Source organism: Lynx rufus, unplaced genomic scaffold, assembly GCF_022079265.1.
Source record: "Lynx rufus isolate CCGP_SWC_20201006 ecotype Redwood Valley unplaced genomic scaffold, mLynRuf1.p SCAF_7, whole genome shotgun sequence".
NCBI lineage: Eukaryota > Metazoa > Chordata > Mammalia > Carnivora > Felidae > Lynx > Lynx rufus.
The window spans coordinates 17,028,265-17,316,622 of NW_025814889.1; the positions used below are offsets into that span (position 1 = coordinate 17,028,265).

A 288,358-nucleotide genomic window follows, 5' to 3' on the forward strand; every position below is an offset into this window, starting at 1 on the left:
CCAGGCTCTGAGCTGTCAGCACAGAGCCCGACGTGGGACTCGAACTCACAAACTGTGAGATCATGAGCTGGGCCGAAGTCGGATGCTCAACCGACTGAGCCACCCAGGCACCCCTGTGCTGGCTTGATTTTTTAAACTCTGTCTTCCTAGACATTATATGTGTAGTCACTTTTTCAGCTGTGAATTTAAACTCTCTCCCCATAGACATGGGGGGGGCTAGTGCATGAGGAGTAACAGTCAGTAAACAGTCATACAATATGTCCTATTTACAACATTTTTTCAACCATCTCTAAGGAAATTTTCAAGAATATTCTTTCTAGTAGCGTCGATTTTTTTTTTTATATACTCATTTTACTGAGGGGGAAATTAGCCTGGGGCATATTTACATGACTTGCCTATGGCTTCTCCAATGGGTCATTAGCAGTTTTAAGACTGGAGCTTTGAATCCCTGGAATGAATAAATACAATTAATGGGAAGAGAAGCTTCATAGAAAATGAGCGTTAATCATATTTTCAAAATGCAAAGCCTCTCTTAACATTTCTTGGAAGAAGGATGCTATATAAATTTTATGTATAATGACTTTTTTTTTTTAAGTGGCTTGCTTGTTATGGAACATGTTTATCTAATCAACCGATCATAGCTGACATTTACACTAAGTTGGTTAAGTGATATTTATTGAGGGTTATGATGAAACACCAAGTGCATCTTCAGGCTGAAGCCTTAGTTTTATTCTCTTGCTCCCGATGGCGAGTTATTTATTGGTCATTCACAATCTAGGTCAAATTGCTGTTGCTGTTTTTTAGTAAGGGGGAGACTTGAGAATGTTTAGGGTGTTTAGGAATGTTCAGGAATGCCAAGGGGGGGGCCCTCTAGTGAAAGAGTGTTAAGATACAGGATGTGGGAGAGAATAGTCTCTCTCTCTAGTAACTCTTATTCATTCATCCAGTGAATGAATTTATAGAGCAAGAATGCTGTGCCTGGTACTATTCTAGGCACTTGGGGTAAATGAGTGAAGGAAACAAACAAAATCTCTGCCCTCGGGGATGTTATATTCTATTGGAGGGAGATAGACCCCGAACAATAAATATAATTAATAAATTCTGTTGTATGTTAGAAGGTAAAAGCACCATTAAACAACAACAACAACAACTAGGGGGCATCCGGGTGGCTCAGTCGGTTAAGCCTCCAACTTGTGTCATGATCTCGCGGTTTGTGAGTTCGAGCTCCACATTGGGCTCTGTGTTGACAGCTCAGAGCCTGGAGCCTGCTTGGGATTCTGTGTCTCCCTCTCTCTCTGAACTCCCCCCCCCCCCCCACAGCACATGCTCTGTCTCTGTCTCTCTCTCTCTCTCGAAAATAAACATTAAAAAAACGTCAGGTAAGTGGAATTAGAGATTGTGGAAAGGGAAGGCCTTGCGGATTATCGTTTTAAATAGGATGGTCATGGAAGGCCTCACTGAGAAGGTGAATGCTCAACAAAGACTTGAAGGAGGTGATCGTTGGCAGTGTGGAAATCTAGAGAGAGAGAGCATTGCTGGTGCCTGTGAGTGATGAGTGAGTTTGGAGCAGAAAGAAGGAGTCTGTGTATGGGGAGGAGCGTGTGGCAAAAGGAGACAAGAGGAGATACCAGCAAAAGAGACTTAGAAGGAGCAGCCAACAGGTGAGAGAAAGACAAAGAGAGAGTGGTTTCCAGAAGGTGTTAATGAGAAAGTGCATAAAGGATGGGGAGTAGACTCAACAACCACGCGAAAAGCTCCTGATACGTTGAGAAAGATACATACCGAGAACTGACCTGTGGCCTTAGCCATCTGTCACTGACAGTCTTGGTGAGCAGTGATGGCCGAGTGCAGGGAGACTGTAGCTTTAAGAGGAAACGAGAAGAAAATTGAAGGGAGCGTCAGCAACTTTGAAGCATTTTTGTCTACAGAGGAGAGCAAAGAAATGGGATGGGGGCTGGCAGAGAATATGGAGTCAAGGGAAGGTTTTCTTAGGCAGAGGGGAGTCATATACCTGCGTGTGTGCTGGTTAGAATGAGTCAGTGGGAAGGCGAAAGGTAGTGTTGTGCACACAGAGCTTCTGACAGTATACCCACCGTGACTTCCTGTTACCCAAAATGCCCCACGTCTGATTCGTTCACTGCTTTTCCCTCATTCAATTTTTTTTCAGCAATATTTGAAGGAAGGTCACCTCGCCCAGGCCAGAATTTTTCTGTTTCTTGCCTACTCGTTTCCGTTTTCATGACTGAAAGATAAAGTTTTTGGTAAGAAATTATATAGCGTGAAACATTTTTGTCATCTATCACCATCAGTAAATTGATATTAAAGGCCTAACAAACTCCCTTGGTACCCACCCGGTGCTGTAATTATGAAGGGAAATTATTTATCATATGTCTAAAATCCCAAACTCAAAGTACCATTAAAATTGGCCCTCTAATTCTAACTTTTCAAAATGGTTCTTTTTACTGGTGTCAAATTTTGCGAATTTTGGGCAGGGTTTCTTCTACAAAATATAAACAGCCATCATAGCCTTCCTTTAAGGAATAGGTTGGTGGTAACAGTGTTTTAATATATTACTCTTTTTTTAAATGTTTATTCATTTTTGAGAGAGAGAGAGAGAGAGAGTGAGTGAGCAGGGGAGGGGCAGAGAGAGAGGGAGACACAGCATCCGAAGAAGGCTCCAGGCTCTGAGCGGTCAGCACGGAGCCCGACGCGGGGCTCGAACCCACTAAGTTCGTCACGACTCGGGTCTGTACTTGAGTAACTTAGGCTTCATTGCTGAAAACTAGCAACTGTTCTATTGAACATAGGAGATGCTTGAATCCCAGCCAGCTTCAGGCAAGATTAGCTGCCAAGGAGGCTATTGAAGGCCAGCTTGCCAGAGTTACGTTCATTTTCAGGGAAAAGAGAGAAATTTAAATAGCCGGTTTCTCGACTTCCGTTGTTTTCCTATTCTACTTTTCCACTCTCCATTGTAGGTAAGTAATGAAAAGAAGGCTTTATAATTTTGAGATACTCTGAGGGGGAGGCAGATATCAGGGTAGCAGCCAACCTTTGAGTCCTTCTTTAACACAAAACAGCATTACATCGATGAATGAGAAATTGTCTGTTTCATCGGACCTTCACTGTGTCTTTTGGGAAGATAAAACTTGAGGTTCTCTGAAGATGTATATGTGGTGTGTGTGTGTGAGAGAGAGAGAGAGAGAGCAACCTAGGTTTAGCAAAAATAGAACTAAGAACTTGGAAGTCCTCTTGGCATTTTATGGCCAGTGGAAATGGCCATACATGTGCCTGACGGACAGAAAGAGATACGTTTTCAATGAAAATAAATAGTAGTTGTACGTAGGGATTTGTTCTGGCTTTTCTTTTTACGAATTGATGCATGCCCGAGTTGATGCATCCATTCAGTTTTGAATTCACTTCAAAAGCTGCCTTCCACCTCTGTTGATTATTAGCTTTGTCACCTCGGTCGGGTTACTGGCCTTCCTTGTGCCTCACTGTTTTCTTCAGTGAAGACAGAGATAGAGATCAAACATTAAATTATGTAATGCTGGTGAATCCACCCCATGTCTAACACAGTGTGAAGCCCTCATGAAAAGTTAGCAATTATTATCATTCATGTAGGTGGTGGCCTGATCTTAATAAATGGCAATAAATCTTAATAAATTGCTCTGATTGTTAACCTAACGTACGACAATCTCAGAAATAAACTGTCTGCTTTTATGAGATAGTACTGGGTTGAGAAGGAAGAAAATCAGAGCACTGTGTTTAAATCTCAGGAGAAAACATGATTTTCCCAATAATGTGGAATTTACTGGCAACTTAAATGCCACTTCTGCTTGAGAAATTCAGATAGGAATAAGGACCTGTACCGTCAGGTAATGCCACATAAATGAAAAGGATGCCCCAAAATTCATATTCCAGGTATACTTGAGTATGTACTACCTGCAGGGTGAAAAAATGGTGAGGGGGAAGGGAGGGTGTTGAAAGAAATACTCCTGAAAAAGGAGCATGTTTAGCTACACTGATCTCTTTTCTTTTCAGTTCCTTAAACTTCTGAGTATTCTTTGTCCTCAGTCCTTCGCAGATGCTATTCCCTCTTCCTGGACATCACTTGTCTTAACACATCCCCAAGCTGACTTATTTTTTCTTTCTCTTTTGGGATATTTCAGCGTAAATCACATCTCAGAGTGTTGGATCATCACCCTGACTAAAATAGCTACTTCTCAGGGCACCTGCGTGTCTCAGTCGGTTGAGTGTCTGACTCTTGATTTTGGGTCAGGTCGTGATCTCAGGGCCGTGGGATCGAGCCCTGCCTCAGGCACTGAGCTCTGAGCCTGAGTGTGAAGGCTGCTGGAAAGTCTCTCTCCCCCTCCTCCTCCCTGCTGCTCACTTGCGTGCATGCATACTCTCTCTCTCTCTCTCAAAAAAAAAAAATCTTTTTAAATATAAATAAATAAAATAGCTTCTTTCTTCTCACCATCAATATATTTTCACAGCCGGTTTTGTGTTTTCTCGTTGTGATTATTGTTCTGGTCACCTTAAAAAAATTGGTCTCCTTCAACTAGATTTTTGGGCTCCATGACAGACACGAAGCTTTTGTCTTTTTCAGTTATAGTCCCAGCATTTAACTTAGAGCACATAGACTTGCAAACTAGTAAGTGCTCAATAAACGCACGTGGGTGATTTTGGATTTGGTTTTGGCAAAATGTGGTTTTTTCCATCAGTATGTATGTTAGTGCCACAAAGTGTCTAAATTTCCCTATGCTCTTGAGAAAATTGAAGCTATGTTTTAAATTTTTTTTTTTAACATTTATTTATTTTTGAGACAGAGAGAGACAGAGCATGAACGGGGGAGGGGCAGAGAAAGAGAGGGAGACACAGAATCCGAAGCAGGCTCCAGGCTCCGAGCTGTCAGCACAGGGCCCGACGCGGGGCTCGAACTCACGGACCGCGAGATCGTGACCTGAGTTGAAGTCGGACGCTTAACCGACTGAGCCACCCAGGTGCCCCAGAAGCTAGTATTTTAGCTTTTACATAATCCTACAGGTTACCACACAGGGATGAACTTGCATGGGTTTATTACCATTGCCTCGGATAATATTTTCACGTGAAGCCAAATGGCAGGCCGATCACATTTGAGATTTTCATCGATCGAACGGGTATGCAAGTTCTATGACATTTGTGAGCCCAAGCATACAGTATTCGTGTCAATGCGTTTCATCCCAATAGTCTGTAACATTTTTAAGGTTCTTGAGGCAGGAAATTGTCATTATTAGTAAATGGTAAATGGGTTTTATTTCTGAAGAAACCAACAGTGCAGGGGGTAGCAATTCATTTTCTTAGAGATCCAGATCTCTTCACAGAAAGAAAAAGTTAATTCTCAACTGTGAAAAGAGGCGACAGTATGAGAAATGAAAGAATTCTCTCTGCCAGCTAATGCACAGACAATACAAGATGGAAGTCTTTGCCTTTGGTCTTGGGTTTCAGAAGTCCCTCCCATTCCGCTTTTTTCTAAAAGTGCGGGCCTGAGGAATATGGCGGTGGAATGTCTGTCTATCCCATGGCAGGTCAGGAGGAAGCAACTGAATTCAGACTTGCCATTGGCTCAGCATAGTCCTATACAGGAGGAGGGTCGTTTGAAGTCTTGAGGGTTTTGGATGGAGCATAGATTTGTCTAGAATCGGGGTAACCCTGGGATACTGTGAGAAATTGACTTTGTCCAACAACGTTGCTTAGTCTTCATATGAAGATTCCCTATAAAAATAGATGGACGCTTTAGGATCGAAGATGCCATTCCTGAGTAGCCTTATGACTCTCGCTCTTTTGGCTTTAGAAGAGAAAATACAGGAATGCTCAAGAAAAAAAATGATGCTGGCAATCTATATGATTGAAACAGTAGATAGAGTACAGCATCAAAAAAGCAAACTGCATATGGAGAGCCTGGGTGGCTCAGTCGGTTGAGCGTCCGACTTCGGCTCAGGTCATGATCTCTTGGACTGTGAGTTCGAGCCCCGCGTTAGGCTCTGTGCTGACAGCTCAGAGCCTGGAGCCTGCTTCGGATTCTCTGTGTGTCTCTCTCTCTGCCCCTCCCCTGCTCATGCTCTGCCTCTCTCTCTCTGTCCAAAATAAGTAAATATTAAAAAAAATTTTTTTAAGCAAACTTTCTATATACAAAAAAAATGTATGCTTTTTGTGCAAATATTAGGCATAAATTGGGGGGGGGAAACAAAAACTGAAGAGTAGTTACAAAGAATGAGGTAATTTGGGTGCCTGGGTGGCTCAGTCGGTTAAGTGTCTGATTTGGGCTCAGATCAAGATCCCATGGTTCTTGAGTTCGAGCCCATCATCGAGCTCTGCACTAACATTATGGAACCTGCTGGGGATTCTCTCTCTGTCCCTCTATCTGTGCCTCTCCCTTGCTTGCATCTAGCTCTCGCTCAAAATAAATAAAACAAACCTTTAAAAAAAAGCATGAGTTAATCCAGTTAACTAAATTTTCTGTGAGCAAAGCACATGTATTTGGAGTTAGAGTTCTGAGGATAAAAGTGAACGATCCTGGATGAGTTTTGGTAGACGTTAGGGTACAGGTTACGTTTTGGACCTGTACAATGAGGAATGAGAATATTAAGGTGTAGGAAAGGAAATATTTGTAGCCAAACATGTGATATACCCACCTGCAAGGACAAAACTACAGAAGACCAGCTCATCACATTGTAGCAACCCAAGAGATCAAGGGCGCATCTTGTAATGAACTTACTCTGGAATTATGGAAATGACAGCCAGCTGTTCCTGACTGAAGACTGCTTGAGGCAGAATGACCCAGAAAGTCCATATGGTACCAAAGGCAAAAGCTTAATTAGATATATTACTTCTAACTGCATAAATCCACACTCCCAGAAGGAAGGAGATTAATTGTAATGCACGTGTTGGGAGGGTGACTTTCAAAAATGCAAGAACTCTGGAGGCTAAAACATGCTGTTATTTAATAGTGGTTATCTTTGGGTGGGAGAATTTAAAGTGACCTTTATTTGTGTGTCTCTGCAATGGGTACATGTAACTTCTATAATGAAAATATTTTGTTGCCATTTTTCTGCTACTACTACAGTTACAAGGAAAGAAAGTTTATGGTGGCCCCTTCTATCAACCTCACTAAACATCATTTGGGAGTCACATCTTACATTGTAACATAGTCAAAAGTTAATTTATTATTGCAGTATTCAAAAGATCATTGCCAGAAGTCACTGTAGAGGTTTTTTGTTTGTTTGTTTTTTTAACTGCTTAATTATTTAAACCTGGAAACAGGTCTCAACATGACTGTGCAATTAAAAGCTACATCTGATTATTAGCAAAGGACTTTTTAAATCATATTTTGTTCAAAAGGGAACAGGATAGTGCACAGTTATGTGTGTGTTATGCTCTTACTCTCCTTATGGGGCTAACTAATGACCGAAACTTTGTATTTTCACTGTGTTGTGAATGGAACCTTCTGCAGGGTGATTGGGTTCAAAATGCTAACATTTGTGACAATGGGGCCTGAAGCCTTTTGTGGGATAAAGCTGTGCTTCTGGGTAATTTTCTACTGTGCTACACTCGCCATGAGAAACCCTCTGGGAAGATTAGGAATCCCCCCAACGTGTGTGGATGGAGAAAATTTCATTTCTCCCTTGTGAATTTTACTGGAATAAGAAATTGCAATGCATTTTATATCTCCCATGCATTTTACATTCACTTCGTAAGAATATAAATAACCCGTTTATTGATTTATGGATAACACACAGTTGGGGTGTATTCAATCTATAACTTATTCTAAAGCCTCTATTCTGTATTTTCTAGCATTTAAGGCATGAAGATTGGTCTTAGCCCACAAAAGAAGGGAGAAAGAGATGAAATGAAGGAAGAGAAAAAAGTAGCAAAGATTTTAAAACCTCCTGTCCTGGGGCACCTGGGCGGCTCAGTTGGTTAAAGGTCAGACCTCAGCCCGGGGCATGATCTCACAGTTTATGAGTTCGAGCCCGTGTCAGGCTCTGTGCTGACAACTCAGAGCCTGGAGCCTGCTTGGATTCTCTGTCTCTGTCTCTCTCTGTCTCTCTGTCTCTCTCTCTCTGCCCCTCCCCTGCTCGCACACTGTCTCTCTCTCGCGTGCTCTCACTCTTTCTCAAAAAATAAATATTTTAAAAATTCATAAAAAAGTAAAAATAAAACCACCTGTCTTTCATTTGCATGACACTTTACAAAATAATCCCCTTCCCTACCACACAAACAAAAATGTAGTTTGGAATGCAGTGTTTGAATTTTATGTTTACCAAGCCATCTAGAAGTGTGTATTTCTTCGTAAAGAAGAAATGTAATCTCATTGGTAGAGGAAATTAGTAAGTATCTTTTCTTCTCGAGCTTCAATCACCCTATTTATAAAAAGAGTTTGGACTCAGCTATTCCATAAATCTTAACTCGAGCTAATAAATCAACCGCACTTTGCAATTTCTTCGTGATTGTTGTTCTGACAGTTCATACTGTTGTTTCTTCTGGGGACTTTATTTCGAACGGTAGTTTCTCAGCTGGAGAAGCAGTTCAAAGTCATTTTGAGCTCGGTTAAACTCATTGCTTAGAGCTGTGATTACTTTCATGTCCTAATTAAAGGGGGAGATCTGTCTCCTGCATCTTGTTTGGGAAGTCACCAGCAATCAAGGGCAGTTTGATGCTATGATTGATGAGCACCATTCATCGCTTTCCACTCTCCAATGATGCCTGCGTGATCTTGCTTATCTTTGAATTGTCTTATGGCATAGGGTATACTTTGTGTAGCAGGGTAATGGAAAGGGCTCATTAAATGAAAAGATTGCATGCTTTGTCTTTGAGAGGCTGTTTCAACTGAAGCAGAAACATGACAAACATACCATGTGCCTGTTACTATAGAACCGAAAAGCCCTCTCCAGCTGTTTACACTTCGGATGCAAAATGGCAATTTGACATAGACTAACAGTGTGATGTAGGCATCTGCGTAAAAAGGCTACATATGGAGCATGCCCAGTGCAGTGAGTGCCTCCTCCGCCCTCCCCCTCCAGATCTCTGAAGATAAGGCTTGAACTTTGCACTTGCAAATGTCACTGCATACGTTTTGCAATGGGTTTTTTTAAAAAAGGTTCTCTTACAACTAATTTCCTGTAGCAACCCAAGCGCAAAGAGGAGAATATTTAGAGTAATAAGATGCATTAAGTTGAGAACGAGTTGATGCCTGTCTTTGAATGCACTTGAAGTGTTCTTTATTTTTAAAGCAGCATAAGGCACTCGAGTGTTTGTTTTCCCCTCCCTGGAATGGGAAAATAAGAATCTCCTTGGATTGGAGTCCTCCGGGGTAGGGAGTGAAAGCCCCGGTGGCAGGAAGGGACGGAGAAGAGGGGCTTGCCCAGAGCATGGATAGGAAAGGAGCAGGGGCTCTCCAGGGCTCAGCGCGCACTGAGGATCCGTGCCCGGGGCTGCAGCTGCGGATGAGAAAGGCGCTGTCTGGCTAATGAAGGCCACCTGGATCAGGCTTCTGAAAAGAGCCAAGGGAGGAAGGCTGAAGAATTCGGATATCTGTGTAAGCTCAAGGGCTTTCGTCTGGGGGAGATTCTGTATTATCGTTGCTTCTGCTGTTGTTACAGTGAGTGCTGGCAGGGGCTCCTGTGATTTAGTAATATGATCCTGATTGCAAGACAGGGAGCGAGGGAGAGTCCTATAATTTTCCGAGCTCCTTTGCCCGTGTTGTGATTTATTGCCGTAGAAGCCATCCCGGGCAGGTGTTTTCTTTAGGCAGCTTTTATCAAACGTCTATTTAAAGCGATAGGAAAACGTGTTGCTTAAAGATTGAGTGAAGCTGGGTGCTGTTGCCTTACAGTTTTGTCCGTGAAGGTATCAGGTGAATGAAAAGGTACAAAAGGATGCTTAAGATTACCGTGGGAGTCATCATCTCCCGGTAGTGACATTTTGGAGAATTCAAGTTTATGACTGGTTAGGAGTTTCTTTTATGGGTTTTTTTTTTTTATTAGACGTAGCTTCTTTCTACTTGCAAATACTTGCTTTAGTGTGTAGAATGTTCTCGAAGCCATCCTTGAAACCCCTCTATGCCCTTCAGCCGGGCACTGCACCACGGAGCTGGTTTGATTATAAAGGGACTTGCTCTGGCTTCCAGAAAGGAGAGTAATCGGAACATAAGACTTGGGAAGGAACGGTCACTTGGTAGGCACAGCTCGCCGAGGGAACGGTCTGCAAACCAGAGCATGATTTTTCTCGATGGTTTGCCACAAAATGGATTCTTTTCTCCTCTTTTCAGGAATTTATGGCATCATCTAGGAAGCTAACTGCTGTGTCAATGAGACTTTTCCAATGCAAACATCATAGATGGAATCTATTTTAAAATGCAAATTTCTCTCTGAAGGGTTCGGCAGACTCCTACACCAGCCGTCCGTCCGACTCAGATGTTTCTTTGGAGGAAGATCGGGAGGCGGTACGCAGGGAAGCAGAGCGACAGGCCCAGGCCCAGTTGGAAAAAGCAAAGGTAAAGCCATTTCTCCCCTGCCAAGCTCTTTCTTGGCCGCTTGCGCTGGGTCTGTGATGGGCCACCTGTGGAAGTTTCGTTCAAAGCTGATGGTTGGTCTTTTACGGCATTTCGTTGGTTTTCAAGAAGTACCAGAAATGGAGTGTGTTGGATTGATTTCCTTGATAGGAAAAGGAAGTGTGATATATGAGAGTGGCCTTGGCTTTTCCGTTGTGTTGTAATCGAAGCAACTTGTTTCTGTGGGTGGATAGTTGATGGAGGCACTCAAAAAAAGGATCCCCAAATCTACAAAGAGGAAAACCTGCTTCTAATCACAAAGTGATTGTAACTTCATTATTTCGGTAAACCATTTCTCTGTTCAGGAAAACCACTTTCCTCAGGGCAATTGTATATTTTCTTAGACTGGAATGGTCTTTTCCCCAAATTTTACTGCATAGGTGTTTTGTAATAGTATTTTCTTATATTTAACAAAGGGATTGCATTCTGCTTTTCAAAAATAAAGCAATAAAGGATTTTATGGGTTCAACATGTTCCTTCCTTTGGAACATGTTCTCCTCCATTCTAATAACAAAGTGTGTATATGTGGAAGGGGGAACTGGAAATCAGATATAAAATCTGTAAGTACAGTATTTAGCCAAGAGGATGGTGCATTTCGTCTCACGCATGGTAATGATTTGAAATCTTTTTTCCCGGGGAGCCATTCAAATGGCAACAATTCCTAAAGCATAGATTGTTGTTCAAAGTTACGGTATCTTGGCTTATGTGACACTTGGTAACTTTTAAATGAACACCTTTCACGCAGTCGTTCCTTTTTGGTTTTGGTGTTTTTTTTTTTTTTTTGAAAAGAAATTACTGCTTTGCCAAAAAGAATTAGGTGCTGTGTTGATCTTGCTAAAAAAACAATCCAGGGTGGCACGAGGCACTTTGGCTGCCTGCTTCATCTCTGAGAGGAGTAAAATCTCCGTGTGTTGCTATGGGAATTGTGGCTTGGAGATTCTGGCTGGAATGCACGGACGGTCCTTATGTAATATTCATGGCCTCTCGCACAGCTGCCATAGTCGTTTACAGAGCAACTGCCAGGAGGCCTTGACTTTTAAAAAGCAGTCTTTCCATACATCAAAACGGCGTTCTCACCTCAGCTGGCAGGGAGGTCATTTCCAGATCTGACACCATCTTGACTGCAAGACGGGTCCTACCCAGCAGGAACAGGGAGCTGATGAAGCAAGGCGTGGGTCTGGTTTGCTGTGGGCTCTTCTGCTCAACCAGACTTCACCGTTTAAAACCTGATGATGCCGCAGTACAGGTGAACTTGGAGGACATCACCCCAAGTGAAATAAGCCAGTCACAGAACGGCGAGCCCTGGGTGGCTCCACTTACACGAGGCATCTAAAGCAGTCCGACTCCCAGGAGCAGAGCCTGGAATGATGGTTGCCAGGGGCTGGGAGGAGGAAGTGGGCAGTTGCTAATCCACAGACCTAAAGCTGCAATTAGGCAAGATGAATAAATTCTAAGTGTTGTCTTAATGTTTATTTTTTTGAAGGAGAGAGAGACACAGTGTGAGTTGGGGGTGGGGGGTGGGGGGTGGGGGTGGGCAGAGAGAGAGGGAGACACAGAATCCACAGCGGGCTCCGGGCTCCGAGCTGTCAGCACAGAGCCCGACATGGGGCTCAAACTCCCAAACCACGAGATCATGACCTGAGCCGAAGTCGGACGCTCAACCGACTGAGCCACCCAGGCGCCCCAAGGTGAATAATTCTAGAGATCTGTTGTATGACATTGTGCCCGGAGTTATCAGTCCTGTACTTTGCACCTCATAGGTGAAAAGGGTAGGGTAGATCTCTTGTGAAATTTCTTACATACACATATATATATATACATATACTTATATATATGTGTGTATATATCTTACATGCATATATATATATATATGTATAAAATTAAGTACTGGAGAAGATTAAACAGTGAATGTATGGCTAGCAAAGTTAATTGCCACAAGTTTGCCATGTAGCTAATATATGTTGAGTTTGAGAATCTGAATTCTTTATTCTATATTTTGCACCAGGGTACAAAGAAAAGTCTTGGGGGGGGGGGGCGGGGAATAACAGTTTGTGTTCCAGAAATAAGAGTGTTGTATTTGCACTAACTTATTCATGTGATTTTCACATACCAAAATTAAACGGTTTTCCAGATTCGTGTCACATCAGCATACAACCCTGTCTTGTAGGTTTGGTTTTTAAAGTCTTCAGTTACATGCTTGGGGCGTTTTTGTCCATGACTGTGTTTCCGAAGCCCTCCATTAGGGGCGCCTGGGTGGCTCTGTCGGTTAAGCGTTCGGCTTCTGCTCAGGTCATGATCTCACGGTCCGTGAGTTCGAGCCCCGCGTCAGGCTCTGTGCTGACAGCTCAGAGCCTGGAGCCTGCTTCGGATTCTGTGTCTCCCCATCTCTTGGCCCCTCCCCTGCTCATTCTCTGTCTCCCTCTGTCTCTCAATAAATGTTAAAAAAAAATTTTTTTTTTAAAGTCTTCCATTATGTGATACAGCTGCGTAGAACTGTTAAATTTATCTTTTAACCAGCCTGAACCAAAATATTGATCCCAGACCAAACCAGGTTCAAGTTACTTGTGATACAGACTAAAAAGTTTATTGTTACAAATGACTTAGAAGATGAGAGGAAAATGAAGGGAATTTAAAACAAAGGCAAAACAGTTGAAAGACTGTTTCCTGTGTTTAATGAAAGGAGTTTGTTTCCATCCATGTTTCTTTCTTAAAATTTGGTCAGTATCTTGAACCTTTGATGTATTCAAACGAGTGAGACACTAGGATGAGGGAGAATAGGAGTATGTTCTGAAAGAACATGGAAGGACTAGGATTTAAGTGTACTTTATGTGAAAATCATGGTTCGGTGGGTCTGGTTTATTCCTGAAGAATGGATGAGGAACAGGGATAGGAGAAGCCTTATTCATTAGCTTGTGTTTATCTGTTCCCCTTTCACTGTCCCTTCCTTTATGTCAGTACGACTTTGCCAGCCCTTTTATATTTTTTATGTAGTCATTTAATTTTTAAGTTTATTTTGAGAGAAAGAGCTCACACACAGGTACACACGAGCAGCAGAGGGGCAGAGAGAGAGAGAGAGAGAGAGAGAGAGGGAGGGAGGGAGAGAGAATCCTAAGCCGGCTCTGGACTGTCAATGACGAGCCCCGCGCTGGGCTCGAACTCATGAACCATGGGGTCAAGACCTGAGCCGAAATCAAGAGTCGGATGTTTAACTGACTGAGCCACCCAGGTGCCCCTGTGGGCCCTTCTGTAAAATGAAGCCTTCAAGCTTAAAAATACATGAATTCGTCATTTAATTTTAAATAGTTGAAAACACATTGCACATCCATTCTGGAAGAATCGAAAGCTTTGCACATTTTTGTTGTAACCATCATAGCATCTCTCAAACGGGAAGACTTTCTCAGTGGGTGCTGTATCTCACTGCTCCCACAGATCACATGCAGTAAGGCTGTGCAAATGTCTGGAATAAACCTCAGCAGTATTTCAGATCCTGGCCCTCTTTAAATATGAACTACATGATCCTTAATTGCCCTCAAGAGCATGTCTATAAAATAAGGTGATTGCCAAGTACGAGAAATGAGAGACGCTGCCTTTTGAAATTAAGTGACCTATAAAAGTTTCTATAACCAGGCACTCTGTGCTTCCAGTGAAAGTCAGTACTTTTCCCTCCTACTTTGCTATGGTTTCTCTTAAAATAGTAAACTCTACAGTGAACAAATTATGTATTAATTTTGAGGCACAGAAAAATCAGCTGACATGACCTTGTGTTTGTAGCTTGGGGTTTTCCTCCTAAATGCATGTTTCAATCCTTTTCAGTTTTTATCCTGCTTTGCAAGTCTTGCCTTATTGAAGCTGGTGCCCTTTGATTTTTGCCTTTATTCTCATGCTGATCTTTTTGAAAAGACAGCTTTATTGAGGTGTAATTCGCTCATTTGAAGTCTACAATTCGGTGGGTTTTAGTTTGTGCACAGACGTGTGCAACCATCATCACAATCGATTTTAGATATTCACTGCTCCTTAAAGAAATTCCGTGTTCTGGGGCACCTGGGTGGCTCAGTCGGTTAAGCGGCCGACTTCGGCTCAGGTCATGATCTCGCAGTCCGTGAGTTCGAGCCCCGCGTCGGGCTCTGTGGTGACAGCTCAGAGCCTGAAGCCTGGTTCAGATTCTGTGTCTCCCTCTCTCTGACCCTCCCCCGTTCATGCTCTGTCTCTCTCTCTCTCAAAAATAAATAAACGTTAAAAAAAAAAATTAAAAAGAAATCCCGTGTTCTAAGTTAGCACTCCCTACTCTGTCTCTCCAACTCCCTCAGCCTTAGGCAACTACTACCCAACTTGGTGACTCTTGATCTGTGGATCTGGGTATTGCATATAAATGGAATCATGAAGTAGGCTATCTGTTGTGACTAACTACCTTCACTTAGTGATGTTTTCTTTCTTTCTTTTTTTAATGTTTATTATTTTTGAGAGCGCACAAATGGGGGAGGGGCAGAGAGACAGGGAGACTGAGGATCTAAGCAGGCTAGGTTCTTACAGCAGCGAGCCTGATGTAGGGCTCGAACTCACGAACCGTGAGGTGATGATGACCCGAGCTTAAGTTGGATGCCCAACTGACTGAGCCACCAGGTGCCTCGGTAATGTCTTCAATGTTCACCATGCTATATTGTGTGTCCGTACCTCATTCCTTTTTATTGCCCGGTAATAGTCCATTCATTGTATGTGTATATTACATTTTATTTACCCATTTATCACTGGTGGACATCTGGGTTGTTTCCACTTTTCGCTCTTGTGGATAATGCTATTGTGATCATTCACCTACAAGTTTTTTGCACGAACATGTTTTTGTTTCTTGTACGTATATATCTGGGAGTGAAGTTCCTGGGTCACATGACCATCTTTTTAAATTGAAAGAATAACTTTTTTCTTGTCCCCCTTACTCCCCAGAGCTGATCCCTTCTGCTGTTTATGCAGATACTCTGAGTTAGGAAGTCTGGATGTGGAAAGGACTGGAACAGAGACAAAACAGGTTCAGGGCAGTGTTCTCAGCAGAATGGATTAACATGAAATTTTAAGTTGACTGTTCTCTCAACAGTGAATGTCTACTTATTAAAGAAATTGTACGGGGCACAGCTGGTGACTACATGGGATGTGGAGCCACAGAGAAGCTTCACTTTTTTGACATCTTGCCAACTTGAAAACGTCTTTATTCTAGCCTCACATTGAATTAATAGTTCAGTGAGGTATAATATTCAGGTATGATGAATATTCTCTTTTGAGAATTTTGAAGACCTTAGTTTGTTGTTTCTGCCTTCCAGCACGTTTGATATGCTTACCGGTGTCATTTGGGTTTTGAGGGTTTCGTTTTTTTAATTTTCTGCAATACATAGAACTGATCGGCCTTTGGTATTTGGAGATTTTGCACTGGTGTGGCTTTCGTTGATCACACCCAGCTTCTCATATGAATGTTCATTGTGAAGGACTTGTCCCTTCAGTTCTGGGAAGTGACCGATTTTTATTTGGTCATTTTTTCCACTGTATATTCTTCTTTTTCGTGTTCTCTAGTTTGTCAGATGTTTGACTGGACCTTTCTTCTGATTTTTTTTTTCCCTCTGTCTCCCAGTCTTTTGGTTTTACTGAGTCTTTCACCACTTATCTTCAAACCCATCTACTGAGGTTTTTGTATTTGAAAATTTCTAATTCCCAAGAGGTTTCTTCTCCGCTCCCTTTTTATAGTTGGCTGTTCTTACCCCACGGCTGTAAGATTTTCTCTTACATCCCATATGCTATTAATTTTAATTTTTCTATATGTCAGTGCCCTTCAGACTTTTAAAATTTGGTATTATTTCTACATACTGGAGACTTTCTTCCAAGATTTGCTTTTTGACGGTCGATACATAATTAAGAGCAAGACCTTGTAAAGTTCCCTGGAAGCTCTAAGTGCAATGGCAATGCTTTTTGCTGATGTTTTGTAGGTGTAGAGGGGAGGGAGTGCCTTTCATTCCGTCTGGTCAGTGTTCCTAGCCCGGAGTCTCTAGCCTTTTGGTGCTTTATGTTCTCACTGTCTCCACTTTGTTAATTGCCACTATCATTTTTTTTTCTTTTATTTTAGAGAGCCTGCATACAAGCAGGGGAGAGGGGCAGAGGGAGAGAGAGAGACAGAGACACAGTCTGTTTTTTTCAATTTGTTTAAACATTTATTCATTTTTGAGAGACAGACTGTGAGTGGGGGAAGGGCAGAGAGAGGGAGACACAGAATCCAAAGCAGGCTCCAGGCTCCGAGCTGTCAGCACAGAGCCCGACGCGGGGCTCGAACCCACCATCTGTGAGATCATGACCTGAGCAGATGCTCCATCATCTGAGCCACTCGGGCACCCTGACACAGAGAGAATCTTAAGCAGGCTCCATGCTCAGCACGGAATCCAACACGGGTTCCATCCCAGGACCCTGGGATCATGACCTGAGCCAAAATCAAGAGTTGGAAGCCCCAGGGACTGCCCAGGCTCCCTGCCACGATCCTTTTCTCTAGTCTGCATTTTTGTCAACTCTGATTTCCTGTTCTATCTGTGGATTTATACTTTCTCGAAAAAAATATTTTTAGGAAGAAGCATATGTTCATTTGACCATGTTTTATTCCCTCATATTCATCAGTAAACATACTTTATATAAAAGAGAAAAAGTGTTTCTCATATTGCCTTAGTCCGTAAATGCCTTGGGCATTGGGAGAATCGGACCCAATTGGAAATATTCCCCGAACTAGCCTTTTCAGAAGAAAGAAGAAACATGACTGTGTTTATTCACCTTCAACCTGAAGACCTTTCAATTTCAAAAATATGAAACATTTTTTAGTGGTATTTATTTTGAGAGCGAGAGAGAGACCACGTGAGTGGGGGAAGGGCAGAGAGAAAGAGGGAGAGAGAATTCCAAGCAGGCTCCACGCTGTCAGCACAGAGCCCCACGTGGGGCTTGAACCCATGTAACTGTGAGATCATGACCCGAGCCGAAACCAAGAGTCAGACGCTTAACCAACTGAGCCACCCAAGTACCCTGAAAATATTCTTAAAAATGTGTCTGATTGAGTAAATTCTGTGGGAAGTAGGAGAGAAGTCTATGCATTTGCCTATGTTGCATGCTTTCTTAAACCTACAGGATAGACTGATGGAGAGAATCCAAAGAACACGTGACAGGTATTAGACTAGAAAGGTACTCCTGGGGGGGGGGGGCATGTTTAATTGGTGAAAATCCAGCAGAGAGATCTCCTCATAGAAAACAAAAATATGGTAGACTTTCTTGGGAAAGTATTTGAGGCTAAAATTGTTTTCCCATCACTGATCTCAATGCCGTCTTTTAATTTTTGCATTGAAAAATTGTCAACTCTCCTTTGCTCATAGCAGTCACCTTCCAAACAAAGCTAGTTAACTGGCTAACCATGTCCAATCTCCAGCAGCGTGGGCTAGTTTATTGTCCCAATACACGTTGGCTAACATTGCCTTTTTTTCTACCTGTAAGAAATCACAAAGTGCATGTGAGCCCCTGACCCCGTTTCAGGCTTCTCCATTAACTCATAAGTGTGACTGGATGGGTACGGCCCTGTACCCTGGTGCTGTAATTCTGCCCATCTCAAATGGTAGGTGACAACGACAATAGTAATAACAGCAATGACATTTCCTGCAGGATTACTGCTCATGGTAGACGATTTGAAAGACACAAAAGGAAAAGCAAAGCTGTGTGTCTTGAGAGCATTTTGAAATACTTTTGAGCAGTTAGGATCACGAAGTACGTATAGAATTGGTTCCTGGACAGCCCTTTATGTCAGGAAAATCCTCCCGTGTTCTCCCAGTTGGCTTTTGCCATGGAACACACTGCTGTCAGTAGCTTAAAGTCACCACCATTTTTACCTGGGCCCCATTCTCTTCTGCGTGATCACTGGCCAGCTGGCGGGTTGGCTGGTGGCCAGGTGACTGGGAGGGCCTCCTGCACGTGTCTGCAGGTTGACCGCTGTCCGTGTGGGGGTCTCCTGCTTTTCTAGATGGTCTCTCATCCCTCAGCAGGCCGGTTAGCTCTGTCTCATGCTTGCTTGAGGGTTACAAGCGCGCCAAGAGACACCAAGTCCCAGTGGGCGATATTCGTGTCTCTTCTCGAGTCCCGTTTGCTAGGGTCCTGTTGGTGAAAGCGAGCCATGTAACTAAGCTCAGAATCAGTGTGCAAGGGAACTACTAAGGACATGGATCTGGCTGGTGAATTATTGCGGCCATTTTCTTTTTTCTTCCTTTTTTTTAAGGTCATGTGTTTATCTTGAGAGAGAGAGAGGGAGGGAGAACCTGAGCAGGGGAGGGGCAGAGAGAGAGGGAGAGAGAACCCCAGGCAGGCCCCTTGGCCCCAGCGCAGAGCCCATCGCGGGGCTTGAACCCACGAAGTGTGAGAGGCGAGATCAAGAGTCGGATGCTTAATCAGCTGAGCCATGTACGCGCCCCCTCATGTGGCCATTTTCTGTGAAGAGCCTGCCCTGCCATTTTGTCTCCCTTCCCGTTTTGGAAAAAGAAATCTCTCCATACCTTTTTTTTTTTTTTTTTAATTTTTTTAAATGTTCATTTATCTTGAGAGAGACGGAGAGCACTTGTGCACAAGAGGGGGAGGGGCAGAGAGAGAGAGAGGGAGAGAATATCCCAAGCAGGTCCCATGCTCATCATAGAGCCCAATGTGGGGCTCAGTCTCACGACCGTGAGATCATGACCTGAGCCGAAACCAAGAGTCAGAGGCTCAACCAAGTGAGCCACCCAGGCGCCCCTCTCCACACCTTTTAAAACAAACAACTGCCAGGCACCTGGGTGGCTCAGTCATTAAGCATCTGACTTCAGCTCAGGTCATGATTTCACAGTTCATGAGTTCAAGTTCCACATTGGATGAGCACGAGCCCCAATTCAGGTGAGCCCTGCTTCTCTCTCTGCCTCCCTCTCTCTCTCCCTCTCTGTTTCTCTGCCCCTTGCTCACTTGTGCCCTCTCTCTCAAAAAAAATAAGATAAGATAAAATAAACATCCATCTTCCCTCACATCCCATCTCTCCCTTCCTGTTAGTGCCAACCTTAATTACACCAGGTTTCGCCCCCCTGTTTCCATTTCTTTTCCTTCTTCCCCACCTCTTTGAAACTCATTTCTGTCTCTTGTCTTTCCACTGATAGTGACAGAAAATCTCCTGGGACTTTCTAATCAAGCCAGTTGACTTTTTCTTCCGTGTACCCTTGACTTCTCTGGAAGCCTCCCTTGTCTTCCCCCCTACTGTATCACCTTCGTCTTTTAGCTTTTGACTGTGACACAAGTCTATTTCTGCTACCTCTCTGGTTGATCCTTTTCAGCCTCTTGGGCTGCTGCTTTTTGTTCCCTCCCCTGAAGTATGGAAGTCCGTCCAGCCACATGCTCAGACCTTGACCTTCTGGCATGCCCTTGGTTTTCCCACTGACGGGCTCCTCAGGAGCTGCTGCAGGGGCAGAGGGGCGACGTGTTCTGTGCATTCCTTCGGGATTCAGCCACAGCAGCTCGCTCCATTCACGTGACATAGTGGGACTCCCATGTATGTCTTACTCTGAATATAGAGCTTCACCTCGACACCGAGTTTTAAACCGTGGCCACCTTCCGCTCACTGCCTTGTACTTCCCACGGCTTCCGCTTTTTGTCCACAGCTCTGCCCCAGCCTCTCCCCCTAGCGTTAGTAATGTCACGCCGTCTTCTCTTTGGTGTCCCTATCAGTTCTGCCCCGCCACCCCCATGTAAAATGGAGCTCCCATTTTTTCTCTCAAACCCTTTCTTCTCTGCGCTTTCCGACCTCTGTCAACGTGAGCTTCATCCTCCTAAGTGAAGCCTTAGTGCCCGGATGGCAAATCTTTAACATAAAGGGTCAGATAGGAAGTATTTCAGGTGCCTCGGGTCTCGTGGTCTCTGTCGCAACCTCTCAACTCAGAGAAACCTGGATTCGCATTCCATCTCTGCCGTGGACTGGCCGCCGGACCTTTTGCTAAGTTCCGTGTGAAGCTTATTTGTAGCTCCAGTGACAATTGCGTGGGCTGGTACGTGCCACGCCCAGGGTTCCCAGTCGGGTCTGGGTTGGGCACAGACGAGGGACACATGGCCCCTGCCATCCAGTCCAGTGTCCAGTGGGGAGTTTGTATTAGAAGTTACGAAACCGCTCTTGCCATTTCTCTTGAGTTGCGTCAGGTCACCATACGCTGTTTGGTGACTACTGCATTCAGAATTTATTTAAATTCAGGTTAGTTAACATGCAGTGTAGTATCAGTTTCACGAGTAGAGCCCAATGATTCATCACTTGCATACACACTGAGTGCTCATCCCAGCAAGTGTCCTCCTTAATGCCCATCGCCCGTTTTTTTTTTTTTTTCAAAAAATTTTTAACGTTTATTTATTTTTTGAGAGACAGAGTGTGAGCAGGGGAGGGGCAGAGAGAGAGGAAGACACAGGATCTGAAGCAGGCTCTAGGCTCCAAGCTGTCAGCACAGAGCCCAGTGCGGGGCTCGAACTCGTCAACTGCGAGATCATGACCTGAGCCGAAGTCAGACGCTCAACCGACTGAGCCACCCACGCGCCCCGTTGCCCATTTAACCCATCCCCCCACTCAGCTCCCTTCCAGAAACCCTCAGTTTGTTCTCTGTATTCAAGTTATTAGTTTCTAGCTCAGTGGTGAGTGCTGTAGGGCAGACCAGTAGGTCCAGTGGCTGCAGACCTGAGTAGGAAGTGATGGGCGTTGACTCCCTCACGTCCTCTTCACAGCATCTCATCGCATCCGGTCAGATTGTGTCCCATCCATCCCCACGATTGAGGCTCGTGTCCTGTCTCCTGAACTAGACTTTGAGCCCCTTGAGAGTAAAGGTGTTCTCCGTGCTTCATCTCACTGGTACAGATTCCTGCCTCAGTTACCAAGAGTGAGCTAGTGTCCCTTCTTGCTCTTCTCATGTCTTCTCTTCTGAGTAACATCTGAGTATTTTAGGAATGAAATTACACGTTGTTCTGTATTTCCATATGGTTCTATTATCTTGGCAATTTACCTATGAGAAGGGGTAAGAGTTGCATGTTTTGAAGATCACCTGGTATTCTATCTAATTCAACACTCTTACGGTGGATTTATGGTTTTATTCATGGAAGTTCTGGAGGGCCCCCATTTAAAACCACAGTCTTGTGCAAAAATCCATATAAGGACTGTTAGCATAATACAGACTTCTGGCTCTTTCAGAGCCATAAATGGATTGGGATGGATTATAAACTTTGCAGCTCAAGCTTTTTTTTTTTTCTTTCTTAGAGAGCTGTAACTGAACATTTTTGTTGTATCGTTATAAACAGAGCCATAAATACATGATTCTTCTCCGTTTTCTCTACCCAGTTTGAATGGGGAACAACACAAAGACTTTTACACCCCGTTTAAAGTCATCCTTTCCCTGCTCTTCCGTTTTGCCCCCACCAACAGCTAAATGAAAGATGTTGGAAACTGTGAAACAGGAGAATGTATTCAATTAGCAAACATTTAATAAGTGATTTTGCTGCTGAGTTAGGAGCTGAAGAAGGGAAATCAAAGATGTGTTAGATGTCGTTTCTCCCTCAAGAAATGCATGTTGTAATGATGATGCCAGACATGTGTGTTACTGGGAGTAATGTGTTAAGTGTTAAACTAGCAGCAGTAGGTGGGGGTGGGGGTGGGGGGCTGGAAGACCCCAAGGAGGGCAGTTGGGATTGTAGATACCTCCACTGTTAGTTACGTGAATGTCTCTTTGGGAGCACAGACTTTGCTAACCTGCACCATGCATTTTTTTTTTTTTTAATTAGAGCAGGGACAGAGAGAGAGAGAGAGAGAGAGAGAGAGAGAGAGAGAGAGAGAGAGAATCTAAAGCAGTCTCCATGCTTAGCACAGAGTCCGATGCAGGGGCTCAATCTCATGACCCTGGGATCACAACCTGAACCAAAATTAAGAGTAGGTGCTCAACCGACTGAGCCACCCAGGCGTCCCACAACATGCATTTTTAAGGCTAGCAAGATTGATTGGTTAAACGAGGGGTCCGATAAAGGCTGATATTTTGGTTTAATTTTGTTTAAATCCCACTTACTTCCAATTCACCTTGAACTAACCCTCTTCATCATTTTGAAATGTACATTTCAGTAGTGTTAACTATGTTCACACTGTTCTAGAATAGGTCTGTAGAATGTTTTCATCTTGCAAAACTGAAATTCTATTCCTCCTAAACAACGGCTCCCTATCCTCCCTCCCCCCAGCCCTTGTCAGCCACCATTCAACTGTATATTTCCATGATTTTGGCTACTCTAGGTAGCTCATATCAATGGAATCATACAGTGCTTGTCCTTTTGTGACCGGCTTATTTTACTCAACATAATGTCCTGAAGGTTCATCCATGTTGTAGCATATGACAGAATTTTCTTTTCTTTTCTTTTTTTTAAAGCTGAATAACGTTCCATTGTATAGATATACCATATTTCCTTTATCCATTCATCTGTCAATAGATATTTGGGCGGCTTCCACCTCTTGGCTATTGTGAATAAAGCTGTACTGTTGTTGTGGGGGTTTTTTATTTTATCTTGGATTTTTTTTTAACGGTCTTGTGAAGCTCTTCCGTCAGCAAGTAGTAATTAAAGCTTGTGTTGTACAGTGTCTCAGTGTTGAGCTTTCCAGTGTATTTTACATTGCTTGGTCCTTTGCCACTACTGAGTGAGGGCGGGAAAGCAGATACAGTTACCCCATTTTACGAATGAGGAAATTGATGTGATATTGAAGGATCTTGCCCAAGGTCACTGAAGTCGTAAGTGGCAGAATGAGGACAAAAACCTAGGCTTTTGGTAGGATTCTCTTCTGTACTTTCACCTGGTCAGGGAGCACCTCGTGAAAAGATGTAAACCAAGAATGTACTAATGTTGCCTTTTTGTTTCATGATCTGGAAGGCTTAAAGGACTAACTTTTTTATTTTTCTTTAATGACAAAAGTAAAAAAAAAAAAAAGAAGAAGAAAGAGGAAAGGTAACTAGGTAACTAGTACAACAGTTTTACGAGTAAAAACACCACCTCTCTTGTTTTTGTTTTTGTTTTTGGCTGTGGCGTTACATAGAACAATTGGAGTTCCCAGACAAAATATTCGTCTTTATTCCCACTTTGTAAGTTTTGCTTATGATCCTTATGCCACTGATTTGGAATGATGTTTACGTTTTAACATCACGTGAACAAAAATCTTGAGTTAGAATTTCTTGATGGGGGTGCAGGGTGGCACGGTCAGTTGGGCGTCCAGCTCCTGATTTTGGCTCAGGCCATGATCTGGAGATCGAGCTTGTGTCGGGTTCTGTGCTGACAGTGCAGAGTCAGATTGGGACTCTCTCTCCCTCTCTTTCTGCCCCTCCCCTAGTCTCTTTCTCTCTCTCTCTCTCAAAATAAATAAACAAACTTAAACAAAAATTCTTGAATCTACTGTGTTGTTAAGGGATGAGCTTTCGAGACATATGTGTGATACTGTATTCTTGGTTAAATGGAATGTGCCTGAAAATATTTGAATAGGATCTTCCTATAAAGAAATGGAAAAATAATATCTAGGAAATACATTGTAAGAATATTGAAGAAACAGCTTACGTAGGCCAAGGGAGAACAGATTGAACTTACAATGAAACTATTTGAAAAGAGATTTTGAAAGTGTTGTCTGTTCTACCAAAAAAAAAAAAAAAAAAAAAAAAAAAAAAAAAAAAAAAAGGAACGGTCTAAAAATCATGGCAGCCAAAAATGTAAAGTTAAATGTTATAATTGACTAGAGAGAGTTGAGAATATGTTGTCAAGAAAGACTATCAAACTGTCTTCGTGATGGTTTAGAAGAAATCTGTGTGGCTTAGAAAAGTGTTGTTTTTTTAAAAACTAAACCCTGGGGTGCCAGGCTGGCTCAGTCGGTACAGCATCTGTCTCTTGGTCTCAGGGTCATGAGTTTAAGCCCCATGTTGGGTGTAGAGATAACTTAAAAAAGTAAACAAGGAAGTAAGATTAAAAAAATAGTTGCAGGGGCGCCTGGGTCGCGCAGTCGGTTAAGCGTCCGACTCCAGCCAGGTCACGATCTCGCGGTCCGTGAGTTCGAGCCCCGCGTCAGGCTATGGGCTGATGGCTTGGAGCCTGGAGCCTGTTTCCGATTCTGTGTCTCCCTCTCTCTCTGCCCCTCGCCCGTTCGTGCTCTGTCTCTCTCTGTCCCAAAAATAAATAAACATTGAAAAAAAAAATTAAAAAAAAAAAATAGTTGCAAAAACAAAAAAGGCAAAACAAAACCCCGTCTTTAGGAAGGAAGATGTGGGGCACAATTAGCTGTCGGTTATGTTCTAGTGATTCCCTACTAATAGTTCTCTCTACTGATACATGCAGAAATAATGCCCATTGCTTTAAAAAGAAAAAAAAAATCTTGACAAAGGAAAAAAGTGACCGTTCTAGAAGATCTGGGGCTGACCCTCTGCTTCCCTACTCTCTCAAGGCTGGGCCAGGAAGAGTATTTGGCTGGTGGTGGGCAAAACTGTAGGCAGTCAAGTCTTCAGGTCTTTTTGCTTTCTGGCTCCATTCCCTGGGATTATTTTTTCTAATGTTTATTTATTTGAGAGAGATAGGCAGAGAGAAGGAGAGAGAGAATCCCAAGCAGGCTTCATGCTATCAGTGCAGAGCCCGACACAGGGTTCGATCTCACAAACCAGGAGATCGTGACCTGAGCTGAAATCAACAGTCGGAAGCTTAACCGCCTGAGCCACCCAGGCCTCCCCCTGCACCACCACCCCGGCATTCCATGGATCTTAAACAACTCAACTCTCCCTTTTGTCCTCTGAAAGGAACTTGAGTCATCCTTGAATGAATTATTTATTAGACCACTTTTAATCTGACGTTGGAGTCACCCTATATTCCCTACGGATGACAGTTAAGTTACAAGTTTGCTTACGAGACAACTCAAGTGTCGTACGTTGGCCCAGAATTAAAGCTGACCTTTGACATATGCTACTTGGTCAGTTCTGTGGGTTGAAGTAGCCTGAAGCACGTAATAGGTCTTATAATGGATGTGCACAATGAGTATGGAAATCATTTGGAATAGCTGAGAATGTTCACATGCTACAGGAATAATGCATTAGTTTAACACACTTGTGTATGGTAAGCACGATGCTAGAAGATACAAAACGAGTAAGTCTTGCTCCTTGATCTCTAGGAATTCCATCTAAGAGGACATTTAAATGTCCTATATGGTAATACATCATGTCACCTTATTCATGTCCTCGCTTTGAAATGAGAGAGAGGGGCACCTCGCTTTGAAATGAGAGAGAGGGGCACCTGGATGGCTCAGTCAGTTAAGCGTCCGACACTTGACTTTGGCTTAGGTCATGGTCTCACGGTTTGTGGGTTTGAGCCCTACGTCAGGCTCTGCGCTGACGGTGTGGAGCCTGCTTGGGATTCTGTCTCCCTCTTTCTGTCCCTCCCCTACTTGCTTTCTAGCTCTCTCTCAAAATAAATTTAAAAAATAAACTTTAAAAAAAAAGAAATAAAATGAGAGGGAGAAGTTGAGCAGACTGAGGCCCGGGTCAGTTCTCATGACTCCTGTGAGCGCTAAGGTTTATGAACCGCTGTGTGTTTCGTGCCCGTCTGACCAGATGTCTCTGAGCTGGCATCTCAGATGTGGCAATGGAGTCAGCCTCCAAGTGATCGAAGGTCAGCTAAAGGGAGATAGCCCAACCATAAATAGTTGATTTAAGCTTAACACATTAATAAATGTATTCTCTGGCACTTGTCTTTTGCTATAAAACCAATGTGTTCGTTGAATGTGAGTCTAATGCATGTTTCACCTCTACAGACAGACGCCTTCAGTTTAGGGTATACTTTGACTTTTGAGTTTGACTCCATCCAAAGGGATTTGGGTTCCAGAAAATACAAGAAGAAACGAAAAGGATTGATTTAAAAACACAGTCCTAATAACTTAGACCTTAAAATGACCCTCAGAATTTCTCCTAAATAGCTTAGTTTTCCAACACAGGAACCATTTGTTTCTTATCTTACACTTTTGCTAAATGTCTTGGTAAAATAAAAAAGCAAGATTTTGGTAAAATACAGCATATTTATAATGAAAGAGAGGAGTTTGAATGATGTTTCTTTTTTCCTAAAAGTGTACGTGGGTGTCCAATGTTTTGATCTTAGTAAAGGTCAGTCACTTCTTGTTAAACTCCAGCCCAAGAAAAACTGAACTTGAGTTAAAAAACAAAACAAAACAAACAAACAAAAATGGGTACCTTATAATCTTGACCCTTGAAATAATTTTTTATATTTCCCTGAAATATGTATGCTGTTTCCTTGGATGAAAAATGTTTATCATAATATTACCAATATGGAATTCTTTTTTTAAAAGATTTACTTTTTTTGAATAGTGTTTCTTTATGTCAACTGCCTTTGAATATATGATAAAATCCGTGAGCCTTCCTGCAGCATGGCTTCTCTTTCCAGGTCTTCATGGGACCTTGGAATAAATGCCTGGTTCCTAAAGGTTTACAAAGTACAAGAAACTTTGTTGAGAACCCAGTGTTGGTCCAGTTAGAATGGCAGAGACCTCCTGAACTGTGGGACATGGTCCGAAGGATGAGACATGTTTTCCTTTGCTCTAGATGCTTGAAATTACCACATAAACTCTTCTTGGAGTTTTCCTTTTCGCTATCATGTTTAGTCTAGTGTGGAACCAGAGGTTGGGGAAAGATACGATACTCTAAATATTTCTATGTGCTATCTAGCTGTTAAGGGTGTTCCAGTTAAAAACGGTTGTCAATGGCTAGCCATTTCAGTGTTTTGTTTTCAGATTCTTCAATGACCTGTATGAAAATGGACACAACTGAAAGATTCTTTCAAGTTTAGCAGACAGCAGAAGCTACTTTTTCTGTGGTTGACCCTGGCCGTGTGCCTGTGTTGCCTCACTGGCCTTTGAGCTTCTGAGCTGCTCTATCTTGTGTCAACTCCCATCAGATATAACCTGCATATGTACTCTGTTTATCCTTGCTGAGATTATCTGTGTGATTTGGACACTGACGGGCTGTTTGGAGGGGAGCCTGCCCGCAGGTTACAGAACATCAAGGCTACCTGAAGCCTGATTGTTCTTTTCCCCCAGATTAGACAGAAGCTTCCTGCCATTTCTCCGGCTTCTTAGGAAAATAATTGAAACGTTAAGTGTTCCCAACAGCAGGACTTGGTCCGGCCCAGAGGTGTAGGGTTCCATTGAGAGGTTCACTATATTCAGCAGCCATGAATGAGCTCTGATCTGACGTGGCTTATTCCTCTGTCCCAATAACCCTCCCTCATCCCTCGTCACCTCCTGCACCTTCTTGCAGTCCTTCTTGCCCCACTGGGCTTTGTTTTCTCCCTAAATATGTAAACTGGGAGTAACCTGGACTAAGATGGTCCTGTTGACATTTTCAATTTAATTCCTTTGTGGAAGCATGACAAGTATTTGTGGATTGAATGAATTACATGATGTCAGTGTGATAGGGAATGTGTGAATTGAGCTCTAAACCTTTTGCCGTCTGTGTCTTCTATAACTTAACTCTTTTAGGAGGTTATATCTTGTCCCCACAGGGGACATGTGGCCTCGGAGAGGGGATTTAGGGATGTGTAGTTTGTTTCTCTTTCTCGTATAGTAAGTGATATGCAGAATGACTTTTGGTTACTTTGTACATTTCTTTGGTGAAAATTAAACATTGAATTGTTTGTGCGGTGCCTAGGAGGCAGTTGAGTGTCTGACCCTTGGTTTCGGCTCAGGCCATGATCTCACAGTTCGTGAGTTCGAGCCCTGCATTGGGCTCCATGCTGACAGTGCAGAGAATGCTTGGGATTCTCTCCCTTTCCCTCTCTCTCTGCTCCTTCCCTATTCATGTTTTCTGTCTCTCTCAAAATGAATAAATATTAAAAAAAAATTATTTATGGTAGAGATAACTGAGGAAGTCTTTTCAGAAACTACATTTGATCAAGTATGGTCCCCCCTCACCCATGCTGCTGCATAAGGCGTGGGGTGAGGGAACACGCTGTAGGAACCACATCTGAACAGAGGTGGTCTTTGCAGGAAAATGGCATGCCCCCACCAAGTGCACAGACTCCTGACTAGCAGGAATTGTTGTTCTCAGTCATAGGCAAGAGTCCATTCCAGCCCGGTTTCTGAGGAGCTGTTCTGTTATGTAAAGATGAGATTATAAATTGGGTTATCTTTTAGAGAAATTGAGGTCTATATGTAAAATGCACCTGGTGTGTATTCCACAAACGTATTTCCAGAATTTTTGGTCTTTCTGAAGTTTGATCACTGTCTTCTTTGGAATAATTAGTGAAGAAGAGAGATCGTAAGGTAAATGACTGCAACATAAGACATAAAAATGGCTAATGTGTTCCCACGTGTAGATCATTCAGTTTGCTTTTGTATATGGGAATACAGCTGAAGAAGAAAGCTGCAATTAAAGGACTTCATGATCATTGGAAAGGGTTTGTCTTCTTGGGTACTGAGAAATATGCCGTAATTGAAGATTGGTTAAGTAATAGTAACATTTTTCTGCAGGTGTTGACTATATACTATGCTATAATAGAAGTTTATTAGAAGTAGGATGTCACCTTCTCGATGACCTTTAAAGTAAATTAAATACTACATATAAAAGATTATTTATAAGAGGTGGAAAACTCGTGCACCCGTGCACCCACGGCCCTGATTAAAGATAGAGACCATTGCAAATAGCTTTGAAGGCTCCCCTGTTGTCCTTATACATGCCGTCCTCCCTCTCAGAGATTATTGTTAGGCTGAATTTGGTGTTTCTCCTCTCTTCCTTTTCATTCTGAACCATGTATGTTTATATTCCATATAACCTATTCATATAACCTATTGCGTCGTTTTTGTGTTTGGAGCAGTTACTTAAATGACATCCTATTAAGATGTCCCTTTGTAACTTGGGTGTTTTGAGTAACATTACGTTTGCACATTGATCCGTGTTGACTTTAGTCACAGTAATTTGCTCACTATTACCCATATATGGTAAAAATGCCCACGGGCAGTGGACATTTGAGTTAGTACATGCAGTCCTGGTGTGGAAAGTCTTATACTTGTCTCTGGGTATACCTGTGCAAAAATTTCTCTGGGATATGCATAAACGATAAAGTATGTGTGTTTTTATTTTTACCGGATGGTAGCATCTAGTTTTTAAAGTGGTTGTCTTCATTTATACTCCTGCCATTGGACTGGGAGAGTTCCTTAGTTCCGTGTTCTCTATAACACTTAATATTATCAGATTTTATTATTTATTTATTTATTTATTTTGCCAATGTAGCACAGGTGCAGAATTTAAAATCTCATCGTGGTATGATTTGCATTTCCATGATTACTTAGGAAACGGAACGCTTTGCATATGTCTATTGACCTTTGTTTTCTTCTTCTATGCGTGGCTTTGGATTAATTTTCTTTTTTCATTTATTTTTTATTATTTTATTTTTGCTTGGCTTTGGATGAATTTTCAATCAAATGGTCTTTTTCTATTAATTTGTAGGAGTACTTTGTATATTATGTATCCACTTGTTGATTATTTTTATTACTGAAAACTTTTAAGGAACTGCCTTTTTAAAAAAATTATTATTTTTTTTTTTTTGGAGAGAGGAAGAGAGAGCAAATCCCAAACAAGCCCTGCACTATCAACCCAGAGCCTGACGCAGGGCTCTGTCTCACAATCTGCGAGCTCACAACTTGACCTGAAATCGCGAGTCGGAGACACTTAGGGGATGGAACCACCCAGGTGCCCCTGTATTACTGAAAGCTTTTAATCTGTAGCTGCTCTTCTCACATTTTTGTAGCAGTCTTAATTTTAATCAAGCAAGACTTACCATCCCTTCTCTTACTGTTTGCGCTTTGGAGCCTCGTTTAAGAAATTCTTTCCCACCCTCGGCTTATAAAAAATTCCATCTTTATTTCTAATGGTTTTACATTTTTTGTCTTTCATATTTAATTCCTTAATCTCTCTGGAATTGATTTTTGTATATGGAGTGAGAGATCTAATGTTAAGAAATAGCTTGTTGTCTCCCCAGTGGTCTGAAATGCCTGCTCACTTGGAAATCAATATTTTATGTGTGAGTAAGGTCTGTTTCTTGGCCTCTTTTTCTGTGTCAATGTTATGCTACTTAATTACTATAGCTTTAAAATAAATATTGGACATGTTAACCTCACAGTCTTCTTCAGGAAAGAATTGGCTATTCTTAGACCTTTGTCCTTCATACAAATCTTAGATAACAAGTGTGAAGTTCATCACACACACACACACACAACATTGAAAACAGACAAAAACACTAACATACCCAGGTGAGATTTGGGGTTATATTTAAAAAAATTTTTTTAAATCTTTATTTATTTTTGAGAGAGAGAGACAGCGTATGAACAGGGAGGGAGCAGAGAGAGACGGAGACACAGAATCTGAAGCAGGCTCCAGGCTCTGAGCTGTCAGCACAGAGCCCGATGCGGAACTCGAACCCGCAAACCGTAAGATCATGACCTGACCTAAATATATATATATTTAGTTACTATTGTCTAGTCCCTCTGTCTTACTTTCTCTCTCTCAAGTTATAATTTCTCTTTGCTGATGTAGGAAAATGCAGTTGATTTTGTATGAAAATCTTTATAAATGTCAATCTTCCTAAATGCTTATTAAATGCTAATACATTTTCTGTAGATTCTTGAGTTTTCTGTCAAACCTAGACTCAACAGTTATATCATGTGAATAATGAAAATTCTATTTCTTCCTCTCAAATCCTTTTAACTTTTCAATGTATTCTCATCTTACTGCACTGGTTAGACCTTCCATTCAAGCGTTGGGTATCCATGGTTAGAAAAGGCATCCTGGTCTCTGTGAATTTTTAAAGACCATGCTTTATTTTTTATTATATATTTATTATTTTTAACTGTTTTATTTTGCTATTTATAATGGATGTGATTTTCTGTAGATACTCTTCATCATGTTAAGAAAGTTTTCTTCTATTTCTAGTTTGCCAGGTTTAAAAAAAAAAAAAATCACATACTGGGGCTCCTGGGTGGCTCAGTCCGTTAAGCGTCCAGCTTCTGCTCAGGTCATGATCTTATGGTTTGTGAGTTTGAGCCCCACACTGGGCTTTGTGCTGACAGCTCAGAGCCCGCTTCAGACCCTCTGTCCCCTTCCCCGCCCTGCCCCTCTGCCTCCCCAACTCGCGTGTTCTCTCTCAAAAATAAATATTTTACTTTTAAAAAATCATGTGTTGATCTTGAATGTTATCAGATGCCTCTTTTTACGTCTTTTAAGATGATCATATGGTTTTTTTTCTTTAAATTTCTTATGTGGCATATTAATAGATTTTCTATATTAAACTGACTGCACCCTTGGTAAGTAACATTTTCACAATATTCTATCCTTTTTAATATGTGGCTGGATTTTTCTTCCTAAGGTTTTAATTTTTTTTTTGGAGGTGTTGGATGTGTGGTGATGACAGAAACTGGCCTTTAATTTCCCCATTTTGTTTCCATGTGGCTTAAGAGTGAACTTTGCTATGCTCATAAAATTTTTTTGTTTGTTCGTTTTGATTTTTTTTTCTTCCCCTGGAAGAGTTTCTGTTATGTTCTGATTACTTACTCCTTGAATAGTTTCTAGAACTTACTGTGGTTTTTTGTTCTTTGGTAGAAAGACTGTCTATCTATCTATCTGTTTATTAATTTTTAAGCTTAATTCATCCATTTTGAGAGAGAGAAAGTGAGCTTGAGCGCAGGAGGAGGAGGCAGAGAGAAAAGATCCCAAGCAGGCTCCTCCTTGTCAGCAAGGGCCTGAACCTTGGGTTCGTGTCCTGAGCCAAAATTGGATGCTTAACCAACTGAGCCACCCAGGCTCCCCAGGAGGAAAGATTTTTTTTTTTAATTTTTTGACGTTTATTTATTTTTGAGAGAGACAGACCATGAATGGGGGAGAGGCAGAGAGAGAGGGCGACACAGAATCCGAAACAGGCTCCAGGCTCTGAGCTGTCAGCACAGAGCCCGACACGGGGCTTGAACCCATGAGCCGTGAGATCATGACCTGAGCCGAAGTCGGACGCCCAGCCGACGGAGCCACCCAGGCGCCCCAGGAAGAAAGATTTTTAAACAATTGATTCAAGGGGCGCCTGGGTGGCTCCATCGGTTGAGCGTCCGACTTCGCTCAGGTCACGATCTCACGGTCCGTGAGTTCGAGCCCCGCGTCGGGCTCTGTGCCGACAGCTCGGAGCCTGGAGCCTGCTTCGGATTCTGTGTCTCCCTCTCTCTCTGGCCCTCCCCCCATTCATGCTCTGTCTCTCTCTGTCTCAAAAATAAATAAATGTTAAAAAAAAAAAAATTAAAAAAAAAAAACAATTGATTCAAATTCTTTGGTTATTATAGAACTCTTAAGGCTCTTCACTCCCCTAATGTCATTTTGGGTATTCTAGCTACCCTTGTTCTTTTTGTTTTTCACCTGTATTTTCAGATACTTTAGTCCTAGATTTATTGATAATCGCATTGTCTTTTTAAACCTCTGTAGTATGTATAGTTACATCTTTTTTCCCCCTGTCAATTTTTTACTTGATCTTTCTCACAGATACTCAACTATTTGTTACGATTTTCTTTTTTTTTTTAATTTTTTTATGTTTATTTATTTTTGAGACAGAGACAGAGCTTGAATTGGGGAGGGGCAGAAAGAGAGGGAGACACAGAATCCAAAGCAGGCTCCAGGCTCTGAGCTGTCAGCACAGAGCCCGACGTGGGGCTCGAACCCATGGACCGTGAGATCACGCCCTGAGCTGAGAAGTCGGTCACTCAACCAACTGAGCCACCCAGGCGCCCCTATTTGTTACGATTTTCAAATAAAGTTTGTAATTTTCTCTACCTCCTCTTTCATTAATTTATTATTTTCTCATCTTTTTTTTTTTTTTCACGGTCATTTAAGTCAGGTTCTTAGCTCTTTATTTCTCCTCCTCATCTCTGTTAATCATATTCACTTTTTACATTTCTATTTTTGTATTCCACAAATACTGACTTGTGGCATTTCATTATAGTTCAGTGCTGTTTTCGTTTTGATTTCTTATATGAGCTGTGAGTTATTCATTAATGTCTTAATTCCCAAATGCATGCAGGTTGTCTTACTGATGGCATTTCTTGCTCTGTCCTTGGGTATTCGGTTTGTGTATTTTAAAAAGGGCACAGCTTAATTTATTTTTTTTATTCACTCTGACAGTTTTTTGTCATTTTAAAATACAGTGTTTATTCTTGCTTTGATTGAGATCACACAAATTTGTATTTATTTTGTACTGCAGTCTTGTGCTTATAGCATGTTCCAGGGTTTCTTTCTTTACCTTCCATCTTATTTCTTTTTTGTTTCATTTGGAAAGAGTGAATTGCCTTTTGTGTTTGTTTTTTTGTTTTGTTTTGTTTTTGGTTGTTTTAATCTGTTTTTACTCTTTACTAGTTTGGAAGTGATAAAGTTCTGTTTTGGTGTTTTTTTTTTTGTTTGTTTATTGTTTTTTAGTGGATACCTTCAAAATTTTAGCAAGAATTCTTAAAGTGATCTAAAGTTAATCAGTGCCCCTGCTTTTGGACAAAACATTTAAGGCTGATAACTCCTTTCTGACATATTTTGGCCAATAATTTCACTTAATCTGCCTTTAACCCTATATATTAAATATTATTATTATTTATAAAAATATATAAATTTTTAAAAATATATTTCATTTCTTTGCTACTGACTTTGTTCACCATTTCTTTCAGGTATCAGGGATTCCTTCTGATGTCATTGAAATTTATCTTTTTTTTTAATGTTTATTTATTTTTGAGAGAGACAGAGACAGAATGCAAGTGGGTTAGGGGCAGAGAGAGAGGGAGACACAGAATGCGAAGCAGGCTCCAGGTTCTGAGCCGTCAGCACAGAGCCCAACACGGGGCCCAAACCCACGAGCCGCAAGATCGTGACCCGAGCTGAAGTCAAGACGCTCAACCCACGGAGGCACCCAGGCGCCCCTATCATTTTTTTAAGTTTATTCATTTATTTTGAGAGAGAGAGAGAGAGAGAGAGTGAGTGATCAGGGGAGGGGCAGAGAGAGAGAGAATCCCAAGGAGGCTCCGCACTGTCAATGCAGAGCCTGAATTGGGGCTCCGACTCACAAACTGTGAGATCATGACCTGAGCCGAAATTGAGAGTCGGATGCTTAACTAACTGAACCACCCAGGCGCGGCCCTGAAATTTATCATTTATAAATTTATTTCATGAGAACATTTTGATGAAGAAGTTTCTCGATTGGTCTGGAAAAAAACTCATTTATGAAAAATAGCTTGTTTGAAAATAATCTTAAATTGATAGTTATTTTTTCCTATCACTTTTGGAGGATGATGTTTTACCATCTTGTAGGTTTTTGCTCTTGAGTCCGTCCTCAGAGTACCTGCCAGTTCTTCGTGCACACTGTCTCTTATCTCCTGGCTGCTCTAAGATCTCTCTCTGTCTTTGGTGTTCTGTTGTTTGACTGCAATCTGTCAAGCTACAGAGTCTTTTTTTTCTGTTTTCTTTTTTCTTTTCTCTCTTCTCTTTTTTTTCTTTCTCTTTTTTCTTTCCCTTTCACATTCCCACTTCCTTCCTTTTCCCTTTTCCTTTTCCTTTCCTTTTCTTATCCTGATTGGAATTCATCGCTATCTCCTGAATCAAGGATTTGAATATTATACCAACTCTGGGAAATTTTTTTTTATTAGTATTATTTAATTTTTTTTTAATTTACATTCAGGTTAGTTATATAGTGCAACAATGATTTCAGGAGTAGATTCCTTAATGCCCCTTACCCATTTAGCCCGTCCCCCCTCCCACATCCCCTCCAGGAACCCTCTGTTTGTTCTCCATATTTAAGAGTCTCTTATGTTTTGTCCCCCTCCCTGTTTTTATATTATTTTTACTTCCCTTCCCTTATGTTCATGTGTTCTGTTTCTTAAAGTCCTTATAGGAGTGAAGTCATATGATATTTGTGTTTCTCTAATTTCGCTTAGCATAATACCCTCTAGTTCCATCCACGTAGTTGCAAATGGCAAGATTTCATTCTTTTTGATTGCCAAGTAATGCTCCACTGTATGTATATATATGTACATACACCACATCTTCTTTATCCGTTCATCCATCAATGGGCATTTGGGTTCTTTACATACGTTGGCTATTGTTGATAATGCTGCTATAAACATGGGGGTGCATGTGTCCCTTTGAAACAGCACACCTGTATCCCTTGGGATAAATACCTAGTAGTGCAATTATTGGGTCATAGGGTAGTTCTATTTTAAAATTTTTGAGGAACCTCCATACTGTTTTCCAGAGTGGCTGCACCAGTTTACATGCCCATAACTCTGGAAAATTCTTCACCATTATCTGAAAAGTTAAAAAAACAAAAACTAATCTAGCATTGTTAGTTAACCTTGGTGGAATGTTTGTCCCAAATGTCTACTGTCCCTCGTTGCCAGAATTGGGAGATACATTAATAAAAGCTTCAAAGGTCCATTACCCAAAATAATAGGGAAAAAGAAACTTTTCTAAGTAAGACAGGTATAATGTCAACAGACCCCCCAGACTCCTCTTAAATCATGATTCTCAGTCTGACTAAATACATACACGAATCTTAGAACTAAATAGTCACACGGAGTGCCCACAGTCTGCATTTTTGTTGTGTATGGAGGGAGGGAAAGAAAAAGGAGATGTTTATTTTTATCCTCTTTAAAGTTACATGTAGGGTTTTTTTTTTCCTTTTTAGGGATTTCCGGTCAACCTCTCAAAGTATCTCATTAGAGGGGTGTCTCAGTCGGTTAAGTATCCAACTTTGGCTCAGGTCATGATCTCGTGGTTTGTGAGTTTGAGCCCCGCATCGGGCTCTGCGCTCTGAGCACAGAACATGCTTTAGATCCTCTGTCTCCCTCTCTCTCTGCCCCTGTCTGTCCCTCTCTCTCAAATAAATAAACATAAAAAATATAAAGCTATCTCATTAGAGTTCAGTGTGTCAACAAGGGACCACATAGTATGAAGTGTTCTTACCTGTGATTTCTGTTGAGACACGTTTCCAAAAGGAAATGACTAAGAGTTGATTCTGATACGTAAACGAGCCAGAGGATTGTGGTAAGTACATATGTCCTCCGCTCTCATTTATCCACATGAGAAACCTACGTTTGCATTTGATGTGTCAGTCAAATGGGTAATTTAACTAGATCCTCTCTTAATCATGTATATTTGGGTTTGGTCAGATGCTTTTGTAGTTGTATTTATATATAGATGTCTCTTCTTCTGAGATTGTATAACAGTTCAAACGAACGTAGAGTAAATGTCAGTTTGTTTATCTTCTCTGCTCGTCTACATTTGGCTGTGGGAATAGAATAAATCTGCTTTTCTCCTGATGCCTAAAGTAGGTCCTGAGCTCTTTTTATAAATGTCTCAGCAGTGCCTATGAAGCCTATTTTGCCTTTTCCTATGGTTATTACTTATAAGAGCAAACATACTCTGTTTAAGTCAAGAAGGTACTTCAGGGGGGCTAATGAAAATGTCGACTTAAACACAGGCTTTATTCCTAATAATCCACGATATGAAAAAAGGAAGAGCTGACCACATTTTCCCCTTTGTTTAAAAGCTTCACATATATAGCATTATCTTGTTCCTTGAAAAGCCAGAAAAGCAAGGAAATTAACTGACAGAAAACTACAGTGCATTCATCTGATAAAAGTCAAGAAACAAAATGGTTAAGCCCCAACGATGTTTTTTGTTGACCCCATAATTATCTCCTTCCCGTGGTCATGTATCTGTCACAGGATTATTATTTCTCTTTTTAAGAAAGAATAAATTAACTTTAGAAATGGGGAGGTGTGATTGCAAGCCTTATGGATAAAACTGAAAACTCTTTTTAATAACCCAAAATGCCAAGCTACTCACTAAGATTTTCCCTGGAGTCTGAAACTAGCCAAAGTTGGAACAAAAATACCACATATATTCTCTTTGAAGATCTAAAATTTTAAATATGGTAGTGAACGCATTTGTCACCCCCAGAGCGCTTTTTTGTCATCCTTCCTTCTTGCCCTTCCTGATATCCTGATGTTCATTATCTTGATTGTGGTAGTTACATAGTCATATAAGCTAAAACGTGGCTTAGTTGGTTGAGCATCTGACTCTTGATTTCGGCTCAGGTCCTGATCCCAGGGTCGTGAGATCGAGCCCCGAGTCAGACTCTGCACTGAGTGTGGAGCCTTCTTGGGATTCTCTCTCTCTCCCTCTGCATCTCTTACTTCAACCTCAAGAGAAGTGTTTAAAAATAAAAAATATAAAAATAACTTCGCAAAGACATTTCATGAGTCTTAGGAAGAAGGAATGTGCTTGCTTTGTATTTCAAAAACAATGAGCAAAACAGCCAAAATAAATGTTTCAGCACCACTGAGATAAATGATAGGTGGTCTGTGTCTGTCCCTTGTTACTACTGTCCAAACATCGAATCTTCCCTTTGGGTGGCTCGCGTGCCTGCTAGTTTTTTTTACCTCCTTAGGGTGGAACTGTTTAGATGGTATTATTGATTCTTTTAAATGTGTAAATATATGTGTACCTGTATGTGTGTGTGTGTGTATGTATGTGTGTTATACGTGTGTGTATGTATATATGTATGTATATTTATTTATTTGACCGCCTGTTAGCCTTTTGCCAGAGCTGCGAATAACTACAAAGACGATCCAGATCTCCTGTGAGGGGACCGGCATGCTCCCAAGAGCAGAGGAGAGCAAAATCTGTTTTAGGAACAGCAAGCGGTTTAATATACCTGGATCAGAGACTCAAATAATCAGTTTCTCTCTTGTAAAGTTAGGCTGTTTTATAGCTCGGCATTTCTCATACCCCAGTTTTGGTGGAAGCCAGGTGATGGATTCAGTAAGCCTCAAGGTCTGCGTTGTACAGACCATTCTTGGCTGTAATGTTAGGGTGATCAAGACCAAGCGTGTAAGAAAAATAGCTCTTGTTTCTGTAACTCAGCAGCTTTGTGTGATTTGCATTGGGTCATCATACAGTGGGGCGTAGAATGGTAAGAATATGTAAGAATCTGTATGTGCTGATGCCGGCTGGTATTGATAAGCAAAGAAAAGCCCGTTCTTGTACAGACGATGGACGGAAGCAAATGGTGGGTTCGTGAGGGATAGTTACGGTTAAAAGTTTAGAACTATATAAATACCCCTCGCATGAAATAAATTTGCTGTGGCAAATTTGAAACTTCCTAAGTCTCAGGATTTTTCCCCCAATCGAAATCATTGTCTTTAATCATACGTTTGTTATTTTCGCCGCACGGAACTTGCTGGAATACAGCCATTGTGTGAGAGCAAACCGTTTGACGATATTCATATCCATTTTGACAAGAACTGTGGTAGAGTTGCACGGATTGCTGCATCAGTTAATTTTGAGCTCCCTCTGACAGGCACATGGCATGTTTTATAGAAAATAGACGTTTAAAAATGTAGGGCACTGAAGGGCACCTGGGTGGCTCGACGGGTTACTCTGACTTCGACTTGGCTCATGATCTCACGGTTCGTGGGTTCGGGCCCCACATCGGGCTCTGTGCTGACAGCTGGAGCCTGGAGCCTGCTTCAGATTCTGTGTCTCCCTGTATGCCTCTCCCCTGCTCATGCTCTGTGTCTGTCTGTCTGTCTCTCTGTCTCTCAGAAATAAACATTTTTAAAAATTTAAAATACAGAAAAATAAAAATGTAGAGCACTGAGAATTTGGTCATTAACTTGAATAGAAAATGGTTTGAGGGTAGGTTCTTCTAAGTCATACTCTGAGGGGAGAGATGAGAGTGGGGAGATTTCCCATATGGTAAAACTTAAATTTTTTTTTTAATCTTTATTCTTGAGAGAGAGACACAGACAGAGTGGGAGCAGGGGCGGGGGGCAGAGAGAGAGAGGGAGACACACAATCCGAAGCAGGCTCCAGGCTTCAAGCTGTCAGCACAGAGCCTGACGAGGGGCTTGAACTTACAAACCCGCGAGATCATGACCTGTGCCAAAGTTGTACTTTTAACTGAGCCACCCAGGCGCCCCAACATGGTCTGATTTTAAAGAATTACTGAAAACTAATTCATAGTGGCTTGTATTGAGCATCACTTCATCTCTATCGTGGTTTCATCAAGAAAACAAAAACCACTTTAAATATTTCATGAAGGAAGGAATTTAATACAGGGAATTAGAAGCTTACAAAACCTAAAAGGGACTCGAGAAATAAAGTCAGGGAACACTTTTCAGGTTTGCCAGTAGCTTTAGGGGAATCAAAATGTTGGTAGAACCAACTGATCACCCCAAGAACGTCACCCCTGATCATTCCAGCTGCCCGAAGCCCTGGGTAGGGAATTCTCCGGACAGAGCCTAGAAAGGCATTTCACAAACTTTTTGGTCACAGGAACCCTTGACATTCTTGGATGTTATTGACCATCTCAAAGAGCTTTTGTTTATGTAGGTTACATCTATTGACATTTATTGCCTTTGAAATTAAAACAGAAAATTCAAAACGCAAGAATGCACAAGGACACATTCCCGTAGCCATCAGAGCCATAAAGTCATCACAGGTCCTGTGGTTTCGGGAAAATTCTACTCGACAATCATGGGGCAATAGAAGTGTAAAAGGCAGGGGCGCCTGATTGGCTTAGTCAGTTAAGTGTTTGACTCTTGACTTTGGCTCAGGTCATGATCTCATGGTTCATGGGTTCTAGCCCTGCATCGGGATCTGCACTGACGGTCAGTGCTGAGGCCACTTCACATCCTCTGTCTCCCTCTCTCTCTGCCCTACCCGACTTGCGCGCTCTCTCTCAAAAATAAACAAACAGTAAGAGAGAGAGAGAGTCTTGGAGACCTCTGGAGGTTCTCGAAGCATACTTTAAAAACCACTGGCCTCTGGAACTGGAAAAACCTCTTGTCTGTTGGTGGTCTGGCAGCATGGCTCCTCTCCACCATCCGTGTGTCTCATACAAGTGCCTCTCGCCGGGGGAATCCAACCTGGGTCCCAGCCGGCAGAAATTCTGTAAATCTGAGTGCTCGGTAGCCATGCCCTCTGATGCATGGGAGAGGGTTGGCTGGGGTCGGGGACGATAGTGCCGAGCTTGGCAATAGATAATCCACCACAACATTTCGTCACCAAAACCCGATTTGACCGGCTAGCACACGTGCAAATGAGAACTTTTCTGTGAAGGTAGGATCAACTTTGCTCAGCCCTTCCCAATCACCACCCCTTTGCCTCAGTCTTTGACAGAAATGAGGCTATGAAGTAGCCACCAAGCACACCTTTGACTGCTTTCCGCCCAAATTTCCAAGAGTTAGCTATCCTGGAAGTTAGTTTGTGTGGGCTCAGGCACACATAGACAGACACACATCGAAATCGTTTAGATCTTCTTAGAGCCTGACAAATTCTAGTCGTCTTCTGAGAACCCAGGGAACCCCGAACGTTAGCAGTTGCCATGTAGATCAGGCCTTAGGAGCAGGATGCCTTTTTAAGCACTATAAACGTCTAGGGAGTGTTTTGAGATTATTTTTAGAGGATTCATAAGGTTAATTTTTGAAAAAGGTGATCAGAATAAAAATGAATATTGTACCTTCAATGAAGTCTGTTGTAAGTGAGAAGAGGTGGGTATTACCCTGAAAATTCTTTAAAAAAAATTTTTAAAGTGTATTTTCTTTGGGGGGGGGGACAGATGGAGTGAGAGCGGGGCAGGGGCAGAGAGAGAGAGGGAGGCACGGAATCCAAAGCAGGGTCCAGGCTCAGAGCCCGACGCAGGGCTTGAACTCACAAACCTCGAGATCATGACCTGAGCTGAAGTCAGACACTTAACCGATTGAGCCTCAGGGGCTCCTACCCCGAAAATTCTTAAGCTGGGTGCAATAAACGAGTAAAACATAAATAGTGAATGAACTGAATTTTATGTTCATCAGTAGTCGACCAATAAAAGTTTTCCCCTCTTTGGTGGAGAAGTTCAGAAACGTCTGTTTAATTTCAAATTTGAACAAAATCTTAGAAACCGTTTCAAGTATATTTCGCTAAACTAGGAATTTGGGCAGCAGAGTATGCATTTGAACCTTCTGGAATAATTTATTCATTGTGAACAAAGCAGAGACCAACAACAACGAATAAAACTCATCACCCAATCAAAACAGTGCTATTTCCTTTCTATTAATCGTTGCCACATTTCTCCTCCCTGCCCACTATCAGTAAGTAAAAATTTAAAAAAGGACTTGTAGGTAAAAATCCTTGAAAGTTCTGCTTAGACCACATACACGTGTGGATTAATTCTCCTTGGCATGCATGGCTTTATAATCAGAAGCACTGTTGCTTGCAAAGCATATTTGGTATTTTTTAAACACAAAAACACCTGCAAAAATAATCAGAGGTTCTTAGACGTACAGAATGTTACTAGGTTACCATTCCATGTGGGTGCCGTAAAGCAAATGAGCTTATACAACCGAACAAAAATAAATCATGTTTATTTTTTCCATATGCACTTAGAAAGAGAATATGTAAAAATAAATGCTCAGAAAAATAAATTTGCCAAAGATTACCACATGTGCCTGAACAGAAGATGGGCCTCTTCCCAAAACAACATTCCTCAGAAAGGAGTGAGTCACCTTATGTTTGACCCCTCCCACAGTCTCTCTTGGTGCAGAGAGCACGTTCTTACTTTATTTCGAACAACAGTGCACGGTTTGCTAAAGATGCATCAGCCTGAATAATCTCAATCGATCTTATTTTGGGGAGTTTATAGAAGTCACTTGCTAAAAATGACTTGAACTATTTAAATGTAGATTTAAATTTAAATGAGACTTGCCATTTATTTCTGGGAGATGTGACCTCAAAGTTGTAAACACCGGACGCTGTTGTAAACTCAAGGGTTCAAAAAGTGCGGTTTCCAACAACCTGGATAATAGTTTCCTCTGGAAAGGAGCTAGATGACTCTCTGTCTCTACTGATGTCCACGAGATAGATGCAAAATTCAGAGAAAGTTGTTTCATGAAATCTGAGTAAGAGTTTGCAAAGAGGGACATCGGTCAATTCATATATGTTTATATGCCCGTGACACTTGCATAACGTTGTGAGCGACCAAATTTTAAGTAAACGTTTGTATCGGGACAAGTGATACTACCTGCTGTAACAAACTAGGCTAGACCTCTCATTGGTCCACCACAGGGTAGAGCTTATGTATGTCACAATCCCAGTGTCCCTTGAGTGGCTGACCTCCACACAGTGGCAGGGGGATAATGACTCTCTAGGAAGAAAGTGGGATTAGCAAGGGTCTAGAATAGCTGCCACAGCTTTGACCGTCTTCTCTGGTCCTTAGAGTTGGCCAGAAAAAGGTTTAAATTAGTCACTTGTAAAATGTGAGGTTAATTTTGATAGTATCTACCTGAAGATAGTGTGAGATCCCACAGGTTAAGGGCTTAATCCCACAAAAATGTACACCCACCCTGTGCATCAGATATCAATTCCAAGTTTAGTTTGTCACCTGTGCTTCTGACCGACTAGCTATAGATTGGAGGGGATTCTTATGAACCTTTCCTTGGGTTTGATTCATTTGCTAGAACACCTCCTAGAACTCAGGAAATGTTTTCATATTAAATTACTAGTTTATTACAGAAGGATAGAACTCAGGAATAGCCAGATGGAAGAGATCCATAGATCGAGGGATGAGGAAAAGGGGCCTGGAACTTCCCTGCCCTCTGGGCGCACCACTGTCCCCCAGTCTCTGTGTGTTCACCAACCTAGAAGCTATCGAATGATGTCCTTTTTGGGTTTTTATGGGGGCTTCATTATACAGACGTGGTTGATTAAATCACTGGCCATTGGTGATTGACTCAACCTTGAGGCCCCTTCCCCATCCTGGAGATCAGGGGTGGGACTGAAAATTCCAATTCTAATCACTGGGTTGGTTACCCTGGCAAGCAGCCCCCAACCTCAGGTTACCTAGGGGCTTTCCAAAAGTCACTTCATTAACATAACAAAGACACCTTTACTGCTGTCAACACTTGGGAAGTTCCAAGGGTTTTAGGTGCTCTGTGCCAGAAACTGGGAGGAAAACCAAATACAGATTTCTAATTATAAATCGCAGTATCACAGGCACCTTTGGTAGTTGCCTGAAAACTCTAAAGTCCTGGAAAATTATTTGTTTATTATTAGATTTTTAAAAGATGGGGCACCTGGGTGGCTCAGTCAGTTAAGTGTCCGACTTCGGCTCAGGTCATGATCTCATAGTTTGTTGGTTGGAGCCCTGTGTGGGGTTCTGTGCTAACGACTCAGAGCCTGGAGCCTGCTTCAGATCCTGTGTCTCCTTCTCTCTCTGCCCCTTCCCCGCTTGTGCTCTGTCTCTGTCTCTCTCTCTCAAAAACAAACATTAAAAAAAATTTTTAAGAGTTTATGTAGTCAAAGAAATTAGCATTGAAATAAAGTGGAAATTTATTAAAAGTGACTTTTCCATCAATATAGTTGGATTCAATGATTGAGTGAATACCTACTTAATTATTTTAAGTTCCATTTTCAAAGTTTGAGTATCTAGATTCCATATTCTTTGAAATATGCTAGCTGGTAAATGATATCAAAGAATAGAATGTCATGTAAAAGGAGCCCAGATCTATGCCTGTGGTTTAAAAAATATATATATTTATTTATTTTGAGGGGGGGGTGGAAATGCAAGTGGGGGGTGGGCAGAGGGAGAGGGAGAGAGAATTCTTTCCAAGCAGGCTCCACACTCAGCCTGGAGCCCAACAGCAGAGGGTGGTGGGCACGATTGATCCCACGAACTCTGAGATCATGACCTGAGCCCTGAATGGAAACCAAGAGCCTGATGCCCAACTGACTGAGCCACCCACATGCGCCTAATTAAACTCTTCTTAATAGTAGAAGACTATTTTTTTTTCCTGGCATATGAAATGTTCTGTCGAACCTCAGCTGGTGAACCAGATTACGGGGCTCTATTGGTAATCTCGGAGAAGGGGACTTAGAGCCTGGCCCAGTTGGATTCCCCTCTCCAGCAGCCACTGTAGCATCCCTGAGCCATTGCCTCCTTGGGCTCCAAGGAACTGAGTTTGCCAACCACTGATTTCATTTACCTTACCTCCATGATGAGGGCTCAGATGCCCAGATTGGTCAACTGGCAGTCAGAGGCCCCCAGCTAGCAGGTAGTAGCTGAGACCACGAAGTCCCAGACCTCCGATGCACGGCTGATATGTACACCGTGTCCCAGCAGTGGCCATCCAGGCCAGCTGTCCATCTGCTCTCCTGCACCACATCCCTCCAGAGGCCATCTCGCCTCCTCTTGGCTGGCAGCCAGCATCTTCTGCCAACAGGTCTTTTAGAGCATGCTGATTTATGTATGGTGAAAGCCTGCCTTGCGTTCGCATCAACTCTTTGATCCGAGTTCCAGCCCCTCTGGGTCTTGCGGAGTATGTAATCACCTCTTCCTCCTTTAGACGTTTTCTTTTCCAGGCTAAAAATCCTTGAGTCCTCATTTGACGTGTGTTTATGCCTCTTTACCAATTCCTCCTGTCTGAATGTGCTATAAATATACTCTTACAAAGTAGGACTCACATTGAATTAAATCCTTTAGTTGTGATCTGGCCACGCACTAAATAGAAGGGACGAGGAAGGCACGTGGATTAGCGGGGAGGTGAAGGTCATTGGGAGGAAAAACTTGTCCTCTACACTTGTAGGTGAATTCTGCCGGATCCGTGAATAAAACCAACAAAAGACAGATTAACAGGGGAAAAGGCATATAGTGTTATTCATTTTTTTTCCTAAAGTTTATTTTATTTACTTAGCACAGGAGGGGCAGAGAGAGAGAGAGAGAGAGAAAATCCCAAGCAGGCTCTGCACTGCCAGCACAGAGCCTGATGTGGGGCTCAGATCCACAAACCGTGAGATCATGACCTGAGCCAAAATCAAGAGTTAGACGCTTAACCAACCGAGCCACCCAGGCACCCCAAGTGTCATTAATATTTTTATGTTCACAGGAGTTTACAGAGAAGAAATGGAACTCAAAGTGGTTGTTAGACTGAGGGAATTATATGCCGTTTTTTAACGGAGGAAAGAAGGTTTGGCTTTCAAGAGATGGTAATTATGGGGAAGTGACTAGGAAATAGGGGAACCAATGGAAGAAAAGGGTTATTTTAGCAAGGTTTGCTTGTATGGGCCCATCTTGAAACTGGCTTTCTTCCATATCTGGTGATAGGAGTTGCTCTCCTCGTTGTTCCCCTAAACTAGACAACTTGAGGTAAACTTCAGAAAAATCGTCACAGTATTTCATGTATAGACAATCTTCTGTGCTTGTTATTCTGTGGGGATAATAATAAGCCCCCATGGGCATGTGATTATATAAACAACTGGAAAACAGGACGGATTCCCCCAACAATTGTGTGCAAAGACTTTTCTCACTATAGACCTATCAACAGATAAAGACTTTCGTGCCTCATTATTCCAAAAAAAAAACCAAAAAAGAGTTGCTGTCCTGTTGCTGGTTCTGAGGAGGGAGACAACCTTTCGTTCACGAGGGAAATCGATGCCCTTGTTTTTGGCCGGTAAGGAGAAGGCAGAAAAGTCTTGCTGTGTCTGTTGACGCGCAGTTGCCTTCAGCTCAGAATAATCTTTATGCCAAAGTTTTATTTATTTATTTATTTATTTATTTATTTATTTATTTATAATATAATTTATTGTCAAGTTGGTTTCCATACAACACCCAGTGGTCATCCCAACAGGTGCCCTCCTCGATGCCCATCACCCACTTTCCCCTCCCTCCCACCCCCCATCAACCCTCGGTGTATTCCCAGTTTTTTAAGAGTCTCTTACGGTTTGCCTCCCTCCCTCTGTGTAACTTTCTCCCCCCCTTCCCCTCCCCCAAGGTCTTCTGTTAAGTTTCTCAGGATCCACATGTGAGTGAAAACATACGGTATCTGTCTTTCTCTGCCTGACTTATTTCACTTAGCATAATACCCTCCAGTTCCAACCACGCGAAGCCTGTTTTAGAGTAGCGTATTGTGTATCCCTTCCAGAATACCTGATCCCCTTCCCTAACTCCCTTTACTCTGTACTGTTTTCCTCAGGGGCTTAAACCCCCTACCTCTCATTACAGTCTTCAAAATCAGACTGCAAATGTCTCCTCAGATGATCACACACACCATGAATTAGGATATTTGAAGTTTTGGTTTTATGTTTATAAACCAACTTCATTATTCTGTCATTACAAAGGTAAGAGATCTTACTGATACTTGGATGAAATCTAGACTCACTCTTCATTCATTCATTCATTGCGTGCCCCAAGCCATGTCCCAGCCACAGGGAACAGAAGTAAACAAAATCCTTGCCGTCAGGGAGATTGTGGTCTCTTTGGGGGCAGCAGAGCATACCCGGATGTACATACGTAACTTGATGTCATAGTAAGTGCTGAAATCCCAAATTAAGAAAGGCAAGAGGATGAGGAGTTGGAAAGTGAGCAGAAACAGCTTCTCAGAAGAGGTGATGTTTGAACAGAGACCTGAATGAAGTGAGAGCGTGTGCATGCCGATATTTGGAGGCTAGAGTATTCTGGGCAGTGGGAATAACAACGGGAAAGGTTCTGAGCACATCCTGGGAACGACCCACAGACTGTGTCTGGGTGTGGCAAAAGGCTGGCAGGTCAGCCAAAGATCAGGCGGGCACCTTGTAGGCCATGGGGAGGCCTTTGGACTTCCTCGTGAGTATTGGGGGGTCCGGTAGAAGGTTTTGAGCAAGAGAGTGATGTCATTTGTTTAAATCTTAAATTTTAAGAGCACTGAAAGAAAAGGAAGAAGGAAAGAAAGAGGAAAGCAAAGCAGTGGCTGTTTTGTGGGGAAAGGCTATGGGATCAGGAACAAGCGTGGAAGCAGGAAAACCAGTCAGGCAACCAGTAGTCCAGACGTACTATGTTTCCCTCATTCTTTGATCCGTTAATTTAATAACCATCCAAAATGGAGAATAAGGCTTGTCTAATGAGGTTAGTTTTGCATCAACATTTTCTGGCTCTAGTGATTCTGATTTTATTTTCTAAGTACTTTCAAGCTAGTCTCCGTGTAATTCCTTCTAGAACATTCCATGCTTGGGGAACTCGTCCTCTGAAGAAGGCGGGCATACAATGTGAGGTAGCGGAAAGGGCTTGCCCTTCGTAGTGGACACTCCTGATTTGAACTTGGCTCCCCTTAGCTCCAGTAGAGCAAGCGGAGGCCCGGTTCCCTGTGTATAAGTGAAGGTGGTAATACTTCTCTTAAAGTCCTGAAGTATGTATCCTGTAACTTAGGGGCTCAGCAAATCAAAGTTCTTTTTCTCCCCATTTTTATTTGCCTTCAGCATTCATTTAACCCGGTTGTACCATCCATAAGGGTATGAAATAGGTTTTGTTTATGTTTGTGTCCCCTACGGAGTGCCTGAGTCATAACAGGTGCTAAATTTAGAGTGAATCAATGAGTCTGTGCAATGGTTGGCAAGTTAGCAAACATCCCGGTGTCCTAACAGAAGGAAGAAGCTACTTCTAGGTGAGAAGCACAGTGGCGGTGGTGGTGGCCGTCAGCGGTTCACCCAGAGTCCCCGAGGCCCACTGTCAGGTTGACCAGGGGACCCCTGAGGCTTCGGACAAACAGGGGACTCGTGCAGGGCAGTGGGGAGCACCCAGGACACTTACTAGCACTTTGTGCTTCTCTATTTGGTTTCTGTTGCTGTTTGTTGTTGTTTTATATAAAGTTTATTTATTTTGAGAGAGAGTGAGATAACGTGTAAGCAAGGGAGGGGCAGAGAAAGTGAGAGAGAACCCAAGCAGGCTCCACACTGTCGGTGCAGAGCCCGACGTGGGGCTTGAACTCACGACCCATGAGATGATGACCTGGGCTGAAATCGAGAGTCGGATGCCCGACCGACTGAGCCACCCAGGCGCCTCTGTTTGTTGTCGTTTTATTTCATACTGTTTCCTGAACATCTAAAGGGAAGTCGTGACCCAGTTAACTACCTCAAGGCAGCTTTGAAGGGCATCCACTCATTTGAGCGAATGTTGTTCTTGAAGGAATGCAGATCCTTTGTATCCTCTCTGGATGACCCAGTATAGAAGATGGCATTCTGCTCCCCATCTGGGTGCAGGGAACTAACACGAGCAGTTCTGCTCATATATGCACTCTCTTAGCCCAGCCCCTGGAATATGGTTGCTTTGCATTTCTCCCTCCAAGTGCCCTTGACGATCCCGATCCAGGCTCCTCAAACCTGTCCTTGGGATGTGCACACGGCGGGTCAGACACATAGATGGGACGGGCCCACAAAAGGGTACTCTTGTGAAATACGTTTATTTTAAAAACCTATATGAATTTTACCTTTACTCCAAAATATGATTTAGGAGGAAAACATTTTAGATTGCCTAGCAGCTAAATTACTTAAAACATTTTGCTCACGAATCTTTCATAGAATGGACAGAGCTAAGAGAGAATAACCACTATTTATCTCTTAGAGCCTCATACGCCTGTAGCCTGTGTTATGGGCTGAATTGTGTACCCCTCCCCCCATATGTCGATGCCCTGACCTCAAAATGTACCTCAGGATGTGACAGTATTTGGAGATAGAGCCTTTAAAAGAAATAATTATATTAAAATGAGGTCCTTAGAATGGGCTGTAATCCAGTATGACCAGCATCCTTATAAAAAGGGAGATTAGGCCACGAGACGCTCCAAGGCTGAGAGGCAACCACCACGTGAGGACACAGTGAGAAGGTGGCCTTCTGCAGGCCAAGGAGAGAGGCTTCGGAAGAAAGCAGGCTTGCCGACACCTTGATCTTGGACTTCTAGCCCCCAGACGTGTCAGAAAGTACATTTCCCATGGCGCCTGGGGGGCTCAGTCAGTTAAGCGTCTGACTTCGGCTCAGGTCATGATCTCGCGGTTCATGGGTTCAAACCCCGCATCGGGCTCTTTGCTGACAGCTCAGAGCCTGGAGCCTGCTTCAGATTCTGTGTCTCCCCCCCGTCTCTGCCTCTCCCCTGCCCGCACTCTGATTCTCTCTCTCTCCCTCAAAAATAAACATTAAAAAGTTTTATTTTTAAAAAAGGAGATATACATAAGACAGTAAAACGAGAAATACCCTGGCTGAAATATTAGTGAAATTAGTAACGTGGCATTTGGAATTGTTAACCAAGGGAGCAAAGGCTAAACAGTGACGTCAGGAGAAACAAATAGAAAGAGCAGACTTGGTTCCACTTTTGTCCAGTGGTTCTACCAACTTTGACTGCATTTACCCTTCGTTTTGTTTTGGAAAGATCAACTAGCATTTCCAAGTTTTTGGTTTTGTGTTTTTTTACCAAAGTATTTGTGGCTCACTTGTTATGTAACCGATTGAATTCGATTCAGTCTTTCCTTCTCAGAAGTATCTCACGTGGCGAGGACAGTAGTAGAAATCATGCTTCTATGTTACGTCCGCCCATGGTGTTTTGGGCAATAACTAATATATTAATGTGATTCGGTTATTGTTCAGTTCAGGATGGAAGTCTTATTGGGAAATTGAACACTCTGATTCTTCTCAGAAACAGGAGGGGACCTTGTCTAGCAGCTGGCCCTTGGGCACTGGTACAAATTACTATGTCTGATAGTGTATCTTGAACTGTGATGTTGATAGCTACCAACACAGCCTCAATTTAACAAAATTATAGTGCTTAGTATTTAAAAGAGGCTTGCACTTTAAGGAAGAACATAGAGTTTTCTTTTCCATCACGCATGTACTGACCACATTTTGGTAAAGGAGTTTCCAATGTCATGGGGTCTGAATTTAACAACACTGGTTTCTTTTTCTACGTACAGGTCAATGTAATTTGGTTTTTATTCGTTATCCGGCTTATTTCTAGAGCTTTCTGGGCAAGATACTGTGTTAGGTACATCTGGGGAGGTAAATGTGTATGAGAGGCAGTTTATGTCATTTCCATGCCTCATTCTGAAGACAGAAGACCAAACAGAACAAGTGCAATGAGCACAGTGCTATGGGATTTCAAAAGGAGCAGTGACAGGGACGCCTGGGTGGCTCAGTCATTTGAGTATCCGATTCTTGATTTTAGTATATGTGCTGCCGAAGCAACACTCGACTCTTGATTTTAGCTCAGGTCATGATCTCACGGTTCATGAGTTCAAGTCCCATGTCAGGCTGTGTGCTAACAGTGAAGAGTCTGCTTCGGATTATCTCTCTCTCCCTCCCTCCCTTCCCCCCCTCCCCTCTGCCCCTCCCTTGATTGTGCTCACTCTCTCTCAAAATAAATAAACTTAAAAAAAAAAGGAGTAGTGACAGTTTATGACCGGAACATCAGGAAGTTTCCTAGAAGTGGTGGGATTGTAGCTGAGCTGTGGAGGATAGATGATCTTTGAGAAGCTGTGATTTTTTTTTTAAAGTTTATTTATTTTGAGAAAGAGAGAGTGTATGTATGGGGGAGGGGCAAAGAGACAGTGGGAAAGAGAGAATCCCGAGCAGGCTCTGTGCTATCAGTGCAGAGCCCAACACAGGGCCTGATCCCATGAACCATGAGATCATGACCTGAGCCAAAATCAAGAATTGGACGCTTAACCAACTAGCCACCCAGGCGCCCTGAGAAGCTGTGATATCATTGGAGGGTTTTTCACGATGAAGCAAGAGAGTAGCATGAGCCAAAGCATGGATCTGAGGACAGGTGAGGGTCAAGGGTCTATTTTAGAATCGATAAAGCAAGAGGGTACAGAAGGATGGAGGCAGGGCGAGGGATGGCAAGCAGGGGTTGATCTGGGTTAGAAAAAACTTTGAATGTTACTTTCTATCTGAGGATGCTTGTTCTTTAGTTTTGTGGAGATTTTTAAATCGGGGAGTGAAATGTCCTGAGCTGTACTTTCAGTGAAGTAATCTGGTCTCAAACTAAGCACACTGGATTCAAAGTTTAAGGAGAAAGGAAGTGAGCTGGTGAGTTGCATAGTTGGACCAGAAGTAGCAGGGCCTGAAGTGGAGAAGTGACCGTAGGACTAGAAATAAAGGCTCCACAAGGAAAAGTCATCCAGGCTGGGCAAATAATCAGATGTAAGAGGCAGAGGTGAGATGGTTGATAAGTCACATCCTGATAAGTATCGGTAGATGTGCTGAGTGACACTGGTTCGTATTACCAAAGAAATTAAGACCTTGGTCAAATCATTTTGCAATGGCATGTTTCATTTTCTCTGTGCAGGATTTCTCAGAGCTTCTAATGCGCTAATATGTACTGTGAATCTCCTAAAAGATGGTGTTGTCCCACTTCTCAAACTTAGTTGTCCATGGACACCCTTTAAAAAAAAAGAATTTCTAAATCATGTATTACTTTTTGGAAAATTATTTTGGGACATGCTACACTTTATCTGGAGATGATGTAGTTACTCAAAAGTGGGGAATTGAAATTAGTATTTGGTTTGGGCCAGAGACAGTAACTTTACATTGGGATGTGTTAAGTTTGAGGTGCCTTGGACTATGAACCTGGAAGCATCTAGAAGGCTGCGAGGAACTGCAGCTTAGAAGGAAGGTTCGGTTAGGAAGAAGGATTTGGAGTTATTGTCTAGAGGTGATCACTGAATCCATAACTTGAGTGAAGCTAACTAAAGAATGCTGGGGAGCATTTGTCTGAGGATAGAAGGAAGAGAGCTGCTAAAGGAGGCTGAGAAAGGATGGTCCCAGAGCAGGAAAACTGGGATCTGGCTCTTTTAGAATAGGGACTTTAGGATGGGACTTTGAAGACCAAGGAAGTGTTTGGCAGAGGGATCCAGGAGGAGAACTTTAAAGTTTGGAAAGTAAGGCATCACTGGCCTTGGAAAGAATAGCTTTAATAGAACATCACACGGATGGGAGTCCTGCCTAAGGAGTCTTGGAGTGTTTTCAAGAGAAAGCATGAATGGGGCACCTGGGTGGCTCAGCAAGTTAGGTGTCTGGCTCTTGATTTTGGCTCAGGTCATGATCTCACACATCATGGGATCAAGGCCCTCACTGGGCTCGGCACTGGCATTGCAGAGCCTGCTTGGGATTCTCTGTCTCCCTCTCTCTTTGCCCCTTCCCTGCTTACATGTGCATGCTCTCTCTCTCTCTCTCCCTCTCTCTCTCTCTCTCTCTCTCAAAATTAATGAATGAATGAATGAATTAGTACACAAACTTAAAAAAAGAAAGTGTGAACAGAAAGTACATCATATTCCTTATTTAGAGAATGGTATCAATGAAATAAAATAGTATTTTTTACTTTTTATTTATTTATTTTGAGAGAAGGAAAGAGAGTATGTACACATGAGTGAGCACAGGAGAGGCAGAGAGAGAGAGAGAGAGAGAGAGAGAGAGAGAGAGAATCCCAAGCAGGCTCCATGCTGTTAGTGCAGAGTCTGACACAGGGCTCGATCTCATAAACCGTGAGATCATGATCCGAGCTGAAATCAAAAAGTCAGATGCTTAATTGACTGAGCCACCCGGGTGCCCCTAATGAAACTTGGTAGGAGGAGCAGGATTCAGATTTTTCTTTTTTTCCTTAAGAATAGAGGATGGGGGCACCTGGGTGGCTCAGTCGGTTAAGCGCCTGACTTCGTCTCAGGTCATGATCTCACGGTTCGTGAGTTCCAGCCCCGCGTTGGGCTCTGTGCTGACAGCTCGGGGCCTGGAACCTGCTTTGGATTCTCTGTCTCCCTCTCTCTCGCTGCCCCTCCCCTGCTCGTGTTCTGTCTGTCTGTCTCTCTCTCTCTCAAAAATAAATACTTAAAAAAAAAAAAAGAATATAGGATTAACATGATGAAGTAGAACATGATTAAGTAGAAGCAAAGAAAAGAACGTGTAATGGGGATTATGGGGATACTTGCTTTCCTACTAAGTTCCTGCAGTAGTAGTTCTCAAATGTTGGCCTGTGCCAGAAGCCCTAGGGGTCCAGGAAAACACAGACTGCTCAGCTTCAGCCCCAGAGTTCCTGGGTCAGCAGGTCCCCGGTAGAGCCCAAGAAATGGCATTTCCAACAAGATCCAAGGTGGGGCTGATGCCGTTGACGTGGGCACCACAGTCTGAGGGCCTCTGCCCTAGAGAAGGGATAACGTGGAATCCAGGCTGCAGGTGGAAGGTGAACGTCGAGAGGGAGAAAAGACACGTCTTTGTCAGAGAATGACCAGAAGTGAAAGGAGCAACAGTGGATAATGACATGTAAAATTTTGAAGTCAGGTTAGAATATAGATGGCAGCCCCTGGAAGTGAAGAATTAGGAACTAGAATCCCAAAAGCTGTCCCCTTGGATATTGAGACAAGGAAGAAGGGACAGGGTAAAGAAAATGCTGTGAGCCCAGGGGCACGTGGGTGGCTCAGTTGGCTGAGCATCTGACTCTTAGTTTTGGCTCGGGTCTGCATCTCATGGTTTGTGAGATCAAGCCCCACGCTGGGCTCTGTGCTGACAATGCAGAGCCTGCTTGGGATTCTTCCTTCTCTCTCTCCCTCTCTCTCTCTCTCTCTCTCTCTCTCTCTCTGAAAATAAATAAGTAAACTTAAAAAAAGAAAAGAAAAAAGGAAATTCAGTGAGCCCAGTGCTGAAACTATCAGGAAAGGTGGTGTAGGGGAAGAAAAATTATTTTTCTTCTACTCTCCTAGGTTCCCTGGCTGGGGCTGTGTAAAATTAGAATGACTAAAAGATTAATGAGAGAAAGACAGTTTCCCCACATGTGTAGCGCACTTTCTGTGGGAGATAGTTCAGTGAAGAGCAACTCAGGGGGGACATTAGAACTTGGGTTCTGCGGCATCTTACAAAAGAACAGTAAATTTTCAGGGATGTGACGAGACAAAGTAAAAGAACTTGGCATTTTTTAGTATGGCAGATTGTGGGAAGACAAATATATGGGGGAAACTAATGGAGTGAGGTTTATCTGTGCGGGTCTATCTTGGCACCAACTTTCCATCTCCCTCATGGCTGTAAAGTTTCCAGGAGGAGGGGATGTATGGCAGTCCCCATTTTTCAAGAGTTTTTACTTATGGTCTCTTAAGGGAAGCTCTGGGAAGGTATCTTCCTGCATCTCCTCTCACTGGTGTCTCCAGCTCAAAAGAAAACTTATGCCAAAGTGGCATATTTTCGAGTGGCATATTCTCCCCTATAAGTGGAAGGAATCTGCCTTCTCTGAAGTAGGTTACAATTTTTGGGGTCCTGTGGTGTGGAAATGCTATCCCAGAAACAAAGGCGATACCAAACTCCTTCAGTTAAAAAAAAACAAAAAGAAGTAGGAGACCACAAGGCTTCCATTGCAGGAAGTCATGAAGACATTGATATGATCAGGCTACCTTACTATTTTAGCTAAGACAGAGTCAAGGAGGAAGAGCATCTGATGAGAAGAGCAAGTTCTTACATAGTATTTTACATCCACTACTTTCATCTTCTCAAGGACCCTGTGTGGTTGATAGTATTATCTCGATTTCACCATTAAAGACATGAAGTAATGAGAAGTCAAGAAATTTGCCAAGTTCACATGGTTGGTAAATGAGAAGACCTGGGATTGGATCCAGTCTATGGGGAACTTGATAGAATCTCCCTGTGCTTATTTGGTGCATTTGACATTCTGTCATCCTTTTGCTAGGTCCCTTCTTCAGGTACCAGGGCCTGCTGAGGAGAATGCCAGCCCCAGGGACTTGTCTTGAGGTGCCTCCCGGAGTACTCTGGCTTGGGGAATGTTCTAGAGTTGCTGTTACCTAGACATGATGGGACATAGGTCGGTTTGAGTGCAGATGGGGAAGGCAGCATGTCAAACTTCAGTGCCAGGGGTTAGAACAAGAAGCTGGATGAGGCAGAACGTTCAGAGTGCAGACCCAGAGCTGACAAAGGAGCCCAGGCCCTCCAGAACGGAAGGCACAGGGCAGGTGCCATAAGGCAGGAGAGCATTTCATTGGGTACAGTGACTCTACTTCTGTTCATCATAAAATTTTTGTTTTCTCTGCTCCTTGGGTCTATACAATTCTCAAATTAAGATGTCTGTAAAGCCCAAAACTGTACTATTCAGGCACAGTTCCAACAGTCTTAAGGAATGAATGGTTTGTAAAACACCTAGATGCTACATTTCTCTGTCCTTTATTTAACAATTATTTTTAATGTTTATTTTTTGAAAGAGAGAGAGAGAGAGAGACAGAGAGAGAGTGAGTGAGCTTGAGCAGGGGAAGAGCAGAGAGAGAGAGGGAGACACAGAATCTGAAGTAGGCTCCAGGCTCTGAGCTGTCAGCACAGAGCCCAATGCGGGGCTCGAACCCACGAACTGTGAGATCATGACCTGAGCCAAAGTCAGATGCTTAACTGACTGGGTGACCTAGGCTCCCTTCTCTCTGTCCTTTAAAAAAAAAAAAAAAAAGACATCATTAATGGAATCACAAGATTTGACCAGAGGAAAAATCTTGTTGGATGCCCATTAACACATCCAACAGAGTGAATAGTGTCTCTTTACCAAAGTGATTTTTTCATTTCCTTGCTAGATATTTATCTCATCACCTAAACACCAGTGCTTCTAATTATTGGGAAAGAATAAGTGCGGAATGTGGTAAATAATGTGAGGAGGTGGCTCACCGGGGGCTAAGGGCTGAAGATAGAATCCAGGTGGTAAGGGAACCCCAAGATTTGGGTCCTCCTTCCTACTTCCTCTTAAGAAGGCATTTCAGGGGCGCCTGGGTGGCTCAGTCAGATGAGCGTCCGACTCTTGGTTTCAGCTCAGGTCATGATCCTACAGTTGGTGAGTTCGAGCCCCGCATCGGGCACTGACGGTGCAGAACCTGCTTGAAATTCTTTGTCTCTCCCTCTCTCTCTGTTCCTTCCCTTCTCTCTCCCCCCGCCTCTCTCTCAACATAAATAAACTTAAAAAAAAAAGGCATTTCAGTGCAAGGGGAAGGAAACAGTGCAGGAATGACTCTCATGCTCTAGTGTACATTTTTATAAAGGAAAAAAAAGAATCACTACTAGCATTTCAACCTATTTCTTGGAACATATCTCCCATCATCAGGGAATCAGTGGCAAAGTTTGTAATATCAACCTTACATAAGATAGGATCTCTTCACTGGAAGAGATTTTTGTGTATCCTGGATTAGATCTGGGGGGAAATGCTTGTAGACCTGGGGTTTGCGGGATGCATAGGACTTGGAAACATTCAAGCATTTCCTCCATGGTTCTTGAATTTTGCCTCGCTTCTCAGCCCACTCGATGCTAGAAAAGCAACCTGCTTAATGGAGGCATCGGAAATCAAGAAGCAGCCATCTGGGTGATTGCATCGAATAGATTTTCAGGTGCAGTTCCTGAAAAGGTTCAGAACCATCGTAACAGGTCTGGCGTTACCGGACCAGATAGTCCGGTAGGCTCCCACCTGTTCTTGGCTTTGTTTCCACTTTTGTTCATAGACCCTTCAGGCATAAGCACCGTGTTTCTGTCATCAGCTATCTCCAATCTATCATGTCGATTTAGCACTGTTTTAAACTGGATTGTGACAGAATTTGTTCAATATGAAGTTTGCGTGATTCTGCGTGGATTAAGAAACAAAATGGCTTTAGAACCATGTTCTCCCGCTAAACTACCTTTTTCCCCCTGCAGAAAATGGCCATTTTCTTGTTCCTTTTCTTCCACCAAAGAGGGAGGAGGCTTTTCACAAATAGGGAGGTACCACCCCAGTGCCCCCTATACCCACATATTCATCCGTGACCTAGCTCTTTCTGTCTGTCGGAGAAACGTTTTTGTTCCTCCAAGCCCTGGTGGCCACCTAGTTCATTATCAGCACTACAAACACAGACACACTAGTGAAACCTGCATTTTCATTGCATTTAACTTTGAAAGCATGTGTATATCAAATAATGCTGGTCATATCATTGTCTACATGTAGATAGGACTCAATTGATTACACTTTTATGTATTCCTCATAATCTCTTGTGGTTTTCAGTTCAGTGTTTTAAGAGCTATATAAAGTCACTTCGCCAAAGTAGTTGAAAGAGGTGGTCCAACTTCACAGTTGGCTTTATTCCAACACCCCCACCCCCACCCCATCTTCCTATTTTAAAATTCTTTTTATTAAAAATTTTTTAAAAAATATTTTTATTGACTTTTGAGAGACTGAGCACAAGTGGGGGAGGGGCAGAGAGAGAGGGAGACACAGAATCCGAAGCAGGCTCCAGGCTCCGAGCTGTCGGCACAGAGCCGGACGCGGGGCTCGAACCCACAAACCGCAAGATCATGACCCGAGCCAAAGTCAGATGCTCAACTCAATGAGCCACCCAGGCGCCTCCCCGTCTTTGTTTTCCCAGTGCTCCAATTACAACCTGTGTCCTAGTCCGTTAAGGCTACCTTAACAGAATCCCATAGTTCAGGCTTATAAACAACAGAAATGTATTTTTTACAGTTGTGGAGGCTGGAAGTCTTTGCTTAGGGTACCAGCATGGTCTGTTCTGTGTTGCAGACAGCCATTTTCATGTCGTACTGTCATGTGGCCAAGAGAGGGCAAGATAGCTCTCTGGGGTCTCCTTTATAATGACCCTCATTCAGGAGGCTCTGCCCTCAGGACCTCATCACCTCCCACAGGCCCCGCTTCCTAATTACCATCAACCTTGGGAGTTAGAATTTCAATATGTGAATTTGAGGGGGGGGGGACAAAAACGAAGTCCATGACACCCTATAAAATTTTTTATCTTACTGGATTGTTCCTAACTCAGTTGATTAACTTATGTTCTTTTGGAACAAGCCAGAGTATGCATAAATAAAAATGAGCAGAACCACAGTAGCGCATTAAAAAAAGAAGCAGAAAAAAAGAAGAATCTAGCCAATGACCACATTGAAAAACTGCCTTCCACCCACTGACCTCTGCAACGACAGAGGTCACCGAGATTGGCCATACGAATAGAGGTACTCTCTACCTAGTATGATTTTTATATTTTTCTGTTCACTAAAAGGGTTCTCTGTCTCACCGACAGTACCCTGGGTGTTTTTGTGAAGTCTGGTCATTCCTTAATGAGCATTCCTGGTGGAGCCCTACCAACGTATAAATGATTTAGTGTGGATGAAGGTTGTCGTATTTCTTCCTGACATCAGGCTTGGGTGAGGGGGCCAAGACGAAGCAATCAGAGACTGTCAGGTAAATTTATTTTCTCCACCACTCGGGTTAAAATCAGGTCTTGGTGTTACAGAAATTCATACTTCGTGGAAAAACCCATCATATTCCATGTTGTGAAACAAAAGTAACCTCAAAAAAAAAAAAAAAAGAAATCGTTCTTTTTTTTTCTTCCTTCCTTGATTATAGACCACATTTAAAAACTGTTTTTGAAAAAATAGACATTGTACGGGTCTCGCATGTGTATATGGACTTTTTGTTCAAACAGCTCTGTAATACTGATGTTTACTTTGCTGCCAATGTTCCCCTTTATGTCAAAGCAAAACATTGGTTTAGTAGATGTTGATTCTCGGTATTTGCTCCAGTACAGTGTCCCTCAAAGTGCGATGGCCCCAGATCAGTAATATCAGCATCATTGGGAAGTTGTTATAAATGTAAATTCTTTAGGCCCTACCCTATATCTACTAAGTCTTGAACTTTGGCTGTCAGTGTAGGCGGGAAGGGCCCACCCTCTGTGTTTCAACACACCCTGCAGGGAATTTTTAATTTAAATTTTAGTTAGTGCTCATCACAACAAGTGCCCTCCTTAGCACACTTCACCTGTCTAGCCTATCCCTCCACCCACCTCCCTCCATCAACCCTTAGTTTGTTCTCTATTGTTAAAGAGTCTCTTGTGGTTTGTTTTCCTCTCTCCTCTTTTTCCCCCTACCTATATATTCATCTCTTTCTTTTTTTTTTTAAGTTTATTTATTTTAAGAGAGAAAGAGGGAGAAGACAGAGAGAGAGAGAGAGAGAGAGAGAGAGAGAGAAAATGAGCAAGGGAGGGGCAGAGAGAGAGGGAAAGAATCCCAAACAGAGTAACGGAGCTCAAACTCATGAACTGTGAGACGATGGCCTGAGCCAAATTCAAGAATCAGATGCTTAACTGACTACCCCACCCAGGCAACCCTGTTTTGTTTCTTATATGCCACATATGAGTGAAATCATATAGCATTTGTCTTTCTCTGATTGACTTATTTCACTTAGCATAATACATTCTAGCTCCATCCACATCGTTGCAAATGGCATGATTTTATTCTTTTTGATGGCCGAGTAATATTCCGTTGTGCATATATACCACATCTTTATCCATTCATCAGTCGATGGACATTTGGGCTTTCTCCATGGTTTGGCTATAGGAGAGAAAGAGTGTTCTATAGACATAGTTTGATACATGTATACATTTTGGCTAATGCTGCTATAAACATTGGGGGTGCATGTATCCCCTTGAATCTGTATGTTTGTATCCTTTGGATAAATACCTAGTAGTGCACTTGCTGGATCGTAGGGTAGTTCAATTTTTAGTTCTTTGAGGAACCTGCATACTTTTCTCCAGAATGGCTGCAGCAGTTTGCATTCCCACCAACCGTGCAAGAGAGTTCCCCGTTCTCTGTATCCTTGCCAACACATGTTGGTTCTTGTGTTGTTAAATTTAGCCATCCTGACAGCTGTGAGGTGGTATCTCATCATGGTTTTGATTTGTATTTCCCTGATGATGAGCGATGTTGAGCATCTTTTCATGTGTTTGTCAACCATCTGGATGTCTTCTTTGGAAAAGTATCAGTTCATGTCTTCTGCCCATTTCATAAATGGGTTATTTGGTTTTTTGGGTGTTGAGTGTGATAAGTTCTTTATAGATTTTGGATACTAACCCTTTATCAGTTATGTCTTTTGCAAATGTCTTTTCCCATTCTTTACATTGCCTTTTGGTTTTGTTGATCGTTTGTTTGGCTGTGCAGAAGCTTTTTATCTTGATGAGGTCCCAATAGTTCATGTTTGCTTTTGTTTCCTTTGTCTCTGGTGACGTGTCTAGTAAGAAGTTGCTGCAGCCAAGGTCAAAGAGGTTACTGCGTGTGTTCTCCTCTAGGATTTGGATGGTTTCCTGTCTCACATTTAGGTCTTTCATCCATTTTGAATTTGTTTTTGGGTGTGGTGTAAGAAAGTGGTCCAGTTTCATTCTTCTGATGTCGTCATCCAGTTTCCCCAACACTATTTGTTGAAGAGACTTTTTTCCATTGGATATTATTTCCTTCTTTGTTGAAGATTAGTTGACCATAGAGTTGTGGGTCCATTTCTGGGTTTTCTATTCTGTTCCATTGATCTATGTGTCTGTTTTTGTGCCAGTACCATACTGTCTTGATGACTACAGTTTTGTAATACAGCTTGAAATCTAGAATTGTGATGCTTCCAGTTTTGTTTTTCTTTTTTTCAGACTTTCTGTGGGTATTTGGGGTCTTTTGTGGTTCCATACAAATTTTAGAATTGTTTGTTCTAGTTTTGTGAAAAATGCTGGTGGTATTTTGATAGGAATTACATTAAATGTGTAGATTGCTTTGGAATGTATACATATTTTAACAATGTTTATTCTTCCTGTCCATGAGCGCGGAATGCTTTTCCATTTCTTTCTGTCCTCTTCAGTTTCCTTCATAAGTCTTCTATAGTTTTCAGAGGATTTTAATCTACACTCATGGTTGAGAGCCATTGCTCCAGTGAAATACCTGCCTTGTATTTCTTCTGGTTCTTGTCATCTTTACTGTGTGTTTTTACTTGTAGTAAAATTCAACCTTAACTTCACTACCTCAACCAAATTTTCCAATTTCAAAGTATTTTCTTACTTCTGGCTTCTGGGGTAGACTCGTACAAAGTTTGTAAATGACTTATTTCTCTAGTAAATTGGTAAGGAATTTAAATTAATAGTTGGAGGGAGGAGGAAGTTGAGATTTTTCTGCCAATACTTAGTTTACTTACTATTCTGTATTTCAAATAATCCCAGCCACTTTATACACACACTTGGGGTGATACCACTTAAGGATGCCAAGTTTAACTGAATTTCCTTGTCAGAAGGTGCCTCATGTAAAGATAATGGAAGTTTTCCAGAATAAGAACAGCTATGTGTTAGGTCACTGTGAGAATAATACCAAACAGAATCATGGCACAATCCGGGAAATTAAAGTTTACATTTAGAATCTACTGTCAGATCTTTAGAAAATCAGACACTTTCATCTACTTTTTTCTTTAAGTTTATTTATTTATTTTGAGTATGAATCAGGGAGGGGCAGAGAGAGAGAGAGACGATATGAATCCTAAGCAGACTCCACATTGTCAGCATAGAGCCCAACTGGGGGCTGGAACCCATGAACCGTGAGATCATGACCTGAGCGGAATTCAGACGCTTAACCAACTGAGCCACCCGGGTGTCCCTATCTACTCTCTTTCAGAATTAAGAATTCACAAGAAGATGATGATAGTGGCATACTGAGTGAAAAATAGGACTTCATACCAGTGAGAAATTAAGAATTCATCCAATAAAGGGGCGCCTGGGTGGCTCAGTCGGTTAAGTGTCCGACTTTGGCTCAAGTCATGATCTCGCCGTTATGAGTTCAAGCCCCGTGTCGGGCTCTGTGCTGACAGCTCAGAGCCTGGAGGCTGCTTCAGATTCCGTGTCTCCCTCTTGCACTGTCCCTCCCCTGCTCACTCTGTGTCTCTTTCTCAAAAATAAATAAACATTAAAAAAAGAATTTAAAGAATTCATCCAAGTAAACTCTCTCACTAATGGTTGAAGAGAGTTCCATCACACTTGTTCAGTTAGCTTTCACTGATGGTTCAAATATGAAAGAGTCACTGCTTTGGAGGAGCTCAGAGTCTGGTGGAGAAGCCCAGAACACTTACAGAATCGGACAAAAACCACCATGTCAGGAGCCTTTGTCTGAGACTCAGCCCTACCATAATACCTCAATGGTTGACTTCACTGGGGAAGAGAGATCAGCTATGGGCAGGAGCCCAGGGTAGCCTTTTATAGTCCTGAGTTTAAACTGGATGTGACCCTGGCCAGCTAGTTGCATGACTTTAGAGACATTATTTTTTGATCCTCAGCCTCCTCTTTTTTAAGACGGGGGTGGGGGGAAGAGGCAGGAAAATAATACCTGTCTCTAGATACTATGAAACTGGCATAGCGTAACGCTTCATTTTTTCAAGAAATTTGTAGTAAATTCTAGCTGTGGTGTCAGGCAGTGTGCTAGGGATGGATAAAACCAAGGTAAAATCCCATTGTGACGGATGTCACCCCATCCACTTAGTTGTTCAAGCTCGACCCACCCTCCATTCCTCTCTGTCCGTGTCCTCAGCTTCGGTTATTTGTCTGTGTCCATATCTTTCCATCTCTGCCGCTGCCACGCTAGCTTGTTCACCTGGATTATGAATATCAGAATGGCCTTCCCAACTGTCTCCTTCTTTCACCGTCGCCTCCCCTGATCTTCGGTCCCCATACAGCCAGAGTGATTTTCTTAACACTTAAATTGGATTCTGTCTGCAAACCTCTTGTGGCTTTCCACTGCTGTAAGGTAAATCAAGACCTCTTACCAGGGTTTAAAAAGCAGGGCAGGAACTCGCTTCCGTTGGCCCAACTTTCCGGTATCATTTCCTGCCAGTCTCACGCCCCACCTTTCCCACCCCATTGCCTCACAGCCCCTCGGGTCTTCCTTCCTGGCCTCCTCAGCCCTGCCCTCCCAGGGTCTTTTCTGTTGGCCTGTTAGGCTTGGAATCTCTTCTGTCCGTTGGATCACTGACTTACCTCTCAGGTCCCAGCTAGGTATCATCTCCTCCGAGATTTCTTGACCACTGTCTTTCCTACCACCCTCTTTATTTCCTCCTCAGAACTTTCACTTAGTAGTTTATAGATTGTGTCACGCATTTACCTCCTTCCTGGCTTTCTTTGTCACAATTAGGTTGTAAGTGCCAGGAGGCCAGCATTCTTCCTTGACTTGTTTTTCACTGTACCTTCAGGGCCGACCCCAATGCCTTTCTCACAGTGGAAATAAACACTGAATGAAGAAAGACAGTCTCTCTCTTCTCTTGAAGTAAGCCATGTAGTGAGGGGATTAAGCCCAATGGCCATTTATAAAGTAGCATGATAGCAATGATAGGGAAGGATTCATCCCTTAGGGGCATCCAGGAGAAAGTATTACCAAATACTTACAAGTAAGAGAAAGCATCTTAGAGAAAATCATGTCTAGAGAGTTCCAGGATCTCTAATAAGTAACTGTTGTGGAACTTACAGTATTTATAATTAATTTCTTACAGTTTTGACATCAAAACAATGTTTTTAATCTTCTGGTGGTGTTGTTATCACCTCCTTAAGGGGGAACCTTTTCTAGACAGGTTTTTCCTAATCACCATCCTCTCTGCCCAATGAAGTTATGTCCCACAAATATACTGTACATCTGGCTGTGTACTCTGTATATATCTGTGCTTCACACATAAAAAGAGTTAGTTTTTTTTTCACCTTCTAAGAGGAAATTTTTGGCCCCTTGGGGGTACAGTTGCCCCCATTGAAAATGCATGTATCAAAGCATTTTAATATAGATCATGGGACTAAGTTTTCAAGAAAATGCCATTGATATGGCTTTGTAGTACTTGACATTTAAATGTCAAGTGCACTGTGTACTGTTTGAAGAAAAAGGTGTTTTTCCCTCCATTGGGGGGAAAAGATGAACATTTTTTTAAATGTGATATACATGCTTATCGAAGTAAAAAAGTCACCATGCGAATTGTAACGGAAGTTCACATAATGATGTCTGCCAGTGTGTGATGGGGCACCTGCCTCCATGAAGAGCATGAAAAGATATATTAGAGGAACTTGTATTTTTAGGGGAAAAAATGTGACAGACAAATGCACAGTAATCATTGCACCGTTCAGGAAGGAACATGTGGGGGCTGGCTGATTCTGAGAGTACTTGATGATATATTAAGGAAGATGACTTAGGAAGAAGGTGTCGCCTAAGAGATGATTTAGAAATGGTAATTAAATTATTAGGTAAATGAGTGCTGATAAAGTTACCTGGAAGAATTAGGGCTAGGAGAGCTGTACTGAAGGTTCATGGAGATAAGAAAACACTTCCAGAGAGGGTCTGTCATCTGGCTTGTATCCTGCTGTCACTGTCGCTAGAGGTCAGTGCTGTTGGGAACACGTTCATTAACACAGGTAGATACTACACGGCTGTTCCTTGGACAGTGAAGAGTGTACGTCCCTGTGGGAGTGCTCGTAGAGGAGTTTTTAATCCTGGAAGGTAGCCCGAGGGCAAATCGTGTATCACTCCACACTTCCACTTGCTTATCTTTCGGGAATTTTAAGAAGGTTAAAGCCCTGGTTGATTAAATGGTTTCAACTCTGCGGGCTCCATTTGTATTCTTGCTGTTCTTTGGCCCCTACAAATGGACCCTGCTTCCGTATTATAATGAGAAGGGCATAACCCAGAACGTGGTGGCCTTCTAATTCTGTACTCTTAGCAGAATTTCTTTTCCTTAGCCAAGTAGAATCGAGCTTTGCTGATGTGCGGTGAAATGAGGCATGACTTAGCTTGATGGTCCATGAAGGGTGCTCAGTGAGGGTGACATTTAGTTCCTTTGCGGCTGATGCTTCTATTTATACCAAGGATAGTTTTTGCAGTAACACAAGAGACAAGCTATTTCCCGGTTTTACGGACATATACATCCTTTTATTTCATTTCCCACTTAACCAGCCTCCTTGTTGCCAATTACTATTCTTTCTCCTCTATTTAATGTAATCTTCACTTTCTTGACAGGTTAATGTAAATCATCACTTTCATAATGCATCTCCTTCGTGAAACTTCCTGCCAATCCTATTCCCTGCAGACTCCTGAACTTTATTAACTGCTAACCCACATGGCTGTCCTTTTTCACCATTTTTTTCTAAGACTCCAAGGTGTAATCTGTTTCTTTCCCTTAATGCCTCTTCTGTTCAGCTGCCTCTCAAATCCTCCAGTATCTCATGCTTACAGCTTTCCTTCTGTTCTTTCTTATGGTGCCCCTAACTTCTGCCTTCCATTCCTGGACATAAGATGCGGACACATCATAGTTTATACATAATGATTCTCCTTTCATACTAACTTCAAAACAAAGTGTCCCCGCCTAAGTTCTAGCAATATTTGGATACATGGTGGTCACCCCAGTTCATTCTTCCTTTGATATTATATAAATTAATCTTGTGAATTCCTTTCAGACCTCCTATGTCTTTTTACCCAACCAGTGTTCCAACCCTGGAGATTGCTTGCTACTGTGTATTTTGACATATTATATACGGGTAGTGATGACTGAACTAAATAAATGGGCATTACGTGAATTTTATTTGTTATTCGAGCACTTAAGTAACAAATGATAAAGGATATTGGATGACTATTGTTTGGAGGAACATATAGCACAGAATATGCCCTGTAGAAAGTTTTCCCCTTGGATACAAATTCATAGATTATTGCTATGATATTGACCACTAAGAATTTTTTTTCCATTTTTACATGATATTGGGATATTTTTTTTTGCATTTTTAGGGTGATAAAACATACATAAAGTTCATCGTTTTATTTTTTTTAATTTAACATTTATTTTTGAGAAAGAGAGAGAGACAGAGACTGACAGAGGGAGGGGCAGAGAGAGGGAGACACAGAGTCCGAAGCAGGCTCCAGGCTCTAGGCTCTGAACTCTGAGCTATCAGCACAGAGCCCAATGCCTGGCTCGAACCCACGAACCATGAGATCGTGACCTGAGCCAAAGTCCGACGCTTAGCCTATTGAGCCACCCAGGTGCCCCAAGTTTATCATTTTAAAGTCTACTGTTCAGTGCTGTTAGGGGTATTCATTCACTTTGCTGAGCAACCATCACCACTGTCCCTCTCCAGGACTTTTTCATGTTCTCCATCTAAAGCTCTGTCCCTGTTAAGCACCAATTGTTCATTCCCCTCTCCAGCAGCCCCTGGCACCTAACATTCTACTTTCTCTCTCTCCGAATGTGCTCTGGGAGTGGTACTGCCTCGTATAAGGGGGATCATACGGCAATTGTCCCTTTTGTGATCGGCTTATTTCACTTAGCATAAGGTCTTCAGGGTTCATCCACATTGTAGTATATGTCAATTCCTTTCCTTTTTAAAGCCGAGTAATATTCTCTTCCATGCATCTCCCATGTCTTGTGTATACATTCATCCATCGGTGGACAGGTGGGTTGTTTTCAACTTTTGGCTGTTGGAATTATGCTGCTATGAACACGGGTGTGCCAGTACACCTCCAAGAGCTTTTATTTATTTATAATTTTTAAATGCTTATTATATTTGAGAGAGAGAGAAAGAGACAGAGCGCAAGCAGGGGGAGGGGCAGAAAGAGAGGGAGACAGAATCCGAAGCAGGCTCCAGGTTCTGAGCTGTCAGCACAGAACCTGACATGGGGCTTTTTAAAAAAGAACGTTTTACATTTTTTTTTAATGTTTACTTATTTTTGAGACAGAGCGTGAACGGGGAATGGGCAGAGAGAGAGGGAGACATAGAATCCGAAGCAGGCTCTAGGCTCCAAGCTATCAGCACAGGGCCAGACGTGGGGCTCGAACTCACGGACCGTGAGATCATGACCTGAGCCGAAGTCAGATGCTGGACCGACTGAGCCACCCGGGCACCCCTACCTCCAGAAGCTTTTAAAGGAAACTCTATTATGTACAGACAACTTACGCTATTATGTTAGACTATATAAATTGAGGCATAAATTGAGTTCCTCCTACACAGGATAGTCCCTTATTTGAAAATGCTGCTGGGTAACAGTACTTTCCAATTTAAATACGTAACATCTACCCCTGGTCGAATAGTGTGCTGTTTTTCAGCAACTTCTTTTTATTGCACAAGAAAATTAGGAAAAAAATGTTTAGAGAACTGAATATAAAAATCAACTTATTTTTAGTAGAATATGTTTGTTCTCAACTTGGCTAATTGTTACAGATAACTACCAATCTTGGATTGTAAGTATTGTAAGCTATGGAAACATTAGTTTGAAAAATAAATAATAAGGTCTGTTAAGGTGTTTGGTTGTAGGTGAATTTATATCTTCCTACGCAGTAGCAATTCAAGATAAAAATATTGAGGTCCTAGTTGGAAAACAAATTTAAATATTGTCTACACAATATTACACAAATAAAATATTGTGTAACACGTCTAGAAAACACGTGAAAATATCATCCTAATTAACTTTCATGTTTCACTATTGATTTGCATGTGGTAATTTTTACTTGTATTGATTCTAAGAGTTTTTATAAACTCCAAGAAGATGAAGATTTTGTCTGTTTATTGCACACAGAAATCGTTAGATATTGGATGCATATAAATGAATAATTATATCATTTAGAAATGATATAGATTTAGAAATCCATAGATTCCTTTCTGCCTTAAGGTGAAATTAATAGACAGAAAATAGACCCCCCAAAAAACCACAATCGTTTCTAAATGATTTAGAAATCTGTAGATTCCTTTATGCCTTAAGGTGAAATTAATAGACAGAAAATAGACCCCCCAAAAAACCACAAAGGACACAAATGGTATCAATAAAGTTGTGATTTTTTTTTTCACGATTTATTACCATTCTAATTTGAATGACTAATTCAAGGCCTATTCATTCTAGTATGAAGGAAGTAAAGAAGGTGAACTTTTACAAAGCTTTTTCAAAATTTTTGCCTTTAATAGTAATGCCTTCTAATGCTTACTTACTTATTTTGAGAGAGAGAGAGAGAGAGAGAGAGAGAGAGAGTTGTCGGGGGGAGCAGAGGGAGCCGGAGAAACAGGAGCCAAAGCAGGTTCCATGCTGCCAGTGCAGAGCCCCTCGTGGGGCCCGATCCCACGAACCCCGAGATCATGACCCGAGCCGAAATCAAGAGTCAGAGAACTCAACTGTCTCTGGTCACATGGGCATCCCCTGTGTGACATTTTTAAAAAACATATAGTCTGGGTTTTTCTAAAAAGTCTAAAAAAGGAATAAATAAATAACAATAAAAAGAGCTCTGATTGCTGCCTTAAATTCACACTTGCAATTGTGAATACTATAATGTCATATACTGATGGCACCAGGAACATAGGACTCGTTGCCCTTTGAGCCTCCCGGCCACCTTTGCTGTGTTCTGCAGAAATGCCCGTGTTCTCTGGAACAGTTGTGGAGGAAGGAGTGGCCAAGACCATCCGACTGAACACGTGCTTTTCTGGGCTGTGGCCATCGTCTTAGAGCTGCATGGAGCCCACCTCCAATGCAGAGGTCACCCCTGTGCTGTGGCGTCCCAGGTCCCTCAGGCTTCACGGAGTCATGTAATAGTTCTGCCAGTCAGGAGCTAAAATTTTTTTACCTGGAAGCTATTCCATGGCATGACCAGTTTTGAAATTAAATTCAGCAAACATAGCAAATAATCTTTTCTCCGCTTTATATTGTTATCCATATGATAGCTAATTTAAAACATTCATAATATTCTGGACGCTGTAAATCAATTGGGCATCCTTACCACCATTTTGTAAAGGTAGAGTATTAACATATTTGGGGTTTCTTTTAAGAAAATCATATTTTATTGCTTGTTTTTATGTGTGTGTGTATATACACACACACACACACACACACACACATACGTCTTTTCAAATGACCAGTGAAATAATGGAAATCCATAATAAGACATGGGAGAAATTGGGGGTGTTGTTTTAATTCATGTTTTACCTTCTCATTTGTGGTTTTTGTTAGATTAACGTAAGGCAGGTTGGGGAGAAACAGAGCTAGTCTTCTAGCCCAATATGTTGGACGTTTGCTTCCACATTTATAGTCTTTCTGTCAATAGTGAGCTCTCGAAGGTTGAGTAGGGATAAGTTCTCATGGAAGGGTCCCCAAATCCATTACTTTACAGGATTTATGCGGTAATGGTTCTGATGTTTAAGTAGGAATGATTTTTTTTTATATCTGTAGGAAGATTTCAAAGTATTCACCCTTTTTTTTCCTGTAGGAGTTCTGATAGATACAGATGTGGAGGTTGAGTTCATTAATTGTTCCAGGGAGAATTTGGCAGATTACAGTGCGTTTCTAAAAAAGGGACTTCCCTTTTTGTCAACCTCTCTCCACCAGTGTTCCTCCCTCAGTTACTCTCATGTCTGGAGGGCACTGTTCTCAGGGTGCTTGGTTTGTCCAGCCCTGTCTTCTGACCTTTGTCCAGAGTGATTCTGTTGCTGTCACCATCTTCTCTGGAGTGACCTCACTCTGGGTTTCACTTTCTGGTTTGGTAGCACTCTCCCCCCACCCCCACCGAGTTCCCTTAAAATCCAGTGTCCATGGTTTTTCCCTTGATTGTGTTTACATAAATTTATGTTTTCAAACTGATTGCCCTTTGTTTAAAGCATTTTGGTAAAATCTCTCTATTTTTTGGCCCTTGTACTTCTATCCAAGTCTAGACCTCCTCAGACAGTTCAGTTGGGAGATGCCAGTGGCCCCCAATCTGGCCTCTGTCATCGCAGGATGGAGTTCATCCATTATCTGGTAAGACATATAGCTACCTCAAAGTACTACAATCTTTTTGGAGCTTCAGAGAGAGGGCTGAGGTGTCATTTTTTTCCCATCTTGGATGTTCATTTATTCTGAAACCAGATGCCTCTCCACCCTCACAGTCAACAGTTCATCCGGTTCTGGGGAGAGACTACTCTGTCTTGGCCAGTTGCCCACGCAGAAACTAGCAGCATGAGATCGATCCCCAGCAGCCTTGACTGCACAGTCTTTCTCCAGAACCCTGCAAAATGTCCAAGGATCCCGGGTGAGAAGATTCACAATAAAAATTTATGAAAATGTGTAAAAATAGGAATAGTTTCTCACACTGCCCAGAAGAGAGCAAATAAAAGCTAGTTATTAAGCATAGGTAGTGTTTTAATATAATCCGAGATGGTTTTCCTACCTTCTCCTCTCTCCTCAAACTAATTATTCATTCACTTTGGGGTTTTTTTTTTAAGTTTTTTTTTCACTTATTTAGTTTATTGATCTCACTTCATGCCGAGAAAACAAAAGTTAGCAGATGGTAGCACTCTCATCTTGCCACCAGCCTGTAAACTTGTCTTCATTTGGGCTCCGTGTTTCCGCCTTCCCTCCTTTTAGAACAGAGGAGGCATCTCCCCTGCTGTCAGATTCCTTTTTTTTTCCTGTTTCTCACCTCCCCGGGACTTCCTGTCTTTATTCATCTTCTCTTTCCCGCAGCATCCAGTCTTTCTCTTTCTACTAGATCATTCCATCAGCATGGCATACTGTGGAGGTGCCTGTCCTAAAAGCCCTATGTCCCAGCTCCTTCAGCTAAAGCTTCATCCCTCTACTCCCCTTCCAAGCCAGATTTTCTCAAATGAATGGTCTGCACCTAACGTCTCCTTCCTCACCCCTCTCCTCACTGCCCTCTCCAGTTCAAACTCTATCCCCTCAATTTCAACAATTCCAACAATTGTTCCAAGCAAGACCAACAGTCTCTGTGCTGCAGATAAGTCCAAGGCTTTGTTTTCTCTTATTCAACTTGTCAGCATTCAGGATGGTTGACCACTCTTTCCAACTTGAAGTGTTGTCTGCTCTTGGCTTCTGTGATGCCATGTTCTTTGGCCATCCCTTGCCAAGTTTCTCTTTCTGTCTTTCTGTCTTTTTTTCAGGGTGGTGAGGAGTAAGCTCCTCCCTTTATACTTAACCTCTCAAAGTTAGGATTCTTCGGCACTCAGAACATGGCTCACTCATCTTTTCTTTTCTCTCTACTGTCTCCACTCCGAATTCCAATTTATATTTATAGCCTATATAGCATCTCCACTTACGTGTTCATTCAGACCATCTCCAAAACGTTTGCATCACCAAAATGTACCCAGCTTTACCACTACAACACTAGTCCAAGCCACCATCGTCTTTCATCTGGGCTCTTCTTCTCTTCCTCCTTTCCAACTTGTTAAAGAAATAAAATTAGAGAAAATTGACACCATGAGAATTTAAGTGTGGGGCAAGTAGAAATGGAAGAAGAGAGAATGCATTGGGGGATATTTATTTATTTATTTATTTATTTAGAACAGACTATAGTAGAACAGACAAGTAAAACAGACTATAGTGAGTCAGTGGGAAGTGGGAAGGAGCCCAGAGGCAGGAGTCCAGGCTAAGAAAATGGGGAAAATATGAAAGTTTTGACTAGATGTCTTAATCCTTGGACATGTCAAGCTGTGGATAGTCGGCTGGAAATTCTTGGAGGCAGTTGGATGTAGACAAATAGAACCAAGTCTTCGGGGCCAAATGTATAGACCTAGGAACCAGCCATTTTAGGTTATACCTGAAGCCATGGGAGTAGGTGTAATCACTTAGGAAAACTCTATAGGTGAGTAAATAAGAGTGTCGGTCCTGCTTCCCAGCCTCCTGTTGACTTCTTACGTCTCCCTTCTGTTTCTTCTTCCAGCCCTAAGTCCGCGTTCCTCCTGTCTTCCCAGCCGCACATCACCTACATTTACCCCTGAGTATTCCCCTCCTAGGATACATGCAGGGTGAAGCATGGTGTCCCGGGAACCTTTTCAGCCTCGTTATTAACAGAGATAAGCACGTACATCCATGTTCTTTATAAAGGTTTTGGCACTTCATAATATTCAATTATCTAGACCTAGTAGGAAAGTGACAACACTTGACACAAATACAGTCACACCCTCCCGCACCCAAACAGGGATGGATTATCTGACATTCCAGTTCTGGTGCACGAGGCCAAGAATCTCAAAGTAGCAAACAAAACTCTCCAGTACTTAAAGTAATTAGAACATCTAGGCACTGAACTGGAGTCTGTTTTTGTCTATTCTACCTACACTTCTAAAGAGCTTGGTTTTCCCCCTGGCTGTTGATTTTGAATTATAAGAAAGTCCTACGTGGAAATTTCTCTTGTGATCTGGCAGAAGGAAGAAAATCAGATTCCTTTGCGGTCACTTCGTTTGATGATCCATTACGGGTACTAGCAGTTGATGAAAGACTGAGAGACTCTCACTTAAATAGGACTTCACATCCTTCATCCAAAAATCCTGGCTTTCTGGGGGCACCTGGGTGACTCAGTCGGTTACGCATCTGACTTTGGCTCACATCATGATCTCATGGTTTGTGGGTTCGAGCCCCGCATCGGGCTCTGTGCTGACAGCCTGGAGCCTGCTTCGGATTCTGTGACTCCCTCTCTCTCTGCCCCCCCCCCACTTGTACTCTGTCTCTCTCTCTCAAAAATAAAACATTAAAAAAAATTAAAAACCCTGGCCTTCTGGTCATAGGACAAGTTCTAGACCAACAGCTATTAGGATGTGTTAATAGGGGTGTCTGGGTAGCTCAGTTGGTTCATTGTCTCAATTTTGATTTCAGCTCAGGTCATGATCTCACAGTTCAGGGATCTGAGCCCCACGTCAGGCTCTCCGCTCTCAGCGTGGAGCCTATTTGGGATTCTCTTTCTCTCCCTCTCTCTCTGTGTCCCTCCCCTGCTCACTCTCTCTCTCAAAATAAATAAACTTGGGGCGCCTGGGTGGCGCAGTCGGTTAAGCGTCTGACTTCAGCCAGGTCACGATCTCGCGGTCCGTGAGTTCGAGCCCCGCGTCAGGCTCTGGGCTGATGGCTCGGAGCCTGGAGCCTGTTTCCGATTCTGTGTCTCCCTCTCTCTCTGCCCCTCCCCCGTTCATGCTCTGTCTCTCTCTGTCCCAAAAATAAATAAAAAACGTTGAAAAAAAAATTAAAATAAATAAACTTAAGAAAAAAAAAAAAGAACTGTGTTAATGAACTGGAACTTACGTTGAAACAAGTCTAAACAAAGTGGAATTTAAATGATGCCCAGATAACGTTGAAATAATGTTTTAAGTGCAATAAGATGAAACAGAAAGGCATTCTGATTTTTTTAAAGATTCTGAAATAATCCATTCTAAAACCATTCAGCTGAAATGATACATTAACATCGCTATCTCCTTTTGTCACAAACATCAAAAATTCCTAGTTGTGGTTGGACTGCTGTTCACACTTCACTGTTAGATGCTCCACACTCAAAGATCCATCTGTATTCTCAGGGAATGTGGAGATCCAGAAATATTTATTGAGTGCCCAGTATATGCCAGGCCCTGGGAAATGGTGATGCATAAGAGGTAGTTTCTACCTCGACAGGCTTATTACCCTCTGGTGAATTTGCAGTCTAGTAAGACAAGACCTGCATGAAAGACACAGGGCAGAGCAAAGTGGCAGATGTCAGGAGCCAGGGGAATGGCATACACACGAAGTGCGAGAAGCTTCCACAGGGGGGAGAATCCCCCCCCCCCAGGAGCCCAGTGTCTTTGACTTTCCAACTCAACTCAAATGGCTTTGTCCTGTGGCGCTTTTTTTCTGTCAATCGGCTTCTCTTCTAAACCCCTCGCCAGGTGCCAGGCAGAGTTGGCCGGTCCCTTCTCTACGACACTGACACTTCTGTTGTTCGTTCTCCACTTTACTGAGATATCCGGGATGCGTGGCCATTGTGGGCATCTGTCTCTCTTTGAGATTCGGGTCTCCTGGAGACGGTGGGTGTGTCTTCTTCATCTTGGAATTTCTCCTGCCCTCCTGCCTGGTGTGGTACCAGACTACTGTTAGTGCCCCTCGAAACAGTGTTTCTTGCGTGAGCGAATCAAGAATCGAATGAATTTGCAAGATACGAGCTGGCCCTGAAGGAAGGTCGCAACATGGCATCTTTTAAATCATTAAAACAAAAAGCCTTTATACCCAGGCACGTGGCGATCAGAAAAAATTAGACTATAAGTAGGGGTGCTCAAACCTCAATGTGTCTGAGTTACTTAAAACTGGTAAATATGCAGGGGCGCCTCGGTGGCTCAGTTGGTTAAGCTTCCGACTTCGGCTCAGGTCATCATCTCGCGGTTTGTGGGTTCGAGCCCCATGTCCGGCTCTGTGCTGACAGCTCAGAGCCTGGAGCCTGCTTCGGATTCTGTGTCTCCCCCTCTCTCTGCCCCTCCATGCTCATGCTCTGTCTCCCCCTGTCTCTCAATAATAAATGTTAAAAGGATATTTAAAAAAAAACTGGTAAATATGCAGATAATATGGACCCCCACCTCAGGCTTCATAAGTCTGAATCTCAAAGCACCTACGTTTTTTAAAACCTCCACGGGTGATATATACCGCCCAGGTGGAGAATCACGGAAACTCTATTTTAGTTGACATTTTTGGGAATGAGGCATTCCATATTGGTTTTATGGTTAACTGGTCCTGGCTGCTGTGAACAAGCAAATATTTTAAATTTGATGGAAGTGCATCTAAAATGCTCTCCTGCCTTCTTAAGCAAAAGCACCACACATAGTTTGATCCTGCCTTTGGGAGTTCATGGTAAGCACCTGGGACGTCACCATCAGATGCCTTGGTTTTTCTTATTCCTTCCTTCATGTCGGTCTTCCGGTTATCCTGTCTGCTGACACCACTGTTGTGTTGCTGATATTTGTTGCTCCCGTGCCATTGACATACAGCTTTTAATGTGCCACTGGCTTAGGACAATGGACAGCCTAACTTGTTAGCAACTATATGTGGAATGAAAATCGATCTCATGGACTTGAGGAGCTTTCTCAAAAATTATTTTAGGTGCCCCAAGTTGCTTTTGCTTACTTCTGGCAAATTTCCAAAACATACCCAGCCCCAGAAGCCTGATCTCTAGTAGAGTGTGTGTAGAATTACTTTGGAAGAATGACATTCAGGCAAACTGAGGCATAGAGACTTCATGACTTTCCTGAGTTGAGTTATTGTAAATAAACCAGGTTCACTAGAATTTGCACGATTCGAGACAGTAATCTGTATAAAATTCAAACTACATCCATAGCAAGAATATCTGGCTACTTGGCAAGAATAAATTTAATGTTTGGTACAGTTTCTCTGTATTTTCTGTGCTTTATTTTAAAACCTATTTAATAACATCTGCGCTTTCCACCCTGACACATCACAGGTACCGAGAGGTTAGGGGATCTGAGTCTATTCATTTTTGTATGTAGCCCAACAACTTAAACATAGACTATGTTCACTGTTCTTTTTTTTTTTTTTTTTTTTTTTTTGCCTGCTCCTGCTATAAATCCATTTTGCCATCAAGAATGTATGTGAATTGGGGCACCTGGGTGACTCAGTTGGTTGAGCATCTGACTCTTGATCTCAGCTCAGGTCATGAGTTCAATCACCACATTGGGCTATACGCTGGGTATAGAGCCTACTTAAAAAAAAAAAGAATATATGTGAATTAATAAATGAATATTTTACATAAAATTTCCAACTTAGGAATTGCTACCTGAAAATCTGTAAAAAATAGCCCAACAGCTTAAACATAGAATATACTCACTGTTTTTTGTTTTTGCCTTGTCGTGCTATGTAATTTTTTTTTAATGTTTATTCGTTATTGAGAGAGAGAGAGAGCATGAGCAGGGGAGGTGCAGAGAGGGGGAGTCACAGAATCCGAAGCAGGCTCCAGGCTCCAAGGTGTCAACCCAGAGCCCGATGCGGGGCTGGAACCCACGAACTGTGAGATCATGACCTGAGCCGAAGTCAGACGCTCAACCGAATGAGCCACCCAGGTGCCCCTGCCTTGTCGTGCTATAAATCCATTGTGCAGTCAAGAATGTGTGTGAATTAATAAGTGAACATTTTACCTAAAATTTCTAACTCAGGAATTGCTACCTGGAAATCTGTATATGAAATGCATTCTATGTAAGGAAGCCAGATGCTTGTACGAGGCAAAAAAATCCAGGTTTTTGTTTTTTTAATGTGTATGTGGAAGGAAAAAAACTTGAAAACTATGTGAATGACCTCAAGTACAATGACCATAAGTACAAAACGTAGCTTAAATGTGAATGACCTTAAGTACAATGACCATAAGTACAAAATGTAGCTTAAGTTTTTAATGAAAACTAGCATCTTTTGGGGGTAATATGCCAATGATATCCTTAGGAAGCTAAGTAATGATATGAATAAGCTTCTTTTAAAAAAAATTTTTTTAACGTTTATTTATTTTTGAGACACAGAGAGACAGAGCATGAACAGGGGAGGGGCAGAGAGAGAGAGGGAGACACAGAATCTGAAACAGGCTCCAGGCTCTGAGCTGTCAGCACAGAGCCCGATGCGGGGCTCGAACTCACGGACGTGAGATCATGACCTGAGCCGAAGTCGGATGCTTAACCGACCGAGCCACCCAGGCGCCCCATGAATAAGCTTCTTATTGGATTTTTAAAAATAAAGGGTCAGTACTTTCATTTCCCGTGTTTAAAAATGCCTGCATCCCTGCACGTTTGTGTGTATTACGAATGGATGCATTACATGTGTATGTATTTTCATCCATTAATATAAACTTCTCAAATATGGCAAAGTGTATACATGGTTCATCTCTGTCTTTGGATTTTCTTCTTCTCTGGGCCAGCCTCAGTTTATTCGCCAAAATGTTCCAGTTCAGCAGATTCTAGGACACTCTGGCTTTTCCCTCCTTTAGACTGATCTTCATAAGCATCTAGCTTGGGCTCTTCAGTATCTGGTACACAGTAGGCATAGCAGTGTGGGGAGGGCACTGGCGGCAAATAAAAAGATAAAGGAAACCCTCTCTGCCCTCAGAGGAGCTCAGTCTGGTCAAGAAGACGGACACGTAGGGCAGAAAGCGAATGAATGTGTGAGCCAAGTTCCAGAGTTACCGTTAATCCTGCATTATCCTGGCTCCAAACAGGAGTTTGTGGCCTGGAGGGCACTGTTTGAAGTCCCACACACATAGCATGGTCAAAGACGACGTATGAACGGTAAGGATTGGGAAGGTTGTCGAAGGAGTATTTCCGCATGACCTTAAAATGAAGGAATTCTGGTAAATTATGACTTAAAAAAATTAACTACCTTTTCCTCACAAAACGTTATTAAAGTGTTTATCTTCACATCTTACCAGTTCATTCCTGTTACTCTTATGTTCTCCCCAGATAGGAAATCACGATCCGGCTGCCATTTGCCTTGTTAAACTGCCCTTAGTTTTAGGCCTTTCGATTTAACGCTTCCTCTGGAGCACTTGGTAGCAAAAGCCTAAAATGAGAGCAGAAATTGCCGTGCAGTGGAGTTGGAATTCTGGGTTAGATAGAGTCCGGTCTCTACCCCATCTAGCCATGTGGTTTGGAGCCTGCCATCTGATTTTCCTCATATGCAAATGGAAGTGATAATACCTAATTTATCTACCCAAAGCATTTGACTTTTGACTCAGAAGGGGTCTTGAAATTTTCAATTGACAGTTGAGGTGAAGAAATGATGTATGAAGGCTAGGTAGAAGGACGTATGTAGTAAATGATGAAATGCCTATAAAGACGTCTTAGGAATTTAAGTCCCTACACCAACATCATGTAGCAATCATCTGACATCATGATGTCACCATGTATTTTTCTGCTTAACTGCTTGTAGAGTACCTACATATCAAGTAACAAGTATATCTCACCCCAGTTCTGTTAAACTTCAGAATCTCCCTGCCTAACCACTCATCTCCCTCTGTGTCTCCTTCACAACCATCATCCCTCCTACATCTGCCCGTGGATCTCAGGTGTACCTTTGAGGTCTAGGTTCCCCCATTTTCTTTTGGTGGAACATAGCTTACTGGCTTCACTTCCTTTTCTGTCTTCTTCAACCCCATGATTGACCAGCTGAACATTTCTGGATAAGGAGTCTCAGTTTACTCTACTGCAACTGACCTCTCCCCTCCACCTGCCCACCTTGTTTCCACGATGAAAGCCACCTCCTTAACCTAATGGTAACACCACGAGTGAGGGGGTGGGGAGTCGATAGAAGAGCTTTAGTGACCTTGGTTCAAATTAGGTCTGGTTTGAAGTTGTGTCTGACACAGCTGTGTCCCTTTAATATGGTTCATCGTTTACTATTTTCAGTTCAATCTTTAGGAAACGAGTGGTCTTTTAGGACATCTTCCAGAAAGTTTTAGTCTTCAAACTCTGTGTGCTCCTGAATATTCTTCATAGCTTTGTTAAAAATGCAGTGTTTTAGGTTGGGGGTGAGACTCGCCATTTATATTTTTAACAAGCTCCACCCCCAGTGTTTGAAGATGGCGCAGAACAACGTTTGAGCATCGCTGTTATGAAACATATTCTCTCTTCAAATGGAGATTTCCATTCTCCGTGAACACGGGAGGTGTTAAAACGAACGGCACGGCACAATTTGCGTCGCTGTTGTGTGCTATCAGTGGTTCTTCATCGAAGATATGCTCGAGAGTGCTTTTAAAGGCCATCAGGAAAAAAATTATTCATGTTTTGGCTCCACTCCCTGGCAATTCAGTGCAAGGTTTTCAGGGGGGGCTCAGCAGCCTTATTTTTTTTTTTTTAAGTATCACAGGTGATTCTATTTGGTTTACTATGGGAGGATGCAATGAAAATAAATGCAGGCTTTGAGTAGGAGTATTTTGATTTGATTTACGTTAATATGTGAATAAATGTACGGTCAATTTGGGAATTGTTATTCAAAGAACTCGTAAAAACGATATACAAATCGATAGATTCACCACCATCCTTTAAAAAAAAAATTGCATCCACCCAAGCCTTGAGAACAATATGTGGTATGCTTTCTCCTTCCCTCAATGAAATCACATTGAAATTCAGAATCACCAATGCTAGTTTATATTCAATTCAAGACAGCAAGCCCTAAAATAGCCTTAATGACTCATGCAAAGCATTTTCCTAGGAACAGACTCTGGACTTATTAGTGTCTGAAGCCATCAGTCAGTCCTCATCTGGTGCCCTGGTGTGCTAGGAAGCTGTGCCAGAAATGTGTGCTTTCTCCTATCTCTTACACCGTCACACAGGGAATTAACGTAACTTGCTTTAAATAGCCAAAGTGGAGAGGGAGATTGACTTTTCAGTTGTTCTTGCTTCTTAAAAATACTTCTCTTTTCCTGGCTGTAAAATAGCAATTGAAAACTACCGTGTAAAGTTAAAAATAATTTCCTGAGGTTTCGAGTGTGTTTTCCACATATCAGAACCGGGGCCAGGGTCTAATTGGACACGGAGCACAGAACCCGGATGCAGCTGCCTGCCACGCTACTATCTGTGACCTTGACCGAGACCCAACATTGCTGGGCTCGTGTTTAAAACGAGAGGGCTGGCTTCGCTTGCAGAGGACTCTTTTTGCTCCCAACGTCAAGACGATGAAACATGTATGCTTCCAGATTTTTCACGGAAGTTTCTCACCTAGAAAAAAGAGCCTTTGAAAACTATATAATGAGACTTCTTGTAGGAAGGAGCTCTCCTTGGTGAGGCAGGGGAACATTGGCAGATCTGAAGTTAGCCTCCGCTCATGGGATGATAACATGTCAGTACTCAAGAGCACCCACAGACCAGTTAGCTCACATACAAGGAAGCGAGGGACAGCGAGGCAGGGTGACTTTCAGGGACTCTGGTTTTGGATTCCAGTCTGGCAGCAAGCCAGGTGTTTAGTCAAGCTCATGAACTAAGGTGCCGTTGGGCAATCAGCGTGGATTGCTCGGCTGTATGAAAGTGGGGATGTCAACTCCCCGACCGCTTTCCTCATTCATGCATTCTTACTCAGAAACAGCTCAGAGCCCCTGGAGAGATGGCCTGGGTATATGAGCGTGTATACGGCGTGGGTATATGAGCGTGTATACGGCGTGGGTATATGAGCGTGTATACGGCGTGGGTATATGAGCGTGTATACGGCGTGGGTATATGAGCGTGTATACGACCTGGGTATATGAGCGTGTATACGGCGTGGGTATATGAGCGTGTATACGGCCTGGGTATATGAGCGTGTATACGGCGTGGGTATATGAGCGTGTATACGGCGTGGGTATATGAGCGTGTATACGGCGTGGGTATATGAGCGTGTATACGGCGTGGGTATATGAGCGTGTATACGGCCTGGGTATATGAGCGTGTATACGGCCTGGGTATATGAGCGTGTATACGGCGTGGGTATATGAGCGTGTATACGGCGTGGGTATATGAGCGTGTATACGGCGTGGGTATATGAGCGTGTATATGGCCTGGGTATATGAACATGAGGCACCAGGAAGCCTCCAGCTTGCCTCTTGTAAGATCAGACTAAATGTTGGCTTCATTAGCCTGGTGATGGCTACTAAATGTTGGGTGTGTGCTCGTCTATGGACCACATTCTGTGAGTACGGCTCCAGTTATTGCTCTCTGGATCAAGAGGTGCCTTGTCGATACTTTTCCCTGACCACGCCAGCCTCCACCTCCACTCGACTGGCAGAACTCGAGATTGGTTAGGGAGCATCATCTGTTACTTCCTATTTTGATGGTTACCATTTTTCACGTGTGTCCCCATGCCAGGCTCTGTGCCGAGAGCGATGTGTGTTCCAGCTCGCTTCAGATTCACAAGACCCTCTTTAAGATTTGGGAACCGGGCTTAGAAAGGTTTATATGCACCGGGTCACACAGCCAGTTCAGGGCCAAGGCTGGTTTACCCAGGCCTTCTCAAATATGCCGTGACTGCTTCCTGTTGTACTTCCTCACAGCACCACTGGGGAAACCCACTGACTTCTATTTAACCACGGTTCAGAATCCTTATCACTTTTGCGATTTTAATTTTCAGGACAGTGTCCAATTGTGATGTTCTCTAGGACTTGTTAGAGATTTAAAGTGTATACAGCGAAAAATGTGTGGTGTGGTGGCATAGCCATTTGATATTGAGCATCATGAAATGCATCAGTAGTAAACTTCTTTAGGCTGTTAAAACAAGGGAGGGGATGTCAGTTGCGAGCCCAGCCGATAGCGGTATTTGTGTTTTTATCCACATATGACCCAGTTGGGAAGCTTCTCTTTCCATCAGAGCATGGACACAGATCTGGCTGTTTTTAAGCTTGAGGCAAACAGACCCTGGAATACAGGAAGAACACAGAGCAGGGGGCGAAGAGCTTAAGGGCCACATGATAGAAAGACATTCTCAGATTTCTGAGTAATTGACATCAGGAGTTTTGGGGGGAGTTGTTTTGTTTTGTTTTTGAGGAAACACCACTTCTGTATAAATTTGCCAACGTGTGTATTCATAGTGAGATTCAGACAAGTGCAAACAGGCTGTTATTAGTAATAAGAGACGTAACAGAGACCCCAAAGCTGCCATCCTGGGCAAAAAATGTACCAGTGGAGCCTAAACGTGTGAGCCTGGGAGGCTCCGTGCTGGATCAGGAGAGAGGATTTCTGAGCCACCCAACCATAGAAGGAATAAAAGACAATTAATATAGGGGGTGCCTGGGTGGCTCAGTCGGTTGAGCGTCCGACTTCGGCTCAGGTCAGGATCTCACGGTTCATGAGTTCGAGCCCCACATCGGGCTCTGTGCTGACAGCTCATAGCCTAGAGCCTGCTTCAGATTCCGTGTCTCCCTCTCTCTCTGCCCCTTCCCCACTCACACACTCTGTCTCTCTCTCCTTCAAAAATAAACATTAAAAATTTTTTTTAAAAAGGCAATTAATATAAAATTATTTTATATTAATACAATTACTGTGCGACGTACCCTTAATAATGTACTTAAAACTAATCATACTTATGTTGCGACAAGATTTGTTGAGCACATTTTTCATTCTAAAAGGGGAGTTTCATTTTTCTTAATCATTTTGTTGTCTATATAAAGTTCCAGATTAAAAGTTCCCTCTGGACTATCGGTAGCTATCTGGAGCTCAGAGAGGGCCTGCCCATTAGAGACAGCCATGAGAGGGTGGGGAGAAATAGGGTGGTAAAAGGCAATAGACTTTCAGTTATAAGATGAATAAGGTCTAAGGATCTAATGTATAACATGGGACCTATAATCGATAACACTGTATTGTGTGATTGAAGTTTGCTAGGAGAGCAGAACTTAAATGTTCTCCAAAATGTAAATATGGGGGGTAATGGATTTGTTAAGTAACTTGATGGGGGAATCCTTTCACAGCGTGTGTATGTCTCTGTGTGTGTGTGTGTGTATGTGTGTGTGTGTGTGTGTGTGTGTGTGTGTGTGTATGTGTGTGTGTATCATCATGTAGTATACTTTAAATGTCTTATAATTTTGTCATTTATACCTCAATAAGGCTGGAGAGGAAAAAGAAGCCATTTAGAAAGCAATTACAAAAAACAACTCTCTTCAAAGCTTTTCCTTTCCCTAGGTGTACTGCAAATTAATTAGCAGCCTAAATAATTATAGGAAAATCAGCATACCTGAAATTAAGTAAAATGAGCAAGATGCACAGAAGTAAAAAGAAGTAGATCATTTCTTTGTTACTACTTCTCCCAAATTCTTCTATTATACACAGGAGGGGGAAAAAATCCTATAGATCTAGGACTATTTGGGTGCTTATGTGGTTAATATTAAGTGCTTCTCATTAAAAGTAGAAATACTGGGGCACCTGGGTGGCGCAGTCGGTTAAGCGTCCGACTTCAGCCAGGTCACGATCTTGCGGTGCGTGAGTTTGAGCCCCGCGTCAGGCTCTGGGCTGATGGCTCAGAGCCTGGAGCCTGTTTCCGATTCTGTGTCTCCCTCTCTCTCTGCCCCTCCCCCATTCATGCTCTGTCTCTCTCTGTCCCAAAAATAAATAAACGTTGAAAAAAAAAATTAAAAGTAGAAATACTTGGGGCGCCTGGGTGGCTCAGTCGGTTAAGCGTCCGACTTCAGCTCAGGTCACGATCTCACAGTCCGTGAGTTCGAGCCCCGCGTTGGGCTCTGGGCTGATGGCTCAGAGCCTGGAGCCTGCTTCCAGTTCTGTGTCTCCCTCTCTCTCTGCCCCTCCCCCGTTCATGCTCTGTCTCTCTCTGTCTCAAAAATAAATAAACGTTAAAAAAAAAAATTAAAAAAAAAAGTAGAAATACTTGGGCTGCCTGCGTGGCACAGTCCGTTAAGCAGCTGACTCTTGAGTTCTGCTCAGGTCAGAATCTCAGTTTGTGAGTTTGAGCCCCGTGTTGGGCTCTGTGCTGATGGTGTGGAGTCTGCTTGGAATACTCTGTCTCTGTCCCCCCCCCCCCACTACTTGTATTTCTACATAAAAGTAGAAATACTTGATTTTGTGGAGGAAATCGAGACATACATAGATATATTACTGAAACCCTTTCTTTGACTTTTTTTTTCTGCCAAGAGTAAACACAAATAACCACAGAGCTTATGATCCAGTCTCTTGATAGGCCTGTGTTACGAAACTTCTGTAGGCGTACCTGGAGTTCTTAATACAAATTCCAAGAAAAGATGGCTTATTGGGAAGCATAAAAACTTAAGAAAACTTTGGGGAACCACGGTTGGGACTAACTTTCTTTCAAAAGCTGTTTGTTGACACATTGTTAGGACTGTCCTCTGAGGCATGCGTGAAGTAGAAAGGAAGACATCTCATTACTTTTATTGTCAAGCAATGTTTGTAATGTAAAACATTGATGTCCCTAGTTGACCGTTATCCATTAAATGTGACTTTGAATGACTCTGGGCTATGTCAGAAAAACTAACTTGTACTCAGAGGAAATGAGTTATCAATATAAAAATTTTTTTTTTAAATATTGGAGGTGTGAAGTTTTTGTCTCTCTGGGTTACCAATCTGTTTACTAAAAGGCTGGCTCTCCTCTAGAGAGGCCTTCTAGAATAAGGCAAGTCCCTCTATGTAAGCACTATGGTAAGTACCATCACATACGATGCTTCCCTTTTGTAAAACCCATCATGACTGCAGTGAATCATGTTGTCATGTCAGTATTTCTCTCCTGCTAGGATATCCATCTCACAGAGCAAAAAAACATATTTTTCCTGTTGATCTCTGTGTTTCCCCTAAAGAGACAGACTTGCCTATAGAGGAACTGAATAAACACCTGATGGATTCAAGAGGAAATTATTTTTTTTAACGTTTGTTTGTTTATTTATTTTAGAGAGAGAGAGAGAGAGAGAGAGATAGGGAGAGGGAGGAAATCCCAAGCAGGCCCCATGCTGTCAGCGCAGAGCCCAGCACGGAGCTTGATCTCATGAGCTGTGAGATGATGACCTGAGCCGCAATCAAGAGTTGGACACTTAATTGACTGAGCCACCCAGGCGCCCCTAAAGAGGAAATTACGTATTTGATTACTGAGCTGATTTCTTCCAAGTGTAAGTAGTTAAACTGTAGAAAACACAATTCAAGGCTTTTCTCCAGCCTATCACCTTGAGACTTAGGATATAGTCTGGCTAAGAGAAAATAGAGAATTTTTCCCCCTGTCGGTAGGCAAGAGAATTAGCACATCTTTCTGGAGGGAAATTTGGTGACATATATCACACCTTTTTTGATATCAACACCTTTTGACCTGAGAGTTTATCTGAGTTAATAATTAAGGATGACATGCTTTAGATGTGTTCAATGAACTGAATGTTTGTGCCCCCGCCACCCCAGAACTCATATGTTGAAATCCTACCCCCCCCACCCCCCTCCCCCCACCATGTGAGGTTATCAGGAGGAAAGGGCCTTTGGAAGTGATTAGGTCATGACAGTGAAGCCCTCATGAATGGGATTAGGGTCCTTATAAATGGGACCCCAGAAGCTCTCTCGCTCTCTTCTCCACCAGATGAGGATAAAACCATAAGATGGCAGTCTGCCCCTGGAAGAGGGCTGTCACCAGGTCGACCCTTCTTTGTAGACTCCCAGCTTCCAGTACAGTGAGAGAGAAATTTCTGTTGTTTATGAACCACTCAGTTTATGGTCCTTTGTATAGCAGCCCGAACTGATGAAGAGAACGTGTTTTTTAAATAGAAATAAATAAGTAAACAAACAAGCAAATAAATAAATCTCCTTATGCACCCCATGAGGTGCTCCCAGCCTTGCCTGCTTCTTGTTCGACCCGTCTCTGAGGCAGTCCATCTGTGTGGGCTTTTCCTGCACCTCACTTCCTGTTCGCCTCACCCCACTCCGGGTCTTTCCCTGCGGATAGTGAGGTGTTCCATGTAGGACCATGAGTACTTGGAAGCCCAGGGAATCACACCAAAGTGACCATACCTATGACCAGTGAAGAGGTTCAGTCACACCCTCCTCCTGACAGATTGTCCTGAGGCATGGCTTATGTGGCTTTTCAGAGGATGGTCCAGAAGGTTTAAGCAGTCAATCACGCCTAATGGCAACCAAGTCCATAATGGGTCAGCTTCTCTCTCTCCTTTGCTTTACCGTGTCTCTCACTTCTTTTCCCTGCAGTTTTACTCCTCTGTAAATACTCTGCCTCATCGTCTGCTTTCTGGGAAACTGAGAGCTTCTCTAATTAGTGACATAAGACATAGTATTTATTCACTGGGCATAGATCTGTCCAACCATTAAAAATGACATGGCAAGACAGTAGTTTTTTAGATGAAATAAACCGGTTACAAAATTATATGTTTAATATACTATTTGGAGTTTTGTTTTTTGTTTTTTTTTTTTAAACAGCATGCATGTATATCAGCTCTTCAGTGTTCGGTAGAGAGTGGAATTGTAGATGATGATACTTCCTCTCTTTGGTTTGCTGCATTTCCTTAATTTTCTATTTTTGTGGTTAATTTTTTTTAAGGGAAAATTCAGCTGGGTATATTTTTGGTAAGAATTTTGGCAGAGAGATGCAGTAGGACCATATGTAAAGCTATAATCGAGGAACAATGAATTTAAATTATTTGAAGAGTTATCAGGTATGAATTAGTGAAAGTTTATGAGAAGTTATGAAATAAGTAAACTTTACAGTATTTCTGTGGCATATTATGACATGTAATAGGAATTTTGGAAAAGTTAGAGAATGAGTAGAAATTTTAAAAAATGAAACTTACAAAAGAGGCTGTGGTCTGTCTTGATGACAGGACAGTGGTTATAAGCAAATCGAAAAAGACGTAGGTTTGAATTCCAGATCCTCACTAGACACATGGCCATAGGGTTTTTATGGAGACCAAATGAGATCTGTTTCAGCATAGTGGCTTCTGTGTAGTACGGACTTAATAAATGAAAGCAGTTATTAGTTATTACAGTCCAATCGTATTTGAAAAAAGAGTCTGCTGGGGCGCCTGGGTGGCTCAGTCGGTTGAGCGTCCGACTTCAGCTCAGGTCGTGATCTCACGGTTGATGGGTTCGAGCCCCGGCTCGGGCTCTGTGCGGACAGCTCAGAGCCTGGAGCCTGCTTCAAATACTGTGTCTCCCTCTCTCTCTGACCCTCCCCCCCCCCGTTCATGCTCTGTCTCTCTCTGTCTCAAAAATAAAAATAAACATTAAAAAAATTTTTTTAAGGGGCGCCTGGGTGGCACAGTCGGTTAAGCGTCCGACTTCAGCCAGGTCACGATCTCGCGGTCCGTGAGTTCGAGCCCCGCGTCGGGCTCTGGGCTGATGGCTCAGAGCCTGGAGCCTGTTTCCGATTCTGTGTCTCCCTCTCTCTCTGCCCCTCCCCCGTTCATGCTCTGTCTCTCTCTGTCCCAAAAATAAATAAACGTTGAATTTAAAAAAAAAATTTTTTAAAAAGCCTGTGTACCAAGCTACATCATATCTTTCTATTGCCACAAACATGCCCAAGTAAGTAAACATTCTACTTCTTACATTCCCACCCAGTAGCCAACAGCTGTCTGAAACCCTGACTCCCAGAAGGCCATTAGGAAGTGGAAAATATCCCCTGACTTGCCTGAAGATGTCTGAGCAGATACTTGAGATGCCTTTCGTAAAGGTCTTTAGAGTAATTACAAGTGTTAAAGTAATTGAAGAGGCCATTAGACTAGGGTGACACCAATGCCTTGGGATCCTAAGAAAGCACCCCAAAATTAAGCCAGAGTTGATTCCTGTAAATGCCCTTGTATCCCAGGAAACAAAATGACCAATCACTAATAGCCAACTAGGCTTTCGCAAATAAGGCAACCGCTGAAGCTGCAGCCAGTCACTTTCCTTGCTTCGCTTCTGTGTCTTCTCCATGAAAGCTTTTCCCCTAGTTCCTGCGGCTGGAGTGTTCCTAACCACTTTTGGTTTGGTGATGCCTGATTTGAGTTGGTGTTCTGTCAAACGCAGTCTTGAAAATTGTAATACGCTTCAGTTTATCTTTTCACACGAGTTAGTATCAGAGTTTCACTGTAGGACGTGCACATGATAACCTTGCATCTAAAAATCTGAAAATACAGCCCAGCCCATTATCAGCATTAGCCATGATTACAGATTTTTTTCATGTATCAGAGTCGATTTGTGCTTTCTTCCCGTATTTGCCCCTTTGGACCCTATCCTGCCCTCTCAAGCATTGTGCTAGGTAGTGACTTCTCACTATTTCTTTGGATACTGGTACAACATTGAAGGAAGGGTGGCGAGACAGTTTTTAAAAGTTTCTCCAGAGTAAATGATCAGACAGGGGCCCCTGGTCAGAACTTGCCACTCACAGCTCTCTGTGCTAATTGAGTCCCTGCGAAAATGCTGGGTTTTGGTCACGGAGATCGTTTGCCCCATTTTTTTTCTTTTTAGGAAAAGCAAAGCACTCGGTGCAAACTAAACAAAAACAACATAAACACACGCAAACTTGCCTAACTTTTGAGCACTGGAGCTGTGTGGACTTAGCTGAAATTGCAGCTGTTGGAGAAGAAAGTGAAGATTAAAGAATTAAAACAAAAAATACTATCTCTGTCTCCCAAGTTTGTCAGGCTGTCCTTTGTAAAGGCTTTCCTTGCCTTTGTTTAGAACACTTCTTGGGAAATTCTTTGTAGTGTATAATTTCCCAAGGATAGAATAGACGTTTTTATACCAGCCTGAATGCCCAGCAGTACTTTAGAAACAAACCACCATTGGTTTGTCTTAATTCTTTCCTTCTTATCCTTGCAGTGGAATAAAAGTACTGAGCAGAACCTTGATGGCAACATGTCCTTAACCACTCATGTTAAGAGGTTCTGAATGTTTCTGGGCTGCACTTTGTGGACTGAGGCCCTTTGGGGAACGATGGGCCTGGTCCCTGTTGATATGACCCGACATCATCACACCTTTTATGTTGTTTTTAAGTTTTGCACTTTAAGAAAAGTGGACACGATATAATTCGGAGACAACTAGCTAAGGAATGGGACAGTCAGGTGGGGTTAAGCGTAACATTCAAGCAAACAGAAAGAATGCAAACAGAAAGTAGTTATTCAGGAGTTGAAACAGCAACTACACAAAAGATACAGCCACCCAACAGCAGAAGAAAGCCAGCAGGTATGTTTGAACCCACCCCACAGGAATCCAGACTTCTGTTTGTTTTTTTCTTAATGTTTTATTTATTCTTGAAGAGAGTAAGAGACAGCATGAGCGAGAGAGGGGCGCAGAATCCAAAGCAGGCTCCAGGCTCTGAGCTGTCAGCACTGGGCCCGACGCAGGACTCGAGCTCACAAGCTGTGAGACCGTGACCTGAGCCGAAGTCGGATGCTCAACCAACTGAGCCACCCATGCGCCAGGAATCCAGACTTTTCAACTGCCTTTGCTAAAGTGCATTGGTCTGCTGTAGACACAAGCTCTCCAGCTAGAACCTCAGTAGGTTTAAGGAAGGAAACCCTGTATCCTGCACTGTCCTGCCCTTTGACCTATGCAGTGTTGGATTTTGAACAAAGTAGATGATAAGTAAATGTGTATTAGAAAAAGGAGTGATTTTTTTTAATTGACTTGACATTTCCCTAATTTTCTTTGAATTTTGAGTAAAGAAATTCTCTTTGGTTATGAATGAATTTTATGTCAAAATAATGTAGATTCAAGTCGTGCTTTTTACCAGAAATAGAAACCAGGATGTTGATTTGGGTAAGGCAACGGTGCTCGTCTGCCTTGGCAATCATAGCAAAATACCATAAACCGCGGGGCTTCGACAACAAAAATGGACTTTCTCACGGTTCTGGGGCCTGAAAATCTCCAGTCATGGTCTGGTGAGGGCTGTTCCTGGCAAGGACATTCTCCTTGGCTTGCAGAGGCCCCCGTCTCGCTGTGTCCTTGCTTGGCGTTTCCTCCGTGTGCACCCTCAGAGTTCTCCAGGGTCTCTTCCTCCTTTTACCAGGACACCAATCCCATTGGATTACAGCCCTATCTTTATGACCTCATTTCACTAACTTCTATAAAGATCCCGTCTGCAAACACAGTCACACTGGAAGCTAGGACTTCAGTATCTAAATGCAGGGAGAGGGCAACACAAACATTCAGTCCATAACAGCAACAGAAGACCGGTTTTTCAGTGTCTTTTTTTATGCTTAAAAAAAAAAAAGAAAGCAATGAGCATAAAGTAAAAATTGTTTCTGATTTATACCATTAACTTCCAAATAACTGGAGAAATACTGTTGTCAGGCTTGGTAAAACTAACCAATAGTAAAATTAAATGTAAACACTTCTTTTCTTCTTAACGATGCCGGCTTAGCTGAAAATGACTTCTAAGTAATACTCCCTTCTAAGGCAAGGAAACACACATTGCACAACCCAGAATAAATAAAATCGAGCGCTTTCTCCTCGTATTGGCTTCTTGCCCAGCGACTTGGAGTTGTTATGCCTTTTGAAGATACTGCTCGAGGGAGAGACAGCCTCACGAGGGAAAAGAAGCCAGTATGTTCTTATTGCAGGGGAGTGCTTCACAATCATTGCACAGATGATAGAGGAACTCCGAAAATTGCTGATACTTCTGTTCTTCTTCTGTTCTTCTGTCTCTGTTCTTCATACGGATTTCTTATCTGATGAAGTTCTCCATGGGTGTTTGCTAATCCTTTACATTCCTTCCTTGAAGACCTCAGATCCAAAGCGGTCAGTTCTTGATAAGCAGAAGGAAAGACGTGTGCTACACTTCTGTGTGTGTGTGTGTGTGTGTGTGTGTGTGTGTGTGTGTGTGCATGCATATGAGGCAGACTCCTGATCAGACCAGCTTTGTTCTCATGATGATCTAGCCATTCGGTTTTATAGGCCCTTAGCTCTATGGTGACAGAATATTGTGTTGAGTAGGTGTAACCTAAGCACCTGATAACTGATTCTTCTAAAAGAAAAAAAAAATCAATCCCTTAATTGAGTCCCTTAACATTGAGTTAATATATCTGCCACTATGCAAAATACTTGGAGCCCCAGCAGTGTGATTGCTGGATCAGAGGGTATTTCCATTTTTAAGTTTTTGAGGAACCTCCACACTGTCTTCCACAGTGACTGTGCCATTTTACATTCCTACCATCAGTGCCTTTTTTCCATAATCTTTACTTGAACTTGTTCTTTCTTGGGGCGCCTGGGTGGCTCAGTCGGTTGGGTGTCCGACTTCGGCTCAGGTCATGATCTCATGGTCTGTGAGTTCGAGCCCCGCGTTGGGCTCTGTGCTGACAGCTCGGGGCCTGGAGCCTGTTTCAGATTCTGTGCCTCCCTCTCTCTCTGCCCCTCCCCCGCTCACACTCTGTCTCTCTGTCTCTCTCTCTCTCTCTCTCTTAAAAATAAATAAACATTTAAAAAATGTAAATACTTGTTTTTTTCCTTGTCTTTTTAATACTAGCCATTCTAACAGGTGTGAGGCGACATCTCATTGTGGTTTTGATTTACATTTTCCTGATGATGAGGGATGTAGAGCATCTTCTCATGTTTCTGTTGACCATCTGGATGTCTTCTTGGAAAAATATGTGTTCAGGTGTTTTGCCCATTTTTTAATTGGACTGTTCTTGTCTTGTTTTTATTTTATTTCTGTTGAGTTGTAGGAGTTGTATATATATATATATTATATATATTATATATATTATATATATAATAAATATATTATATTATATATTATATATATATATATATATACACATATATATATATGTATAAATCTTGGTATCAACCCCTTTTCAGATACATGATTTTGCAAATATTTTTCTCCCATTTGGTAGGTTGCCTTTTTTATTTTGTTGATGGTCTTCCTTGTGGTACAGAAGCTTTTTAAGTTTGGGGTAGTCCCACTTCCTTGTCCCATTTAGTTACTTTTGCTTTAATTGTTTTTGGTGTCAGATTCGAAAAATCATTGCCAACACCTGTGTCAAGGAGAGTATCCCTTATCTTCTAGAAGTTTTATGGTTTCACCTCTTACATTCAGGTATTTAATGTACCTTGACTTACGCTTTGGATACGGTGGAAGATAGTGGTCTAGTTTCATTCTTGTTTTCGTAGCACCATTTATCGCAGAGACTCTCCTCTCATATATTCTTGGCTCCTTTGTTATAAATTAACTGACCCTCTACACATGGGTTTACGTCTGAACTATTATGTTCTATTCATTTGTGTGTGTTTCTGTGCAAATACCATACTCTTTGATTACTATAGTTTTAGAACATAGTTTGAAATCAGGGAATGTAATGCCTCCAGCTTTGTTCCTTTTTCTCAAGATTGCTTTGGCTAATTGGGGTCTTCTGCGGTTTCATATAAATTTTAAGACTTTTCTGTTACAGTGAAAAATGCCATTGGGATTTTAATAGGGATTGCATTGAATCTGTCGATCGCTCTGGTGCGAATGGACACTTTAACGGTCTTCTTCCAGGGCTTGAGCATGGAAGAGGTTTCCATTTATTTGTGTCAGCCTCAATTTCTTTCATCAGTGTCTTGTAGTTTTCAGTATACAGGTCTTTTACCTCAATGGTTACATGTATTCCTGGGTATTTCATCTTTTTGATGCCGTTGTAAATGGGATTGTTTTCTTTCTTTTTTTTTGTTTTCTTTTTTATAATTGAGAGAGACAGAGAGAGACAGAGAGGGAGACAGAGCACAAGCAGGGGAGGGACAGAGAGACAGAGACAGAATCTGAAGCAGGCTCCAGGCTCCGAGCTGTCAGCGCACAGCCCGATGCGGGGCTCAAACTCACGAGCCGCGAGATCATGACCTGAGCCGAAGTCGGACACTTAACCGACTGACCCACCCAGGCACCCTGGGATTGTTTTCTTAATTTCTCTTTCTGATAGTTTGCTATCAGTATATAGAACTACCACAGGATTTTGTATTTTGCTTTTGTATCCTGCAACTTTACTGAAATCTGTTTATTAGTTCTGACCGTTTTTTGGTGAAGTCGTTAGGGTTCTCACTGTATAATGTGTTATCTGCAAATAGTGACAGTTTTACTTCTTCCTTTCCAATCCGGATGCTTTTTATTTCTTTTTCTTGTCTAATTGTTCTGGCTCCCAAAGTCTCTTTTCAATTAACAGCCACTACAGGACTTTGAACATGTCGGACCGTATCATTCCACTGCTGAAAACCCTCCAGTGACTTCTCATCTCATTTAGAGTAAAAGCTGAACGTCTCGATTGTGACCTGAAAAAGCCACATAAAACCTGAGAGCTCTGACCTCATCTCCTGCTCTTTTTCCTGGTTTGCTCCACTCAGCCTTTCTGACCTCGTCTTCCTCTGACACGTCTCTGGCCTGCTTCCACTTGAGAGCCTCTGCGCTTGCCATTTCCTCTACCCCGAGTTCGGATACCTGCATTCGCTCACCCCCTTCGTGCTTTGGTTCAAGTATCTCCTGCCCTGTAGCTTGTGCCCTGGCTTTCCCTTAACCTTATTTTGATTTTTCTTTTTCCACAACGTTTATCATCTTTCAGCATACACTTTGTCTATTAGGTCTGTTATTTATCATTTCTCTCTCTGCTCTAGAATGTCAGCTCCCAGAGGGCATGAGAATCTTAGTTTCTATTGTTCACTGTCCAAAACAGTGCCAGACCCGAATAATGAATGAGAGCTCTGACGAGGCTTTCCCCAACTACCCCATTTCATGTTGCCTGTTCACCTTTCCTGCCTGGTTACTCTCTATTCATTCACATAACTTTTCTTTTCTACTTTTTTCATTACTTAATATCCCCTCTACTAGAATATAAAATAAGCCATGTGAGGGCAGGGACCCAAGATAGTAAACACGTCCTTATAAATATTCATTAAGTGAATCAGTTCTCGAGAAGAACTTTGAATCTCTCAAATCAGTTAGCAGCATATATAAATTTTATCTTGTGGCAAATCTGATCATTTGCTTATTCAGTTCGATTCAGCTGTCGGAATACATAGTCACATTGCTTATATCACCATGGCTTGATATATTTTGCTATTAAAGAATTCGCAGACTGTCCTTGGTAGCTCATAATAAATTAAGCAAATATGTTTTAAAAGTTCAGTGATTGGAAAGACTCAAGGCAAAATTTTTCAGTATGCTATAGAATCTTTCACATGTATGTGTAGGGAATAAAGTTGAAGATTTTCATTCCATATTGGAAGGATTTTTGATTATCACTGAAGTAGCAAATGATGCTGAGAAGTTGTAGGGAGAAGGGTAACCGGAAACTACAGTATTAATATGTAGAAAATAAAAGTGATAGCTCTGATCTTATTCTTGAAAGTACATTGCTATCTCTTCGGGTCCTAAGTATTTCCTGTGGAAGACTCAATGCTGATCCTCCCACTTGAGTCATTTTTAATGAATTAGAAGAACATAGCGTGTTTTATAGGAAATGATTATGTATAAGTAGATCAAAAATCCAATTTGATTTTTAAGCTCTCTTTTCTCTAATCTCATAATAGGTATCTGGGTCATACTTTTCCTTAAATTTCTTTTAAAAATGTTGGAGCTCCTGGGTGGCTCAGTCGGTTAAGCACCCGACTCTTGATTTCGGCTCAGGTCATGATCTCATGGTTCATGGGATGGAGCCCCACGTGGGGCTCTGCACTGACAGCCTGGAGCCTGCTTGGGGTTCTCTGTGTCCCTCTGTCTCTGCCCCCCCAAAATAAATAAACATTAAAAAATATATTGAAAATTGAGAGTATTTGGATAAATCCATTATAGACATTCAAACATTAACTTTGGATTTTTCTTTTATGTTATTAGATATGACAGTTTCAGAATGAAAAAAGAAAACACACACCTTGCTATTGACATAGTAAAATGCATCTTTACATTAAGAAGTCAAAGCATGAAAATTCAAGTGACCCTATTAATCATGATCAGAAGTTTGTTTTATTTGGGTGAATTTCATTTTGCTTTTTAACAAAGTACGTATTCTGCCGCTAGCACCTTTTTAATAAACCGAAGGTAAACATCTTATTGCATCCATTAAAATGATTGGTTTCATTATTAACTCATTAAGTCATTGTTTAGGAAGAAAACTAGAAATAGTGCCATAAACTTGTGATAATCTGTTTTGCTTTGTTTTCTGATACTCTGCATGTGAGATCATACGGTATTTGTCTTTTCTGACAACTCACTTAGCATAATGCCCTCAAGGTCTATCCATGTCGTCACAAAGGGCGGGATTTCCTTCTTTTTATGCCTAATAATATTCCATTGAAGCCTGCTTCAGATTCTGTGCCCCCCGCCCCTCCCCCACTCACCCTCTCTCTTTCAAAAATAAACATGAAAAAAATTTTAAATAATACTCCATTCATCTGTCAATGGACACAGGTTATTTCCATGGCTTGGCTATTGTAAATGTGATGCTATGAACATGGGAGTGCAGAGATCTCTTCAACATAGTATTTTTGCTTCCTTTGGATATATTCCCAGAAGAGGAATTGCTGGACCCAAATAGATTTGTTTTAACTTAATTATCTCCTACTTCTAATAGCCATGTACCAATAGCCTTAGGTCTAGTGATTCCAGAAGGTTGTGAAAATATAGAAGAATTTGCTTCTGCTGTAAACCTCACATGTATCTCTAACAGGAACCTGCAGGCTCACACAGGCCTGGCCTCTGGAACACTAATGCATCTTCCTTTGGTTGTGAGAAAAAGCAAGACCTGTGGCTCCCGAGCTGTCCAGGAATATCCCCCCTGCAGTTGTTCGATGGGCTCCCGTTCAGGCGTGGTCAAAACTGGATTCTGACATCCACGTCTCAGCAGAGTAGAGCATATGGCGGCATGATGGACTCTTAAAGGGTGCTAGAGGGCATGAGTCAGAGCAAAAGCATCGAGGAAGAGGGACATTTGGGAGGGTTGAGATACGAATGGGCCATCCTTCCGGGTCCGTGGGCTGGACTGTAGTGGCTCTGGATTCAGCCTGGGGCAGGCGGTGGTGAAACCACTGTGGTTTGGATCTTCAGCATTCTGCCGTACTTGTAACTGTGTGTCGTCGTGTCAGGAGAATTCCACCCCAAGACTGTAAACTGACAAAAGCTCCCCAGGAAACCACAACCGAAGCCAAAGAATCCTTAGTGATACTCCAGCAGCTGCCACGGAAAAGGGACCTAGAAAAGGAATCCTTCCAAAAGTAACAAACTTGCAAAGCAAAGTTAGAAGGCTCCCAGAATAACTGGAAGGCCGGTTAAAATCCTTAAAGTTAGTCCAGGAAACATTTTATCATAAGTAACTTTGCCTGGCTTTTTCTTACCCTTTTCAAATATGGTATATATACTATAAATTCCTTGTGCATATATTCCCTATAGTATGGTCCTCCTATGTATAGTACATTATGCTATAATATAGTAGCTGTGGTCTTTTAGCTCTCCCTCTGCAACATCCTCTGTGGCATTTTTGGAAGCCATGAGACCGCGTGTGTTTTAATATCTCAATTCTCTGTGCGTGAAATTGAGCTTTATATGTTGTGGAAAACAGAAGAAAGAACATTCATATACAAATAAACAAAAATCATGATTTGACATTGTTATTGATTTGTCGGACCACAAAATGATTCAAGTGCAAAGAGGCAGAAATACATGACCTTTACAGTGAATGCCTGTAGTTCCAACACGGGAACTGCTCACTGTTAGCGGTTTTTTAAAAATGGACTAGGGGAGGGGTGCCTGGGTGGCTCAGTCGGTTAAGCGTCCGACTTCAGCTCAGGTCATGATCCCCCAGTTCCTGGGTTTGAGCCCCATGTTGGGCTCTGTACTGACAGCTTGGAGTCTGGAACCTACTTCGGATTCTGTGTCTCCCTCTTTTTCTCTGCCTCTCCCCTGCTCATACACTCTGTCTCTCTCTTTCAAAATTAAATAAATCATCAAAAAAAATTTTTTTAATGGACTTGGGGCGCCTGGGTGGTTCAGTTGATCCAGCATCCAGCTCTTGATTTCAGCTCAGGTCATGATCCCGTGGTTGTGGGATGCAGCCCTGTGTCAGGCTGTGTCCTGTCAGAGCTTGAGATTCTCTCTCTCCCTCCCTCTCTCTCTCTCTCTCTCTCTCTCTCTCTCTGCCCCTCCCCCCAAAATAAATTTAAAAATTAACAAAAATTAAATTGATTAAATTATACAAGGCAGACTTTGACCTGATTTTTTTTTTTTACCTTCTGTCCCAGCCAATTTCTGAGCATTGTGTGAAAAATATAATTTTCAAGTGTTCAGAATTTCACACAGACATTTAAAGGCTTTAAAATTGCCATCACTGTACCCCTCTGAGTGAAAGAACCCAGGCTTTAGAAAGAGATCGCTGGGTTTGAATATCACCTCCATTATTTGTGGCCTAGGAGAACTTGTTTGAGCCTCACTTTCCTGATCCAGGAAAACCAGTTGTTCTCTGCATAATATACAGCACACCATTCAGACGTCCCATGATGGTAGTTCTTATAATTTTATTATAAGTTGTGCTGCGTACAAGATGAAGAAGGACTTGGAAGAGAAGAATAGTAATTGCTTTACATACGTGTTATTTATTTGTCCCCCTTTCCAAACATATCTGAATGCAGACTGGAAATACCATTGTGAAATGACATAGCCATAGTGTTTTGTTCTTTTTTTTTTTTTAACAAAGTTTATTTATCTAATTTGAGAGCGAGAGAGAGAGAGACAGAGACAGAGACAGAGAGCATGAGCAGGGGAGGGGCAGAGAGAGAGGGAGAGACAGAGACCCTGAGCTGGGGAGGGGCAGAGAGAGAGAGGGAGAGACAGCCTGAGCAGGGGAGGGGCAGAGAGAGAGGGAGAGACAGAGAGCCTTAGCAGGGGAGGGACAGAGAGAGAGGGAGAGACAGAGAGCCTGAGCAGGGGAGGGGCAGAGAGAGAGGGAGAGACAGAGAGCCTGAGCAGGGGAGGGGCAGAGAGAGACAGGGAGAGACCGCCTGAGCAGGGGAGGGGCAGAGAGAGAGGGAGACAGAGAACCCCAAGCAGGCTCCGCGCTGTCAGCGCAGAGCCTGACACAGGACTCCCATCTCCTGAACCGTGAGATCATGACCTGAGCCCAGACCGAGAGTTGGACGCGTTACCAACTGAGCCGCCCATGCGCCCCAGCCATAGTGTTTTGAAAACATATTTGCATAATAGTCTGGATGATGAAATGCTCTGCTCTTCTACAAGGTGATACTCATTGGCTGAAGAATCTGTTCAGCTTTAGTTCACAGGCTGAAGTGCAGCAAACGTTTAGTTCTGTGCACCAAGATGGCAAGTACAAAACAGGAGTGGTTTACCAACCACCTAAGGCTGTAGAGCACATGCCGGACAGAAGGGACAAAAATAGGCAGAGGAAACCATCAACCTTGTTAACCTGGGCACGGGCACGTGAGAAGCAGAGACTGGTGGGAAGGTATGTCCCCACTTCACGGGCCCTCCAAACAAGTTAGCTGGGAATCCCAGTAGGAGACAGCAAAAGTAGACCCCAGCAATAGCCATGGCCTGAGAATAAAGGTCTTAGGCTATTTATGAGGTCAACAGAAGGTGGAATTGAGGGTCACGTGGTCTCCCAGTCAACTTACTTACCTCACAGCTTCCGTGGAATAGGGTGAATCTAAATCTAGGAAGGGGAAAAATACAGTTTCAAACAAAGAGGGAGGCAAACCATAAGAGACTCTTAAATACAGAGAACAAACTGAGGGACAAGTGATGGGCATTGAGGAGGGCGCTTGTTGGGATGAGCACTTGGTCTTGTATGGAAGCAATGAATCATGGGAATCTACTCCCGAAGCCAAGAGCATACTGTGTGTGTTCACTGTATGTTAGCCAACTTGACAATAAATTATATTTAAAAATAAATAAACATAGAAAATAAATCTAAATCTGCCCTGGGATTTGAGTACTGTTCCACAGTAGTCCTGAGAGGACCTTACCTGGGGCTGTGGGCCACCTTTATATGTGTGCTTGCTGCCTTTCTTCTCCACCTTTCCCGACAGCTGTGACCAAGTCTTTCGGGCACACCTGTGAGGCTCTGGAGGTCAAGAGCATCCAGAGGACAATTTGAGGGGAACCTATGACCTGGGGCAAAGCCCACTCCTCAGAGTGTCCCATTAACTTCTGGTCCAGAGGCCCGGATCAGCCGTGCTTCCCTCAAGACCCAGAGCAGTGTGGGGGCTCAGCATGTCCGACAGCTCTAGATCCGTCTGTCACCACCACCACAGTCCCCTCTGTCCTGGTGTTCCTAGGAGGCCTGTGTAGGGCCAGGGCTCCCTGGCTTCTATTTGTTCTTCCTCTTTAGGACTTTGCCTTAACCTGAGGAAGGGCGCAAAAAAAAAAAAAAAAAAAAAAAACAGAGAGAGAGAGAGAGAGAATAAACATCCACTGGCCTCAAAGCGTAAATGCCCCGACAATCAGTTATGGCCACAAATTGTTCGAGTGGATCCCATGCGTGTGGAGTGGGGATCAGCTGAACCACGTCCTGGGTCCTGATTGGAGATGTGGCACTGGAAGAAGCATAAAAACAAGGCAGGCTTCTGGGCCGTAAGTGCAGGTCTGAGTGGGAACGAAGCCGAGAGGCTTGAGTGATGAAAGGAAGGAGTCCTTGAGGCCTGGACCGTACCGCCAGGAGGCCAGAAATGCAGAGGTCAACTGAAAGCAAGGTATGTTTAATTTTTAAAAATGGTTTCATGGGATAAAAATGCAAAGATTCCTTAAGACACGTTCCCTTGGGACTTCACGTTGGTTAAAAAATAAAGCCCCCGTGACTTAGGACTCTCAAAGAAAATCAGAATTAAAGAGCTAGGATAGTGTAAGCAAAACAAATCTGGGAAAGCCTTACCATGTTTTCCCACCCGAAAGAGCATGAAAGAATCCACGTTGGAGGAACACATCTTGAAAAGAAGAGTGATTTAGCTTGTATCCTATGGCACGTATTCACCTGTTTTAAATAGTTTGGTCTGAGCAGGGTCACACTGAAAGAGCACAGAGAGAACAGTTCGTGTAGGGCCTTAAAAGATGGGTGAATATGGGGAAACATTTCTTTAGGTGTGGCATTTATTATGGTGGATAGCAAGCCCATTTATTGAGCACTCTCTCCGTTTTTTGTGAGTTGGGTTTTGGGGTTGGGGGGGGCGTTGGTTAGATTCCACATATAAGTGAGGTGATACAGGAATTTGCCTTAGTCTAACTTAGCTTAATGCCCTTGGGGTCCAACCGTGTCATTGCAAATGGCAGGATTTCCTGTAACTTGCGACATACGCATTTTCTGAAATCTCGCAATCACCCTGCTGTGTTGGTATTATGACTCTCATTTCAGCCACGAGGAAACATTGCTCAGTGAGAGTAAGAAATATACCCAGGCCGCTTACCTGGTAAATGGCAGAATCAGCATTCAAATCCAGGCCTTTTAAAATTCCATACGAATGAACCCATACGAATGGAATTGATGTGGAAAACGTCTTCCACATAGTAGGTGTGCTGCTTGAGCTAGTGCTGAAGTGAGTTCAGGGAACCCAAAGTGACATTGTCGTTTGGTCCCTTTGGTTGGCATCCTGGGGTCTTTGTCTCTAGCAGGTAAGCTCTCGTAGTTTGATAAAGCCTTTTTCCTCCTCTCCACTTTCATTGTTGTCCATTCTAATCTTAGAAATGTAGTTCCTGAAGTGAGTATCGTAAGGGGTGGGATTCTGCTGTTCTTTGCTCCCTATATGTTGTGTAAAGCTGATTCCCATACACAACTCCATATGCAGGGCTAGAATTATTGGTTACGGGAGGTGAGCCAAGGAAGAACGCATGTTCTGTGTTGATGTCTTACCTGTCAGAACAGAAAATTATTATCTGTGGCCCTTGTTCCTACATGCTGGCCTTCACCACGCCTTTAGTTTGTTTTTCTGTTTTTCAGTGTCTCCTCTTCCTGCTACTACCTACAGTCTTTGAAAAGTTAACGTGTAGAAGACCTGAGATTTCCATGGGATCCTCTGTAGAGCTGTATATTTAAAATTTATGTCTTCCCATGATGAAAAAACATGATGCCACATGTAATCTCTCTATCCTCCAAGGAATAAAAGACCTTCAGGGAGGGGCGCCTGGGTGGCTCCGTTGGTTGGGTGTCTGACTTCAGTTCACGGGTTCGAGCCCCGCATCAGGTTCTCTGCTGTCAGCGAGGAGCCTGCTTCAGATCCTCTGTCTCCTTCTCTCTCTGTTCCTCCCCCACTTGCTCTGTTTCTCTCAAAATAAATAAATAAACTTAAAATAAAAAATAAAATAAAAAAAAAGACCCTGAGGGAAATGATCATGCTAACATAAAAAAAATTTTGGATCTGTATTTTTATGATGCGAAACTCTCCTGAATAATAGAAAGATGTATTCAAGAAAACCCTATTTGTAGGACACCTACGTGGCTCGCTTGGTGAAGTGTCCAACTTTGACTCAGGTCACGATCTCACAGTTTGTGAGTCCGAGCCCCACGTTGGGTTCTATGCTGACAGGTCAGAGCCTGGAGCCTGCTTCAAATTCTTCTCTCTCTCTCAAAAATAAATAAACAGTATGGGGCGCCTGGGTGGCGCAGTCGGTTAAGCGTCCGACTTCAGCCAGGTCACGATCTCGCGGTCCGGGAGTTCGAGCCCCGCGTCAGGCTCTGGGCTGATGGCTCAGAGCCTGGAGCCTGTTTCTGATTCTGTGTCTCCCTCTCTCTCTGCCCCTCCCCCGTTCATGCTCTGTCTCTCTCTGTCCCAAAAATAAATAAACGTTGAAAAAAAAAAAATTAAAAAAAATAAATAAATAAACAGTAAAAAAATTAAAAAGAAAATCCTATTTCTGGCAGCAAACCCAAATCTGATTAAGACTACATCTTCTTTTAAAGGGCACCATTGTATAGTGCTGGTTGCAGTTTAAAATGGAGCAGCCCATTTAGACGGTAGTTTGGAAAAGAATTGAAAAAGGTTTTGGTAACTCATGGCTTACTCATGCTACCCCTGGGAATCTGTCCCAGGGAAAGAATTCTAAATAGAAAGAAGCTTTTCACATACAGATTTTTTTGAAGTAGAATATTTATCATAGTGAAAAAAATATAAACTCCAGTATCAAAAAAAGGTAAATGGTTTGAATAATTTTAAATGGCAGATTTAAAAAGCATATTGCATGAAAATAGCTGGATAAAAATGAAATACCTTATGATTATAGCTGTGGGAGTAAAATCTATGTATGTAAAGAAATTTCCAGAAAAAAATGGAAGCACCATCACTATCAATGATTGTGTTTCAGTGAAACAATTATGGGCAACTTTTTTTTTGTTTCTTTTTTTACAGTCTCTAGTTCCATTTGAGGATGAGTACCTTTTATATCAGTGAAGATCATAGTGGATAACAAGAATTAGATTCTAGATATTTATGCCCAGTTTATGTCTACTATGCTCTTGCCCAGAATGTGGTAGCCTTTCTCAGTCTGCATATTGTGGATGGATCTGTGTGACTTCATGGCTTTTAGCTCAGTCCTCGACCCAGACAACAGTTCTGTAGAACAAATTAACTTTGGAAGTAAAGATGGACTCTCTATTCCAAATCCCTCCTTTCCCTCCTGACAAGCAGAGTCAAAGAAGAGCTCCTTCAGAAGCGAGAAACGGCTCAGAAAAAGTCCACTGGCCCATAACATAAAGAAACACAATGCCACTTAAGACAATACCACTTTTGTCTTTCTCTGACCGACTTATTTTGCTTCGCGTATTACATTCTAGTTACTTCCATGTTGTTGCAAACGATGAGATTTCATTCTTTTTGATCGCGAGCAATATTCCATTGTATATGTGTATCACATCTTCTCTATCCATTCATCAGTCGATGGACATTTGGGCTCTTTCCATAATTTGGCTATTGTTGATAGCACTGCTGTAAACATTAGGGTGCATGTACCCCTTCAAATCAGCATTTTTGTATCCTTTGGATAAATACCTAGTACTGCAATTGCTGGGTTGTAGTGTGGTTCTATTTTTAGGTCTTTGAGGAGCCTCCATACTGTTTTCCAGAGGTGGCCACACCAGTTTTCATTCTTCCCCTTTCTCCATATCCTTGCCAACATCTGTTGTTTTCCTGAGTTGTTAATTTTAGCCATTCTGACAGGTGGTGTAAGGGGGTATCTCATTGTGGCTTTGATTTGTCTTTGCCTGGTGATGAGTGATGTTGCGCGTCTTTTCATGTGTCTGTTAGCCTTCTGGATATCTTCTTTGGAAAAGGGTCTATTCATATATTCTGCGCATTTCTTCACTGGGTTATTTGTTTTTTGGGTGTTGAATTTGATAAGTTCTTTACAGATTTTGGATACTAACCCTTTAGCAGATATGTCGTTTGCAAATATCTTCTCCCATTCTGTCAGTTGTCTTAGGAGGGCACTTGTTGGGCTAAGCACCGGGTGTTTTATGTAGGTGATGAATCACTGGCTTCTGTTCCTGAAACCAGTACTATACGATATGTTAACTAACTTGAATTTAAAGAAATAAATTTAAAAATGTTTAAAGTTTATTTATTTTCAGAGAGACAGAGAGAGGGAGTGGGGGAGGGGCAGAGAGAGGGAGAGAGAAAATCCCAAGCAGGCTCCACACTGTCAGTGTTGAGCCTGATGCAAGGCTTGAAGTCACAAACGGTGAGATCATGACCTGAGCTGAAACCAAGAGTCAGACGCTTAACTAAGCCACCCAGGTGCCCCCAAATAAATAATTTTTAAAAAAAAAAACAGTACCACTTTTCACCATTTCTGAGCTTACCTATTTTTCCACCTTGCGGGTAAACAGGAATTGCCTAACTAGAGGGCAAATACTTACCTGTAAATTTTCAAAGCATCAAATAACAAAGGTTACCATCTTTAATGGCTGACCCAACTCAAGGAGGAAAAATAATAGAATTAAATGTCATTGACTTTCATAATTCTCTGCAGCCTTCAAGAAGATATATTCTCTGGTTCTTTTTTCACCCAAAACACTGTCCTTCCTACAACTATGTTATTAATTAATTAAAGTAGCTGTTGGGGTAGGAGTGGTGGTTGCTAAGTCTTTTTCACTGAAAGCAGAGAAGGGGCACTTTATCTCTTGTGCTTTCCAAGAGAACGGTGGCCTTTTTCTAGTTTGGAGATGGGTGGTATGTGGCTGAGAGCGGAAAGATTTTACATGTTGTGAATACTAATAAGCTGTTTTGTGATAAACAACCGAGGTGGAAAACCAGCAACGATGACAGTAGAGGGGCCCCTGGGTGGCTCAGTTGGTTGAGCTTCTGATTCTTGATTTCGGCTCGGGTCCTGACCTCACGGTTTGTGGGATTGAGCCCCACATCAGGCTCAGTGCTGACAGTCAGAGCCTGCTTGGGATTCTCTCTCTCTCTAAAAAAATAAATAAAAACTTCAAAAAGAAATGACAGTAGATATTCGGTGTCTGTTTGTATGTTGGAGGGGAAAGGGAGGAACACTGTTGTGTTTTTGGTTTTGGTTTTTTGGGTTTTTGTTTTGTTTTTTTTGTTTTTTTACTTTTTTCTCCCTTTCTTTTCCCTCCTTAGACAAAGCCCGTTGCATTTGCTGTTCGGACAAATGTCAGCTATAGTGCAGCCCATGAAGATGATGTTCCAGTGCCAGGCATGGCCATCTCCTTCGAAGCAAAAGATTTTCTGCATGTTAAGGAAGTAAGGAAAATAATTTGAATTTCTACCCGCCTGATGTTTTCACCTTGAAACATCATTTCTTATTTCTTATTGCCATGAAATAGCATTGCGTAGAGCTCCACTTGCATAACATGCACAAATTCAGCACCTCTCAACCTTTTCTAATATAAATATAACCTTTTTAAAGAAGAAAGAAGTCACAGGCCTCTTGCAGTTAACCTCAGGGCTCCCCTGGGCTCTGTGACCCAGAAATTGGGAATTACTGGAGTAGATGATCCTTTTTTTTTATGCTTAACCTGTACTTTTCTTTTAATTTTTAACCTTGGCTGCATGTCGAGTCCCTCTCATGTCTCAAGTTTAACCATCTGGGGGAGAGTTAATAATAATACCTAGAATTCATGATCTCTCCTCTCTGCTGACAATGTCTGAAGGCAGACCACTGGTGCCCTGATCCTCCTTTCGGGAGTAAATGTCTGAAGCGGAGGGAGAATCGTGGGAATTGGAGCCATTGATACAAGAAGCAGATAGCCAGACGCTCCCTTTTCCTCCATGCCGGAGGTCTCCACCTGCCAGTTAACAATGACTCCTGCCTGTACATTGGAAAAATTCACCCTTAATTAAGGCTTATTTTGAGTCAATATTTACCAAATGCCAGCTGTGTAGAACATGGCATTAAGCGACCAGAAATTCCCCCTCAATGATGTTCTCAGTGTGTGAGCATGAGGTTTCCCCGGACCTGCAGGAGTGACCATTGGAACAGACTTCCATCCAAGGGATGATGTGTCAGGAAGAATGTATGTAAATTTAGCTGCTCACTAAAGTGAAGGAGGTGAGGACTCCCAATTCAAAGAGCCTAGTCAATGGGGTGCCTGGGTGGCTCAGTCGGTTGAGCGTCCGACTTCAGCTCAGGTCACGATCTCACGGACTGTGAGTTCGAGCCCCGCGTCAGGCTCTGGGCTGATGGCTCAGAGCCTGGAGCCCGCTTCCGGTTCTGTGTCTCCCTCTCCCTCTGCCCCTCCCCCGTTCATGCTCTGTCTCTCTCTGTCTCAAAAATAAATAAACGTTAAAAAAATTTTTTTAAATAAATAAATAAAAAAGCCTAGTCAAGACTCTAATAAAAAAAATTTATTAAAGAAAAAATAAATCCGTACTCTAAAACTCTATGTAGTAAAGAGGTGTAGAGAGGTACAGTTTCAGCCTCGATTCAGAAATGTTTTTATATGTGTAAGAAAAAAAAAAGCCTGGAGAATTGAGAACCTACCATTTCGTTAACTTTTTAGAAAGAGATACGAAATACTGGCTGGAAAGGAAAGACCATAAAAGCTGTCAGAAATGGTGGCATGCCTACAATCTGACTTTACAGGCAGAAGTTAGGTTAATCCAGGGTCCCGTTCTGATGGCTGATGCTTAAAGACAGATCTCTTCTCTACCATGGAAGGAAAAGAAAAACGGAGTGGCCAGTCTTCTTTGAAATGTTCAAGAATAGACTGGCAAAGTACTATTCCATTGAGAGGATTAAAAACAAATCATAAAGATGTAGGATAAACATTCTATCTGCAAGAGAGAAATTGTCAACATCCACGTAAATGGAGAAATCATCTGTGAACACCATACCATTGTAACTATAAACCTGTTTGCATAAAGGGAAATTTGGCCCTGGAACAAAATATTTCAGGTAGATTTCAGTATTTATCTCTGACTCTTAATATTTTTAAGCAATCTGATTACAGAAGAGAACTCTGTAGCACTCCCTGGTTCTTAATGGGAAGAATTGTGAATATTTGAACCAGGGGCCTGCAGAGGCCGCACCGAAGTTCAGGCTAATCTCACATAGTACCAGGAAAGAGAATGAGGGGTAAATCCTATGGTGAATTGCTGAGCTCACTGGCCATACTTCAGTCTTACCTGTTCAACCCATGAAAGCCTTAGGCTTTCTCCAGTTGTGATGTTGAGGCATAGTTAACTGTATTCGCCATAATATTTCTCTCCACTGAAAATAGTTCATGTAGAAGAAAAACAATCTGAATACATGAACTTCTGTGCACTGATCGTAACAAATTTGATTTTGCGTTTAGAAATTTAACAATGACTGGTGGATAGGGCGATTGGTTAAAGAAGGCTGTGAGATCGGATTCATTCCAAGCCCAGTCAAACTAGAAAATATGAGACTACAGCATGAACAGAGAGCCAAGCAAGGGAAATTCTACTCCAGGTATGAGAAAAACATCAAGTGTCTTTGTAAACGTCCAGACTGTGTCATCATTTATGTCCTCTTGTTTTGTGTGTTCCACAGTCTTTATTATGTGTTGAAAAGCAGACTGGTGATATGGTTTATTGATAGAATCACAAATCCTGCATTTTAAAGCCTTCATCCCAGCATCTGATTGTCATCTTATTTGGGAGAGAATCAAATTAATTGTTGTCGTTAATCATAAAGGCATGGAGTATTAAATGTGGGCTTCAGTGCAGAGGAAATTCTCAAGTCCTAATCTCTAGAACCGAAAACACTGGGACACTGAGCAGCCTTCATGACTAATCCGAGTGTCCGTGGTAGCTGCCTGCCATGGCAGGAAGGTGTTTTAGAGATGATGGTCTTAGACTTCACTGGCGAAGAGCAGGTCTTGTGACCTGTTACTTCATTTTCACTTAGGAAACTCAATTTTCAGTTCTACCCATCGCTAAGCACGTAAAGGGAAACTCAATATGAAACCAGTTAACGCTGCCTTTGCAGATAGCAATTAAATGAGTTATGTAATAAGCTGGGGCTGAATAATCCTTCTTAGGATTCTTGAGGTTGTGTGCCCCTCATTAAAAGAATCACCGGAGGAGCTACTCAGACATGGAGTGAATTTGAAATTGAACCCTATGCAGACGAGTCCGAGAACACGGCCTGATTCTTCTGCTTCTCCTTGTCGGAAGGGATGTGATTGGGGCAAACCTTTTCATTAATGTGAATTGCTAGGTTTCTATTTTCTTGGTTATATTTTGTTTCTATAATGCTGGAAGATCCTTTGCCAATGGTAATATTTTAGCACAGGCAAGATTTTCTTCCCCCAAGTATCTGCAAATAAGTCATCTAGAAGATCTTTTTTTTTTTTGGTTTGAAACGTCCCTCTCTTGTAACGGGAATGGATTCCTCCCTTATTTGAAACCTCTCCCCCCTTATTTGGCTGTCATTAATCCCTGGGCTACTGGGGGCTCTCAGATTGTGAGATGCATTTAGTCCTTATAAAAGTGGATGCACGCAGATCAACAGTGCATGCACATTTTACTTGTAGGGTGTTAGAGATCGGATCCTATTCATAAAATTTCCAGCGTTCTCCTGGAAAAATTGTTATTTTTCTAATCTCTGTATTGATAGTAGTCTCTCAGTACTAACTAGTAAAATCTTATAATGTGAAAAAGTTTTCTTTTCATAGGGTATATATATTGCTGTTTTGACTTTGGTGGGATATAGTTTGTTGAGGTTTGAAGTGATCTCAGATAGGGGATTGTTTTGATTTTGTTTGTTGAGGATAATTCAGTATTTTCAAGCATTTACCTGGTCAAACAAGTTTAGGACAGTACTTGGTAATAGCAAATTACCTTAAAGCTGTTCCCAGCCTTTAATCTGTTCAGCCTATGAATCTGGATAGTGGGAGGGGGATATTTTTCAGGTGTCTACTAAAATTATCTTGAACGTTTCTTGGTGCATGTCTTTGGAATCGTGTTTTGTAGAATGTATTGTAGGAAATTTGGGATGGTTTTTTACGGAGATAGACTTGTATATCTTTCTCTGCTTATTCACGTACAAACTGAGAATACTTCCCAAGGAGTAGGAAGGGAGAAGCTTTGGCCAACGTTGTTAAGGAAGCGCGGTTTCCTCTGCCTCCCAGGCGGGCATCCCTGGTCTGATGTCGGTCATCAGCTCAGCTTTATAAGAACCTGTGGGCACAAGAAGTATGAGCGTTTCCACTTCACAGATGAGGCGACAGGCAAAGAAGCTAGGGAACTTGACCAAGCTTGCACAGCTTGTAAGTGGTAGAATGAAGATGAGAACTCAATCCATCTGACTGTAGCCAGACCGCAGACGGACGACCATGCTATGCCACACATCGTGTGGCAAGGGCCCGTTTTTATTTACTATATTAGATCGTATTGCTTTTCCATTTTTTCCCTTAAAGGACCATATAAACTATCTGTATTTGGGGAGTAACGCCTCATAACTTATTCTAGGGAGTTAGGTGACCTTTACTAGACCTCTGGATCTTTTCTTTTGATTTTCTTGATTTTATTTTGTCCTGGTTACCTAAGTTTTTGCCTCAGTATGTGAAGGTGTTTTTACTTTCAGAGATCTTACGTTTGTCTTCTAACATCCGAAATACGGTTCGATTCTGAGGACATAGCCAGCATTCAGCAGTATGTAAAAAGCCTGATGTTTTTTAAATTATAAAAATCAACCGACATCAAAAGTGGTAAATGGGGGCAGAGCTCAAGAATGTGGCATTTGTCTGGAATTAAAAGTTAAGGGCAAATTTGCATTTTGAACATTTTGACTATTTGCAGTGGTTGTCGAAATTTTACACAATTCAAATAATACTTTGACTTTTATTAAAATTCAAAGAGAATGTAAAACAGACCCATGCTTGAACTGAAATTAGACTCAGTACCTTAGAAAAAGGAAAAGCAAAACCAAACAAACACAAAACGTCTGGAAAAAAATGTTTTGGTCCTGGTAATGGGTATTCTTACAGCTTCTATAAATACCACTTTTTATTAATTTTATATACAGTCTGGTATTCTTATTAACTGTACTGGAGTACCTGTTAAGAATCGGAAAAAAGATACAGAGGCCTCCTGCTAGCTACTTAAAGTTTTTGACGTTTGTCTATTTTATGCATCAAAACGCCCGAATAGCAGCAATACGGTTGAGCCTGGTTACTGGTATTTTAGTGGAATTTATATTTTTATCTTAATGTTTGTGTAACTTAAACATTGCCCTTTGGTGCATAGACACTGTAGCAAATTCTTTCAAGTACACCCACGATTGGCTCTGATAATACACGTTAGGCACTAAGATCGCCTTGCCAAAACTGACTGTCACTCTTGTACGATATTCCTTTCCATCTTCTTCCTAAGGGGCCATTTGGTAGTAGGGCATTTAGCATGCTGGTATGCCGGTGAAAAAACATAAACGCTCTGATTCCGATAACTTTATCCCATAAAGTTGCTAAGACGCTGGCGTGTCTTGTTTCGGATTTTAGAATTTGGTGGTTCTGAAGTACACGCCCTTCAGTTTGTGCCTAAAATCCCCAAGTTGAATCCTCCGCGGTAGGCAGGCTTGAGACATGTTCCGAATATACTAACTACTATCAGAGGGTTAAATCATAGAACACTTGTGTGTCTCATGCTCCGTTGTGGATCTTTTAAAGGTTAGCAGGTTGAGTATTGCTGTGTTTTTCTCTTGTAGGTTGCTCACGAAAGCTTGCGTACTTTCAATCTTAATACACTGAAAGTAACCCAGCTAAGACAGAGAAGCAGGAACCACACAAGAAGGAAGTCATAAGTTTTGGTGTTAACTTTAAGGTTCTGTGCATTACTTCAGAAGGTCGCTAACATAAAAAGCAAAGGGCATCTGCTGTTATCTCTCTGTGATGCTGGTGGAGAGTGTGAGGGCCGCAGATATTACCCTAGTTCTCCTCCGTTCTCTCAGGGCCTTTTAAAATTAAACCTTGAATTTGAAACAGAGACTATTACATGGCTGTTTCAAGTACTCCAGGAATCTCCGCTGGGAAATTATTATTTGCCTCCTTGTAGGAAAGACAAGTTTAAAGTTCAATAAAAAGACAATGACTAATCATGTTTATTGAGCAATAGAAATGTTCTAATGTCTGAAATAAGCGTCAGGTGTAACATAAATTTTTGCTTTACTTCAGTAAATCAGGAGGAAATTCATCATCCAGTTTGGGTGACATAGTACCTAGTTCCAGAAAATCTACACCTCCATCGTCCGGTAAGTAGGTAATAAGTGCGAAACGGTACATTCTGCATTTCATGCTTTCCCCAGTCTGACCTAGTTGTGTGAATTTACATACCCAGAATCACCGCCTGAACCCTAGAAAGGTTCAAACTGATCGGACATAAGAATGCTCACATGGGGTAAGAAACAATATGGGGAAATTTTGGCAGGGCTTGGAAAAAAGGGAATATGTCAATGTGTTCGCTGTAAGTTGCTTGGATGACCAAAGTGATGAATGTATTTAACTTTTTTATCCCTACGTACTTCACATGGTGCCCCGCACGTCGTCCTGGGCAGTAAATGGGTGAATACCCACCATCAGACACAGTGTAATGTGCGTTGGCCTCACTGTTAAATAAAAGGAAAAGAAGGATAAATGCTGTGGAAAGGCAAGGAAAGGAGAATAAAATGATGGAGTGATTGGCCTGACACGAGCTTTACCCAAAAGGCTCTTTGGAAGATTTAAGAGATACGTAGAAATATTGAAAAAGACAGAAACACTCACAGGAAGAGTAACTACTGTTTTCTTTCCAAAACAGTGGAGAAGCACACCACATTAAATTTGAATTCAGATAAAGATTGAATGATTTTTTTAGTATAAGTAAGTGTTGTATGAGAAATACTTAGAGTAAAAAAAAATTGTTTATCTGAAATTCAAAGTGGACTGTATTTTTCTTTAGTAAATCTGGCAACTCTGGGGGTGCCTGGGTGGCTCAGTCAGTTGAGCGTACGACTCTTGCTTTCGGCTCAGGTCAGTCTCATGGTTCGTGGGATCGAGCCCCACATTGGGCTCTGTGCTGACAATGCAGAACCTGCTTGCTTGGGATTCTCTCTCTCCTTCTCTCTGCCCCTCCCCTGCTCACTCTTTCTCTCTCTCTCTAAAAAGAAATATACATTAAAAAAAATAAAGCTGGCAACTCGACCCTTCTCTGTAGAACTTGGAGTTCTATATAATTAGGAGGCCAGTTGGTGGAACTGTAGAAAGCCCAGGATTATCAGAATCTTAGTTTGCTAAGAGAGGCAACTGGGACTCAGAGGAGGACTCCAGGGAGTTACCAGCAGAGCATTTGAGTGAAATGATTCCTCGTGTGATTCCAAGGAAGCTGGAAGAGGGAAGCGTATACATCCGCGGAGAAGGTAGGGACGTAGGTGCCCTCTAACTGGTGTGTCTGAAGAACAGGATTCCCCTCGGACTCCTGATCAGGCCTCATTGCTGCATGTTGGTGGCTTTTAGAGACCAAAGGCTTCTTAATAAAAATGACACAACTTCTCTAAGTGCAAAATCTGAGCACAATAAGAAATAAATCATTTTAGGATGCATATTGATTTCAAAAACCATGTACGTACAGCTTGCAATAATTCTGAGTTGCCCGAAATTAAGTATAATCGTACGTTTGAAATGAAAATTGAAGCCCTTTTAGATGTTAGGTAAGGCTCATGCCTTCCCTTCATCAGTGGAGGGTAGCTACTTACTGAACGCACAGGGGAAAGGAGGCTGATCTCCACACCTTCTCAAATATGTAAAGTTACCGAGATTATGATATCAAGCTGTACCCTTCATATATATCTTAAAGACTGTCTCAGAGGCTCCAGAGGACTGCCACTAGGCTCCTGAAATGGGGAAATGTCACATCATATTGTGAAAGAACTGCAGCCCCGTGCCCAGAAGTCCACGCCACTCCCGTAGACGAGAAGATTCTTCCATTTCCATAAACTGGGCTGTGGCCTTCTAATGCTTTTGGCGATGTGAGAGCAGGCCACGTGCATTTTGAAGAGTGAGTTAGTGTGTTTGTAAAATAACATTTCATTTTTGCAGGCAAGTGTCCATCATCACTAAAACAAAAGTTCAAGTTACTACAGCAAGGTCAAGATGATTTAAAACTTGACACAGGTTTTCTACAGATGCAGGGCTTTGCAATACCTTTTCACGAATAGCAAGAATAGAAAACACTTGGGACTGAAAAGACTGGAGACATTTGCCAACCACAAAATTTATAACAGGAACCTGCTATAATTTTCATATTTCAACTTCTCTGAAGGAAACCTTCGGAAAACTTCTGCAGAGATGTTTCCCCACCCCACCTGCAGGGTAGACTGCCTAATTCATCCAGTGTGGATTGGCCTGCAAATTTATCTTTATTTCCCAGAGGCCCTGTCTACAATTCACCTCACCCATCACTAGACCAAGGAATATAAGCATTTGCCTAAAGTAAATATTCTTGGAGGTTCTCAAGGATTTGGAAAAGGAAGAATTTCCACTTCATATCTGAGTGACTGGGTGGTAGTCAGTTACGGAACACATACCCCCCTACACTTACATGCATATGCCCACACTGGTCCCCCCAGGACGCCACTCCACCTGACCCAGGGGTCTTAAGGTGAAGTTTACAATTTAGATTTCAAAAAATGTTTCCAAGGGTCTCTACCAGAAGAAAAAAAAAAAAAAGAATCATTCTAGTGAGGACCAATAAAAGAAGCTATTTTCATATTTATGGAAGTAGTTTTTCCCACGTAAATACTAATGTTTGCTAAGGTCTGCAAACACAAGTATAAAACAGAAAAGGGGTAACCATCTGAGTCTAATAAAGTGTATGGAACTCTGGCCGAATGTTTTAGAATTCTCTGCGCTTCAGAGTGAACCCTGATGGCTTTTAAATTTAAGTTAACCATAAGTCAGAACTAATCAGTTGGAAAGTTCTCAGTTGGGGATTTTGAGCCCTTGTGTCCAAATACAGGTAAATTTCAAACCTGACTCGGGTTTTGAGGCTATGCGTGGGTCGCCAAACATCTGGGCAGTATCACAGCTGAACTTTTTATGCATATCCACTCCTACTATAAAATTTAAAAAAAGAATCCATCCACTGGGGTACCTGGGTGGCTCAGGTAAGCATCCGACTTCAGCTCAGGTCATGATCTCCTGGTTCTTGAGTTAGAGCCCCACGTCGGGCTCTCTGCTGTCAGCATGGAATCCACTTCAGATCTTCTGTCCCCCCCTCTCTCTCTCTGCCCTTCCCCTACTTATGCATGCTCTCTCTCTCTCAAAAAAAAAAAAAAAAACATTTCAAGGATTAAACAAAAAAAAAAAGCCCATGCACTGATCAGAGCAGACTAGATTCAATGGCCAAATCATAAAATCTAATTCATGAATTTTGCAATCCCAGGGTCCTGTCAGTTCTCACATGCCAGTAGGTATCCTCGATTTCAGAAAGGCTCTCAGGAAGTACTCTCCCCAGAAGGTCGCCTTTATAAGCCCAAGAAAAGATGAGGAAGGTAAAAGTGTATGGGCACGTGCCACCAGAAGGGAAAATGATCTGACGTTGGTTAAGAGAGGTATTAGAAATCGTGAAAAACTGACCCCAATCCTCTCCATCGTATCCAGGAAGACACTAACAACCTGCTTCCTGAGTGGGGATACAAGGAAAACCTTACAGGTTGTACAAAAGCATCCATTCAACCCCGTGGGCACATTTTGTAGTGTTCCCATCAAACACTACATGCTGAACCTTTTAGCGCCTCAGTATGCATGGATGCTGCACAAAGAAAGACTTCATTGCCAGGGAGGTCTAACTAAATACTTGGAATTAACTCAGCCTGTTATTACCTTCACTGGAGAGAGAGAATCCTACCTGCTGTTTCCGCAAGCAGTAGTTGATGTGTGCAATACCATGCAAACAGTGCCAGGGAGTTCCTTCATCGCCTGCCTCCGACCTAATCCGATGAATCAAAGGAACAGTTAAACGAGGGTTTCATTTAGTTTTCATAAGGCTGAGTCACCTAATATCCACAATCGCTTCAGAATTGAAGAGTGATGTGACGGCTGCCGGGTGACCTGCCCCCGTCGAAACGGTCAGCAGCGGTTGCCGTTGCGTGAACCCGATGTGTTCCTCGTGTGAAGGAATGGTAGGGGCTTTGCAGCACCGAACTGTCATGCCCAGATGGCAGTGAAGATATCTCTGAAGATACTGTGGGTTTTTGTTAGACGGAGTAGATTTTCTCCTATTCCTTTCCATGATCTCAACTAAAGCATAGACTGATTTTCTCCTGAGCTCACCTCTGTGGTACCTTCCTGAATCCTGACAGTGAGGATGCAAGCCCTCTTGGAAAGCACAGGGGACTGGAGAAGGAAGGGTACCTGGTGGAGAGAGGGCTCACCTGGAGAGGCAGCGGGGTGCAGGGACAGGGCAGGGGCTCGCAGAGGCAAACCTCGGTTCCGAGACCTGGCCCTGCCGAGTTTTTTGCCAAGAACAAGTCCCTGAAACTCTTTAAGAGTTTATCATCTCAGCCTTAAAAATAAGAGGGTTGAAAGCGATCTTCCAAATACTTTCCAGCCCTGATTGTGCAGTGGAGAAAATTCTGTGGTAATGGCACGTGGAAGCATTTTATAAAGTTCAAAATGAGATTATGGGATCATTTTTCACTTAACGCTTAATTTTTAAGTGCTCCAGTTTTCAAGGCAGAAGGTTTTAAACGTGAAATCAGGTTGAACCACAAACCTAAACCTCTCGATCTCCAGACAAGGAGACCGGTGCCACATTCTCTTGGGTCTTTGTGTCCTTCCTCTCTGCCTCTCTTATTAGATCCAGTGGCTTTACACAAACCACTGGAAGTCCCCTTATGTCATTAGAATCATTTCATCTGGAGCTCGTGGGGTCCAGTGCTTTCTAATTAGTAACTAATGAGGGGGATACAACCATCTTGAAATAGTTTTAATGCTGTCCTTCCTGGAACACTCCCTGAATCATTTGCCTCGTGTACGACTCCTTTCTTTGCGTTGCCTGAATTTAGGATTTTCTATTCTCACGTTCGCTCAAATTCCTGTTGCATTTTTAGCGAAGCTTTTCACGTTGCCCTTATTTTCCCACAAAATCAAGCAAAACTCAGAAGCCTGGGGCACACGGTGATAAAGGTTTCCGAGAGTAGTTGCTCATTATCTAAAAGCTGAGTTAAGGTATCGGGAGACGTGAAGCCAAATGTTCTGTACCATACTTATATACAGTTGATGTGGAAAAATGTCAGTGTTCGTTTGAAGCTACACCTTAAAAATGTTTCTCCGGAAATATTATCCGAGAGATCCAGTGTAACTTTGTTCAAGCAAACCTATCACGAAGGGGATCTTTCGGTGTTGTTCGATTTGATTACATGGCATTCTTAATGTGCTTTACCTTGAAATTTTACTTTGTTTACTGTGCTGAGCACTCGTGATAGATCTTTTACTATGGTTAGTTTTATTTGCTTTCATTTTATTTTTTTTTTATAACCTGTTTTTCCTCTCCTGTCTACCTGATGATTTTTGAATTGTTTGTCTGTATATAGCTATAGACATAGATGCTACTGGCTTAGATGCAGAAGAAAATGATATTCCAGCAAACCACCGCTCCCCTAAACCCAGTGCAAACAGTGTAACGTCACCCCACTCCAAAGAGAAAAGAATGCCCTTCTTTAAGAAGGTAACATTAACTTCCAAGCTCCCGTCTGCTCAACTGCTCAACCGCACTGCGCCACACTTCTCGTCCTGTTGATTGTCTGCGTCTTTTGATAAGCCAATAACGTGCATGCTCTGTTATTCTTTGTTTCTTTTCCACGCTGCTGTAGCTAAGCAGAAGCAGAGATCGGTAAGTTTACATTGACATAAGCTGTGTTTATCCTGCCACTGGCATCATTAGCATTAAGTCCCACGGTTTTATTAAACGCAGTCATTTCTGTCCCAAGAAAAGAACCTATCAAACAAGCTCATGGAGTCCATGCATTTCAAACTGACTAAATTCAGGGAGTGACCTGTTCAAGCGCTATTACAGTACTTATCCTTTTTGATGGAATAATATCTACCACCAAGGGAATTTGTTTAAACCTTCCAAGATGTCAAAACACTGACAACTCCATATAATGCACCTGTATTGTGCATGCTTATTCTGTCTGTCTTTGTCTCTTTTCTTTTTTCCAGAAATTTAACTTATATCAAGCATATTAAAACCATGATTAGATTCTGATTGATGATATCCAGATACAATAGCTTGTACTAAAAAAAAAAAAATGATTCAATTTTTAATTTAGTCAGTATTTAAACTTCTGATCCACTAGGTGCAAACTCTGCAGATGAACAAGACCAGTGGAAAACTGCAGGCTTGTTTTGGCGGTTTACTGTGAGTTTTTCCTATTGTCATATATAAATCCTCTCCCGATGTTCTTGCCTTCTCCCATAGTCAGGTCGCAGCACCTCACCTGTTGGATAACAGGGCAGTGGCCGTGCGTAGAGCCTTTGCCACCGGCCCGCCAAGGTGCCACACAGTGATGCTCCTTGTCCCCTGACTGGAAACCAGGGTATTCCCAAGTGCCCTTCACTCCAAAGTCTGTCTCCTTTCGCACATTTTGTAGCTTGAAAGCATTATTTTTTAAAGACATTCCCCCCGCCCCCGACACACACACACGCACACGATTGCCATTCAGTCCTTTCTTCTCACACACACCACTTTGCACAGCCTACTGCTGTGCTGTCTTCTGGAATCCTACTTCCCAGCATCAGCATGTCCAGCATAATGATGGGTACGTCGTGACATGGATGCAAGCGTTTTGCTACATGGAGGAATTCTAAAATCATCCGTGAAGTGTCAGAGGCTGAACTGTGAAGTGTGTTGTTGTTTTTCTTTTTCTTTTTCTTTTTTTTAATAAATGATGGTTACTTTTATAATAGAAGACCTCAGCACTCCAGGCAAAAATGAAAACCTGGATTTTTGCGTTAACATGGACAGCCCCAGCCTGATGTACGTCCACACCAGTGGGCCCATCTCGCTCGTCCTGTCTTCTCGGCGCAACTAAAACTTGCAGCCTAGCGACTACCGGTCTTCATGGCACAGATGCCTAGAAAATCTGCATCCTTCAGATGCTCTGGATCTCACAGAGCAGTGACCTGAACGAAAACCATGTTAGTCAAGATGTGTTTTTTGAAGTTTGCTTTCTCTTAAATTCCCAAACCTTACAGATGTCTATGAACCACGATTTTTTCAGCTACACAGTTGGAACAAAATAGGGCTAGCGGGAAAGGGTAGATAAAAATGATGGTGTCGTTATCACTAGGGCACAAAGTACCAATATTCCATCAAATAAGGTAATTTCTGTAGCTACCCTATCGAATACGAAGCTGATTGATGACCGGCATGGGTAACCCTTTGCTAGTTGGTAGCCACAGACTGAAGGAACCAAGACTTTATGTATGAAATCCTGGGCCGCTTAACCCTTACAGGCTTGAAATAAAATTTCTTGGTAGCCGTTGCTGAAATATGTGCAATTTATATTCCTGATCCCAACAGTGGAAAAGGTATTCTTCTACTGAATAGTTATAAGGACTCGGCTTCTAAACAGTTTCAGTATGATCCCAGGTGTTATCAATGTCATAACAAATATGCTTATGATGCCTTCGGCACTGGTATTCATTCTTCTTGTGTTACTGATTATGTGGTGAACTTCAATGTAGAGCTCAAAAACCAAAAGCCAACCTGACATTCACCAATACGATTGTTTTCCATCTTTTAGGTTGCTTTTAGAGTGGTGCTCGTGGCATTTGTGCTGTTACTGTATTATGTTTGTCTTGTTTTTTTTTTTCTTTTTTTTTTTCCTGTTTGAAAATGTATTCTACCTTTCTTGTGTCTATTAAAATTAATTTTGAACACTAGCTAAAGTTTTAAGGAGTAAAATTGGACAGCACATGGCAGCGTTATTTTTGTCCCCAGAATGGATCTGTCCTCTACTATGGGCGGAATCGCAGGTTGAAACTACAATGTTTTTTACCGCCCACTCCCAGCCCCCACCTGAAGCAAGTTAAGTTTAGTCAACGTCAGAAAGTTTGCAGTGGGCAATTTTAAGCAACCATACACTGTTCTTGAGCAACAGGCTGATGCAGAAATTGCATTCATGTTTGTACATCAGTTTTTCAAATTCTTAAAATAGTTAAAAAAATTTTTTTTTGTCTGTGTGATTCTTTAAACATATAGTTTTCAGGCACTCCTTAATGCAGGAAGATTCAGATAGTAATGATTTGTGTACCTCACTGTGGGAGATCTTCTCTCTCTCTCTTTTGCATTAAAAAAAAGTCCTCTGGGCTCCGTGTAAGCATTTTCTGCTATGGAAATAGCCAGTTTTAATGTGATCAAACAAATTAGCTGTTACCTGATTTTTTGGGGAAAAATTTTGATCATTTTATGTGAAGCGGTTAAAGCTGAAACTTTTTGGAAGTTTTAGAAATTGCTACAAAATGTAGCTCATTCCCCTGCTCTTCCAAGAAAGAAAGAAACTATCGTAGAAAGGCATGAATTAGTTATGTAACAGAGACATGACCTAGGCCGCTCATGAGAAGCATATTAGATGTGCGAGTTGATAATGAACCTTTTGAGGCCCCTGCAGCATGCTTGAATATGTTATCACACATTAACCCCCTTTCTTCCAAGGCACGTAAAGGCTACATTTTAAGTTTTCAAGTTCCAAGGTAGAGAAACCCAAAATCCAAAACCATGAATCACTAACCTGTGATAGGGGTCCTTAGAACAGGCCTGCCTGTTAATTTGAATTCTCACAGTACAATAGGGATTTGCAAGTATTTGGTAATGGGCGTTACAGTGTTCTGAAATTAGGTTTTATCCAGGTAAGACCAACATCCAGGATGCAAAGCTAATAAGACCTTTTTTTTTCTCTGCAATTAACCACGTTAGTCTGATCACTCAGCTCTTCAGAAAACTCTCAAGTGCATTTAAAAAGCAGTATTAACCTCCAGTCCAGCCTAAACACTTCTTCTGCATGAGGCATGTTTCTGTCCTTCCAACTAGATTTTGCTGAAAAGCAGCACTTCCTGCTTTAGGAACTAATATGTCAGTAGTATTTCTTGAGGCGAGCAAGAAAACTGTAGACAATTCAGTAAGTTGAAAAACCTTAGGAGAATAAGCCCACCATGCTTTGCTTGGGTTTATTGAGGAAAGAGGCAAGTAAGAAAAATAAAAGAAAGAGAAAGAAAGAAAGAAAGAAAGAAAGAAAGAAAGAAAGAAAGAAACAAAGAGAAAGAAAAAAGAAAAGAAAAAAAATTTTTGGAAAGCCGGTGCCTCCTATGACAGAGTTCAGAAAGAACAATTTATACTTAAAATATCTCAGCTCCCCCTGCCTCTTAACCATCTGAAGTCCTCTCCTCTCTCTCTGCAGACAGAGCACACTCCTCCTTATGACGTGGTACCTTCCATGCGACCCGTGGTCTTGGTGGGCCCATCTCTGAAGGGCTATGAGGTGAGTGGCTGCCCTCCGGAGCACACGTGACCTTCACCAGCAGCACTGCTTTGTGACTCCACCTCCCTCTTGATTTGAGACCTTAAAGAGCTCATAGCAGCAAAGCATGTTATTTTCCAGGCTGTGGTACACAGTGCTTCCTGTTTTGTTCTGTTTTGTTTTTATGGCTGTTGTTTTGGAGATTTTGCTAGCTTTAGTTTACTCAGTCTGGGGGGAAATAGTATCAAACGGAGAGAGCTGCCCGAAACCACTTGCGATGTCATGTTATTGTCACTAAAACATCAGGATAAGTTGGGGGAACGTTCCCGTTTTAATTGTCACTGCTACCACAACTCAGCAACGGAAATAACGTGACAAGTCTCCCATGCTACTTTTTCCAAAGGGGAAGCATAGGATTTTAAACAGTCTGAGGAGTAGAAGTGTTTTATCCTAATTAGTAATATTTTTATTGTGTCTTATTAATTTATTGCTTGCTCAATTGCAGGTCACAGATATGATGCAAAAAGCATTGTTTGATTTTTTAAAACACAGATTTGAAGGGCGGTGAGTATTTCAGGATACTGGATTTTGTGGATTTCTTCTTGACGGTGACAAAACCCGGGTGGGACAGGCGTGTGATCCCAAGAGAAAAATGCCCTCTGAGGTCTCTGTGGTGACGGGCAAGAAGTCTCATTCAGTTCACTCTGATTCAGTAAATACCTGTCATACTTGCTCAGCACATCCTCAGCCCTGGACTAGCCAGCTGTCTGTCCCTGCACCTGCATCTATAAGCTTTTTGGCCTGTTGACTAGTATCACCCTAAAGTCAGCTGGCTCTCAATGCTGCACAGATATAATATACATCGTCTTCTCACTTTTCTGACATCTGTACCATCTCCTCGCTCACCAATTCCCCAGCCCCTTGTCATCTCTCTCCCCCACGGAGGCAAACAGAGAACCTCTAGAGTTCCCACGCTCACACCGAGCCCCACTTGCATGTTTGCTGGAATGCCCTCTTTTTTTCCCTGTCACTACGTTCCTAGCAATGGCCAACCCAACGACTTGGGCACTTAGATCTCTTCCTACCCCAACACAGCTGGAGAATCCTTTCCTTTCTCCTTATCGCTACTTCTCATTCTAATGGAAACTCCATCAGCATCTAAAAAGGTACTTTCTCCCTCTGAAGAAAGTTAGAACGCCTGTTCCCCTCTAGCTGCTCCATTTTTCTCCTTTTCTTTACAGCAAAGCTCCTTGAGCACATAGTACACACTTGTTCTCCTCTCCTACTGAAGTGTACTCCAGTTACGCATCCATCGCTCAACCCAAACTAGTCCTGTCAGATCGTCCGTGACTTTCACCATCGTTAAATCCAGGGGTGAATCCTCAGCCCTCCTCGTAACTGACATGTTGGACTGCCTCATCGTCATTTAAATACTTTGTTTGCTTGCTCCCTACAAGCACACTTTCCTGGTTTTTCTTTTATCTCACTTTGTCTCCTTTCTCTCCTTGGCTGGTTCTTTCTCATCAGCTAGACATCTGGGAGAACCCAGGGTTAAGTCCTTTGGTGTTCTCTCTTCTAGTTACACTCATTCCGTGAATGATTTCATTTTAAGACTTTAAATAGCACTCCTTCGCCAGTCTGTCCGCCGAATTCCAGACCCATATACCCAGCTGCCTATTAGGATCACCACTAAGATGTCCAATGGATTTCTCAAACTGAACCTCCCAACTCCCCGAAAGCCTGCTCTTCTCATAGTCTTCCACACCTCAGGTATAGCTGCTTCATCTTTTAGTTCTAACACCCATTAGCCGCAAATCATTGAATCATTCTTTTTTTTAATGGTTATTTATTTATTTTGAGGGGGAGGAGGGGCAGAGAGCGGGGGGAGAGAGAATCACAAGTGGCCTCCAGGCTGTCAGCACAGAGCCCGACATGGGGGTCGATCCCACGAACAGTGAGCTCATGACCTGAGCCTACATTAAGAGTCAGACACTCGGGGCGCCTGGGTGGCTCAGTCGGTTAAGTATCCGACTTCAGTTCGGGTCATGAACTCACGGTTTGTGAGTTTGGGCCCCGCGTCGGGCTCTGTGCTGACAGCTCAGAGCCTGGAGCCCACTTCGGATTCTGTGTCTTTCTCTGTCTCTGTTCCTCCCCCACTTGTACTCTCTCTCAAAATTAAATAAAGATTAAAAAAATTAAAAAAAAAAAAGTCGGGCACTCAACCACCTGAGCCACCCACGTGTCCTGAATCATTCTTGACTATTCTTTTTCTCTTACATTCCACATCCAAATGCTGTTGTCTGTATCTTTAAAATATATCAAGAATCTACCGACTTCTCACACATCCTCTGCTATCCTTTTGGTCTAAGACCCCATCATCTCTTCCCTGGATTATTATCATAAGTTGCCTCCTAACTGGTATCATTGCTTCTATCATTGCTTCCTTAATGTCTCTTCTCAATTCAGCAGCCTGAACAACCCTGTTAAACTGTGAGCCAGATCCCATCACTGGGTTCAGACCCATCCCATGACTTCTCTTTTTACACAGAGTAAAAATCAGAGTCCTTATGGTGGCCTTTAAGACCCTCTCTGGTCTGACCATGCACACCCCCACACCCTGCCTTACTTCTGACCTCATCTCTTACGCTTTCCCACTTGCTCATTCTGTTCCTGCTGTACGGACTTCCTTGTTCCAGGAGTGTGCCAGACAGCCAGATACATGCCCACCTCAGAGCCTTTGCACTTGCAGTTCCCTGTGCCAGATACTCTTCTTGGTATATGTGCACACACATACACACTCCCATCCCCTCGTCCTTCCTTTTTTCCATGAATCTTTTAGGTATTTATTAATTTTGTTTGTTGTCATTCTCCCATAGTTGGAATATAAACTCCATGAGGGCAGGTTTTTTGTTTTTTTGTTGTTGTTGTTGTTTTTAAATCTCTTATATGAACTGTTGTGTTCTCAGTGCCTGGAACTGCGCCCATTGTGAACAATACTTGTGGGTGACTGTTGAATGAATGTCTCCTATATGTGTCCTGCTAGAGATACGCAGAGATGTTGAAGCCATTCACTGTCTTTGTGGACCTTAGGTGTCGACCATCAGTTGAAATTTCGACCAGTGACATACAAAGTGAATGAAAGGGCAGCTCAGCATGTATGTGTCTGGGGTAAAGAGAGGAGGGAGGAACACTGACAGGGATGTCCTCTCTGGGAAAGGTTTTAAAGTGGTAGCTAAGATTTCACCAACTCGAATTAGAAAGGCATTAGAAAGGATGTCCAGGCATCAAGGTGTGGTACAGCATCATGGGGAAGGCAAGCTAGCTAGAGGTCTTTGAGTCAAGTCCCTCGACAAGGAGTGACTGGTAACAAAGCCAGGGCCATATCTAGTGGGTCGTGTTAATTGGCTTAGACTGAATCCTTTTCCTCTTTTCCCCTTCCCCCTCAGCTTGCTTCAGCAAGTTTTATTGAGCATACTCTATGTGCCAGGCATTGCGAGGAGCAAAATCAGACAAGGGCTTTGGCTTTAAGGAGCTTGCTTCAAGTTTACTGAAAGGAAGCCTTGAGTCAGATAATCAGTGGGCACTGTGGTCAAGGTTAAGCCATTTCCTGAAGCATCAAAGAGATGATAGGAGTCTAAAATGGAGACTTCGAAATTTAAACAAAGAGTTGATTGTAGGGGATGTGGGAACATACTGGGCTGGTTTAAATTTCTGTATTTTTAACAAGACATATTTGGTGCCTCTCCTCGATACTCCTTTCCTTCTTGTATCCTAACAACACAGGTACAATAGATGGTATCTGTGGGTTTCCGTGTTCTTTTATATTTCTTAATATACTGCTTTTTCCTTGACCACACCTGCTTCTATAGCCATTTCTAATTTATATTGGCTTTCAGCAAGGGAAGCCAGGACAAGAAAAGGACTGAAAGAGGCAGAAAAGGAAAGCAGACACTGATTTGAGGTATAAAAAAGACTTGGTAATCAAGATACACCTAATCAAACGCTCCTAATTTGGTTTTTTTCCCCATAACTGTATAAAGTATTTTTCACTTTGTACCAGGAAAACATAGTCTTTGGCTTGGTCCAAGGCGACATGTCGGGCACTGGCCAAGTGAAAAAGGCATAGTCCTGACCAGGCTTAGTTACTTTTCAGTTCTTCGTTGTTGCCTCTGTCATTTATCCTAGTTTGGGATGGTCTTCTTGAGAATGCACACCCAGAAAATTCTGTTAGACCAAGCACTATGCTTTCTGTCGCTGAGTTAGCCCACTGTCCTTTCCAAAACACCAAAGATGGAGAAATGAGATGGTATTTCCTTGCTGTCTAAACCTAGTAAGTTCTGAATTTGGAAGACAGATGCCAGCCATAGGGTATATCTTGGACCCATGTTCTAAAGTATTAGCCATTCAGGCTGATTTCATTTAAGAGACAAATGAACCAAATATGTGAATACTATATTGATTTGCTGCTTCTGGCCAGGAGTAATTTCCACGTGGTTTTATTAATGGGCCTGCCTTGGCTTATCTGACCCATAAAGCTCACGTTTAACACTCTAGGCTTGGGATCACCTAGTAAAGATCCTCAAAGGAATTAACAGGGTCCATAAGATACACTTACAAAAATCCATGCAAAAATTGAATTTTTTAACACATGGCAAGACATCCAGAGTCCCTGAATCATTAAATGTCTTTTGGTTTTGGCACGAATAGGGGAAGGAAACTCATCACTTCCCTATACGTGGAATTTTAGAAGGGGAAAACTACTCCTTAGTTATCTATTAAATAAACTAAATTTATTTTTAAAAATTGGAAGCCCAAGGGGAAGAAAATATAAGAGGAAGTGTTGGTGAGGAAGAGACTGTTGACAAGACTTCTTTTCTGTTCTTAAACCTAGTTAGGTTCATTTGTTGAAGCCCTGGTGAGTTGTCAGAATCGTGATCCTTGCTGTTAAATAGCGTTAAAGTGTGTCAGGTCAAAGAAGAGATGATAAATCATTATCTTCTCTCTGTTGTGTGCAGTAGAGTAGCCCATTTAAAATCAGATCCGTCCTGACCAACTGTGTCGTGTAAACAAAGCAATCTTCGGATTCACCTTGTAGGACATTGACAGGTAAATTAACAAGGAAATTGAGGACAAGAAGGAGAGCTACCATCAGTGATAAATTTGGTTTTCCTTCCTAGTGACTTTGCAAATGTGAGCCGTCAGCACTGAAGTGTCTGGAATGCGAGCTGAATTGTAGGGATACGTACGCTGTTGAATCTTCTGTGAGGGAATTTTACTGGAAATCAATAATCCTGGGCAACATGACATCGCTGTATTCTGTCGTGTGGATGATCTGCTTAGATGTGAAGACAGCTTCTTCTAAACTGGTGGTTATCTAGCCTGGATGCATATTAGAATCCTCTACAGCACTTTAAAAATAAATCAGAGCAAACAACAAAGGCTTTGTGCCGCCTGTGGCCGAAGCCCAATCTCTAAGGAAGGACCTAACGTCACTTTCAAAGCTCCATGGCAGTTTTGATATTCCGAGAGGGTTTAGAGCCACGACTCTAAGTTGAATCGTCCCCCAAATTTTGCCCTTGTAATTTTCAAGGTCCCTCTTTTGGCGGAACCCCAAGTGGTGACAATCCCCAAGGCACACTTAAGGAGTTGAAATAGGATAGTGACCCCACTTCACACAGCTGACAGAGCTGCCCACCGAAGCAGGTCGTTGGGTCCTCAGCTGAGCATACCATGTGTGGAAAGATCTGAGCATGTGAGGGAAGGAGGATGTGTTATTATAGAAAATCCCGTCCTGCTGCTGAATCAGTTTCCCCACAGGCTGACTGTGTGGTGTTCTCTGGTCTCGTCTGTCTGGTCACCACTGTGTGCCCAGGGCGGTGCCCATCACAGGGCAGCTTGCCTCCCAGGGAGTGCCCAGACCCAGACTGTGGTCGCCAGCAGTACCTGGGTCCCATCCAGCTGTACTGCTGCAATGCCCCCCACTTCAGATGCTCACTCTTCCCTCCGCCTAGAACACCCTGCTCACAGTGTCCGTGTGGCTCATTCCCTCACTTCCTTCATGCCCCTGACCAAAGGTCAACTTTCCTGAAAGGTCTTCCCTGAACACAAATGTACCCTCCCCTGCACCCCATCTGTGTCTTCATGACCCTCCATTATTTTTGTAATGGCTTTGTTACCACCTGGCATCACACGTGTCTGCTCCCTTCCTCTCTCCCTACATCCCACAAGAATTTGAGTTCCAGAAGAGCACCCTCATGGCTGGCACATAGTAGGCACTCAATAAATCGGTGTTGGATGAGTGACCCCCTCCGTGGTCAGGCAGATGCTCAATTGTCACCTCCTTTGCAACTGGAGCTTCCCAGATTGTGTCACCCTAGCTACTAGACCCACCCCCAAATAAACAAAAACATGTTAAACGATTACTAAGCATTGGGTGTTTCACCTGTAGCCTGATTTCACTTGTGAACGCATTTTGAAATAATAATGAAACGATGTTTAGATTGATGTTTTAGTGCCTCTTTTCTGGTTATTGCTTTTCTTACATGTTAAATAAAATTCTCCTCAGTGGACAAAAAGCCCAGAAATCCAATACTTATTTTTTAAAAAAAACAGCAGTCCCACTCAGCAGTAAGAAAAAATGGAAATGTACAATGTGGCTGAATCTCAAATCCATTATGAAAAGTGGAAGGCGCTCCATTCAGAAGGCTACAGTGATATTCTGGAAAAGGCGAAGCTAGAGGGATGAAAAGCAGTTCTTTGGGTGCCAGGGTTAGGGAAGGGGGGAGAAGACTGACAAAGGGGGCAGCACAAGGGAATTTGGGGGGGGGGGGTGTTGGTAGTGGAACTATTTCTTATCATGACTGTGGTTGCAGATAGAGGATTCTATGAATTGGTCCAAATTGATGGAATCAGTCACCAGAAAGATGAATTTTGTGACATATAAACGCACATTTCTTTACAACAGCCCGCAGTCCCTTCCCCCATTTTACCAAATGCCCTGTGCTTCAGTTGACAACCACTCTAAACTACTTTAGGTGGCCCTTTTGCTTCGTTACTCCTTACCTCTAGATAACGTGCTCGATTTGCTACTTGAGTTTTCGGTGTTAGGCTTTATCTATTGACTTCCTACCTTGCAACATATTTACCTCTCCTGCATCTTACAGCTGTTTCTCCCATACCTGCACACATCTCCTCTTTCAGTCTCCCAACGGTTAAATCCTAATTTCAGCTGGTTCCATTTTTATTATTATGACCTTGTGGGTAATATTCAAAGGAGCCATACAGCATGCTATAGTTCTTTCTTTGGTGTTTTCTCATGGGAACCATGAGATAAGTAATTTTACTTTTCATGCTTGCTTAACTTTCTCTGTATTTGGCCCTAACTGAGCCCTTAATTCCCCAGTTGTCTGAACCAATCCGCGCCCCCCACCCCCACCCCTGCAGCGTATTGAAATGCATCCTCTAGTCACTCAACTTCCTGAATCTCTGGGGGCCTTCTGTCACTCTGCGACATCTTTCACCTTTATTCTGGGGGTTCCTTTCGCCCCCCCCTTTTGGGTTGGAGCCCCTCTTCCTTAGATCCTTTGATCGCTTTCAGGGTTTACCCTGTCATCTCAGGCCACAACATCCTCTAGTAGTTTCCCTAGAAAAGTACAGAGCTTTTGGAGGCCCTGAATATCTAATAGTGTCTTTAAGCAACTCTCCCATTTGAGAGTTAAAATGGCTATAGAATTCTGATTGGAATAATTTCCCCTTAAAATTCTGACAACTTTTTGCCCCATTATCTTCTGGCTTCCATTGTTGCTGTTAAGAATTACAGGACACGTGGGGCACCTGGGTAGCTCGGTTAAGCATCTGACTTCGGCTCAGGTCATGATCTCACAGTTGGTGAGTTCGAGCCCCACGTCAGGCTCTGTGCTGACAGCTCACAGCCTGGAGCTTGCTTCAGATTCTGTGTCTGCCTCTCTGTTTCAAAAATAAATAAACATTAAAAAAATTAAAAAGAATTACAGGACACTTAGTGTGGGACCTGTCTTTTTCCTTTGTCCCTCATGTCATGAAATTTGTGAAGACTGAGTCCCGGTGTAGAACTTTGAACCTTTGTGCCCACCCTTTTCAATTTGGATAATCAGACTCTTATGGAATTAGGGGTTTTTTTTTTTTGGTTTTTTTTTGGTTTCCTCTCCTCTGGTTTCTTGATTCTCTTTTTTTCTGGGACTCTTATTATTTGAAAGTTGAATCTGCTGGGTAATTCTCTAACTTTCATACCTTCTATTTTCTCTCTCTTTGCCTTTTACTTTTACTTTATTATCCTTTAGATTTTCTTATGTTCCAGCTATTGTTTTGAATTTTTATTTCTACTTTTTAATTTCCAACGACTCATTCTGAGTTTCTGAACAGAAATTTGTTAGTTTCCTGGATATAATAATCTCCTGGCTTTCAACTTTGAATACAGCTGGCCCTTGAACAACACAACTTTGAACTTGTGTGGTTCCACTTATATGAGGATTTTTTTTAATGTTTCTTTATTTTGAAAGAGAGAGAGAGCAGGAGGGGCAGAGAGAAGGGAAGAGAGAATCTTAAGCAACCTTCACACTGCCAGCACAGAGCCTGATGTGAGGCTTGAAACCACGAAACTGCAAGATCATAACCTGAGCCGAAACCGAGACCCAGGTGCTCAACTGATTGAGCCACCCAGGTGCCTCTGCCTCACTTTTTGAGAAAGAGAGAGCAAGGGAGCATGTGTGCATGAGCAGGAGACGCGCAGAGAGGAAGAGAGAGAATCCCAAGCAGGCTCCACGCTGCCAGCGGAGAGCCTGATGTGGGGCTCAATCTCAAGAAGTGTGAGATCAGAACATGAGCTGAAATCAAGAGTCACTCAACTGACTGAGCCACCCAGGCGCCCCTATGAGATTTTTTTTTCAATAAATATATTGGAAAACTAGGGGGAAGAATTGTGACCATTTGAAAAATCCTGCCAGTGAACCAATTAGAAATACTGGAAAATTAAGAAAAAGGTATTATTACAAGAATACAGAATATATAACATACAAAATATGTGTTTATAGCTTGTTTACATTATCAGTAAGGCTTCCGGTCAACAGTAGGCTATTAGTTAAGTTTGGGGGCAGTCAAAAGCTCTATGTGGATTTTTGACTGCACAGGGTGTTGGTGCTTCAAACCCCCATGTTCAAGAATCAACTATATTATTCATACTGTTGCTTTTCCTGTTTGTTTTGGTCTCTCTCATGTTAGAGCTTTTCCTGAGACTCTCAGGGAGCGCTGTGGGGCTCCTAAGAATGGGGGTATCACATGATCACGTGGAAATTCTGTGCTCACAGGTGGGGCTTGTCAGCTTTATGCTTCCTTATAGGACAGGCTCACTGGACCATCTAATTGGAAACCTCCAATGTCGTTATCTTGGGGTCTCCTCCCTTTGGCAGTCAGTTTTCCCATGGAAAGATCTTCCATTCTGACCCCTGGAGGATGTAAGCCTGGCTGTCAGAACTGTAAGACAGGGAAGAGGGCTGGTGGCCCAACATTTAGAATCCTTTCTTTTCCATCTAGTGTCCCTGTCCTGTCTCTGCCTAGGGTCTCCTGGTCAGAGGCCCTGTATTTTACTGCCTGTAGGGAATCAACCAGTGGTGTTAAATCACACGGGGAAGGGAGTATCGCCTGGCGACTCGAGGGGAGGTGGGGGGCTAGAACTCTGAAACAGACTTTTCACCAAACCTCGTGTTTTTAGTTTTGCCTTCAAACTATCATGAGGTATCATGAGGCTTCTATTTTACTCAACTACTCCCGTTACTTAGATACTTACTTCTCTGGGTCTGTCATCTTACTGTTTCCAGCTTCCAAATTGTGGTGCTCTCATTTCTACCAGACCTAAAATGAGCCCCCTTATTCCTTACTGTCACAACACCCTATCTGTCCTCTCTCCGACAGCCATCTTGATCTTTTAATTATTTTGTTAATTTTCTTATTTATTGTCCATCTCTTCCACTAGACTCTTAAGTCTGGTAGAGCGCTTCGTCCTTGGTAAGCACACAACAAATGCCTAGTAAGGAGGTGCAGGATAAGCAAAAATGATTAGTCATTAACAATTCATTAAAAATGATTTTCACCTGAAAATAATGTTCACCGTATATCTCAAATCTAGATGCGTTTTGGGAATGTACTTTATCCCCTTTTATTCAACTAGTAACCTCAGGGTCTTCTGTTACTTTTCGCCCACAGGATATCCATCACAAGGGTCACGGCTGACATCTCGCTCGCCAAGCGCTCAGTGTTAAACAATCCCAGCAAGCATGCAATAATAGAAAGATCTAACACAAGGTCAAGCTTAGGTAAGTCTGTGCAGTGCTGATGAGCTTAGGCTATTGAAACATTTCTCTCCTGACGTTGCCAATGAGAAGCTCTAACTAGATGATAATTCCATGTGTCATAGAGCAGAGAAGAAATGGACCCGTGTTGCCAGGGGCAGGTGTTACAGTCTTAGTGATTTCATGATACGGAAAGATTTGTTAGGATAGTTGCGAGTTAAATGTTCCACTGGCTGTCAGCGTTAATGTTTTGGTTGTGTTTTTTTCCTTTCCCCCACTAATGTGAGCTTGGGTGTCTAGAGACTCTAAAACTTCCTGGCTTTGCATTGGTGTTACCGTGGGCAAGTTCGTTGATGTCTTTAATGCCTAGTTTCCTCATCTAAACAACAAAGAGAGAGAGAATTAACTACCTTGTAGAATTATTGTAAGGATTAAACATAGTATATTCTCCATCAGTGATGGCTATTATCCAAAGACCCTCGGTAACTGAATTATATCAATGATTATGTCATATTCAGGACAGTGTGTGTCGGGGGGGATGGGTAGGTGTTGAGATAAAAGATAAAATTAGTTACGGGCCATTTTTAACTGATATTATGTGCAAAAACAGTGTAGAGATTTTAGTGAACATGTCTACAGGGTCGTGTTTGGATGCTGTTTATAAACGTACTGATTTGCTCAAATGAGATAGTCTGGCAGTTATTTCTTCTCTGTGGCATGTGCTTGGAGTTTTAGGTTAATCATGGTCACACATTTCACTCACTGGGTTGTTAAGTTCTGTTATTATAAAGTAATTTTTCTGAGAGTTTGAGATTTTTTTTTTTCAATTAAAAAAAATTTTTTTTTTTAGTTTATTTTTGAGACAGAGCATGAGCAGGGGAGGGGCAGACAGAGAGGGAGACACAGAATCCAAAGCAGGCTCCAGGCTCTGAGCTGTCAGCACAGAGCCCAATGCGGGGCCCAAACTCACAAACTGCAAGATCATGACCTGAGTAGAAGTCGGACGCTCAACCGACTGAGCCACCGAGGCGCCCCTGAGAGTTTGAGATCTTTAACCTTAGTTCATATATTATATAAATTACTATATAAATCATAGAGAAACTATTAAAAATAATAAACTTTATCTGTTAGTAATGTGTAGAATACCTTAGAAAACTCAGTTTGGTTCCTCACCTAAAAAACCCTCACTGACTACACTTAGGTAATAGAGCACTGGGCGAAGGGGCACCTGGGTGGCTCAGTCGGTTGGGCGTCCGACTTCGGCTTGGGTCATGGTCTCAAGGCTTGTGGCTTTGAGCCCCATGTCAGGCTCTGTGCTGACAGCTTAGCACATATCTCAAAACAAACATTAAAAAAAAAAACTGTAGGGGGAAAACGTGATGATACGTTTTGCTTACAGTAATTTCCTTTCATATTGTTTTCATCTGCGACCCTTCTATACATTTTTGATGTTCACAGAAATTGATACAAAATGCTCATTTCATGTGATTCAGCACATTAACAACGTCAAGAAATTTGTTGAGACTCCTAAGTTAAATCAGTGGCATAAAAGATTTGTTCGGATTGCCAAGGCTTTTTGTCACTACCAACTCTGTATTATTTTCAAACGAATGCTCCACTTCATGTACTTTACTGAGCATATACTACACACCAAGTATCGTGCTAAATAAATCCTGGGAAGGAAAAGATGAATTACACGAAGGCACTCTCACAAGGAGCCTGGTTTAGCATGAAGGCAAGGAAGGTCACAGCTCATGGGAATACAAAGTGGTGAGCACAGTGGGCATGCATCGAACTGGCCGCCAGAGTGCTGATGCTGCAGGACGGTGGAGGCCACCAAGAAAGTCTCTTCTAAGGAGCTAAGTCTGACCTGAGACTTGGAGCATGATAGGGATTAGGCCAGACAGAAGGGATGGGGCACCTCGATGGCTCAGTTGGTTACGGCTCAGGTCACAATCTCATGGTTCTGGGATCAACCCCCACGGTGAGCTCTGAGCTGACAGTGTGGAACATGCTCATAATTCTCTCCCATCCCTTCCCCCTGCCATCACTCTCAAAACTTTTAATGAAACTTAAAAAAAAAAAAGGAGGGAAAGAGGTAGAGAGGATGATAGGGACTTAGAGTGAGAGTGAAGAGAAGCTTCTGGACAACATTGTTCTTTACCTTAGCTGTGAGTGTATGGTTTAAAAGAGGGAGGCGGGAGATGACACCAGAGAAGCAGAGGAGAGATATTAAGGGATTTGGAGCTTACCCTTAAGGCATTATGGAACCATGTATCATAGGTTTTAGGCATTTATTCATCCATTTAACAAATACTTGAGTACCAACCATGTGCTAGGCATTATTGTAAGTGCTGGGGACACAGATGTAAATGACACCAACTCCTCACTCTCACAGAGTTTTTATTTCACAAGGAACACATGGACAAAAGTGAGCAGATATAAAAGTCTGTGGTTCAGGAGTCTGGAAAGAAAAGGCGGGCCAAGGGGTAGAGAAAAACTGAGAAGAGTGATTTTTTACATGGGGATGTTGGGGGAGCCTCTCTGAGGAAGCAGCGTTTTAGCAGAATGACTTACGTTGTGAATTCTCTGGCCTTACAGTAAGCTACCCGTGAAAAGACTGTCTCGGGCAGAGGGAGCTGAAGGTGCAAAGGGCCTGTGGCGGGAGCATGTGTGATGTGTTTAAGGGATAGCAAGGAAGCCAGATGTGGAACGAGCAGAGGCCAGGGGTTGAGAGGATGAGGTCAGAGAGACTGTGCCTGATCATGTAGGACTTTGTAGGCCTTTTATTGTGGATGCGGTAGAAAGGTGTAGGAAAGCAGACGTGACACCATAGGACTTGTGTTTTAGAAGGATCTCTGACAGCATTGTGGAGAAGAGAATGGAAAGGGGCAAGAGCTAAGTCAGGGGAAATTCAGATTGTTGAGGTTGTTTCAGGGAAAAATAATGTCCTCCGTGCAAAAACTAATAAAACGGGTGCCTTTAGAAGCATCTCCTCTCAGTCCAATTCTTGCCCTGTCAGGTCATTTAGTAGTTGTGGTCATTCATCATTCAACTTAGAGATTAAGAGGACTGACATCAGACAGGGGTGAAGGGAATGAGTAGAATGAAAGGAGTCAGAAGAGAGCCGGGATCTGGCAATCTGTTGAACCTGGAACATGAAGAAGCCGACTCCAGCACGAGCTGTAAGGTTCCGCTTTCAGGAACTGGGTCATCAATGGTGTTATTCTGGGGAGAAGGAATTCAGGAGGAGGAGCTTGGCTGGAGTAGTGGGCTGGGTAGGGGGATAAGGAAAATGATGACTGCGTTTGTGCACATGTTGAATTTGCAGTGTTACGAAGCACGCAGATGTCCAGCAGGCAATCGATTGTATAAACAGATCTGGAACTCAGTAGAGGACGGGGCTTAAGGTGCAGTCAATTCTTAGTAAGTCTCCGTGGACACTGAATTAGCAAATACTGAGTCTTTGCTCCCAGGGAAACGCAGGGGTAGGTTTCTCTGGCGATTTTAAGTTTTTCTTATGGTAGCACTAGGAGATAGGTACTTATAGCAGGAGAATGGTCCAGTGATGCCCGTACATGTTGAATTACAAGTCGTGGGCGTTATGTGGACTCTGTTGTAGAGGAAACACGTTTCATGTTACAACGTGGTACAAAACCGATACTTTGGGGCGCCTGGGTGGCGCAGTCGGTTAAGCGTCCGACTTCAGCCAGGTCACGATCTCGCGGTCTGTGAGTTTGAGCCCCGCATCAGGCTCTGGGCTGATGGCTCAGAGCCTGGAGCCTGTTTCCGATTCTGTGTCTCCCTCTCTCTCTGCCCCTCCCCCGTTCATGCTCTGTCTCTCTCTGTCCCAGAAATAAATAAACGTTGAAAAAAAATAAAATAAAATAAAACCAATACTTTAACATTCCAGATATGTAAGTTTATGTATATGCTATACCTTAAGATTCTTCTATATTTAGTAGAGCTTAAATTTGAGAAGATCTCTCTCACCTCAAAGATCAATTTCAGCAATCACTTCTTTTACAGAAGGATGAAAGATCCGGTACAGTGAAGATATAATTTGATAGGTAAAAATTTGCTTTATGCGTAAGCTTTTAGAAAAACTCCGTTACAGAAACCAAAGTATAGTATGTTGCCTTTGGAGTTCATTATGCTGATGTACCACTGTATGACATGAAGGGAAAGAAAACTTGGAAAAATTTGAAGCTTTAAGTACATCTTTTGTACTGTTTTGGGGTGGTACATGACTTCTTTGGATGGACAGACGGCTTTATTTGTAGCCATAGGATTCATACAAGTTCTAACTTTGTTTTTCCAGTTGTAATGTTGGTCAAGCATCACAATCTAAGATATCTACATTAGATACATTTCACACTTAGAGAATGCAGAAGAACATTACACTCTTAAAAATATTACTTGAATTAAGACAGTTAAGCCACAACAAGGTTATAAAGCTGTAGCAAGGTTATAATTGGAATAAAAATGTAAAGATAAGGTAAATGTAGAGAATATGTAAACAATATTAGTCATGTTTTAAAACACTATTATGAAAAAAAAATAATCAGAATATACCATTTTTAGTTTTTAAACTGTTATTAAATTCAGTTATGTAGGGAAGTTAAAAGTGGAAGGAACTTCAGGTATTTATCACTCACTTTCGACATTCATGGCCAGTCTTGTTTCATCTCCAGTCCTCTCCTTTGTCCCCCAACTGTCTCTGGATTATTTGGAAACAAATCCCAGACATCATTACAGATTTTATCTGTAAATATTTCAGTACCTATTTCTAAAGATTAGGGACTCTCTTTATTTAAACCATAATGCCATTATCATATCATAACAATACATCCGTAGTATCATGAGATTTCTGTTCAGCCATGTATCATTTCCTAATTGTCATATATATTTTTTATATTTTACTCACTTATGCGTTGTAAATATATAAAGTCAGGATGCGAATTAAAGTCCACAGTGATTGGTTCAAAGGTCCTTAAGTTTCTTAGTCTATAGTTTTCCATATATCTTTTTTTTTTTCCCTTGTAACTTTTTGCTTAAAGAGTCTGGGTCACTTATGCATAGTTTTCCATAGTCCAAAGTTTGGTAACTGCATTATAGTGTAGTTTATTTAATTGTTCTGTTTCTTATAAACTGGTAGATCCAGAAGCTTAATCGGGTTTTGTTTTTCCTTCCTGCAAGATTGTCACGAGTAGCATGTAACCAAATATTATTTTAAAGCTGGTATTGCAGGTGGTTCAAGTCCAGATTTTAAAGACATCCGGGTGAATGAAAGGAGTCTAGTCATAACATGTTGTGAGGCAGATGATTAGTGACTTAGCTTTTCTGCAGTAGTGGAAATTACCTCCAGGAATCTTCTGCACAGAACCAAATAAGAGGACTTGAAGGGTATTCTGTGGGGCTAGGAGTCTCAAGGAACCTGCCCTTCATGGTTGTAGTAGACACTGCAAGCTGCATGCTAGGCTTGACAGATCTATGCTTCTGGTGCTTCTGGCTATTTCACTTTGAGTTTAAAATTTCAGCTTCTCATTCACACTACATTTCGAGTGCTCAGTGGCCGCAAGTGCCTAGTGCCTGGCTATCGGGTGGACGGCATTGATACAGACTATTTCCATCATCACAGAACATTCTATTGGACATCCTGTTTTAGATTCTAGAGAGATCATGGGGTAGACAGACTGAATGAAATTTCCCTGGTGTTCAAGCATATTTTTAGTTGATACTTTCTCTATAAACCTTATCGTTTGGATTTTTGCTTTTTTGTTTTTGTTTTTGTTTTTTTTTTTTAATGTTTGAGAGAGTGCAAGCAAGGGAGGGGCAGAAGGAGAGACTCTCAAGCAGGTTCCATGCTGTCAGCAGAGAGCCGGATGCAGGGTTCGCACTCACAAACTGTGAGACCATGACCTGAGCAGAAATCAAGAGTCGGATGCTCAACTGAATGAGCCACCCAGGTGCCCTGTAGTGCTGCTTCTAATGGAGAACTACCCTCTTAGAATAGGAATACTGCAGGGCCATTCGTCTGTTGGTAGAAACCATGAAAAGTGTGTTTTTGGACAAGTTTGTTATAGATACCATTAACGTCTCTCCTGTTTTTAATGTTGTATTTCAGCTTGCTAATACATTTATCTAGATTATCATATCCAGAAAGCATACCAATAGGTAACAGTATAAACACAGATTAAGCTGATACAGTGAAAAGAAAGGTGGTGACAGCTGCTATGGTAACGTGGCCAGAAACAAACACATTGTTTCTATTTTACAACATTTTTATGAAATGATTTCACAGAGTGAAGTTTTACAGCACAAAAAGTAAGTCAGCACAGATAGCCAACTATTTTGATTCTCCTACTCAAACTGTTAAACTGGAAGCAAATTTTATAGCTCGTTGAAAGAATTCCCTCAATTCTAAAGGTACTTTGGAGAGACAGCTCTTTCCAAAGGATACCTTTTATCAGCTCTGTTGCCTATGAACATTAACCTACTGGCTGTCCTACCTGCCTTCCAGGTGAAGAAACAGTGTAGCATTTTACTTTATTTCTGTTGGGTCTAAAAATACTTTAATTGAACTCTGCTTAACCTTTTACAGCGGAAGTTCAGAGTGAAATTGAAAGGATTTTTGAACTTGCAAGAACATTGCAACTGGTAGTCCTTGACGCAGATACTATTAATCATCCAGCTCAACTTAGTAAAACTTCCTTGGCCCCCATTATAGTATACGTAAAGATTTCTTCTCCTAAGGTAAGTGGGGTTGTTACCGTCTGCTCTCTAATCACACTTCACTGTGGCGTTTATGTTGTGCTTTACACTTGCAAAAGGCTATGTTTCTAACATCAGGAGTGTGAAGAGACAGGGTAGTCGAGAGTTCTTAATATAAGCGAACACATGGCTTACAACAGTGATTCCTAAAAGTGTGGTCCCTGGTTTCCTGGAGGAAGGTTCTGAGAAACTTGCTGTGAGAGTCCACAAGGTCAAAATGATTTCCACAGTAATACCGAGACATTATTTTCCTTTTTCAGTGTTTGGGCATTTGCACTGATGGTGCAAAGGTGGGTAAAAGTTAAGTGTCCATGACTCGAGACTGGTACCAGACAGCACCCACAGTGAAGAAAACCACCACCGTGCAGTTGCACTGCGCAATGTCCTGACACAGGAGTAAAATTTGACTCTTCAATACAAGCCTTTTCAATATCCTGGGTAATGAAACAGGAAGTACATTTGAAAGTGCTTCAGCTACAGTTTTAGCAGTTAGCTATCTTGAGGACACTTCGAAATACAAACTCAAATAGCTTCTTTTTTCATGGAAGACCATTTTTATTTGAAAGAACAACTGGCATACTATGTTTATTCAGACTTGCTTATTTGGCAGATCTTTTCCCATTTGTCACCAGTGATAAAACTGAAGGTTTCAAACAAAAGAACAGAATTTCAGAAAATTCAAATCTACCTGAGAGCTTACCAGGTTCTCAAAAGACAGACTTTTCTGAGATTAGTGGTAATAGCAAATGTATTCTTTTAAAAATGTGTCAGAAGATCTGAAGAACTCAGTGCACCATTGGTTTTCCAGATGATGAATGAATGATGTTACAAATCATGCCTAGTAACAGATCCGTTCAAATTTCAAGACAGGGCAATGGAATTTAAGAGTAAGAGAAGTTCATGGATAGGGTGTTAGCTTTCACGTGCAGACTGTCGTGAAGAAAGTAGTTTGGTGTAATGTTAGAAGACAATATCCACAGTTACCTGCAAAGGCTACTAAAATACTCCTCCTCTTCTGAATTCCCTATCTGTTGAAGGATAAATTTCTTCACATATTCCAACCAAAACAATACACAGTAGCAGGTTAAAAGTACGTGTAGCTAGGAGACTTTTTTGCAAAAAACTATAGATACTTGTGCAAAAATAAGTAATATGTTCACATGTAACAGGCGTATGCTCTAAAGCTCTTGGGGTTCTCAATTTTTGTAAACATAAAGGAGCCACGAGACCAGAGGTTTGATAAGCTTCGGCATAAGCTCCATGCCAGCTGGGTATTTTTTTTGAAGCCTGCACCTGACGTGTGTGTGAACGCGTTAATTCTGCAATCTTAGACATTTTGTAGCTCAGTCTATTGAGCTGCTTCTTCAGCTGAGTGCAGATGTTCTCCCATTACACCTTATCTCGCACAGGTTTTACAAAGGTTAATAAAATCTCGAGGGAAATCTCAAGCCAAACACCTCAATGTCCAGATGGTAGCAGCAGACAAACTGGCTCAGTGTCCTCCGGTAAGTGGTCTCTCGGAACGGTACAATCCACTCTGCGTCCTCAGACCTGACATCACATCCACAAGGCAAGCACACAAACACCGGACGGAATTCTCCCCACCGAGCCGTGGTCCTCACTCCCAAGAGGTGAACTGTCCCAGCCGTTCCCACAAGCACTTGTCTAGATCATGGCTTACAAAAAGCTACAGTGCATTCCGTGGTGACCGTGCACTGTTAGTATCTAATTGTCTTAAATGAAACAAGATTGTGGTTTCAAAAATTTCGTTGCTAAAATGGATTTGGGATTACTATTCACTTCTAATAATAGGGAGCAAGTTGCTGGCTCTTAACAACTGAGCAATTGATTTGAGACCATGTAAAAACAAATTTCTGAACACTCAAAACACCTTCTTCCTTCTAATCCCTCCTTTACCTATCAGGCTTTGGGACCCTAGATCACCTCTGGGTTTTTGTTTTGTTTTGATAGGCAGGTATAGCAGAAGCTATAAGAGTTCTGATTATATTAATTTTCTATTGCTTAGAATATTTTGAAGTTTGCACCCTGTCAACTCATCTGTGGTTTCAGCTTTTTTTCTGCCAAATTTCATGTCCTAAACGGGCCTCAGTCATTTCCAAGATTAAGTTTTTCATAGTCTCCATGTCAAAAAACAGGCCTCTTCTGTACTGTCCAGATTGTATTTTTGTTTTCTTTTTTTACTTCTCTTTTCTGTCGTGTCCTAAACAACTTTCACGACACCTTTCATATTCTGGTGATTGCCACGGTTAAGCATCGAGGGTTGTAAATGATGATCTCGGGCGGACAGACTGGCAGTTAGGTAAGGAGAAAGCAGGAGCACACGAGCAAATACAAAGTGGTGCAGCTCTTGAGCCCCTCCCTCGTGTGAGTGTATGTGTGAAACTCGCTCGGTGCGGGGCTGGCTAAGTGCGCCACCTGAAGTGTCTGTCTCTGCAGGAGCTGTTTGACGTGATCCTGGACGAGAACCAGCTGGAGGATGCTTGTGAGCACCTTGCCGACTATCTGGAGGCCTACTGGAAGGCCACCCACCCCCCCAGCAGCCATCTCCCCAACCCTCTCCTTAGCCGGACTTTAGCTACTTCGACTCTGCCTACTAGCCCCACTCAAGCCTCTAATTCACAGGTAAGAGGAGCTCTTCCTTACGCCCTAGAAACCGAGTTGCCTTAGGTCACATGGCCGGGATCCACTCCCAGTCACCCAGCACAGCACTCCTTCCAGGTAGAGCAGCTCCATCCACACTGAGTCATTTACGGGTACACAGCTCCCACTGAAGATAGTAAACAAACCAGGTAAACAACATACTACAGACGTATATAAACTTTAAAACTCCCTAACTGCATGTTCTAGAAGACAAGGATAGAATTTCCTATACCATCTATATAGCACAACCATGGAATCAGACTGCCTGGGGTCACGTTCCCGCTCCACCGCTTACTCTGTATGTAAGTTTGGATAAGCTCCTCACGTGCCCCTTGCCTCACGAAGACTGATGGCAGCCTGTCCCCTACGGCCGCTGCATTAATGAATTAATACACAAGACAGACTTAGGACAGTACATTCCTCATGCTAAGTGCTGTTGGGAGCACCTGTCATTTTACTTTTTTCCCCTCAATCCAAAGCCAACATCTTAAGCATTTTTTATCTTCCCATGTGTATTCAGGTAGAGGTAGTTAAATGTGCACTTGTGTGCAGAAAATCCTTAGGGCCCTGAATCTGATTTGAACTCCAAGAGAACATATAAAAGGATCCCCTCCCCCCTTCATTTACTCATTAAGGGGAAAAAGAAAGTTCCTCTGTATGCTGTTGTAGGCTCTTACCAATTCAAGTCCAGTATAATGTAGTACAAACCTCAGAAATGCCACTGGGTGTTAGCAGACGTACGGGGTAACTGAGTAGGTGAGATTTCATTCTAGAAACTTAGAGGGGAATAAACCTGAATGCGTGGGCTTGCTTTTCTGACATGTTACTTCCTGACGCTCTGGCCTTGGCTCATGCCTGCGCTGGCTTCCTCCCGTGCCAGGGTTCTCAAGGAGATCCGAGGACTGCGCGCTCTGCTCCTGCCCGTTCCGCCTCCCAAGCTGAAGAAGAGCCCTGCCTGGAACCCGTCAAGAAACCCCACCACCGTTCTTCGTCCTCCGCCCAGCACCACAGCCATCGTGGTGGCACGAGTCGAGGCCTCTCCAGGCAGGAGACGTTTGACTCGGAAACCCAGGGGAGTCGAGACTCTGCCTACGTGGAGCCGAAGGAAGACTACCCCCCCGAACACGGGGACCACTACGCCCCACACCGCGACCACAACCACAGAGAGGAGCCCCACGGGAGCAGCGAGCACAGACACAGGGAAGCTCGACACCGTGCCAGGGACCTGGATCGAGAGCAGGACCACGGCGAGTGCAACAAACCGCGCGGCCGGCATAAATCCAAGGATCGCTACTGTGACAAGGATGGAGAAGGCATAGCCCGGAAACGGAACGAGGCTGGGGAGTGGAGCAGGGATGTTTACATCCGCCAGTGACTTCTGCCCTCTTGTGTGTTTGTTCTTTTTTTTTTTTTTAAGTCTTGTATGACACCATCCTCAGACTAAATCTCTGGGGTCTACATTGCAGTCAGATGTGATCTGTCTTGTATACTCTGTATTGCTGTTGCTTGAATAGCAATAGCATGATTGATAAGGAGTATTAATATACCTTTTTTTTTCCTTTTGCAAGTGCTACGTAAGTTGGCCTCGTATGGCTGCAGTGCTCCGGTTGTATACTGGACTTTTCAAAAACTGTTTGGGATAGCTGCCACTTGAACAAAATCTGTTGCCACCCCGGTGGCTTTAGTATTTTAAGAAACATAGTTGATGTTTTCAAAAATGTAGTTAATGTATCCAGCAAGCCAGAATTGGCCCAGATAAAAGTGGAATTTCCTGATTCTCCAGATTTTTAATATGTAGGCACCAGATCTGCATACTCATTTATCCATGGACCACTGTTTCTTGCTTGTACCTCTGGCTGACTAAATTTGGGGACAGATTCAGTCTTGCCTTACACAAAGGGGATCATAAAGTTAGAATCTATTTTCTATGTACTAGTACTGTGTACTGTATAGTTTGTAAATGTTATTTCTGCAAACACCTTCTTATGATAATTATATATATAATATATAAATATATATATATATATCAGTTTGATCACACTATTTTAGAGTCTTAATGCCAAGTCAGCAGATTTGCTTTATGAATTACAGGGACTAGAGATGCCCACCTTCAGGAAATTTGTTATATCGTCTAGACACCTACCCCCATTCTCGTAGAAAGTGTGTACATACTGTAAATACGCGTGATTGCTTGACTTGAAAAGATTTGATTTCTGAATGTTTTACCATCCTTGTAAGTTTATAACTTTGACCATAAATTATGGTAAATATAACCAAACTCCAAAGGTTGTTCTAATCCATGCAGTTCACACTGATTGTGACAAACACGTCCTGAGTAGTTAGTGTCTTATGTCGCTGCACTGGACTTGACGAGCCGGACCTCTCTGTGTGCAAGTGCGTCTGTGTGCAAGAGCGGTACGAGTGTGCACGAGTGACTGAGATGGACCCGAGTGCTGAAGACTCGAGACTGATGACCTAGAATTCTACCCACCTGGCTTTGTATTTAATTGTGTTACGTGTCGCTTTAATAATCCGTTGAGCAGTCAGGGAATGTGAGGAAGCTCGCTGCCAAAGGTGACTAGGAAGGCATCCATGTGCTGGCTCCTTGTGTTTGCTCCTAGAGTAAGAACACAGGCAACTTTTAACTGTGAGTGTTTCACTGGAAATGTACAATCTTTGTGTGTTTGAGTATTTGTTTTAGTAAGAAATGTTTACACAGCTTGTAGAATTATTTCGTGGGAAAATAAATTTTTCTACCTTCTCCCACCTCCTTTTCTAAACCTTGCCTATCGTTCCTGTGGTCTGTCTCCCCCAGATTTACCCTTCATTCTGTTCCTTACCACCAACTCCAACACGTCCATGTCCGTCAAAACCCAGAAGTGCTTCTTACAACCAAAGTTTCTGCTCTTCAGAAGTAATCAGGGCAAAATGAGGGGACTTGAAGTGAACAAAACATTAAGAATATCTTCCTATGTTAGACACCTGCTCTGAAGGGGAGCCCGGAAGATGCTGTTCTCCACGCCTCAAAGATAGCACTGTCAGCAGCTCACAGTGTGGCTGCCACGCTAAGGCTAAAACCTTCTCCGTGTCACTTATGTGTCCATTTTGTCCAGTTATGACTGGACAGGTAAGACAGTATTAGGTGTGCAAGTACCTAGCACCTGAAGTTTGTCCCTGGAAAAGGCCCATCTATAATTGCCTAACTTCAGATCTACACATTGTAAAATTATTATTAAGTCGGTTCATCTAGTTTTGTTCTGCTTCTTTGATTATTCCAGGTTCTTGCCAAATATTCTTGGAGCTTTATATGTAAAACTTTCACATTTAACTCCTTATTTCCCTCCCTGCACAGAAAAACTCAGTTTTACAAATGAGTTACACTTTAAGGGTTTTACCCGCTAATGGAAGAAACATTTTCCTCAGAATTAATCTTTTTGTTAATTAGCTCTGTACTGTTGACAAATTTATTTACTGAAGATAAAAATGGTAGACGTAAACATTTTTGATGTAAAATATTCGTATCATTGGGAAACCATATTCCAGTTACAGTTACCTGTATAAAATATTTCTGAACTTTCATCCCGATTAATGACTTTGGAATATTTAAATTCTTGAAATATAACTGGTATTTATCTTACTTGCTGCTACCACTAATCTTTCAACGAGTCATGCCAACAGATTCCGGTTTTAAAATTTGTATCTGGATTCTTAATTTTTCACTTACTGTGAAACATAGTAGTCCAAATCAGAGTATTCCTCAAAAAAACTATATTGCAGGATTTGACATGAACATTTATATGTGTGTAAACAGTGTGTTCTAAATTTGTAAATGAAGAAATAATCCCAAGGGCAATGGGAGATTTACTGATTTGTGGAATGTAAAATTAGTCTCTTCACTCAGCAAAGGCTTAATCTTAACCTACTCAGTTGTAGAATCATGATCTTTGTAGTCGACCTAGAAAATGCTGGAAATGTCCTTAATAGTTCTGTGTTTTATTGTCAAATCCGTTTCAGTTTTTCCTATGCTCTTTCTCTACTGCTCATTTAAGTTACTGTTACAAAAAGGTGCTGCTAAATGTAGGATGTCTTAGTCATACTGTACTTTGGGACAATGCCACATTTTTAACATGGTCTGCTATGCATTCCTGTTAAACATTCACTGTCAGCTACACTGAACTGTTCAACAAATCTGGTTTAAAGTCATTCATATAAAACAAATAAAGAGCTGGCTTTCTGCACTGTTTACTAGTAGAAGTATTGATTGCCATTTTAGGGATGATTCTGATAGTTGAGAATACGTCCTGTTTTCAACACCAGTGCCCACTTGTGGAGCAGCTCTCTCAAAGGCAACGCTAATCATGGACGTCACTTTAGCGACGTTCCCATGATGTCAGATAAAATGATCACGTACAGTAGGTAAAGATCCTTTAAGATCGAGCAGAGTAATCTTTCTCCTACATTAGTTTTACACGTGTGGCAATTCTTGATTCAGATTGTTTTTATTATTCCTTCGTTTTTAAAATGAAGATCCATCTTGATGTCAAATTTCAATCCTCACCCTCATCCCTCCGCTCAATGATACAATGCTACTAGTCTTGGACACTAATCTTATTTCCATGCCAAGGGTCACGCTGTTGGAGAAAACAGCCACTAGATCGTTCTGGGTCAATTATTTAATTCTGGTTAAATTGTATTTTCAATGACTTGTACTTCACTTTACGATTTAAAGTAAACTATGGCACAGGGTTTTGAAGTAAAATGTACTCACTGTTAAACTGAAATGTTTTTGTTTCACAAGAATATGTTAACCCTAAGTATGTTAAGAGATCATATATTAATTGTCCTCCACATTTCCCAGATTTTTTCCCCTTTTGTTCTATTTTTTTCTCAAACTTAAGTCCTTTAAATGTGTTTTATTTTCCAATTTGCCCTACTTTTTGAAGGAAAGAAACCCACTGAAACTGTCTATGTCAAAGCAACAATTTTTAACAATATTCTTTGTCCTGCTGTTTTTAATATGCAAATATTTTTCATCAGTTTTGCCTGCATTGTTTGTATTTTGACAGTTGTCGGTGTTAATCAACAGTTTACATGTTTACTGCTGGGCTCCCGGTCTGTGATTTTCATCCCAGCTTAGCACAAAAGCCTTTGCAGAAAGCAGGGGAAGAAATGGATTTTTTAAAACACACCGGAAGTCTGGAGAAATGTGGTGAGCTCTAGAGACAGAAGTGCCACAGGTGAACGTGTTTCTCTTTAGTCCAATGACATCTACTGGATAAAAGGCAGAATGAAGGATATAAAGAAGTCAGTCACACATTTGAATCTTATGGAGCTTGCAATATCTTTTCCCCCATTAAATAAGCACGTATTGATGATCTGCTCTAAAGCGGCGACAGAGAAAACAGCGTTCTTGCCTCCAAGACTTTCCCAAGCATGGGGGGAGGGGTAAAGGGCATGGCCAGTAAACTAAGAGTGAGTGTGTCAAGTACCATGACAGCAGCAGAAGTAGGTCCTAGGGATATATGGAAAGACAGAAATGCCTAAGCCAACCTCGGAGAAGGATATTCAAGAAAGGCTTCTTCAAAGAAGAGGCCTGCTAAAGAGCTTACCTGATCCAAGAGACCTTGCAATCTTGATGGACACAATAGATAGAAGAAATTCTGAACAGAAACCTAGGAGGGAAAAAAAAGAAACTATCAGGTAGTTGTTCCCAGTTGTCCACCTTATATGCCCAAGGCTGAGAAATTCTGAGATGATTCCAAAGGAAGTTAACAAAACATTTAGATGTATTTAATACTATATAAGGGCTGGGTATTGAGTACTTAAATATATCTTATCTAAAAAGCAACAGGATGAAGCAAGCCTAAGGTTATAATTTTTAGTAAGAGCAGTCACATTGCTGCTAACAGCGGCATGTCTGGTCACTTTTAGGGGATGTTCTGGATTTTGCTGGATTCCAGATTTGATCATGAGGTACCCTTTTTTTGCCTTCATCTACCATACTCACAGTTGCTTTGTCTGATGTTGGGAGTTCTGTGAATGTGTTGATGTTCAACAGAACACCAAAGCTTGGCTCTAAGGGTCAAGCCAGTTCCCACAGTTATCACAGTAACTTGCAGAACAGGTGTTCCAGGGGATGATGAAAGGTACCCAAACTGTGGAATACTCTCATAATTTTAATCTACAGAGTGAAGAAAACATTGTAGTTTTCAGTTTAAAAGCATGAAAAAAAAAAAAAGTAAACATGGTGAAGACACACTACCATTTAGGAGAGGTCCAGATTTCATTTCAAAGAGTTGACTGATCAAACAGTAAGCAGAAAACCTCAGATAAACGCTCACCTCAGTTATGAGTACGTGCAAAACGTTATAGTTCCCAGGCCCTGAATTTTTAGAGAACTACCACCCCTTAGGAACTCTCAGGAACAAAACACTACTTTTTATCAAATTAAGTATTACTCATTTTATTCCTCTTGTTATAATCACAGATTTTAACATTAAAAATGATTTGTATTCTTCGTACATTAAACCACAAAACCCCAAATGAAAATATGCTCCAGATATCTGTAGGCATCTCATTTTCTTTATACTGTGCTAAATCCTTAAGAAAACACATATTTTAAACACAAAATATAATCTTGTACCACCCCCCAACTACCTCCTCCGTGGAGCGGTCTCTTAAGCCTCTTGCTCCCTGGTACAACAGCTGGCAGCCTTTTCTGTTTCCTTAGCAACTATGTCATCAATCACCAGGCCTGACAACAGTTTGATTAAAAAACAAAACAAAACAAAACAAAAAAAAACACAAAAAAACGGAGGGAGGAAAGGAAGGAAGGAAGAAAACCAAACAAAACCACAGAGCTAACGTTTGGAACTTTCGTTTCTATGGATCCTACGTGCTTTTGCATTTTATGAATTTTGCAATAAAAAAACCTATACAATCTCTATTTGCCAGCCAAATCATGTCTTCTATTCTGGCATCTCCGAGAGAAGCGATGTCAGTGTCCCGAACTGGCACAACAGATGGATCAAATCGCTGCAGCTGTTTCAATTGTTCAGATGATAGGCCGGCTCCCATCATTCCTTCTCCTCCAATCTGTGGTTCCTGGGTGGAGAAAGGGAAAAAAATACGAATATCCTATAGTTAGTAAGTGTGCCTGTGTACAATTTAAAAGACAAAATTGAGGTATAAGTACCACCAATTCCAAAAATAGATAAGTGTTATCTCTGTGGAATATACGTGTGGTTTTTCTCGGTGGTAACAAATGGTCACCTGATGAATGACTATCTGTTAGGACCCATCTGCTCATCAAGTACTGCAGCTTTGCCACATTTTAGCTGTATGTATTTTTTTTTTTTAATGTTTATTTTTGAGAGAGAGGAAGAGAGACAGTGCGCGAGCAGGAGAGGGAGACACAGAATCTGAAGCAGCTCCAGGCTCTGAGCTGTCGGCACAGAGTCCAACGCGGGGCTCGAACTCAGCAACCATGAGATCATGGCCTGAGCCAAAGTCGGACGCTTAACTGACTGAGCCGCCCAGGCAGCCGTGGCTTTGTGGTGTTAAGCAAGTAACTTTACCTGTCTCCTCATCTACGAAACAGATCAAGTACTCAGTTCTAAGACTTCAAGAAGGTGGTGGTATGCCCGGCATACAGTGGCCAGTCAGTGAAACATCATTATCAACAACAGTAATAAATACAAATTCAGCTTTATCATCACATTCCCCAAAGCGGACCTAAAGGTGCCTTTCTCTGACCCACACCAATTGGATGATAAAAGTCTTCTATTGTTGTTTTTAAATGTACTAGAACAATTATTACAAAGAGATAAAGACTGTGTCAGTTGGTTTAGAATACAGAATCATAAGGAACTGAGTGATATGTGTGAACCATGACTGCAAAAGATCGACAATCCTAACTTCAGTCACCAATGCACAAACGTTTACGTACTACTGAAAACCTATCGTTTATTAACTCCTGGGCAGAAAGTTTCTCTCTCTTTTAGGTATATATTGAGTGTTGTGTATACATACACACACACACATAAAATTCAAGTGAATTCTGAAGTCTTCCTTTCCTCTACAAAGCAGTTATCTTAACTTCTGAGTCTAGAAACCGTCTCTCAATTTTTATTCATATATCCCAATTACCTACTAGAATTCTGTACAGGAAGGTTACTGAGGTTACACGTTTAATGTATCTAATTGAATGTGAGTATTGTTACATATTTAAATTAACCTCAAACATCATGAGGTAAACATATAGTCATAATATAGTTTTGATAAAAACCAAAACAGGTCAAATAAAGTGTAAGAAAACTTTTAAAATGTTACATATTTTATGTAACAAATTGTGAAGAAGCAATAATCCTGAACCATTTTCTTCCCTCTGCTAGTCTTCTGATATCCCAGTTATTATAGCTTATTTGATTGAGAAAAAAAATGCTCAACATACTCCATACCAGCAAAATGCAGGACCAGGAGAGGAAAGGAATAAACGACTCTTTAGGAAAAGAAAGGTCTGCATAAACTGAACAAGAGCCACAGGTGAAAGAAACCTGTAACACAAGTACACCCGAGCTCTGTGGCATTTTAACACAAGGGCAAAGAACGAAGACGGGGAAAAACTGCTGGGACGTGGAAATTCTCTGTTCAGTGTCAAATGGATCTCACTGGAGGAACATGCTTGTCCATTGCAGTATTTGTTTCTGAAGTTTCGCTGGACACATTTTTCATATGACAACCTCGTGTTTATCACCACACTCATGATTCTGTGATTTGTCACATTACACAGAGAAAACCGAACTTACTCATACCTGGGGCTGAAGCTGGAGGCAAGGAAAGGTTGCGAGGGCCCAGGCAACCTGTTCTTCGTTTTCCGCCAGTGTGATGGTGCACGTGCTGTAAACCAGCACGCCCCCCGGCTTCAGCAGCTCAACTGCCTAAACAAACATGTGATCAGACTACGGGTGTACCACAAGGCAAAATCAACATTTTACAGGATTTTATATCTGTAGGACACCTTTCAAGTGTTTGGGATAAATGTTCTGTGTGATCAAGACTCACTCTCTGAGTAGTGTTCCAGCCCAGGTGCATTTCACGCTCTTGGAACTGTTAGTGCACTGAAACCAAGACTTTCCTAAATGTAAGCATTCACTTTCACTACTTTAGATACCCCTTTTTATGCCCAAAATCACACATGGACACTTTGTAAGCCATCCTCCTTTCTGAACTCTGTACTCATGTACTCAATCGCCTTCTCCATTTGTCTACTATCGAATTTGACGTGTCTCAAACTGAACACCTGTCTTCCAAGACCTTTTAGAGAAGGGCTATTTTCAGGCCCCCAACCGGAGATGATCTTTTACGCCTCTCTTTCTCCTGCACTCCCATCCGCTAGCAAATTCCATTGGCTCTACCTTTAAAATATATCCAGAGTTTGGCCACCTCCCCTGCCATCATTCTGGTCTAAGCTACACCGTCTTTCGCCTCCTTCTCAGCCTACCTGCTTCCTTGTCTGCCCTCCTACAATCATCTCCAGACAGCAGCCAGAGAGCAGTGTTTTTAAAACTTGTCACTTCTCAGCTCAAATGTCTTGACTTATCACTTGTGGTCCAAGCCCAGGTCCTTACGGTGGCTTTCAAAGCCCTACACAGAGCAGGCCTCTGGCTGCCCTTCTGACACGCCTCGCTCACTCTGCTTTAGCAACACTGGCCTCTGCTGTTCCGGAACACACAGGGCACAGGCCCACCTCAAGATCCGTGCACAAGCTTGGAAACTCTTCGAATTCTCTGCGTTGCTTCCTCACAATCTTATCTCTGTGTATATGTCACCTTTCCAGGACTGCCCTCCCTGACCATCCCAGGTAAAACTACAACTACTCAAATCCAGCAATCCTACCTTCCCTTCTTTAGTCGGCTCTGTTACTATACATAATAACTTACTCATCTGTTTATATCTTCCTCCCCATTTGGAATAGACACTCCATGAATAAGGCAGGGGTTGTCATTTTTTCACGGCTATATTGATAGCACCCAGAACAGTCCATATTGTGTTATGGTCAGGTGCTCAATGAATATTTGTCCAGTAAATAAATGAATCAAGAAATAAGGTGTTAATAAGAAAATTAATTTTTCCCAAATAACTAAAAACTGTATCTTTTCACACTCCTAGATATTTAAAAACATTAAAAAATTTCTTTTAATGTTTATTTATTTTTGAGAAAGAGACAGAGCAAGAGACAATGAGCGGAGGGGCAGAGAGAGAGAGGGAGACCCAGAATCTGAAGCAGGCTCCAGGCTCCGAGCTGTCAGCACAGAGACTGACACGGGGCTCAAACCAACGAGCCGTGAGATCATGACCTGAACCAAAGTTGGACGCTTAACTCAGTCACTCAGGTGCCCCAATATTTAAAAACATTTTAATGAAAGTCTTTAAAATACATCCTATACATAGCATACTATTATACACACACACACACACACACACACACACACACACACACACTATATGCCATCTGGTATTTATAAATATGAATAAACTATATAATAATAAATACCATCTATACTACATATATGTATTTTTATTACATATAGTATATATTTGTGCCTTCTTAACTAGAGTATGCTGATGAAAATTTAAAGTTTGTAAATGTGTGCCAGTTACTGTTTTAAGCATTTTACATGGATTTTCTCAATTTACTTATAACCATGAGGCATAGTTACTATCTCCAATGAGGTGACCCTATCAGGTGGATTTATAGTCCCCATTTCTCATATAAAGAAAACAATGTACCTAAAGTCACTCGTGTGGAAGCTGCACAGTTCCAAACAAGATAGTGTCTGATTATAAAGTCCACGTTCTCCATCAACACAACTTCGTACTAAACGGCAAATGTGCTATATTCTGAACTCTCTCTCGTAGCTATTCCTTTTCATTGAGATCACTGCATCTACTCCTAAGAAACCTTTTAAAATGTTCTTTCTGCTTTGACCTAAAAAAGAACAAAAAGCCCAGTCTTTTAAAACAGTGTCTTAATTTTACCCTCAACTCAGAGTGGGTTTCAACCATAAGTAAAGCTTCCTTTTTGCTGTTTGCTGTTTTAACTTCCAGGATGTGCTCTTTGAAAAACTTTTTTTTTTTCAACATTTATTTATTTTTGGGACAGAGAGAGACAGAGCATGAACGGGCGAGGGGCAGAGAGAGAGGGAGACACAGAATCGGAAACAGGCTCCAGGCTCTGAGCCATCAGCCCAGAGCCTGACGCGGGGCTCGAACTCATGGACCGCGAGATCGTGACCTGGCTGAAGTTGGACGCTTAACCGACTGCGCCACCCAGGCGCCCCCAGGATGTGCTCTTTGAAGACTGAAGGAAAAGTTAAATAAATACCCTGAGTGCCACCTTTGGGTATAAAAGGAGATACTAGAGAGATGAGCAGAAACGTGCTCAAAGGTAACTTTAGAGACTGCATAATCACAGTGTACCCATTTGCTGCAGCCTATGCATTTATAATTGCAGGGCTGAGAGAAAATAACAAAGTCATCTTTGATCAAATGCTCTCTACATTCTGCGAAATCCACTGAATCACGTTCGCAAGTCGGAAAGAAATCCTCAAATGTTCTATTTGGGTTTCTCTTGAAACGTGCTAGAGACCAGTGAAATTAGCCAAGTTTTTACGGTTCTTCTATATTCTACACTGAATGGTCACTTCTCATTTTTATTGATGTGTTTCCCTTCTCCTGGACTCTTCCCATTTCTAATACACTATCGAAGATGATCCAGGAACCCTATAAAAAAAGAGTAACTCATTTATATCCCATTCTTTACACATCAGTTAGCAACTATGATGTTAACAACTCAGTGACTTCTTAAGATGTATCAGAATGTTGGAGACCCATTAAATGTCTCAGTGAAGAAATTCTGCCTCTGCCTGTAATAAAGAGTGATCAACACAAATGAAAGCTTCATTATTTAAACTAGGTTTTCTCTGTCCTTTTCCATGTGATAAAACAACATAAAACTTGACATTTTAACCATTTGTAAGTGTACAGTTCAGGGGCATTAAGTACATTCACACTGTCTGTACCCATCACCATCACCCATCTCCAGAACTTTTCAGTTTCCCAAATGCAAACTCTGTACCCATTTGAAACACTAATTCCCCATCCCTCCAGCCCCTGGTAATCTTTCTTCTACTTTCTATCTCTAAGAATGTTCCTATTCTAGTTACCTCATAGAAATGGAAACAGACAGTATTTGTCTTTCTGTGTCTGGCTTATACCACTTGGCGTAAGTTCCCAAAGTTCATTCATGTTGTGCCAGAATTTCCTTCCTGTGGAAAGCTGGGTAATATTCTATTATACGTGTACACATTTTCTTATCCATTCACCTGTTGATAGACAAGTGGGTCGTTTCCCTATTTTGGTTATTGTGAGAAATGCTGCTATGAACACTGCTTCTCAGTCTTTGAAACATCAAAGTAGCGAAGGTCAACTTTTTTTTTCATATCAAAGGATCATCACCTACCACAGTAAAGAGTTTTCTCTGTAATGGCTGATATGATGTCACTTCTTTCAAAGTCCAAGAACAAGCCATGTTTGGTCTCTGTCCCATTCCACTGCATGGTGCATCAAGAAGAATTCGGTCAAAAGATTCTCGTAAGAATGGAGGTTTTCCTGTGAAGAGAATTATAAACAGACTTGTTATGTGCCTATAGGTGTAGAATAGAAAACTCCTGACATAGGGGTGCCTGGGTGACTTAAGTCTGATGAGCGTCCGACTTCGGCTCAGGTCGTGATCTCACAGCTTGTGAGTTCGAGCCCCGTGTCAGGCTCTCTGCTCTCAGCACAGAGCCCACTTCGATCCTCTGTCTCCCTCTCTCTCTCTCTGCCCCTCTCCTGCTCATGCTCTCTCTCTCTCTCAAAAAAAAAAAAAAAAAAATATATATATATATATATATATTTAAATAAAAAAAAAAGAAAACTCCTGAGATAGAACCAATTATCAGAAATTTAAAATCATCATCTAGACTACAAAGAAAAACAATTTCTCCTTTCAAGTAGCTGGTAAAACTAATTCTGACATATGTAAAATGGTTAATGTAATTATTATAATTGAGGGTTATTCTATTGACACAGTGCAAATTAAGGCCTAATCATATGAGACTTTGTATCCCCAATGTCACAAGCCACAATTCATCAGAGCGAGGACCTGGAATTCATTCTAGTCATACTGAGAGTGAACACTTCTCTCAGCAATCCCTACTGCAGACAGCCCCCCAAAAGAATACCTGTTAGGTTCTAGTCAAATATACTGGTTCTGAGGTTCCTCACTCTCCTCGCTTTCGTGGCCATCAGCAAGGCTATGCTCTAGAGTATCTCCTTGTATCACATGAATAATGTTCTCCGCTCCGACTTCTGAGTTATTTAGTGTTACTGGAGAAAATCATGAAACCGGTCTGTTTATATATTTCTGCTATTTAATAACTGCAAGATACTGCTGCTGACTGCCCTCACAGGAAGCCAGCTGACTGCCCACGGGAACCACAGCAATGTTCTGAGAACCACAAGATCACCTGCTTTTCTCTGACTGCACAACTGTCATACATGAGCTCTTATCAATTTAACTCATCTCCACCTATAACCTGCATTCTCACCCACAGTCTCAGAAGATCTTCTCAAAGTAAACAATTATTTTTAAGGTTTTTGGTACATACTGAAAAAATGCTCCAGAAAGATTATAGCAATTTACACTTTCATTACGATTATACTCATTCTCCTAAAAATCTTCATCAAAGAAGTTATTATTATTGTTGTTGTTTCATTGGCCATTTCTATTTTTCCTTTATATGGTCACCTTTCTTGTTTTGTCCTTTCTCTACTTAGACTGTTGGCTTTTTCTTACTGATCAGAAGAGCTACAGGGGTAGTAGCTGCTTTCTGCACATGATTAGCTCCAGGATGCTTCGATGATCTCCTTTTGCTTTTCCAGCTCTCCAACATCGATTTAACACGTTCCTTACACTATTTTTTTATACCAAATTGTCTCTCTTAGAAAACCAAAAACTCTCCCACAGCTACCTAAATCTCTTGAATAAACTCCTTACACTAACAAATAAAGACCTCTTCTCTAGCTTCTTGACTACTCCATGTACTTCCCTAGCTACCTTTCTCAGTACTCAGCCACATTCACCAATGTTAAAAAAAAAAAAAAAAAAAACCCACATCACTTTGTTACCCAAAAATGTCATGAGCTTTGCTATTTCCATGCTTCTGCTAATTCTATTTTCCTGAGATACCCCAGCACTCATTTCCACTTGTCAAAATGCTATCTACCCTTTCAAGCCCTAACAAATGTCACCTCCTCAACCTAAACTCTTTTTTCTATTGTCCCTAGAAGAAGTAACCCATTCCTCTGAGTTGCCATAGCATTAGGTATCTTTTGGATGTATATATATATTTTTTTTCCTGAGAGAGGGAGAGCAGGTGAGCGTATGAGCAGGGAAGAGATGTAGAGGGAGAAGGAGAGAATCTTAAGCAGGCTCCATGCTCGGCACAGAGCTCAACATGGGACTTGATACCATGACCCTGGGATCGTGACCTGAGCTGCAATCAAGAGTTGAGTGAGCCACGCAGGCACCCCTTGGATGTAGAGTCTCATACACACTAGCGTTCAAGTGTTACTTCCATCTAGACACTGAAAATTCCTAAAAAACAGGACAAGCAAGCCCACAAGATACCTTTGTATGGACTAGAATTAAGGTATGCGTATCTCTAGGTTAACATAGTTCTGCACCATGATAAACAGAGCACAGGCTGGCCTTCAGCCCCTCAACATATCCCCCAGCCAGGCACCCTTGTACAGAGCAGAAGCAAATGCCATGGCCTTGACAGGGATAGGGACAATGCCAACTCACTGAACTCACTGTTCTTAATAAGTACCATTTTCACAGAAAGCAGTGGGTAATTATACAAAAATTGAGACATTCCTAAAAATATTCTAGACCTGTCTTAGATGAGACTAAGATCACCAAATGACCACAAAGATACATGGTCCAAGAGAAATCTCTCTTGTTCAAAACCAGAAAGCCATGAAATGAACATTTAAGGCTTGTATGCAGTTTAGGAGTACCCAAATTTTTATTTATCCAAAGCTTTTTCTCAATATATATTCTTAGAACAACCTTTAGTGATTTCTAAAACTGCATTCGTTTGGAGTGGTGTGTAATTTAGGAGCAATTTTATGATGGAAACAATAAGACTGGGACAACATTTGGAATGAGGGGATACAGACCTTCTCCCCGGCGCAAGAATTATAACTGGTAAAAACTGTAACAAAAGCGAAAACCACCATTTAAAGTCTCTAGAAAATGCCTGGGACATACATCAAATGAAGAAACACTTATTAAAGAAAATCTAAGAAATGTGAGTATCTGTGGTATCTGAGCCACAATCCACTCACACAAGCTCTCTCTCAAAAAATTAACATTAAAAATTATAAAATAAAATCACCTTAGTATGCAACATAAAAATTTTAATCATATTAATTCAATTTACGCAGCAGGTAAAAGTCACCCTGAAGTAAACGGGAAGAATTATTGATTTTGTGCTCTTTCATTTTTCAAGTCAGTATTTATTCCATGTCCAGCTAAAAATTTTTGTGCATAAAATTTATGCACTAGGAATACAAATTATTTAAAACTGTGAAAAAATTATATTTTCCAAAGATAGCTATGCCAATACCTTCCATCCCACATGCCCTTCAATTTGACATTGACTCTTCTCCCACAAGAGGTGGGGTCTAATGTTCCTTTTCTTTTATTGTGGACAAGAGCAGAACTGATACTACATGACTTCTGGACTAAGTCATAAAAGGTTGATACAGCTTCTGCCTGGGGCTCTTAGGACACTCATTCTCAGAACCTAAGCCACTTGGTCTGAGAAAGCCCAGTGGGTACACATGGGAGAGGCCACGTGTAGGTCCTATCTGAGAACCACCATCAACCTCCAGACATGCACGTGACAGATAAAGCTTTTGAGATGACGCTTCCCTCAGGTACCCAGTGACTGCTAATTGCATCAGATACTCAAAGTGGGAACCACTCAGAGGTCCCAGTCATTCCCTCAAACTGTGAGAAATAATAATAAGATCACTGTGTTAGGTCACTAAGTGATGAAATGATTTGTTACAACAGCAGTTCATACCCAGAACTGTTTAAAAATCAAAACCACCTTGCAACTTGAAATCAGTGCATGGTTAAGAAGCCACTGAATCAACTTCTTGCCACCTTATACTACACACCTCACTCATCCGCTCAGAGGACTTCGAACTCTTTCAACTTAAAAAGAAAAGAAAAATTTTATTAACTAAAAAGAACTCAGAAAATTCTGTTAAATGGCAGAATAGGAAGATCTTGAGCTCACCTTATACCACAGACACTAAACCAACAACCGTATCTACTGCAACCGATTAGGAAAATCTGAAGACTGGGAGAAGAGACCTTCCACAGCTAGTCACAGAGAGAAGGCCATCTCAGAAAGGGTAAGAGGGGTGGAGACAAGGTCAATAACCAAACTCCTCGTGTGAAAAACCACAAAAGGAAGGGACATCACAAACATAGAGGAGTGAGTGTATCAGAACCCACAGCAGGCAACCTCAGTCCTGGGCATTTACTGGGAACATGAGTCTTCACGATATCTGGCTTTGAAAATCAGCAAAGCCTAAAAATGGGAGCTCTGACAATCAGGCGATATCAATTGATTTTTCAAGAGAAACTCTGCAGCCCAGAAGGATGCCTTCAAAGTGCTGAAAGGAAAAACCTACAACCCAAAATACTCTACCCAGCAAAGTTATCTTGAAGCAGAAATGAAGGAGAGATAAAGAGTTTCCTGGACAAGCAAAAGTTAAAAGAGTTTATCACCACTAAACCAGCCTTATAAGAACTGTTAAAAGGAATTCCTTAAGAGGTAAGAAAAGCCTGTAACTAGAAGAAAAATATAAAAGGAAAAAAACTTCACTGGTAAAAGCAAACATAGAGTGACCATAGTAAATTAATCACTTATAAAGCTAGTATGGAGGCTAAAACATTAATGTTGGGAAATCACATACATCTACCAAAATCAGTCAAGGAATATACAAAATAAAAAGACATAAATATGATATCATATACATAAAATGAAAGGGGAGTCAAAATTTATGCTTTTAGAATGTGTTCAAGGGACGCCTGGATGGCTCAGTTGGTTGAGTGCCTGACTCTTGATTTCAGCTCAGGTCATGCATGATCCCTGGGGATATGGGATCGAGCCCTGAATCTGGCTTCACACTAAGCATGGAGTCTATCCCCTCCACCACCACTGCCCCCCCCCGCCACAACTCATGCTCTTTTTTTTTTAATTTTATTTTTTATTTTTTAATTTACATCCAAATTAGTTAGCAAATAGTGAAACAATTTCAGGAGTAGATTCCTTAATGCCCCTTACCCATTTAGCCTCTCCCCCTTCTCACAACCCCTCCAGTAACCCTTAGTTTGTTCTCCATCTTTATGAGTCTCTTCTGTTTTGTCCCCCTCCCTGTTTTTATATTATTTTGGCTTCCCTTATGTTCATCTGTTTTGTTTCTTAAAGTCCTCATATGAGTGAAGTCATATGATTTTTGTCTTTTTCTGACTAATTTCATTTAGCATAATACCCTCCAGTTCCATCCACGTAGTTGCAAATGGCAAGATTTCATTCTTTTTGATTGCCGAGTAATACACCATTGTATATATATATACCATATCTTCTTTATCCATTCATCCATCGATGGACATTTGGGCTCTTTCCATACTTTGGCTATTGTTGATTGTGCTGCTATAAACATGGGGGTGCATGTGTGCCTTTGAAACAGCACACCTGTATCACGTGGATAAATGCCTACTAGTGCAATTGCTGGGTCGTAGGGTAGTTCTATTTTTAGTTTTTTGAGGAACCTCCATACTGTTTTCCAGAGTGGCTGCACCAGCTTGCATTGCCACCAACAATGCAAAAGAGATCCTCTTTCTCCGCATCCTCACCAACATCTGTTGTTGCCTGAGTTGTTAACGTTAGCCATTCTGACAGGTGTAAAGTGATATCTCATTGTGGTTTTCATTTGTACTTCCTTGATGATGAGTGATGCTGAGCATTTTTTCATGTGTCGGTTGGCCATCTGGATGTCTTCCTTGGAGAAGTATTTATCCATGTCTTTTGCCCATTTCTTCACTGGGTTATTTGTTTTTTGCTTGCTGAGTTTGATAAGTTCTTTCTAGATTTTGGATACTAACCCTTTATCGATATGTCATTTGCAAATATCTTCTCCCATTCTGTCGGTTGCCATTAAGTTTTGCTGATTGTCTCCTTCACTGTGCAGAAGCTTTTTATTTTGATGAGGTCCCAGTACTTCATTTTTGCTTTTGTTTCCCTTGCCTCCGGAGACGTGTTGAATAAGAAGTTGCTGCGGCCAAGATCAAAGAGGTTGTTGCCTGCTTTCTATCCTCGAGGATTTTGATGGCTTCCTGTCTTACACTGAGGTCTTTCATCCATTTTGAGTTTATTTTTTGTGTATGGTGTAAGAAAGTGGTCCAGGTTCATTCTTCTACAAGTCGCTGTCCAGTTTTCCCAGCACCACTTGCTGAAGAGACTGTCTTTATTCCATTGGATATTCTTTCCTGCTTTGTCAAAGTTTAGTTGACCATACGTTTGTGGGTTCATTTCTGGGTTCTCTATTCTGTTCCATTGATCTGAGTGTCTGTTCTTGGGCCAGTACCATACTGTCTTGATAATTACAGCTTTGTAGTATAGTTTGAAGTCCAGAATTGTGATGCCTCCTGTTTTGGTTTTGTTTTTCAAGATTGCTTTGGCTATTCGGGGTCTTTTCTGGTTCCATACAAATTTTAGGATTATGTGTTCTAGCTCTGTGAAGAATGCTGGTGTTACTCTGAGAGGGACTGCACTGAATATGTAGATTGCTTTGGGTAGTATCGACATTTTAACAATATTTGTTCTTCCTATCCAGGAGCATGGAATCTTTTTCCATTTCTTTGTGTCTTCTTCTATTTTTTTCATAAGCTTTCAGTGTATAGATTTCCGTGTATAGATTTCAGTTTTCAGTGTGCAGATTTTTCACCTCTTTGGTTAGATTTATTCCTAGGTATTTTATGGTTTCTTGTGCAATGGTAAATGCGATCAATTCCTTGATTTCTCTTTCTGTCACTTCATTGTTGGTGTATAGGAATGCAACCGATTTCTGTGTGTTGATTTTATATCCTGCAACTTTGCTGAATTCATGAATCAATTCTAGCAGTTTTTTGGTGGAATCTTTTGGGTTTTCCATATAGAGTATCATGTCATCTGCGAAGAGTGAAAGTTTGACCTCCTCCGGCCGATTTGGATGCCTTTTATTTCTTTGTGTTGTCTGACTGCAGAGGCTAAGACTTCCAATACTATGTTGAGTAACAGTGGCAAGAGTGGACATCCCTGTCTTGTTCCTGACCTTCAGGGGAAAGCTGTCCGTTCTTCCCCATTGAGGATGATATTAGTGTTGGGTAGTTCATATATGGCTTTTATGATCTCAAGATATGCTCCTTCTATCCCTACTTTCTTGAGGGTTTTTATCAAGAAAAGATGGTGTATTTTGTCAAATGCTTTCTCTGCATCTATTGAGAGGATCATATGGTTCTTTTCCTTTCTTTTATTGATGTGATGAATCACGTTAAGTGTTTTGCGGATATTGAACCAGCCCTAGATCCCAGGTATAAATCCTGCTTGGTTGTGGTGAAAAACTTTTTTAATATATTGTTGGAGCCGGTTGGCTAATATCTTGTTGAGGATTTTTGCATCCATGTTCATCAGGGAAATTGGTCTGTAGTTCTCCTTTTTAGTGGGGTCTCTGTCTGGTTTTGGAATCCAGGTAATGCTGGCTTCATAGAAAGAGTTTGGGAGTTTTCTTTCTGTTTCTAATTTTTGGAACAGTTTCAAGGGAATAGGTATTAACTCTTCCTTAAATGTTTGGTAGAATTCCCCTGGAAAGCCTTCTGGTCCTGGACTCTTGTTTTTGGGGAGATTTTGATTACTAATTCGATTTCCTTACTGGTTTTGGGTCTGTTCAAATTTTCTATTTCTTCCTGTTTCAGTTTTGGTAATGTATATGTTTCTAGGAATTTGTCCATTTCTTCCAGCTTGCCTATTTTATTGGCATAAAATTGCTCATAATATTCTCCTATTATTGTTTTTATTTCTGTTGTTTTGGTTGTGATCTCTCCTCTTTCATTCTTGATTTTACTTATTTGGGTCCTTCCCTTTTTCTTCTTGATCAAACTGGCTAGTGGTTTATCAATTTTGTTAATTCTTTCAAAGAACCAGCTTCTGGTTTCATTCATCTGTTCTACTGTTTTTTTTTTTTTTTTGGTTTCGATAGCATTAATTTCTGCTCTAATCTTTATTATTTGTCTTCTGCTGGTTTGGGGTTTTATTTGCTGTTCTTTTTCCAGCTCCTTAAGGCATAAGTTTAGGTTGGGTATCTGAGATCTTTCTTCCTTCTTTAGGAAGGCCTGGTTTGCTATATACTTCCCTATGACCACCTTTGCTGCGTCCCAGAGGTTTTGGGTTGTGGTGTTAACATTTTCATTGACTTCCATATACTTTTTAATTTCCTCTTTAACTTCTTGGTTAGCCCATTCATTCTTTAGTAGGATGTTCTTCAGTCTCCAAGTATTTGTTACCTTTCCAAATTTTTTCTTGTGGTTGATTTCAAGTTTCATAGCTTTGTGGTCTGAAAATATGCACGGTATGATCTCAATCTTTTTGTACTTACTTAGGGTCATGCTCTCTCTTAAAAAAAAAAAAAAAAAGAACGTGTTCGAACTTAAGTGACCACCAACTTAACATAGACTGCTATACACAAGTGGATGTTATAAATGAATGCCATGGTAACCACAAATAAAACCTATAACAGATACACATACACAAAAAAGAGAAAAGAACCCAAGCATAACACTAAAGAAAACCGCCAAACCACAAAGGAAGAGAGCAAGGAAAAAAGAAAAGAACAGAGAAGAACTACAAAAATAACCAGAAAGCAATTAACAAAATGGCAATAATTATGTACCTATCAATAACTGCTTTTAAGTTTAAATAAATGCTCCATTCAAAAGACAGGTGACTAAATGAATAAAAACCAAGACCTGTCTCTAGGCTGTCTACAAAAGACTTGTTTCAGACCTAAAGATACACAGAGACTGAAAATGAAGGGATGGAAAAAGATATTCTGTGCAAACAGAAGCAAAAAATTAAAAAGCCAAGCAGAAACACCTATGTCAAACAAAACAGACTTTAAAACAAAGATTCTAATAAGAGATAAATAAGGGTATTACATAATAATAAAGGGATCAAGCCAGCAAGAGGATATAAAAATTGTAAATATCTATCCACCCAACATAGAAGCACCTAAATACATAAAGCAAATATTAACAGACATAGAATGACAATACAATACTAATATACAATAATAGCAGTGGACTTTAACACCTCAATTACGTCAACTGATAAAATATCCAGACAGAAAATCAACAAGGAAACAGTGGCTTTGAAATACACATTAGACCAAATGGACCTAACAGATACAGAACATTCCATCCAAAATGAGCAAAACACACATCCTTTTCTAGTGCACATGGCATATTCTCCAAAGCGGATCACGTGTCAGGCCACAAAACAAGCCTCACTAAGTTTAAAAACACTGAAATCATAGGGGCGCCTGGGTGGCGCAGTCGGTTAAGCGTCCGACTTCAGCCAGGTCACGATCTCGCGGTCCGTGAGTTCGAGCCCCGCGTCGGGCTCTGGGCTGATGGCTCGGAGCCTGGAGCCTGTTTCCGATTCTGTGTCTCCCTCTCTCTCTGCCCCTCCCCCGTTCATGCTCTGTCTCTCTCTGTCCCAAAAATAAATAAACGTTGAAAAAAAAATTTTTTAAAAAAACACTGAAATCATATCAATTATCTTTTCCAACCACAACAATATGAAACTAGAAAGCAATTATTTAAAAAACAGAAACAAGAAAAAACACAAATACATGGTGGCGAAACAACATGCTACTAATCAGTCAATGGGTCAATGATGAAATAAAAAAGGAAATAAAAAAAATACCCGGAGACAAATGAAAATGGAAACGCAACAGTCCAAAATTTTGGGACATAGCAAATGCAGTTCTAAGACAGAAGTTTGCAGTGATATAGGTATACCTCAAGAAACCAGAAAAATCTCACATAATCTGACCTTATAAGTAAAGAAACAAGGAAAAAGAACAAAGCTTAAAGTTAGAGGGAAGTAAATAAAAAGATTAGAGCAGAAATAAATTGAGACTAAAAAAAAACAGTAAAGATCAATAATTGAATAAACAAAATTAATAAACCTTTATACAGATTCATCAAAACTCTAATAAAATCAGAAATAAAAGAGCAGAAATAACTGGCACCACAGAAATAAAAAGGATTCTAAGAGAACACTACAAAAAAATGATACGCAAACTGGAAAACGTAAAAGAAATGCATCAATTCCTAGAAACATACAATCTCCCAATACTTAATAAGAAATAGAAAATTTGAACAGACCAGTTACTAGTAGTGAAATTAAATCAATAATCAAAAAACTCCCAACAAACACAAGTCCAGGGCCAGATGGCTTCAAAGATGAATTCTACCAAACATTTAAAGAAGAGTTAATACCTATTCTCAAACGATTTCAAAAAATAAAATAGGAAGAAAAACTTCCAAAGGCATTCTAACAAGCCATCATTAGCCTTATACCAAAAGCAGACAATGACACTACAGAAAAAGAAAACTGCAGGCCCATATCCCTGATACAAAGACAGGTGCAAAAATCCTCAAAACATTAGCAAACCAAATTCAACAATACATGAAAAGGATCATTCACCACTACCAAATAGAATTTATTTCAGGGATGCAAGGATGGTTCAACATTCACATACTAACGTGATACATTGCATTAACAAGAGGAAGGATGAAAACCACAGGACTGGGCACCTGGGTGGCTCAGATGGTTTAAGCATCCAACTCTTGATTTCAACTCAGGTCATGATCTCATGGTTCGTGAGTTAGAGCTCCACACCAGGCTCTGTGCTGACAGTGCAGAGCCTGCTTGGAATTCTCTCTCTCTCTGCTCCCCCCAACTCGTGTGCACGTGCGCTCTCTCTCTCTCTCAAAATAAATAAACTTAAAAAAAAAAAACAAAACCATAGGATCATCTCAATAGACGCAGAAAAAAGTATCTGACAAAATGTAACATCTCTTCGTGATAAAAACTCTCAACAAAGTGGGTTTAGGAGAAACATGCCTCAATATAATAAAGGCCATATATGAAGCACACATAGCCAATATCATAGTCCATAGCAAAAAACTGAAAGCTTTTCCTCTAAGATCAGGAATAAAACAAGGATGTCCACTCTCACCACTTTTAGTCAACATACTACTGGAAGTACTAGCCACAGCAATCAGACAAGAAATAAAATGGATCCAAAATGGTAAGGAGAAAACAAAACTGTTACTCTTTGCAGATGACATGATACTATATATAGAAAACCCTAAAGATTAAAAAAAATTAGAATAAATGAATTCAGTAAAGTTACAGAATGCAAAGTTAATACAGAGAAATCTATTGTGTTTCTATACGGAGAAGGAAAAATAATAAAATAATCCCATTTACAACTACACCAAAAAGAATAAAATACCTAGGAATAAATTCAACCGAGGGGAAAACCCATACTCTGAAAACTGTAAGACATTGAGGAAAGAAACTGAAGACAATACATATAAAAAGATATGCCATACTCGCGGATGGGAAGAATATTGTTAAAATTCCCATATTACCAAAAGAAATTTACAGATTCAATGCAATCCCTACCAAAATAACTGCCGTGCTTTTCACAGAATTTGTACAGATAATACTAGAATGTGTATGAAATCACAAAGACCCCAAATACCAAAGCAATCTTGGAAAAGAAGAAGAAAGCTGGAGGTATCACAATTCCAGATTTCAAGATACACTACAAAGCTACAGTAACCTGGAAGAATATGGTACTGGCACAAAAAAAGATCAATGGAAAAGGATACAGTGGTTGGAAATAAAACCATGCTTTTATGTTCACTTAATTAATAAAAAAGGAGGCAAGAACATGCAATGGGGAGTGGGGAAAAGATGGTCTCTTCAATAAATGGTTCTGGGAAAACTGGACAGTTACATGCCAAAGAGTAGAACTGGTACACTTTCTCATATCAAACACAAAAATAAATTCAAAATGGATTAAGGACCTAAATATGAGACCTAAAGCCATAAAATTCCTAAAAGAAAACACAGGCAGTCATCTCTTTGCATCAGCCTTAGCAACATATTTATGGATACGTCTCTGCAGTAAAGGGAAAAAAAAAAAGCAAAAATAAACTATTGGAACTAAACCAAAATAAAAAGCTTATGCACAGTGAAGGAAACCACCAGCAAAATGAAAGGGCAAACCTACTGAATGTAAGATTTTGCAAATGATATATCTATCTGTAAGGTGTTAATATCTGAAATACACACAGAACTTCTACAACTCAGCACCAAAAAAAACCCCAAAGAATACAATTAAAAAGTGAGCAGAGGACCTGAAGACATTCTTTCAAAGATGACATACAGATGGCCAACAGACCCACAAAAAGATGCTCAACATCACGAATCATCAGGGAAATGCAAAATAAAACCACAGTAAGATCTCACCTCACACAACAGTGAGAATGGCTAGTGTCAAAGACAAGAAATAATATATAAGGATGTAAAGAAAAGAGAAATCTTTTGCACTGTTGGTGGGAATGTAAATCAATACAACTGCTATGGAAAACAGTATGGAGATTCCTCAAACAATTAAAAATAGAAATACCACATGATCCAGTAATTCTAGTACTAGATAATTACCTGAAGAAAATGAAAACATGAATTCAGAAAAATATATGCGCCCCCACATTTACTGCAGCATTAGTTACAGCAGCCAATATACGGAAGCAATTCCCAGTGTCTACTGATAGATGGACAGAGATGTGGTATACACACACACACGGAATAGTCAACCATAAAAATGAAAGGCATCTTGCCATTCACAACAACATGGATGGATCTAGAGGGTATGTAAAATAAGACAGAGAAAGACAAACACCATACGATTTCACATATATGTGGACTCTGAATGTCAAAACAATAAATAAACAAACAGAAATAGACTCAAATACAGGGGACAAACCAGTGGTTGCCAGCAGGGAGGCGGGTGAGTTGATGGGCAAAATAAGTGAAAGAAATTAAGAGGTACAAACTTCTGGCTATAAAATGAGTAAGTCACAGAGATAAAACAAAACAAAACAAAACAAAACAAAACAAACAAACAAACAAAAAACCACAGTGTAGGGAATATAGTCAATAATGCAACATTTGGGGGCCTGAGTGGCTCAGTCGGTTTAAGTATCCGACTTCAGCTTATGTCATGATCTCGCGGTTTGTAGGTTTGAGCTCTGGGCTGACAGCTCAGAGCCTGGAGCCTGCCTCTGATTCTGTGTCTCCCTCCCTCTCTCTGCCCCTCCCCTGCTCACACTCTATCTCTCCCTGTCTCTTAAAAAATGAATAAATGCTAAAAAAGAAAAAGTTAATAATGTAGGAACATTTTATGATGACAGATGGTGACTTAATTGTGATGAGCACAGAATAATGTACATAATTGTAGAATTGTTATATTATACTTGAAACTAGTAACACTATGTCAACTAAAATAATAAAAATTTAAAAAATCTTACGAATAAATGCAAATGGTCACCATCACCACCTTAGCACTACAAAGCCTTTGTCAGACTGCTAGCTGTTCTTTAATGCCCATTATCCTCTTTTCCTACAGTCATGGTTTGCACTGGGCACACTGCTACACTGCTAAAGACTACATTTTCCAGCCCCCACTTGCAGCTAAATTGATCATCAAATGACTAATCTGGCCAGCTGTAGTATGCATTACTAAGAATTCTGATATCCTTTCCCTTCCCCTTGAAAGAACCAGAACATGTATCTTGGACCCAGAGATGACATTACCAGGACTGAATGACCACTTCTGCTAGGTGAGACCAAAATAAACAACGAAAACAGAGAAACAAAAAATGCTTTTATATTTTCTAAGCCATTGAATTCTGGGTCTCTTTGATACAGCCTGTGAGCCTATACCCTAATATAAATCCCCTGGCTAACTCTTTTAGGTTAACAATAACTGACCATGAAATGCTGTTCTCATGTCATCAGGCAATTAAGTCTGACCTATTCCCACCCCTGTAAGAAGACAAATGATAGTCCAGAACTTGTTCCTCTGAACAATCCCTATTTTTCTAGGAAGAGTTCCATGTGCTGCATTTGTTTATTCCCCTGCGGTTTATTACACATTAGGTAGGTATCACAAAGTAACTCCTCACTTTCCAGGAATCTCAAAGATATGGTGATGTTCACATTACTGATGCATTTTCCATCAGATGTCTTTTGCCTGACATTCTAGCTTTAATACCCCAAATCAAACTACCATCCCGTATCTGTGACGAAACAAGTCTTGATGCAAAAAATACCTAAAGATGACAACCTAGGACCATTAGCTAATAAAGTGATGTAAATGAGTGAAAACTCAGTGATCAACTATTCCAAGTCAGTTAATACATGTCCCGCTATAGCACTGGAGACTAACCTCTAAAATGGCTACCCCTACATCTCGATTGTTCTTACCCTAATCTCAACCTATTATGCTTATAAGTATGATCACTTTATTCAGTGATATGTAAAAACTGGTCACCTACCAATGATTTCAGTAAAGTAACAGTAATGGATTATATTGAGCTGTCCATTGTCTACTAGTCATTCTTAAAAAAAAAAACAACAGCTTATATATGGGAACGTTAGAGGCTATAAGGGGTGGGGAATCAAAACCATGGCCTCAGTTTTTTAAAGTCATCTTTAAGGGCACCTGGGTAGCGCAGTCAGTTAAGCATCCAACTCTTTATTTCGGCTCAGGTCACGATCTCACGATTCTGTGAGATCAAGCCCCACCTCCGGCTCTGCGCTGACAGTGCAGAGTATGCTTAGGATTTTCTCTCTCTCTCTCTCTCTCTGCCCCTTCCCAGCTCACGTGCTCTCTCAAAATAAATAAATAAACATTAAAAATAAAATAAAATAAAAGTCACCTTTAATCAGGTAGGATTTTTTTCCCCTGGACAATTTTCATTCCCTCAAAAAGGTGCACCATTCCTGGAAGTACTGGGAACACAGGTCAATACATGGAGTGGACGGAGCAAGTTCCTGTTCCATCTCCTGGTGCCAAAATCTTGTGATATATTGTCCTCAGAGAGAGGACATAGCAGATATTCAACTGATAAGAGCAGGTACTACACTTGATCCTAGCCAAAAGGCCAAGAAGTGATTAATCAAGTAGCATCTTTTTTTTTTTTTTTCAACGTTTATTTATTTTTGGGACAGAGAGAGACAGAGCATGAACGGGGGAGGGGCAGAGAGAGAGGGAGACACAGAATCGGAAACAGGCTCCAGGCTCTGAGCCATCAGCCCAGAGCCTGACGCGGGGCTCGAACTCACGGACCGCGAGATCGTGACCTGGCTGAAGTCGGACGCTTAACCGACTGCGCCACCCAGGCGCCCCAATCAAGTAGCATCTTTAATCGATGCACATTTTGGGAACACGAATGCCAATTAGTTCATTAAAATATGCAAGTTTCTGGAGTACTTCATGAAATCAAATCCAAACAAAGAAACAGAGCTATCAAGTGACTTAATACAACATTTTGTTCTAAAACGAGACATGTGGCAGTTTTTCCTTCCTTCCTAGCTCCACAGCCCCATTCTCTCAAGAAAAATGAAGAAAACACAATAGCCCAAGAATCATAAAATTGAAAGGGTAATAAGCTTTCTGAGATTCAACATGAAATTAAGACAAATACAGTAAGACCAAAGGGTTTGACCAAGTCTTGGGGATATGATTGTACATTATTAAAATCTGAAATTTAGGGATGAGATGAAAAGCAAAATGGTATCTATTATGGCAACATAGCTTAAATCCATGCCAGTTTCGAGGACTTATGGATATTTTAAGGCTAGAACAATGATAGCAAAATCTATTTGTTTCCAAAAGCCAATTACAGAAGCCTATAAAGACAAAATTTAACTCACCTTCAGCATCCTTAACCATATCGAGTTTAAGAGCCTTTGTTCCATCAAAGCAAAATGCCTTGATGGAATTCAGCCCTAACAATAAAGCATTCTGTTTTATTTTTTCTACTTTGTTGGATATTTTATCCAGTGCTATTACTTCTCCCTAAAAAACAAACAAAACACATAAAAATAAGGTATATACCCAAAGCAGTCATGAAAACTATTAATACTGTGGAAAACTGATCAAAAATTATGGTCTTCTCTATTTTACTACCACCCTTAGTTTTAAAGGTGACTTCATTAAGCATCTGACTGTTGCTTTTGGCTCAGGGCATGGTCTCACGGTCATGAGATCAAGCCCTGCATCCTTCTCCATGCTGGGTATGGAGCCTGCTTGGGGTTCTCTCTCTCCCTCTCTCTCTGGCCATACCCCACTCGCTCTCTCTTAAAATAAACAGTTTTATAAAAAAAGTCAATGAGGATGATACCACACTTCTACAAATGCCTTGTGACATTCATATGGTTTTAAAAATATGCTATGAAATGATATTGCAGAGATGGTGAGATTAACTCTTCAATGTCTTTTCTTGCTTTTTTTTTTATATACAACATCCTTGTATGACATGTGCATCTAATGCATAGACAACAATGCTGAATACTTGCTGATGATGTTCCTAAATGTGACACCAGGTTAGTGGTAGACACAGTTTTCCTATTAATATTTTGACAAACAGGAAAACCATTTCCAGAGAGTTGAACTGGAAAAGTAAGCAACAGCAACTGGAATAAGTTTCAAATGCATTACTGTGGTGATGGGTGAAGGCTACTTTTACAGAAGTACAAGACTAGAGGCTATACTCACATAAAACTTGCTTAAATATCAAAATAAATAACAACACATCAAGAACAGCAATAAAATCTGGAATTCACGCAAGCTCAAATATTTCTATTCAAAGTTGTTCATTTCTGCTGGCGGCCCACTATGGGGGAATTGCCTAACTCCAACTCAACTCTCCACATATCCCCCACCCTTTGGCACTCACCTTGCAGTCCCTTGCCTTTCCTACTTGAGCTGAGCCATAGGACTTGCATCAGCCAATGGGAGGACAGTAAATGTGATACAAACAGAGCTGTGGAAAGGACTTGAACAGGTGGCTTTGCTCTCTGCTTTGCCCTCTGTGCTCCCAACCTTCAATGTTTGCCCTCTGCTGGGCTAGTCCCCTGACTACCCCCTAGCAGGTAGATAAGAGAAAGGAACCAGCAGCAGGGTACCCTAGTGGTCTCTGCTGAGGTCACTTTAGATAAGCCAACACCAGCCAAATTCAAGTGAATGAGCCCACCCAAGACCATGGGAACCCCTAGCTGGCCTGCAGCTGATCAAGTGCACAAGCAAGCCCTGCAGGGATCAACTGAATCCCAGACTCCTGAGCTGAATAAATGTTTAGTCGTAGGCTGCTAAGGTTTTTGTGGTTGTTTTTACACACTAGAAAACGGAACAACAAAACATGGACACACTTAAAATACCCAGATTCTCTCTGAAATGACTTCTTATTAGAGAACATAAAATATCTGTGAATAAATACTTCTAAGCCAACACAATAAATATCATATACCATAAATTAAGGGGGGGGGATTATGATTACTTCTTCAAGGCATATCATTATCTTCACAATTAAGATTTCAAGGAATCTAAAAAAGGATCTGCATTTACACACCACAACCCCATAAAATGAATCTTGTTCTGCATTTTACACTCTGGTGATATTTAATGCATTTTTCCTTAAAGTTTTTACTGTTACCACTTTAAATTCTTTTTGGATAAACAAGAATATAAGTAAACAGGCAAGTATATCTCCTCTAATGAACCCAGAGTATTAATTCCACAAAATTTAAACAAGTATCCTTTTCTTCCTTACTTACCTTAAGGCCACTCACTGAGGTTATACTAGTGTTACCACAAGTGTGTCTGTGTGTGTAGGGTACCTGTGTACAGAAGGCATACATATACACACGCAGTATGTATATATACAGTGCCTATATATAGTGTTTGTAGATACACACATACAGTGCAGAGACAGATTTTAACCTTTCAGTGTAATTATTAAAAATATAAATTTAGGGGCGCCTGGGTGGCTCAGTTGGTTAAGCGTCCGACTTCGGCTCAGGTCATGATCTCACGGTCCGTGAGTTCGAGCCCCGTGTCGGGCTCTGTGCTGACCGCTCAGAGCCTGGAGCCTGTTTCAGATTCTGTGTCTCCCTCTCTCTCTGACCCTCCCCCATTCATGCTCTGTCTCTCTCTGTCTCAAAAATAAATAAACGTTAAAAAAATTAAAAAAAATATATATATATAAATTTATACATGTTTTATCCCTCTGTGACACAGTGAATGTTTCAGAAGTTACGACAGTATTATATACTAATATGCAAGCAATGTGAATTTTCATCAGAAGTCTTTGGATAAAATGATTTGCACTAATGAAAGGGAAAAGTTACAATTTCACCTTGACACAGTAAATGTTCCTATTATTTTCTGTGCAAGATTGCTTGTAAATCGCTTAAGCATCCTAAAAACCATCAAATACAGATCAAAAAAGATCACCTGGCAAAGTCCAACACCTGGCACTTTGGGGAGTGGGCAAATATTACTTCTATGAAGTAAATCAGCTAGAGCAGAAGGGCTTTGGTAAGCCTTACGGACGTGTATTTCTATGCCAGAAAGTCTCACACCTCAGGTAGGTAAGTTTTTATTTATAAATTAGTACTGTGACAAAAATTGTTGAGTTTTCTAGGTGCCGAAGAAATCCTCCCACTGAAGAAATGTGAGCTAATTCAGAAAATCAAGAATGGATCCACACTGCCTCAGTCTTTTACTGTCCTGGCTGTGCTCCTCACCCAGCTTAGATTCCATGTGACATCAAATCACTCTCTTCTACACATGCTTTTGTGTCTTAGATGTAAGCATGGCAAAAATGCTGCTGTGATTAAGCTCCATTCTTCACCAACCTCCTGTCTACCCCCAGGAAGCTTAAAAAAAAAAAAAAGCCCATCATTATCCCAACTAATCCTGCCTCAAATTCATGTCTTCAGGGAGCCCACAGTGCTAACTGGATTCCTACGGCGTGTTGACACCCGTCCTCATTTCCACTTCCTGGACTGGTATTTCCAACCTCCTAGCTCTTACCGCCTCCTTCCCCATCCCCATTTTCATCTGATGACCTTGCTTCCTATTTCACCGAGAAAAGCGAAATGATCAGAAGAGACCATCCAGGTCCTCCCACACTGACCAGCCCACCAACAGCTGCACCTATGTACTCAGCCTCCCTTCTTATTTCCATGGGATAAACTGTCACAGGCTACCAACTAAAGCCACTTGTGCATCAAATCCTAGCCCATGTCACCTCCTCAAAGATACTGTCCAGGAATTTTCCCTGCTTTCGCTGGTGTTACATGTTTCCCCTTTGAATGCATCTCTCATTAGCATATAAACATTATCATTTCTCTCATCCTAAAAAAAGTATTCCCTGAGTTCACCTCTCACTACTGCCCCATTTCACTGCATTCTTTTTTTTTTAATGTTTATTTTTAAGAGAGAGAGAGAGAGAGAGAGAGACAGAGCATGAACAGGGGAGGACAGAGAGAGAGGGAGACACACAATCCGAAGCAGGCTCCAGCTGAGCAAGAGGTCAGCACAGAGCCCGACGAGGGGCTCGAACTCACAAAGTGCGAGATCATGACCTGAGCCGAAGTCGGACGCCCAACCGACGGAGCCACCCAGGCGCCCCTTCACTGCATTCTTGTACAAATAACTACCCTCACCACGACCCAAGGAGCTGTTTTGATTCACTTTTTCAGATTCTTCTCATTCTCAATCCAAGCAAGCATTTCCACTCACCAAAACTGCTCATGAGAAGCTCACCCATCACCTACGTGGTGCTAAGTCCACTGGTACGTCTTAGTCCTCCTTTTACGGGCCCGGCAACAACATGTGACACAGTTGATCTCTCCATTACCTTTCACTGCTTTCCTTCACCTAGTTTCCAGGGTAGCACACTCCTCTGGTTTCCCTCTGACATAGCTGGCCACTCCTTCTCCTTCTCCCAGCTTCTGAATGTTGGCACATGGGAGCCAGGCAGCTCAGTCTTCTGGCCTCTTCTACTCTCTACTGCCACCCACGCTAGTTTTATGCCTTTACGCATTATCTATATGCTGATGAGGTCCAAATCTCTATTCCGTATATGTTTACATTTCCAATCCAAAGTTTTATTTCCAGTCCAGGCCTCTCTCCTGAACTCCCGGCTCAAATACCCAATTGCCTGCTCAACATCATCCTCTGGATGTCTGACAGACACTTCACTTTATTATCTCCAAAACTCAATTCTGACTTTTCCCTGCAGAACTTGCTCCTCCCAGTCACCCCCACCTAGCTCGCTCTCTCCATTTCCTCAGGCCCAAATCTGGAGGAGTCACCCTCCATTATTTTCTCATGTCCACAGCCCACTTCCAGTGCGTCTGCAGCTCCTTACAACCTCACCTTAAAAACCACTCCAGAACTTTCCGCCTCCATGACGCTTCCCTGAATTACGGTCTCCTAACTGGTCACCCTTGCCCTCTTACAGCTTCTCTTCAATGCAGTGGCCAAAACGATACTTGAAATAGTAAGGCTTATGCCACTCTCTCTTCAAAACCTCCCACGACTTCCCATCACTCGAGTGCAGGTGAAGTCCTGACACACCCTGCAAGCTGCTCTACCCAAACGTCCTCCCCTGAGCCCTCCCTCTCTGACTGCTCTTTCTCTACCCGTCCTCCTCAGCAAACTGCAGAGGCTCCTCAAACAAGTCTGGTGCCCTCCAGCCTCGGCACACTTGCACTTGCTGTTTCCTCTCACTAAAACACGCGTTCCACAGACCTCCACATTGCTCAGCACCTCCAAGTCTTTCCTCAGAAGCGCCTTCCCAGTGTGGATCTCCCTCCCCACCGTCCTTCAAACCCCAATTCCCCTCACCTTCCTTCACTTTTCACCATAGCCCTTATCGCAATCACATATGCCAGACCCTGTATTCATTTAGTTTAGTATCTGTCTCCTCGCAACTAGAATGCAAGCTACATGAAGAAGGTGATTTTGGTCACTGTGGTTTATTGCTACACGCCCAGTCCCTGGCACATGGAAGTACTAATTAAGTATCTGTTTAATCAACCGAACAATCAATTAAAATCTGACTTCAGATCAAAGTAAGTGAAGACACTAGCATGTCTCAGTATTTTAGGAACCACTTAATTGTATGGAATTTGAAATAAGAAGAAAGATGGCATCAGCCAGCCGTATCCTCTTGAGCTGAAGTACTGCAATTGCAGTATAGAATGGTTACAAGGTCACACTGAGTACTAAACAGGTAAGACTAACCCATAATGAAAGAAAACATACTGTCAAATACATACACACGGAGGTAGAGGCGGTAAAATGTGAGATAAAGTTATCCACGACTTACTCTATCTTGTGACAATAAACCAAGCTTTGTAATTAAGACAGATCATACAGCTTTTATAAGTCTCAAGATGTGTTTGACGTGTATCATATAAGTACATATGTATGGGTGGATGTATAATTCGATACTGCAGTAATGTGCAGTCAAATTAACTCTTAGTGGCAAAATTGAATAGTTTAAAAAGTATCAAGTCTTATACTTAAGAACATAAAAAATCTCTTCAATGTTTCATTTAAATGTATATTTATGAAGAAGACTTCTACTTTACAAATGTACTAGCAAATTTGGGATTTAAGAAGATCTTCAAATGGTGTTTACAAATGATAATTATATACTACACTCAACATGTGATGAATCCCATCAGTGAAGAGTCTTCACTTTGGATGAATCTAAAATAATTCAGATTATAAATGTCTGCATGTTTCCTAAGTTATATGTAGTGCTACTTTCAACACTGAAATACGTAATATGTTGAGAGTAGTGTTTGCTGTGAAGACAGTCTTACCTGATCACGCATTAATGCTGCAATGTGTGTAGTTTTGCCTCCGGGTGCTGCACACAAATCTAGAATCTTCTCTCCAGGTTGAGGATCCAGAACATGAGTTACGACGGCAGATGGCAAATTCTATAAGGGAAAACAAAAAATCAATTACCAATGACTCTAAATTTTTTTTAATTATTATTTTATTATTTTAATTTTTTAACATTCATTTATTATTGAGAGACAGAGGATGAGCATGGGAGGAGGGGCAGAGACAGGGGAGACACAGGATCCGAAGCAGGATCCAGGCTTTGAGCTGTCAGCACAGAGCCCAGCGCAGGGCTGGAACTCACAAACCCTGAGATCATGACCAGAGCTGAAGTCAGACACTTAACCAACCAACTGAGCCACCCAGGTGCCCCTCTAAATCCTTTTTTTTTTTTTTAATTTTTTTTTTAATTTTTTTTTAACGTTTATTTATTTATTTATTTATTTATTTATTTTTTAATTTTTTTTTTTCCAACGTTATTTTTGGGACAGAGAGAGACAGAGCATGAACGGGGGAGGGGCAGAGAGAGAGGCAGACACAGAATCAGAAACAGGCTCCAGGCTCCGAGCCATCAGCCCAGAGCCTGACGCGGGGCTCGAACTCACGGACTGCGAGATCGTGACCTGGCTGAAGTCGGACGCTTAACCGACTGCGCCACCCAGGCGCCCCTAACGTTTATTTATTTTTGAGACAGACAGAGACAGAGCATGAACGGGGGAGGGGCAGAGAGAGAGGGAGACACAGAATCGGAAGCAGGCTCCAGGCTCTGAGCCATCAGCCCAGAGCCCGATGCGGGGCTCGAACTCATGGACCGTGAGATCGTGACCTGAGCTGAAGTCGGACGCCCAACCAACTGAGCCACCCAGGCGCCCCATTTTTTAAAGTAGCCTCCATACCCAGCGCAGAGCCCAGCATATAGCCCAGTGCAGGGCTTGAACTCACAACCTTGAGATCAAGACCTAAGCTGAGAACAAGAGTGGGGATGCTTAACCAACTGAGCCACCCAGATGCCCCTAATGATTCTAAATCATTTTAAAATTAAGAATCACAGAACATAAACACATCTTTGGAGGCAGTCCAGTACAGCATCCTCCACCAAAATATGGTTTCTGTAAAAATACTAGTGTCAGGAAATTCACAATTTCCTAGATTATCCTATGATCTCATAGGACCTTCACACGCAAGACACACATGCACAGATGAATTTCCCTAATCAATTTAGCAAATCATGTTTTTTTCTCAACAATTCAATATTTTTTTAAGTTTATTTATTTTGAGAGAGAAAGAGAGCAGGGGAGGGGCAGAGAGAGAGGGTGAGAGAGAATCCCAAGCAGGCTCTGTGCTCTGAGCACAGAGCCTGATGTGGGGCTCGAACTCATGAACCGTGAGCATCATGACCTGAGCCAAAGTCAGATACTTAACTGACTGAACCACCCAGGTGCCCCAACAATTCTCAACATTTTGAAGGTCAAAGCCCTTTTAGAAATGTAAGAAAGCTCTAGGTTTTTTTCTAAGGAAATGTATAAAATTTTGCAACTTCAGGTGCTTCACCATCTAATGCCCACTTAAGAATTCTAGTTTTATGCTAATGCCAGTCAAAGACATTTGGGTTCCTATCTCCCCACAATGACCACATTTCTGTAGGAGAAAAGTAAAATGTAAAAAAAATCTTATTGTTTCTGATTGGCACCCAGAAATGTATTATGAGGCTGGACAACTCAGATACCGCAGTAGTAAATTATACTGCAGTAAGTTATACCTTACCTGATTATTAGTATTGATCACATAAGGACTGCTACTCTAGGATAACAGTTTGCCTCAAATAAAATAGAAATACTGGGGCACCTCGATGGCTCAGTCGGTTAAGCATCTGATTCTTGATTTCAGCTCAGGTCATGAGCTCATGGTTCACAAGTTCAAGCCCTGCATTGGGCTCTGCGCCGACAGCACGGAGCCTGCTTGGAATTCTCTCTCCTGCTTGGAATTCTCTCTCCTCTCTCTCTGCCCCTCCCCCACTCATGCACACATGCTCTCTCCCTCTCAAAATAAATAAATATTGTTTAAAAGCTAGAATATTACAAAGTAATGCATTTTCTTTAAAGTAATGCAGTTTTTAAATTACTTGGCAAGCACAGAGCTATTTAAAGTTTAAAGGTGTCCATTCGTTCTCACACGGGAATTGTATCCATTAGTATGTTCTCAAGAACTGGGAGAAGGTTACAATGCTCTCAAGTGAATCAAAGATTACCACTTGAAAACAGAAAATCAAGGTGAGAAAGCAGACACAAATGAGCAAGTACTCCCCCTATGGAAACAGGAAGCATTAAAATCAATGCAAATCATTCAGGCATCTGAAGAGCAGTCCCTCCACATTAAACACTAAAAACAGCTTAACCTGTTACAGATTTTCTCTTCAATGGTCTAATTTATTCCAAAAATATTTAAAAATTGAACTCCAATATGAAAACACTAAAACATGTATGTGGCTACTAGAGATTTGGTGATTCCTTATCTGAAGACAACTGGTTATACTTGTCTCCTAATAACATTAATGTATTGGTCAAAAATGACAGAAATCTGCAATCAAACATAAATAATACATTAAGAACCTTCTGGCCATGCAATAAATTGAAATTATCAAACAGTCCAAATGAAAAGGCTTCATTAAATATTTAAATAATGACAAACTTTTCTTAAAATAATTTAGTCTACTACCTTTCTCTACAGTATATCCCAATCCTAGCTACACAAGAGAATCACCTAGTGAGTTTTTCAAAAAGGTTTAGTCCTGATCTAGAATAGTGAAACCAGAATTTCTGGCAATAGGGCTTAGGCATCAGTGTTTTCAACACTGCCCCAAGTGACTCTAACGTGCAGCCAGATGCACCCCATTGCTATGCTATAGTGATTCTCAACCTTAACTGCACATGAGAATTGCATGGGAGAGCTTTTAATCGTCCTGACCCAGGCCCCACCCCAGTCAGACCAACTAAAACCAATTCTGGTGCTAGTGCCCAGGCAGTAGTATTTATTTAAAAGCTCCTTAGGTTGTCCAACCTCATCTGGCTCTTAAATTAGTTATTTACAAGGAACAAGGCAATGAGAAAATTAAGTTTCAGGCACTATGTTTTATTCCAGTTAAACTAAAATGTTACTAGAATATAGCTGAAAGCAGTTCTTGTAAGTATTTAACTGCTAAACTTTTAACTGACAATTATTTCAAATGTGAAGGACATCTAAGATTATTTTGAGATTCTGTGGACTGTGTTTAAGCAATTCAAAAGTTCCCTTTTGACTGTGAAAAGCCAAATGGTATTACACAGTTGTAGTTTTAATGATTGTATACAACACTCCAATTAACTCTGAAAAGTATATTCTAGTATACAACTTCGAGTGCTAAAATGAAAAATAATCAGTTATCAATAGCCCCTTACACATACACATACCCCAGCAAAACAAAGTCTCCAATGCAAAGCTTTTGCATTAGCTGTTAGAAGTAACAAATAATATAGATTTGGGGATAATGCCAAGGCCAAGAGGTATCCAAAAGCGGGAAAGAGAAAGCGAAAGAGAACCCCACAAATTTCCCCAGGAATTTTTCAGCAGCTCTATAATTCCACCCATTCTATAAACTAACCTCACCAAGTAGGTAGACAAAGGCTACCAGTTGCCAAACTCTTATGCTTATGAAATATGATTTCTTCAAGGTGTAAATTTCTTCAGCCAGTCATCCTATGAACTACCTTGTGTCACAAGTTAAATGGTTATTGAACATCATTCAATAATGTGTTCAGTATCAGCTGTCTTAAGTTGTAAGCCAGTTAATGCTTGTGGTAATATATTCCAAGCACCTAGCGCAACTCCAAATTTTAAAACAAAGGCAGGGGGCGGGGGGCTGGCACAGATTACCAAAGAAGAATTTGAATAATAGCGTGTAACTATATAGTAAGTTATATATCCTATGTGTTACACCATCACTATTGTAGAATCAGATAATACACATAAATCTGTTTTCCTGTTTGTTCCCATTAGAAATAACCTTTGGGTTTATGTCTTTTGATTAAATACTGGGCAGAGCAGAAAGTAAATGGCATGTGCATTTAGGTCAGGGTTCAGACATTACTAATTATGAACTGTATATGACCTTGTCCAAGAAACCTAACAGATCTGATACTCAGTATCTTCATTACATATTGGGAGTAGTAACAATAATACCACCTAACCAATGAACTGTAACAAATCAAAAGAGTTACCGTCTGCAAAAGTATGCAATAAACTGGACACGGCAAAATAAACTGTCATATCACAGCAATTGATAACCACCTGACAAAAATGTGTTAGTAGTAAACCATCTGCATCTCAAAGTTACAAATACACTTATACGTATATCAACGCATGCATTATTTAGACATTAATATTTTGAGATGGAAAATAATGATTATAGGGGCGCCTGGGTGGCGCAGTCGGTAAAGCGTCCGACTTCAGCCAGGTCACGATCTCGCGGTCCGTGAGTTCGAGCCCCGCGTCAGGCTCTGGGCTGATGGCTCGGAGCCTGGAGCCTGTTTCCGATTCTGTGTCTCCCTCTCTCTCTGCCCCTCCCCCGTTCATGCTCTGTCTCTCTCTGTCCCAAAAATAAATAAAAAGCGTTGAAAAAAAAAAAATTAAAAAAAAAAAAGAAAGAAAATAATGATTATAATGAGCTGTTAAAGCGCCTTTGGGCAACAGAGGGTTAAAAAAAAGTTTAAAATTCAGTTGAGGGGCACCTGGGTGGCTCATTGGTTGAGCACCCGACTTCGGCTCTGGTCATGATTTCATGGTCCATGAGTTCGAGCCCAGCATCAGCTCGCTACTGTCGGCATAGGACCTGCTTCAGATCCTCTGTCCGTCCCCCCTTCTCTCTGTCCCTCCCCCACCTATGCTCTCTAGCAAAAATGAACATTAGGAAAAAAAATCAATTGAGAAAAAGAGAGTACGTACAAAGTTTTTTCTTACTGCTCATTAACAAAAGGTAGATCAGAAAAATAAACCACAAAAAATATGGTAACAGAAAAAACACACTGTATTTGAAATAACTCACTGAAGTTATGTTTCAACGTTAATAAATATTTTGCTTTCACAAATACTTACCTGTAAAAATAAGTAGTTGGGCAGTACATTGTCAAATGAGGGGCTGAGGTATATCGGTTCTGTCATTCTTATGCCTATACCTCTGAAAAGCAGAAAATCTGACATTAGTCTGTATAAAGTCCATAGTCTATACAAACTCCACTTCTGGGAACATACCCAAGCAGCCCAATAAATATAGGATGTTCTGCCTTTTTAAAACCTCTTTAACTCAACACCACAATCCTTAGGATATTCCTGTGAATTGTCTATGACTCATTCCCTGCAGTAGAAGGCCATCAGGAAAACTAAAAAGGATAAAGTTACATAAAATTTTCATTTAGGCACAAAGGAGTTTTTCAGAGATTTGAACAAACTGAAAAAAGCAAAGAATGGCTTGAATCTTTAAAAAAACAACAACACACAGTTATTTAATTAAAAATGTTATTTACATTAACATACAATAGTTGTATTGTTATTTTACCTTTTAATTCCAGTATACAGTGCTGTATTAGTTTCAGGTATACAATATAGTGATTCAACAATTCTATACATTATTCAGTGTTCATGAGAATAAATGTGCTCTTAATCCCCTTTATTTCACTCATCCCCCCCCCCTCCCCCCCCACCGACCTCCACCTCCCCTCTCATAACCATCAGCTTGTGCTCTATCTAACCAGGAGCCTGGTTTTTGGTTTGTCTCTTTCCCTTTGTTTGCTTGTTTTGTTTCTTAAATTCCACATGAGTGAAATCATATGGCATTTGTCTTTCTTTGACATCTGAGTCTTTATTTATTGATTTATTCTAATCTTTCTGGTAACAGATCCATGATCACTGTTAACAGCAATCAACAGTTTCTGAATCCTTCAGTTTGGAAGGCACTATGCTAGGTACTTGTATGAAAAACAAAAATATACTTGGGGCGCCTGGGTGGCTCAGTCGGTTAGGCCTCCAACTTCAGCTCAGGTCATGATCTCACAGTCTGGGAGTTCGAGCCCCGCATCGGGCTCTGTGCTGACAGCTCAGAGCCTGGAGCCTGCTTCAGATTCTGTGTCTCCCTCTCTCCCTGCCCCTCCCCTGCTCATACTCTGTCTCTCTCTCTCTCAAATAAATAATATACATTAAAAAAATTAAAATAGGGGCGCCTGGGTGGTGCAGTCGGTTAAGCGTCCGACTTCAGCCAGGTCACGATCTCGCGGTCCGTGAGTTCGAGCCCCGCGTTGGGCTCTGGGCTGATGGCTCGGACCCTGGAGCCTGTTTCCGATTCTGTGTCTCCCTCTCTCTCTGCCCCTCCCCTGTTCATGCTCTGTCTCTCTCTGTCCCAAAAATAAATAAAAATGTTAAAAAAAAATTAAAAAAAAAATTAAAAAAAATATATATATACATATATATATATATATATATATATATATATATATATATACTTAAGAGTCATGCCGATGCTAAGAAACAACAAACATGCCACACAACTCTCCTCTCAACTCTTTAGAGAGTAATTGCCCAGTACTGACACAATCCTTACAATGAGCTCTGTCCCATTTTATAAGGGGCAGGGGAAATGATCAGAGCAGGAAGTGCAAGGGCCCAGGAGAACATGGTGGATGGTGATTCATCAGGACAAACATCGCAATCTGACAGAGGCTGTCAGAGACTATCAAAGGCAAGAGGAAGTACACAAATAGTTAGAGAATGCCAAACATGGCCTGGCGTATCAGGCCACACCACAAAGAGGAAGAAAAAAAGCCAATCAACACCATGTTCCAGGGATTTAAGGGGCACAGAAAAAGCGCAATCTAATAATAAAGGCAAGGATGAGAACAGGATTGAACCCAGGTGCAGGAGTACACGTATAGCATCTAAGTATGGACATCGAGAACAAACTCACAGCTTCTGAACCTAATCCTGGAGCAGAAGCATCCATTCCAATGATCTGCACCCTGCCTGACATAGGTAGTTGGGCTAATTTTACTCACAACGCTCCTGCCACCAAATGTGCAAGGTTTTCTCTCAAACCACCCGGGGGTCCTGCAATTCAGTTCAGTTCTGACTCTAACTGCCTGGGATTATCGGGAGACTGCATAGGCTCAAAGGTTCAATCCAACAAGACTGGTCTCACTCCAGATGCCAGCTGCACATCCCAAGGTGCCGCCTGGACTTCCGATCAATTGGCTATAAATTTGGGGGTTTCCACAGTGCCCTCCCCGGTTTGAATATTCGCTAGAACTCACAGAACTCAAAAAAGCACTTAGTATTACTAGTTTACCATGGAGGATTCAAGTTAGTATTGGCCAAATCAAAGGGATGCGCAGAAGGTATGGGAGAGGCGCGTGCATCACCACCACCCCCCCCCTCCCCCCAGCACCTCCATGTGTTTACCAACCTGGAAGCTCTCTGAAGCCCACCATCTAGGATTTTTTATGGGGGTTTCATTACACAGACACGATTGATTAAATCACCGACTGCTGGATATTAAGTGAATCTCCAGGCCCTCTCCCCACCCTGGATGTCCAGGGGTAGAGCTAAAAGTTCCAACCTTCTAACCACGTGGTTGGTTCCTCTCGCTAGTGCCATCTAGATGCTACCTAGGGACCCCCAGCTACCAGTCTTCTCATTACCATACAGAAGACACTCATCGCTACGGAGATTCCAAGGACTTGGGGAGTTGTGTGCCAGGAACCCAAAGACCAAATTATTATTATGCCTCAGAAGGATAAGTCTATACTGCTCTTTGAAGTGAAATAATTGCTGTAGCTATTCATGGACTGGCCATCGCAGTGAGATGACTATGATGTCCACTCAGTTCTAACATCCTTTGTCATACAGTAAATATGAACTCCTTTCTCCCCCTTCCCATCCCTTTTATCCTCCCTCGATGTGTCTGCATCTCTCCTTTTAATGAGAGTTAGTTAATCAGTTCAGTCTTTGGTCCTTGCTCCAGCTGGGATCAAATCTAGCTACTTCCTGCACAGTTGCTGTCCCTGACAAGAAAAAATACAAAGGAACCTTCTGAAAAGTCACAGCCTCACATTCAAAAGTCAGTCATTTGTTGGTATAACTAGTATACTGACCTTGATTAACACCTCAACCCCTGCCAACAGTCCGAATCCATTATGGAACACCTTGAATGCCACGACCCACCTGCTCACTCTTTTGTAATTTAAATGAATTTGTGACTCCCAGGACACTAGTCCTCTGAAAAATACTCAAAACATTGACATTTATAGGCCTGCCTTTCTAATCCAGTTCCCACATAGTGTTTCAAGTTCTGCAATTTGGGTATCTCCTTCTGACCACCAGCACAAGTACGTTCATCCATACAGTATTTAACTTAAAATACAACTTTTTTTGTCAGGTGTGTCTCCATATAATAATGCAACGCACCAGATCTCATAGGAAAAACAGGCTGTTAGTAAATTAATCTATCTCTATGAAGTCTAAGACTCAACTCTGCTACAATTCAAGAAGCCAAAGGGTGCAAACTTACCAACCGAATAACAAAGTGCTACTAGTTGACATAGTTCTAAAATTCCACAAGAAACATGGTGTATGCACAGTGTTCCTTGGTTATGGAAGCATGCTTTTCCTCACATAGGCAGAGAAAGAAATCCTAACAGCGTAACTGGATGCGGAGTTTAAAAGTTGAGTTTACAAAAGAGTTTTCTGAAAGATGGCTGCCTGCTACTCCTACCAAAAAACATTACTCAGAAAAGTCTGTCAGTGTAGTAGTTCTGAATAAGAGTGGAAGAAGGTTCGAGATGGCAGAATAAAAAATCCTGAGCTCACCTCCCCCCACAGACACAACAAATGTGCAGCTACATATGGCATAATTCATTCTGAAGGGGACTTAGAGATTGGATGAACAGAGCCCCCACAACAAGAGACAGCACCAAGATGGGTAGAAATGGCAGAGATACATTCCTGATAAGGAAAAAGCCACACCCCAGGAACAACATTCCATGGTCAGAAGGGACCTCAAAGGAATCTTATCTCCCTGAGGAGAGATCGAAGCTCCACATCAGGCAACCCAACCCTTGAATCCTGCATGGAGAGATGAGCTTCCAAAACAGCTGGCTTTAAAAACCAACAGGGAGTAGGTCCAGGAAAATTACAGAACCACAGGGAAAGGAAAACCCACTCAAAAAAGCCTTCCACACAGACTCAACCCAGAAACCAGTACAAATGGTTTCAGATCAGATTAAAAAACCACATCAAAAAGAACAAAAAAGATCAGAGCCAGATCAAAAAGCACATGCACCATAGAAGTAGACCTACTTACTAATCTTGGAACAACTGCTGAAGGGGATGGAGGGGACTCGCCCTGGGGGGTAAGACACTGGGGGCAGCCCTGCTGATGCTGGGATGAAAGGCACCATTTTGAAACTTCCCTCTAGACCGCTGAAGCCACGGTGTGCATCCCACTGAGAACCCCATACGACCCCAGCCCTCAGCAGGGCCTTGCAGTCTACAGGGTGATAAGTCCACCCACCAGCACACCTGCAGCCATCAGGGATGGGCCTCCAGCTAACCAGGCAAGGGAGGGAAGAATGCACCTGGAGCTACTGAGGGGCTGCCGCAAGAGGAGGACACATATAGCCCACCCAGGGAACACCCCTGAAGCACCTGCGTCTGGTGGTCGGCGCGAGGGAATCGCACTTCTGGGCCCTACAGGTCATTTCTTACATAAGGCCACTCCTTTACGACCAGGAGATGTAGATGAACTATGGAATACATGGAAATAAACATAGAGTTAGGCATAACGGGGAGACAAAGAATATGTTCCAAACAAAAAAATAAAACAAAAGAAAAAAAAAACTAAACGGAGGTAAACAATCTACCCAAGAGAAAGTCCAAAGTAATGGCCATCAAACTGCTCATCAAACTCAGAAGAAAAATGGATAAACACAGAGAGAATTTCAACAAAAATAAAATATAAGAAAGTTCCAATTAGAGGTGAGGAATAACAGAAATAAAAATACACTATAGGGAATAAACAGCAGATTACTGATATAGAAGAACAGAGCAGTGATCTGGAAAACAGGGTAGTAAAAGTTACCCAAACTGAAAAAAAAAAAATGAAAAAATAATTACAAGTGTTAAGGATAGTTTAAGGGACCTGTAAGCCAACATCAGTGCACTAACATTCCCCTTCTTGGGGTCTCTAGATGAAGAGAGAGCGAAAGGGGCAGAAAACTTATTTGAGAAATAGTAGATGAAAGTGTCCCTAATTTGGCAAAGGAAACAGACATCCAGGTCTAGGAAAAACAAAGAATCCAAAAAAAGATGAACCCAAAGATATCCCCACCAAGATACATTATAATTAAAAATGTCAAAAATTAAAAACATAAAGACAGAATCTTAAAAGCAACAAAGAAAAAAAAAAGCATTAGTTACATATAAGGGAACCCACCCCCTACCCTGCACATCACGCTATCAATTTCTCAGCACAAATTTTGCAAGCCAGAAGGTAGTGAGTGCCACAATATTTTCAAAGTGCTTACAATCAAGAATACTCTACCCAGAAAGGGTATCATTTACAATCGATGGGGAGATAAGAGTTTATCAGAGAAGCAAAAGCTAAAGGAGATCATCACCACTAAATTAAATTTATAATATTAAAGGGACTTCTTTAAGCAAAAAGGAAAAGGCCATAATTAGAAATAAAGATATATGAAAGAAAAAAAAATCTCATTGGTAAAGGAAAATATATAGTAAAGGTAGTGGATCAACCACTTATAAAACTAGTCTGAAGGTTAAAAGACAAGAGTGTAAAATCACCTATACCTATAATAATTTAGATAAAAAATACATAGGATAAAAAGATGTAAAATATGATGGCATAAACATAAAATGCTGCTTGGTGGGGGTGGGGAATGTAGTGATTTTGGAATGTGTTCATAATTAAGCAATCACCAACTTAAAATACACTGTTATATACATAGATTATGTATGAATCTCATGGTTACCACAAACTGAAAACCTAGAATAGGTACACACAAAAAAAAGAGGAAGTAATCCAGGCATAATATTAAAATCATCAAGTCCCAAGAGAAGAACAAAGAATTACAATCAGAAAACAAGTAACAAAATGGCAATAAGTACCATATAAATGATCTAAGCAATGAGTGGGGGCGCCTGGGTAGCTCAGTCGGTTAAGCATCCTCTTGGTTTCAGCTCAGATCATGATCTCGCAGTTTCATGAGTTCTAGCCCCATGTCGGGCTCTGCGCTGACAGTGCTGGGGAGGCTACTTGAGATTCTCTCTCTCCCTCTCTCTGTGCCCCTCCCCCACTCGCACTGTCTCTCAAAATAAATAAACTAAAAAAATTTTTTTTCAAACACATAGCATGAGTGAATGGCTAAAAAACAAGACCCATCTATATGCTAACTACAAGAGATTCACTTCAGACCCAAAGACAAATACAGACTGAAAGTAAAAGGCTACAAAAAAATATTCCATGCAAATGAAAACTAAAAGAAAGCTGGGGTAGCAACACTTATATGAAACAAAAAAGACTTTAAAACAAAAAGGCTGTAACGAGACAAAGAAGCACATTAAATAATCATAAAGAGAATCATTAATAACAGTAATAATAGGGGACTTTAACACCACACATACATCAATGGATAGATCATCCAGACAGAAAATAATCCAATAACAGCTGTTAAGAACACATCAAACCAGATCGACTTGATACATACAGGATATTCCATCCCCAAACAGCAGACTACACATTTTTCTCAAGTGTACATGTAACATTTTCCTAGATACACCACGTTAGGCCACAAAACAAATCTCAATAAATTTAACATTTAACAAGACTGAAATTACATCAAGCTTCTCTTCCTACACAGCAGTATGAAAGTAGAAATCAGCTGTGAGAAACTAGAAATCAATCACAAGAAGAAAAGTGCCCACTGATAGATGAATGGATTAAGAAAATGTGGTATATATACATATACACACAGGAATATTAGTCACAAAAAAGAATGAAATCTTGCCGTTCATGACAACATGGATGGCCCTCAAGTGTACTATGCTAAGCGAAGTAAGTCAGATAAAGACAAATACTGTTATGATTTCACTGTATGTGGGATCTAAAAAACAAATGAAAGAACGAAACAAAATAGAAACAGAATCATAGATACAGAGAACTGATGGGTACAACAGGCAAGGGGGTGACAGTAATGAACAAAATAGGTGAAAAGGATTAATTTTCCAGTTATAAATCAGTTACCAGGATTAAGTTATGGGGGTTAAATAAGTTACAAATAAGATTAAATAAGTTATCAAAAGTGGTGCCTGGGTAGCCCAGTTGGTTAAGGGTCTGACCTTGGCTCAGGTCATTAGCTCATGGTTTGTGGGTTCCAGCCCCATGTCGGGCTCTGAGCTGACAGCTCAGAGCCTGGAACCTGCTTCGGGTTCTGTGTCTCCTGATCTCTCTCTCTCTGCCCCTCCCTCGCTTGTACTCACTCTCTCTCAAAAATAAATAAATAAACCTGAAGGAAATTTTAAAAATAAAATAGTTATCAATAAAACATGGGATGTAAGGTATGCCATAGGAAAGATAGTCAATAATATTGTTACAACTCTGCATGACCACAGATGGTAACACCTTATTGTGGTGACCATTTTCTAATGCATATAAATACTGAATCACTGTGCTGTATACCTGAAATACAATATTGTATGTCAATTATTCTTCAGGAAAAAACAAATGAAGCCAGTCACACACACACACACACACACACACACACACACACACACACACAAAGAGGATGAGGCATGTACTAACAACAGAACTGAAGGAGGCAGTCAAAGCACTGATTCCCTATTTCAGACCCAAAGAAAAACACAACATACATATGCTTTATCTTCATATTCATAAGCCGTCTAAGAATAAAATATTTGCTCTTGGCCATTTGGAAAGTGCCTGCTTTCCAGAGTTAGCTAATCCAATAATCTGTTACTTCTGAAGAAGTAATTTCAATCATAAACCCAAATCACTGCAACATGAAAACTGTTCCAGGAGTCAGGGACATGGTCCAGTTCTCCGCAGATAAACGCACAGCTTTCAGTACCTCTACATCAGCTGTCAGCGGTGGGGTAATGGAGCCGTCCACAGAACTCCTTAAACAGTTTGGGCCGAAACGTGAAGCAAAAGCAGACTCTGGACTGCCCACAGATTTGATGTGTTTAGAGCCAGGAGCAACCTGAGATGATTTAACAATAACTGTATCTTAATTTGGTTTGAGTAAATCCAAACACTAATCCTTGACCACAAGCAGCCATGTGGCTTTCTGGTAAAAATTTCTTTTCATATAAATTTTTTGCTTTTTAATTTTTATTAAAATCATAAGCTTTTCCTTTCACAAAGTCAGATTGTTTAAAAAGCTCTGGATAGGTCACAATTTATCCTTTTTCAAGATGAGTACTGTTCCCCAAAGATGCAACAATTTTTAAATCAATAAAATTCACAAGGAAAACTGAAAATGACAACTACAGTGTGACTATGTGACTATGTGATTACTCAGGGCCCTTTAATCTAAGCGCCTACTCTTTCACCTAAAAGCAATTTTTCAAAAACCATGGAAATGCGCACTCAACGATTATTTTCCAGTTGAATTTATACCAACAAAATTTTATAATGCAACTAGATCTATTTTTGACATTGTTTTTATTTTCCTTGAATCACCAGAAAGGATGTACATTTCCCCCAAACAAAACTTGACGACATACTTCAGTTCAGGTAGCCCATTGAAGATTTCTTTGCGGCTTAGCTCAGAAATCCCATTGCCAAGAAATACTTTCGTTCCATCAAATTCTTTGGCTCCTTTCTTACATTTGCCTTTAATATCAGAGTATACAGAAATAACATCTCCAGCTTTCATAACTAAGAAAGAAGAAAACCAGATGATACTAATTAAACTCTGTTTTGGTAGGAGAATAGTGAACATTCTTTAAGCTGGACTAGGGACATGAAAGGGCATCACGAGCGGGTATGGAGGTCTAAACTGGCTCATTATCTCAAAATAACCCCTTACAGAAAATACTGCTTTTTGCTTTTAAATGTTCTCTAACAATAAATCTAACTGAAGACTTTTTTCTAGGAAAACAAAAAAACAAAAGTCTTCAAAACATTCTATCTAAATTGGAAGAATTTAGCTAAGCAGAAAAGGAAGGTATCTCCTACTTGAATTATTTTCTCCAAACCTAACATTCCCTAAAAAATTTCATTTAAATTTTGGTATCTTTGGCTCAATCCTCAAAGTTCTAAGGTTCCTTTAAAAAGATCCAGGGCACCTGTTGAGGGCCTGACTCTTGATTTCGTCTCAGGTCATGATCTCACGGTTCATGAGTTTTAGCCCCACGTTGGGCTATGTGCCGACAGAGCGGAGCCTACTTGGGACCCTCCCTCCCTCCCTCTCTACCTCTCTCTCTCTCTCTTTCTCCTCCCCTCACCCCACATCCCCATTCCTTTCCCTCCATTTTCACTTTTTTTTTTTAAACGATTCCTCAAAAAAGTATACTAAAATCCCTTAAAGAAATTTTTCTAAATCCCACAACCCTGTTATTTCTTTGCAGGTTTCCTATTATAGCAGTTACAGCAGGGATATAAATGATAAGCACAAACATTCATTCATATATATATATATATATATATATACACACGTGTGTGCATGTGTGTATATATATGTATGTGTGCACATATACACGCACATACATATACATGTGTATATACTCGCAACACCTTGAAACTACAGAGTACAGAATTTATTTCTACGGTTAAGTCTGATTTTTATAGTCATTTCATTAATTTCAGTAACACATCCTGATGTCTTTCAAAATGGGAAATTGTATTCCACTTCTTCTTAGACCTAGCCTGCCACAAATTTGTCTAGCCCATTAACTTGACCACAGTAGTGAGTAGCAGATCAGCTAGAGCTAGAACTGTTCACACAGATCAGGGGTCAGTGACCTTTTTCTGTAAAGGGTGGTAAGCAGTTGAGGCTTTGTGAGCCACATCAAGTCTACTGGCATATTCTGCGTTTTAAAACAATCTTTTAAAAATGGAAAAACCACTTTCAGTTGTGAGCCACGCAAAAGCAGACATGGGCCAGACTTGGCCAGTGGGCAGTAGTTTAGCATACACTAATGTAGGTCAAGTTATTTATTTCACAGACAAGATAACTGAAGCCCACAGACTGAATAACTTACCAAGAGATCAAAACCCGTCTCTTGATTTCAAGCCCAATAAATTAGGACTGAACCACAGTGACTAACTTACTAAGCATAATGTAACAGGTCATCAACTGAGTGAGTAAATTAAGAATATTGACTTTTACTCCAATATTAAAATTCCAGGTACTGAAGGTTACCCACACAGTGACAACAGAAGTCTGAGGGCAATGGACTTAAGAATACAAAATAAAATCTCACTGACATCTTACACTCTGTTAATCAGTAACGGTCCTCTGAAGATCATCTCACATACCCTTATAAGGAAAGGAAAAAACTGGCAGACCTTACGTGGATGCCAAATTTGTTAGACCGTATCAGATAAATCTCTCGCTGGCTATCCCCAACGTAAAACTTGGAAAATATCCGATAAACTTGAAATGCATCTGAGTGATAGTTAAATAAAGTTTCCATTTGATCATGTACACGGATTTTAAAGAATCTTTTATTTTACAGAGACGCTTAAACATTATACTTACATTTCGAAGCTGACACAATTCCGGGAACGTAGACATGGGCTCCTCTTAACACTGCATTGCCACACTGTGCTCCCACAACTGCTTCACACTGCTGTTTTTTTATATTCCTCCTAGGGATGTAAGATGAGCAATTTAACAGAGTAATACACCCCCAACCAAACTTTTTAATGTCTCAATCTAAACCCTTAAACCTCTTTAGTCTTGACTGTCCTAAGATAATCCCACTAATGGATAACTAAGAAAAAGCAAGCTAAAAAAAAAAAAAGCTGAATACAGAGAAAGTAGTTTAGAGAGCGGGTGGGACACACTTGAGAAAAGAAAAAAATAGAAAGATGTCCATCTGGTGGAAGGCAATAAAGTGGCACCAAAAACTGCTTACTCATTTAATGAGCATTGCTGTTTTCATAACAGCATTAGGAGGGAAGAAAAATAAAGTCCCTGTCTTCAAAGACTAAAAAAGACCCTAAACAGACAATAAAACATTTCTAAAATGGTATACTGCTGCATGGTAAACCGTTTGTATTTTAAAACAAAGATGTCTTTTAGTCTTCCTTTACTGTCCAACTTTTTTGAGTGTTTTCCAATTTCTCACTTCCCATGCACTCCTTAGACAACTAACACCTGGGGGTCACTTCTAACACACAGAAAAGACTTTTTCAAAAGTCAGGGGGTGCCTAGGTGATCAGCCCCAAATAAAAATCGTAAGCACTGAGTCTCTGATGAGCGACCCTGGTTGGCAACATCTCACAGGTGTTGTCAAAACTCCTTGCAGCATAACTGTGTGTGTCCCGTCTTCCTTCAATAATCTCCCGATGGTCAAATCTCACTAAGCTTCTCGGCTTTATTCCACTCCTGTCTTATATTCTCACTGTTCATTTTCGATCTACGTCTTGAAGAGGTCTATTCCCCACATTCCAAGACATACTGCATTTCTTCTCACCTTGCATTCTACCCCTTGGCAATCTCAGTACTTCAATAATCACTTACAAAAATGACCTGTGTACTCGTATGTTCGGCCTTTCTAGACCCTGGACTGGTATTTCTCATCACCTGCAGGTAACTGTATGTAGGTGTCCCCTAGTCACTTCAAGCTTACCAAGTCCTAAACAATGTTACTTTTCTCTGATCCACTCCTTCATCCTTAGCACATCCCAAATCTTCCAATCCTTCTGTTGCCAATCTTGAACAGAGTGTCATCTGCCTCAATAACCAAACCGGAAGTCTCAACATTATTTTAAATCCCTTTTTTCCTAAACCTCCTTACTCGACATATATTGCGTTACCAAATCATGCCACCTCTAATTCTCCGACAGGTCTTCTGGACCCATCCTCCAACACTGGACCTACATCAGCTCTTGACTTAATTACTGAAATAGCTTTCTGGCTTTTTCACCCTCGACTATTTTCAGATCTTCTTTATGTCTTTGGCATTCTGCAGTTTCATTCTGAAGTAGACATGGAATTATTTTTATTTTTGGCTTCAGACTCATTGTACTTCTTACATGTCTTTCATAAATCCTGGAAAATTCTTAGTATTACACTTTGAATATTGTCTTTCCCCCATTATTTCTATTCTTTTTTTTTTCTTTTTTTTAACATTCATTTGAGAGACAAAGAGAGACAGAGCACAAGCAGGGGAGGGGCAGAGAGAGAGGGAGATGCAGAATCTGAAGCAGGCTCCAGGCTCTCAGCTGTCAACACAGACCCTGATGCGGGGTTCAAACTCACGGACTGCGAGATCATGCCCTGAGTCAAAGTTGGATGCATAACCAGCCACCCAGGAGCCCCAAATCTATTTTTTTAATATTTATTTATTTTTGAGAGAGACAGAGACAGAGACAGAGACAGCGTGAGCAGGGGAAGGGCAGAAAGAGAGAGAGACACAGAACCCTGAAGCAGGCTCCAGGCTCTGAGCTGTCAGCACAGAGCCCCACATGGGGCTTTAACCTGTGAACAGTGAGATCATGACCTGAGCCGAAGTCGGATGCCCAACCAACTGAGCCACCCAGACACCCCTAAGAACTCTGATTTTAAAGTTGCTACCAGAGGGGCGTCTGGGTGGCTCAGTCAGTTAAGCATCCAACTTTGGCTCAGGTCATGATCTCGCAGTTTGTGAGTTTGAGCCCTGCGTCAGGCTCTGTGCTGACAGCTCAGAGCCTGGAGCTTGCTTCAGATTCTGTGTCTGCCCCTCCCATGATCATGCTCGCTCTTTCTCTCAATAATAAATAAACATTAAAAAAAATTTTTTTTAAGTTTCTACCAGAGAGCTCTACTCTGCTAAAGTTCAGGGGGAAATAGGATCCTTCAATTTGCTGTATATGCTGTTCTCACTTATGGAGGTTTGAATCTTAGTATATAGCATTCAACCATGAGAAATGTGTGTGGCCAGCACTGAATGTGTGTCACTCAAGAGTGGTTTTGCCTGGCTTTTGCCAAGCACCTCATGAACTGGCTTGGGATCAAATTTTTATGTTAATTTCCCAGACTGCAGGTTTCAAGACCACTTGGGTAGTATGAATTTGAATTCCAAACCTTTATGAGGTATGAACCATAGTTCCACATTCTCAGATTTGTCTTCTTCAACCCAGATCCTAAGACAAGAGAGATCAACTCCTGATTATTGCCTTGCACTGACTGCTGGATACTTCTCAGCTCCTAGGGTTAATAGCCTCTTATTAAAATGAAAGGCCCTAGGGGAGCCTGGGTGGCTCGGTTGGCTGAGCATCTGACTCTTGATTTTGTCTCAAGATCCCAAGGTCATGGGATCAAGCCCCACGTGGGGCTCCGTGCCAGGTGTGGAGCCGGCTTAAGATTCCCTCTTTCCCTCTCCCCTGCTTGTGCTCTAACACAAACACACACACACACACACACACACACACACACACACACACACACAGACACCAGACACACCAACAAAAGAAAAAGGCCCTAGGTTTAGGAGACCAACTACCTACCTCCCCTCCCACATCCCCCAACCCTAAATATGAGCTCACATGCTTTGTTTTCAGTTACTCTTCATTCTAATCCCTGAATATCTCACTCACATTCTCAACCACCCAGGTGTGCATCTTCTGGCCTATTTTTTACTTAGTATTCCTAGGTTGTGTGTAGCAGAAACATTTTCAGGTTATCTAGGTCACCATATCGTTGGAAATACAACACTCTGAAATGGTTTGTTTACAGTCTTGCAATTCATCTGCTTTCAAAAATTTTTTCAAACTTTTTGGACTGTAACCCAATGTTACAAATGCACTTATTATCACAACCCAGTACACGTATGTAGGTGCGCGTGTATCTATCAAATGTTTCATGAAACATCTTCACTGTGTGCAATGCACTAGGATACGTTACAAAATAATATCCCATTTCTTTTATAAAATACTAAAAAGACATTATATTGATTTTACAACCTACTAATGGATCGTGATCTGCATGCAGTTTGAAAAACAACTTTATGCACCACTAATATTCTTTAGCTCCTATGTTCTGCGCAAAAAGAAAAAAACAAAAACAAAAACAAAAAAAACCTAAATATTCCTTAGTTGAAATTATCTTTTTACATTTGACAGCCAGCCTCCCCTAACTTTTTCAACCTCATCTTTCACCAACCTCTCTGCAAAAGCAACTGAATAGACAAACCTGATCACTTTTGTCATGAGCCACCTTACATTTTCACACCCCCATACTTCTTTCTCTCCGCCTTGCATACCCTTCCCCCATCTTACCTCATCAGCCTACTGCCTGCTCACTTTCAAGTCTCCAATGAAATAACATCCACTTGCAGAAAACCTTTACCAATTTTCTTTTACTCAGTCATTCCTATTCTGTGCTCTGATGGCACTTCATGTACACCTTCACTCTTAATGGTCTGTCTCACACCAAAGTTTTCTGTTTTTAAATGAAACAACTACGTTTCATTCATCTTTGTAAAACCTTGGGTCCTCCACATAGCACCAATTCAAAAAATGTCTTGTGGCATGGAAACTTGTAGTGTGAATCACAATATTTTATGGGGATAACCACTTCACGGAGAGGACAGAAGGAAAGACTATGGAAAAAATTATGAAATCCTGCCACTTGCATCGACATGGATGGAGCCAGAGTGTATTACGCTAAACAAAATAAGTTCAACCAGAGAAAGACAAATACCATATGACTTCACTCACATGTGGAATTTAAGAAACCAAACAGATGAACACAGGGGAAGGAAAGAAAAAAAAGAGAGAGAGGGAAGCAAACCTTAAGACAGTCTTAACTATAAAGGAGAAACTGAGGACTGCTGGAGGAGAGGACAGTGGGGATGGGCTAAATGGATGATGGGTAACTTGTGATGAGCACTGGGTGCTATACCTAAGTGATGAATTACTAAATTCTACTCCAGAAACCAATATCATATTATATGTTAACTAGAATTTAAATTAAAACTTGAAACAAAGAAAAAAATAGAGTTAACGTAGCAAGCCTGAATAGCTAGCCTTCCTTGGTAAGGCATGGCTATAAGGTTGGTCCTTGGCTGGCATCTGGGAACTTAGATTTCAGGCGGGTACTCACAGTTACCTGACAAGAATAGCTCACTATGCTTAAATTGTCTGTATAAATAATAAGGTTGATGGCCAACACTGACTTTTCTTCTGGGGGACCAGAATTTCCTTCTGGGCATGTACCAGGCAGGGAGTGCCTACATGATCACCCCCGAATAAGAATCCTGGTCACTGAGCCTCTCACAAATTTCTCTGGCTGGTAACATCTCATGTTGTCAAACCTGTTGCTGAGGGAACTGTTTCCTGTGTGACTCCACTGGAAGAGAATTCTGTAAAGCTTTCAACTGGGTTACCCTGTACTTTTTCCCACGTGCCCCCTCCTTTCACTGATTCTGCTTCAGATGACTTCACTGCAATAAATCATAGTCACAAATAATGCTGAATCCTAGGAGTCATACTAGAGAGTCATCAAACCAGGGAGTGGTCTTGGAGATCCCTCAACACTAGGACTAACTGTACAAAAACAAGTATGCAAGTGTAATTCAGCTTTCCTGAAGGGGAGAGTTTTAGGCAGGAAAGATAAAAGGACATGTCAAAGTTGATGCAGGGCCATAAAACCTGCCAAAAGCGTGACTTTTTATTGCAATGTTTACAAATAAAGGAGTAAACCAACACCATTGAAGTGGATTTTCTGATAGCACAGTCATACAAATAAAAGGGAAAATAGAATGAAGGTACTCTGATTAAGAAAAAAATATTAAAATGGCTTTAAAAATGAGGGGTCTATGAACTAAAAACTGAGATTATGAGAATGTCCCACTAAAACATAAATGAAAACATAAACTTATTTATTTGGCATTTTTTAATTGCACATATTAGCAACTCTACACCAAACAGGAGATAATGAATATAATTTTAAGATGTTACATATTACTGCATTCCAACAAGTATTTTTCAGCAGGGTTGCCATCTGTTTTCATCATAAATGTTTGTGCAATTGCTGGAGTATTCTATTGCATGTACCATATTATTTCATATAAATAGTAATTGAAATATTAAAGTGCTGATACTAGCAAGATAAGAAAGATAGAAATCACGCAGGCTGAGAGAGGCAAATCTGGCCTCCTTTGGATCTCCAGAGATTTATGCTACTGGATTAGTTATTCAGTTGTGAAGGAAAGAAAAAATTTTCACAACCGCTAAAAAATATTTTGTTGAGATTTTTGTCAAAAAGGGAGGTACACTATTAAAAAAATGGAGAGCTTCTTAAAAATTATGAACTGAATATTAACCTCAAAAATTCTACTAATCTAAATGCAGTCTTTAGAAAATGCTGTTTGGGACAGGATGTTAAAACACTTTTTTAAAAATAAGTTTATTTATTTATTTTGAAAAAGAGAGAGTGAGAGAGAGAAGAACGGGCAGAGAGAGGGGGAGACAGAGAATCCCAAGCAAGCTCCTTGCTGTCAGTGCAGAGCCCTATGTGGGGCTTGATCCCAGAAACCGTGAGATCCTGATGTGAGCCGCAATCAAGAATTGGACGCTCAACCAACCGAGCTACCCAGGTGCCCCTAAAAACACTCTTATATCAAGTGAAGGCTGGCATTCAATTTTCTTCTAGGTTTTTCACTAAAGTTGACATGGATACCATCAAATGCAGCATCACCACCTTATGTTCAATTTCATTATGTTGCGAATGATAAAATCTTCCCAACATTAAAATATACTTCATCAGTATTAAGTATCATGTTAAGTATCCTGTTAAGTAACCTGCGGGAAACTGAATTTATGGTGAGAAATTACTTTTAAAATTGTTCACTATCTACAAACAAAGTTTAACCTCTATGTTTTGCTTTTTTAATTTTAAATGCTTATTTTTGAGAGAGAGAGAAAGAGAGAGAGAGCGAGCACATGCACACAAGCAGAGGAGGGGAAGAAAGAGAGGACAGAGGATCTGAAGCAGGCTCTGTGTCGACAGCAGAGCCCAATGTGGGGCTCGAATCCATGGACCGCAGGATCACGAGCTGAGCCAAAGTCTGAGGCTTAACCGACTGAGCCACCCAGGCGCCCCTGTTTTGGTATTTTCAGTAACTGTATGATATTGAGCATCTTGTAAAAGAGTAGGAAAAGAGTAAGTGTGTGTATTTCTGTTTCTGAAGTCTGCAGAAATGGAGAAAAACAAATCAATCCGAGAAGGACATGCCGCTTATAATAAAACTAAGGAACAGCTAGCTATATTCCCAATGAGGAGGAATAATTGCCTGACAAAGGGAAATGTGGATCAAACCTAGTTCCTCAACAGGGTATGAAAAGGAAAGGCTCCTGGAGGCCTAATCAAGTATTTACTACTCAGAACCAGGACAGGGGGGTCCAGGTGGAGAAAAGACGATCTGAGGTCTTGTCAGTACCCCATTCACAACATATAAAGCTGAAAGAGGAACAGGACTGTCAACCCTGGCAAGCACGTGTCTGTGTTTCCCGGAGAAATCTGGATAAACTTCCTGGAAGAAGCTAAGGGAAGGGGAAGAGCAACCAAGAGCAATGCTCCTCGCCAGAGTTAACGAGGCAGAAACACAATTTAAAGCCCTGTACAAAAAAAGCTGTGAGCTAGAAGTCTTCACAGAAAGCCTCAACCTTTATCGGCTCCAGTCACCAGGACTAGAAATTTGCTGCTAGGGAAAACTTGGTGAAAGCATTTCCAGAAAACACATCTGTTTAGTCGTCTAGGGACACATTTTACCCCATTCTATAACACTTTTATGCGATCTGAAGAGAAACCAGAGTATTCTATAACATTTTTGAGCAAACTACAAAGGAGATGAAGCTACGTGAATGTAACTGTTTCTACTCAATGAATAATAAACAGAAAAGATTCATTCAACATGGGACCTATACATAGGTAGTAGTCTAAACAGTATTACAACACCAAAACACAAACAAAAACCCAAGGAAAAAAACTCCAAATACGTCTTTGTACTTTTAAAAATAAGTAAAAGGAATAATTCAAAAATGGTATATAAGAAAAACAAGATAAAAAACAGAAAATAGTGGGGCACTTGGGTGGCTTAGTTAAGTGTCCAACTCTCGATTTTGGCTCAGGTCATGATCTCACGGTTTGTGAGTTGGAGCCCTGCGTCGGGCTCTGTGCTGATAGCATGGAGCCTGCTTGGGATCCTCTGTCTCCCTGTCTGTGCCCCTCCCCTGCTCGTGCACTAGCACTCTCAAAATAAATACTTTCAATCCGTTAACGCAATGTTCTTAACTTCTGTTGTGTAACCGAGATAAGAGAGGGTTTCAAAAAAAACAGAAAATAGAGAACTGGGAAATAAAATAATAAAGCCTCTGAAATAAGAACACAACAGGCTTCAGACGGCTATTTTTAGAAAGGCCTGCTTGCAAGGTCCGCCCTTGGTTGGCATCTGGAAAAGACTGTGAGAAACAGTTCCCAACACTGATTTCAAACCTTCCCTACTAAACTGTTTGTTTTTGTTGTTGAAAAAATTTATATTTAGATTTAGCCAGCTGGACTCAGTTTAGATGATCCCAATTTTGTTGGCAACATCCAAAGCATCATAGTCAGGAGCCAATGGAACATATGCTTTCTTTTCTCCATTGGGCCTGATCAGAGTGTTGACCTTGACAATGTCAATGTCATAGAACTTCTTTACAGCCTGTTTGATCTGGTGCTTGTTGGCCTTGACATCCACAATAAACACAAGAGTGTTGTTGTCTTCTATTTTCTTCATGGCTGACTTGGCAGTTAGGGGAAACTTGATGATGGCATAGCGGTCAAGCTTGTTCCTCCTGGGGGCGCTCTTTCGAGGATATTTGGGCTGCCTTCGGAGATGCGGTGTCTTGGGCCATCGGAAGGTAAATGACGTGCGGATCTTCTTTTTTTTTTTTTTTATGACTGTGGACGCCTTTCAGCACTGCTTTCTTCGCCTTCAAAGCCCTTCCTTTGGCTTCAGCTTTGGGAGGAGCAGGGGCTTCCTTCTTCACCTTCGGCTCCATCTTCGTGATAGGGCATTCCTAAACTGTTTGTATAAGCAATGTGCTTTATTCTGAACACCTGTTTTCCTTTTGGGAGCCTGAAATTTTGGTACATGCTGGGCAGAGGGTGATCACATGACCAGCGCCCAATAAAAACCTTGGCCACTGGGTCTAGTCTCTAACGAGCTGCCCTCCTGGGCAACTATTTTACTCGTGTCACAATTTGTTGCTAGAGGAATTAAGCATGTTCTAATAAGTCCATCGGGGAGAAGACTCTTGGAAGCTTGTGCCTGACTTCTTCCAGACTTTGCCCCATGCACCTTTCCCTTCTAGATTTGCTTTTGTATCCTTTTGTGTAATCAGTCGTCCCCCGGAACACTACAACATGCTGAATCCTGACTCATTCTTGTCAATCACAGCACCTGAGGGTTGGTTGTCTTGGGGTGCCCCAACACAGGAATACCTGCACTGGAGATCCAACCTACAGAGTCCTAGGGTCCTTATAATAGAGAATACAGAAAAGTACAACAAAAATATCCACAGAACTACTGGTGGACTTGTAACTAAAAAGTTATACTGTTTGACTAAAGAGCAAGAGAGAATAGTGAAAATCAAGCTATATCCCAGCCCAGTTTCTAAAGTTCAATGATGAATTCATAGATCTCCAAGTAAAAACTACTCTTGTGGGGGGGCTGGGAGACAGGATTTTTTTTGGCCTCTGAATTTTTTTTTTTAATGTTTATTTTTGAGAGAGAGACAGAGTGTGAACAAGGGAGGGGCAGAGGGAGAGGGAGACACAGAATCTGAAGCAGGCTCCAGGCTCCCAGCTGTCAGCACAGACCCAATGTAGGGCTCAAACCCACAAAGCTCAAGATCATGACCAGAGCTGAAGTCAGAGGCTTATCCAACTGAGCCACCCAGGCGCCCCGGCCTCTGATTTCTTCACAACAACACTTGACGCCCTGACGCTGTAAAAGCAATGTCTACAAAGTGTTAAGGGAAATAACATGGGACCTGAAACCACTATCAGTCAACCTATTGTTTAAATATAAAGGCAACAGGCAATTCTCAAGCAAGAAAGTAAATACTTTGGAGAGGAGAATACTTATTTTGGAGACGGGAAGCAGACGGGCTGCACACCTGATAAAGGACTATACTTGCTAACCAAGAGAGCAATCAAGACAACTCAGAAATGAACTATTAGAATTAAAAGTAAGCACTGCATCCATTTGAATTGTGCTTCTAGAATAACAATGTTATAAACCTCTACAATGCTAAAGAACACAGTAAATAAAAACTGGCTGGTGGAGGTTTTAGGGGATAAAATTTAAGAACTTCCTCATTTTTCATAGTGGAAACTCATAAGGTAATAATAGTGATAATGAATTTTAAAAACAAAAAAGAGGGGCGCCTGGGTGGCGCAGTCGGTTAAGCGTCCGACTTCAGCCAGGTCACGATCTCGCGGTCCGTGAGTTCGAGCCCCGTGTCGGGCTCTGGGCTGATGGCTCGGAGCCTGGAGCCTGTTTCCGATTCTGTGTCTCCCTCTCTCTCTGCCCCTCCCCCGTTCATGCTCTGTCTCTCTCTCTCCCAAAAATAAATAAAAACGTTGAAAGAAAAAAAAAAAAAAAAAAGAATGGATTTGCTCCTTTTAGAAGTGAAAGGTAGGTATGTGAATCTATTCTCCTAAATGACTTTTGAATACTTTCCTGTTGTAACTCATCATTTGTGTTTTTTAGTTCACAAATGTTCTGATGAGTAGCCTAGATCACTACAAGGAACAGGATGAAAGGGTTGTTAAATTCAGAAAATAATTAAATTATCTGCACATTTTAAAAGAGCTAACATAGCCAGTATTAGCAAGAATAAAAGATCTGAGGGGCACCTGGGTGGCTCAGTCGACTGAGTGTCCATCTTCGGCTCAGGGCATGATCTCGTGGTTCGTGGGTTCAAGCCCTGCATTGGGCTGTCAGTGTGGAGCCTGGAGCCTGCTTTGAATTCTGTGTTTCCCTCTCTTTGCCCCTCCCCTGCTCACATTCTGTCTCTCTCTTGCTCTCTCTCTCAAAAATAAAGAAACATTAAAACAGAGAAAAAGAATTAAGATCTAAGAATCTCTCATATATTGCTAGAAACATTAACTGGTAAAACTTATTGTTTTTATTTTTTTAATGTTGATTTTTGAGAGAGAGAGAGAGAGAGTGAAAGAGCGAGCGAGAGAGTGTGCACGCATGAGCGCACAAGTCGGGGAGGGGCAAGAGAGAGGGAGACACAGAATCCAAGTAGGTTCCAGGTTCTGAGCTGTCAGCCCACAGCTCAACTCGGGGCTGGAACTCACCGACCATGAGATGAGATCATGACCTGAGCTGAAGTCGGACACTTAACCAACTGAGCCACCCAGGTGCTCCTGACTGGTAAAACGTTTAGAAGGCAATAGGTCTCAAACTAAAATATGCACAGACCAATGAACCAGTGATTCCATGGGGTACCAATTTATCTTGTAGACATGCTTATGCAAGTCCACAAAGAAACATCTTAAGAATATTTACTGTTGGTAATAATGAAATGTCCATCAACAGAAGGATAAAAAAATTTTTTTAAGTATGCAGCTATTAAAAAAGAATGAAATAGCTTTATATAGAATTAGGGACAATTATGGACATCTTTCTATCTTGATTGAGGTGGATCTTAACCACACAGCTATACAAATTTGGGAAAACTCAGCCAATGATACACACAATTAAGATCTCTCCATTTCACCGCCTGCAAATTTCACCTTAAGAAATAAAATAAGGAACTCAAAAACTCCTTCTTTTTAATGCAAAAGAAATACATACAGTATTTCTTACAGTAAATATACTTGCAGTAAATATAACACAGAAATGTTACAAGTGAAAATCTCCTCTTACCACTTTTCTCCTAATCCAACCTCATCAGAGTTAACTACTCAGAATTAACCTCTATTAATAGTTGGATATGACGGCACCTGGGTGGCTCAGTTGGTTAAACATCTGACTCTCGATTTCAGCTCAGGGCATGATCTCATAGTTGGTGAGTTCAAACCTTGAGTTAGGCTCTGTGCTGATAGTACAGAGCCTGCTTGGAGTTCTCTCTGGCTCGCTCGCTCGCTCTCGCTCTCTCCCCCACCCCCCGCCTTAAATTAAATAAACTTAAAAAAAATAATAACTTTATGAAAAAAAAAAAATAGTCCAGGATGTGAGTTTAAGCCCCACATCGGGTTCTGTGCAGAGAAGTACAGAGCCTGCTCAGGGTTCTCTCCCTCCCTCCCTCTCTCTCTTTCTCTCCCCTGCATGCTTGCTTGCTCTCTTTCTCTCTCTCAAATAAACTTAAACAAAGTAACTTTATTAAAAAAAAAAAAAAAAAAAGTTGGGTTCGTTAAAGCCTCCAGACTTCTAAATGTAAATATACATAAATGTATAGTTGTTTTTGTAATTACAAAAAAAAAAAATTTGTAATTATCCTATGCATGGCAACCTCCTTTTGATAATTGTGAATTCTTCTCTTATTGATACATATAATTCTCCCCCATTAAAGGCCATGTTTCACTGCACAGATAAATCTTAACTTACTAAACCACTGCCTTACTATTGACTGCTTTACTAAATTACTTTAAAGCTTTCACAAAATAAGCATTTTTCTACTTAATAAAACTCATAGGGGTACAAAAAAATTAAACCATAATTAGGGATTTAAAATGTTCTGGGGAAATGAATTCCTATTATAATATGAAAAGGCTTTTTTCCCCCAATTTTCAAACGTGTCTTCCAAATACATAAATGAGTAGAACACTGTTCTACAGAACATACACAATAATTTAATGTAACTGTGGATTAAGGAATAAAATTTTACAAACATATCACCTATGAATGTAGCAAATATGTTGCTTTGTATTTTTGTGTAGCTCAAAAAAAAAAGTTTTATATTAGCAGTGGAAGCTCTTTGTTTTTTTGTGTTTTTTTTTTCAATTTATTTATTTTGAGAGAGAGAGGCAGAATTCTGAGGAGGCTCCACACTGTCATGACGTGAGCCAAAAACAAGAGTCATACACTTAACCAACTGAGCCACCAGGCGCCCCTTTCCTCCTACTTTCTAAGTCACTTCAATTGTTTACTTATAGTATTAAGAGAATCCACAACTGGGGTGTCTGAGTGGCTCAGACGGTTAAACACCTTACTCTTGATTTCAACTCAGGTCATGATCTCCTGGTTCGTGAGTTGAAGCCTCGTGTCGGGCTCTGGGCTGTCAGGCTCCCAAGCCTGCTTGGGATTCTGCTTCTCCCTCTCTAAATAAATAAATAAACAAATTAAAAAAAAAAAAAAACAGGAGGAGGAAAAACAGCCAGTCATTGCACCAAATGGACATAAAATGCATTACTTTCAAGGTATTTGGGCCCATTCCTAGTCTTTTTTGTAACATCTCCCACGACACAGTATGAAGTTGGCATTTTTGAACTTGTGTTCAAAATTCTTGTCTATCTATACAAAGTGGCTAATAATACAGAAACTCAGTGTTATCCAACAGTAAGAAAAAACCTGTGACAAATTTTTAGAATTTAATTGGAAATGGAAAAGTTACAAACCTAGGTCCAATAATAGGAATGAGTAAGACGTCCTGAAGGTCTGGATGTTGAAGAATAGGAACACTTAATCCATTAAATTGCTGTTAAAAATAAACAGAAGTATGAAGCAATCAATATAACTGATAAATTTCAACTTACAGAGCTTTTCAGTGTCATTATCTAGCAGAGCATGAAGCTTGGTTTAGGCTATTCTCACTTTATTCCACATAATACTATGGAACAAAGACTTCAAAACAACTATATTTTCTGCATATTTTCTTCTTTATGTCTTCCTAAGGTTCAATTTTGCTTACTGTTTGGTTTTATAAAAGCCAACCCGTATTTACCTTAAATGACTTATTTTGAAAACATATATCCAATATAGAATTGCATGTAGTACTCTTTCAATGAAAAACTCTAAACAGGACATTAAAGATTAGGATTAATATTATTTATTATATACAATCAATACAGGATGCCATGTCAGTTTTGGTGAGGAAAAGAAATGCTTATTGGCAAAAGTTCAGGATTTTCAGTATCCTCTATCATACTTGGGTCTTCAGACTAGAAGTGGGTGCAGGGCCAGGAGTATAGGTGCTGAGGCCAACTCACACAGTCTCAGGAGAACCAGTTATGTGCATCTCTTCCCAACCGTCTTCCAAAGCCAAACCATTTGACATTCTCACCTATAACGTATGAAGGTTCCAGTTTCGCCACATCCTCACCAGCCAGATGAAATTTAAATTATTAAATCCCAATATGGGGCCCAGAGAACTCTGGGGAGACAAAGCACCCACTCCTCCATAATCCCATATGGGACATCTCTTTAGGACACACATGAGTTTTGGATCATGGAAGGAGAAAGAAAATAAATAGTCTGAGACCCCTTTCCTGCTAGAAGTAGGTACTGCTCTACCATCAATTTCCTATCTAGTGCTTAGGGGTCAACCTTCTGCCTTACTCTTAACCTTTAAGAGACTCAAAGCCCATCCATAGTCAATGTCTGCCTTATCCTAGATACTAGTTACTAGTATACTGGATGCTATAGGCCCACTGGACTGGAATACTAGAATATGTAGACTCCAGGAATAGTTTGCTAGAAAAGAAAATAATCTGGATCTGCAGGAGTTATAGACAGTTGTGATGGGCCTCAGAACACTTTCCTTTCTACTACCTGAAAACATATACATGACTGCATAAGAGTATTAATTTTAGTTGTTCAGAGGAACTGCTTATATTTTGTTATTTGTTACATTTAGTTGCTTAGAGGAACTGCTTACTGTCATTAGTCTCAATAAAATTATCACTATCAATATTCAAAATCGGATTACTTTTTCTACAAGTCTTATTATTACACTAGTTTGGGTCTCATACACTCAGATCCCATAGCGGGTAGTTCTTACACATTTTCTCACAACTTGAAATTTATAAAACTGTTCTTACAGACCATATAACAAACATTCCATAAATCTAATGAGATTAAAGAACAATAAGTAAATCAACATCAGTGATAATTTTCTGAAGATTCCTTAATGTTACATCTTCATTAAACTAATAATACAGCCTATAATAAATATATAAATAAAAGCCCTTTGATTATGCTTGCATCTTACTTTTAATTTACACACTAATCAGGTAACTTATTACAAAACCAGACTTTTAGGGTTAGAACGGATCTCTTCATATGTATTTTAATGATGAAGCAACTGAGGCCAGATGAGCTGAGTGACCTACTCAGTCACTATAATAAATTCTGAATCACAAGTGCTGGGTTCTAACATTACGTCTAACATTACCACTTAACAACTGAACATTCATGATCTTTGACTTCCTTAGGTGTAAAATTGGAATAGTACATTATGTTCATAGGATTTTAGTGAACAGCAACATGACATAGACTGTAGAAATGTCATAGACATAATGACAGAAAATTTGCACATACCTTCCGAAGCTCATCCAACAACAGATTTTTCACATGTTGCACTGAGGCGAGATGTGTGTTTACTCTGACAGTTGTGAATGATGGAGGGTGTGACAAGTGATTTAACAGAGTTTCAAATCTCCTTTCTGCTTCTTGTTTGCCTAGAGCAGATACAACCTGAAAAAGAGGAAAATAACAAGTTAATGTTTCAACGTCCCTCAACAAATGAACTAAAAATTTTAAGAACATGAACACCCATTCGTTCAACTAATGAAAGACTCAACCAACCAAGTTCCCTGTGATGAACTGAAGCTTTACGAGACATGTATTTTCCCATTTTTGTCATCTTTTCTTCTTAATGTTTATTTTTGAGAGGGTATGAGTGGGGGAGGGGCAGAGAGAGAGAGGGACAAAGGATCTGAAGCGGGATGTGCACTGACACATGAGCTCGATGTGGGGCTCCAACTCAAGAACCACAAGATCATGACCTGAGCTGAAGTCGGACGCGCAACCCACTGAGCCACCCAGGCGCCTCCCATTTCTGTGATCTCTGAATATACCCTGCCCCACAGCATCTTCATGAACCACTTGCCAGCCTACTAACCCACCAGCCTCATAGTATTAGTACTTTCTCTAGTGTATTAAAACTGACCTTTACCTCCAATACTTTTACAAAGTAATGGCTTTTCTTTTCGTAAAATCACTTACAGTTAGCGGGTTTGAGGCAGAGGTGGTGTCAAAGACGGACATTTGGATCTTCTTTCATAAAAGCAATATTTATTTTTTTTAAACCCGCTGGGAAAAATTTCTGAATGCCTCTATTTCTCTTAATATGCTCCTTATATTTTAAGTTCTCTGAAATCTAGAGAATGTCTTTTCTCTTTCCATGCTGTCTAGTCCCGTAAAATAATCTTTGGAGGGGCGCCTGGGTGGCTCAGTCGGTTGAGCATCCGACTTGGGCTCAGGTCATGATCTGGTGGTTCGCGCATTCGAACCCCGCGTCGGGCTCTGTGCTGACAGCTCAGAGCCTGGAGCCTGTTTCAGATTCTGTGTCTCCCTCTCTCTGACCCTCCCCCCCGTTCATGGTCTGTCTCTCTCTGTCTCAAAAATAAAACGTTAAAAAATTTTTTTAAATAATCTTTGGAAATAAAATGCAGAAATCAAATCTAACAAGTCAGCTTCAGCAATATCTTCGCACGATTAACATTTAGGTGGCTTTACTTTGAACAGAAAAGCAAAGACTTAGAAGTACAAAGTTGCCTAGAGGCCGGATCGTAAAGTGTAAAGAGCACAAGCTTGGCAACCAAAGACAGTATTCACTGAGGACTTCTGTGCGAGGCACTGCGAAAAGCACAGAGAATGAGTATTTGTTGAGGGCTGTGTGCCACAACAACGCCAACTGCTTTCTCAGGATTAATATTCCAAAGCAACCTTGTAAGGATATGTATTTTTAACATCCCCGGTTTTCGCAGAAAAGGAAATTAAGGCTAAGCGCTCTGAAATGATTCGTTCAAAGCACAGAGACACAAACCCAGGACTTGGGACTCCAGATCTGGATTTTGTCATTGTACCTGAGCTCTTCAGGCTTCAGATTTCAGTCCTGTTACTTCATAGCGGTGTCACTTTGGCCTCTTTGGACCCTCCGTCCTCTCACCTGTTAAAATGGAGAGGCAATCTCTACCAAAAGAGAGAGCGAGCGAGAGAGCGCGAATATTAAGATGTAAAGGTCTGCAAGCCACCTAGCACAACGGGTGGCATTTGAGGCATTAACAACTTCTAGCATCCCTTTCAACAGACTGCCACACTCCAAGAGTGCAGCTGTGACTTCTCTGCAGGACTTAAGTTCTCGAGAACAGGAATCGTTTTGCGCTCATTTTGCAACCCCTTCAGTGCCACGCCTACTGCCGGGCATTTAACCGCTTTGTTCCCCTCCCTTCTTCCACGTTCCTAAAGGTGGAAACGTATATACCTCATTCACCTCTGATCTCGAAAACACTAAATCCCTACGGGGAAGATACCGGCCGTTTTTACATTCGAAAAAAACCAGGCAGAAACAACGGTGTCAAGATGAGGTTTCGCTTTAGGCCTCTTTTTTTTTTTCTATTTCTCCAGAGTGTGTAAGTATTTGAGTTTTTCCAAATACCATCTACCAGGTTTATTTGACCTACCTCCTTATTCATAAAACCCTCCTTAAGGTACCTTTCAACCTCAAGTCTCAAAGATATTTTAGGGAAAATAGACATTTTGGCGACAGTTTTGTTCTCCTCCAAGAAAAATGCTGGAAAACGGTGATTTTTCTCTTTCCGAGTGAACAGTGAGCAGCGTGTTGTCAAGTGAGTAACCACCCACACGCGCCGGGACCGCCAGATGGCCAGGAAAATCGCGCCGCTCTTTCCAAGTTATATTCGGCTTTTGCGGAGGTACATCCACGCTTTCTCAAGCGTCGCCAGTTCAGAGCAGCTTCCTCGCCTCCACCACACCCGTCCTTGGTCCTCCTTTAGGGACGCTCACGGAAATCACTGTGAGGCCACGTCACCCACGTTGCAAAAACACCACAAGAAAACTAAAGGGGGGGGGGACGGGGAGACAAAAAACAAACAAACAAAAACCCTGACGGGCGAGACCGTTGCGAACAGGCCTGGAAAAGCAACCCGCACCTGCTCTAGCACGTTCAGCCCTCTGAACCTAATTTCCAAAACCGCGCCCCCCAAATCCTCTGCCGAAAGCCGCTTCCGGCCTGCGTCACTTCCGGCGACGCGGCCCACCCTCCCCGGTCCCCCAATCCGCAGCCGCAAGTTGCCGCTACGTCACGTCTCCGGAGTTTCCCAGCGCGGTGGGTGGCGCGTCCACGTGCGGGCGGTTGGCGCAGGGAGGGGCGGCATCCCGGGGGGAGCACCTGGGTCCTGCGCCTGCGGCGGGTGTCAGGGCAGAGGAGGAAATGGTGTGGGTTAAGTCGAAGGCTTTGCTGGCCTGAATAAGTTGAGAGGGCCAATTAGTTACCTGCTGGGTGACCTGCAAAGAAAAGAGAAAGGCAGTTTATTTGAACCTGTAAGTCACTCTTTGATTTCAGAAACGCATACTAGTCTGACTTCAGCGATGAATGAACCACGTTATTCAAATTTTCAGAAGCTGGGTTACTGGTGGGTTCATGTCCATGAATGATCCGTTAAAACTTAAAAACCTACACCTAGCATTTAGTTAGTTGAGTGAGGCTAGCAGTTACCTGTATCATAGTTGATTTATACTTGAAGGCTCTGAAAACCTTGACATAATTTATGTGTTACAGATGAAGGAAAGGATTCAAAAGGAGGTACCTAATGAAAGTCAGACATTTTATGATTGAATAGGTAGCTAAAAATAATTGTCTCCTTAGAAAGTCAGGATAAAGACCACAGCCACCTGTCATCTAAAACGAATACCAACTCTTTTCACCATGGTATACTTCAGTAAGTTCATGGGATTTTTCCGTGGCTAAATCATCTAAAAGTTATTAGAAAACATGTCTAGATCGGGCATTTCCAAAGGAATTTTTGCAGCCTGAACATTACAACCCTAGCACCAATAATGGTTGGAATCTGTATTTAGGAGATAAGGGAGAGGAAGGAACGAGTTGGACTAGATTGTAAACTCCGCGAGGGTAGAGACTTCATCTCACTGCACTGCATACCCACTGCCAAAACATGTAATAGGCACTTAAATGTTGAATGACTAGATGAATGGATAGGCATCTATGTGAACTAGAGAATGAAAACTGTTAAAGCATGTATTTGCTGGAAACTAGTTTACTAGTGAAGCACATATAAACAGTGCTGAGGACTTTTAGACTATCCTTGTCTAGACACTATTGTAGTGACAGGTTGATGAAGATGCCTCTTAGTGTTCTAAACTTGGGTCCAAGCCAAACACATACCAAATCTGAAGTTGGCATAGTGCAAACATATTGTCTAAGCAAAGGAAGGAATATACCCATATACGGGTCATTTAGGTTGTATTTGCTCCATGGGATAATATAGCTGCCCATGTGGAGGAGCAAAAAAATCTTAGGTACAATCTTATAATCTTAAATCTTAGTTTGTAGTGCTCCAAAGCTTAACCTTACCAAAAACCAAGCATATTCCAAAATATTCAATTTCATGAAGAAGGTATGAGGGGATTAGGAAAAAAAGCCTAGAAAGGCAGGAAATCTATCAACTCATCTGGAGGCTAAAGTCAAAGTGGACATAATCTTAATAGTGTAGGAGAGTTGTTTGTTTTTGAAAAGTTTCATTCCTAGTTGGCAGAACATGCTGTCCTGAACTCTTCGTTCGAGCCATGCATGCAGTTTATCTTAGTTAACAGTAATAAATTGAATTCAGTTCCTGCTGTAGCCAACTCTTCTAAGTACTATCTAAATTTGGATAATTAGTTCCTTGTGAGGAACAGTAGTTACAGGTTGTTGTTTTTAATTCCCTAGTAGTTCAATGTTTCATTTTTTCCTGAAATTTTAATTTGTTTTGCTTTATGTACAGTACTTTTATCTTTTTCTTAAAATTTAGTGAACTGGAGAGAAATATTACTGGCATTGGGTTTTAATTAAAAGAAGTTATTTCCAACTAACACTTCAGAAACTAAGTTATAATCCTAATGACAGTATTATCACGTTCCTTTTTCATGATTTTTTTTTCTTTCATGAATTCAAAATATATTCAAATAGTAACATTTCATAGAACAGTGATACCTTCTTTGGATTAAGGCTACGCTGAAATTAGTTTTTAAAAGTTTTTAAAGGAATGTTTTCAGAAAAAAATTAGCAAAGGTGTTTTTTAAGTTTAAAAAGTGTGTTCAGGGGCGCCTGGGTGGCTCAGTAGGTTAAGCGGCCGACTTCAGCTCAGGTCATGATCTCGCAGTCCGTGGGTTCGAGCCCTGCATGGGGCTCTGTGCTGACAGCACAGAGCCAGGAGCCTGTTTCAGATTCTGTGTCTCCCTCTCTCTGACCCTCCCCTGTTCGTGCTCTGTCTCTCCCTGTCTCAAAAATAAATAAAACGTTAAAAAAATTTTTTTTTAAAGTGTATTCAAAGTATATTTAAAAAGTGTATTATTCAAAACTCTTTAGTTTGATTAAATTATTGACAAGTATTCCTACTATAATATATATAATACAAATATACAATATGAACTAAATTGTATCTTTTGTAAAAGATAATACTGGTATGCCAGCAGAGTTCTGTTTAGATAATGCGGAACTCTATTTTTGTTAATCAATTATATTCGCTTTTCAGTTGTGAGTGGTTTTCTTTTCTTACGGTTAATAAAAATTTCAAATTCCTAAATCGGCAAATAACACTTTCTAATGTGAAAAAATATTTTAAAAATATTTCAGCAGTCCTGTTGTCAGGTAAATTGTAGAGAAGATGATAAAAATTAGAACAGTTCTTGAACATAAAAGTTTCAGACATTTTGGAGCACCTGGCTGGCTCAGTTGACTGAGCAGGCAGCTCTTGATTTGGGGGTTGTGAGTTCGAGCCCCACTTTGGGTGTAGATATTACTCTAAAAAAAAAGTTTCAAACATTTTGAAAGAATAGCACCAATAGAAATATCAACAGCCTTGCTCAAATATATTCATTCCACCACTGAATTAAAAGTGAAAAAACACTTCAAATTTACTTTCTAAAGTATCATTACACCATCATAAAAATATTTTAAGAAATAAGTAATTTTTTTCCTTCGAAGCTCTGCAAAAAACAAAACTGCTTTATTTCAGAAACTGTTAATTGGAGATCCAAAAGCCAGAAAATAGTGGAATGTAGTTTATACATATATGTGTAACAATTTGAGAGGCTAAGTTACAGTATCTAAAGGTTTTTTATGAATAATGAAACTATGATTAGAAATATCCCTTTAAGCCTGTTTACACAAACACAAAATCATTTATATCGGAGCCAATTCATGATCCTGACAGATAAACTAATTTACATAGGCTCAGTACATACCTTTTCCTCTACATGGGACGTTATAACTTGTCTTTAATATGAGAAAGTTGGAGTACATCATCCCATATAAAAGTCTTCAAGAATCTTTGTGTTTTTTGTTTTTAAATTTTTTTTAACGTTTATTTGTTTTTGAGACAGAGAGAGACAGAGCATGAACGGGGGAGGGTCAGAGAGAGAGGGAGACACAGAATCTGAAACAGGCTCCAGGCTCTGAGCTGTCAGCACAGAGCCCCACGCGGAGCTCGAACTCACGGACCGCGAGATCACGACCTGAGCCAAAGTCGGCCGCTTAGCCCACTGAGCCACCCAGGCGCCCCGAAGAATCTTTGAATCATAACCCTAGGAGGATTTCACAAGTCATACATTTCATTCCTCTTTCTACAGCTAAGGAAGGTTTGGCCTGTTAAAAGGCCTTGTTACCTGGGTTAAAATATACCACCTGATCGAAGTCCAGTTCAATTAAGTTCTCTCCTTTACTGATTTCAGGGGCATTAGGTTTCATGCCAGGTTGTGCAGCTTTTAAATTTGTTGGAACTTAACAAGGCAAAGAAGGTGGAATTGTGTAATAGTGTACAATGCAGTGACAGACTGTAGTTACTTGTGTGAGCATATAAGACAGAGATGTTTAATCACTATGATGTACACTTGACGCCAATGTAACGTCGTGTCAATAAAAAAATGATTACAAGGTGGAATTGAAACGCTTAGAGAATTGGCTTTTTGACTTAAAAGGTTAGCCAAGAAATAAATTGAATTCAACTCCAGCTGCAGACAGTTCTTCCAAGTATTAAGTTCATAATATACATATTTTTTAAATTCCCTAGTTCAACCTTCTCCTTGAAATTTCAGTTTCTTTGATCTAGGACAGCACTTGGAGCTTTTTCCTCTATTTTGTTGAACGGGAGAGATTACTGGGATTCCATTTCAATCAAAGGAAGTTATTTTCAGTTAATGCTTCAGAAAAGTTTTGTTTTGTTTTTTTGATTTGGGCTCCATGAAAATTCCGAATGCGTGGCAACTAGGCGGCTTTAAGTTAATCACACAACCGAACTTTGTGGCTACCGGCAGTCCATGGATCGTCTCCCAAGCAATTCTATTTCGAATGAAGAATCACGTTAGAACACCAAGCTCGCCTGCCTGCCCACGATGACAGTTGCGAGAGAAACACTCCTCATTTCCGTGCAGTAAAGGGCAACAAGCGGCAGCTTTTCGGTTAGAGGAGCTGCAGCTGCCCCTAGATTTAGACGGGGGAGGGCGCACTTGCCCAACAGCAGAGACTCAAGAACTGGAACGTGACAAAAGCTTACAAAACGCGCCGAGTTTAAGAGCTCACCTAGGGAAACTCCCGACTCCCACGACCCCTAACCTCCCACTCAGCGGGCAGTTTGAAGCCCGCCCCCCGGAAGTGAAACCGAAGGAAACGCCACGTCGAAAGCGTGGGTAAACGCAAGCGCGCCGACGTCAGTCCGCGTCCTTCCGGCGATGGGTGGCCGGGAATCGGGAGGGGAGGCGGAGCGGAGGCGGGGCTTGGGGCTGGTAGAGGCTCTGGTGGGTAGGTGGGTTCAGACCGAGGGTACTACGGGTCGGCGTTGGGCTCAGTTGGCTCGAAACAAAGGACTATCCGGTAGGGACTCGGTGCGGTGCCTTCTGACCGGTAGCTGAGCGGCCGATCGAGGCTCCTTGGCCAGCCAGTGCCGTCGCCGCGCGGTCTCAGTAGGCTTCTCCTCGGTTCCCTACAGCCAACGCCGTGGTGGGGGGCCCGGCGCAGCGGCACCTGCTGCTGAGGGACCCCGCGGCCCGCCCAGGTGCTCATGATGGGGCTGATCTTCGCTAAACTGTGGAGCCTCTTCTGTAACCAAGGTGAGAAGGATGGAGCTGCGCAACGGCTTGACTGCTAGGAGGAGAGTCTGGCCGCCTTAGGGGACAGCCGGAGGCTGGGCTGTCGGTGGACAGAGGCGCAGAGAAGTGCTTTTCTCGAGGGGGCGGGTAGAAAGTCGGTATTTTAGGCTGGGAGAAGGTGCAGGAGGGACAGGGTTTGTGGGAGAAGTGAGGAGTGAAAAGAGGAGGCATTTGAGATCCCAGAGTCCAAACTAAGAATTTTTGGATTTTAGCAAAGCAAAGAGAAAAGCACCTAGTGATACCTGGAGGCATTTTGCAGGCCTGTTCTATCTCTAGTTAAGCATCCGTGTCTTGCCCCATGAGTGTGCGCCCAGAACCCATCAACTTTTTTTTTTTTAATTATTACTGGTGCTACTTTGTTTACCGCCCAATTCTTTAAGCCAGTGTGCCTTCACGTTCTGATTTCGCCTGCTCCATCAGACTCGGGAATGAGTTATCTCGTGAGATACACGGGTTTCCGGAAATCTGCATCCCAAACCCTTTTTTCCTTTCTTAGGTATTAGAGAACTAAATGCTTTGGTTCTGTATAGGAGGTTGCGTGTCCCTAATTAGTCTGGGACAGGTTATGAGACATATGGAAGTTGGAAGTCCAAAGGGCCAAGAAGTTGTAAAACCTGTTCTGAGTCAGAAAGAATGAGATGTGATGTCTTCTGAAGAGAGAAAACACCCAGACCAAAAAAAAAAAAAAAAAAAAAAAAATTGGGAGGGTGGTGGTGCTGATAATAGGTAAAGTCTTAGCCATTCTTTGAACAGAATGCTTTTCTTAGCAATTGGAACTACTTTTTAAATTCAGTTTCGTTTTCTGTTTAATACCCAGACATAATAAAAACCGGTGTTTTATAATGATACCAACTGTTACTGCTCACGTGGGTTTTTTTTTCCTGGATTTGAGAAGTGAAGAGAATGAAATGGCTTTAGTTCACTTGTTCCATAGCTGAGAACACTAGTCTTTTCCAAGATCGTAAGTAAATGTATACACACACACACACACACACACACACACACGCAATTACGTGTATGTTTGCAGTTACCACAGATACCACATTTCAGGTAATTTCAGAGTGCTCGGAATTTAATTCTTTAACGATATCATCTGTACATTTAACATGTGATTTTTTTTTCAGCAGTTTATATTTTCCAGTCCTTGTTACTTGAGTTCACTACTATATGTAAAGCAGCATTTTAAGACATGCTAAAGACTATAAAGGTCAACACAGTTATCGCCTGCCTATCTTTTCGCATAGTTTAAGAAACAAAACAGTACCAAAGTCTTTGTTTCTCCTTGTATAACCCATCCTATTCCTCTTCTCCACTGTTTTATTATTGTTGTTTAATTAATCATTTACTTATCGGACCTTCCTTAATCAGACTAGTGGGGAATGGAGGGTGTAGGGGAAAGATTTAGGAGATGAGGAAAAGCATTCATAGGCTGCTTCAAGTCACAGAATTTGTCAGGCCTCCGCAATCCCCATTTACTACTTAGAATTTTTCTCTTCCTTTAACTTTCCTGTTGAAAATTTAGAGCTAGTGGTCCTCCTGTCATTTTATACTCACTCACTCATGCAACTGACATTTAGTCATGGGCCATAAGCCAGTCTTCAGTTAGGCATAGCAGATAGGAAGACGAAAAACAGAAACAGTAACACAGTTAACTTGTTCCCAAAGTGCTCAAAGATCAGTCAGTGAGACCTATGGGGGAAAATGCAGTGCGGTAAATGGTTTAACAATGTATAAAAGTGTGGTGATGATTGCCAAGAAGTCAGTGATTAATTTTTCTCAAGTGGTTCCTGGAAGACTACGGGAAAAGGTATACTTGTACTTTAATGTAAGTAGGAGTTTATAGGGCATGCTAAGTAGACTGAGTAGAAGGGGCATATTATTCTAGGCTGAAGGACTAATAATATGCAAATGGGAGAGGAATCAAATACTTTGGTACATTGAAGGAAGCTGAAAATAGTTTAGTTTGGCAGTATCTTAGTTTGCCTGTGGGGAGTTAGAGATGAGGCTGGAGAGGTAGCCCCTGGAGTCAGATCACAGAGGGCCTTGTGTGTGGACCAACTGAGACATTAAACTATACGTACAGAGCAAGCCATGGGAGCCGTTGAAGTGTTTGCTCGTTTTATGTTATTTTTTAAGCAGGGGAATAATGTGAACAGACTGCTGCTTTAGTCCTGTATTTTTTACTTTCTGTATCAACAACACTGACAGTCTCAGCATTTTCCATTTTCACCACTGTCCTACAACTAATCCAGAGATACTCAAATGACTCAATCTTGGTTGCGTGTTAGAATAAATAAGCCCAAGGCTGTACCTTCGACCAGTTAGATCAGAATGCGGCAGAGTATCCTGGGCATGAATGCCTAGGTGATTCATATTTGCAGCCAGGGTTGAGAACTACATATCTTACTTTAAGGACTCCTTTCCCCTGTCTTTTTTTTTTTTTTTTTTTTTCCAGTATTTGCCTCCCATCTTTTTTTCCTGTAGCATTTTACAACACAAAGCATCTTCTCTTGAAGTTGATATCTTTCTGGGAATAAGTACGCTAAAGCATGTTTGACTAAATGAAACTATGACAAAGTACACAGGTTCGGCAGTTTGTGCTAGAATACATTACTGGGATGCAGTTATCAATGAAGGAAGTAATTTCAAATCGGATTATCTTACAGACTTGTGTGTATATCTGTTTCGGTACACACTTCCATATTTTTGAATAGTATGCCTATGTGGAAACTTGAAGCATTATCATTTGTCCTTTGAGATGTAATGGACATAGATTGTATTAGTTTCAGGTGTACTAAGCATTTGTCTTACGGTAGAAGAGCTCTTAAGGCCCTTTTCCCTTATCATCCCAATACAGTGTTTTGGTTTGATATGCACTGTCTTTTCATTTTTAGTGATTGCAAAATTTAGTCGCTCCTGAGCCACGGTGTAGGTTTCCCTTTTTTCTATAACTTTTTCCCCCTAGAGTAAATAATTACAACATCCCATTGCTTTAGTTTACTTTGTATGTTTGACTAAGTCCTTTCGTTCCATCCCAAAACTCCCCACACAAGTTTCCCCATAATACACTCAGTCACATGATTTAGCCTTCCTCGCAGCTCCCTCAGTATTCCCTCCTGCTCCAAACTGCTCTTGCTTCCCTCTGCCTGCTACACAGCTGTGCTGGATTCGTCTTTACAGTCATTCCAGGAATTTCCTTTGCTTTTCTGTTTTATTAGGACTTATGTCTTTCTTGCTTTCCTCTTATTTATGAAGCACATCCTACAGAAATGTCCTGCGAAGGTGTCCAAAGCAGTCACTTTTTTTTTTTTTTGCGATTCCAAATGCATGAAAATGTAGTAAGTCTGTCCTGAAAATGTATTTGTCCTCATTTTTGATTTATAATTGGGCTGAATATAAAATTCTGAGTCGGAAAACCTTTCTTTCAGAAGGTATTTGAAGGTATTGTCATTGTCCTCTAGCTTCTAGTGTTGTTGAGGAGACCAGTGTCGTTCCTCCTCTGATCTGTTTTCTCTTTCTCTTTCTAGTGGACTCTTGGACTTTTCCGATCTTCCCTGGCATTTTTATTTTTTATTCTATTTTTTTAAGTCTATTTACTTACTTTGAGAGCGAGAGAGGGGGAGAGAGAATCCCAAGCAGGCTCCATGCTGTGAGCATGGAGGCGGATGCAGGGCTCAAATCCATGAACTGTTAGATTATGACCTGAGCCTAAATCAAGAGTCCAATGTGCGCTTAACCGACTGAGCCCCCCCAGGAGGCCCGTTCCTGGTATTTTTAAATTTGAAATGCACATGCCTTGTTATATGTCTTTTTTGGTTCACTGTGCTAGGCCCTCTGGACCTTTCCAACATAAAGTTGGACGTTTTCAGGTCTAAGAATTTTTTTTTTTTAATTTCTCTTAGGATTTCTTCCTCTACTCTTTTGGAAATATTACCGATCATATCGTGCTACTTGATTATCAAGTATTCTTTTCCATTTTACTGTCTTTTCTTTTTTTTTTTTCTCCCAGTTCTGTTTTCTGGGATATTTCCTTTGTCTTCCAGTCTTCCTATTGAGTATTCTGGTTCCGCTATCATATTTTTAATTTATAAAAACCTTTTATTTGCTAAATGTTAACTCTAATCGCTTTTATGGCATTGTTTCATAATACTGTGTCTTCCAAGTTTCTCTGAAGTTTTCTTCTCCCTAATTTTCTGTTTCTGCTTCTGTTTGCATTAGCTTTTCCCACTGGAGGCTTTTCCCTTAGATCTGTTATCATTTCATCACGTACATAGACCACAGTTTGTTTATTCATTTGCATCATGACTAGTTGTAATACGTGAATAGTCTAATGACTTTTTGTAGACATGTTTTCATTTCTTTTAGGTAAATGTATAGAAGTACAATTTTATTTGTTTTAAGTATATGTATAAGTTTATTCAAAAAATTTTTAATGTGCTTTTAGTTTTGAGAGAGACAGAGACACAGAGCATGAGTGGAGGAGGGGCAGAGAGGGAGGGAGACACAGAATCCGAAACAGGCTTCAGGCTCCAAGCTGTCAGCGCGGGCCTCGAAGAACTCACAAACCGCGAGATCATGACCTGAGCCGAAGTCAGACTGACCCACCCAGACGCCCCTAAAGTTTATTTATTTTGAGAGAGAGAGAGAAAGCATGAGCCGGGAAGGGGCAGAGAGAGAGAATCCCAAGCAAGCTCAGCAGTTATCAGCACCAAGCCCTATGTGGGGCTCAAACCCATGAACCCTGAGATCATGACCTGAGCCGAAATCCAGAGTTGGATGCTTAACTGACTGAGCCATCCAGGCACCCCCCTAGAAGTGCAATTTTTAAGTCATAGAGTAGATATGTGATTAGTTTTATAAGAAACTATTAGATTGTTTTCCAGAGTGTTAAACCATTTTTATACTCTCACCAGCAGGGTTTGAGACTTCTTTTAACGTCCTCACCAACATTTGATGTCACCAGTCTTTTTAATTTTAGTTATCTTGTTAGATGAATAGTGATATCTCATTTTGGTTTTAATTTGCATTTCTCTGATGACTTTTGGGTATTAATGTGCTTTTATCATGTGCTGACTGAACATTTGGATTTCTTTTGCAGAACGTTCAAATCCTTTCCCATTAAATTTTTTTTCTTTAAAAAAACTATATATAATTATTTATATCATCTGGAATTGAGACCTTTGTTAGATATATTTTCTGAATATTTTATCCCAGTCTTTGGCTTACTTATTCATTTTCTTAATGGGGAGTTTTTGCTAAGTGGAAATTTTTAATTTTGGTGAAACCTGATTTTTTTTCAACATTTTTTTTTTTTTTTAATTGTTGTTGCTCTCTGTGTACTGTTCCTTTCACCTACAAGCTTTGGCTTTTATGCTTAGGGCTGTGAGCCATCTCAAGTTATTTTGCAGTTATGACGCAAGTATGGGGGTTGGAATTCATTATTTTATTTTATTTTTTTTACACGGATATCTGCTTGTTCTAGCATAATTTACTTGAAGACTTTCCTTTCCCAATGGATTGCTTTAGAGCCTTTGTCAAAAGACTGGGAGTCTTCTCTCTGGACATCCCTCTTCCATTGATCTGTATGCCCATCCCAAAGCCATACTACACCATCTTGATTATTGTCCTACTTCTCTGTAAATTTTGAAGTCTGATAGTGTCAGTCCTCCGACATGTTTGTTAATCTTTTCAAAGATTTTAATTTTCACTGTTGTTTTCTGGTTTTTATGTTACTAATTCCTGCTTCTTACTTCCTTTCATCTACTTACTTTGTGTTTACTTTAATTCCCCCACCCTTATGAAGACGGTGTGTGTCATTGTTCTTGTCCCTTTTTCCATTCACATGTAACAATTTTTTAAAGTTTATTTGCGTACTTTGAGAGAGAGAGGGAAAGCGCAAATGGGAAGGGGGCAGAGAGAGGGGCAGAGAGATTCTCCAGCAAGCTCCATGGGTCAGTGCAGAGCCCAACTAGGGTGGCGAACTCATGAACTGTGAGATCATGACCTGAGCCAAGATCAAGAGTCAGATGTTTAGCCCACTGAGCCACCCAGGCTCCCCATATATATAACGTTTTAAAGCCATAAGAACTTCCTAAGAAGTGTGTTAGCTTCATTCCACAAATTTTAATATGCTGTATGTCATTCAGGTTGAAAGGTTTTAATTATTTTGTTTGTGATTTCTTCTTTGACTTATGGATTATTTATAAGTGTTTAGTTTTCAAATATTTATTTTTCTAAATAGCTCATTATTGGTTCCTAACTTAATTCCATTGTTGTCAGAAATATCCTCTGTAAGATTTCCATCTTTTGTCAGTCTTATTGAGGCTTTTTTATAGTCTATCCAAATGATCTCTTTGGTGCATGCACCATTTGTGCCTGAAAGAAATATGTAATCTGGAATTGTGTGCAATACTCTATAAATGTTTATTCGGTTATGGTGGTTGTTAGCATTGTTCCGATATTCTGTATCTTAATGTGCATTTCTGCCAGAGAGCATAGGGTGTGATCTTGTGATTTTTTAATGTAGTGTGAAACTCTGTCTCTTTTAATTGGAATGTTTGGGCAAATTTATCAATATGGTATGATTTATGGTACAGTCAGATATTAAGGTGCACTATTTTATTATTTCTCCTTTGTCCCATCTACATTTGTTATGATTTGTTGTTTCTCTATTCCTCCTTTCCCACTTTGCATTAATGGTTTGGTTTTTTATTTTTAGAATTCCATTTTATTTACTGGCTTTTTCAGTGATCCTTTTTGCATTCTTTTTATGGTTCTTCTAGGGATTGATTACAACATGCATTGTTACCTTTTCTCAATCTACTTAGTAATGTAACACTTGTAAGGTGTAAGAAATGGTATGGTTATACTCTCTCTTCCCCTAGTCCTATATAACCATACGGGTTAGATGCTATATGTATGGTATCTACATTAGTTATAAATTATACAGTACAGTGTTTTAATTTTTGCTATAAACAGTCACATATTCCTCAATATTTTAAGAAAGGGTAAAATTTCCTCTTATATTTACTTACATTGCTATTTTTGATGTTTTGAATTTTTGTCTGGTATAATTTCCCTCCAAATTCAAGAATTTCAGCATTTTTGTTGTGTAGCTGTGCAGGTGATGAATTCTTAGTTTTCTTTTATCTGAAAGTGTCTCTATTTTGCCTTCATTCTTGAAGTATATTGTTACCGAATATAGCATCTTAGGTCAATATTTTTTTTCTCCCTTTAGTGCTTCAAAGTTGTCATTCCATTGTCTTCAGGCCTCCATTTTTTTTCCTGTGACAGCCAACATTCATATATTAACTTCCCTTATGTAGCCTGTCATCTTCTCTTGCCACCTTCAGGATTCTTCCTTTATCTTTGGTTTTTAGCAGATTGACCATGACATACGTAGCTTTGCTTTTCTTTGTATTTACCCTGTTTGCATTTTGCTGAGCTTCTTGAGTTTGTAAATGTTTGAATATTTTTATACTTACCCAGTTCACTTGTATTTCTCAAATACGGTTGTTTCTACTAAGTTATAGAGTCCATTTAGTGAGGATCAGCATTTAAAAAAGAAATGAACAGGGGCATCTAGTGGGCTGAGTCAGTTAGAGCATCAAGCCCCACATTGGGCATGGAGCCTACTTAAAAAACGAAAAAATAAGTAAATAAAGGAATGATATTCTACAATAGAAACTATCACAGTGTATCTCAGTAAAGGTACCATTTTGTGAAACTTTTGTTTCAGTTGTGTGCATCCTGGGTCATCAGGCAAAATGTATTTAACTGTGGTCATGGTCCCACAAGTTCGAAAACCGTGCATTGTCTCTGCCCCTTAACATTTGCCTTCCTGGGCGCCTGGGTGCCTCAGTCGGTTAAACATCTGACTTTAGCTCAGGTCCTGATCTCACCACTGGGTTTGTGAATTCGAGCCCTGCATCGGGCTCTCTGCTGCCAGCGTGAAGCCCGGTTGGGATTCTCTGTCCTCCTCTCTCTCTGCCCCTCCCCCACTCACTCACTGTCTCTTAAAAATAAAATAAAACCATTAAAAAAAATTTGCCTTCCAGAGTTTAACCTTCCCCTGGGCAACATTTGAATTCTCTAGAAAACTGTAGAAGTTAAAATCAACTTCAGTATTTCCTTGTCGAAGCCTTTCTTCTATTGCCTTCGTGTAGCAAGTTGGAATCTTTGGGCTTAGGCCCTTCACTGTGGTCTGTGATGGTAGAGTGTTCTACCTATTAGACTCTTTGATGTCGTTCCTTTTTATCGGTATTTAATCCCCTTATCTACCAGAAGAGTGTTTTTCTTCTATCCAGTAAGCTGTTCTTATTTATTATTCCATAAGACTCAATTTTGACATAAAGATGGGGAGGCATCACACTGGGAGACCATTAGCCAAACTTCCCAGCATGTTATTTAGCCTAAGGCTCAGTTTTCTCATCAGTAAAATGAATACCACCACTTTCTTATGGAATGATGGTGAGGATTAACTTCCACAATGCCCAGAAAACAGTCGTACCGACACTCTGTAATATTCCTTTTTACTGTTGACATTTATTTCCCCGGCTGAGAGTTGGATTCTAGATCTCACTTATGCTTGGGAATATTACCGTAGGATTCTTCGGTATCTGTTGCTTTGTACTAATGATGGTGTATTGTAAGTGCTTATTTACATATCTGCCTTTAAGATTTTTGAGGGTGGAGAGCTTGCCTTGTTAGGCTTAAATGTTACAGTCACGCATAAAATGAACTCAAGAAATGTTGAATTGTTGGCTCATCAGATTTATGTAGCTGCTCTTGACGAAATTTAGGCATCCAGGAATATGGATACTGTGGGGGAGTGGGAGAGACTGAAGAATTTGGAAGGGGAATTAATGCTTTATAGCAAAAAGAGTGGGGCAGCAAATGCTGACTCTTACCAGTGTTTACTAGAACACATTACTTAAACTCATAGGACCTTAATTTCTTTTTTTTTTCTTTAATGTTTACTTATTTCTGAGACAGAGCATGAGCGGGGAAGGGGCAGAGTGAGAGAGGGAGACACAGAATCCGAAGCAGGCCCCAGGCTCTGAGTTGTCAGCACAGAGTCCAACGCGGGGCTCCAACTCAAGGCTCCAACTCACAGACTGTGAGATCATGACCTGAGGCAAAGTCTGTCGCTCAAGTGACTGAGCCACCTAGGCGCCCCTATAGGACCTTAATTTCTTATCTAGAACATCAGCAAGATGGCCCAGGTCAATAGTTAACATGTTTTTGGAGACCTTGGTTCCTCAGAAATGCCTTATAGGTGGCACATTTGTAGGTGAAGAGGTGGGAGAGAAGGAATAAATCTCAAATTCTGCAGTCTGTTCCAAGCTATAGTGTTTTATGATTCTATAACCAGTATAATATAAGACAGAGTTAGTTTATATGACGTTTCCTTTTTTTTTTTTTTTTTTCCTTCCCAAGAGCAGACTTCCTTGGGTGTTCATCATTGCTGTGCAGGCCTTCAGGCCTCCGTTGGTGACATCGTATCTTCTGACTTGTTAATACCTACCCCTTGCAACCATTCAAACTCATTTTCTGTATATGCGATACCCGAAATTTGCTGAATCACCAAATTTGGCACGGAGCATTTTTACTTGTTTAGTTGCGAAGTTGTTTACATACTCTGTGTTCGTATAAGGCTCTTGTTAAGTGACAGTGTTGGTGCAGGTATATATCTAGAAGGTAGCGATCCCTATTTCATGATATCTTTTGCACTTTCTTGTATTTTAAAAATACAAGTCGATCATTTTATCACACGAATTTCTTTGATATTTCCTCCACTTATTTATTTGAAGTTTCTTTTTCCATGATTTTTCTTTTTAGCCATCCTTTACCTGTGTTTGTCTACAAGCAAGCACTCTTAATAATTTTGTTTTGAAACCTCATTCTGTGTAGGCTTTATGTCTTTATGCCCTGCTTACAAAATAGTATGCGCCAGCTTTTAAGGAGATCCAAATACCATAGCCAAGAGTGCAGAGAAACTTTTGTGCAAACACTTGATGAAAATTAAACAAAAGCTGTGCAATTGGACCTTCATTTAGTGTAAATAAACACGCTTTGTGTTGACTCTGGACAGGCATGGATTCCTAAGTAGAACTGGAAATGCTCTCCTCTCAGCCCTCTATTCTGGGAAGAGGTGCAGCCTGGTGTCCTGGAAGAGATTTCTAGTAAAATGTGGTGTCAGGGTAACTGTCTCATGGTGTGCAGGCACATTTCAACATTTGGATTCATTGTAGCTCTGATACTTAGGGTGATGTTTTAACCCAGACTTATTTGGCTGTCCAAGAAAGTGTGTAAGTTGCACCCACTCTGTCCCCAACATACACATTTCTGGCCCCAAACAGGGGCAGCTCCTTCTCTGTGATAATATACTGATTTTTTTTTTTTTTTTTTTTTTTTTTTAAATTTTTTTTTTTTCAACGTTTATTTATTTTTAGGACAGAGAGAGACAGAGCATGAACGGGGGAGGGGCAGAGAGAGAGGGAGACACAGAATCGGAAACAGGCTCCAGGCTCCGAGCCATCAGCCCAGAGCCCGACGCGGGGCTCGAACTCACGGACCGCGAGATCGTGACCTGGCTGAAGTCGGACGCTTAACCGACTGCGCCACCCAGGCGCCCCAATAATATACTGATTTTAATAACACTACTGAAAAACAATAAAGAGGGTAAACTTCTGTAATTACATTTGCAAAAATCATTCTAAATAAAGAAGTAATATTATCTATGTTCATAGTTTTCCCTGTTTGAGGTTAAATGAGAATTGATTATGTCTCTGTCTGTCTAAACTAAATACTTCATTTTCATGGAGAGTAGTTGGGCTTAAAAGAATATACAGTTTACATATCCACGTTGAGGATCAGTTGAAATTATAAAAGCATACAGTTGTATGGTTTTCTCCTCACAACTTGAGACATTTCAATTCTGGTGAATCAGAAATCCCCACTCCTGGCTCCGCAAGTAAAAGTGATGTTAAGTGTCTGACGTTCATCTGATTGGCAGCAACTCAAAATCTGACTGTTAGGATAGATTCTTTCCCCACTTCACCGGGACTGAACTGGACTAGAGTGATACATTTTGAAAGTTTTTTTTTTTTTTTAATCTATTAGGTAAACAACAAAAATTGTTGGGTGACATAGTACAAACTTACAAGCATCTTTTTTTAGTATTTGCTTTAGTTAACTGTGATAGGTGAAGGAAATTATTTTACCATGACTGCAGGAAATCACTAATAGTTACATAATTTAGCTGATATTTTTGTTTCTGTACATAAAACAAGGTCTGTATGTTGGCTGTTGATTACGTGCAGCTGAAAAGCAGTACAGAACAAGTACCTTAAGCCATGTTTTTTTAACATCAAGTGGTATCAGATGATTTATACTTTATTAATCTAGACACCACTTGTGGACATTTAGAGCAGCATATGAATTTCCTTTCCTGCTGACAGTAAAGGTAGGTGCCGTCCGTGTTCTTCTTGAATAGGTAAAAGCTTGACTAACTAGCATTTGTGAACTCAGGCCCTTGGTCATTGGCATACTCAAGTAGCAGCAAAGTACAATGGAGGCCTTTGAAGATGGGAGGAAGAATTACAGTTATGCCGCAGAGTACAAACAGCTTTTATTTTGTACTTGGCTTTTTAGTAAGTGCCCGTTGAACTTGATTTCCCTCTTACTGTACAGATGATGTTCAAGAGGTGCTTTTTCAAAGAAAAGATTTAAAATACACTCTGTTGGGGCTCCTGGGTGGCTCAGTGGGTTAAGTGTCTGACTTAGGCTCACGTCATATCTTGGCGGTTCGTGGGTTTGAGCCCTGCATCAGGCTCTCTGCAGTCAGCGTACTGCCCCCAACAAGCCTCTGTCTCCCTCTCTCTGTGCCCCTCCCCTGCTTTCACTCAGTTTCTCAAAAATAAACATTAAAAAAGTACAATACAATACATTCTTGGGGTGCCTGGGGGGCTCAGTCAGTTAAGTGTCCAACTTTGGCTCAGGTTTGTGGGTTTGAGCCCTTCATCAGGCTCTGAGCTGACAGCTGGGAGCCTGGAGCCTGCTTCAGATTCTGTCTGTCTCTCTCTCTGCCCTTCTCCCGCTCGTGCTGTCTCTCTCTCTCTCTCTCTCTCTCTCTCTCTCTCTCTCAAAAATAAACATTAAAAAAATTAACAAAAATAAAATATAATACACTTATTTCATGCTTTTATTGTTTATTTTTGTTATTTCATACTTTAAAAAAATATTTAGCTTTTTCCCATTGATGATGTTTTGTTAGCACATAGACTCAGGTTGCACCAGAAGGTAGGCCTCAGTTTAACTGAAGGATTGATGTAATACCTTTATTATAAGACTGAGGTGAAATTGTTTTGTCTTAATTGCTAGAATTCCCTATTACTGAGGGGAAAAGGAATCTGAAAAAGTCCTGAAGTTAATCACTCAGTTGAAACTGTAATAAAACTCATGTTCTCTTCGCCTTCAGAGTTCATCACCTCTGACTTAGTTCAAATTGGGACCAGTCTTTCAGAATGATGCATTATGAGGGCAGGGCGCCTGGTGGCTCAGTCATTAAGCATGGGACTCTTGATTTCACCTCAGGTCATGATCTCACAATTCGTGCTTGGGATTCTCTCTCTCCCTCTCTCTCTGCCCCTCTGCTCGCTGTCTCTCTCCCTCTTTCTCTTATTTAAATAAACTTAAAAAAATGATGCATTATTTATGACTTTTGCTGTAGCAGGCCTTCAATACTCTGATCATTATCATACAAAATGTGAAGCGAGGGCAGGGCTGTTTGAAAATGGCCCTGGGTGTTGGTTCACCTTAGTGGCCTCAACAGTGAACCACGTGGTACTACCTTCTGTTTTCCTTTCCCAGCAGAAGTGTCCACGCCCGAGTTTAGCTTACTTCCAGACTAGTGGCTTCCTTCCCACTCCCGCAGGGACCCTTTGGTCTCCAGATGCTGGGCAGGTGGTTTCCAGCTGTCCCCAAAATTTAGAATGCTTGTTCCTCCACTGAAAGAGGGTTCTCATTCTTGGACTGTAAAGGGAGAAAAATAAAGATTGGCTCCTTTAGAAATTAGGGGATATGAACCAAAGAGAGTCAAATAAGGAGAATTATAGTGAGTTATAATAAGCGAACAAGTTCTGTTCTTTTTTGCGTTTTACAAAGCAGTTTCTGCCATAGTGAAAAAAGCCCTTCGAGAGAACCGTGTCCTTAGTCCTATGGTATTACAGGCAGTACAGACAGTGTTCAGGTCGTTAAAGATGCATAAAGATACATAGTTTGTCACCTAAGAACTTGTCTGTGAACAATGGCCTCTCTTTTTGACTGATGCAGTATAAACACTCTCAAGTAGGAATACGAGCTGATGTCTGATGAGATGTATAATCCGAGTTTTGGTATTATCACAGGTTAACAAGGGGAGCAGGGTTCTGATAGGAAATATGTCAAATCGTTGGCTAGAAATAAATCGATTGTGTTGTGTTTCTTACGAAGGTTCCCTGGTAGCTTTTTAAGCCTTCTGCCCTGGGGAAGAGAGGTATCTTTAATATGTTCTGTAAAATCTAGAAAAGATGACTCGGAAGTGTCTTCTCTGCGTTCAAAAGAGGTTTCAGAGTATGTACCACTTAACAGAATGATTAGATGGGCCTTAAAATCTATCAGTGAAACAAATGTCTGTTTTGTGCATGGTGCCAGAGGGAGAAGACCCAAGAGGTTTTTGTTGCATGAGGAGCAGAAACAGTATCTACTCAGAAGAGTTGTAAAATCCAGATTGAAAAAGCCTTGAGAACTAAGCAATTGCTTATTTATCTTTAAATTAATGGAAGGAGGGGCACCTGGGTGGCTCAGTCATTTAAGGGGCTGAGTGTCCAGCCCTTGATTTCCGCTCGGGTCGTGATCTCATGGTCTATGGGTTCAAGTCCCACGCCCAGCGCCACACTCACAGTGTGGAGCCTGCTTGGGATTCTCTCTCTGCCCCTCTCCTCTTGCGTGTGCACGTGCACGCTCTGTCTCTTTCTCTCAAAATAAATAAACTTTGGAAAAGAAATAAGATGACGGAAAGAATGAGAAACTGATGGAGAGAATACGTGTGTCCTGTTGGTGACAGGGAAACCTTTTCAGTTTTGTGTTTTAAATTGGATTTCTTCGTGAAAGGAAGAAACCGCATGTAGGTGGGAAAACTTCCAGGTGTAAAAACAACTTGCTAAAAAGCTGATTTGATTAGCAGAGGTGACAAGCAGGTGTGTAAAACAATTTTTTTAAATTTTTTTTTCAACGTTTATTTATTTTTGGGACAGAGAGAGACAGAGCATGAACGGGGGAGGGGCAGAGAGAGAGGGAGACACAGAATCGGAAGCAGGCTCCAGGCTCTGAGCCATCAGCCCAGAGCCTGACGCGGGGCTCGAACTCACGGACCGCGAGATCGTGACCTGGCTGAAGTCGGACGCTTAACCGACTGCGCCACCCAGGCGCCCCTAAAACAATTTTTTTAAACTTAGGTTGTACGTCGTAGTGCCTTGTCAGGATCAGAATTTGTGTTATTCCCCCCACACCGCTTCCCTCGAACTTCCCTCTAAACCCGGATCTCACATTCGTTTATAAGACAGCCAGGTGGAGAACATCATACTAGATGGCCTCCCTTAACGTAGGTAACCTTGACATCGTGAAGCTCTGTTTACTCTGTGTTTTAACAATCCAGTAATAAGAATCCGGTGAATGATCCTCATTAGAAAGCTAACTAATAGGGGCGCCTGGGTGGCGCAGCCGGTTAAGCGTCCGACTTCAGCCAGGTCACGATCTCGCGGTCCGTGAGTTCGAGCCCCGCGTCAGGCTCTGGGCTGATGGCTCAGACCCTGGAGCCTGTTTCCGATTCTGTGTCTCCCTCTCTCTCTGCCCCTCCCCCGTTCATGCTCTGTCTCTCTCTGTCCGAAAAATAAATAAACGTTGAAAAAAAAAAAAAATTTAGAAAGCTAACTAATAATCATTGTTGCAAGCATGTAATTGTAGTGTTAAATGTTTCTGGTTTGTTTTCTTTTTGTAGAACACAAAGTAATTATAGTGGGACTGGATAATGCAGGGAAAACCACCATTCTTTACCAATTGTAAGTATAGTTATTTATTTAAACAGTCTTCATTATTTAAGTTACCAGAACCAATTTTGTGTAATTAATAAGATACCATTGTAATATCCCGCAAAAACCTAAACGTATGGTTTTGTATTTTACCGAGCACAAAATTTGTTTCAAAAGTGAATAAAAGGGCTGTATGTTTGGTACAGCCTTCACAAACCCTCGTCTTTTTCTGGCCTTGAAAGAAAGACTTAATATTAAACTAAAATAAATAAAGCATCCATCATAGTGCTGCAGTGAGGTGATAAAGTGCATTTCACTTCATTCTTCCCAGACTGCGGTTCACACAAGGAGACCAGTATCTCTAGGAAGCTCATTGCTACTCTCTTGACTAATAGCTCTGAATTGTTTCAACTTAGGCAGACTTGTCAAATCAAAAGAAATGAAGATCACCCCTGAAAGTCCTGCTTTTGTCACTCGCAGCCAGGAAGGGCTGGAGGCTTCCAGAGAAATACATTAATACTTGAAGGAAGTTTTAACAGCCTGTCAGTCCACTTGTCAGATCAGAGTAGCTCCCATCATTCTTTCAGGATTAATGAAATGATCCATGTTAAACAGTGGAAACGGATCTATGTCCCAAGCCTTTTAACAAGTAGTTGTAAGATACGTTGCTCGATTGTGTGGCTCTTGTCTCTTTCCACCTCATCCTAAGTCTGTCACCTGACAGTTGTCTGGAAACACTTCACTTAAGCAGTGCCTAATGTGTTTTTCAGCCCCTTTGCTAAAAAGCTGCTAACTTGTGGCTTGTTGTTTTACAGTTGAATGACTACTTGTTTTACTTTAAAACATTCATCCGTTATCAATTATGTATTTTAATGCGACTCTGCCTTTAAACATCAAATGTAAACATTTCAGAAATCTGTCAGTTATTGAAATAATTTTCCACATAGCTTCAAAAACATGTAAGACCCAAGAGACAGTTGGAGACTTCTTTCAACACAGTAGCAGCGTATTATAGGCAAATACGTATTTGTTGAATGAATGAATTAATGTGTCTTAATGCATAATTATGATAAATGTGGTATGAGCCTTAGTATTCTAAATATATTTACAGTTAATTTTAATTAAAATTTTCATTTGCCTGTGGCCTTATCTTTTTAAGGCCGTGGTTTAGGTTAATAGGCCTGAACTAATTTTTATGGCCGACCCAAGTCTCAATTTTCTCACGTGGACAGGCTTCAGAATTATACACAGCCTGCTATTCAGTGGTTGCTACTTTGCGAGCATTGATGTCACAGTCACCTAGAAACTTGCTCTTTCGGGAAAGGGCCCTGGTTCTGCTCCGATAACAAGGGCATGGTGGTTTGGAATTTTGGCCACAGGAATACAAACTCACACCACAGTGTTTCCATCTCTCCAGATCAAGCCTTTAGTTTATTCCATTAAAAGAAAAAAAAAAAAAAGTCTTCCTTCAAGGCTTGTTCTTTGTCTAGGTGTTTGCATTAAATGTCCTCCCACGTTCTAGTTTTGATGCTGTCGTTGATGGGATAAAACTTCCCTCCGGTTCTCAAGATTTACAAAAGATTTGTTATGGTGTCTTTCAACAGCTTAATGAATGAAGTGGTTCACACATCTCCAACCATAGGAAGCAATGTTGAAGAAATAGTTGTGAAGAACACGCATTTTCTTATGTGGGATATTGGTGGTCAAGAATCACTGAGGTCGTCCTGGAACACGTATTACTCAAACACAGAGGTATACTGAGCCAATTTCTGAATGTTAATAACAGGGACCACAGAGTCAACCCAGAAAATAGATAGGCAGTCCCCAGAGGCATGTTGGCAGTTGCTTTCCAATAAGATCCTTTTCGGTAAGGAATTTGAGGTTTTCACATACCAGAGGAAAGGCAAGTAGAAAGACTAATGCCCACTGTTGGTTGCACGCCCGCTGCAGGGCGGGCTGTATCCGGATAGTTCGTCCTCCCAGTGCTCCTGTCAGGTCTCTGCTGTTGGAGAAAGTGGAGACCGGGATCAGTTAGATAACCTGTCCCAAGATCTCACAGCTGAGAGAGGCTCTGGTTAGGGAGGAATAAAATATTTTAAGCGTAATTGAATACAAGATTTTCAAATAACACGAATTGAGCATTCAAAATTTTGGTGAGATTATAGTTTAGTTAAAAAAACAAATGGTTTTGCAGCACCCGCCCCCAACTTCTCTGTCACTTATTTCGCTACTTCACTGCTTCCGAGCCAACCCAGGAAACAGTCTGGACTAGCTTCTATTTCTGTGTTTATTTCTTGTTAAGCAGATTTTTTTTAAACCATGCAGTGCTATCGAGACAGATTTATCTTTGAGTATACTGATGTACAATCGCGTCCGTAATTTCTCTTTACAGACAGGGACGTCTGACCAATTATTTTTTCCTAAAATGAAGCCTATTAAAAATTGAGTGGCTTTTTTGGAGGGTGTGTGCAGAGGAGGTGGGGAGAGGCAAGGAATTTTTGGTGAATAAGTTTCCTTTTTAAATAAATATGTATTCCTCTAGATTTATACTGCGATAGCACATGTATCTATGCATATATATTCCAGTGCAGTTTGTGATTGGTCCAACCAAAATGGCACATCCTAGGTCTTTAACGGTTGTAGTAGCACTTAACTTTTCTTATTTGAAGCGGGGGGGATAGGTCGGTAAGCAAATACGGTTCAAGGTTAGCTTAATGTATACTTCTATAGTAAAATATTCTGAAACTAAAAATGTTAGAGAGAAACAACCTTTTACCATATGGCTACAGTTGCCCCTTGAATAATGCCAGTGTTAGGGACACTGACCCATGGTGTGGCCAAAAATCCACATATACCTGGACTCCCCAGAAACTTTACTAATAACCTACTGTTGAGCAGAAGCCTTACAGATAACAAAAAGAGTGGATTAACACACCCTTTGTATGTTGTATGTATTATATGCTGTATTCTTACAATAAAGTAAGCTAGAGAAAAGAATGTTATTAAAAAATCAGAAGCAGAAAATACATGTACAGTCCTGTACAGTTAAAGAATCACATCTAAGGGGATCTGCTCAGCTCAAACCCATGTTGTTCAAGGGTCACCTGTATTTAAGCAGCATAGCTCTTGGCGCCCTGTCAAAGCTCACAGTTAACTGCAGTTGTGTGGGAGAGGAGCCGTTACTTTTGATGAAGAGGTTAGGGTTGATTCTAGCTGATCCGTGTATGTTGATAACCTTACAAGAGGGTAGTTTTTGAAGTTGCAGAAACTCTAGAAGACTCCGCATGGATCCAGAAAGACATATGTTATTAATGACACCGTTTGCATGAAATGTTTTTTATAATAAGCTATTTTTCTTATTTAATTCTTTTCTTCCAAATTTTTATGTGAGGTCTAGTTAGTTAACAGAGTGTAATATTGGTTTCAGGAGAATTTTAATAAACCATTTCTATAAGAATTTCACAATTACTACAAGAACCTATGGCCTTTATCACAGCACACCAGCACGGCACCTAGCATTTGCAATCTTAGATTCTATGTCATGGGCCTGCCCATGTGACGTTTCCCCCATGGCATTCTTCACCGTTGTCGTCATCTTAACTTCTTCTCCGTAAGGAGTCCTCCAAAAGCCCGGTGTCTCCATTGTAATACAAGGAGTTCAGCTGCCGATGAATTCCTGCCACCTGGCTCTCATTAAGTTCCCTGTGTTCTGTCCATGCAAACTTGCCATGTTTCTTACCTTTATTCCTTCCATTTTCTTCCTTGCCCTTCACGGTTTCTAGGCAGATTTCTCCACTTGTCTCTTTGCCTAATGTTAAGGTCATCTGAACAATCTGGTTTCACCCTCCTCCTCTCCATGTATTCTGAGCCAGTCTATTAAAACCTTTAGCATCGCTTAATCTCACTTTTTAACTTTCTTCTTCTAAGATTCGATTAGGGGCCCTTTCACACTGTATCTTATTTTTCTTACCAAAGATGCTTTTATTTCTAATGTGTAAGACCCCACGTTTTTCATATACACCTTTACCAACAGTTTTCTCCAGCTCTCTTTGCTTGCTGCTCTTTAATTTCACCTACACCCACTCTAGCGTGTTAACCCCTAAGCGGGTATGTTTCCGTTTAGCACATTTTTTTCTGGGGCTCTTACTGTTGGCATTGCTGTGTAAAAATGTCTTGTTCATTAGTCTGTGTGTGTGTGTGTGTTTCTCTTTTTCTTTCAGACTAACTTGTGTGTCCCTAGTAGGCAGAAAACTGTCTCAAACATAAATAACTACTGATTGCTTAAGTCAGCGGTATAGAGTTTTAGTGGAAGTTATTTAAGTTACTGTGACTTTCTTTTTAAAAATTATTTTTTATTACCTGCATCTTAAAATAAATCCTAGTGTTACAGCGTATTGTGTATTCAAATATCACCTTTTTAAAATAAACTCGGGCGTAGTTTTTCTTTGTTGAAATGATGAGTTCTTTTCTGAACATGTGGATTTTACAGTACAATACAAACTCTTCATGAAAAAGACCATTTTAAAGTAACGATGACGTCATGAAAATATTCCGTCACTGGAGAGTAGTTTTGCAGAAAACTTCAACATTCCATTCAATTTTCTTTCTTTTTAATTGTCTTCTAGTTCATCATTCTCGTGGTTGATAGCATTGACAGGGAACGACTAGCGATTACAAAAGAAGAGTTATACAGAATGTTGGCTCACGAGGTAAATTTTGAAAGCAAACGTAAACAGTGGAGTAAGGTATCTGTGTGCTGGTTTTGCTTTTTTACAAAGATGATATGCTTTGCCGTGGGTTATTTCATCATTAGCAAAATGTTGTATTTTGATGGACGTCTTGAAGTCAAAAAGTTTCATTATGTTTTCAGATTTGAAAACAACTCAGCACATTAATTTGTAGCCTATTATTGTTATTGATAAGATTTTTCAAGGTTAAAACTATTCATTCATGTCTTAAAGAGTCCAATAAATTGAAGCAAGAAAGATGGAAAACTTGAGTGTTTTTTTCCAAGAGTTTATAGTCACTGAAAATTCCTTAGTGAATAATCTGAGACCACTTGATTCTAACAATTTAAGATAGACGAAAAAACTTAGGTAATAAAACACATCCATCCACCTACCATCCAATATAAGATACTAAATATCTTATGAGACCCCCCCCCCCGAATCTCATTTCCTTCCTTTCTCTCAAAGAGTCCTAAAAGAATTATATGATCCTAAAAGGAGTGAGAATCAATCCCATGTATATTTTTATATTTTCCCTACATTTTTATTTGTCAGTTGTATAAAATACTATATTTCATTGTTCATAAAATCTTTTTTAAAAATGTTTAGTTTTGAGAGAGAAGGAATGCACATGGGCACAGGAGAGGCAGAGAGAGAGGGAGACAGAGAATCTCAAGAAAGCTCAGCACAGAGACAGACACGGGGCTTGGACCCACGAACTGCCAGATCCTGACCTGACACTCAGGCAACTGAGCCACCCAAGCGCCTCATCATTGTTCATAAAATCTTATTTATATATAAATACAAGATACACACATGTAACTCCGTTTTGGGGGTTTTGCGCACAACATTGTGATTATCCACATCAGCACATACAGCATTGGTTTCGTTCCTTTCAACAGCTATGTAGTATTATTTTGTATGAATGTATCACAGTTGATCTGTCCTTCTATTAATGAACATTAGATTATTTCTGATATTTTGATCATATTAACAGTTCTGCAGTGAGCATAAATGAATGTGGTTACCTTATACCAGTAGTCATAAGCACTGCCCAGCCCTTCACCTTCTGCGCCCTTCTTTAAATTTGGAGAAATTCTTGGGGCGCCTGGGGGGCTCAGTCAGTTAAGTGTCCAACTCTTGGTTTCGTCTCAGGTCGTCATCTCATGGTTTGTGAGTTTGAGCCCCATATGGGGCTCTGTGCTGATAACATGGGGCCTACTTGGGATTCTTTCTCTCTGCCCCTCCTGTGTGTGCGTGCATGTGTGCTCGCTTGCTTGTTCTCTCTCTCTCTCTCTCTCTCTCTCAAAACAAACAAACTTTAAAAATAAATTTGGAGAGATTCTGTACTGTTTGGCAACATATTACCGTATTTGCCTATTAGAATATTGCTTATATAGTTTTTTTTGTTGCTGTTTTTTACATTTATTTATTTTTGAGAGATACAGACAGAGCACTAGTCGGGGAGGGTTAGAGAGAGAGGGAGACACAGAATCTGAAGCAGGCTCCAGGCTCTAAGCTATCATCAGCACAGAGCCTGACACGGGGCTTGAACTCACAAATCGTGAGGTCATGACCTGAGCCGAAGTCAACCGCTTAACTGACTGGGCCCCCCACGCACCCCTGCTCGTATAGTTTTAAATCGATGTTTAAGATGCATGTTTATTTTACTTTTAGTCTGACCCCTTTGGCCCAACAATATAAAAATAACTTTTGATGATCTAGCTTATGTTAATTAGCCTATCTTTGTTAGAGCGAATCATTAAATCACTATTGAGAAAATTTATTTTTATCTCGATACAATTTCCATTTATTCGTTTGTTTATTTAATTGAGGCTTTATTTTTTAAGTAAGTTCTACTTTTGGTGTGGGGCTTGAACTCATGGCCCTGAGATCAAGAGTCGCATGCTTTACTCACTCAGCCAGCCAGGTGCCCCTCAGTAAAATTTTTAAGTTAAATATTACTGCCTAATCAATCATTTTAAAGTAGAGGGATTTCATCATAACTGTCCAGTTGGACGTATTTGACCTTCCTGCTTCATTAGTTTAATTTGAATTGTGCTATTTCATGTTTTAGAAATATTTCATATTGATTGCAGGATTTACGGAAAGCCGCAGTCCTGATCTTTGCAAATAAACAGGATATGAAAGGGTGTATGACAGCAGCTGAAATCTCTAAATACCTCACCCTTAGTTCAATTAAGGATCATCCATGGCACATTCAGTCCTGCTGTGCTTTAACAGGAGAAGGGTAAGTGCTAAACAATGTGGGGGGAGGTATGACTTCTGTCAAATTTCTGTTTTTTAAGGCAGTTGTTTCTTCTTTGATGCTGTTTTGGGTTTTTGTTTTTGTTTTTTGGGTTTGTTGTTGTTGTTCTTCAAGATAGTTTTTGTATTTCAATTTTATAAGGTAAAAATAATTTTAGTCGGTTACTGTTGTTAAATTACACTTTAGCAAAGTTACCGACACATGTTTTGTAACTTTTAATATAAACAGTATTTTAGCATAAAATGTCAATGACAAACTTTTGAATTAAGTTTTCACAATCCAGATTTTTAGTGGATATTCATTTCTTGTATCATTTACTAACTGGGTGGCGGAGGTGGGGGACTGTAGTGTTGCCTGAATTAAAGAGGAAGCTTCAAAGAAATTTCACATTTCAGTAAAGGCATAATTAAACCTGAACTTTCAGCTTTCCACAAGAGTACATGTCCTTTATTATTCGGAGTCCTTTGGTGGGACATACTTCAAGAGACTAAGCATTTAAGACAAATGCTTATGATGGTGTATTCTTCTCTCCTCAAAACTTGAGTTTGGATAGAGTAGGCCAAAGAGAACCCAGTGTGCCACCCATGAATTATCCCATTCATGTCCAGGAATTTATTTATCCTCCAATCAACCTGACCTTCTTAGTTATGCTCATATTAGAAATCGCTTGTAATATAATAGCTGTGTAATATAATAGACTTTTTTGACCTATACTTTTAAGACTGAGCTGTAAGCATTCCATTCTTTAGAATTTAGGAGGGTAGGGCAGCGCTCCTGTTGCCTTTCTGTAGTGGTTTCAGTTTTAATCTCACAGGGGGGTGAGGAGTATTTGCAATCTTGATGGCAAAACTGCCAGAGCTGTTACCTTCAAGATGAGACTGAAGCAATTTCCCAGTTACTCAGCTGATTAACATCATTTTTTCTAAGTGAATCTTCACTTGAAGATTCCGCTTCGTACGGTGTTACCTCCATCTTGTCACTTACCTGCATAAATAATTATCGTAGTACCAACAGTCGGGAAGACTTAAAAATAATAAGTGTGCTTTCAGTTAGAAAGTTGAAATATTTTCATTTTGAAAATACTTCTCTCCTTTGTTTCAGGTTATGCCAAGGTCTAGAGTGGATGACCTCCCGGATTGGTGTGAGATAACTTTTTGCCTGAAAAGAGACTGCTCTATTTATTCTGTGACATGAACATTTTCCTAGTACCTTGGCTGCTAAGGCAGCAGCATGTTTAATTTATAACAACACAAACCTCTATGAGCAACACTTGAATCAAGTGCAGCTGAACTGGAACATAAAAGATTTTTTCTTAACTTTTTTTTAATGCACTAATCTTCAGTTGGATGAACATAATGTATAACGGTGTTTTCGGCAACATAATTCTTCTGACTGCTGATTCTGATTATTCAATAACTGCCTTGTAAGAAATGTTTGTCATATGTTTAATGTTTTCTGAAGTATTGTAATAACTTTAATGACCAATTTCTTTCATTTCTTGACCACCTCCTTTCCCTACCAGACAATTCCTGGTTTCACAAAGTAGTAGTGGAAATCATCAGGCACTGCTTGCAAAATTAACCAGCACTGAATATTTGCTCCCTCTTTAAACCACTTCTCTTTTGGACAGAACTTATTATAGAGAAAGGAATCAGCCTCGAAGATATATCTGTAAGGAAAATTAACCATCATGAGAACTGCCTTCACAGAAGTTAATTTCACCCAATTATTACAAGTCATGGAATAATTTTAAGCTCCTATTAGCCTGGAAATTAAGTAGGCTATTTATCTAAAAGAATTAAATTTACTTTTCTGCCTCCAACACGAGATTAGTTTTTGGCTAAAATCTAATCAAGGAAAAATACTTGAAAGCCCAACTTTGATGGTTAATATTTTAGAGGGATCTGATATTTCAAAAATGTCACGCATTATTCAACACGTACATTAATTATCGGAAGTTACTAAAGCATACCAGCACTGATATCAAAACAAGACACTTGGAATATATATCTCACTATCAGTGATAAACAAGTGTATTATCAGCAGAAACTTCAGCTATTCCATCTGCAAGGGAGAGTGCATCTGCTTGGGGCAGTAGCCAAAGCAGTAGTATAAACATTTCCTTTCTTAAAATTTGAAATTGCGTGTGGATTTTGAACAGTGTTTCTACCACCAGCATTGTATTAATTAGAAAGCCATACGGCTTTCCCTAAGTCCATCTGAGGTTATAGTGTGATAGGCTTGAAATACTTGCCACCTCTCTTGTTAGTTACCCCTCTGTGTTCTAAACCTTTGGTGAATTACAGGAAACTGCTGAATCTAATCCTAGCTTTCAGAGCGTGCCATGAGACCCAATGTCAACACTAACATAAGTTAAAAAGTAGGAAGGAAAAGAGTCCTAATCTATCAAAAGTTCATTGCATATCATTAAAAAGCTTTCCAAGGCAGTGGTCTAATATGAACAGTAATCTAGGGCATACTTAAGAGGGAGGACAAGTATTCTAATTTTGATCCCCTATTTCAAGTGTGGGATTTTGCGATAATGAAAGGGATAAAATGCATCCCTAGAGAATAATACTTCATTTTTGCAGTATTTTTTTTCATGTGGGTCAAAAATAGGATTCAGTGTTGATACGAATATCTAAATACCTATTCAAAAATGGTATTTTAATTTTAATATTTTTTATTGTAAATTGGTTTTAATTTTGCTCTTTTTTCAGGTATACTTGATCTCTTATATTTAGTCTAATTTAGTTGAATGTGGTAACATTTTCTATTTAGTGGTAGCACACCCTAGAACTGAAAAATGGCCAGAGGAAAGCTTTCTGGACTTTGGGACTAGTGGTTTATTAACCTTGTTTTGAACCTTTTTCTTAGTGACTCTATCCTGGGTAGAGGATAAATGTTGATTTTAATAAAATCCATAATCCTAGAACATGAGAGGAAAGCAAACATAAATCAATACGGATGCTTTGCGGTATATGTGTGGGGGCAGGAGGAAGTACAAAGATACAATTTACCTGAAGCACACTTTGCCAGAATATCTATCTTGGTTCTAGAGTTTAGCCATAAATTCTGAGGATAATTCTCTTAACTCCATCCTGAGAAAACACATTTAATAGTCCTGTATCCATTCTTCTTGTGAAATTTATCTTCTTATCTCTAATAGGATTGGCTGGCTCAATTTTCTTCTGTCAAATTACACGGTTTTGGTGGTTTGGTTTTGTTTTGTTTGTATTACCACATCAGCATTATATTGAAAGTGTTTTTAATAGTTGATTGTATTTTGTCAAACATCTAGTATAGATTCAAGTTTGCTATTTAATTTTTTAAAACACAGTTTATTTTCTTTTCTAAATTTTTTAAAAAAGCATTTTGTTAGTGTTGGATCAGAAATGGTTATGTTAGCTGTGTTGAAAATGAAATCAACATCCCACTAGTTTCTGTGGCAATGACTGGGAAAAGTTCAAATAGGAAATTCATGGAAGACTTTTTAAAAGTGTTTTATAGGTTCTCGTTAGATATTTCCTGTTACAGTAATAGGAAAACCGATTATCCTTTACTCCAAGAGAATGTTTTGACCCAAGAACTTATCTAATGCTAAAGCATTGATTCTGACATTCTTTGTAAATCAACTGTAAGATACTGTCTGATGAAAAATGTAAATTTGTGATTCGTGCCTTTATTCACACTTTGAGATGAGTTCTCAGTTTTGTACTCTACCTGTTCTTTAGAATGCAGATTAGCAGCTAATTAATTTGACAATGACATAAACTCGAGATTCACTCTCCCTGCCACCCCTTCAGTTGCCTAGCAAAGTTTCTAGTAAGTAGTGGAAAGCAAAGGACCCACCCACATTACTTCCAGGAGAATATTCTATATTCTGTTTTTATTTTGAGGATAAAGAAACAGAAGTTTAACAGATCTTTTCAGTATTTTATTAGAACTAAAATGTAACTGCTACCCAAATACGGATTTCTCTTCATTTTGAACATGTCACGTTCTTATTTAAACACATGGCTTTCATTGCAGCCCATTTGGGAACTCTTAGAATTAACCGGCCCTTTTATATGGGAATATACTACATAATATGTATTGTTAGTGTAATTTAATTCTTTCAGATCTGAAATGACATATTAGCTATTGGAAAACTAATGATTAAATACATAATTTCTGCTTTTACATTCTGTGTTAGTATGCTTAAAGGTAAAATTTTATTCTATATTCATTAGAGGAAAGATAATAAATCCAAGCTTTGTTGTTAAAAATAATTTTTAAATGGGCACTACCCCTATAGCCATAGTCATTCTGATTAAGCACAAAGTAACTTTTATTTTCTGGAGCATAAGAGAAATTATTTTCCTATGGAAACAGTGAGTGATACAGGCAGTGCTGTAAACAATATTCTCTGAAGAGTTATGGAAAGTCAACAAAGCAAAGAAATTTAAAGAAAACAATAAATCTTTATATTTTTAAAAATCTTTTTGGTGTAGTATCCTAGAGCAAATGCTAAAAATTTTTTTTTTTTTTCAACGTTTATTTATTTTTGGGACAGAGAGAGAGACAGAGCATGAACGGGGGAGGGCCAGAGAGAGAGGGAGACACAGAATGGGAAACAGGCTCCAGGCTCTGAGCCATCAGCCCGGAGCCCGACGCGGGGCTCGAACTCACGGACCGCGAGATCGTGACCTGGCTGAAGTTGGACGCTTAACCGACTGCGCCACCCAGGCGCCCCTTAGAGCAAATTCTAAATGGAATTGTTTGTGACTAGCACTCTTAATTCTTAACTACGTAACATAAAACTATATCAGTAGAAAAATGTACTGGTATTATGCCTGTAGATGGGCAAGTTCCTTTGACATTGATCTTTGAAGAGCAACGTCATGAGTCTAACTTTTCATCTATGGCTTTGGATCCAAAATATTTCATATGCAGTGCAATTCTAAAGGATCTTTTATATTTTGCTGGCATAAAGTCACTTTGAGATTCCGTCTGATGAGTTGGATCTAGTAGAATATTGTGTTGGCTGTCTAACGAAGTGGTTTTGAATCTGAATTTGGCCCTTGTGTGTCTCGTGACTTCAGACAGTTACTGTTCATGGTCTTTCTATTTTTTCCCCCCACACTGAGGAACTTAAGCCCACTAAAAAAACTCCACCTTATCTTTTGGTTTTGAAGTCCTGAATCCTTAAACACTATATTAAAGTTGAAAAACCAAAAAAAAAAAAAACTAGGAAAGGACCTGAAATATGAAATTAAATTCACTTTTATCTATGGTTGGATTCCCACCTCATTATCATTTTGTTTAGTTTATGAATACAATCAAATAAAACAGAGTAGCAACTAGTCACTGCCACTCAGCTTCACTAAGCTAATGACAGTGCGGAAGAGAAAATAGGCCACGTTGCCAAGGAAATGATTTTAAGCTGCCGATAGAACACCAGTGTGTGTTGAAAATACTCTCTTCTGGAGAATACCTGGCTTTCCTGGCTTTTACTAATTAGAAGTGGTTAGTTTGTTCAGAGTTTATTGGCTTTCGATGCCACCCCAAACTCCAATTCTGTTTTGACTTTCCAGTATTGAAAGGATAGTGCAGTCAGGCCGTCAATATTTTACAGACATCTGTATAAATCTGAGAGTAGTTTATATTCGAGGTTAGTTCCTTCAGTAATGTCTGTCTCATCCTTATTTATTTAGTATTACTGTGAAGACTGTAAATCCAAGTCAGCTTCCCAAAATACTTTTTTTAGGAGTGCCGGGTGGCCAAAATTAAATCGAGAAGGTCAAAAAAAAAATTTTTTTTTTCAACTTCTCCATTTTAAAGTAGAAGTACTGTGTTCAACAGATCCAAAATCAGATACTAAATCATGCAGATGATTTGGTAAAATGTTTGGGAAAAGTTAATTTGGAGGTATCGAGTCATACCTAGAAATGAAGGTCAAAACAGTTGGTAGGAAAGATTAACATGAGGTAGAAAAGTCTTCAAAAGGATATTAAGTAATAGAAAATGTGAATGAGGGGCGCCTGGGTGGCGCAGTCGGTTAAGCGTCCGACTTCAGCCAGGTCACGATCTCGCGGTCCGTGAGTTCGAGCCCCGCGTCGGGCTCTGGGCTGATGGCTCAGAGCCTGGAGCCTGTTTCCGATTCTGTGTCTCCCTCTCTCTCTGCCCCTCCCCCGTTCATGCTCTGTCTCTCTCTGTCCCAAAAATAAATAAACGTTGAAAAAAAAAATTTAAAAAAAAAAAAAAAAAAAAAGAAAATGTGAATGAAAACAGTGAATTTCCCTCGTTAAGGCACTTAAAATTAGTAGAAAGAAAGTACAGTCTTTTACTCTAGAACTAGATCTCTTACTTGTAAAGTGGCCATAGGACCAAAGACTGATGAGATTTTTTAGAATTTGTTCGTGTTTTCAAGTCACATCTTTCTTATTTTTCCTTAAATGATAATCTGCACGGTATCCTAGAAATGGAGAAATAAAAACACTGTGCTGTGCCTATCTTTTGAAATAGATAACAAAGTTCTAGAAGAATGGAAATGTTCTCCTGCACAAACTTTGTAATATTTTAATTAAAAAATTACCTCATTTTTCAATCCATAAGGTGCTTTGCTCAAGCTTGGGGGATGCCTCACCCATCAATACCCCCTTCACCCAAACTGTGTTTGAAATATGCAAAGTTCAGAATGAAGGGGTAGCATTCCTTGGAGGTTTTGTTTTGTTTTATTCTTATTTGCCACCAGCAGGGTTAACACGGTTTTGCAGATTCGTTAAAGCTCACAGGCCAGTGCTCAGCCAGTACTTGGTTTCATTAAAATCAAGGGCAAGGAAAACCCTAAAATTTGATCGATTATATACTGTGACTATATTTCCACTGGTGTTGGGGAGATATCAAATGACTATCATTTATTTGCATATTCTGGCCCTGTTCACTTGAGGCTATTGTCATTTTAATCCGCTTATATTTTCCCTCAGGAAGTTCAGGGAGTCAACAAGCCTCTTACTTTATTCTCTTGGAGTAAACTGTTCAGTCTAGCTATGAAAGTTTTGTTTTAAAAAGAAAAGTGTAGCTGCTATTTCATTAAAAGTGTGAAATAAAATGATGGTTATGATTTTTTCCAATTATGTAATAGTTTTAAATTTTACCCTATTTATTGCACAGAGCATGGTTAAAAAAAAAACAAAAGCAATTACAACCTTGTTCCTGTATTTCTCCTACTCAGAATATAATGATTATAATCACACATTGCCGTCTTAACATAAATTGGTGCTTTAGAGCATTAAAGAGGAAACAGCAGGCCCTGTCTAATACACTTTTTGCCTCAGAAAATAAAACTACTTTAAAGTATATTTATGTTCCCTTCTTAAGGTTTCAGTACAAACTGTTACCCATCAAGCTTCAGGCTTTCTACAAAAGCTGTAACAATATCGGAGCTAATCAGCTTGGTCCAACAGGTGGTGTTACTGTTGACAAAAGTCTGAATTGGATCTCTCTGTGGGTCCCACCCTGTTGCATAGAGGGCAAAAAAAAGAATGTCTTTCATGCCACAAACCGTGCTTCTTAATCCCAACCAAGCAACTGAAGTGTGTGCTGTTGGTCTAATGTATAGCATCAATAAAATTCAAAGAGCAAACCAATTACTTAATGCATTCACACCATCACTTCTTGCAAATGGTTCAAAGCATGTTCTACTAATGGTGGGGCTGTTTAAAGACATGTTTTAACTTTTTTAATAGCTTCATTACTGTTGTAAAATGCTTCTTTGTATATGTTCAGTTTAGGTTGCTTGGTACTCATGATTTTTTTATTTCTGCAGTTATACTGAGTTGCTTGCATGCCTACTCACCCAAGTAAAAAGGATGCTGTTTGCTCTGGAATGTTCATCTTTCAGACAGGTTTTTGGCTCATTTGCAATCATGGTGCAATACAGTGTAACGTTCATTTGTTTTCAGTCAACAGTTTTATTTTTGTCATAATAAATAATTACTTTTCCAATATGTCACGAACCCGGTGGTTTCCTTTAAAGATGAAAATCTGTTTGAACAATCTTTTTGTTGCGAGAGATAGAAACCCACCTAAGATAATGAAGCAAGGAATTTGTTATAAGGGTGAGAGGTCAGGTTGTGGGTGCTCATGGAACCCAAGGTCAAGGACACAACTGGGTTTTTGAATAGGTTAGGACCAGAGACCCAGGGACCCTGAGGAGAAACCGGAGTCCTTTATCTTCTCCATCTCTTCTTTTTCACTTGTCTCCTAGGCAGTCCACGTGGCAGAAAATGCCCGAATCAAATTGCTCCTGTAGCTCAATCTTCGTACAAGGGAGAAGTCAGATGGTCGTTAGGTTCTTAGTTACGTTGTCAGAGGCCGCCCTCCATGCTTCTGAGTCAAAATATAACGTGAAGACAGGGTTTGGGATAAAGAGGAGCCATAGCTTTATTGCTTTCTGGGCGAAGGAGGCTGCAGCAGGCTAAGACCTTCCAAAACCGCCAGCCCAGGCGCTGAGGAATTTCACAGAGAAATACAGGATCTAGCCGGTTTCAGCAGGAGCTGGGGACTTGGCTGCCAGCCTTGTAGGTCAGGTGTGCGGGGTGATACGGGGTTCCTCAAACAAGAGGCTAAGAAAGGAAAGGGTGGTGGGCGGAGGAGGGGAAAAAGGTCACTTAGTTGAAAAATCGAGCCTAGCTGAAGCCTTAATGCAGCCATTTGTATTTTTGCTCCAGTTTATGCTTTTAGTGGGTTTCGGATGGTTCACTTCCCTGCATTGGGTCAGTTTCTCCTGGTCTGAACAACCGTGGCTTGGGGGAAGGTAACACTTAACAGAGACGGGGAATCCCTGAGCTGTTTTAAGGCAGTCCAAGTGGGTGTGTAAGGGTATAAGAGGAAACCTATTTGGTCTTTGTACCGTGGTCCGGAGACAAAACTCAGCCCCTTGGAATTTCCTGAGTGGTTAGAGTGTCTTTTGTCATTCAGAAGAAGGCTCCTTTGAGCTTATGTTAATGACTCATTATTACGATGATGTTTGTTATTATTATTATTATTTATTATGTTAGTGACTCAGCATGGACCCCTAGATAGGCTGAGTGTAGCTGGTCCAGAGGAAGACCAAATGAATAGAAGGTTGGAACTTGTCTACCCATCAGCCTCTGGGAAGGGAAGCGGATGCTGCTGATGAAACTGGGAAAACTTGAACAAGATTGATAAGCTTCCTGGTTAGTGAACACATCCACATGCCCGGATGGTGGTACACCCGTTATATGGGGACTCTCAGACCTTGCCGTATATACCTCTTCATCTGGCTCTTCTGTATCGTTTATAGTAAACTGGTCAATATAAGTAACTGTTGAGTTCTGTGAGCCACTCTAGCAAATTAATCAAACCCAAGAAAGGGATTTCGGGAACCTCCCCTCTATAGCCAGAGACACAAATGACAATCTGGACTTGGCGTCTGAAGTGGGGAGGGAGGGGAAAGTACAGTTTTGTGAGAGTGAGGCTTTAGTCTATGGGATCTGACCCTATCTCCAAGTGGATAGTATCAGAATTGAGCTACGTTGTAAGACACCCAATCAACGTCTGCTAAGAATCGGAGAATTGCTTGGTGATGTTGCAAAAACACATTGGAATGTGTACTCCACTGTGAGGTGTAATTGGAATCTTCCACACATTGTATGTTCTTTAAATTGTGTTCTTATAAAAAAAAAAAAAATTGAGATGTAATCTAATATTGGTAGGACCATACGTCTTCATTATATTCATTAATTAGGTTCCTGAAGGGTAGTGGCTTAACACCCTCCTTTTTTTCATAGTCCTCTTTGAGAATGTGATGAAAGATACCTACACTGAAAAATTACACCTACATACTCATGTGAAACGTTGGGATCCGGGAATGAACAGTAAAGACTTCTCGAGGCATCTTTGGTGCAAAAATGGTGGTTTTATTAAAGCACAGGGACAGGACCCATGGGTGGAAAGAGCTGCGCTGGGTTTGTGAGAAGTGACTGATTACATACTTTCAAGTTGGAAGGGGGTTAGGGATACCATAAGTCTCTAAGGAATTTGGAAACAAGGTTTTCAGGACCTTGAGAGGCTAGCTGTTAGGATAAGGTCACTTATTACTGTCTAGTAAACCCTTAGTCACGAGACCCTTTTGTTATATGTCAGTGGGCCATAAGTTTGGAGGATGATTACTAACATATAGCTTGGGGGGCAGGTAAAGAGAGATAAAGGAAGTTTCCAAAGGAATGAAAAAAATATATATATATATATATCAGGCTAATGTCAAGCCAAGGTTGCCTTTTGCCTTTAGCAAAGTATTCACATTGAAACTGCTGAGTTCCTAGAGGAAGGTCACCCTGCCTGTCCTAAGTACTTGTCAATGGGCTGCAAAGGAAATTTAATTCTTTTCATGCCTTTGTTCTCCACATCACACACAAAGTTACAATTTTGTATAGAGTGTTAGGAAAGCCTCAGTTTTAAGAGTTCTCCTACACTATAGGACTTCATTAGCCAAACATTCCAATTTCTTACGAGAAACACTCAACCTCCATAAGGTTTTATTGTGCCTATTTTTTAACAGCTTTATGCAGGTATAATTAACAAGAGTGCACGATTTGAAAAACTCATGCGTATACACTCATGACACCATCAAGATAAGGAATTCTCTTGATTATTCCTCCAATTTTCCTAGTGTCCTTTGTAATTCCTCCCTTCTGCTCAGATCCCAACGTCCAAGTTTTCTGTTGCTATATTTTGCTTTCATAGAATTTTATAACATCACTCAGCACAATTATTTTGAGATTCACTCATTTCATTGCGTAGATCGACGGCGCATTCCTATTTCTGCTGAGAAGTATTCCATTGCATAGACGTGTCACAATGTGTCCACTCCCTGTTAGTGGACATTTGTATTGTTTCTAGCCTTTAGCTATTACAAGTGAAGCTGCTAGACCCATAGAACATTCGTATGTAAGTCTCTGTGTAAACGTTTGTTTTCATTTCCCTTGGGTAAACCACACAAACTAAGAATGGAATGGCAGGGTCCTATGGTAAGTGTGTGTTGCACTTTTTAGGAAACTGGGACACTTTTTCCAAGTGGTTGTCCCTTCGGTTACATTCCCACTGTTAGTGTGTGAGAGGCACAGTTGGTTCACATTCTTGCCAGCCATTGTCCTGGTCACTGATTTTAGACATAAGGGTCTTATTGTAAGTTTAATTTGCATTTCTCTAATGACTGATGAGGACCATCTTTTCATGTGCTTGTTTGCCATCCTTCTATCTTGGTGAAGCGTTTTGTTCAAATCTTTTCTTCCTTTTTAATTGGATTTGCTTATGATTTGAGGTTCAAGTGTTGCATAGTTTGCATATAAGCCATTTATTAGATACGTTGTTTACAGTTGTCTCCCAGTCTGTGGCTTGCCTTTTCATCCTCTTAGCAATGCCTTTCTCATGCCATTCCTCATTTATAGATGGCCAAATACGGGACATCGATAGGGGTGTTGTAGCTAATCACACGGTTAAATTGACTTAACAATCCTCTGTAGCCTCCACATATAATTTGTGTGTAGTTTTCTTAATATCCATGTAGCCTTGTCATCACTAGCCCAAGCTTGCTTAGAACACGCTTCATGGGAGTGGAATTTTTTCTTTGTTTTCTAAACAGAAAAGTCTGATGTCAGTATAATTTTTAGAACTATAAAACTCTTCTGTAACTATATAGTGAGCGTCTGTCAAAAATTTTGTTTAAGTCAGTAGTTAGGGAAACAGCAGGCTACAAATCTGGTTCAAAGAAGTACACTTCAGAAAAACTTACAGGGGCGCTTGAGTGGCTCAGTCAGTTAAGCGTCTGACTTCGGCTCAGATCATGATCTCGCGGTCTGTGAGTTCAAGCCCTGCATCAGGCTCTGTGCTGACGGCTTAGAGCCTGGAGCCTGCTTCGGATTCTGTGTCTCCCTTTCTCTCTCCCCTCCCTTGCTCGTGCTCTGTCTCTCTGTCTCTTAAAAATAAACATTAGAAGAACTTACAAACTTACTCGTTTCTACCTGTTTCTGCCTAACTTTATAGCGTGAGGGTCCTTCAGCAGACTTGGAGGATGATGCCCTAGGATGACTTTGAAAGGGCATAGTAATCTTTCTGCCTTCTTTCCGAGTCTTGGATAAAATTTTCAAAGCAGGAAATAATTTTATTCATTTTATGAAAACCCTATCAACGCATGGAATACAAAGTGGACTGCAGGGAAGGGAATCAGACAATCAAGAGACAGCACTTTTCTGGTGAAAAAGCGTGAAATCCAGTGTAAATATTGAACTAGCGTTGAACAGCCTCTCTGGTTTGCTATCTCAAAGCCCAGGATGGTTTAAACCAGAGTAATTAGGCGGATAATCTCCTGCAACCAATAGCTACGGGGGAACCAAACTAGAGGGCCCTCTGGGCAGTGGCTTGGTAGCTACCCAGGATTTGCCCCAGATTACAGTTGGTTCAGAAAGCGGCCATGTGCTGGCATGAGAGATTGTTTTGGTTCAGGACCCTTTAGCTTGGGAGGCTGGGAAAGGCAGGGGAAAAGATTGTCCCCCCAAGCCTACAAAGAATGCAGCCCTACTGGCAACTGGGTTGGAGACCATAGTTCTGGAATACATGTTCTTGCAAGCCACTAAATCCATGGTAATTTGTTACAGCAGCAGTAGGAAATTATTACAAGACCATATGTGTTTTCCTAAACTATTAAAGATCAGTGAACTAGAGAAAATCTAGCAGAGATTTTACTTAGGAAAAACAATTTGTGGTTTCCGTGGCTATTCCAGACAGAGAAAAACTAGGTATTAAATTAATTTGAGCTTTTTATAAATTTTTAAATCTAATTTTTCCTTACAGGTTTAAGTCCAACTTTTTTTTGTTTCAATTTTATTAGACGTAGTTGACATAAGTTTAAGGCGTACAACATAGTGACTTGACTTACACTGTGTAATGATCACCACGATAGGTTTAGTTAACATCTGTCACTTCATACAGATACAAAAGAAAAAAAGGGAAAACAAGTTTTTTTTCCTTATGATAAGAACTTTTAGGATTTACTCTCTTAGCAACTTTCGAATACACTTTTCACCAGGGTTGATTATAGGTAGATAGTTAACTATACTTCAAATCTGTCTAAACCTTCCCATGTACTTGGATAATTCTAGTAAATCCAACAAGTGTATTAAATAATAAATCCTAGCTCTCTTAAATATCCACCCTTAGCAAATTTTCTTACAACTTAATTTTTTTTTTAATGTTTATTTTTGAGAGAGAGAGAAACAGAGCACAAGGAGGGGAGGGGCAGAGAGAGAGGGAAACACAGAATCTGAAGCAAGCTCTAGGCTCTGAGCTGTCAGCACAGAGCCTGATGCAGGGTTCAAACCCACAAACTGTGAGATCATGACCTGAGCTGAAGTTGGACACTTAACTAATTGAGCCACCCAGGCACCCCTCTTACAACTTTTTTTTTTTTAATTTACTTATTATTTAATTCACATCCAAGTTAGTTAGCATATAGTGCAACAATGATTTCAGGAGCAGATTCCTTAATGCCCCTTACCCCTTTAGACCATCCCTCTTCCCATAACCCCTCCAGCAACCCTTTGTTTGTTCTCCATATTTAAGTCCTTTTCACTGTTTTTATATTATTTTTGCTTCCCTTGCCTTATGTTCATCTGTTTTGTATCTTACATTCCACATATGAGTGAAGTCATATGATATTTATCTTTCTCTAATTTCAGTTAGCATAATACCCTCTAGTTCCATCCACGTAGTTGCAAATGGCAAGATTTCATTCTTTTTGATTGCCAAGTAATACTCCATTGTATCTATATACCACAGCTTCTTTATCCATTCATCCATTGATGGACATTTGGGCTCTTTCCATACTTTGGTCATTGTCCATAGTGCTGCTATAAACATGGGTGTGTGTGTGTCCCTTTGAAACAGCACACCTGTATCCCTTGGATAAACCTAGTAGTGCAATTGCTGGGTTGTAGGGTAGTTCTATTTTTAATTTTTTGAGGAACCTCCATATTGTTTTCCAGAGTGGCTGCACAAGCTTGCATTCCCACCCTCTTATTACTTTTTAACTTAAAACCAACAAATCTAAAATCATTCATGTATTTTAAGTTACAATGAATCATAAGTTAGTGTGTTAGATTCTTTAACGTGACAAATATTAAATATTACACATATTCTATATACTAACTGTGCATAAGTTATTCTTAAACCTCACACAAAAGCATCATACTGTGGGTTTGACTCATTTTTTTTTATGTTTATTTATTTTTGAAAGAGAGAGAGAGACAGAGTGTGAGCAGGGGAGAGGCAGAGGGAGGGAGACACAGAATCTGAAGCCGGTTCCAGGATCCAAGCTGTCAGCACAGAGCTAGACGTGGGGCTCGAACTCACAGATGGCAAGATTACGACCTGAGCCAAAGTCGGACGCTCAGCCAATTTAGCCACTCAGGTGCCTCTGTGGGTTTGACTTAGTAACCTCCATATATTGATTCTTGGTTTAAAAGAGCCTTTGTTTAGGGGCGCCTGGATGGCTCAGTCGGTTAAGCGTCCGACTTCGGCCCAGGTCATGATCTCACAGTCCGTGAGTTCGAGCCCCACGTCTGGCTTTGTGCTGACAGCTCAGAGCCTGGAGCCTATTTCAGATTCTGTGTCTCCCTCTCTCTCTGCCCCTCCCCCGTTCATGCTCTGTCTCTCTCTGTCTCAAAAATAAATAAACGTTAACAAAATAAAATAAAAGACCCTTTGTTTAAAAAGGACCCTTCCCACTGAGAAAACAATTATGTAGTCCTAAGCAAAGTTGACTTCTCACCTTAGTAGGTTGAGATTTTTGAGGGGATTTTGAGACTTAGCTCTGTAGTTATCCAAGAGGATTCTTCTGGCACAGAAACAAATACAAGGTGAATTCTATAACGATAATCTGTCTTCCAAATGGGTTGGTTATTCTGTCATTTCTTTCTAATTAATTACCTTATTTTTTTGGTAGATGACATTGTATGTAACTGGAACTCAGGAAACTTTATACTTGATAGGAATTGCCTAATCTATTTATTGCCTGATCCTATTGGGAATTATTTTAATGTTCTATTTTTATTTTTTTATCATTAAAATTTTTGTTGCATTTATTTATTTATTTTGAGAGAGATAGAGACAGTGTGAGTGGGGGAAGGGCAGAGAGAGAAAGAGAGAATCTCAAGTAGCCTCTGCACTGTCAGCGTGGAGCCTAACATGGGGTTCAAACTCCCGAAACTGTGAGATTGTGACCTGAGCCGAAACCGAGAGCTGGATACTTAACCGACTTAGCCACCCAGGTGCCCCTTCATAAATAAATAAAGAAACAAACAAACAAACTTAAATAAATAAACTTAAAAAAAAATGTGTTTGAGAGGATGAGAAAACTGTCTTGAGTTAAAGTCACATCTACCATTTTGAACATTCCACATTCCAGGCCCTTTGCTAGCCACTCTATTATTTTAACTCATTTTGCTACAACAACCTTAATGAAGGCAAAAGGAAGTAGATTCTGAGGGGCAAAGTGACCTGTCCAAAGTCACAAGGTTACTTAGTGGTAAAGCCACGATTCAAAACAGGTATCTGTCATTCTACAGCTGCTAACTATCATGGAGAAAGTTCTAGAAGCTTAGCACTGTTTTCATTTTCTCCTGTTAATAGAATGAAAGGGAAATGAAAAACTCCCTATAAATACACTTTGCCCAATAAGGAGGCACAGGGGATATACAGGCATAATGGAAGTCCCCTGGCTATCAAAGACGGTTTGGATTCTGAACAGAGACCCTGTGCTCAGAAGAGGCAGACAGGGCTGGGAGAAGGATTCTCATTCTGCGCGGAGTCCGAACTATATGCCTGACTGAGCTAAACAAGAACTCTAAATTCCTCTGCTTAAAAACAAAACAGAAGTAAAAGCAAACAAGCCCAGTGGCGCTTCTCTGAAACCTGTTCTTTTCTGTTCCTTCCTCATCAGCCTTATGATTTCCTCGTTTTTGTGAATTTGTAACTTACATAAAGTGCATAAAACAATGGTACAACTTAACAAAGAAAGTGAACATATGTACTCACTACTTGTCAGTGTCTTCTCAGACAGCACAGTGCTCCTCCCTGGAAACGGCCACCTTCATGTGTTTATGGCTTCCACTCCCGTTGAACATTGTGGAGACCGTCTTCCGCCTTCAGACTGAGGGCCTAGGGCTGTGACTGATTCTCCCTGAAAGAGCCCACAGAGCTCCTCAGAGATGGGTACACACATTATTGTGATAGGGAGAAATCTGTCAGGGAAAAAGTTTTGACATTATTTATTTATCTATTTATTTTTTAGAGAGAGAGCGTGCGAGCGAGCGAGCATGAACCGAGGAGGGGCAGAGCGAGGAGGAAACAGAGAATCCGAACTGGGCTCCACACTGTCAGCGCAGGGCCCCACATGGGGCTCGAACTCACACGCCATGAGATCATGACCTGAGTCCCAAGTCAGACGCTTAACTGATGGAGCCACCACTACCCCTGTCTCTATTATTCCCTGGATCCTGTCCACAGAGATTGCTCAGATCTGAGCTAATAAGGAAAAACAAAGAGAATCAAAATTCAGCACTGATCAGTGTTCCTGAATGAAATTGTACTGTACTGAAATCCTCAGCAGCAATGGATGTTAATGCCGATGACTTCCAATGACACCAGTGAACCCCCCCCCCACATTGGCAGAGAGGCCCCCGCATTTTTAGTGACTCTCCCTTGGTGATATCTTCCGCTAAGAGACAGATGTTGATGAACTTTCTTGTGGGAGAAACTGAATACCCCTGCTTTTAAAAGGGGAAGAGCAATCTAACTATGTGCCTATAAGGGTGAGAATAAAAAGGTTTTATACTCCAGGTTCAGGTAAAAGAGACTGTCCTTTTGCTATAATCCCACAGGTAAGCACAAAACTAAAACCAGTCCCAGTCCATCAATGACAGCCTCACATCAGCATGTACGCCTCTGACGGTGAGGGATGGTTCAATGCTTTGCAAAATCAGCCAATCAATAACAATCAGTGACCATGCTTCCACTTTGGAGGAATTTGATAAAGAGCCTAAAATTGTCCCAATCTCTGGATTCCATCCAGACAGTATATAAGATAACCTTATGCTTTGTTCACAGAGGCTAACCCTTATCACAGTGGTTCCCAGTGCCTAGTATTGGCATCACCTAGGAACTTGTTAGAAACACAGACCCGTCAAAGTAGAAACTCTGGAGGTCAGGGCCCAGTAATCTGTGTCACTAAGCTCTGTAGGTGACTCTAAGGCGTGTTAATAGTGTAGGTGACTCTAAGGCTTGCAAGTCAGATTCTTCCTTGCTTTGGAAGAAATGTTTCAGATATTGACGGATGACCTCTTCCTTTGACAAAGCGTGACTGTTATTATTTCTACAGGAAAGGCTGAGAGAGTGGATAGAGGGGAAAGGGGTGGAGCTCCTCTTATCAGGGATGGGGCGGGGGGGGGGGTGCGGATCCTGGAAAGGGAAAAGAAGGGTGGCTCGGTAGTAACGTTAATTCGGAATCCACATTGAAAACATGAACATCAGGCAGTGCAGTCCAAGCTTGCTGGGGTCACTACAGGAGAGTTAGGCTGGCAGACCCTAGTGTGAGAGCCTGGAAAAGTACGACGTCTAGGCTTCGAGGTGATTGTGTATCCCCAGGCTGGTGGTGAGAGTGAATGACACGCAGACCTTACCCAACAAGTGGAGTGACAGACCCCCTGCGAGTGGGCAGAAGCCTTGTGTATTCCTAGCGAGCAGGCATGACAGAATGCGGGATCTACCCACTGCCGAAAGCAGCCCTTTTCTGTTCTCTTGGGCAGATTTGTCGTGGTTGTCCCTAGTTCCCGGACGGTGTGTTCTCACCGCGTCCTCACACCGTGGGAGCAGTGCAGGAGCTCTCTGGGCTTCCTAACGGGCACAAACTGCAAATCCCATTCCTGGGGCGCCTGGGTGGCTCCGTCAGTTAAGCATCCAACTCTTGATTTCGGCTCAGGTCATGATCTCGTGGTTCGTGGGATCGAGCCCCATGTCAGGTTCTGTGCTGACAGTGTGGAGCCTGCTTGGGATTCTCTCTCTCCCTCTCTCTCTTTCTGCCCCTCCTCCACTCATGCACCTGAGCCCTCTCTCCCTCAGATAAATAAATAAGCATTAAAAAAGAAAGCACAACAAATCCCATTCCTGAAGGCTCCGCCTTCATGACCTACTCATCTCCCAAAGACCCCACCTCCTTATACCATCACATATGAATTTGGTGAGCGGGGGTGGGGGTGGGGGGAGGACACAAACATTCAGTCTCTAGCACCATCGGTCTTTCCTCCTCCAGGACGGCTAAGTATGGAAGTGCAGGCAGTGTACTGCCCAACTCCAAGAGACGCTGCTGACATGGACCCCTATCCCGTGGGACTTGTCTATCGCCATGGCACTGCTGTCACATGTGGCCTCTTAATTGGTCTCATACTCAGTCCATTCTTGCCTCCTTTCTCTCTGTCACTCACCGGATCCACAGAAATCCTTCGAAAGCACAAATCTGATTAATTCTCTCTTCTTGAAACTCTTCATAGCTTGCTCATTGTCTGTCACCTGTTTCCAGGTGATTAGACCCCAGGCAGCCTCTGCACTCTCATCCGTACATGTCCTGCTCATCTTTTAGTTCCGCAACAGCATCATGCTGCCTCCCATCACCAGGCCTTCCTTAGTCCCCTACCTTTTTATAATTTTATGTAAATTTAATGTTTCATCCCCAGCAGACTATTCGTTCTTAGACAGCAGGGACGATGTCTCCCTCATGTGTCATTTCCCCGTCGGTGCCTATCACAATGCTTAGCCCATAGTAGGCATGTATTAAACACTTGCTGAATTAATGCATAAGTGAAGTGAAAAAAACTGGACTTAGATTGGGCAACGTGGGTTGTAGTGAAAACTCCAGTAAACAGTGTGCGACGTTGAACGGAGCATGAACTCTTTGTTGACCTCAGTTTCTTCCACGGAAGTGAAGAGATTGAAGATGATCTTTACTGTCCCCTTTGGTTATGAAGTTCTTTGATGATATGGATGACCCTCTGTTTCCTGATTTTTGTAAGTATATATTATGTAATGGTATACTCTGCTGAGAGTATATATATATATATATATATGCTGAAAAGCAAATACTTCATACCTATAAAATGTCACTTTGCAATTTATACTACTACTTAATGCTGGGTATGTATTAGGTAAGGTAATTTAGAAAATCTTAAAATGTGAGACTGAAAATTTCAGTGGAAAACATCGTGAAAAGACCATCAACAATAACTGGTCCAACAACTCCAAGATGGGGTTCTTAGGAGATGTACCCAATGTGGGGTTCTGCCTTTGCAAGTGGTCAAAGCCTTGGAGGCCAGATGGGGCCAAGCAAATTTGGCAAAGTGTAAATGTCAAGTTGATACATACCTCATCCACAGTTTTTTGAAAAGTAGTTTTTAAGTTAAAGTATTTTTTCTGTGTGGGGAAATCGAATAGTGTCAGAGAGAAAAAGAACCAATCTCTTTCACAATTCTCCCCCACCATATATATCATATATCATATATCATATATCATATATATATATATATATATATATATATATATTTAGCAGAGTATCTGTATATTCTAAACTTCAGGGGCCATTGAAATTTAAAATATTTTCTAGGCAGTTAGTATGTGTCCTCTAGATGGCAGAACAGGATTTCATTTTGCCATATTGAATCCTCTTGGCCATTTAATTGAAGGTTTCCTATTGCAGAAAGTTCTTAGTGATTTTGCAATGGAAAGACTCGATATATGTTTAAAAATTTCTTTTGTACAGATAACACTTGACCAATCCAGAGTCACAGGAAGAAGCAAGGTGTATCAGTAGAAAATCTGAACAATGAATTTTTTTTTAAAATCTAAAATGTTTAATGTTCTCAAGCTACTATATTATCTTGAATAAATTGCTGATTATTTTGCCAAAATGTAGATCTTGCTGGACTGGCTTTAATGGACAGATGAGACTTGTTGTTAATTGACTTTTATTGTTGATATTTAATAAATGTTTCTGGAGTTTCTGAAAATTTTGGAGTCCCTACATAAGAGTAGGTTAAAAATACTGTTACATATACCTTATGTTGCAAATTTGCTTACTAACGTATTTTTTCCCAAAGAAATTTCGAAAGTAAACTTTAGAATAGACTTGCCTTAGTTGTTAGGAATTTTGGATTGGTCACATCTGAAAGATGGGGTTTATGGGTGCCTGGGTGGCTCAGTTGGTTAAGCGTTTGACTTTGGCTCGGATCATGATCTCACAGTTCGTGGGTTCGAACCCCAAGCTGGGCTCTGTGCTGACAGCTCAGAGCCTGGAGCCTGCTTTGGATTCTGTGTCTCCCCCCGTCTCTCTGCCCCTCTCTGACTCATCCTCTGTCTCTCTCTGTCTCTCAAAAATAAATAAATAAATGTTAAAAAAAAATGAAAGATGGGGTTTATATTAGCCCCTTAAGCAATCATTATATATAAAAGTTTATGATATTATGAAATGTCGTTTCTGAATACAATTGCCATCAGGGATCTATTAGCTTCCTTCCATCTGTTTATAACCAATTCCTTCCAGGTAATGCCTTTTCCATAGAGCAGACATTCAGTAAATACTTATGAATTTGAATGGACTTGAATACAGGTCACATTCAAAGCTTGGATGTAAAACATCTAAAGAGATGTACTCAAGAGTTCAAGTTGAATCCTTCTAAGATGGATCATGTTCCCGCCACAGGAAGCTTGTATTTCCTGTCTCCAAAATGAAGATCACTCTATCCACTGATAACGGCTAAAGTAATGAAGACTACGTTTTGGATTCGAGGTTTGCTTCTATTGAGGTCCAAGTTCTATATTTTTTGTTTTAGGTAGCAGACAAAAGTAGTCATCTGTGCTTTCTCAGTCTCTGCTAACCTTGCCTAAGACTAACAAATACAAGCAACAATGACAAATAAATGCTGTCAGGAGTATGGGTGGTCATGACTTCAAAGAGAGACTTGCTGAGGATTCTGAAGTAAGTCCGTGTTTGGAGTGAAAAACACTGTGATTGACGAGCGTCTTCTGTTCTGATGGAAGAACAGGCAAGAGGGGCCGCACACCAGGACTTTGCCTTCTCCTCTGGGGTCTGGCTGTGATGTCAGAGGGATCTCGGGGTCGTTTCTTCAAGGGGATTCAGCGATACAGAGCTTTTACACTGCAGGATTAGACGAGTTCCACTAAGAGGTCTTTTCAGAAAGACCTTTGTCAGGCTTTCTCCAGTTAACATGTTTTTGTTTTGTTTTTTTTGGTTGGCATGCATTAGAAGGTATTATCAACTGAGAAAAAAGTATTTTATTACACACTTTTCAGAAAGCTTTGTCAGGCTTTCTCCAGTTAACATGTTTTTGTTTTGTTTTTTTTGGTTGGCATGCATTAGAAGGTATTATCAACTGAGAAAAAAGTATTTTATTACACATTTTAAGAGCATCAGTAGCATTAGGGGCGCCTGGGTGGCTCAGTCGGTTAAGCGTCTGGCTTTGGTTCAGGTCATGATCTCGCCATTCCAGAGTTCAAGCCCTATGTCAGGCTCCGTGCTGACAGCTCAGAGCCTGGAGCCTGTTTCAGATTCTGTGTCTCCCTCCCTCTCTCTCTCTCTCTCTCTCTCTGCCCCTCCCCTGCTCACTCTCTCTCTCTCTCAAAAATAAATAAACATTCAAAAATTTAAAAAAAGAGTATCAGTAGCACTAACTCTCTTCAATGTAGACATGTATTCATTTGTTTCAACTGCAGATTCTTCTGTAAGGACTATTACCCAGCACAGCACTTTGTTAGGTATGGGGTTTACAGTGTTGGGGAAAGGACATTCTTACCCTCTTGGGGTTTCCTTTTATTTCATTTTTGTTACTGGTTTTTTAAAATTTAGTTTTGAGAGAGAGAGAGCAAGAGAGGGAGAGGGGCAGAGAGAGAGGGAGAGAGAAAATCCTAAGCTGTCAGCACAGAGTGCAGTGCGGGGCTCGAACTCACAAACTGTGAGATGGTGACCTGAGCTGAAATCAAGAGTTGGACGCTTAACCGACTGAGCCAGCCAGATGCCCCCTGGGGTTTCCTCTAAACTTATCTTATTGGAAGGGTCTTCCAAGTCCAGGGGACTCCTAGAATGTGCCAGCTGTTATTCCAGGTGCCCCGGGTGCAGCAGTGACTAAAACCCAGTTCCTATTTTCATGAAGCTTTTATTTAATGAGGAGGAGCACGTGAATAAATACACAGCATAACGTCAGTGATGTGTGGTACAAAGGAAAGCAGAAGGAGGTAATGGGAAAGGAAAGGCTGGTCAGGGAAGGTCTCTCTATAGATTTACTTTATTTATTTATTGTTTTGAACTTTAAGCAGAGCTGTGAATGAAGACCTTTGTGAAGACCCGTAGGTAGAGAGAAGGGAAAGTTCATGAGGTTTGCTCTTGGTGAGTAGAGCGCCCATGGGATTTGACCAGTGAGCCCCCAACAGGAAAGGGGTAAGATAACAAATTAGAGATGTCGCCAGATACAAATCCGTAGTAAGGACTTCAACTTTTCTTCAAAGCTTTGTGGGAGATATTGAAGGGTTGTGAACGGGGCAATGATGAAATCTGAATTTATGTTAAAATATTCCCACTGATAGAATTTAGGTCAAGGAGGAAACTACATTAGGCACAGAGACCAGAAAATAAAACTCTATTGTAAAGAGTGATAAAAATTATGATAAAACGATATATTTTGTCTTTATATTTTATTTATTTATTTTTAAATATTTAGTCATTTTTGAGAGACAGAGGGAGACAGTGCGCAAGCCGGGGAGGGACAGAGAGACAGGGAGACACAGAATCCAAAGCAGACTCCAGGCTCTGAGCTGTCAGCACAGGGCCCGACACAGGGCTCGAACCCACCGACCGTGAGATCATGACCTGAGCCAAAGTCGGATGCTTAATTGACTGAGCCACTCAGGCACCCCTGTTTTTATTCTTTATATGCAACTATATATATTATTGTCAAAATCCTTAGATGTTAAAACTTTATATATTTTAAAAGAAATTCTAGGCTAGTTAGTCCTGTCTTCTATTGTTTAATGTAGCTCAAATATCTATATATCATATAATACTTTAGAATTTAGAGAACATATAAAAAGCAGTGATTCCTTTATTTGGATATTAAGAGACACAGAAGAAACACCCAGGCCCCATTTACCAGACTTTGCACAAATACCAATGATGCTTAGTTTGAGATTACTGATGACAAAAGCAAATATGTCTAGGCTTCATCAAACCCTGAAGGTCCAAGCAGTTTGGATGGCAGTTCCAAGAATACATAGGGTATTAAGAAAGAATATAAATTGTTATGAAATGCCTGGGTGACTCAGTCGGTTGAGTGTCTGAGGGTCTCAGTCAGCTCAGGTCATGATCTTGTGGCTCGTTTGAGTTTGAGCCCTGCGTCAGGCTCACTGCTGTCAGCACCGACCCCACTCGGGATTCTCTGTCCCCCTCTCTCTCTGCCGCCTGCCGCCTCAGCTCACGCTTGCACTCTCTCTGTCTCAGAAATAAACATCAAAAGAGAAAGAAAGAATATAAATTGTTATTATCACAAACCCAAATGTGAATATGTTAATAGGATTATTTGACCTTCAACTTGAAAATAAAGAAAAGGTTTCCTCACGGTGGTATTTGATAAGGTTAAGGGGGGGTGTGGGTCATTAGTGTTGTTTGCAAACATTTCTGGTTCTCCTCCATTCTGGACATATGGAAACATTGAACTTCCTGACACCTCACGAATGGGAAGCCATCCATGTAAGTCCATTTCACTTCTCCAAAGATTGACAGAGCAGTATCAGATGAAATTTTTAAAACTAGCAAATCCTCTGGGGATTAACCAGGAAAGTATTAGGATTAACTAGGAAAGTTGGGAAACTAGGAAACTAGGAAAGTATTAGGATTAACTAGGAAAGTTAGGAAACTAGGAAACTAGGAAATTAGGAAAGTTAATCCTAGGATTAACTAGGAAAGTATACACAAACACAGCTAACTAGATTGCTGAAGAAAGAATCCATCTTTCTTTTTAGATGGCTGTACAACTTGGATCTACTATAATGTTCAGAGATGGATTGCTCACAATTCGCATCTTCTATAGGTCATATTCAACATCATGGCCTGAGAAGAATACCAAAGCCAACGTTCTAAATACTATTTGACTTACAGCACTAAAGTAACCCTATCAATCTGAACTTGGGAAGAAAATAAGAAACAAAACAGTTGAAATAGAATGACCAAAAATAAGGTGGCCTGGGAGAAACATCAGTGGTAAGTACTCTCTAAGATGCCCCCCAATGATCCCTGCCTCTTAGTATTCATGTCCTTGTGTGATCCCCTCCCCCTGAATGGGGGCTACACCTGGAGATTCACTTCTAATGAATAGAAGACAGCTACGAATGCCACTTCTGGATTAGGTTACAGAAGATTGGTTTCCATTTATTGCTTCTCTTGTTTTCTCGCTCCCTGGGTCTGAGGGAAGCCAGCTGCCATGTTGCGAGCTGCCCTATGGACAGGCACTTACTTGTGCAAGGCCTCTGGCCCACGGCCAGTGAGGGCTTGAGGCCCTCGGTCCAACAACCTGTGAGGAGACTGAGTCCTGCCAATAACCATGAGAGCGTGCCAAGAAGTGGATCTTCCTCCAAATGAACCTTCAGTTGTGTCCTCTCCCCAGCCAACGGTGTGACGGCAAGGTCAGGAAAGACCTTGAACCACAGGTACAGCTAAGCCACATCCTAATTCCTGATCCCAGAAACTGAGATAATAAATGCTTTGTGTTTCAAGCTGCTAACTTTTGAGATGATTTGTTATATGGAAAAAAAGAACGCGCTACCTTAAGTATATCCTGGAGTATATCCTGGAGCACACAAATGCAAAGCTACGGGCTTCTGAGAGTATATTCAAAGAGCATCTGGGCTAAATTCAGTTATCATGAAGGCAATAAGCCTTTTAGCTAAGTCATCAAGACCATGTGTCAAAAAGCAGAACTTCTTATTGAGACCACACTACACTGTGGGAGAGACTGTCTACACTCAGCCACATGTGTGTATACGTCTTTGTTTCTCATCTTCGCTTATGGTTAGATTCACCATGTGGCTAGTTTTGTCCAGTGGAATGTAAGTAGAAATAAACTGTTTTACTTCTGGTTGACTTCTTCCTCCAGTGTCCTGGCTAAACTTGAAACCAGTGGATGGTGAGACCCCAAGATGGAAGAGGCATTGTGGCAAGAGGGAGAAATGAGTTCTATGGTATTAAGCCACTAAGATTTCAGGTTTTGTTTGTTACCCTAGGGTAGCCTACCATAATTCAGCTCTATATCTAGCAAGAGTCAAAATTCGAAGGGCAGCCCATCCATTGAAATAACTTTTTAAACTTCCTAACTGGTCTATATCTATGGAGACAATATCACTAGTCTCATATGTAGGCCAGTTTCTTTGTATATTTTCACTTCCTTCCCCTGGTGACAACACTTTTCACCTCCCCCGCAATGGTCAGGTGACACAGTCTAGAGGGGACCTGGATGCAATCTGTGACATGGAAATCAGTGCCTGTTGTGTATTCCACTCACGTTCCATTTAACCTTGATAACCAATTTACCGGGATGTGAAACTTGTGCATTTTGGGTAGTATTTTGTGTGATTGTTTTTTCTTTTCCTTTTTTTTCTTTTTTCTTTTTTTTTAGGATATAGATACATTTTTGGATTCCTTCAGCTCTTTAGAAACTGGCAAATGGCAAGAGTACGTGCCTTAATAAAGAACAGTCTGCTTTAATGAAGAACAATTTCTTAGTCTTTGTTAAAAGTAATTCTCTACGCCCAATAGTGGGACTTGAGCTCATGACCTTGAAATCAAGAGGCACGGGCTCTACCGACTGAGCCAGCCGGGCACCCCATAATTTCTTAGTCTCGATTGGTGTGGCAACATCCCAGGACAAAAGGTGGGCCTTTGGTTTCACTTTTCCCTCTTAGGCTGCATCTACACACCATGTGTCCAGACATGGAATACTCTGTGGAGACTCTGAAAGCCCTATGATGTCATGTTTGGAAAAGCAACAGCCTCCGGTGCCAATCCATGCCTTCCCTGTAAAAGTGCGTCAGAATGCCTGAATTTATTCATTCATACGGTATCAACTAATCCAACAAATACTTATCGAGTACCTAAAATGCGACAGTCCTCAAGCTAAGTGTTAGGGACACATGAAGGGCATTACCAAGGAGTCGGGGGGCATTAGTGATAGTGTAAGGGTGTGAGGGAAGGAAACCTGGGTCAAGGGGACATGGTGTCTGAGACGATCTCTATGAGAGAATGACGTTTAAGTTGACATTGAAGGGTAAGCAGGAGACGGGGAGGACGGGTGTTCTCTCTGCCCTGAGAGAACAGCATGTGAAGGGTCTAAAGTGAGGAAAAAGTGGGTGAGGTAGTTGTAGGAGCTGAACTCAGACCAGTGTGGCCGGAGGCAGGTGTCTCTTTCAGGGCTTAACTTTAATAACACATCTTGGAGTCAGAGCAGCTTTGCAGAAATGATGGATTCCCTATAACTAAAGATTTCAAAATTCAACAGGGAAAATCAGAGAATTTCTTCCTTTCTGATTCTGACTGCTTTCTTCCATATCCTCCATGTTCTGTAAAATAGACTTGAGCGAAAGCATTATTTTCATTTTTTTCAAGTTTCACTGACGGTTGAGCTTATGGTACGTGGCTCAAGCCAAGTACATTCCCGGCCATTTTCTTTTTTTCGGAATCATCTGTGACATAGTAACATATTGGGGAGGCTGAGAGGTTAAATGCTAAAGCTTTAAACAGCTGTAGAATAAAAATTCTGTGGTAAAGATGATGATACATTTACAGCGTAAATGTTAATCAAAGGATTCACTCAAAATCCTTGCAAAAAATACCATTATAAAGTTGTGTGTGTGTGTGTCTACCCTGTGACCCTGGAAACTCTCATTCTCAATCTTTCATCAAAACACAGTCTGTGATTTTTTTCCTAATTTTATCTCAGAAAAATGTGAGCTACCAACGCGTTCTATTATTCTGCCCGCACTACGTGATTATGTTTGCTAGTGGCTTGGAAATTAATCAGTTGGCCTGTTCTGGAAAAGATCTCCTTAAAAGCAAACCACAGAATGATATTAGAGAGTATTGTTTGATGACAGCCAGCGGCTGGCACGGCCGCGTGCCCTGAAACGAGGAGACCGCCAGGTGCCATCCACCCGAGTCCCAGGTGCTGAGTGCTTTGTGGAATGACAGTTTCCCCTGTGCTCATCTACACATCCTAGCAGGACACCCTGTGCTCATTTATCAGGAAGGAGCACCGTTCGCATTGATAATGTCTGCAATTAGAGCCTATTAGTCCTGATTGAAAGTGAGGCATCGAAGGTGTTCTGTGATTTGAGGAAGCAGAAACAACATCTGCAGTCCCGTCATCTTGGTGGGAGAGACAGGAATGAAATCCTGGGGAAGAGTAAAGGCAAGCTTTTGTAAGCAAGAAGTTGTGGGGCCATTGCTTTAGGGACGGGTCCCATATACCTTTTAGAGATATTTAAGCATGCTCGTTGGCATCTATCGAGCGCCACGAGGATTGCGCTCGACGTGTGCTTGTGCGAACTCTGCAAACTCGCCGCAGCCCTACGAGACGGTAGTGTTACCGCTGTCCCTTGACGTCTGGAGCTCTATAAACAGGGATGCAATGAACATGTCAAGCACCCATACTGTGCCCGAGGGCAGTGATGCTGGACTCGAGCTCCGAGTGCCCTGCTTCTCCACCCACGTCTCTTTAGGCTACACCACGTATCCAGCTCACCCGCAGAAACCCAGGGGATGACTGACGCTGAAGTTTCATGAAAACTCCGAAGAAGAGCTGGCTTAATATAAGAGGTCGAGGTGCTCATCGATGTGATTTATTAAGGATGAGATGCTTGGATGTCCCCAGATATTTTCTGTTATTTGCTAACTGATGCCTGAAATTCCAAAGCCTTAAGCATTAGGCTCTAATCCTGTCAGAGCATTTCCCCCCTTCCTGTTAACATGAAGAAAGCCTGGCTCTTTAAGCTCTGAATCAGTAGTGGTATTTGTATAATATGAATGAAAGGCAAGAGATCTGGTATTTCCAGGATATGGGGGCACTGCGAGACCACCTAATGGAAGACATTCCAGCAAGAAAAGAGAAGGAGGAACACAGGAACACAAGATAGGAGCATTTATTTAGACTTTAATATGAGTGGTGTCCCCAGAAGTATTCAGCACAGTGGTGGGCAGGGAATTGGGGCAGTGTGCGTGCTGTGTGTGTGTGTGTGTGTTTAACTGAACATGAACTGAGGACGTACTTTGTTTTTTGGTCAAATACTTCTTGTACCAACGCATTTCCTTGCTCAACTTTATATATATACATTTAATTTATTTGAGAGAGAGAGCATGAGTGGGGGAGAGGGAAAGAGAGAGAGAGACTCTTTTTTTAATTTTTTTTTAAAGTTTATTTATTTATTTGGGGAGAGAGAGAAAGCACGAGCTGGGGAAGGGCAGAGAGAGAGGAGAGAGAGAGAGAGAGAGAGAGAGAGAGAGAGAGAGAGAATCGCTCCACACTGCCAGTGCAGAGCCCCACATGGGGCCCAAACCCACGAACTACAAGATCATGACCTGAGCCCAAGTCGGACACTCAACAGACTGAGCCACCCAGGCGCCCCACCTCGCTGAACGTTAAAATGTGCCCTTCCATCACACTGCACTGAGTTTCAGGAGGTTTCTGCAACCTGAACTGACCTATTTATTTCTTAAAGTCAAAGCGACTTTACAACTTGTCTGTGTGACTACAGAGAATGTATGTGACATCAGTACTTGGTGTTATCCCATTCTGGTTAAAAAATGAAAATTAACAAACCATCAGCTTCAGTAGTTCATAAATATTTTATTAAGCTTTGATTGTAATGGGAAATTTTGAAAAATTTGCCTAACATCGAAGTTATAAAAAATTAGTCTTTTCAAAATTGTTCCTACAGGCAACCTGCTTTGAATTATTACTAAGCAGAAAAAAAAAAAAAACAAGGGCCGTGTTAGGGCCAGATGATAGAAAATGAAAGCTACATGTGGTTTTTCTAGCAAGCATTCCCGAAGGGGCCCTGGTGGCTAGGTCCATGCTTTTGATTAAATTCACTGAGTTTCCTCTATTGTGGTTACAATGGCTGGGCTGGTTACCAAATGCGTGCCTTTCATGGGGATTTGTGCATTAAAAATCACAGAAAGGTGCTTTCTGAAAATGTCATATTATATGAATGTTTTATAATACTTTGCGAATGCTGACCATCGTGGCTAAGGTTTTTGAACTTCAAGACAACTACACCCAGTGTACTCAGTGTGGGCATCCAAAGGTTAGCAGGATGGAAAGTACATTGCATTTGCCCATTCCTGAAGGTCCCTTCTCCCTGTGGTTTGTGTGACGTACCCCTTTACTGAGCTTTATGTTACTGGCACGTGTACATTAGAGCCAAACTGCCCCGGTTGGGGTTCTGGACCCACCGTTCCTCACCTGCTCAACTTGAGCAATTTGTTTGACTCCGTGTCTTGGTTTGCTCCTCCGCTAGGAGGAGAATGACAACAACACCTACTTTGTCAAATTGTGAAAATCAAGTGAGAGAATATATACAGCGGGCTTGGAATTTGGTGGCCCACAATAAATTCTTAACAAATATTTATTATTACTCTTGCCCTTTCTAATTTTCTTTTCCTAACCTTTCTCCTCAATCATTCCTGCATCAAACCTGTCTTGCCACCCGATGATATGTCCCATTTCATCTCTCAGTTTCCTTCTAACTCTGAGTTTCAGATTCTAGGATTCTTCTACAGGTCAGGCATTGCCGTAAATGTGTTGGGGAGTACAAGATGAAGAGATGCGGTCTCTGCTCTCAGATTCCAGCCCAGCAGGGGAGGTAGGTCCTAGTCTCAGCTCATTGGCCCATCAGGCCAGAATGTGCGAAGGGCTTTTACGCAGGGATAAAATGCACTGGTAACACAGGAAAAGGGAGGAAAGGAAAACTTCAAATGGAGAATGAAATGTGTTCTGGGATAGCTTTTTGGGCCTCTTGGCATTTGCATTCGAGCTCGAATGAGGACATTCGAAGATGTGGGAATAAGTGAGGCAAAGGCTCGGAGGCCGGAAAGTGAAGAGTGAGTCTGGAGACCTTGAGTGGTTCTGTGGAACTGGAACCTTGGGACTCATGCCTGGTAATTGCAGCCTAGGAGTTAGTGATTCCCAAAGAGCTACTGTGGCACGTGAAGACTTTGGAGATTATTGTACTGATAATAAGAAGAACGTGCAAATTTAAAACAAGGAGGGGAATATCAATCCTTATGTCTTTTTTTTGTTCTGTTCCTTCTCCTGTTCATTCTTTATCTTCATTTCTAATTAAAAGATTGCTTTTCATTAAAGCAGTTGGTCAACCCTACCTAGCCTTTCCCTTTGCCTCACGTTAGACTCGCTATGGCTCCCTCTGGAAGGGGGTACTGTGTCTTCTCTTAAGGTTATTTATTTTCCTCTGGGATCTGAATTTCCATTGACATATCCTAAATGACAGATGCAAAGAGAGCATTCTTTTAACTTTTTAAATTTATTTTTAATTTATTTTATTAAAAAATTTTTTTAAATGTTTATTTTTGCAGGAGAGAGACAGAGTGCAAGTGGGGGAGGAACAGAGAGAGAGGGAGACACAGAGTCCAAAGCAGGCTCCAAGCTCTGAGCTGTCAGCACAGAGCCCAATGCAGGGCTTGAACCCACGAGCTGTGAGATCATGACCTGAGCCAAAGTCAGATGGCTAACTGACTGAGCCACCCAGGCACCCCACTTTTAATTTTTTTTAAAGTTTATTTATTTTGAGAGAGAGAAAGCAAGCAGGCCCCACGCTGTCAGCACAGAGCTTGATGTGGGGCTTGAACTCACAAATGGGAGATCATGACCTGAGCCAAAACTGAGTCAAATGCTTAACTGACTGAACCACTCCAGCGCCCCAATATAATATATATAATAATATATATTCTGATAACTTGAGCTTCTTCTGTAATTAGCTGTGAATACAAACACTGTAGATCAAACTTGCCTTGGGTCAAATGTTGATAACGTAAACTAATTAGTGGATGTTGGCTTATAGTAGCACAAAATAGGCATTGTTTTGAAACAGTGCTCCCCTTTTCAGTACTTGCATCACAAATCTGTAATAAGCATAAGATTAAGGTAACATATATGGAAACAATTTGTGTTCTGAATCCACAAAAAACAATGTGATTTTCCATTGAGACTACCGTACTTCCATGTAAATTTGATTCTTCAGTCAGGTTTACAGGTTAATATAAGAAATATCAAATTTGGGGGGTGCCTGGTCGGCTCAGTTGGTTAAGCGTCTGACTCTTGGTTTCGGCTTAGGTCAGGATCACAGGGTTGGTGAGTTTTAGCCCCATGCTGTCAGTGCAGAGCCTGCTTGGCCTTCTCTCTCTCTCTCCCTCTCTCTCTGGCCCTTCTCCACTTGTACAAAATAAATAAATAAACTTAAAAAGAAATACAAAATTTCATGTTGCATGTTGTAAGTAAGGCTCTAATTCCTCCAAATTTAGCTATATTCTGTTAATAAACAAGGAGACCAGGGGCGCCTGGGTGGCGCAGTCGGTTAAGCGTCCGACTTCAGCCAGGTCACGATCTCGCGGTCCGGGAGTTCGAGCCCCGCGTCAGGCTCTGTGCTGATGGCTCAGAGCCTGGAGCCTGTTTCCGATTCTGTGTCTCCCTCTCTTTCTGCCCCTCCCCCGTTCATGCTCTGTCTCTCTCTGTCCCCAAAAAAATAAATAAACGTTGAAAAAAAATAAATAAATAAACAAGGAGACCATTAGACCGAGGTGACTCTGATACCTTGGGGGCCTATGTAAGCACACTAAAACCTAAGCCAGAGTCAATGAACTCAAATCTGAGGAAACAACTCAAGAACCACTACGTACAAACAGCCAGCTAGGTTTTCCCCAATAAAGCAGCCAGTGGAGCTATAGCCAATCAAATTGCTTTGCTTTGTTTCTGCATCTGCCCTGTAAAAAGGCTTCCTTCTAGCTTCTGTGCGCAGAAAGCTCCTAACCACTTTCAGTTTGCTGCTGCTTGATTTAAATGGATGTTTGCTCGAATAAACTCTTATAAATTTTAATGTACCTCGGTTTCTGTGTTTGGTTTCCCCAGAAAGTAAGAACCAGACTTTCCCTGGCGCCATGTTTTTCTGTCTTCTCAGCAAGTATTTTAAGCTCCTTGCGTCTGTTTCCTCACCTCTAAAGGAATAATTATAAAAGTTGCTACCTCCGAAATGTCGTGATTATTCGGTTATGTATACAAAGCTTTTGGAATATGTCAGACACATAGCAGATGCCGTGTTCCAGTGAATGTACTATATTATCAATAAGCATGAAGTTGTTTTCTTTACTTGGTCAATTTTCTTCATTCATTACCTTAGGACAATCTTTTTTTTTCCTTAAATGTAAATTTATTATTTTAGAGAAATTTTAGATTCATAGCAAAAGTGAGCACAAGTATAGAGAGGGTCCCCCAAACCCCCTTCCCACACATGCACAGCCTCCTCTATCAGCATATACCACCGATGTGATTTATTTGTTACAGTTGATGAACCTACATTGATGGGATTTTTAAGGCATTGAAATACTTTAGTGATGGATACATATCATTACATACTTGTCTGAACCTTTAGAATATACAACACCAAGAATGAGCCATAGGGCACCTGGGTGGCTCAGTCAGTTGAGTGTCCAACTCTTGATTTCGGTCAGCTCAGGTCATGATCTCACAGTTCGTGAGGTCGAGCCCTGAGAGGGGCTCTGAGCTGATGGTGCGGAGCCTGCCTGGGATTCTCTCTCTCCCTCTCTCTCTGTCTCTCTCCTGCCTGTGCTTTAAATAAATAAAAAAATTAACTAATTAAGAAACCCTATTGCATACTATGGACTTTGGGTGATGGTGACATGTTAATGTAGGTTTATGAGTTGTAACAAATGTTCCACTCTGGTGGGGGATATTAATGGTGGGGGAGGGTGTGCATATGCAGGGGCAGCAGTATAAGGGAAATCTGTGTATCTTCCTGTCAATTTTGTTATGAACCTGAACGTGCCCTAGAAAATAAAGTCTATTAAAAAAAAATCCTCTGAGCTCCACCTTTTCATCTTTTCTTTCTCCTCAGTCTCTGGCAACCACTGATCTGTTTACCGTCTCCATAGTTTTGCCTTTTCCAGAATGTCATACAGTTGGAATCATACAATATGTATGATTTTCAGATTACCTTCTTTTACCCAGTAACATGTATTTATGGTTCATCCATACCTTTTCATGGCTTGATAGCTCATTTCTTTTTAGTACTGAATAATATATGCAATTGTATGGAGGTCCCACAGTTTATTAATGAATTCATTTATTAAGGACACCTTCGTTGCTTCCAAGTTTTCGGCAGTTATGAATAAGGCCGCTGTAACCATCTGTGTGCAGGCTTTTGCGTGGTTGTGTTTTTGAGTCTCTTGAGTAAATGCTAAGGACTATAATTCCTGGATTATATTGTAAGAATATATTTCATTTTATTAGAAACTGCCAAACGGTCTTCCAAAGTGTTTGTGTTCCCACTAGCGACGAATGAAAGTTCCTGTTCCGTCACATCCTTTTCAGCATTTGGTGTTGTCAGTGTTTTGGATTTTGGTTATTCTAATAGGTATATAGTGGTGTGGCGTTGTTGAAGTTACAATTGCCTAACGATGTATGATGTTGAGCATCTTTTCATAAGATTATTTGCCACATACCTCCTTCAGTAAGGTGTCTGCTTCTTTGGCTCATTTTTTAATTGGTTGGTTTGTTTTCTTATTGTTGAGTTTTAAGTGTTCTTTGTATATTTTGGATAGCAGTCTTTTATCAAATATGTCTTTTGCAAATATTTCTCTCAATCTGGGGCTTGTCTTCTCATTCTCGTGACCTAGGTCAATCTTGCAAATTCGAGAAAATTGTGAAATAGAGAGAAAATTTAATTAGAAACTGACAGCAGAGTCACAAGAAATAGCATTCGAGCAGCTAAAGAAGATTGTGGGTTTCCTTTTTTTCCACTGTAAAATACTAAGTGGCTAGATTGTTTTTCTAGTCCTTTAAAGAACATTTTCATTTTGAAATAATTTTGGATGTACATAAGTGCAAAATTAGCACTGGGAGTTCTCTTTTTCCTTTCCCCCTGCTTCCCTTTCCCCCTGCTTCCCTTAATGTTAACATCTTACATAACCATGGTACATGATCCCAGCTAAGAACTAAACACTGGAACAGCTCACTTAGCTAAACTACATTCTGTTGAGATTTGACCAGCTTTCTGCTAATGTCCCCATTCTGTTCCAGGATCCAACACAGGGTATCACATTGCATTTAGTTGTCATGTCTACTTAGTATTCTTTAGTCTTTGGTGCTTTCTCTGTCTCTTCCTGTTTCTCATGATTTTAACACTACTGAAGAGTAACAGGAAGCTATTTTACAGAGTATCTCTCAATTTGGTCTGTCTGATGGTATCTTATGATAAATTGGACTGGAATTATGAATTGGGGGAGAATACTTGTCATCGTGACCTATTAATGGGCATAGGATATCAACATGACTCATACTGAGGATATTAACCTTGATGGATTTGGTTAAGGTGGTCTCTGTCAGGTTGATCGCCTGTAAAGTTGTATTTTTTTCCCTTTCCATGTTCTATTCATTAGAAGCCAGTCACTAAATCCAGGCCACACTCAAAAAAAGGTAATTAAATTCCACCTCCCAGAACCACAGTAATTAACAGGTACCACAACAATGACTAAATATTATGGCTGATGTTTTGAAGCTATGCTAATATCCTATTTTTCTTTAAAGTTCTGACCACTAATTTAAACATCCATCAGTGGAATTTCCCTGTGGCAATAATAACTACTGTAAAATTCCAATGATTTTCTATTTCTCTCATTCCTCCTACATTTATTATTTGGAATTCTTCCATAAAAAAAGGTGTCCCCATTGTATATTGATTCAATCGTTTACTTACATTATGAATATTTATTTTATTCTTAGAATCCACTACTACTGTTTGTTGCATTGACCAAATTATCCCAGCTCTGGTTACTGGAAATTCTTTACGGTTGGCTCCTATATCCCATTCTCTCCCTCCTCCCTCTCTCTGCTCCTCCCCCACTGAACTGTATCTGTCTCTCTCAAAATAAATAAACTTAAAAAAAAAAAAAGAAATTGGGAGTTTACATTGGTAACCCTTATTTCAATTCAATACCTGAGTTCTCTTTTTAAATTTTTTTCTTAAAAAAGTTTTTTTTTAATATTAATTTTTGAGAGAGAGAGGGAACAGAGTGTGAGAGAGGGAGGAGCAGAAAGAGAGAGAGGGATGCACAGAATTGGAAGCAGGCTCCAGGCTCTGAGCTGTGAGCACAGAGCCTGATGCGGGGCTTGAACTCACAAACCATGAGATCATGACCTGAGCTGAAGTCGGAGGCATAACCGACTGAGCCATTCAGGCACCCCAACACTTGGGTTCTTTATGGCCTTCCAACTTGCTGCATCTGTAAATTCTTCGTCCAATAATGAAAAACCGGGCTTCCATTAATCCCAATATATTGACTTACCAGCTCAAGCTTCTCTGTAATCTTAGACTGCCTGACTAGACTGTCACCTCAGCTTGCCACTTCTACACCTCTTTCCTTAATGGCCTCAGTGCCGCTAACTTCCCACAGGAAAGGGAAAGGAGGAGAAGAGCAACCTGTTATTTTGAAGAGGCACGTTGCAACATTCAGGACTCCAGACAGGCCCAAACGGCCATCTTGGGACTCAGTCTTGGCGACGTAAAACCACCTAAGGAAGGCATGTTTCCCATCAAAACTCTGTTGATTATATTTTGTATCTGGAGCCTCAGGATTTCTCTTATCATCCCACCCTAAGACACTTTTGCTTATAGAGGCAGGTGCTACTTCAGAGGTATGGAGCAGGATTTCCTTCAGTCCAAAATATCATTCTCACTTGACCAATGGTACCTGAAGTCACCTCTGTGTGGGTGGAAGAAAATCTTTTATCCCAAGCATCATCTAAAATGCATATAATCTGTCTCACATTGACCCCTTTTTTGTTTCACCAAGTAGCTCAGACTTGTACTTTGACATCCTGAGTAGGCCCAACTCTGCCCTGTGTTTTCGATGTCTTCTAGCTGCTTCTGGGGGAACCAGTGACACTTCCCCCTCCTTCAAGAAGCCCTATTTGACTTGACTGTGAGAACAGGCCCTGTTGAGCGAGGCCTGGCTTTCCTGCCTGGCTGGTCTTCTTTGTCACCAAACCCACATCAACCCTGGCTTGGAAGGGTGGGGCCCGTGACAGTCTACAGTCACAAACGTGGCTTGAAAGTCAAAACTGAGCATAGAAGTCTGTTCCTGAGAAAACCAGATCTTGGTGGAGTCAGCAAATTAGCATATTTGTCTGAGTCAGTTTCACTTAAACTAATTAAGTTTCCCTTTGCTCACAGCCCTTTGTTGGATTTTCTTAAGCTTTTTATGACTCAGTGAAACACAAGCTTGTGGATTTCTTTGCATGTTGCTTAATAGATCAGCATGTCAGCAAATAACTTCTTTGCAGGGAGCTGGTGAAATGCAGGGGTGAGTGACAATTGTTCAATGCCTAGAAAAAACACATCACCAAAGAGGGCAGCTTGGGAAATGAGTACAGAGACATGAAAGGCTTAATCTGCAATTCTAGGTTTTAATGCAGAGTGGATTAATATAAAAATGGAGAGTGTTCCTATTGATTTCTGAGAAAAAAATATATCAGGCTATTCCTTTTATGCGGTTTATTCATTAAGCATTGACAAAGACACCATTTCACCATACTTTGGCTTTTCTTATCTGTCATCAGAGACAGAAATTGATTTTTTTTTATTTGGGCTTGTCAAATCTGAATGATGAGAATAGCTAGTAAATTAGCTAAAAAAATGTATGGTGCTGAATGGGTGCCTTTTGCTGTTTGGCACAGTAAGAGTTGAGGTTTTAGAAAGAGGATCTGTGGAAAAGGCCTGGGTAAGAGGAAGAAGTCATTAAAGTTACAAAGGCTTGGCACTTTTACAGAAAATTGAACTGCAGGGAAGAAAAATCTGGTGGTATTTGTTCCACGGTTGATTCTCCTCCAGCTGGACGATGTTCAAACAGCGAGCATCTTCCATGTGTGGGAATGATAGGGCAATGGTGATCGATAAGGTAACTTTCCATGTGGGACGAACGTTGGGCTTTAGTTATAGGATTTGTGCAGAGCCTGAGGGCCAGCCCGCATCACTGGGTTTCTAAAACACATCCAGTGATGTCTGCAGTTTCTCCCATTAGAATGACATTTATAGCTTTGCATCCTAATTTGGGTTTCTGAATGCCTGTTATCAGGACAGAGAAATATCTTAAACATGAATAGCCATCACCATTCTAGATTAATTGCTTCCCTCCTCGCAGTGAGAAAAAGCCACTAAAATAGAATGCGGGTGCACTGGGCAGTGGACAGTGATTAAAAAGGTGGGACTAGTTGTGCTGATAGTGGAAGGAAGGGCAAAAATGAATATGCTGAACATTCTAGAGCACTAGGTCATGCCGTGGCTCTGGAAGATTCAGATATTCAGGGTGATGCACGAAAAATAGGTCTTTGTATCATATCAACACATTTTGGTATTTTTTTCTTTTCTTTTGAACTACTAGCCAGACTTGCTGCTCCTTCTGTTTAAAATGCAATTAATATGATTGAAAGCTTAGTAATAGCAGGAGAAACCATTTTACCCAGATGCAGATCCCTGTTCTGAATAATTACCAGGTGACTCCAAGAATTTGTATCCAGTTTTATAGTATTATAAGCACTATAATGTTACTCAAAACTTCAGAGCTCTGGTCAAAACACAACTAAAATATCATATTATGTATGTTTCCTTCCTTCCTTCCTTCCTTCCTTCCTTCCTTCCTTCCTTCCTTCCTTCCTTTTTTTCTTTCATTTATTTATTTTGGGGTGGGGAGGGCCAGAGAGAGGGATAGAGAGAATCCCAAGCAGATTCCATCCACACTGTCAGCCCAGAGCCCGGTGCAGAGCTCAAACCCACAAACCTGAAACCACGGTACTACCCAACCCTATATACATTTTGTTTCTTTTTTCCCTCTATACGTACACACCTACAATAAATTTAATTTATAAATTAGGCGCGGTAGGAGATGAACACCAGTAACTAATAGTAAAACAAAACAATGATAACAATATGCTGTAATAAGAGTTATGTGAATGTGGTCTGGATAAGGAGGGACTCTTCTACTATGTTGTGATTTCGGTTGGACGGATTTGTGTTCTTAGGAGGCCCCAAAAAACTGAAACCACTTTTCAAAAATTGTGTGAGGAATAGTAGTTTCTCCTCAGCACAGAACACTGATGGTTGATTTTTCTTTCATTTTCTGCTTCTACTCTTGGCCCATTACATTCTATTTGCAGATAACAACTGGAGTAATCTTCTAGCAATGTAAATAGGATTATTTCACCCTCTGCTTAACTTTCCATTGGTTTTCTTGTATTTAAAGTCTAAACTCTCTTGCTCGTGCTATGAAGCTGAAAGGAATGAGCCCTTTCTCACCAGCCTTATCTCGTGACACTTTCCCATTTGCTCACCAGGTTCCAATCACACAGACATCTTGCTGTTCCTAGATAAATTGCCTGCTTCATTCCGACCTTACGCCTCTGCCATTGCTGTTCATACTGCCTAGAAAGCTCTGCTCCCCGATTTTTGCATGACTGGCTGCTTAATCAGGTTCCACTCAAATGTATCTCTCCCCACCACCCCTCCCCAGTAAGGTCTTCCTTGCCCTCCAAACCTAAGGGTAACTCTGATCCCAGCCAAAGTCACATCACCTGGCTTTTTTTTTTTTTTAATGCTTAAAAAAGCTTTTAATAAACATACAAAATAGCAGGTGAAAGAGAATGCAAACAAGGCCAGAGGCCCCTAGTCACTTGCAAGTGTAGCTCTCCAAGTTATTTTTCTTTTTTTTTAAGTTTTTTTTATTTCCTTTTATTTTTTTAATTTACATCCAAGTTAGTTAGCATGTAGTACAACAGTGATTTCAGGAGTAGATTCCTTAATGCCCCTTACCCATTTAGCCCTTCCCCCCGCCCACAACCCCTCCAGTAACCGTCTGTTTGTTCTCCATTTTTAAGAGTCTCTATGTTTTGTTTCCCTCCCTGTTTTTATATTATGTTTGCTTCCCTCCCCTTGTGTTCATCTGTTCTCTGTCTTTAAGTCCTCATGAGTGAAGTCATATGATATTTGTCTTTTTCTGACTAATTTTGCTTAGCACAATACCCTCCAGTTCCATGCACGTAGTTGCAAATGGTAAGATTTCATTCTTTTTGATTGCCGAGTAATACTCCATTGTATCTATATACCACATCTTCTTTATCCATTTATCCATCGATGGACACTTGGGCTCTTTCCATATTTTGGCTACTGTTGATAGTGCTGCTATAAACATGGGGGTGCATGTGCTCCTTTGAAACAGCACACCTGTATCCCTTGGATAAATACCTAGTAGTGCAATTGCTGGGTCGTAGGGTACTTCTATTTTTTAATTTTTGAAGAACCTCCAGACTGCTTTCCAGAGTGTCTGCACCAGCTTGCATTCCCACCAGCAGTGCAAAAGAGATCCTCTGTCTCTGCATTCTCACCAACTTCTGTTGTTGCCTGAGTTGTTAATGTGAGCCATCCTGATAGGTGTGAGGTGGTATCTCATTATGGTTTTGATTTGTATTTCCCTGATGATGAGTGATGTTGAGCATTTACTCATGTGTTGGTTGGCCATCTGGGTGTCTTCTTTGGAGAAGTGTCTATTCATGTCCTTTGCCCATTTCTTCACTGGGTCATTTGTTTTTTGTGTGCTGAGTTTGATAAGTTCTTTATAGATTTTGGATATTAACCCTTTATCTGATATGTCGTTTGCAAATATCTTCTCCCATTCCGTCAGTCGCCTTTTAGTTTTTCTGATTGTTTCCTTTGCTGTGCAGAAGCTTTTTATTTTGATGAGGTCCCAACAGTTCATTTTTGTTTTTGTTTCCCTTGCCTCCGGAGACGTGTTGAGTAAGAAGATGCTGCAGCCAAGGTCAGAGAGGTTTTTGCCTGCTTTCTTCTTTAGGATTTTGATGGTTTCCTGTCTTAACATTTAGGTCTTTCAATCCATTTTGAGTTTGTGTCTGGTGTAAGAAAGTGGTCCAGGTTCATTCTTCTGCATGTCACTGTCCAATTTTCACAGCACCATTTGCTGAAGAGACTGTCTTTATTCCATCGAATATTCTTTTTTGCTTTGTCAAAGATTAGTTGGCCATACATTTGTGGGTCCATTTCTGGGTTCTCTATTCTGTTCTATTGATCTGAGTGTCTGTTTTTGTGCCAGTACCATACTGTCCTGTTGATTACAGCTTTGTAATACAGCTTGACGTCCAGGATTGTGATACCTCCTGCTTTGCTTTTCTTCTTCAAGATTGCTTTGGCTATTTGGGGTCCTTTCTAGTTCCATATAAATTTTACAATTGTTTGTTCTAGCTCTGTGGAGAGTGTTGGTGTTATTTTGATAGGTATTGCATTGAATATGTAGATTGCTTTGCGTAGTATTGACATTTTAACAATATTTGTTATTCCTATCCAGGAGCATGAAATATTTTTCCATTTGTTTGTGTCTTCTTCAATTTCTTTCATAAGCTTTCTGTAGTTTTCAGTGTATAGATTTTTCACCTCTTTGGTTAAATTTATTCCTAGGTATTTTATGGTTTTTGGTGCAATTGTAAATGGGATCGATTCCTTGATTTCTCTTTCTGTTGCTTCATTGATGGTGCATAGGAATGCCACCGATTTCTGTGCATTGATTTTATATCCTGCAACTTTGCTGAATTCATGAATCAGTTCTAGCAGTTTTTTGGTGGAATCTGTTGGGTTTTCTACATAGAGTATCATGTCATCTGCAAAGAGTGAAATTTTGACCTCCTCCTGGCTGATTTGGTTGCCTTGTATTTCTTTGTGTTGTCTAAAAGCTAAGGCTAAGACTTCCATTACTATGTTGAATAACAGTGGCAAGAGTAGACATCCCTGTCTTGCTCCTGACCTTAGAGGGAAATCTGTCAGTTTTTCCCCATTGAGGATGATATTAGCGTTGGGTCGTTCATATATGGCTTTTATGATCTTGAGGTATGACACTTCTCTCCCTACTTTCTTGAGGGTTTTTATCAAGAAAGGATGGTGTATTTTGTCAAATGCTTTCTCTGCATCTATTGAGAGGATCATGTGGTTCTTGTCCTTTCTTTTATTGATGTGATGAATCACATTGATTGTTTTGCGGATATTGAGCCAGCCCTGCATCCCAGGTATAAATCCCACTTGGTCGTAATGAATAATTTTTTAAATGTATTATTGGATCTGGTTGGCTAATGTCTTGTTGAGGATTTTTGCATCCATGTTCATCAGAGAAATTGGTCTAGAGTTCTTTTTAGTGGGGTTTTTGTCTGGTTTTGGAATCAAGGTAATGCTGGCTTCATAGAGTTTGGAAGTTTTCCTTCCATTTCTATTTTTTGGAACAGCTTCAAGAGAATAGGTGTTAACTCTTTCTTAAATGTTTGGTAGAATTCCCCTGGAAGGCCATCTGGCCCTGGAGTCTGTTTTTTTGGGAGATTTTTATTACTAATTTGATTTCTTTACTGGTTATGGGTCTGTTCAAATTTTCTATGGGTCTGTTCAAATTTTCTATTTCTTCCTGTTTCAGTTTTGGTAGTGTATATGTTTCTAGGAATTTGTCCATTTCTTCCAGATTGACCATTTTATTGGCATATAATTGCTCATAACATTCTAATCATTGTTTTTATTTCTGCTGTGTTGGTTGTGATCACTTCTCTTTCATTCTTGACTTTATTTATTTGGATCCTTTTTCTTTTTGATCAAACTGGCTAGTTGTTTATCAATTGTGTTAATCCTTTAAAGAATCAGCTTCTGGTTTCATTCATCTGTTCTACTGTTTTGTTTTGCTTTGTTTTTTTGAGGGGGGAGTTTCTATGGCATTAATTTCTGCTCTAATCTTTATTATTTCCTGTCTTCTGCTGGTTTTGGGTTTTATTTGCTGTTCTTTTTCCAGCTCTTTAAGGTGTAAGGTTAGGTTCTGTATCTGAGACCTTTCTTCCTTCTTTAGGAAGGCCTGGATTGCTATATACTTCCCTCTTATGATCACCTTTGCTGCGTCCCAGAGGTTTTGGGCTGTGGTAGTATTTTCATTGGCTTCCATGTACTTTTTAATTTCCTCCTTAACTCCTTGGTTAGCGCATTCATTCTTTAGTAGTATGGTCTTAGTCTCTAGGTATTTGCTACCTTTCCACAACTTTTCTTGTTGTTGATTTGGAGATTCATATTGTTGTGGTCTGAAAATATATGCATATATGAGATATGCATATATGAGATTGATCTCAATATTTTTGTACTTGTTGAGGGCTGATTTATGTCCCAGTATGTGGTCTTTTCTGGAGAACATTCCATGTGTACTAGAGAAGAATGTGAATTCTGCTGCTTTAGGATGAAATGTTCTGAATATATCTGTTAAGTCCATCTGGTCCAGTGTGTCAATCAAAGCCATTGTTTCCTTGTTGATTTTCTGTTTAGATGATCTGTCCATTGCTGTAAATGGTGTGTTGAAGTCCCCAACTATTATGGTATTATTATCAATGAGTTTCTTTATGTTTGTGATTAAATGATTTATATATTTGGGTGCCTCTACATTTGAAGCATAAGTGTTTACAATTGTTAGATCTTCTTGGTGGATAGACCCCTTAATTATGATATAATGCCCTTCTTCATCTCTTGTTACAGTCTTTATTTTAAAGTCTATATTGTCTGATACAAGCATGGCTACTCCAGTTTTCTTTGGTGACCATTAGCATGATAGATGGTTCTCCATCCCCTTACTTTCAATCTGAAGGTATCTTAGGTCTAAAGTAGGTCTCTTGTAAATAGCATATCGATGGATCTTGTTTTCCTATCCATTCTGTTACCTTATGTCTTTTGATTAGAGCATTTAGTTCATTGACATTTAGAGTGAGTACTGAAAGATATGAATTTATTGCCATTATGTTGCTTTTAGAGTTGGAGTTTCTGGTGGCATTCTCTGGTCCTTTTTAGTCTTTGTTGCTTTTGGTATTTATTTATTTATTTATTTAGTCTTTTCTCCCACAGTGAGTCCCCCTTAAAATTTCTTGCAGGGCTGGTTACTGGTCATAAACTTCTTTAATTTTTGTTTGACTGGGAAACTTTTAATCTCTCCTTCTATTTTGAATGACAGCCTTGCTGGATAAAGAATTTTTGGCTGCATATTTTTCTGATTCAACACATTGAATATACCCTGCCATTCCTTTGTGGCCTGCATCGGTCTGCTGAGAACCTGATCTGTCTTCTCTTGCAGGTTAAGGACTTTTTTCCTCTTGCTGCTTTTATGATTCTTTCCTTGCCTGAGTATTTTGTGAATTTGACTATGATATGCCTTGTTGATGGTTGGTTTTTGTTGAGTCTAAGGGGAGTCTTCTGTGCTTCCTGGATTTTGATGTCTGCATCTTTCCCCAGGTTAGGAAAGTTTTCTGCCATGATTTGCTCACATAACCCTTCTACCCCTTTTCCTCTCTTTTCATCTTCCTGGACCCCTGTGATTCTGATGTTTTTTCCTTTTAATGTGTCACCAATTTCTTTAATTCTTAAATCGTGCTCTTTTGTCTTAGTCTCCCTCTTCTTTTCTGGTTCATTATTCTCCATAAGTCGATTCTCTATATAGCTGATTCTGGGTCGGCCTCATCCATCCTTGCCACCAGGGCATCCATTCGAGATTGCAACTCAGTTATAGCATTTTTTTATTTCATCTTGACTAGCTTTTATTTCTTTTATCTCCACAGAAAGGGATTCTAATCTATTTTCAACTCCAGCTAGTATTCTTATTACCATGATTCTAAAATCTGGTTCAGCCATCTTGTTTGTATCTATGTTGTTTAAGTCCCTGGTTGTCCTTTCTTCCTGCTCTTTCTCTTGGGGTAAATTCCTTCATTTCATCATTTTGAGGGAAGAAAAGGAACTAATGAGGTAAAAAAAATAAAATTAAAAAAACTAAAACAAAAAATTAAAATTAAAAAATTAAAAACAACACACACACACACGCATATGCACACAAAATCGAATAAATGATGCTAGATCCTAGGTGTGTTTTGGTCTGGGTGTTGATAAAGGTGGTTGATAGATTAGAGAAAAAAGCGGAAAGAAAAAAAAAGAAATCATTTGAAAGTTTGAAAAAATGAATACACTGAAATAGAATAAAATGAAATGATGGAAGCAAAATAAGATTTGAAAAAATTTACACAAAAGTAAAAAATATAGTAGAAAACAAGTTAACGAAAAATATTTTTAGTAAAAAATTGAAAGTAAAAATTTTTTCTCTTCCTGTATTCAAGAAAAAGAAAAGAAACAAAAAAGAGAAAAAAAAATTGAATAGAGGGACCAGTGAACAGACTGAAATACAATTGAAATTACTTCGTTTTCCCCTAGAAGTCAAACTATAAAATGCTTTATAGTCTGTAAACTAAACAGGCAGAGAGATTTGTGTTCCTGGAGAGGGAGATTGGCCCACTTGGGTGGGGTTTAGTGTAATGGCTCTGTTTCCCACTAGATGGCGCTGCTTAGCTTACTCCGTTGGATTGTTGCGGCGCTTGTAGGTGCGTATGCGCATGCGTGGGATTGGTGACCATGGCATCACCCAGCTACCCTAGTATTGGAACTCTATTCTCCCTGATCAGTAATAGCGCACCTGTCCTTTGTCTTCCTCTTCCCTCCACTCCCAGCTTTTACACCGTCTGTGACCAAGCCCCAGGCAGCACCTCCCTCCTGAGTTTTATCTCAGATGCGGCTGTTTTTCCCGACCCTTATTTCAGAGGAACTGCAGCTTTGACCCGATCTGCTCCTCTGCGGGAGGGTCTCACCGAGCAATGGCCGGGTGCCGGCTGCACCCAGAGATTTTCGCAGGACCGTGCTGCTGCTGATGCCCAGAGACTGCGGCCAAGTGCCGGCCCACCCCTGAAAAGGTTCATTCGATCATGTAGCAGCAGCATTTCAGGGATTATGGAAAATCACAACACACATCTGGCACCAGGCTTCACCCCAACGACCTTGTTCCAGCACCAGCGACTGTGGTTGTCCTCCCAGGTCCACTGGGTCCTTTGCCTGTGTGGTGGCCACACAGCCTCTACCAGATGTCCTCCCAGCAGGGGAACCGCCTCTCCCCGTGTGGCCCGAAGCCCGACCCCACTCTGCTCCTGGGGATTCGCCCTTCTCTCCAGAGCTCTGCCAGGTAACGAGCTGCAGAGTTTCAGACTCTGCTTCTTCCCCTGTTTTTAGAGTCTTAATGGAATTTGCACCCTCTCCTTTCTCCTTTTTTAGTTCAGTCCCTGCGGCTGTTTCCACTTTTCTACTTTCTCTCCAGCTGCTTCTGGGGGGTGGTGCTTTTCCCGTATTCTCCCGCCCCCTGTCTCTGTCCTCTCTCCACATGCAAAAACAGCTCCCTGTGTCCGCGGCTTCTCGCTCCCCAAGTTCACCTCTCCGTGCCGCGGACCTGCTGAGTTCTGTGGTTCAGGTTGTGCAGATTGTTGTGTTAATCCTCAAATCAGTTTTCTAGTGTGCAGGATGGTTTAGTGTGGATCTGGCTGTATTTCATGGACACGAGACACGCAACAAAACTTTCAGGCTGTTCTACCATCTTGGCTCCTCCCCTGGCTTTTTTTTTTAATAGTGGTTTTCATTATCTGAAATTATCTTCTACGATCCTCTGTTTATCCCGTCACAAGAATGTAACTTCACGGAGGAGAGGCATTGTCTGTCTCTTTTCCTTCCACACTTCCAGACTGATAACAGTCTGGAGCTATGTAAATATTTCTTGAGTGAATAAATTAATTATTTCTTCTTTTCCTCGTTGGTTAATTGACAGCCCGCAGAAACTGCCCTGGAGTAAAGTTGACGTATTTCAACTAGTTTGTATACACAGAGAGATCGGCAATTACAGTTACCAGCTCCTAGGAGATTAGTTCCCCTGGCCTTGACCTAATAAGAGTAGACCTTTGTGTCCTGGAAAAAAAGTGCTACTGGTTCATTAAGAATGGGATCTCTAGGTTAGTCCATCAGACAATAAAAATTACTAGTTAAGAAAATACAATACAAATTAAAAAGAGGGAAGAGAAGGGAGTTCAACAGAGGTTGGAGGGTGGACATAATATATAGATTAGGCCAGAGAATTCTTATTCTCCTTGTCGATGACAAGAGATAGGCCTGTGACCTGAAAGGACATTGACAAAGGGCCTGACAGTGACTCTCTGATGCTTTCTAAATGTACTAGGGTCATTTGCAACTATGTGGGTGGAACGGTAGGGTATTATGCTAAGTGAAATTAGCCAGTCAGAGAAAGATGAATATCATATGATATTGCAAATATGATTTTTCACATATCATATGATATTTCACTCATAGGAGGAATTTAAGATACAAAACAGATGAAAATAAAGGGAAGGAAGCAAAAATAATATAAAAACAAGGAGGGGGGTGGCTTCTGGTTGGCTCAGGTCATGATCTCACAGCTGGTGAGTTCGAGCCCCGAGTTGGGCTCTGTGCTGATAGCTCAGAGCCTGGGTTCTGCTTCAGATTCTGTCTCTGTCTCTCTGCCCCTCCCTGCCCACACACTGTATCTCTCTCTCTCTCTAATATAAACATTGAAAAATTAAAAAAAAAAACACAAGGAGGGGGACAAAATATAAGAGACTCTAAAATACAGAAAACAAACTGAGGGTTGCTGGAGGGGCTGTGGGAGGGGAATGGGCTAAATGGGCAAGGGGCATTAGGGAGGACACTTGTCGGGATGAGCACTGGGTGTTATATGTAGGGGATGGACCACTGGATTCTACTCCTGAAATCAGTATTGCACTACATGCTAACTAACTTGGATGCAAATTGAAAAATAAGTAAATTATTTTAAATGTCCAAAAAAAAAATGTACTAGGGAAACCAGAAATGTGAAGCACGTGGTGAGGAAGCCAATCTGTGTTTTTAACCAGCATATACTATTGAGTCAGGAAAAAATTTTTGACAAGAGGAAGGGTTGTGGATGCCATGAGAGGGCAATGTATGGAATGTGGAGGAGTGAGTCTCTGTGTGCATAGCCTACGGGGTCACATATGGGCTAAAACAGTAAGCGTCCTCCGAAAGGGAGGAAAAATTTCTAAACATTTGGGTTGTGTGTAGAGGCAGAAAAGAACTAACGGAAGCTTTGTCCTTAAGGAAGGGGGGGAAACGGAATATGGTGCCGGGGGCTGATCGTAGGGAAATAAAACCCCAGCCATTTTGGGACAGCGGTTAATAGAGTCAAATGTTTTCTGTCCGTGGGTCACCATCTTAAGCCACTGTGCAGCTATGGGTGGCACAGAACGAACAAGCAATCACCGCCCTGGCGACTGAACCCGTTGCAAAAGCCACGGGCAAGAATTCTAACCTGGGGTCCGTGACTGAGCTCCGGAAATGTGACAATGCCTGAAACCACACACGTGTTTGTGGTTATCCCCACGTGTATTTGTTTCTGGGGACACGATTCGTAACTTTTTTCCGGGATTCTCAACGGGGGTCTGAGATTTCTAAAAGGTCAAGAGACGCTGCTGGGTGGCTTTGCTGATGCTGCCTGAACTTTTTGTGAGAGAGCTCGTTCGCTCTTCCCTCCGGTAGTGACAATCAAGAGGTTTCAGCGAGGGGGCAAAAGTGGTGCGAAAGGCCTCTCCGCGGCTTGGTAAATTTGTGAATGATCCTGCTCCACTGAAAGTAACTCTGGCTCTCCAGAGACTCCAGAAAGTTCCTGTTGCTCTGTGAATACGACTATGTACACTTTGGCTGATGGACAAACAACTCCTTGCCCTGGAAAATACTATGGAAGGGGCACCTGGGTGGCTCAGCCAGCCAAGCTTCCGACTCTTGATTTCGGCTCCGGTCATGATCTCACGGCTTCGTGGGTTCGAGCCCTGCACGGGGCTCTGTGCTGACAGTGCGGAGCCTGCTTGGGGTGCTCTGTCTCCCTCTCTGTCTCTGCCCCTCCCCCACTCGTGCTGTCTCTGTCTCTCTCAAATAAATCAACAACAACAACAAAAGAAAATACTATGGAAAAGCTATGCTCTGCACCTGTCTTGGGTGTAAATTTGCGTTTGAATGACGTTGTAATGGCAAACAATTTAAGGTAAAGAAAGACAAAATGTCATGTTTTGGGGCAGACGGTAGTATTAGAAGTCAAAAGTGTGAGGGAAGTGCTTTGAAAAACGTGTTATTTCTCTGTGGTCTTTAGTCCCACTGTAAGCATAGGAAAAACATTTTTGTTCTTACTCTTATTTAAAAGTCAGTGACTGCAACATTATTGTAAGTGAAAAAACCATTGTCAACCTGAATTTTATGGTGGGCATACAAGGGTTTGGTGATAAACGGTTTAGGGGCCCTGTAACTTTAGTTACTGTCGCAATTTCAAATAACTGAACAACGACTCTTTTTTGGTGAAATATTAGTTTGTGAAAACTCACAAGTGGTTTATTGGAAATCCCTCATAAAACCTCAGATGCTAATCGTTCTGGACCATTGGGCTCAAATTCTTTAATTTATGGGGTAGAATGAATTGTTGTAGTACCAAGATGGCTTTATGGCTCCTTTAATTCAGTTAGTGTATTTGGTACATGCCGACGATATAGTAATTTTAAAAATCATTAGGGAGGCTTTTAAATAAGTATTGCCATGTAGGACTGAAAGCGTCCATGCCTCCTCTCCCAGGGAGCTGCCTTGACACTGGGAAAATCAGATTTCAAGAATATAACTTGATATTATCCTTTATTTGGAAAGATAAGAGGGGAATACAGCCCAATTCAATAATAGATAAGAAACACACACTTTTTCTTTTCTGAGAGCTGTGTAACCTTTGGGTCAATTTGGATGTTTAGAGGATTTTTCTCTTTGTACTTTGTGGGAATTTTAAAGACAGATACACACATATAGCAATGAGTTTATATCAAACAAAATGGCCTACTTAAAACAGAAAAAAACCCAACAAAACTGAACCGCTTCCATTCATCTGAGCCAGCGGAAGCTGAAAACCCTTGATACTGTTCTTCTCTCCTAACTCTCTTACTTCATAGCCTCTCTTTTGATTTTCTCGACACTTCATTTCGGAGGGGCTGCGACATATCAGCAGGAACACCCCCTCAAATGTGCGCCGTGATTCTCTCCAGCAGACCTCTTGGACTCTTCACTCCGTGTTATTATCTGATAAGAAAGGACCTACATCCAGAAGCCAACTGTCATTCAAGCTCCCTCCACACCCGCTATCGTTGAGAGTGACCTAACAGTGCAGATCTGTCCCCGCTGCCCCTGGGGACACTTCTGCTCCCTGGCTCAGTGGATCCACAGCGAGACTGTGCTGTGCTCTGTGACTCAGTTGCCATTTGGCTTTTGTTGATCTCCAGGATTCAAGATTTTGTCACTTTCTTAGTCTCAAGTGCCCGCACAGCCAGGTCATTCTCTGCTTCGCTTCAGCTACTTATGCCTCATACAACCCAGAGACAATTGAGAACGTGAAAAGTTTAGAAAGGTCTTCAAAAAGCTGGATAATCTGATTTCCAAGAACTTTCCTACTCTCTAGTATTTATTTCTTTGAGAACTTTTTCTGTTCTTCTCCGGATCCTACATGGCTAATGTGAGAAAAATCCCCATTACTTACTTTCTAACAAATTCTGAATTGAGTTGAACAGACATTGAACCTATTGCTAATTAATTCTGCTTGTTTTCTCTGGGAGACAAGAGGGAGGAAGAGGGAGAGAGAGATGTGTGTGTGTATGTGTGTGTGTGCATAACCTCATACAGGACCATCCATGAGGAAACCGTGTCCAGAATTCCAGAATGATACCATCTTTTTTTTTCCATTAATTTTTTTAACGTTTATTCATTTTTTTTTTTAATTTTTTTCCAACATTTATTTATTCTTAAGACAGAGAGAGACAGAGCATGAACGGGGGAGGGGCAGAGAGAGAGGGAGACACAGAATCGGAAACAGGCTCCAGGCTCTGAGCCATCAGCCCAGAGCCTGACGCGGGGCTCGAACTCCTGGACCGCGAGATCGTGACCTGGCTGAAGTCGGACGCTTAACCGACTGCGCCACCCAGGCGCCCCCGTTTATTCATTTTTGAGAGACAGAGAGAGACAGACCATGAGTGGGGTGGGGCAGAGAGAGAGAGGGAGACACAGAATCCAAAGTAGGCTCCAGGCTCTGAGCTATCAGCACAGAGCCTGATGTGGGGCTTGAACCCATGAACCGTGAGATCATGACCCGAGCCGAAGTCGGACATTTAACCAACTGAGCCACCCACATGCCCCATACCATCTTTTAATTGAGACATAACTGACATATAACATTGTATTAGTTTCAGGTGTATGACATAGTGATTCAATATTTGTATATATCATACAAATGATATATGTTCACCACAGGAATTCTTGTTAACATCCCTCACTGCACATATTTTTCTCTAGTGATTAGAACTTTTAAGAACTACTCTTATCATCTTTCAAATTTGCAGCACAGTGTTATTAACTATAGTCACTATGCTGTACATCCCTAGGACTTCTCTATTTATAACTAGAAGTTTGTACCTTTTTACCACTTTTGCCCATTTTCCCCACCCCTCACCCCAGAATTCTAGAATTTAAAGTTTTTTTAAATTTTGTTTTTGTTTTTGTTTTTATTTTTTTTGAGAGTGAGAATGCAGGGGAGGGGCAGAGAGAGAGGGAGAGAGAATCCCAAGCAGGCTATGCATTGTCAGTGCAGAATCTGACGCAGCGCTTGAACTCATGAACGGTGAGATCATGACCTGAGCCGAAACTAAGAGTCAGACACTTAACTGACTGAGCCACCCAGGCACCTCCCAGAATTCTAGAATTTAAAAACCTGTTTTGTACATTCCAAATTATTGTATCAGAAATCTCTAGTTCCTTTATGCTTTTTTGAAATGAAAGTTTCAGTTTAAAACATGATATCCTTAATCATAGTCTTACCTTTTTAGAACATTTTAATCTTAGAAAGCTTGCACTAATTTATTGATACACTAAAAATTCAATAATCCTATGAGATCATATCAATTATGATGTTTTGAATAGGTGTAGGAGGACTTTGTCAAAGAAGAGATGGCTTTTCTAATACCATTCTCAATGTGACTAGACTCACAGAGAGTCTTTTATAGGAACTGCGTACCTCTGCAGGCAGATGGGGCAAAGTAGGACAGAATCCTGCTACCTACTCCAGTGTCTATTAGAAACTAACTCCATTTAAAGTAGCAAATTTAAGAAAAGAAATTACAGGGATTCAGAATCCATTGAGAAATATTAAAACTCTACAAAAAAAATCTTTACTTGAAAGATCTCAAGACATGGAATTCTATCAGTTATATTTTTCTCCATATTAGGACTGGGAGTAATTTACTCATATTTGGAAGAAGTGACTCTGTCAGGCTGCTAGGGTGTGAATTTTCTGTAAACTAGTATTGTGTCAGAGTCACGATGTGCTTACTCTGTGCCGGAACCCTCTGATGATTGAAGTTGTGCGTGAAAAGTATCTGAGAGAACTTCATGAACTTATTCTGTGTTTGTTCCTCTCAAATCCAAAATTTTAATGATGATGTTCAGAATTAGGCAGACAGAATATTCACAAATTCTCAAAAATAAGTGGACTCTCCTTCCAGCATGAGAATGCTGACCTGAGTCTTGAGTAAACCACGTACGAGAGTGGGCTGGTCGGAGTGCTTAACCACTCCTCTAATCACTTGCCAAGATGTGATGTACAGTGAGGACCCAGCGAATAGTAATCAGATCAATGTTTATTCACTGTTGTAATTCTGAAAGTTTATACAAATTTTTTTATTTAAAAATTTTTTTTTATTTGAGAGAGAGAGAGCAAGGGGAGGAGAGGGGCAGAGAGAGAGGGAGGGAGAGAATCTCAAGCAGGCTCCACACTCAGCGTGGAGCCCCGTGTGGGGCTCAATCCCATGACCCTGGGATCATGACATGAACTGAAATCAAGAGTTGGGTGTTCATCCAACTGAGCCATCCAAGCGTCCCATGTAATTCTAAAGATTTCTAAATGAAAAGCTCAGTAATATTATAAAATGATTTATTATTAAAAAACGAAAACAAAATTATTTATTATTAAGCCAGTATGATTTTGTACTTCATAAATATATAAGCATGTGTAGTGAAATTCATTTTGAGAGAAAATTCATGTCTTTTTAGTCAGAAAATTGATGTCATTCATTATACCCCAACTGTCAGTCTATTATTCCTTTCTATCATATCCCAAGTGTCCTAGAAGTAAGTTGATCAAAGAAAAGAGCACTACATTACAAAATGATAAATTTTAGGTCTGTTTGATATGAAAGGAGCTATGCTGTAAAATGGAAAAAAAATAAATGGAAAAAAAATGCCTTTGTCTTTGAAGCAAAACTTTAGTAATGATTCCCTTACTCTTAGCAAATTAAAACATAACATCTCTTAATCAAAAAAAAATCACTCCTGGGGCCACTTTTCCTTACCTCGGAGGATTTTTGTGAGGGTAGAGTGTGACAATGTAAAACTGCTCATTTATTCATTCCTTCAAAATATTTTACAAACACTCCTTTTCTGAACGCTTCTAATAGCTAATCTAATCTATAAAATATGTAATCTGTAAAAGCAGTTTACGTATCAATGTATTAGGTCTGTTTTCTTTCACGCAACATGGTGCCTTTTTAACTAGTACATACGACCATGCACAAAAAAGGGAGGGAGGAACTGCTGACAGATATTTTGTTTGTAACATGACCACAAAGTGTTTTTCATTCCTTTTGCTGTCTCTTCAGCGCAGTCTCTAGCAACTTGAGAATGGAAATTGTCCCCAACAAGTGGGTGATTTCCCTAAATTTGGAAGTGTCCTTTGGAATGGATGATTTAAGTTACCAAAGTCTTTTTTTTTTAAAATCAATGTTTATTCATTTTTGAGAGAGACAGTGTGAGTGGGGGAGGGACAGAGAGAGAGAGAGGGGTACAGAGGATCTGAAGCTGACTTTGTGCTGACAGCAGCAAGCCCTATGCGGGGGTTGAACTCATGAACCATGAGATCATGACCTGAGCTGAAGTCAGATGCCCAACCGACTGAGTCACCCAGGTGCCCCAAGTTCCCAAAGTCTTACAGAAATCCCTCCATCCCTAGATGGAATTAGGACTGAATTGAAATTCTGCCCTAGCGTTTATTTCACTGGTGCAGCCTTTATTTAAATTAAGAAAGTTAATGTCTGTTCATAGGGTTGCTGAAGGCTGTTCTTAAATTTTTTTTTTAACGTTTTATTTATTTTTGAGACAGAGAGAGACAGAGCATGAACGGGGGAGGGGCAGAGAGAGAGGGAGACACAGAATCAGAAGCAGGCTCCAGGCTCTGAGCCATCAGCCCAGAGCCCGACGTGGGGCTCGAACTCATGGACCGCGCGAGATCGTGACCTGAGCTGAAGTCGGACGCTTAACCGACTGAGCCACCCAGGCGCCCCTGAAGGCTCTTCTTAAACAGCACCAGTTATATAAAGCACCTGGCATCTTGCTTGATCATGAAGGGGGTCCTGACCAAGAGTGTTGAGGGTGTTTTCCCGACACAAGCCCCCTGGGGCTGTCTTGTGGGATGGGATGGGTGATCATGGTGTGGTCTTTTAAACTGAGTTCCTCAGATTTGCACTGGAACCACTTGGGTGGGAAAATCTCTTGTGCTTTAGCAAAGCTGATGATTATAAGCGTTCGAGAGTGTTTAACAAAGGAAACCTCTCAATGACATCAAGACACTGTCGATGCTCTTCAGCCAAAGCCCACCAAGAACACACCTATAGATGGAACCAGGGACACACATTTTGGGGACAGTGAGGTGTTTCAGTAATAAGTAGTAAGAAAGGACTTACAGCATTTGGGCCTGTGCTAGGCAAGTGGGGGATGGTTTCAGAAAGCAGAACTTTATTCTAGATTGGATGCTGTCAGGA

At 41.1% G+C, this 288,358-nt stretch overlaps 3 protein-coding genes, 1 long non-coding RNA gene, 1 other non-coding gene and 1 pseudogene across 7 annotated transcripts; 2 read left to right on the forward strand and 4 right to left on the reverse strand.

Annotated features, from left to right (window-relative positions):
- The first annotated feature begins 9,305 nt into the window (after nucleotides 1–9,305).
- CACNB2 (calcium voltage-gated channel auxiliary subunit beta 2) lies at nucleotides 9,306–141,603 on the forward strand. The gene is made up of 13 exons (XM_047064999.1): nucleotides 9,306–9,577; nucleotides 10,415–10,534; nucleotides 104,011–104,133; nucleotides 106,188–106,324; nucleotides 110,028–110,104; nucleotides 115,424–115,557; nucleotides 119,291–119,371; nucleotides 119,856–119,914; nucleotides 129,587–129,696; nucleotides 136,277–136,428; nucleotides 137,856–137,951; nucleotides 138,889–139,089; nucleotides 139,988–141,603. The coding sequence occupies exons 1-13, from the start codon at nucleotides 9,509–9,511 to the stop codon at nucleotides 140,480–140,482; spliced, it is 1,854 nt and encodes a 617-aa protein (XP_046920955.1). The 5' UTR covers nucleotides 9,306–9,508; the 3' UTR covers nucleotides 140,483–141,603.
- Nucleotides 131,999–141,688, reverse strand: LOC124501065 (uncharacterized). The gene is made up of 3 exons (XR_006959693.1): nucleotides 141,599–141,688; nucleotides 134,331–134,392; nucleotides 131,999–133,285 (listed from the first exon to the last, which is right to left on the reverse strand). It is a non-coding gene; the product is annotated as an uncharacterized LOC124501065 (long non-coding RNA).
- A 3,852-nt stretch (nucleotides 141,689–145,540) lies between these two features.
- Nucleotides 145,541–206,823, reverse strand: NSUN6 (NOP2/Sun RNA methyltransferase 6). Of its 2 annotated transcripts, XM_047064997.1 has the most exons (11): nucleotides 206,301–206,823; nucleotides 204,154–204,309; nucleotides 202,233–202,312; nucleotides 189,168–189,277; nucleotides 187,189–187,342; nucleotides 178,477–178,558; nucleotides 173,325–173,444; nucleotides 167,355–167,499; nucleotides 151,631–151,779; nucleotides 147,921–148,046; nucleotides 145,541–146,211 (listed from the first exon to the last, which is right to left on the reverse strand). In XM_047064997.1, exons 1-11 carry the CDS (start codon nucleotides 206,373–206,375, stop codon nucleotides 145,999–146,001), a joined length of 1,410 nt encoding a protein of 469 aa, XP_046920953.1. In that variant the 5' UTR covers nucleotides 206,376–206,823; the 3' UTR covers nucleotides 145,541–145,998. The 2 variants fall into 2 exon arrangements, with proteins under 2 accessions (XP_046920953.1, XP_046920954.1); XM_047064998.1 differs by lacking the exons at nucleotides 202,233–202,312; nucleotides 204,154–204,309; nucleotides 206,301–206,823 and adding an exon at nucleotides 191,700–191,904.
- Nucleotides 166,406–166,594, reverse strand: LOC124502828 (U2 spliceosomal RNA). Its single transcript, XR_006960075.1, has one exon. It is a non-coding gene; the product is annotated as a U2 spliceosomal RNA (small nuclear RNA).
- Nucleotides 197,139–198,317, reverse strand: LOC124501063 (60S ribosomal protein L23a-like; annotated as a pseudogene).
- A 4,816-nt stretch (nucleotides 206,824–211,639) lies between the features above and the next one.
- ARL5B (ADP ribosylation factor like GTPase 5B) lies at nucleotides 211,640–238,250 on the forward strand. 2 transcript variants are annotated; one of them, XM_047065444.1, is made up of 6 exons: nucleotides 211,640–211,962; nucleotides 227,042–227,102; nucleotides 228,677–228,824; nucleotides 231,698–231,781; nucleotides 233,899–234,050; nucleotides 235,170–238,250. In XM_047065444.1, the coding sequence occupies exons 1-6, from the start codon at nucleotides 211,914–211,916 to the stop codon at nucleotides 235,216–235,218; spliced, it is 543 nt and encodes a 180-aa protein (XP_046921400.1). In that variant the 5' UTR covers nucleotides 211,640–211,913; the 3' UTR covers nucleotides 235,219–238,250. The 2 variants fall into 2 exon arrangements, with proteins under 2 accessions (XP_046921400.1, XP_046921401.1); XM_047065445.1 differs by lacking the exon at nucleotides 231,698–231,781.
- The last annotated feature ends 50,108 nt before the right edge of the window (nucleotides 238,251–288,358 follow it).

Coding starts and splice junctions, on each gene's coding strand:
- NSUN6 (XM_047064997.1), bottom strand. CDS start 206,375: ATGTCTATTTTCCCTAAAATATCTTTGAGACTTGAGGTTGAAAGGTAC. Junction 148,047..151,630: donor AGAGAAAACTCTTTACTGTG/GTAGGTGATGAT, acceptor ATGTTTGTTTAG/GCAGTTGAGCTGCTGAAGCC. Junction 146,212..147,920: donor GCCTCCAGCTTCAGCCCCAG/GTATGAGTAAGT, acceptor TTCTCCACCCAG/GAACCACAGATTGGAGGAGA.
- CACNB2 (XM_047064999.1), top strand. CDS start 9,509: ATGAAGGCCACCTGGATCAGGCTTCTGAAAAGAGCCAAGGGAGGAAGG. Junction 106,325..110,027: donor CAAGGGAAATTCTACTCCAG/GTATGAGAAAAA, acceptor GCTTTACTTCAG/TAAATCAGGAGGAAATTCAT. Junction 110,105..115,423: donor ATCTACACCTCCATCGTCCG/GTAAGTAGGTAA, acceptor GTCTGTATATAG/CTATAGACATAGATGCTACT.
- ARL5B (XM_047065444.1), top strand. CDS start 211,914: ATGATGGGGCTGATCTTCGCTAAACTGTGGAGCCTCTTCTGTAACCAA. Junction 228,825..231,697: donor CGTATTACTCAAACACAGAG/GTATACTGAGCC, acceptor ATTGTCTTCTAG/TTCATCATTCTCGTGGTTGA. Junction 234,051..235,169: donor TGTGCTTTAACAGGAGAAGG/GTAAGTGCTAAA, acceptor CCTTTGTTTCAG/GTTATGCCAAGGTCTAGAGT.